At 43.8% G+C, this 237,824-nt stretch overlaps 6 protein-coding genes and 1 pseudogene across 11 annotated transcripts; 4 read left to right on the top strand and 3 right to left on the bottom strand.

Annotated features, from left to right (window-relative positions):
- The first annotated feature begins 7,140 nt into the window (after positions 1-7,140).
- On the top strand, positions 7,141-36,824 carry LOC311142987 (E3 ubiquitin-protein ligase CBL-like). The gene is made up of 15 exons (XM_084178772.1): positions 7,141-7,650; positions 9,075-9,322; positions 14,072-14,218; positions 14,367-14,523; positions 24,282-24,403; positions 24,564-24,701; positions 24,931-25,018; positions 27,534-27,665; positions 28,750-28,986; positions 29,266-29,382; positions 29,556-29,842; positions 30,145-30,306; positions 30,513-30,646; positions 34,099-34,290; positions 34,407-36,824. The coding sequence occupies exons 1-15, from the start codon at positions 7,507-7,509 to the stop codon at positions 34,733-34,735; spliced, it is 2,634 nt and encodes an 877-aa protein (XP_084034898.1). The 5' UTR covers positions 7,141-7,506; the 3' UTR covers positions 34,736-36,824.
- Positions 36,825-39,115: 2,291 nt separating this feature from the next.
- LOC311143074 (cell surface glycoprotein MUC18-like) lies at positions 39,116-133,808 on the bottom strand (the record flags this gene model as incomplete). Its single annotated transcript, XM_084178883.1, has 16 exons — positions 39,116-39,136; positions 39,282-39,399; positions 39,650-39,779; positions 49,469-49,504; positions 51,763-51,904; positions 53,224-53,354; positions 54,102-54,243; positions 54,393-54,508; positions 59,039-59,183; positions 61,242-61,369; positions 61,912-62,091; positions 62,343-62,430; positions 62,543-62,613; positions 63,019-63,253; positions 63,484-63,608; positions 133,745-133,808. The coding sequence occupies 16 exons, from the start codon at positions 133,806-133,808 to the stop codon at positions 39,116-39,118; spliced, it is 1,872 nt and encodes a 623-aa protein (XP_084035009.1).
- A 17,674-nt stretch (positions 133,809-151,482) lies between these two features.
- Positions 151,483-154,959, top strand: LOC311143073 (E3 ubiquitin-protein ligase RNF26-like; annotated as a pseudogene). The gene is made up of 2 exons: positions 151,483-151,717; positions 153,907-154,959. The product of its transcript is annotated as an E3 ubiquitin-protein ligase RNF26-like (transcript).
- A 13,867-nt stretch (positions 154,960-168,826) lies between these two features.
- Positions 168,827-170,266, bottom strand: LOC311142400 (protein MIS12 homolog; the record flags this gene model as incomplete). The annotated part of the gene is made up of 2 exons (XM_084178047.1): positions 168,827-169,449; positions 170,242-170,266. 2 exons carry the CDS (start codon positions 170,264-170,266, stop codon positions 168,827-168,829), a joined length of 648 nt encoding a protein of 215 aa, XP_084034173.1.
- Positions 170,267-170,464: 198 nt separating this feature from the next.
- Positions 170,465-208,098, top strand: LOC311142955 (derlin-2). Of its 3 annotated transcripts, XM_084178725.1 has the most exons (8): positions 170,465-171,100; positions 171,456-171,542; positions 197,005-197,070; positions 197,223-197,296; positions 197,536-197,629; positions 198,062-198,257; positions 198,658-198,748; positions 206,417-208,098. In XM_084178725.1, exons 1-8 carry the CDS (start codon positions 171,023-171,025, stop codon positions 206,520-206,522), a joined length of 792 nt encoding a protein of 263 aa, XP_084034851.1. In that variant the 5' UTR covers positions 170,465-171,022; the 3' UTR covers positions 206,523-208,098. The 3 variants fall into 3 exon arrangements, with proteins under 3 accessions (XP_084034851.1, XP_084034849.1, XP_084034850.1); XM_084178723.1 differs by lacking the exon at positions 170,465-171,100 and having other exon boundaries at positions 171,425-171,542; XM_084178724.1 differs by lacking the exons at positions 170,465-171,100; positions 171,456-171,542 and adding an exon at positions 187,525-187,657.
- A 72-nt stretch (positions 208,099-208,170) lies between these two features.
- On the bottom strand, positions 208,171-212,764 carry LOC311142954 (uncharacterized protein). Of its 2 annotated transcripts, none has more exons than XM_084178722.1 (8): positions 212,631-212,764; positions 211,504-211,627; positions 209,819-209,876; positions 209,465-209,547; positions 209,099-209,266; positions 208,912-208,969; positions 208,570-208,652; positions 208,171-208,371 (listed from the first exon to the last, which is right to left on the bottom strand). In XM_084178722.1, the coding sequence occupies exons 2-8, from the start codon at positions 211,610-211,612 to the stop codon at positions 208,175-208,177; spliced, it is 756 nt and encodes a 251-aa protein (XP_084034848.1). In that variant the 5' UTR covers positions 211,613-211,627; positions 212,631-212,764; the 3' UTR covers positions 208,171-208,174. The 2 variants fall into 2 exon arrangements, with proteins under 2 accessions (XP_084034848.1, XP_084034847.1); XM_084178721.1 differs by having other exon boundaries at positions 208,570-208,682; positions 212,636-212,666.
- Positions 212,765-214,079: 1,315 nt separating this feature from the next.
- LOC311142953 (rab GTPase-binding effector protein 1-like) lies at positions 214,080-234,523 on the top strand. 2 transcript variants are annotated; one of them, XM_084178720.1, is made up of 19 exons: positions 214,080-214,371; positions 218,922-219,050; positions 219,210-219,413; positions 219,812-219,975; positions 220,250-220,369; positions 220,982-221,117; positions 221,291-221,469; positions 221,714-221,821; positions 223,552-223,854; positions 223,954-224,106; positions 224,486-224,590; positions 224,885-225,001; positions 225,258-225,356; positions 227,876-228,016; positions 229,040-229,229; positions 230,454-230,509; positions 231,396-231,494; positions 231,821-231,933; positions 233,934-234,523. In XM_084178720.1, the coding sequence occupies exons 1-19, from the start codon at positions 214,326-214,328 to the stop codon at positions 233,968-233,970; spliced, it is 2,499 nt and encodes an 832-aa protein (XP_084034846.1). In that variant the 5' UTR covers positions 214,080-214,325; the 3' UTR covers positions 233,971-234,523. The 2 variants fall into 2 exon arrangements, with proteins under 2 accessions (XP_084034846.1, XP_084034845.1); XM_084178719.1 differs by having other exon boundaries at positions 231,817-231,933.
- Positions 234,524-237,824: the final 3,301 nt, after the last annotated feature.

The raw sequence follows: 237,824 nt of genomic DNA, 5'->3' as shown, positions 1-237,824 counted from the left end.
CGTTTTTTCTTTACTGTTCACAGCCAATCATTGTGAGCTGTGGGCAGGACCAAACGTCTGGGGATGGATGGAAGTCATGGAACATCAATCCAGAGCCTCTCAGCCAGGTCAGATATCTCTGCTGTTGCCATAGAAACACAACAGATAGATACATCTGTGGATTCATATGGCCATTTTGGTTAACTTGTTTGAATTGATTGAATTGACATATCATCCATTCAAGATGCTAAAGAATCCTATAGTATGGAAGGTCTCTAGCCCCACCCCTAACGTTATGGGAGCTTCACCCATGAATTACTCACTACTTGTTCAACCATGTTGGATTACCCAAATATTTTACATTTCCTCTTTGGGAGTCAATGCCTGTGTAATCTATGGCTGCCCTAAGTACATGCAAGTGCTTTTGTCTGTCTCCTCAGTCTGGAAGGGTGACCTGACTGATAGAGAGAGATTATGATGAGGGGATCTCATCCTCCAACTCTGATGACATCTCTATCTACTCCTTCACTGACTGTGAATCTGAGGTAAGACAGTTGTACACCATGTCTTTGTTGAGTGATATCACTGTAAGGAGAATAGTCTCTGACTAGTTGACTCTGATACACAGTCTGATGATGAGGATCATGAAAGGAGGACACCACCGCTGAAAGTGAAGGATGAGGAGGATGGAAAGGTGACAAGGCTTGAAGTGAGGGATATGGTAGAGGACGACGATCTGTCTCTCCACTCCTTCGATGAGTCAGACTTTCTGGTATGTTCTGCACCATGTATTTGAGTAACTCTGACTGAATGTGGAGAATGGACCATGACCAACTAGCTCTCTGACACACAGCGTGATGATGGCAATGATGCCTCTGCTGAGGACAGTCCTGAGCCTCCAAAGGAACCACAGAGAAAAGTGGCTTCACTGAAGGACCCTCAACTGGTAGGCGGCTCTTCGTGTGTATGTGTATCTGTGTGTGTGTTTGTTTGTGTGTCCATCTCAATGGTTTGACCCTATGTCTGTACAGATTATTGTGGCCAAACCCAACATCCCTCTCCCTGCCTCTGTGAGTGCCCTGAAGAAGGTGTCACGCCAGATGGAGGTGGTCCCTACTGTCCGGCCCTGCAGGCAGCAGCTGGACAAGAAGACACAGTGGACCAACACCAACGAGGAGAGCCTGAGGAGGATTTTTAAAAACCTGGCCTCCATGGAGCTTGACCTGGAGGAAGGCCTGCAGACGGTCAATGACGGTCTGGACATCAACCAAGTGAGGCAGAAGAATGAGGGATGCTTCAGAGCCTGGATTGAGAAGTGGATGGGGAGGAGGAAGGAGAAGAACCCGAAGGATGAAGAGATGGATAGGGAGGACAAAGGGAAGATGGGTGAGGAGTTGAGGGCACTGATCCAAGTGATGCGGAGAAACTGCAGCGAAAGTGATCTTGAGGCAGTAGACCTGGACAGATGGTTGAATGATCTCGAAAGGTTGAAAGTGGCCTTCAAGAAATGCACTGGCAAGATCTGCGAAATGGTAGAGTTCATGGTAGAAATGCAGACCAGAATAGCTGAGAACAGGCCTGAAAAAAAGAACTATGTCCGGAGCTTTGTAAGTTACTCTTACTTATTGAGTGTAGTCATGTATCTAATGTATTTATAGATTAGTTATACAGTATATCTAGAGATTGTGTATAACATAGCACTGTCCTGACAGTTTGTTTGTTGTTTCTGGTATTACAGAGCCCAGGGAAAGTCTCTGGTCCTGTGTCTGGCCAGACTGGCCTTTCTCCTCTTGTGACCTCAGCACCCTGGACCCTGGCTGAAGCCCTACAGGCCCTGCCCTCTGCTGTGGCCCCTCTCTCCCCAGAGGATGTCCCAAGGCCACGGACTCCTCCCAGCCCTGTCCCTGTCATTGTTTCTCCATCTGCTGTGTGTCACACCCTGGCTCTGGGACTCTATATGTTGAGCCAGGGTGTGTGCATTCTATGTGTTCATTTTCTATGTTGGGTGTTCTAGGTTGTCTATGTCTATGTTTGCATGTGTGACTCCCAATCAGAGGCAACGAGTGTCAGCTGTCGGCTGGTTGTCTCTGATTAGGAGCCATATTTAAACTGTGTGTTTTCTCTTGGGTGTTGTGGGTTTTTGTTCCGTGTCGGTATGTTTAACCGTGGACTTCACGAATCGTGTTTTGTTTGTATTTAGAAACTTTAATTAAATAAAGTCATGTTTATTTCACACGCTGCGCCTTGGTCTACTACTCCTTACCCAGACGATCGTGACAGAAAAACCCACCATACAAGGACCAAGCAGCGTGTCCAGGAGCAGGCAGCCTGGTCATGGGAGGAAGCGCCAGGAAAGGAGATGGAGAGGCTGGCGATGGCCCAGGTGGGCAAAGTGTGGTCCTGGGAGGACATGCTCGGGGGCAAGGGACCTTGGGGTAGGATCAAGGCCCTGGCGAGAGAGGAGCAGCGGCGTCAGCAGTGCCATCGTCGGACGGACGAGAGGCACCCCCAAGAATTTTTTAGGGGGGGGCACACGGCATGGGCGACTGGGCAGCAGGAGGCTGCCACGGGGCGAAATAGGAGAAGAGGAGAGAAGGCCACCGGGTTACGGGAGCCATTGGCGAGAGGAGGGAAGGAAGTCGTAGAGGCACGGCGAGAGGGACTGAGGTGTATTGCCAGTCCGGTCCGGCCCGTTCCTGATCCCCGTTTAAAGCCAGTGGTGTGTGTTCCCAGTACGGTCCGGCCTGTCCCTGCTCCACGCACCAAACCTACGGTGTGCGTCGCCAGCCCAGCCCGGCTTGTCCCTGCTCCACGCATCAAACCTACGGTGTGCGTCGCCAGCCCTGCCCGGCCTGTCCCTGCTCCACGCACCAAGCCTACGGTGTGCGTCGACAGTCCTGTCCGGCCTGTCCCTGCTCCACGCACCAAGCCTACGGTGTGCGTCGACAGCCCAGCCCGGCCTGTCCCTGCTCCATGCACCAAACCTACGGTGTGCGTCGCCAGCCCAGCCCGGCCTGTCCCTGCTCCACGCACCAAGCCTACGGTGTGCGTCGACAGCCCTGCCCGGCCTGTTCCTGCTCCACGCACCAAACCTACGGTGTGCGTCGCCAGCCCAGCCCGGCCTGTCCCTGCTCCACGCACCAAGCCTACGGTGTGCGTCGACAGTCCTGTCCGGCCTGTCCCTGCTCCACGCACCAAACCTACGGTGTGCGTCGCCAGCCCAGCCCGGCCTGTCCCTGCTCCACGCATCAAACCTACGGTGTGCGTCGCCAGCCCTGCCCGGCCTGTCCCTGCTCCACGCACCAAACCTACGGTGTGCGTCGCCAGCCCAGCCCGGCCTGTCCCTGCTCCACGCACCAAACCTACGGTGTGCGTCGACAGCCCAGCCCGGCCTGTCCCTGCTCCACGCACCAAGCCTACGGTGTGCGTCGCCAGCCCAGCCCGGCCTGTCCCTGCTCCACGCACTAAGCCTACGGGGTGCGTCGCCAGCCCAGCCCGGCCTGTCCCTGCTCCACGCACCAAACCTACGGTGTGCGTCGCCAGCCCAGCCCGGCCTGTCCCTGCTCCACGCACTAAGCCTACGGGGTGCGTCGCCAGCCCAGCCCGGCCTGTCCCTGCTCCACGCACCAAGCCAGGGGTGCGAGTCGTCAGCCTGGTCCAGCCCGTTCCTGCCACTCGCACCAAGCCAGGGGTGCGAGTCGTCAGCCTGGTTCAGCCCGTTCCTGCTACTCGCACCAAGCCCGGGGTGCGAGTCGTCAGCCTGGTAAGACCGGTCAGCTGCTCCACAACGGAGCGTAAGCAATCCGCTCCGTCAATGTCCAGTCCAGATCCAGCCAGCGGGGTCAGACCGGACCAGGGGCGCTACGGGGGTATTATGGAGGGGTGGTGGTCATGGCCGGAGCCGGAGCCGCCTCCGAGGAGGAATGCCCACCCAGCCCTCCCCTGTTTGGGGTTTTGTTGAGACGCGGTCGCAGTCCGCGCCTTTAGGGGGGGGTACTGTCACACCCTGGCTCTGGGACTCTATATGTTGAGCCAGGGTGTGTGCATTCTATGTGTTCATTTTCTATGTTGGGTGTTCTAGGTTGTCTATGTCTATGTTTGCATGTGTGACTCCCAATCAGAGGCAACGAGTGTCAGCTGTCGGCTGGTTGTCTCTGATTGGGAGCCATATTTAAACTGTGTGTTTTCTCTTGGGTGTTGTGGGTTTTTGTTCCGTGTCGGTATGTTTAACCGTGGACTTCACGAATCGTGTTTTGTTTGTATTTAGAAACTTTAATTAAATAAAGTAATGTTTATTTCACACGCTGCGCCTTGGTCTACTACTCCTTACCCAGACGATCGTGACACTGTGGAGTACTTTCCACACCCTCGCCTGGCCCTCATCATCAACCTGCGCGAGAACAGCAGGAAGCTGCTCCAGGACATGGCACAGAAAATGCCACGAGTGGCCCAACAGGTAGGTTATGGGAAAGGAAGAAGGGTTGTCATTCTCTCCTACTATAGGCGTAAGATACCTGTCAGTGTAAGTTTAGTAAGCTTCTCTTGTACTCTCAGGATGTTGAGGCGAAGAGGATCGGCAAAGGGAAAAAGAAGGCAAAGAAAGGTAGGAGAAAACCAGTGATAGACAGCAGGAGGAAAATGTTGAGGAAAGTGAGAAAAGGATGTGAAAAGGGACAAAAAGAGTCTGAGGAAGAGGTGAGGACAAATAAAAAGGGCCTGCTAGCAAGATATTTATGCGGTGTAGAACATAAGTGGAGTGCAATGAGGGCCAGAAAAATAGGAACATCAGTCTGATAGAGCAACACTAATGTTAATAGCAGAGTTTGTAAATATGATGGATACACTGTATTTACTGTCAATGCTCCCACTGAAGTGTCTTATTGACAGGTTCCTCCAGTGGCTGCTGTCTAAAGTGAGATGTAGTAAGATGTAATGGACACGAGCTAAAGCGCGCACACACACACACACACACACATACAGCTGATATGCACATGTATCTATTTTTATTATTACTCTTTATGTTTTCCCCAATACTGTATTGCTTCAATTTATATGTGGGGGGGTTGATCCTATAGTGGAAGTTCCTCTTCATTGGGTTTGTCACAGCAGTAGCTTATACATCGCAAACCCCTTGTCCCCATGCCGTTTGCTTTCCCTGACATGGTTTTTCACTGGTCTCCAGCTTTTTGATGGAGATGATGTGGCGCTCGTCCCTCTTAGGGCTGGAACGTTAGTGAACATCAGATGTCCCATTTGGGGCAATTGCCCCTTGAGCCCAAGTTGGAGATAGAGAGGGAAAATGACCCTCAGCCTATGTCCACCAGGTTATACTGTGGATTTTAAAATGGTCTTCCGGCAGGTCATATCGTCCTCCGCACTTAAGTGGATCCACTGCATGATCCAGTAGTGCAGGAGTGCACTACTTGAGGGTACTGTCTATTTGAACACACTGCCTCAACTGGTAGGCGAGTACTGGTCATGTGCAAGTTGCCAGTTGTTAGCATCTGCAGGTGGAGTTGTCCAATGTGTTGGTTTTCTGGCAGTTCATCGTGTCCTCTGCACTTAAACGGATCCACCACATACTTGTTAAGGATGATGGTCAGGGATATGATCATAGGCCAGTACCGAGTGTAGTACTCCAGTTGGCTTTTGGCCCTCCCTGATGAGGGCTGCCCAGAAGCCTCAGTGGGACCCTTCCTTGTAAACCTCACTAATGGAGGACGAGTCGTCCTGGGTAGTGCAGGTACTACTGAGCATGTGCAGGAAAATCTCTGCAGCCTCAGCATGTGACTGATGACCTTTGACCCAGACTTCCTTGGCTGCTACGGGAGCACTGAGTGACCGGCCAAGAGAGTAGACTTTTGATGACGCCCACAGCTGAGATGCGATAAGCTCTAGTACAGTAATGGAGGAGTGCACCTTGAGGGTAACCGGCTCTTTGAACGCACTGCCTCGTCTGGTAGGCTTTTTGTGCATATGGAGCATGTGCATGGTGCCCATTTCTAGTTATTCACCAATGTGTTGGTGTGCCGCTCCTTGTTCAATGGAATGTACGTTATTGTGATGGAGGCCTAGTTAAAGTGCTGGATGAGAACATTAAGTTTGGAGGGCAGCTGTACCTCCTCGTCTGTACACTATGAACCTCATTGGTCAGCAAAAGGGGAGAGCTCTTTCTTTAGCCGGGCTGAGACCAGGACATCCTCTCCCTGAGGGTAGATGTGGACTAGAGCCAGCGCACACTGCTGGTTTGACTGTCAGAGCCTGTTGCCAACCTGTTTTGCTCTTGAATGCTTTATCCTGAACACAGTCCTCTAGAGTTCCTACATACATGTTAACACAGATGTCTATGAGCCTATGGGAGTCACTCTTGCCTTTTTTGAGGCAGAATAGAATAATATATTGAATATTGCACTGCAGTACTTGGAATCCTACAAAGTAGGTTAGGTGACCCAACAGCTGCCAACACAGACATAGTGCTGTTGTAGTCCTCCTGTGTTAGTGATTTTGTAATGTGTTAAAGATGTGGAACACACATCTTCTTCCTTTTTTATAAGGCATATAACTACAGTACATCCAAACCAACAATTATGACTGACAACACATCTTTGTTGAATAACTGAACTCACTCAGTATATATAAACATTTATTTCTCATTATAAACTGGGTGGTTCGAGCCCTGAATGCTGATTGGCTGACAGCCGTGGTATATCAGACCGTGTACCACGGGTGTGACAAAACATTAATTTGTACTGCTCTAATTACGTTGGTAACCAGTTTATAATCGCAATAAGGCACCTCTGGGGTTTGTGGTATATGGCCAATATACCACAGCTAAGGGCTGTATCCGGTCACTCCGCATTGTCGTGCATAAGAACAGCCCTTAGCCATGGTATATTGGCCATATACCACACCCCCTCAGACCTTATTGCTTAAATAAAGCATGATGAATGTGCTTATGTTTTTGTCATTTTTCTTTCTACTTTCGATAGCATTGTAATGTTTGTGTTTTGTATTAATTAAAAACGTAAATATCATAAGAGCATTATTTCATGGGTTCCAAAATGACTTTTATTTTGACATTTGAAGATCATTCCAAACCGGAAGTTACCCAATTTACTCTAAAGGCGGAAAAAAAAAGCTGAAACATAGGAAGAAAACAGACCAATAGTAGCTACTTTCCTATTCAGCTGAATGTCTGAAGAAATAAGGCAGTGTACGCCTTTGTATTTGCCTGTCCCCAAAGATAACAGACCGGTCAGAAATTGAACAACCAGGCAGGAGGTTGCGTTATGTAAACGCCTGTCTTTTCTGACGAAATGAGAGGGCGGATGAGGACTCTTTAAATTAGCTAGCTAGCAAGCTGACCATCATTTTCTTCTTCTAGCAAGGTTTGTGTGGTTATTACTCTCTTTATCAGAGAACTATAGAGACAGTAATCACGGCAGTTGTCTGTAAATACGTGCCCAGAATTGTCATTCATTGACCGCCTCCAAGCCCCGGGGCTCTCCCCCGGCCGGCGACAGAAGCATGGCAGGAAATCCGAGGAGGGGCGCTGGTCTCATCGGCTTGATGAAGGACGCATTTCAGCCCCATCACCAGCCTCTCCAGCCTCACCAACCTGCAGTGGTAGACAAGAAAATGGTGGAGAAATGCTGGAAACTTATGGATAAGGTAGGTAACAAGCCATCTAATTTCCTCAGCTCTTATGGTAAGTGCATTTAAATGGCAAGAATACTCAACATATGAAATGCAAGGTTTACTATAATGTCCATAGTGTAGCAATAATAAAACAATAGGTTACATAGAATAAGGAGAGATGGTGTGACAGTCTTTTTCCCATGTGAGGTGAACAATTACCACAAGACTGATCATGCCATGTCAATACTATTTATTCTGCAAAATGAAGCAAATGTATTCATGCATTCGTTATTTTTCTTTATAAAATGGCCTCCAATACATTGTTTCCCCGAAATGGCCAGAATTTGAGCAATGTACAGTATTTTCAATTAAACAGTGTACAAGTTGTCTTTGGCAGGAAGACACTTGCATATTCAATTTCACAAGTCTATTTTCAAACGTGTGATTGAACTATCACGTGGTTATTTCATTATTCCTTTTTTGCTTACTGACTCAGTTTGAATGAACACAAGTGTAGCTGATCCCTGTGTCAAATGGCCTATTCAACCAGAACAACAATACCAAATAGGCGTAAATAGTATTATTTTGTCATGTTTTATACATTTGACACACAACCTCAAATGATAGGCCTACAAAATGGTATGTTCCCTTTCCTACTGCTGGTGTGGTAAAAATATCAACACATACATTTTGTGAATTATATTTTCTTAAAAACAAAGATGATAAGGACTACTTGGTGTACTGTCAAATAGGACAATTGAGACAATATCAAGGGACTGGCCAGGCCTGGTTGTATGAACCAGTTGAATTACAAACATCATCCAGACTGTAAATAATTGGTTTAACCACAAGCAGGAACCACAATGTAAATATTGAATTCTCCACTTGCCTGTAAATATCAAGGTCACTCGTACCCCAAATTTACTCTCACACTGGTGTGTATCATGATGAGTCCTGACTGGTAATTCTGTCTCTCTACATTAAAATATATCCGTCTGTCTTCCCCATTCATGCAGTCGGCCCACACAACAGTGATAGAACATATCATAAATCATAAAGGCAGAACAAAAGAAGTGCATCTGTATCCTGTGTTGTGGTTTTAATTCCATCCCAGTGTAAGCATGATATTACTAGTGACAATTTCAGTTCTTGTAATTTCTAGGGCCAGACTTTCTCTCCTAACCACTTACCTTGAGCAATTATTATGACCAAGACAGTTTTTTTTGTCTTGACAAAGATCAAGTGTTGACATAGCCCATACATAGACAGATGCAGAGCAGAGAATGTAAGCTTAAAAAAATAAAGGGGTGGGGAAAGAGTTTAATATAGGCAATTTCTCACAAATACATGTTGAGAAACATCTGAGAACCCATTGTTATATGACCAGTCATTCTGGTATGCGTGACCGTTTTCTCCAGGTTCCTCTGACCTCGTCTCACTCTCACTTTCCCACACAGGTGGTGCGTCTGTGCCAGAACCCTAAGGTGGCCCTGAAGAACAGCCCCCCATACATCCTGGACCTACTGCCAGACACCTACCAGCACCTCCGCACCATACTGTCCCGCTACGAGGGCAAGATGGAGACGCTTGGGGAGAACGAGTACTTCCGGGTGGTGATGGAGAACCTGACCAATAAGATCAAGCAGACCATGAGCTTGTTCAAGGAGGCCAAGGAGCGCATGTACGAGGAGAACTCTCAGCCCAGGTAAAATGGAGGGGGATATTGAGCCTGCTGGTAGCCAGTCTGTTTCTGCTATAGCCAACATGTTGTTTCTTCAAGGCAATGGTTTATAAACTGAACAAAAATATAAATGCAACATTTAAAGTGTTGGTCCCATGTTTCATGAGCTGAAATAAAAGTTCCCAGAAATGTTACATACGCACAAAAAAATGTTCTCTCAAATTTTGTGTACAAATGATTACATCGCTGTTAGTGAGCATTTCTCCTTTGCCAAGATAATCCATCCAGCTGACAGGTGTGGCATATCAAGAAGCTGATTAAACAGCATGATCATTACACCGGTTCAACTTGTTCTGGGGACAATAAAAGGCCACTCTAAAATGTGCAGTTTTGTCACAGAACACAATGCTACAGATGTCTCAAGTTTTAAGGGAGTGTTCAGTTGGCATGCTGACTGCAGGAATGTCCACCAGAGCTGTTGCCAGAGAATGTAATGTTCATTTATCTACCATAAGCCTCCTCCAACGTCGTTTTAGAGAATTTGGCAGTACGTCCAACTGGCCTCACAACCGCAGACCACGTGTATGGTGTCGGGTGGGCGAGCGGTTTGCTCATGTGAACAGAGTGCCCATATGACGGTGGGGGTATGGGCGGGCAGGCAGGCATAAACTACGCACAACGAACACAGTGGCATTTTATCGATGGCAATTTGAATGCACAGAGCTACCGTGACGAGATCCTGATGCCCATTGTCGTGCCATTCATCCGCCGCCATCACTTCATGTTTCAGCATTATAATGCACGGCCCCATGTCGCAAGGATCTGTACACAATTCCTGGAAGCTGAAAATGTCCCAGTTCTTCCATAACCTTTTTTTAAGGTATCTGTGACCAACAGATGCATATCTGTCATGTGAAATCCATAGATTAGGCCCTAATTAATTGATTTCAATTGACTGATTTTCTTACAGTGCATTCGGAAAGTATTCAGACCCCTTGACTTTTTCCACATTTTGTTACTTTACAGCCTTGTTCTAAAATTGATTAAATATTATTTTTTTCTCATCAATCTACACACTACCCCATAATGACAAAGCGAAAACAGGTTTAGAAATATTTGTCAATTGATAAAAAACAGATACCTTATTTATATAAGTATTCAGACCCTTTGCTATGAGACTCGATATTGAGCTCAGGTGCATCCTGTGTCCATTGATCATCCTTGAGATGTTTCTACAACTTGATTGGAGTCCACCTGTGGTAGATTCAATTGACTTGCAATCGATTTGCAAAAGGCACACACCTGTCTATATACGGTCCCACAGGTGACAGTGCATGTCACAGGAAAAACCAAGCCATGAGGCCGAAGGAATTGTCCATAGAGCTCTGAGACAGGATTGTGTCAAGGCACAGATCTGGGAAGGGTAGCAAAACATTTCTGCAGCATTGAAGGTCCCCAAGAACACAGTGGCGTCCATCATTCTTAAATGGAAGAAGTTTGGAACCACCAAGACTCTTCCTAGAGTTGGACGCCCGGCCAAACTGAGCAATCGAGGGAGAACGGCCTTCGTCAGGGAGGTGACCAAGAACCCGATGATCACTCTGACAGAGCTCCAGAGTTCCTCTGTGGAGATGGGAGAACCTTCCAGAAGGAAAACCATCTATGCAACACTCTACCAATCAGGCCTTTATGGTAGAGTGGCCAGACGGAAGCCACTCCTCAGCCCGCTTGGAGTTTGCTAAAAGGCACCAAAAGGACTCTCAGACCATGAGAAACAAGGTTCTCGGGTCTGATGAAACCAAGATTGAACTCTTTGGCCTGAATGCCAAGCGTCACATCTGGAGGAAACCTGGCACCATGCCTACGGTGGAGCATGGTGGTGGCAGCATCATGCTGTGGGGATGTTTTTCAGCGACAGTGACTGGGAGACTAGTCAGGATCGAGGGAAAGATAAACAGAGCAAAGTACAGAGAGATCCTTGATGAAAACCTGCTCCAGAGTGCTCAGGACCTCAGACTGGGGTGAAGGTTCACCTTCTAACGGGACAACAACCCTAAGCACACAGCCAAGACAACGCAGGAGTGGCTTCGGGACAAGTTTCTGAATGTCCTTGAGTGGTCCAGCCAGAGCCCGGACTTGAACCCGATCGAACAATCTCTGGAGAGACCTGAAAATAGCTGTGCAGCGACGCTCCCCATCCAACCTGACAGATCTCGAGAGGATCTGCAGAGAGGAATGGGAGAAACTCCCTAAATACAGGTGTGCTAAGCTTGTAGCGTCATACCTAAGAAGACTCGAGGCTGTAATCGCTTCCAAAGGTGCTTCAACAAAGTACTGAGTAAAGGGTCTGAATACTTGTCATAAATGTCATATTTGAGTTTTATTTTATTTTATAAATTTGCTAACATTTCTAAAAACCTGTTTTTGCTTTGTCATTATGGGGTATTGTGTGTAGATTGAGGGAGAAAAAAACAATTGGATCCATCTTAGAATAAGGCTGTAATGTAACAAAATGTGGAAAAAGTGAAGGGGTGTGAATACTTTCCGAATGCACTGTTTATGAAATCTTTGAAATTGTTGCATGTTGCGTTTATTTTTGTTCAGTATAGTTGTTGAATGCATAACCAGGTGAGGTCAAAATTAGCTCTAAGGCTAGAACCCAACTTGAAAAGTAGGCCTAGGTGTTCCGATCAAAGGTTTCCTTTCTTGTTATCAAGATGACTGGTATGTCCAATTTCTGGGGGTTTCTCAAGTGATGTCTTGTTTTTTTAGTTAATGTGGTTCGTTAAACATTTCTACCACTTACGGGGGAGTGTAAGAGCATTTATGCTTATCTCAGAAGAGTTAACCTCCTCTTGAGTGAATCTTCAAAACAGGAACACCCCCCCCCATGACTCTGATGGGAGATGCTGTGTTATCAGTGTTTTGAATCTCTATGGTGGTTTGTGACAGGCAGAGTGCTGCATGCTGAGAAGATCAGATTTCCAAGAAACTACTCACACCTCAAACCAATGTTCTATTAATTAAGCACGTGTTATTTGAAAATATTTAAAGCTATTTACACCCCAAAAAAAGACTAGAAAATAGGAATTGGGCATTTTCATTATTTAGTTGCAGGTCATGTTGCGTAAAGCAAAGGAAAGTGGTGACAAGTGATGCAAGAACCGTTAAGCTAAATGATGAACAGATCTTTTTAGGGTTTATTTCCTCTTTTACTCAGAAATACATTACTAAGCTGAAACCCATCCTGTTTACTTTATTTATATGATTGCTAAACAAACTATCTCATTCTAGTTCTGTGGAAGCAATGATGCTATCAGTGATTCTTCTGACTCACAAGTAGCTCAAATGCATGAGCTATTATAAGAAACTGACCTGCTAGTACTCAAATACAACATGCAATAATTTGGTCAGACAAAAGGTTAACATACGCATTGATTAGTGGTTTAGTGTTGTGTGCCTTAGCAATGGGTTTTCAGCAGATGACACTTCTAAGAAGCTCATCACACTTTCTTAAAGCTGAATGATTGATTGTACAGGGCTTTCAAAAAGTATTCAGACCCCTTGACCTTTTCCACATTTTGTTACGTTACAGCCTTATTCTAAAATGGATTAAAAATATAAATAATTCTCAGGAATCTACACACAATACCCCATAATGACAAAGCGAAAACAGGTTTTTAGACATTTTTGCTAAATAAACAAATGAAATACCTTTATTTACGTAAGTATTCAGACACTTTGCTATGAGACTCGAAATTGAGCTCAGGTGCATCCTGTCTCCATTGATTATCCTTGAGATGTTTCTACAACTTGGAGTCCACCTGTGGTAAATTAAATTGATTGGACATGATTTGGAAAGGCACAAACCTGTCTATATAAGGTCCCACAGTTGACAGTGCATGTCAGAGCAAAAACCAAGCCATGAGGTCGAAGGAATTGTCCGTAGAGCTCCGAGACAGGACTGTGTCGAGGCACAGATCTGGGGAAGGGTACCAAAAAATGTCTGCAGCATTGAAGGTCCCCCAAGAACACAGTGGCCTCCATCATTCTTAAATGGAGGAGGTTTGGAACCACCAAGACTTCCAAGATCTGGCTGCCCGGCCAAAGTGAGCAATCGGGGAGGTGACCAAGAACTCAATGGTCACTCTGACAGAGCTCCAGAGTTCCTCTGTGGAGATGGGAGAACCTTCCAGAAGGACAACCATCTCTGCAGCACTCCACCAATCAGGCTTTTATGGTAGAGTGGCCAGATGGAAGCCACTCCTCAGTAAAAGGCACATGACAGCCCGCTTGGAGTTTGGCAAAAGGCACCTAAAGGACTCTCAGACTATGAGAAACAAGATTCTCTGGTCTGATGAAACCAAGATTGAACTGGCTGCCAAACGTGCTTCACCAAAGTACTGAGTAAAGGGTCTGAATACTTATGATTAAAAAAAAAATAATAATTAACTAACATTTCTAAAAACCTGTTTTTGCTTTGTCATTATGTTGTATTGTAGATGAGGGGGGGGAAACTATTTAATCCATTTTAGAATAAGGCTGTAACGTAACAAAGTGGAAAAAGTCAAGAGGTCTGAATACTTTCCGAATGCACTGTATACTAACCCCAACACAAAAGCATCCAATCCTAAAAGATTAGGCTTATACCTAGCCTAAATGTTTGACCCAAAGTGCCAAAGTCAAGAAAATACATTACCATTGGTCAACTTCAGGGATATGAGGTTTGTCTGAGGACCTGATTCGCCAAGATGTCATACCTTTTCTTCATAGGCGGAACTTGACCAAGCTGTCGTTGATATTCAGCCACATGCTGGCTGAGCTAAAAGCCATCTTTCCCAATGGCCTGTTCCAAGGAGACAACTTCCGCATCACCAAAGCTGACGCCGCCGAGTTCTGGAGGAGGTCTTTTGGTGACAAGTGAGTTTGGCTCCTTTTATCATATTACATTTTCTTAGTTGGGAAGCAGTATTTACAAAAGGGGTTCAAATGAAACAAAAACGCTCAACTAAAAACATGCCTGGGGTTATTACTACTTTTGTATCACTAAACCCTCTCCCCTCTGTAGGACCATTGTTCCATGGAGGACGTTCCGCCAGGCTCTTCATGAGTTCCACCCCATCAGCTCAGGCCTGGAGGCCATGGCTCTCAAGTCTACCATCGACCTCACCTGCAACGACTGCATCTCCGTCTTTGAGTTTGACATCTTCACCAGGCTCTTCCAGGTAATGATTTGCATGGATTTGTATTTACGTTTCTCAAACTCAAATAATGATGATGGATGGGTTTTAATAACTATTTTCCAGGTGCCTGAAGCACTTTAGATTGAATGGCGGAAACTCAACTCATCCACTACCAGAATAGTTGTACACCCCTTCCATCACCAATTATGTAGGGAATGTGGTTTCACTGCTCCCAATTCCCATTCCTGACCCATTCACTATCATACTACTTTGGATAAGAGCATCTGCTAAATTTATACAAAGTGACTTACATTAAGTCAATTCAGGACCACTTACTGTAACAGTCATCGTATTCATAAGTAACCACCCTAAAGAACTTGCGTCTCTGCTATTGGTTGTGGAGTTTTCTGTTTAGCACGGCAGCAACTTTAGTACCTTTTTAAGCAGTCACAAAGTTGTTTTCTCTCTGAGGAGCCAAATGTACACAGAGCTCAACTGCTGTGTAGAAAGTTCACTGTAGAAGCTACCAAACTGGTGGAGGTGGCTAAGAAAAGGCCTGTGTGGGCGGTTAATTTCAACCATGGGTACTTTTTTATTCCATCAGAGGCCATAAGGACATGTTGTGAGTACAGAGGTAAAGATGGCTGCTCTATCATTATTTAGGGTGGGGAGGTTAAAGTACAGTCAGTACGTCCTCTATTGGAGGTCTCCCAACTGGGCGGGGCCTTTACAGTAGTTCCTTCGACTTTGTGTGCACAGAGGCCACAAGTGTTGGCACAGTCTGAGTCTGGGCAGACTGAAACCAAAATGACTTCCTCAAATTAGCCTTGACAATTGAACTGGAGCAGAGTTGCCTGTATATGTTTAGTTTATAGTGCAGCAGTGGTTACCTGCCAGTGGCACAGGGGCCTCGTTTATAAACGTTGCGTACGCACAAAATATGCCCCAAAAAATGCATGCGCCAGGTTCACGCAAAAGTTGGCATTTATAAAAACTTTACTTCAGGTGACAATGTGCTTATCCTCACGCAAACTTTAGACCATGTGTACGCACAGTTTCTAGTGGTTGAAGTATTGCAATGCAAGACGGCAAAAGTAGCCTAGGGCAGGAATATATGATGACACTCTTATTCATAACAACAAAAAAAGGTAAATACAGTGAGGGGAAAAAAGTATTTGATCCCCTGCTGATTTTGTACGTTTGCCCACTGACAAAGAAATGATCAGTCTATAATTTTAATGGTAGGTTTATTTGAACAGTGAGAGACAGAATAACAACAAAAAAATGTTATACATTGATTTGCATTTTAATGAGGGAATTAAGTATTTGACCCCCTCTCAATCAGAAAGATTTATGGCTCACAGGTGTCTTTTATACAGGTAACGAGCTGAGATTAGGAGCACACTCGTAAAGGGAGTGCTCCTAATCTCAGTTTGTTACCTGTATAAAAGACACCTGTCCACAGAAGCAATCAATCAATCAGATTCCAAACTCTCCACCATGGCCAAGACCAAAGAGCTCTCCAAGAATGTCAGGGACAAGATTGTAGACCTACACAAGGCTGGAATGGGCTACAAGACCATTGCCAAGCATCTTGGTGAGAAGGTGACAACAGTTGGTGCGATTATTCGCAAATGGAAGAAACACAAAAGAACTGTCAATCTCCCTCGGCCTGGGGCTCCATGCAAGATCTCACCTCGTGGAGTTGCAATGATCATGAGAACGGTGAGGAATCAGCCCAGAACTACACGGGAGGATATTGTCAATGATCTCTAGGCAGCTGGGACCATAGTCACCACGAAAACAATTGGTAACACACTACGCCGTGAAGGACTGAAATCCTGCAGCGACAATGACCCAAAACACACGGCCAAGGCAACAAAGTAGTGGCTCAATAAGAAGCACATTAAGGTCCTGGAGTGGCCTAGCCAGTCTCCAGACCTTAATCCCATAGAAAATCTGTGGAGGGAGCTGAAGGTTCGAGTTGCCAAACTTCAGGCTCGAAACGTTAATGACTTGGAGAAGATCTGCAAAGAGGAGTGGAACAAAATCCCTCCTGAGATGTGTGCAAACCTGGTGGCCAACTACAAGAAACGTCTGACCTCTGTGATTGCCAACAAGGGTTTTGCCACCAAGTACTAAGTCATGTTTTGCAGAGGGGTCAAATACTTATTTCCCTCATTAAAATGCAAATCAATTTATAACATTTTTGACATGCATTTTTCTAGATTTTTTTGTTGTTATTCTGTCTCTCACTGTTCAAATAAACCTACCATTAAAATTATAGACTGATAATTTCTTTGTCAGTGGGCAAACGTACAAAATCAGCAGGGGATCATTTTTAGTCAGCCACCAATTGTGCAAGTTCTCCCACTTAAAAAGATGAGAGATGCCTGTAATTTTCATCATAGGTACACATCAACTATGACAGACAAATTGAGGAAAAAAAATCCAGAAAATCACATCGTAGGATTTTTAATGAATTTATTTGCAAATTATGGTGGAAAATAAGTATTTGGTCACCTACAAACAAGCAAGATTTCTGGCTCTCACAGACCTGTAACTTCTTCTTTAAGAGGCTCCTCTGTCCTCCACTCGTTACCTGTATTAATGGCACCTGTTTGAACTTGTTATCAGTATAAAAGACACCTGTCCACAACCTCAAACAGTCACACTCCAAACTCCACAATGGCCAAGACCAAAGCGCTGTCAAAGGACACCAGAAACAAAATTGTAGACCTGCACCAGGCTGGGAAGACTGAATCTGCAATAGGTAAGCAGCTTGGTTTGAAGAAATCAACTGTGGGAGCAATTATTAGGAAATGGAAGACATACAAGACCACTGATAATCTCCCTCGATCTGGGGCTCAACGCAAGATCTCACCCCGTGGGGTCAAAATGATCACAAGAACGGTGAGCAAAAATCCCAGAACCACACGGGGGGACCTAGTGAATGACCTGCAGAGAGCTGGGACCAAAGTAACAAAGCCTACCATCAGTAACACACTACGCCGCCAGGGACTCAAATCCTGCAGTGCAAGACGTGTCCCCCTGCTTAAGCCAGTACATGTCCAGGCCCGTCTGAAGTGCATTTGGATGAACCAGAAGAGGATTGGGAGAATGTCATATGGTCAGATGAAACCAAAATATAACTTTTTGGTAAAAACTCAACTCGTCATGTTTGGAGGACAAAGAATGCTGAGTTTCATCCAAAGAACACCATACCTACTGTGAAGCATGGGGGTGGAAACATCATGCTTTGGGGCTGTTTTTCTGCAAAGGGACCAGGACGACTGATCCGTGTAAAGGAAAGAATGAATGGGGCCATTTATCGTGAGATCTTGAGTGAAAACCTCCTTCCATCAGCAAGGGCATTGAAGATGAAACGTGGCTGAGTCTTTCAGCATGACAATGATCCCAAACACACCGCCCGGGCAACGAAGGAGTGGCTTCGTAAGAAGCATTTCAAGGTCCTGGAGTGGCCTAGCCAGTCTCCAGATCTCAACCCCATAGAAAATCTTTGGAGGGAGTTGAAAGTCTGTGTTGCCCAGCGACAGCCCCAAAACATCACTGCTCTAGAGGAGATCTGCATGGAGGAATGGGCCAAAATACCAGCAACAGTGTGTGAAAACCTTGTGAAGACTTACAGAAAACGTTTGATTTTTTCTCATTTTGTCTGTCATAGTTGACGTGTACCTATGATGAAAATTACAGGCCTCTCTCATTTTTTTAAGTGGGAGAACTTGCACAATTGGTGGCTGACTAAATACTTTTTTTCCCCACTGTATGTGTGTGTTTGTGTGCGTATATATGCGAAAAAAAATACATATGGGGGATTGGAAGTGATGCAGACAATTACATTGATGGAAGTTACAATCTATCAGCAATATTAAAGCTGATCTACCCCCTAAAAAAAAAGAAACTACTACTAAAGGACCCCAATAAGAAGAAGAGACTTGCTTGGGCCAAGAAACACGAACAATGGACATTAGACCGGTGGAAATCTGTCCTTTTGATCTGGAGTCCAAATGTGAGATTTTTGGTTCCAACCGCTGTGTCTTTGTGAGACGCAGAGTAGGTGAACGGATGATCTCCGCATGTGTGGTTCCCACTGTGAAGCATGGATGAGGAGATGTGATGGTGTGGGGGTGCTTTGCTGGTGACACTGTCAGTGATTTATATAGATCCATGCAAGATCTCACCTCGTGGGGCATCAATGATCATGAGGAAGGTGAGGGATCAGCCCAGAACTACACGGCAGGACCTGGTCAATGACCTGAAGAGAGCTGGGACCACAGTCTCAAAGAAAACCATTAGTAACACACTATGCCGTCATGGATTAAAATCCTGCAGCGCACGCAAGGTCCCCCTGCTCAAGCCAGCGCATGTCCAGGCCCGTCTGAAGTTTGCCAATGACCATCTGGATGATCCAGAGGAGGAATGGGAGAAGGTCATGTGGTCTGATGAGACAAAAATAGAGCTTTTTGGTCTAAACTCCACTCGCCGTGTTTGGAGGAAGAAGAAGGATGAGTACAACCCCAAGAACACCATCCCAACCGTGAAGCATGGATGTGGAAACATCATTCTTTGGGGATGCTTTTCTGCAAAGGGGACAGGACGACTGCACCGTATTGAGGGGAGGATGGATGGGGCCATGTATCGCGAGATCTTGGCCAACAACCTCCTTCCCTCAGTAAGAGCATTGAAGATGGGTCGTGGCTGGGTCTTCCAGCATGACAACGACCTGAAACACACAGCCAGGGCAACTAAGGAGTGGCTCCGTAAGAAGCATCTCAAGGTCCTGGAGTGGCCTAGCCAGTCTCCAGACCTGAACCCAATAGAACATCTTTGGAGGGAGCTGAAAGTCCGTATTGCCCAGCGACAGCCCCGAAACCTGAAGGATCTGGAGAAGGTCTGTATGGAGGAGTGGGCCAAAATCCCTGCTGCAGTGTGTGCAAACCTGGTCAAGACCTACAGGAAACGTATGATCTCTGTAATTGCAAACAAAGGTTTCTGTACCAAATATTAAGTTCTGCTTTTCTGATGTATCAAATACTTATGTCATGCAATAAAATGCAAATAAATTACTTAAAAATCATACAATGTGATTTTCTGGATTTTTGTTTTAGATTCCGTCTCTCACAGTTGAAGTGTACCTATGATAAAAATGCTCTACATGCTTTGTAAGTAGGAAAACCTGCAAAATCGGCAGTGTGTCAAATACTTGTTCTCCCCACTGTATATGGACAAGCAATGACAGAGCGGCATTGACTAAGATACAGTAGAATATTATGGAATAGAATGCATTATATACATATGAGATGAGTAGTGCAAGATATGTAAACATTGTTAAAGTGACTAGTGTTCCATTTCTTAAAGTGGCGAGTGATTTCAATAGCCTCTAATGTGCTAGTGATGGCTATTTAACAGTCTGATGGCCTTGAGATAGAAGCTATTCTTAATTCTCTCAGTCCCAGCTTTGATGCACCTGTACTGACCTCGCCTTCTGGATGATAGCGGGCTGAACAGGCAGTGGCTCGGGTGGTAGTTGTCCTTGGTTATCCTTTTGGCCTTCCTGTGACATCGGGTGCTGTATGTCTCTTGGAGGGCGGGTAGTTTGCCCCCGGTAATGCGTTCGGCAAACCGCACCACCCTCTGGAGAGCCCTGCGGTTGTGGGCGGTGCAGTTGCCGTACCAGGCGGTGATACAGCCCGACAGGATGCTCTCAATTGTGCATCTGTAAAAGTTTGAGGGTTAAGCCAAATTTCTTCAGCCTCTTGATGTTGAAGAGGCTCTGTTGCGCCTTCTTCACCACACTGTCTGCGTGTGAGGACCATTTCAGTTTGTCGGTGATGTGTACGCCAAGGAACTTGAAGCTTTTACCTTCTCCACTGCGGTCCCGTCGATTTGAATAGGGGGGTGCACCCTCTGCTGTTTCCTGAAGTCCACGATCATCTCCTTTGTTTTGTTGATGTTGAGTGAGAGGTTATTTTCCTGACACCACACTCCCAGAGCCCTCACCTCCTCCCTGTAGGCTGTCTCGTCATTGTTGGTAATCAAGCCTACTACTGATGTCGTCTGCAAACTTGATGATTGAGTTGGAGGCGTGCTTGGCCACGCAGTCATGGATGAACAGGGAGTACAGGAGGGGGCTGAGCACGCACCCTTGTGGGGCCCCAGTGTTGAGGATCAGCGAAGTGGAGATGTTGTTTCCTACATTCACCACCTGGGGGTAGCCCGTCAGGAAGTCCATCACCCAGTTGCACAGGTCTGGGTTCAGACCCAGGGCCTCAAGCTTAATGATGAGCTTGGAGGGTACTATGGTGTTGAATGCTGAGCTATAGTCAATGAACAGCATTCTTACATAGGTATTCCTCTTGTCCAGATGGGATAGGGCAGTGTGATGGCGATTGCATCGTCTGTGGATCTATTGGGGCGGTAAGCAAATTGAAGTGGGTCTAGGGTGACAGGTAAGGTAGAAGTGATATGATCCTTGACTAGTCTCTCAATGCACTTCATGATGACAGAGGTGAGTGCCACAGGGCGATAGTCATTTAGTTCAGTTACCTTTGCTTTCTTGGGTACAGTAACAATGGTGGCCATCTTGAAGCATGTGGGAACAGCAGACTGGGAAAGGGAGAGATTGAATATGTCCGTAAACACACCAGCCAGCTGGTCTGCGCATGCTCTGAGGACGCGGCTAGGGATGCCGTCTAGGCTGGCAGCCTTGCGGGGGTTAACATGCTTAAATGTCTTAATCACGTCGGCCATGGAGAAGGAGAGGCCACAGTCCTTGGTAGTGGGCCTCGTCAGTGGCACTGTGTTATCCTCAAAGCGGGTGAAGAAGGTGTTTAGCTTGTCTGGAAGCGAGACGTCGGTGTCGGCGACGTGGCTGGTTTTCCTTTTGTAAACCAGGTGAAGCTGGTTGAGAGAATACAAAGAGTGTGCAAAGCTGTCATCAAGGCAAAGGGTGGCTACTTTGAAGAATCTTTGAAGAATCTATTTTGATTTGTTTAACAACAATAATAGTGAAAACATTTCTTTTTTGGTTACTACATGATTCCATATGTGTTATTTCATAGTTTTGATGTCTTCACTATCATTCTACAATGTAGAAAATAGTAAAAATAAAGAAAAACCCTTGAATGAGTAGGTGTGTCAACTTTTGACTGATACTGTATATCATAACCATTGCAGAATACATTTCTCACCTTTTTCTGGCCATAATGAGTTCATATTCCCGAAGGGACCATACAACAAATTACCATGTGAATCTCTCATTTAATTGGGCCTATTAGATATAATTTCAAGTTTTTGCTCTATTCATCCGAAAGGGAGTGCTGTTTATTACATACAGTAGAATTTATCAGGTGAACAGACAGTTGATATTTTACATTGAAGTGTGTAGGCTACCACTGTAAGTAGGCCTATTGTAGTTTTCAAGTAGACAATGTTTCAGAATTCGTGGGCAGTGCAGCATATTTAGGTTCTGGAAAAAGTGAATGCTAAACGTAATGGAATTCTGTTTACAGGTCCACAACAATTTGCAATTGTTTTTGTCTTTCAGAAACGGTCAGATAGGCTACAGCAAATGTAACTGCAAAAGAAAACATTCTGCCAACACCTCCAAAGACATTTAATCAAGTTCGCCATTGCTATTTCCTTTAGATACTGTCTTGGCCTAATTCCAATACTGCCAAGGTACAGTGGGGAAAAAAAATTTTTAGTCAGCCACCAATTGTGCAAGTTCTCCCACTTAAAAAGATGAGAGAGGCCTGTAATTTTCATCATAGGTACACGTCAACTATGACAGACAAAATGAGATTTTTTTTCTCCAGAAAATCACATTGTAGGATTTTTTATGAATTTATTTGCAAATTATGGTGGAAAATAAGTATTTGGTCAATAACAAAAGTTTCTCAATACTTTGTTATATACCCTTTGTTGGCAATGACACAGGTCAAACGTTTTCTGTAAGTCTTCACAAGGTTTTCACACACTGTTGCTGGTATTTTGGCCCATTCCTCCATGCAGATCTCCTCTAGAGCAGTGATGTTTTAGGGCTGTCGCTGGACAACACAGACTTTCAACTCCCTCCAAAGATTTTCTATGGGGTTGAGATCTGGAGACTGGCTAGGCCACTCCAGGACCTTGAAATGCTTCTTACGAAGCCACTCCTTCATTGCCCGGGCGGTGTGTTTGGGATCATTGTCATGCTGAAAGACCCAGCCACGTTTCATCTTCAATGCCCTTGCTGATGGAAGGAGGTTTTCACTGAAAATCTCACGATACATGGCCCCATTCATTCTTTCCTTTACACGGATCAGTCGTCCTGGTCCCTTTGCAGAAAAACAGCCCCAAAGCATGATGTTTCCACCCCTATGCTTCACAGTAGGTATGGTGTTCTTTCGATGCAACTCAGCATTCTTTGTCCTCCAAACACGACATGTTGAGTTTTTACCAAAAAGTTCTATTTTGGTTTCATCTGATCATATGACATTCTCCCAATCCTCTTCTGGATCATCCAAATGCACTCTAGCAAACTTCAGACGGGCCTGGACATGTACTGGCTTAAGCAGGGGGACACGTCTGGCACTGCAGGATTTGAGTCTCTGGCGGCGTAGTGTGTTACTGATGGTAGGCTTTGTTACTTTGGTCCCAGCTCTCTGCAGGTCATTCACTAGGTCCCCCCGTATGGTTCTGGGATTTTTGCTCACTGTTCTTGTGATCATTTTGACCCCACGGGGTGAGATCTTGCGTGGAGCCCCAGATCGAGGGAGATTATCAGTGGTCTTGTATGTCTTCCATTTCCTAATAATTGCTCCCACAGTTGATTTCTTCAAACCAAGCTGCTTTTCTATTGCAGATTCAGTCTTCCCAGCCTGGTGCAGGTCTACAATTTTGTTTCTGGTGTCCTTTGACAGCGCTTTGATCTTGGCCATAGTGGAGTTTGGAGTGTGACTGTTTGAGGTTGTGGACAGGTGTCTTTTATACTGATAACAAGTTCAAACAGGTGCCATTAATACAGGTAACGAGTGGAGCACAGAGGAGCCTCTTAAAGAAGAAGTTACAGGTCTGTGAGAGCCAGAAATGTTGCTTGTTTGTAGGTGACCAAATACTTATTTTCCACCATAATTTGCAAATAAATTCATTAAAAATCCTACAATGTGATTTTCTGGAAAAAAAATTCTCAATTTGTCTGTCATAGTTGACGTGTACCTATGATGAAAATTACAGGCCACTCTCATCTTTTTAAGTGGGAGAACTTGCACAATTGGTGGCTGACTAAATACTTTTTTCCCCCACTGTATACAGAAAATAAGGACGTTATTGTCACCATAAAAGGTGAATGAAGGATGTTTTTCAGGCGGAGTTGTTATAATGCTTGTTCACGGGTACACAGTTTTACGAAAGGTCTGATTTATAACGGGAAACATGCGTATTTATGGCATGTGCCAAATATATAAATCTCAATGTTTAGTGTAAAATTTACGCAACGGTTATAAATGAGGCCCCAGGAGACCTACTGGGTGTGCATGCTTTTGTTCCAGCCCACCACTAACACATCAGCTTCAACTAATAATCAATTGATCATCAAGACCATTGAGGAGATTAGGACTGGGCTGGAATAAAATCATGCACGCCCTGTAGCTCTCCAGACCACTGTTGTCGTGAATATCAGGTGAAGAACACAAGTGCTTCTTTGTTAGCTAGGATTAAGATTTGTTGTCAATACAAATACAAGCTGTTGTTGCTGTACGGGTTCTGACCGTGGTGTGTGTGTGTGTTGGATTGTGCAGCCGTGGTCATCTCTCCTGAGGAACTGGAACAGTCTGGCTGTCACACATCCGGGGTACATGGCCTTCCTCACCTACGACGAGGTCAAGGCCCGACTGCAGAGGTTCATCCACAAGCCTGGCAGGTGAGACACACATACACCTGACACTGAAGTAAATATTTTGACATGCACACACTTGCATACAAAAAAACATCACAGAGCACACAGAGACCGTCCAAGTACATCAACATGTACACGCTCAACTTCTCTCACACAACACGTTTGTGGTCTGCCTCTGTCCCAGTTATATCTTCAGACTGAGTTGCACTCGGCTGGGCCAGTGGGCCATTGGCTACGTCACTGCAGATGGGAACATCCTGCAGACCATCCCCCACAACAAGCCCCTCTTTCAGGCCCTCATTGATGGATACAGGGAGGGATTGTGAGTATGACATAGCCAAGATGAAAGAATGACCAAATACTACCTTTTCTGGTTCAGTCAAGGCGTTTGCAAAATATGTTGTGTAAAGTTTCCTCTGAAAGAGGTTGAAATCAGTTTAAGACTACAAACAAAAATCATCACAGAATTGCACATTTTAATTAGTTGAAATAACAGGAAATCATACTTCAACTGGCCATTGAAATGTTTTGATTTGTTGCTCTCTCTCCAGCTACTTGTTCCCAGATGGCCGGGCCCAGAACCCAGACCTCACAGGTCTGTGTGAGCCCTCCCCACAGGACCACATCAAAGTCACACAGGTCAGACACACACACTCACATCCACGAAGTTCATAACATTCACTACAGGTCGTAATTCAGACTTCAGATTCACTTGTGACTCAAACTTTTGCCTACTGTAATTTTCCATTGCTTACAATGCCCTAAACGTACATTTGTATACTTATTCAGATTTATGTGAATCTATCTCAAGTCAGAATACTGTCTGTTTAGATCAGGGGTGTCAAACTCATTTTAGCTCAGGGGCCACATGGAGGAAAATCTATTCCCAAGTGGGCCGGACCGGAAAAATCATGGTATATATAACTTAAAAACAACAACTTCAGATTGTTTTCTTTGTTTTAATACGATCAACATAAAGCTGGAGCCTGAGGACAGTGTGTCCAAAATAGTACAAGCACAACATCACTATTAATCATAAAACACGTCAAGTTTATTTGAAAGTTCTAAAGAAAAAGAACACACAAACACACAATGCCTCAGTGATTAACAGAACTGTTTCACAGATCACAGAACTATATCAGGGTGTCATTTCTCAGGCAGAAATGTAGATAAAAATAATGAAATCCTGTTCCCCAAACAAGTGCAAGAACCACAGAGTCAAGAATAGGTTAAATATACAAATAAAATAAAATCAATTAAAAACAATAGCACATCAACATAAAAACATATAAACATAAATCTGAAAGCGTTGCTCAAACTCCCGTAACAGTCCCGTTATTTTATCTTTGAACCGCTTCATGTCTGCCACATGTTGGGTCGCGCACACATTTTTCAGACAGGGGAAGTGAGCTGCATCACCACCGGCAAGTTGCGTCTCCCACAATGACAGCTTCAACTTGAAAGAACGTATGCTGTCATAATACTGCGTGACAACTTTGTTGCGCCCTTGCAGCTGTTTGTTCAAGTTATTCAGGTGCTCTGTAACATCCACCATAAATGCAAGGTCCGGCATCCATTCTGCGGAATGAAATTCTAACACTGGTTTGCCCTTTTCTTCCATGAACTGTTCAATTTCTTCTCGTAAATCAAAGAAACGCCTCAGCACAGCACCTCGGCTTAACCATCTTACCTCAGTGTGGTATGGCAGGCCATAGATGTGGTCTTTCTCTCTGAGAAGGCTGTCAAACTGACGGTGATTCAGGCTTCTGGATCGGATGAAATTAACAGTTTGGATGACCACCTTCATGACGTTATCCATATTTAATGACTTGCAACACAAAGCCTCCTGGTGCAAAATACAGTGAAAAGTCAAAAAATCACGTCCTCCATTTGCAGATTGCACTTTCTCTCTGAACTTTGTCACAACGCCTGCTTTTTTCCCGATCATTGAGGGCGCACCATCTGTAGCCAGGCTGACAGCGCGGGACCAGTCCACTCCGACCCTGTCCAGCGCGCCGACGAGTGCTGTAAAAATATCAGCTGCTGTCGTTGTATCTGTCATCGGCACCAACTCCACGAACTCCTCGGTGACGGTCAATGTGTCATCAACTCCGCGGATGAAAAAATGGCCAGTTGTGCAACATCTGTAATGTCCGTGCTTTCATCAATTGCAACCGAAAACGCAATAAATGACTTTACTTTTTGCTTCAACTGGCTGTCCAAATCCACTGAAAGATCGGAAATCCTGTCTGCAACTGTGTTTCTTGTCAGGCTGATATTTGCAAAAGCCTGCCGCTTTTCAGGGCACACAATCTCCGCTGCCTTCATCATGCATGTTTTTAAAAATTCACCCTCACTAAATGGTTTTGAAGCCACTGCGATTTCATTAGCAATGAGGTAGCTAGCTTTCACTGCAGCGTCACTGATGTCTCGGCTGTGAGTAAACACAGACTGCTGTTTCTTCAGACCCGCCAACAGTTCATTCACCTTCTCTCATCTCCGCTGTCCTTGAGAGTTGTCATATTTGTCGGCATGAAGACTCACATAGTGGCGACGAAGGTTATATTCTTTCAGCACTGCAACATGCTCTGAACACACCAAACATACAGATTTTTCTTGGAACACTCTGCACTCTGCGTCCACTTTTCTCTTTTTTGACAGAGACATATTGGGGCAATGAGGGTGCCAAAGCACATAATGTTAAAAGTAGAAGCCGTAATAAATATCGCGGGCAAAACAAAGTAGCTCATTGGCTGCACGTGCTTGACCTACTTGCTCTGCCCCGGTATAAACAGTTTGCTTGCTTAACACAATTGCTATTGCGCCATCTAGTGGACGCAATTGGAACAGCAGTTTATTTTATTGAAAAATTGCAGCGCATTTTTATACTTTACAAAACAAAAAAACTAAACAATTTTTTATTTTTATTTTTTAAATCATCTCGCGGGCCGGATTAAACCCGTTTGCGGGCCTGATCCGGCCCGCGGGCCGTACGTTTGACACCCCTGGTTTAGATGGATGTTTCCTAAAATCAGAATTGGGCCAGAAAATATTTGTCCTATTGAAGTATGCATACACTGAGATATGACATTTCTGATGTATCTTTTACTTATGTGATACTCATCCTATCTCCTTTCTCTTCTCTGTGCTACAGGAGCAGTATGAGCTCTACTGTGAGATGGGCTCCACATTCCAGTTGTGTAAGATCTGTGCAGAGAACGACAAGGATGTGAAGATAGAGCCCTGCAGCCACCTCATGTGCACCTCCTGTCTCACTGCCTGGCAGGTAGGTCCCAGAATTAGGTCATCCCGCAAGAGTGTCTATTGGTTCACATTCATTTTGTACATTTTATCTGGGCCCGTATCCACAAAGCGTCTCAGAGTAGAACATTGGTCGTAAGTGCTGAGAATAGAGACATTTTACTCCTACTCTTATGGGTCAAAATAAAAGCTATGCATGAAGCCTCTTCAGTCAGAAGTCACTCCTAGTCGACAGATATTTAGGACACCTCATTAGCTGTCCTAACCAGTTAAGAGTTACCAACAGGTGTCTTGATAAAAGAAAAATGCAGTGAGTCAGTGTTTCCTGCGTCACATGCAATTGTTTTGAGTTGTTAAGAATGTTTTGATATTTCATAAATAATCTAGACCTACATGTAACAGTATCTCTTGCACTTTTGACAATTTCACAAGGCATGTTTTACATGATATGCTTAAATACTTAACCACTTAGTTATTTAAAGTTATCCATTTGGAATGCAACATGTTGTAAAAAAAATCTCTAAATTAGGCATGCCTATAAATTGTGCAATTGAAGGCATATATATAGTGCTTGTGTTAACTTTGATAGTGTTTGATGAAAATGATAGACCTTTCAAAACGTTGTGTGCAGTGTTGTATGCAACATTATCGGCAAGTGACTTGATGCCTACTCTGCCAAAGTGATTTAGAGTTGTTAAACGGGAATGACGACGAGTGTGTGTTGATAACGGTAATATTATGAAAATTCCGCTTTTAACCATATCATTTTTATTAAAATAAAGGTTATGGTTGCCAACATATTAGGCAATAATTAAGAGTAGGCAAAGTGATTGTGTCAGGCGAAAATGATATCAAACGTTTTACCATTACAGCATTTGATGTACAGTCACCTTCACTGTCATTGTCTGAAGCATGCTATATAGAGTTCACGCTGGCGATGCCGTATGTCTGAGCAGTGTCTTAACATCATCCTAAAACCTACTCTGAGCTGGGAGGTTTTTTTCTTCTTAAAACAGGTTAACAGGATTCCTAGGACCTTTTCTGAGATGCTTTGTGGATATGGGCCTTGGCCCGATTTAGTTTTAAACTGCGGTATTGCTCTCTCCCAGGAATCGGAGGGGCAGGGCTGTCCATTCTGCCGCTGTGAGATTAAAGGCACAGAGCCCATCGTGGTAGACCCCTTCCACCCCAAGAACAGCAGCAGCGGGGCCTCCTTTGCCAGCTTCCAGGGACCTTACGGGGCGGAAGGAGGGGGCTCCCTGTCAGTCTCCCCCAGCAACGATGAGGACGATGACGAGCGCCTGGAGGACCCCCACCTCATTATGAACAGGCTGGCCTGCACCAAGGCAAGTCCCCCACCTCACCCCCAGCCACCATCTATGACCAGCCAGACTTTGTCATGTTCTCTCTATTTCTCCTACACACACCATCTCACAACATCATTGTGTCCTTATGTGGTAAAAGTGAAAAGACAATCTATAAAAGACTTGGTAGTTTTCAGAATTTGCCAATCAGATACACCACCCAGTAAATCAACAACAACAAAAACAGCTCCTCCATCTACATGTTGTAGAAACAAGCTGACGTCTCAAGTTTGTTTTGATGCCTCCCCTGTGTGTTTTCAGGTGGAGCGCCCGCCCTCCCCTGTGACGCCGCTGCCCCCTGTGCCCCCCCGGCTGGACCTGCTGCAGCAGAGGCCTCCCAGCTCCCCAGGGGTCCTGGGCCAAGGAGCAACAACCAAGGCAAGTGGAGGACCTAATCTGTCAATCACTTAATCTAATTCAAGCTTATTTTGTTATGTATATAATGGTGTGCCCATGCATGTCATGTGACTTTTACATTTTACTAATTTAGCTGACTCTCTAATCCAGAGAGACAAGTATTGCATACAGTCATTAATATCTGCTCTCCCCAGATTGCAGCCCTCCACAGAGACAAACCTTTGCCCCTCCCTCCTGCCCTGAGAGAGTTACCCCCACCTCCCCCACCCGAACGCCCCTCTCCCCTTGGACTGCCAGAGGGCCGGCTCCAAAGGAGACCCCTGCCATGCACCCCTCCAGAGCCCAACTGGGCCTCCAACTACATGGTTCCCCGCCCCGTAGCCAAGGCCCCCCCACAGACCAACGGACCCAGTGACAGTGACTGTATCCACAGAGCAAAGCCGCTAGCAGCGACCAACGCTATCTACTCCCTGGCAGTCGGGTATGGCATATGTATAGATATGGATAAAATGTGTTATAGATGTAATGTAGATGTTCAATAGAGAGAAGTCACTCCTTGCCCTGAAGAGTTCTGGGAAATGCAGATTTTTATTCTAGTCCAGCACTAAATCACTAGATTTAATGTAATGGTGGTCTTCCATTCCTGACGTGATTGGTTGAATCAGAGGCTCTCTGGGACTTAGATTGTCTATAGACCCTGTAGTAACTCATAGAATGACTGATCGGTAATTCAATATGTTGTATGTATTACCTGGCTCAGTCTCTCTTGCTCTCTGTTGTTAGGCCTCCTCAACAGGAGTCTACTGGTGAGAAGTCATCTGGGAGTGATGAGGAGAATGAGTACATGAGCCCCACCTCTCTCCCTGCAGGAGGATCCTCCTGGGCCATGGCGGGTGCTGTTGTGCCCGCACCACCACTGCTCCAAACCACTAACCACGACTCACGGTGAGCGCTCAAGACTGTCATTGAGGTGACTCAGTGGATTATGATTGAATGATTGAACCATCCTAGATGTATGTATTTCCTGAATGGTTTAAATCTATGATCAATCAGTACAGGGTCCTGACTAACGTTTTTCTGATGCCCCTCCCTCTGCCATTCATCTTACTCCATCCCTGCCTCTTTCTCTCCACTCCCCCCTTCTATCCTAGGACTGTGGTGTGTGATGTGGACTGTGAGGACCCTCAGGTGTATGAGTCCATGTGTAACATCCAGGCGCAGGCTAGTGCTACTGTGCTCCTACCTCTGGCCTCCCTGTCCCTGCCCCAGCAGCCCCCGGAATCAGGTACATGGAGATGGATGAAGGATCTCTATTCTCACTTTTCTGATTGCACATGAAGTTACATAATCATCACTTTGTACAATCAGAAAACCACCATGCAACTTGGGCTTGAATCACACTGGCGTCTTTTGTATGTCTACAGTCGTGGTCAAAAGTTTTGAGAATGACACAAGTATTGGTCTTCACAAAGTTTGCTGCTTCAGTGTTTTTAGATATTTTTGTCAGATGTTACTATGGTATACTGAAGTATAATTACAAGCATTCCATAAGTGTCAAAGGCTTTTATTGACAATTACATTAAGTTTATGCAAAGAGTCAATATTTGCAGTGTTGACCCTTCTTTTTCAAGGCCTCTGCAATCCGCCCTGGCATGCTGTCAATTAACTTCTAGGCCACATCCTGACTGATGGCAGCCCATTCTTGCATAATCAATGCTTGGAGTTTGTCAGAATTTGTGGGTTTTTGTTTGTCCACCCGCCTCTTGAGGATTGACCACAAGTTCTCAATGGGATTAAGGTCTGGGGAGTTTCCTGGCCATGGACCCAAAATGTCGATGTTTTGTTCCCAGAGCCACTTAGTTATCACTTTTGCCTTATGGCAAGGTGGTCCATCATGCTGGAAAAGGCATTGTTCGTCACCAAACTGTTCTTGGATGGTTGGGAGAAGTTGCTCTCGGAGCATGTGTTGGTACCATTCTTTAGTCATGGCTGTGTTCTTAGGCAAAATTGTGAGTGAGCCCACTCCCTTGGCTGAGAAGCAACCCCACACATGAATGGTCTCAGGATGCTTTACTGTTGGCATGACACAGGACTGATGGTAGCGCTCACCTTGTCTTCTCCGGACAAGCTTTTTTCCGGATGCCCCAAACAATCGGAAAGGGGATTCATCAGAGAAAAATACTTTACCCCAGTCCTCAGCAGTCCAATCCCTGTACCTTTTGCAGAATATCAGTCTGTCCCTGATGTTTTTTCTGGAGAGAAGTGGCTTCCTCACTGCCCTTCTTGACACCAGGCCATCCTCCAAAAGTCTTTGCCTCACTGTGCGTGCAGATGCACTCACACCTGCCTGCTGCCATTCCTGAGCAAGCTCTGCACTGGTGGTGCCCCGATCCTGCAGCTGAATCAATTTTAGGAGACGGTCCTGGTGCTTGCTGGACTTTCTTGGGCGCCCTGAAGCCTTCTTCACAACAATTGAACCTTTCTCCTTGAAGTTCTTGATGATCCGATAAATGGTTGATTTAGGTGCAATCTTACTAGCAGCAATATCCTTGCCTGTGAAGCCCTTTTTGTGCAAAGCAATGATGACGGCACGTGTTTCCTTGCAGGTAACCATGGTTAAGAGGAAGAACAATGATTTCAAGCACCACCCTCCTTTTAAAGCTTCCAGTCTGTTATTCTAACTCAATCAGCATGACAGAGTGATCTCCAGCCTTGTCCTCGTCAACACTCTCACCTGTGTTAACGAGAGAATCACTGACATGATGTCAGCTGGTCCTTTTGTGGCAGGGCTGAAATGCAGTGGAAATGTTATTTTGGGATTAAGTTCATTTTCATGGCAAAGAGGGACTTTGCAATTAATTGCAATTCATCTGATCACTCATAACATTCTGGAGTATATGCAAATTGCCATCATAAAAACTGAGGCAGCAGACTTTGTGAAAATTAATATTTGTGTCATTCTCAAAACTTTTGACCACGACTGTACACCTGCCCAGAAACATACCATCTCAATGAATGTGGCCACAATTGGATTACAGTTATTAGTTAAGCCAGTTATCATGTATCTCAGCACGTGGAACATGTACAGTGGGGAAAAAAAGTATTTAGTCAACCACCAATTGTGCAAGTTCTCCCACTTAAAAAGATGAGAGAGGCCTGTAATTTTCATCATAGGTACACGTCAACTATGACAGACAAAATGAGAAAACAAAATCCAGAAAATCACATTGTAGGATTTTTAATGAATTTATTTGCAAATTATGGTGGAAAATAAGTATTTGGTCAATAACAAAAGTTTCTCAATACTTTGTTATATACCCTTTGTTGGCAATGACACAGGTCAAACGTTTTCTGTAAGTCTTCACAAGGTTTTCACACACTGTTGCTGGTATTTTGGCCCATTCCTCCATGCAGATCTCCTCTAGAGCAGTGATGTTTTGGGGCTGTCGCTGGGCAACACGGACTTTCAACTCCCTCCAAAGATTTTCTATGGGGTTGAGATCTGGAGACTGGCTAGGCCACTCCAGGACCTTGAAATGCTTCTTACGAAGCCACTCCTTCGTTGCCTGGGCGGTGTGTTTGGGATCATTGTCATGCTGAAAGACCCAGCCACGTTTCATCTTCAATGCCCTTGCTGATGGAAGGAGGTTTTCACTCAAAATCTCACGATACATGGCCCCATTCATTCTTTCCTTTACACGGAGCAGTCGTCCTGGTCCCTTTGCAGAAAAACAGCCCCAAAGCATGATGTTTCCACCCCCATGCTTCACAGTAGGTATGGTGTTCTTTGGATGCAACTCAGCATTCTTTGTCCTCCAAACACGACGAGTTGAGTTTTTACCAAAAAGTTATATTTTGGTTTCATCTGACCATATGACATTCTCCCAATCCTCTTCTGGATCATCCAAATGCACTCTAGCAAACTTCAGACGGGCCTGGACATATACTGGCTTAAGCAGAGGGACACGTCTGGCACTGCAGGATTTGAGTCCCTGGCGGCGTAGTGTGTTACTGATGGTAGGCTTTGTTACTTTGGTCCCAGCTCTCTGCAGGTCATTCACTAGGTCCCCCCGTGTGGTTCTTGTGATCATTTTGACCCCATGGGGTGAGATCTTGCGTGGAGCCCCAGATCGAGGGAGATTATCAGTGGTCTTGTATGTCTTCCATTTCCTAATAATTGCTCCCACAGTTGATTTCTTCAAACCAAGCTGCTTACCTATTGCAGATTCAGTCTTCCCAGCCTGGTGCAGGTCTACAATTTTGTTTCTGGTGTCCTTTGACAGCTCTTTGGTCTTGGCCATAGTGGAGTTTGGAGTGTGACTGTTTGAGGTTGTGGACAGGTGTCTTTTATACTGATAACAAGTTCAAACAGGTGCCATTAATACAGGTAACGAGTGGAGGACAGAGGAGCCTCTTAAAGAAGAAGTTACAGGTCTGTGAGAGCCAGAAATCTTGCTTGTTTGTAGGTGACCAAATACTTATTTTCCACCATAATTTGCAAATAAATTCATAAGAAATCCTACATTGTGATTTTCTGGAAAAAAAATTCTCAATTTGTCTGTCATAGTTGACGTGTACCTATGATGAAAATTACAGGCCTCTCATCTTTTTAAGTGGGAGAACTTGCACAATTGGTGGCTGACTAAATACTTTTTTCCCCCACTGTATATCCTGTATTCAGGGTATTTAAATCACTCTTTCTTTTTTTATCCCTTTAATCCTCTTGTTTCCCTCCAGACTACCTCATCCCTCCCCCTGCGGTTCCCCTGCACCATGTGGTAGAGGAGATTGAGGAAGAGGATGTGTATGAGTATGACTACCCACGACCCCAAGCTCCCCCGGCACCCGCCAGGCGCACCCTCTCTGATGTCACCGGCACCTCGGCCGTCTTCAGCTGCCTCTCAATGGATAGCCCTACCATAGATGCCTGTATGTAACTCAGCATTAGGGTTTTCAGTCCTTTTCCTCTCTTACTTTGTCATGTTAAGAGTTATATTTATCAAACACCATCTCATGAACATGTTCTCTCCTCTTCTCTCTCCCAGCTACGTTTGCATCAGGTCAGGACCCCGAGCGCCCCCCTAAGCCCCTCCCCCGCCGGGTCAACTCAGACCACCGGCCCCGCCCCCTTACCCCAGAGGCCCTGCCCCCTGCTGCCAGTCCATCAGCTGGCTCCCGAGGGGGGCCCGGTCCCGCTCCAGTTCCCGGTGCGGCGCTACCCATCAACGGGGAGATAGAGTGTCTGATGAGCCAGGGTTACTCATTCCAGGACATTCAGAAGGCCCTGATGATCGCCCAGAACAACCTGGAGACGGCCAAGAACATCCTGCGCGAGTTTGTCTCCATCCCCTCCACGGCCCACATCCTCACGTAGCAGCCTCAACACCGCACCCTATATCATTTACCCACTGTGCCATAATGGATAGCATTTCTACTGTGCTGGTTGTGACAGGTCTAGAAGCGCTGTAAATTGTAAGGGTAGGAGGACTCACCTCGGTCCCATGCACAGGCATCTAGTGAGAGAATCTAAAGGGAGAGGGAGAATGCTTGATGTGGCCTCTGTATGGCCAAGCCTTTGACCCTTGTATGGTCGTTTGTGCTTGGCTCTGGTCTTATTGTGTGGCTCTAAGCATTTCCTTGTTTCTGAGTGCAGGGTAGAATAAGCCTAACTTTACACTGTGTGCTTAGGCTGCAGTGTCTCGCAAGGAATAGTTTGGGACTTATTGTGCAGCAGCAGTAACTGTCATTGGGGCATACTTGACTCATGATTCCCACTCCCTCTTCACCCTAATGGTGCCCATGTTAGTTTTGGTTGGGTCATAGTCGTACATACAGTTTGTAGCTAGATACGCCAGGTGGAGACTAAAGCATTTGATTTTGTGGTTTGTGCTAAAGCTAATGAATGTGAATATTTTAGTTGCATTGCAGTATTACAGGGCTCCATGTCATACATTTCACTGTAATTGTAGTAGACGAAGTAACGGTTTTTAAAAAGTAAGCATAACTCCAAATTGCTTTAGTTCCTGGTTTAGTGATTGTCTTATAATATATAACAGTCTGAATGACGTGTACGTAATCTTGGAATGTACAGTAAGCGTATTCAATGTAGTGCTAACATTGACTGGTGAACTAACGTGTAACATTTCTGATGTCATTATTTTGTATAATTGTATTAATGCCACCAGTGGTAGTGGTTTCACGGTTAAGCCTTATTGTTAATTCTGTGAATAGCTTATATATTTTAAAGTGAGTGTCCTTTTTTAATGTCATACTTAAAAATTAAGGGAGTATATGTGCCCTATCTGAATTTTGCTCTCTACTAATCAGTGTGCAATTGGACTGCTGCTTGTAAGGGTTTGTTTTTTCGTATCCATACTATTAATTTTCCAGACAATAACATGTTGATTGGGCAGAGAAGACAAAGTGATCCCAAGTCATGTATACACCATGATATTTAGTGAAATGAAGTACTTAATTGGCACTACCTCAGACTTGCTTTGCTGCCTCCTCTGGGAAAGAACACTTTGTTTATACGTTACAAACAGAACATTGCCCCATCTTAAGGTGGCTCAATATTAGTTTTGAACTTTTATGTAGTTTCTTTGTACCTACGTTGATTAGCATTGTTTTTTCCCCCAAGGATGTGGCTTCGACACATTGAGAAATCTGTAAATATATGAATAATTAAATCTATTTCCTTTGAATTTGAAACCCCGTTGAACAGAGGGAGTTTTTGTCATTGTCTTCTGGACTCAGGTACACATCAGACTGAACAATGTGCAGTGATATGCCAAGGTTGTATGGGGACTCTCACACCAGAAATGTTAGGTGTTAATGTGTTGGATTCAAAGCCAAAAGCATTTAAATACAGGTTTAAATCACATATTATTAGATACTTGTAAGGTAAATGTAAAGAATGGCCATGATATTTCTGCATCGGTTTGTTTCGCTTGAGTTCAATATTGTTTTAACTTCTTTCAAATTGTGATATACATTGACTGCAATTCATTGATCATGAACTTAAGTGCCACTCCTTGTAAAATCCTTTGTGAGAATTGACTTGAAACTGAAATGGTTCAAAGTGGTGCTTTCTAAGGCCTCTGCTTTCCACTGTCTCGCTCATATGTGGACTTACCACAAGAGGGCACTCTGTCATAAGAGATTGCTGTGGTCTCATGCCACACTAGTCATTGCACCACCACACACAGTGCTCAATAGTTGCAGAATTTACTGGTATACTGTTGGTACTTTGTCGTTCGAGCCAATGTGAAATTGTATATTATAATTCATTGTGCGCCTCACCTGTACATACGGAGAGAACTAACAAAAAAAAGAGCTTTTTTTCATTGCCTTATTGCATGTGTAGATGAAGTATTTTATTTATTGATTTTAATATACTCAGCATTCATTATGTTGCCATGTGTTCATGCCTCAGCCATTAAAGATTTTCAAATAAACAATATTTTCTTTAACATTTGATTGGTATATTTTATTGAAAAAGTTAAATAATACTGTAGTACTGAAAATATTGTCTATGTAGCTCGTTACGAACCCAATAACTAGCCTACTAATATTGTTTTGCACTTGCTTTGTCTAGGGGTCCGAGGCCTAGTTACATGGTCTGTAACCTGAAAGAATGTGTGCATTTATGTGAGAAATCAGCGTTTGAGGACCCAGGAGACAGCAACTTACCGCGTTCAGGGCCAGCTCCATCTTGGTCTGCCAGTCAAAGCAGATGATTATTCGTTCAGATGGTGATGAAACACCAAGCATGCTGTCTATGGAAATCTGAAGCTACTGTACTACTCACTCCAGGATACAGCATAACGGTGGTTAGGGGGTAGAAGTCGCCCCTTTTCCCCGTCGATCACATTCTGGGTCTCTGTTATAGACCATAGTGAGGCGTAGTCATTTTGGCTGTTGTGAATTAAATCTATCAGTGGAAATATGTATTTTCAGTCGTGCCATTGAAATGCACTCGTAGTACATTTTCAATTCTCTGCTATGAACTTTAATTTAAATATTTAGTGTAAAGATGACAATGAAAAAGAGATCAAATGTAACCTTTTTATTTGGCATTTTCTTGCAAAAAAATTATAAAAAGGCAAGCATCAAATCACAAGAACTGTACTTAATTTACACATGTTTGCAATATCAGAACATTACAAAACAATGATGAACTGTGCAGGTCCAAACATTCCTGTCCACCGGTAGCTGTTTCAGATAGTCAACAAAAACATTACATATCACTCAAAGAAAGAGGTTGGGATGGGATGAAGCAGGTATAACTGTCCAGTCAAGAAAAGTTTCTGTTTTCTGAGCTAACTGCACAACATGCTGTTTTCACTGTTGGTGGTGACCAACAGTGAACCTTTTGTACATCATGAAGGCCAGTCATCCACACACTGGCTTCAAAAAGCTTTTTCTTCCCGTGTTGGGATCTGTCTTTGGGTGACATGAATGAATGAAACTCAAACACTTAAGTCCAGACCTCTTCCTTCCATAAGCATCAGAACACTACACTATAACACAACTAAACCAGACCGAACAAAAAAGGCACACAGTTGAGGGCAGTTTCTTTTCTTGAGTTATACTACCAAAAGTCCACTATCTGCAGTCCTATGGCCGGACGTAAGCAGGCTGAACAAAATGGATGTCATTTCAACTAAACACTTACAATGACCACTAAAATATTACCTTGAAGGCAATATTTGGATCACAACATACAGTATTTGTACAAATTGAACTCTCCCATTAGTGTACAATATCAAAATCATAATACCTTTAGTAACATATCATCATTCCGTAAATGATGCAAGTTGGGCAGTCTTTGAGCTAGCAACAGCTTCTTCCATGCATATAACTTACAGTAAGCATCCAAAATGTCTCACACACAAAATGACCTTCAGGTCTCCTTGGCCCTCACCCAAATACAAAGAAATACACAGAGCAAACCAGAAAAAAAGGAAACATTTCAGTGTATCTTACATCAAAGTGAGACAAATTTCCACAGGCACTGCAGATTATAACGCAGTAGGCCATTTCAAAAAAGACAATCGAAGGCCACAGCTACAAACGGTTCTTATGCTACGATTATTTACAAACAGTACAAGAGCTTGACAGTAGTTCACAAGAGAATGACTCTGAAATGATGAGTTTTGCTGAGAAAATGTAGACACCTGTTGACATGGCGTTTGTCCACAAACATATTGGTGGTCATTTATGGTCAAATTTCCTCCATAAAATTATGTAGAAACGCCTAATCAAGGACCATGGATGAATAGCTAAAGTAAGTGACACCATAAACAGATACTACCATGAAGTCTGAACTTGAAAGGTCTGTGTCAAAATATCTTAAATAACTAAATATATATATAATATATACAGTCTATAAAGTTTTTAACGCACAGTTAATGAACGTCATCATCATACACTTGAAAACGAAAACGAGAGAGTAAAAAGTCTTTGGGGAGACAGTATAAAATTACAAACAGTAAAATTGAGCAATCAAAACATCCTTCAAACACCTTAAAATCAGTCGTTTGTGTTCCTGTGTGGTTTTGGCCAGATATGGTGAATACTGCTGAACACAAATGTGGGGAAAGTGATTGATTGATTGAGTCCTAATTAGAAAGTGATTGTGAAGGCTGTTTTTTCCAATGCTTCCAGTAGTCTAGGCTTGGCTTGTGGGTGGATTTGGTGGGGTGGCGAAGAGCTTCGGCTGGCCACGTCAGAGCTCAGCCCTCTGCATATGTCACTTCCTCAGGTCCATGTACTTTACTCCAGGGAAAAGCACACAGGGAAAGAGGAGAGGGAGAAAAAACACCAACAAATGTCAATACAGTGGGCAATGCAAGATTCAAGAAAGACAGACAGTAGGCTACTTCTGTTTAGCGTATAGCTTTCATATTCATAGTTACCTGGCCGCTGGGGCCATTCTTGTCACCGTTAACGCCCTTCAGAAGAACAGCCTCTTCGGTCTTGGTGTCAGTCTTCATCTCCACCACAATGCCATCTTTGTTAGGGTTCTCCTTGGTGCTGTGGATAGAGAGCACAAACTCAGTTTACTCTCAATATTCCTCTCCAGTGAGGACAGTATCACATTCTTGGAGGCAGAAATACTAATTTATAGATGAACATATGGAATACATTTAGATAACACTTTTTCAAGCGCTCAGAGTGCTTTACATTGTAATTTACCCTCATCCACTACCAATGTGTAGCACCCACCTTATAGAACCAGACACAAAACCTGGCCCTAGACCAGTTGTTGAAGTAGAATACTCACATCTCCTGCTTGCCAGAGCGGCCACAGGGGATCTTGCCCTTCTTGTGGAGGAAGTAGAGCACACTGCCCAGGATGGCCAGCAGGAGGATACAGATGATGATGACCACGATGATCACACCATTGCCCTCAGCTATACACACAGACAGACAGACAGAGAGAGGGGAGGGTAAGCTCAGGTTAATGCTTATACCTGATCATGGAGAATCATCCGGACATGATATGTGTAAATATATCCTGTTTACCTGTGCAGCCTCTACATGTGTAACCAGTGAACCATAACCCCATGTGAGAATGCCCCTAGCGTACAAAACAAGTGAAAACATCCCTAGACAGACAACATAAGGCCAAAATGACTCAAATTTGTCTACATCAGCAGTTGTCAAAGCAGTTGTGACAAAGTGGTTACAGTAAATAACCCGGCCAAGACCCCAAAGAGCTAGCAGAAGCGAAATCAGAAGCATAGTGGCCAGAAAAGAAAACCTAGAAGGAAAAAACCCAGAGACGAACCCAGCTCAGATGGGAGGCCCATCCTCTTCTAGTAGGACAAAACATAGGAAGATATGGAAGATAGTAGCCACTAGCCAGGACAGCCACTCAGTAACATTTCCCACTTTTGTCCAGGGAGTCCTGGGATCCAGGTTGTAGAACAGTTTTAGAGTATGGTGCTATTGGTCATGATTTATGGGCCAAGTCATAAGAAGCAGATGGGAAACAGATCAAGGGCTCTATTCAATCCACATCGCGGAAGTTCAGCTTTACAGCGTGATTGAAATTTAAAGGCAATGTTCCCGCTTTAGCGGAGACTGCATTCACGGTAAACGCTGCATATGTCAGCTCCATCGGAAATTACCTTTACATTTACACTACCGTTCAAAAGTTTGGGGTCACTTAGAAATGTCCTTGTTTTCAAAAGAAAAGCACATTTTTTGTCCATTAAAATAACATCAAATTGATCAGAAATACAATGTAGAAATGTTTTATGTTGTAAATGGCTATTGTCGCTGGAAATGTCAGATTTTTTATGGAATATCTACATAGGCGTACAGAGGCCCATTATCAGAAACCATCAGTCCTGTGTTCCAATGGCACGTTGTGTTTGCTAATCCAAGTTTATCGTTTTAAAAAGCTAATTGATCATTAGAAAACACTTTTGCAAGTATGTTAGCACAGCTGAAAACTGTTGTGCTGATTAAAGAAGCAATAAAACTGGCCTTCTTGAGACTAGTTGAGTATCTGGAGCATCAGCAATTGTGGGTTCGATTACCAGCTTAAAATGGCCAGAAACAAAGAACTTTCTTCTGAATCTATTCAGTCTATTCTTGTTCTGAGAAATGAAGGCTATTCCATGCGAGAAATTGCCAAGAAACTGAAGATCTCGTACAACGCTGTATACTACTCCCTTCACAGAACAGCGCAAACTGGCTCTAACCAGAATAGAAAGAGGAGTGGGAGGCCCCGGTGCACAACTGAGCAAGAGGACAAATACATTAGAGTGTCTAGTTTGAGAAACAGGCGCCTCACATGTCCTCAACTGGCAGCTTCATTAAATAGTACCCGCAAAACACCAGTCTCAACGTCAACAGTGAAGAGGCGACTCCGGGATGCTGACCTTCTAGGCAGAGTTGCAAAGAAAAAGCCATATCTCAGACTGCCCATCTTAATCTTTTATTTTTATTGGCCAGTCTGAGATCTGGCTTTTTCTTTGCAACTCTGCCTAGAAGGTCAGCATCCCGGAGTCGCCTCTTCACTGTTGACGTTGAGACTGGTGTTTTGCGGGTACTATTTAATGAAGCTGCCAGTTGAGGACCTGTGAGGCGTCTGTTTCTCAAACTAGACACTCTAATGTATTTGTCCTCTTGCTCAACTAGTCTCAAGAAGGCCAGTTTTATTGCTTCTTTAATCAGCACAACAGTTTTAAGCTGTGCTAACATAATTGCAAAAGGGTTTTCTAATGATCAATTAGCCTTTTAAAATGATAAACTTGGATTAGCAAACACAACGTGCCATTGGAACACAGGACTGATGGTTGCTGATAATGGGCCTCTGTACGCCTACAGTGAGGGGGAAAAGTATTTGATCCCCTGCTGATTTTGTATGTTTGCCCACTGACAAAGACATGATCAGTCTATAATTTTAATGGTAGGTTTATTTGAACAGTGAGAGACAGAATTACAACAACAAAATCCAGAAAAACGCATGTCAAAAATGTTATAAATTTATTTGCATTTTAATGAGGGAAAAAAGTATTTGACCCCTCTGCAAAACATGACTTAGTACTTGGTGGCAAAACCCTTGTTGGCAATCACAGAGGTCAGACGTTTCTTGTAGTTGGCCACCAGGTTTGCACACATCTCAGGAGGGATTTTGTCCCACTCCTCTTTGCAGATCTTCTCCAAGTCATTAAGGTTTCGTGCCTGACGTTTGGCAACTCGAACCTTCAGCTCCCTCCACAGATTTTCTATGGGATTAAGGTCTGGAGACTGGCTAGGCCACTCCAGGACCTTAATGTGCTTCTTCTTGAGACACTCCTTTGTTGCCTTGGCTGTGTGTTTTGGGTCATTGTCATGCTGGAATACCCATCCATAACCCATTTTCAATGCCCTGGCTGAGGGAAGGAGGTTCTCACCCAAGATTTGACGGTACATGGTGCCGTCCATCGTCCCTTTGATGTGGTGAAGTTGTCCTGTCCCCTTAGCAGAAAAATACCCCCAAAGCATTATGTTTCCACCTCCTTGTTTGATGGTGGGGATGGTGTTCTTGGGGTCATAGGTAGCATTCCTCCTCCTCCAAACACGGCGAGTTGAGTTGATGCCAAAGAGCTCGATTTTGGTCTCATCTGACCACAACACTTACACCCAGTTCTCCTCTGAATCATTCAGATGTTCATTCGCAAACTTCAGACGGCCCTGTATATGTGCTTTCTTGAGAAGGGGGACCTTGCGGGCGCTGCAGGATTTCAGTCCTTCACGGCGTAGTGTGTTACCAATTGTTTTCTTGGTGACTATGGTCCCAGCTGCCTTGAGATCATTGACAAGATCCTCCTGTGTAGTTCTGTGCTGATTCCTCACCGTTCTCATGATCATTGCAACTCCACGAGGTGAGATCTTGCATGGAGCCCCAGGCCGAGGGAGATTGACAGTTATTTTGTGTTTCTTCCATTTGCGAATAATCGCACCAACTGATGTCACCTTCTCACCAAGCTGCTTGGCGATGGTCTTGTAGCCCATTCCAGCCTTGTGTAGGTCTACAATCTTGTCCCTTACATCCTTGGAGAGCTCTTTGGTCTTGGCCATGGTGGAGAGTTTGGAATCTGATTGATTGATTGCTTCTGTGGACAGGTGTCTTTTATACAGGTAACAAACTGAGATTAGGAGCACTCCCTTTAAGAGTGTGCTCCTAATCTCAGCTCGTTACCTGTATAAAAGACACCTGTGAGCCATAAATCTTTCTGATTGAGAGGGGTCAAATACTTATTTCCCTAATTAAAATGCAAATCAATTTATAACATTTTTGACATGCGTTTTTCTGGATTAATTTTTTGTTATTCTGTCTCTCACTGTTCAAATAAACCTACCATTAAAATTATAGACTGATCATTTCTTTGTCAGTGGGCAAATTCAGCAGGGGATCAAATACTTTTTCCCCTCACTGTATGTAGATATTCTAGCTACAATAGCCATTTACAACATTAACAATGTCTACACTGTATTTCCGATCAATTTGATGTTATTTTTTTTAATGGAGCAAAAAATTGCTTTTCTTTCGAAAACAAGGACATTTCTAAGTGACCACAAACTTTTGAACGGTAGTGTATATTGCGGAATCAAAAATATTAGTTAAAGAATTGAATTAAGCCAGTGGCTCAGATGAAACTGTCCAAGCAGTAGATACATCTCCTTTAAATGTTGATATTTGGTTGCGTTGTCAACCAAACACAATTCAATATTACTTTTGTATTACAGTAAATAGCATAAAGTTAAGGCTATCTTACAAACTAATGTAACGTTCAACCTTAAAATGCGTAACACATCCATGTGTAAGGGATCGGGGGTTGGCTGGGTCTAGACAGAGTCTGACACTTCCCCGATCTACAGAGAGGGGGAGTCATCAGACTCGATCTGGTTCACCTGAGTTCTGAGCACACCTGTCCATAATTAGGGTAGGATATAAGGTGTGCTCAGAGGTTCAGTCGGTGCGAGGTATTGTTCCTTTGTGACTTGCTAAGCGTTTTGTTCCGAGAGAGAGAGAGAGAGAGAGAGTTTGTTGTTTTTGATTACCCGTGTATCCGACCTGTGCCTTGTTGTTTGACTTCCCGAATTGCTTAATCCTCTACTTGTCTACCCCAGTGATTACCGTTCTCTGATCCTGTGCCTGTGACCTCGACTACGACTAAGCCCGCTCCTTTGGTACCTCTGCCTGTCTATGCCTGGCCCGGTTTTGACCACAGCCTGCCCGACCACGATTAAGCTATTCCCTTGTCTGTACTCTAATAAAGCATCGCTATTCTGCGATTGGATCTTACCACTCTGTCCGAGTATTCATTACACCATGGCCACATTTTGAAGTTACTATAACTATACATTTCTTCTTATGTAATCAAATAAAGTGTGCATGTTCAAGAGTGCATACATAGGTCATAACAGGTCTGTAGAGATCATCACAATTACTGTAATAATCTGCGCAGAATCTCGAACTTGCACCATGTACATTTAATGTAATCTCAACTGTATCACATTTGCTGTATAAATAAACAAAATATCTGACATTGTATTCTCATTTGAACTTTGCTGTGCTTTTAAAATGGTTGAAAGCGCAGTGATAGACATTTGGGTGACAACTAAACAAAAAATGAGACATTGTTTTTCCATTGGAATTTGGTTGTGCTTTTAGATGGTTGAACATTGGAAATTCAACTAACTTTTTGATATCTTTTTGAGTGGATGAATATAGGTTGTTGTAATCTCATTGATCAACGTCTCAACCAAATATTACCCAATTATCTACGTTGAAATGTGCCGAGTGAGCAGCTTCAGCTCTCATGCTTTGTGAGTGCGTGCTCCAGACACTGGGCAGAGAGATGGGAAACAGCCCTGGCCTGCCCCTGTGACAGAGCCATCAACACTTCAGTGCAATCCCCCCAGGAGGAAATTAGAGAGTGCTACTCCCTACCAGAACTATTAACTCCTATATTTATCCATGCAGTAAGCACTTGTTAAATGGAACAATATGGATTTATGAGAACTTCTATTGCAACAGCTTAATAAAACAGTGAGACAGCGCATTAACTTCCCCAATAATAACTAAATATATGTGTTTTTGGCACTCTGCCACTTCAAAACATTTCTCGAAATGCTAGACAAACTGTAGTTACACATTTATCTGGAAAAACATTTGGTGTTGGACATCCTTATATTTCTTAACTGTTTGTTGTCTTGTTCTTTTTTTCCTATTAGATTTTTCTCCATCACACAGACTTTTCAATGTACCCACAGGCGATGAGCAGAGCCAATCCTCCCGCCTGTTCCAGCAAACACTTTGCCTGTATGAAAATCATGAATTATTTAGTTGCCTTGTTGGCTAATCCTTCATGGTCTGGGTTGGTGTGTATTCAGAGAGAATGAAACAAAAGTTGAGAAAAAGCAAAGACAAAATCTCAAAGCGCTTCTCAACTAGATAAGAGTGATTCAAAGGTCAAGAAGAAGAGAAACAGTGCTGGAGCGTGGTTCAGTTGTAGTACTGAAACCTCCCAAGCACATATTACCCATAGTGGCATGGGTACGAATCCCACCCCACAGGTGCATGCTGTTTCCTCTCTATACTGTGTAGGAAAGGAAGAAACAGCGTCTGTGCCACCAGTAAGTACAGACAGTAACGTTAGTATAAATCCCCCCGCACAGTCCCCGCAGCCGGACAACTTTCTCATGGCTTCTGGAGGGAAATACTGTTGGAATGCTCAACCGGTGTCGCTCATTCAGCCGACAGAAACCTTCAACCGGTTTTCCCCATTATGTAGCGAGTCGGAGTCTGAGTCTGAGTCTTCTCTAGTCTCTACTCCTCCCGTTACGGGGTCTGAGACTCCGAAGGCTCCCACCATTAGCTCTGACAAATTGAAAACCCTAGTCATTGGCGACTCCATTACCCGCAGTATTAGACTTAAAACGAATCACCCAGCGATCATACACTGTTTACCAGGGGGCAGGGCTACCGACGTTAAGGCTAATCTAAAGATGGTGCTGGCTAAAGCTAAAACTGGCGAGTGTAGAGAGTATAGAGATATTGTTATCCACGTCGGCACCAACGATGTTAGGATGAAACAGTCAGAGGTCACCAAGTGCAACATAGCTTCAGCGTGTAAATCAGCTAGAAAGATGTGTCGGCATCGAGTAATTGTCTCTGGCCCCCTCCCAGTTAGGGGAAGTGACGAGCTCTACAGCAGAGTCTCAGCACTTAATCGCTGGTTGAAAACTGTTTTCTGCCCCTCCCAAAAGATAACATTTGTGGATAATTGGCCCTCTTTCTGGGACTCACCCACAAACAGGATCAAGCCTGACCTGCTGAGGAGTGACGGACTCCATCCTAGCTGGAGGGGTGCTCTCCTCTTATCTACCAACATAGATAGGGCTCTAACTCCTCTAGCCCCACAGTGAAATAGGGTGCAGGCCAGGCAGCAGGCTGTTAGCCAACCTGCCAGCTTAGTGGAGTCTGCCAATAGCACAGTCAGTGTAGTCAGCTCAGCCATACCCATTGAGACTGTGTCTGTGCCTCGACCTAGGTTGGGCAAAACTAAACATGGCGGTGTTCACCCTAGCAATCTTATTAGGATAAAGACCTCCTCCATTCCTGCCATTATTGAAAGAGATTGTGATACCTCACATCTCAAAATAAGGTTACTTAATGTTAGATCCCTCACTTCTAGATCCCTCACACTAAACTGCTGAAGGAGTTGCTTCCTGTGCTTGGCCCTCCTATGTTGAACATAATAAACAGCTCTCTATCCACCGGATGTGTACCAAACTCACTAAAAGTGGCAGTGATAAAGCCTCTCTTGAAAAAGCCAAACCTTGACCCGGAAAATATAAAAAACTATCGGCCTATATCGAATCTTCCATTCCTCTCAAAAATTTTAGAAAAAGCTGTTGCGCAGCAACTCACTGCCTTTCTGAAGACAAACAATGTATACGAAATGCTTCAGTCTGGTTTTAGACCCCATCATAGCACTGAGACTGCACTTGTGAAGGTGGTAAATGACCTTTTAATGGCGTCAGACCGAGGCTCTGCATCTGTCCTCGTGCTACTAGACCTTAGTGCTGCCTTTGACACCATCGATCACCACATTCTTTTGGAGAGACTGGAAACCCAAATTGGTCTACACGGACAAGTTCTGGCCTGGTTTAGATCCTACCTGTCGGAAAGATATCAGTTTGTCTCTGTGAATGGTCTGTCCTCCGACAAATCAACTGTACATTTCGGTGTTCCTCAAGGTTCCGTTTTAGGACCACTATTGTTTTCACTATATATTTTACCTCTTGGGGATGTTATTCGAAAACATAATGTTAACTTTCACTGCTATGCGGATGACACACAGCTGTACATTTCAATGAAGCATGGTGAAGCCCCAAAATTGCCCTCGCTAGAAGCCTGTGTTTCAGACATAAGGAAGTGGATGGCTGAAAACTTTTTACTTTTAAACTCTGACAAAACAGAGATGCTTGTTCTAGGTCCCAAGAAACAAAGAGATCTTCTGTTAAATCTGACAATTCATCTTGATGGTTGTAAAGTCGTCTCAAATAAAACTGTGAAGGACCTAGGCGTTACTCTTGACCCTGATCTCTCTTTTGACGAACATATCAAGACTGTTTCAAGGACAGCTTTTTTCCATCTACGTAACATTGCAAAAATCAGAAATTTTCTGTCCAAAAATGATGCAGAAAAATTAATCCATGCATTTGTTACTTCTAGGTTAGACTACTGCAATGCTCTATTTTCCGGCTACCCGGATAAAGCACTAAATAAACTTCAGTTAGTGCTAAATACGGCTGCTAGAATCCTGACTAGAACCAAGAAATTTGATCATATTACTCCAGTGCTAGCTTCCCTACACTGGCTTCCTGTTAAGGCAAGGGCTGATTTCAAGGTTTTACTGTTAACCTATAAAGCGTTACATGGGCTTGCTCCTACCTATCTTTCCGAGTTGGTCCTGCCGTACATACCAATACGTACGCTACGGTCACAAGACGCAGGCCTCCTAATTGTCCCTAGAATTTCTAAGCAAACAGCGGGAGGCAGGGCTTTCTCCTATAGATCTCCATTTTTATGGAACAGTCTGCCTACCCATGTGAGAGACGCAGACTCAGTCTCAACCTTTAAGTCTTTACTGAAGACTTATCTCTTCAGTAGGTCATATGATTGAGTGTAGTCTGGCCCAGGAGTGTGAAGGTGAACGGAAAGGCTGGAGCAACGAACAGCCCTTGCTGTCTCTGCCAGGCCGGTTCCCCTCTCCGCTGGGGTTCTCTGCCTCTAACCCTGTTGCAGGGGCTGAGTCACTGGCTTGCTGGTGCTCTTTCATGCCGTCCCTGGGAGGGGTGCGTCACTTGAGTGGGTTGAGTTACTGACGTGATCTTCCTGTCTGGGTTGGCGCCCCCCCCCCCCCCCCCTTGGTTTGTGCTGTGGTGGAGACCTCTGTGGGCTATACTCGGCCTTGTCTCAGGATTGTAAGTTGGTGGTTGGGGATATCCCTCTAGTGGTGCGGGGGCTGTGCTTTGGCGGAGTGGGTGGGGTTATATCCTTCCTGTTTGGCCCTGTCCGGGGGTTTCTTCGGATGGGGCCACAGTGTCTCCGGACCGCTCCTGTCTCAGCCTCCAGTATTTATGCTGCAGTAGTTTATGTGTCGGGGGGCTGGGGTTAGTTGGTTATACCTGGAGTACTTCTCCTGTCTTATCCAGTGTCCTGTGTGAATTTAAGTATGCTCTCTCTAATTCTCTCGTTCTCTCTTTCTCTCTGAGAACCTGAGCCCTAGGACCATACGTCAGGACTACCGGGCATGATGACACCTTGCTGTCCCCAGTCCGCCTGGCCTTGCTGCTATTCCAGTTTCAACTGTTCTGCCTGCGGCTACGAAACCCCTACCTGTCCCAGACCTGCTGTTTTCAACTCTTAATGATCGGCTATGAAAAGCCAACTGAGAGACCTGAGCCCTAGGACCATACGTCGGGACTACCGGCCGTGGTGACTCCTTGCTGTCCCCAGTCCGCCTGGCCTTGCTGCTATTCCAGTTTAAACTGTTCTGCCTGCGGTTATGGAACCCCTACCTGTCCCAGACCTGCTGTTTTCAAACTCTTAATGATCGGCTATGAAAAGCCAACTGAGATTTATTCCTGATTATTATTTGACCATGCTTGTCACTTATGAACATTTTTGAACATCTTGGCATGGTTCTGTTATAATCTCCACCCGGCACAGCCAGAAGAGGACTGGCCACCCCTCATAGCCTGGTTCCTCTCTAGGTTTCTTCCTAGGTTTTCGCCTTTCTAGGGAGTTTTTCCTAGCCACCGTGCTTCTACACCTGCATTACTAGCTGTTTGGGGTTTTAGGCTGGGTTTCTGTACAGCACTTCGAGATATTAGCTGATGTAAGAAGGGCTATATAAAATAAAATTGATTGAAAATTGATTGATATACTCTGTACTCCATCTAACTTCTCTGTCTAAATAAAAGTGATCAAATTTGCAAGGAGGACGGTGCTCCTGTTCTTCTTTAAAAAATAATAATAAGAGAAACTGAGATCAGCAAGAAAACAATAATAGCAAGATCTCTGTCTTACCAGGTGAGTAGGGCGCAGTTGAAGTGACCATAGGAACTGTGGACAAGCAAAACAACACTTAAAATATAAGAAGTTCTCATCATCAAATATATTTCCACATAATATGCCCATATACAGTGAGGGAAAAAAGTATTTGATCCCCTGCTGATTTTGTACGTTTGCCCACTGACAAAGAAATGATCAGTCTATAATTTTAATGGTAGGTTTATTTGAACAGTGAGAGACAGAATAACAAACAAAAAAATCCAGAAAAACGCATGTCAAAAATTTTATAAATTAATTTGCATTTTAATGAGGGAAATAAGTATTTGACCCCCTCTCAATCAGAAAGATTTCTGGCTCCCAGGTGTCTTTTATACAGGTAACGAGCTGAGATTAGGAGCACACTCTTAAAGGGAGTGCTCCTAATCTCAGCTCGTTACCTGTATAAAAGACACCTGTTCACAGAAGCAATCAATCAATCAGATTCCAAACTCTCCACCATGGCCAAGACCAAAGAGCTCTCCAAGGATGTCAGGGACAAGATTGTAGACCTACACAAGGCTGGAATGGGCTACAAGACCATCGCGAAGCAGCTTGGTGAGAAGGTGACAACAGTTGGTGCGATTATTCGCAAATGGAACACAAAAGAACTGTCAATCTCCCTCGGCCTGGGGCTCCATGCAAGATCTCACCTCGTGGAGTTGCAATGATCATGAGAACGGTGAGGAATCAGCCCAGAACTACACGGGAGGATCTTGTCAATGATACCAAGGCAGCTGGGACCATAGTCACCAAGAAAACAATAGGTAACACACTACGCCGTGAAGGACTGAAATCCTGCAGCGCCCGCAAGGTCCCCCTGCTCAAGAAAGCACATATACAGGGCCGTCTGAAGTTTGCCAATGAACATCTGAATGATTCAGAGGAGAACTGGGTGAAAGTGTTGTGGTCAGATGAGACGAAAATCGAGCTCTTTGGCATCAACTCAACTCGCCGTGTTAGGAGGAGGAGGAATGCTGCCTATGACCCCAAGAACACCATCCCCACCGTCAAACATGGAGGTGGAAACATTATGCTTTGGGGGTGTTTTTCTGCTAAGGGGACAGGACAACTTCACCGCATCAAAGGGACGATGGACGGGGCCATGTACCGTCAAATCTTGGGCATTGAAATCAGCCAGGGCATTGAAAATGGGTCGTGGATGGGTATTCCAGCATGACAATGACCCAAAACACACGGCCAAGGCAACAAAGGAGTGGCTCAAGAAGAAGCACATTAAAGTCCTGGAGTGGCCTAGCCAGTCTCCAGACCTTAATCCCATAGAAAATCTGTGGAGGGAGCTGAAGGTTCGAGTTGCCAAACGTCAGCCTCGAAACCTTAATGACTTGGAGAAGATCTGCAAAGAGGAGTGGAACAAAATCCCTCCTGAGATGTGTGCAAACCTGGTGGCCAACTACAAGAAACGGCTGACCTCTGTGATTGCCAACAAGGGTTTTGCCACCAAGTACTAAGTCATGTTTTGCAGAGGGGGTCAAATACTTATTTCCCTCATTAAAATGCAAATCAATTTATATCATTTTTGACATGCGTTTTTCTGGATTTTGTTGTTGTTATTCTGTCTCTCACTGTTCAAATAAACCTACCATTAAAATTATAGACTGATCATGTCTTTGTCAGTGGGCAAACGTACAAAATCAGCAGGGGATCAAATACTTTTTTCCCTCACTGTACAGTATTCCATACATTCTAAATACAAAACATTAACAACACCTGCTCTTTCTATGACAGACTGACCAGGTGAAACCAGGTGAAAGCTATTATCACTTATTGATGTCACTTGTTAAATCCACTTCAATCAGTGTAGATGAAGGGGAGGAGACAGGCTAAAGAAGGATTTTTAAGCCTTGAGACAATTGAGACATGGATTGTGTATATGTGCCATTCAGAGAGTGAATGGGAAAGACAAAAGCTTTAAGCGCCTTTGAACGGGGTATGGTACTAGGTGCCAGGCGCACCGGTTTGAGTGTGTCAAGAACTGCAACCCTGCTGGATTTTTCACACTCAACAGTTTCCTGTGTATATCAAGAATCGTCCACCACCCAAAGGACATCCAGACAACTTGACAACTTTGGGAAGCATTGGAGTCAACATGGGCCAGCATCCCTGTGGAACACTTTCGACACCTTGTAGAGTCCATGCACCGACGAATTGAAGCTGTTCTGAGGGCAAAAGAGGGTGTAACTCAATATTAGGAAGGTGTTCCTAATGTGTATATGCCTATATAGTGTACAGTATATGGCAGGGTGGCTTACTGGCGCTGATGCTGAAAGACTTTGCCTCTGTGCCCATCTCGTTGGTGGCGTTGCAGAAGGCTGTGATGTCAGAGGTCACTTTGACGGACACCAGGCTGATAGTGCTGTGCTCCGTGGCGCTGGTCAGCACCTCGCGCCAGCTCTGTCAACACACAAGCACACACACCAATGTCATGTCACCAGTCACACCAATGTGCATTGCAAAAGACATAACCAAGAAAATGAGATTTGAATACATCTAAATTCATGCAATGTAAATATGCCCAGATACACTATATATACAAAAGTATGTGGACACCCCTTCAAATTAGTGGATTCGGCTATTTCAGCCACACCCGTTGCTGACAGGTGTATACAATCGAGCACACTGCCATGCAATCTCCATAGACAAACATTGGCAGTAGAATGGCCTTACTGAAGAGCTCAGTGACCTTCAACGTGGCACCGTCATAGGATGCCACCTTTCCAACAAGTAAATTCGTCAAATTTCTGTCCTGCTAGAGCTGCCCCGGTCAACTGTAAGTGCCGTTATTGTAAAGTGGAAACATCTAGGAACAATGCCTCAGCCCCGAAGTGGTAGGCCACACAAGCTCACAGAACTGGACCGCCGAATGATGAAGTGCGTCTGTCCTCGGTTGCAACACTCACTACCGAGTTCCAAACTGCCTCTGGAAGCAACGTCAGCACAAGAACTGTTCGTCGGGAGCTTCATGAGATCACCATTCGCAATGCCAAGCGTCTGCTGGAGTGGTGTAAAGCTCGCCGCCATTGGACTCTGGAGCAGTGGAAACGCGTTCTCTGGAGTGATGAATCACGCTTCACCATCTGGCAGTCCAACAGACGAATCTGGGTTTGGCGGATGCCAGGAGAACGCTACCTGCCTGACTACATAGTGCCAACTGTAAAGTTTGGTGGATGAGGAATAATGGTCTGGGGCTGTTTTTCATGGTTCGGGCTAGGTCCCTTAGTTCCAGTGAAGGGAAATCTTAACGCTACAGCATACAATGACATTCTAGACAATTCTGTGCTTCCAACTTTATGGCAACAGTTTGGGGAAGGCCCTTTCCTGTTTCAGCATGACAATGCCCCCGTGCACAAAGCGAGGTCCATACAGAAATGGTTTGTCGAGATCGATGTGGAAAAACTTGACTGGCCTGCACAGAGCCCTGTCCTCAACACCATCGTACACCTTTGGGATGAATTGGAACGCGGACTGTGAGCCAGGCCTAATCGCCCAACATCCGTGCCCGACCTCACTAACGCTCTTGTGGCTGAATGGAAGCAAGTCCCAGCAGCAATGTTCCAACATCTAGTGGAAAGCCTTCCCAGAAGAGTGGAGGCTGTTATAGCAGCAAAGGGGGGGACCAACTCCATATTAATGCCCATGATTTTGGAATGAGATGTTCACATACTTTTGCAGTGTATGTAAACTGCCCAGTGCGCTGCCAAGCTCTGTTTTACCTGGCTGCCAGTGACAGTCCAAGAGATGGTGGGCAGGGGGTGTGCATGTGCCTCACAGCTCAGGTTCACCCACTTCCCAGCTCCCTCCTCCATCTCCACCTCCCTGTCAGCATCCTTCATCTGGGGAGCACCTGGGAGACAGGTTACAAACACATACATACATTATACTCTGCTAAAGACCGCTTGTGAGGTATGAAAACATCTGATCTGACAAACTCAGTGTTTCTCAATCTATTCCTGGTGGCAACGCTGCAGCCCGAACTTGGTGTTCAACCTTCCCAAGTTCTCTCATGTCAGTCCGCTCCTCCGCACACTCCACTGGCTTCCTTGCCTACGGAGCTGTGAGGGGAACGGCACCTCCTTACCTTCAGGCTCTGATCAGACCCTACACCCAAACGAGGGCACTACGTTCATCCACCTCTGGCCTGCTAGCTCTCCTACCTCTACGGAAGCACAGTTCCCGCTCAGCCCAGTCAAAGCTATTCGCTGCTCTGGCACCCCAATGGTGGAACAAGCTCCCCCACGACGCCAGGACAGCAGAGTCACTGACCACCTTCCGGAGACACTTGAAACCCTACCTCTTTAAGGAATACCTGGAATAGTATAAAGTAATCCTTCTTCCCCCACCCCCCATAATTTTTTTTTTTTAAAGGTGGTTGTCCCACTGGCTATCGTAAGTTGAATGCACCAATTTGTAAATCGCTCTGGATAAGAGCGTCTGCTAAATGATGTAAATGTAAATGGATGCACATTTTTGTTTTATCCCTGTACTAGCACACCTGATTCAACTATTCGCCAAGGAGTGATAGTGTTGGGCTATAGCAAAAATGTGTACCCCCTGATGGGAATTCCTCTGAAATTATGGTTTGGTGACTCACCCTGGACGATGATGTGGACAGAACCAGAGGTGTGCAGTCCAGGCAGAGAAGGAACAGTCACCTCACACACGTATTCTCCTGCTGTGTCATAGGTGGCATCCTGCAGAAACAGCATGTGGCCTGTGCCAACCTGCTGCCCATTCTACACACAGAAAAAAACCTGACTAAGTCCACATAACTGAATAACAATGCATGATTAGCTACATATGGCAAGCGACATGGTTATGTCAGTCTTATTACTGTATTGCATTTAAAGCATTAAGTTGGTGCTTATTCCAGGGTGTATTGTACCTTGAACCAGACAGTGACGGTTTCCAGAGAAGACAGAGCGTTGCAGGTAGCAGTCAGACTCTCTCCTTTGAACATGATCTCTGAGTCTTTGGGAACCACCAGGGCTGGGTCCAGATCTGGAGAGAGAGACATGATGTGAGGAAGAGACATGGCTAAGTGACATGCTGGTGTGTGGTCCATGCAACCTTATTCCAATCAAATGCTTTCTTGATTTGAGTTACACCACTGCAAATCATAATATTTATCGACTGTGAAAATGTTGACATCAATTAAATGATTGTAGCCCTTTCCTGCAGTCACATTACCTCGTGGACTCATGGGTGGAATGTTATTCATATTTTTCATTATTTCATAATTAATTTAAAAAAAAAATGTAAACGACGAAAATCTATGTCAAACAGTTTTGTTATATTTCAGTATTCTGTGATGTATATAAAGTGTAATAATGGGATGCAAACTCTTCAATTAAATACATTTCATACATATATCTGACATGGTACAGGTGTCTTCTTTTTTGTAAGCCCATAACCATGTGTGTGAGGTGTATACTTTTGTTTCAAAGTAGATTTGTTTAAGACTACCAAGAAACACTCTGTGTGACTGTCACGACTTCCTCTGAAGCTGCCTCCTCTCCTTGTTCGGGCAGGCTTCGGCGTTCGTCATCAGCGGCCTAGCCACTGCCGCTCATCATCTCATCATTCCATTTGTTTTGTCTTGGTTATTACACACACCTGGTTCATATCCCGTCATCAGTACATGTATAAGTATTCCCTCTGCCCCCCTTGTCTTTGTGTGTGATTGTTTATTGTGGAGGTTATTATAGCTTGGTGGAGCTATTGTATTTTGTATTGCCGGGATATTCACCCGTGTGCCTTGTTGTCTCCAGTGCGCCGTATTTACCGCACTGGAGTGTTTTACGCATTGTTGCGTACCGCTGTCTTACCGAATAAACCATTTATTCTGTGATTTACCCTCCTGCGCCCTGCGCCTGACTCCGTCCAAATCACCCGCCACAGAATCACACACCCAAACAGCATGGAGTCAGCAGGAAACGGGAATATGCCTGGAGTCGTGGAGCGGGTCCGGGAGCATTCCAACATGCTAGCCAGCTTGGGCGAAGCGATGGATCAGGTTCTACAGGTTGTCCAACGGCTGGAGAAGAGAGGACCCGACCCTTCGGGACCAGCTGAGCGACCGGATCCAGCCACCCACACCCCAGCACCCAGAGGGATTAACCTATCTTGACCGGGGGAGTACGACGGGACAGCGGCCCGCTGTCAGGGATTCCTCCTGCAGCTGGATCTCTATTTTTCCACCATCAGCCCGGCTCCCTCGGAGCGGGAGAAGGTGTCCGCCCTCGTCTCCTGCCTCTCGGGGAAAGCCCTGGAGTGGGCCAACGCGGACGGGAGTGAAGGAGGAGACGCGTTGGACACCCACTGGGCGTTCCCCGAGAGGCAGGAGACGAGGGCGGACACCTTCTCCCGCTCCGAAGGAGCCTCTTCTGGGCAGTCTTCGGTCATCCCCCCGAAGGAAGAGAGGCCAGCGAGCACCTGGTCCATCTGAGGCAGGGGACGAGGATCGCGGAAGACTTTGCCCTGGAGTTTAGAACTAGTGGCAGGGTCCGGGTGGAACGAGTGGGCCCTCATCGACCACTTCCGGTGCAGCCTGCTGGAGAACGTCCGAAGGGAGCTAGCCTGCCGGGATACCACGTTGACTATCAACCAGCTGGTGGATATGGCCATCCGGTTGGACAACCTGCTGGCTTCCAGAGGACGTCCTGGAAGCGGCATGCCCGTTTCCCCCCCTGCAACCCGGATTACGTGCCGATGGAGCTGGGTGGTGCTGCGATCTGGGAGAACGGAGGACAACAGATCCAGTGTCACTCTCCTGGCAAGAGAGGACGTTCTGCTGCACGCTGTCGTCAGCGTTCTTCTGGGTCAGGAGGCGGCAGGCAGGGCACTCTTGCGTCACCCCAGGTAGCGCAAACCCACACTTGTTCAGAGCCCTCTGCTGCATACTTCACCATACACGTCAACTTCCCTGAGCACACGGTAGTTCCCCAGTGTAAGGCGCTGGTGGATTCAGGCACAGTTGGGAACTTTATAGACAGGTCTTTAGCTAATAGGTTATGTATCACATTGCTTCCCCTACCCATTCCATTGCCCATCAAAGCACTTGACAGTCAACCATTAGGGTCAGGTTTTGTTAGGGAGATTACAGCACCAGTCATGATGATTATGCAGGAGACCCATAGGGAGCAAATCACTTTTTATATTATTGAGTCCCCTGATTTCCCTGTTGTGTTGGGTCTTCCCTGGCTCGCACTACACGACACCACCTTTTCATGGCCGCAGAGGGTTTTCACGGGGTGGTCGCGAGAGTGTCAGGATAGGCCTTCTGCATTGTGGCGCCGGTAGTGTGGGCGGTGGACGCGGACATAGAGCGGGCGTTACGCACAGAGCCATCTCCACCTCAGTGCCCAGCTGGGCTGCGGTACGTGCCGTCTCTTGTCCATGATCGGCTGATCTATTGGGCACACACGTCCCCCTCCTCTGGTCACCCAGGTATCGGCCGTACAGTGCGCTGCCTGACCGGGAAGTACTGGTGGCCTACCTTGGCTAAGGACGTGAGGGTGTATATCTCCTCCTGCTCGGTGTGCGCCCAGAGTAAGGCACCTAGGCCCCTCGCAGCGGGTAAGTTACATCCCTTACCAGTTCTACAACGGCCATGGTCCCACTTGTCAATTGACTTTCTCACTGATCTTCCCCTCTCTCAGGGTACATTTTACATTTTAGTCATTTAGCAGACGCTCTTATCCAGAGCGACTTACAGTTAGTGAGTGCATACATTTTCATACTGGTCCCCCGTGGGAAACGAACACACAACCCTGGCGTTGCAAGCGCCATGCTCTACCAACTGAGCTACACCATCCTGGTCGTTGTGGACCGCTTTTCTAAAGCCTGCCGCCTCCTTGCTCTGCCCCGTCTCCCCACGGCCCTGCAAACGGCGGAAGCCCTGTTTACTCACGTCTTCCGGCACTACGGGGTGCCAGAGGACATAGTGTCTGACCGGGGTCCCCAGTTTACATCCAGGGTCTGGAAGACGTTCATGGAACGTCTGGGGGGTCTCGGTCAGCCTGACTTCTGGGTTTCACCCCGAGTCTAATGGGCAGGTGGAACGGGTAAATCAGGATGTGGATAGGTTCCTGCGGTCCTACTGCCAGGACCGGCCGGGGGAGTGGTCGGTGTTCTTGCCATGGGCCGAATATGCCCAGAACTTTCTCCGCCACTTCCCCACTAACCTAACTCCCTTTCAATGTGTCTTAGGGTATCAGCCGGTTCTGGCACCGTGGCATCAGAGCCAGACTGAAGCTCCTGCGGTGGACGACTGGTTTCGGCGCGCGGAGGAGACGTGGAACGCTGCCCACGTCCACCTCCAGCGCGTCGCCAGAAAGCCAACGCTGACCGCCACCGTGGTGAGGCACCTGTACCGGGTGATCGGGTCTGGCTCTCGACCCGGAATCTGCCCCTCCGCCTGCCCTGCCGGAAGCTGAGTCTGCGGTTTGTGGGGCCGTTCAAAGTCCTGAGGAGAATAAACAAGGTTACGTATAGGTTACTACTCCCTCCTGATTACCGTATTAACCCCTCATTCCATGTGTCTCTCCTCAGGCCGGTGGTGGCTGGTCCGCTCCAGGAGTCTGAGGTGCGGGAGGTCCCTCCGCCCCCTCTGTACATCCGAGGGGGCCCCGGCGTACTCTGTCCGTTCCATCCTGGATTTGAGGCGTCGGGTGGGGGGCCTTCAGTACCTCGTGGATTGGGAGGGGTACGGTCCGGAGGAGCGGTGCTGGGTCCCGGTGAGGGATGTCCTCGATCCCTCCCTGTTGCGGGATTTCCACCGTCGCCATCCGGCTGGCCCTGCTCCGTGTCCTCCTGGCCGTCCCCGAGGCCGGTGTCGGCGCGCTGCTAGAGCTGCACGTCAAGGGGGGGGGTACTGTCCTCTCCTTGTTCGGGCAGGCTTCGGCGTTTGTCGTCACCGGCCTTCTAGCCACTGCCGCTCATCATTCCATTTGTTTTGTCTTGGTTATTACACACACTTGATTCATATCCCGTCATCAGTACATGTATAAGTATTCCCTCTGCCCCCCTTGTCTTTGTGTGTGATTGTTTATTGTGGAGGTTATTATAGCTTGGTGGAGCTATTGTATTTTGTATTGCCGGGATATTCACCCGTGTGCCTTGTTTTCTCCAGTGTGCCGTATTTACCGCACTGGAGTGTTTTACGCATTGCTGCGTACCGCTGTCTTACCGAATAAACAATTTATTCTGTGAGTTATCCTCCTGCTCCTGACTCCGTCCAAATCACCCGCCACAGTGACCCATTTAGCCCACTGCAGTAAAAGGTTAATGAGTAGTTAAGTGATGCAGTGACAGTGAGTGAGTGGAAGACAACAGCAGAGCTGTCTATCTTGGTAATCAAACAGCCATGAGGAAAAAGTATTGATGGTGTGAAACTCAGTCAAGCAGCTGACGGATGTTAATACTCTTAGTATCAGAGCAATTCAACCACTTCCAGTCCAAACCAACAGAGCATAAATCCATGTGTATGCATGCGCATGTTTCAGTGTGTGTGTGTGTTAGCTAACTCACAGTGGACAATGAGCTGCATGTCTCCCATGACCTCCTCGTAAGTGTCCAGATCCAGAGAGCGGCACTGGTAGACCCCGCTGTCCCCACGCGTCACCTCCCTCAGCACCAATGTGTCATCGCTGGCCTCCAACACTGTCTCCTGCTCCTGAGAGGGGACAACATCAGGTTTACACTGTCATATTACTGGATCTACATTTAGGCTAATACACTGCTCCAAAAAATAAAGGGAACACTTAAACAACACATCCTAGATCTGAATGAATGAAATAATCTTATTAAATACTTTTTTCTTTACATAGTTGAATGTGCTGACAACAAAATCACACAAAAATGATCAATGGAAATCAAATGTATCAACCCATGGAGGTCTGGATTTGGAGTCACCCTCAAAATTAAAGTGGAAAACCACACTACAGGCTGATCCAACTTTGATGAAATGTCCTTAAAACAAGTCAAAATGAGGCTCAGTAGTGTGTGTGGCCTCCACGTGCCTGTATGACCTCCCTACAACGCCTGGGCATGCTCCTGATGAGGTGGCGGATGGTCTCCTGAGGGATCTCCTCCCAGACCTGGACTAAAGCATCCGCCAACTCCTGGACAGTCTGTGGTGCAATATGGCGTTGGTGGATGGAGCGAGACATGATGTCCCAGATGTGCTCAATTGGATTCAGGTCTGGGGAACGGGCGGGCCAGTCCATAGCATCAATGCCTTCCTCTTGCAGGAACTGCTGACACACTCCAGCCACATGAGGTCTAGCATTGTCTTGCATTAGGAGGAACCCAGGGCCAACCGCACCAGCATATGGTCTCACAAGGGGTCTGAGGATCTCATCTCGGTACCTAATGGCAGTCAGGCTACCTCTAGCGAGCACATGGAGGGCTGTGCGGCCCCCCAAAGAAATGCCACCCCACACCATGACTGACCCACCGCCAAACCGGTCATGCTGGAGGATGTTGCAGGCAGCACAATGTTCTCCACGGCGTCTCCAGACTGTCACGTCTGTCACATGTGCTCAGTGTGAACCTGCTTTCATCTGTGAAGAGCACAGGGCGCCAGTGGCGGATTTGCCAATCTTGGTGTTCTCTGGCAAATGCCAAACGCCCTGCACGGTGTTGGGCTGTAAGCACAACCCCCACCTGTGGACGTCGGGCCCTCATACCACCCTCATGGAGTCTGTTTCTGACCGTTTGAGCAGACACATGCACATTTGTGGCCTGCTGGAGGTCATTTTGCAGGGCTCTGGCAGTGCTCCTCCTGCTCCTCCTTGCACAAAGGTGGAGGTAGCAGTCCTGCTGCTGGGTTGTTGCCCTCCTATGGCCTCCTCCACATCTCCTGATGTACTGGCCTGTCTCCTGGTAGCGCCTCCATGCTCTGGACACTACGCTGACAGACACAGCAAACCTTCTTGCCACAGCTCGCATTGATGTGCCATCCTGGATGAGCTGCACTACCTGAGTCACTTGTGTGGGTTGTAGACTCCGTCTCATGCTACCACTAGAGGGAAAGCACCGCCAGCATTCAAAAGTGACCAAAACATCAGCCAGGAAGCATAGGAACTGAGGTGGTCTATGGTCACCACCTGCAGAACCATTCCTTTATTGGGGGTGTCTTGCTAATTGCCTATAATTTCCACCTGTTGTCTATTCCATTTGCACAACAGCATGTGAAATGTATTGTCAATCAGTGTTGCTTCCTAAGTGGACAGTTTGATTTCACAGAAGTGTGATTGACTTGGAGTTACATTGTGTTGTTTAAGTGTTCCCTTTATTTTTTTGAGCAGTATACATCTTTGGCAAACTTTGATTTTGGGATGAACTATCCCTTTAAGTCACACCCGAACAACAGCTGAACTAGTCTGGTTACTGTGAGCTACATAAACCCTTTAACATTTTTCTGTGACCCTCTAAATGACCAAACCATGCCTATATCCACATCCCACTCTTGAGACCCAACAGGGGAACCCCCAAATGTGTTGTTGTGGTGAAATGAACATAGGTATTGTGAGTGAGACATGGGAATGACAACTATCCCATCCTGAGGATTTTGATCTCCAGTCAGTCACAGACCTTGAAAGGGTCCAAAGATTTCTCCCAGAGCCACAGGGTCAGACATGATGCGGCCCTGTTCACAAGGCCTACACTTCTACTCCAAGGTCTGAGTCTGCATATCAAAAACATTCACAGAAAAGAGGGCCATTCTTACTTGTTCTCGGTTGAAAGTGAAGGGCGGCGGGGGGTTGCCATCGCCTTGGCAACGGATCTCCACAGTGTCCCCCTCTTTGACCAGGCCCTGTGGGGATTCCTTCCACAGATTGACGATGGTTGTGGGGTCTGCGGGACAAAACCCATAAATCAACAGGGCTATTCAATGCCTGGTAAAGTCACCAGGCTACTCCGCTTTACAAGCCAGTCATTTACTCAGCATTGACAACAGCAGCGTTTGTGTTTTGTCATTGCTGTCATGGTATGCAAAATTGGTTCAAACAAACACTAGATATATTGAGAAAACATTGTGGGCTAAAATTGAAAGAGCGCCAAAGATGGGTGGGTTTGGGTTAGATTAGTTGGCTTACTACTTTGACAGCCCAGAAGCTGTTGACTTGTTTCAGGTAGGCTGATTTCATTTCATAGGCTTTAACTTGGGTGTTGTAGAAAGAAACATCAGTGACCACCCTTCTAGTTTTATGGCAGGGACGGTCCTACATTTTTATGGAGAGCACCATTAGCACACCGAAGTAGCATTAGCTCTAGTTAGTATTACATTCAATTGAACTCAATAATGCAAAAAGTATTAGCATGCTGAGTCAGCATAAGTTGTCTGGTTAGCAATAGCATGTCTGGGGTATATGACATGGAGTTAGTTGGGTCCTTACAGTGCACAGTGATGTTGATGCCCTTGGACTCAGCCGTCCTCACGGCTCCTGGGACGTAGTAGCTGACCTCACAGGAGAACAGGGCGTCTTTGTCCTCCTTCGCAACTTTATACTGCAGCTCACTCTGGACCGTGTAGAAGCCACTGGATTCACGGGTCACCAGAATTACCACGTTGATCTCTGAGAGGGGTGTGAAAACACTGAATTAGGTACCCTCACAGGCTGGTAGATAGATGATATCCGGAAACACTTCTTCATGTAACGACAACATGTAGTATTTCAGTGACTGTTGTGAGTATCACCAAATGGAGTCAAAACAAGATAATTGCTTGACTAGTTTTTCTCAAATAGTCCATTGGTGAGAGTGGCAGTGAAGATGTTAAAAGTGCTTTAAGACTCTGTTCTTTTGTATTGATATTCCTGCTACTCACGGCCATGTGTGAGGGTCAGTGGGCTGCTGTCACGGTACCAGGTGATGTTGGGTCTGGGGAAGCCGTTCTTTGCCTCACATGATGCAATCTGTACACACAGAGAGAATAAGACTGCTTAAAGCGTTTTATAATGTTCAATGGTGCTTTCATGGACTGAGAGCTAAAGTGAGATGTACTCAAGTGGACTGCCTAGTGCCTACCCTTGATGGCAGCTCGTTGGTCACAGAGATTCCAGCATGGACACCTTCAATTACTGGGGCCTCTGGAGGATCTGGAATAAAATATAAGATGGCATTATCAATGCAAACAAGCACTCTATCAATAACCACTGAAACACATGGTAATGGCCAGAGTATGTGCTCCTACTGTATGTGCTGTAGCCAAATCCTCTATCATTGGGATAACAAGAAATGAACACAGAGAGAGGAGTTGTGGCTCCCGTATGGCTCAGTTGGTAGAGCATGGCGCTTGCAGGGTTGTGGGTTCAATTCCCAAAGGGGACACGTAGGAGAAGTACAAAATTGTATGCACTCACTACTGTACGTCTCTCTGGATAAGAGCTTCTGCTAAATTACTCAAATGTCAAATGGTCAGTAGAGAGAGGAGTTGGCTCAAGCACAAACAGATCTGGACCTCCCAGGCTAGGAAGAGATTGATGCAAAGTCCAATGTCTTACCGAACACCCTTAAGTGGGTCTTGCCTTCTCCGTTGCCTGCGGCCATGCCGTTGACCTGGCAGAAGAACTCCCTCTCGTCAGCCAGCTGGACATCCTGTATGGTAAGCAGCACGCCCTCCTTGTCCCCGACGTCGGACACCGTGATGCGGCCCGTGAAGTCTGTACCGTCGTCCACTATCTGCTGCGCATTGTCACCGTAGTAGATCCGCTCCCGGCTACTGCTACCGGGATTCCTCTGTAGGGAAGGAAATAATAATAATAATTTGGGCGGTGCTGATATTTGTCCTGTTATACACTTGTACAAGTGAAAGGGCCACCAGGCATAGGTTGAGTTCATTTCGTTCAATTTAGAAGATAAACTAGTTGAATGTGAAAAACACCTTGCACCGTACATTGAAACAAATTGGTGAGTGGGTGGCTGAGTGAGTCAGGAGGGGGTGCAGATAATGGTCCAGAAGTACTCACCACAAACCACTGGATCATGAACGCTCTGGGCTGCTCACTGAAGACGTACTGGCAGGGGATGCCTGCTGAGTCGCCCAGGTACACCTCCACACTCTCCTCCATAGTCATGTCTACCTTGGCCCAGGCTGCAAAGAACAAACACAACACCACAGTCAGTGTCTTGTCTCACCAAGGACCACAACTACATGCCTGGCAGGCAACAAAACTGGCTTTGAATATTCATGTTTTAGCATTTAGTTTAATGTTTTATCTCAAAAAAAGTGATTTCAAAATACTATCTATTATTCATTGCCGCTATTGTGCCAGTACTATAATGACACACAGGCACAGTGTGGGAGCCAGCATGTTTACTCTATTGCAAACTGATGGATCATCTATGGATCAGTGGGACCAGTGTTTTAACTGCTCTAACGGTGTGAGAACTAGACTCCGTGGCTGGCTAGCAGAGGGGAGAGATGTTACAATGTGTGGAATGTGTGAAGCAGGGCCCACCCTGGTCCCTCCAGGAGCACTGGGCAGTCTCCAGCACTTCAGCGTGTCAGCCGCCAGCACAGAGAAAAGGCTTGTTTTACACACAGATTGAAGAATTACTGCAATGTTCCCTGTTAACCCGCAACAGAGCCAACAAACTAGCCTAAAACTGTCCCCTCAGAATCGTCATGGGAACCACCAGACACAAGACAGCGCTTGTTTGACGTATAACAGTGTTATAAAGACAACTGTAGGATGTGGAATCTAGCACTATTCTTGGCAGATCTGGGAAGTTCTGTCTAGGGTCACACAGCTACCCAAAGAAAAGTTATATAGGTTGCTATTGCAGGGCTTTGTAATTTTAGGTAACAATCAAATACGTAATAGTAATTGAATTGTGTTATAATCATGCTTCACACTCATGTCTGGTTTGAAGGTCACTTTCCCAAAATTCGCTGGTAATGTTGCTCTCAAGCTTCTTCCCACTACATTGGAGCTGAGCCACACAGACACTCTGAAACAGGCTTACAGTACAGGTTGTTTTTGTTCACCACATTGTTCTTCTGTGCTCCAGTAGTAGCCTCCACCCAGATCTCTATCTATAGTAATACCCTGTCTGAGCCAGACAGAAGGAGACGTGCCACAAATGAAGCCTCCCATTCATGGTGGAGAGATATCCTTGGTGCAACAGCAATCCAACACACTGACTTGTCAGATATGACCCCCACTCTGTCCTCTCCCTCTCTACCCCTCACATCCCCCTCTTTCTGGCTCAAAGACATCCATCTAGCCTGATCCTAGTCCACTGGGGCCCCCATGCTCCCCCCTTCTACTAATTATTCTCTCTCTCTCCATCTCAACCCCACTCTCTCTTTCTCCCCCTCTCCATCTCAACCCCCCCATCCCCCTCCCCACAACCCTCTCTCGCCTCCATCTTCACTTCAGCATGGAGAGAAGTATAGAGACTTGAGAGAGGCTTCCTGTTAATTGGTAACGTGGGAGATGAAGGCTGGTGCTGGTGGGGTGCCGTGAAGAGCAGACATTGGCAGGGGTTAGGGGGTGAAGTTGGTACAGAGAGTAGTCTGCTTCTCACCACATAATAGTAGGAATGCCAATGTCAAAGACTAGGGGGGACTAGGGGGGTCCTGGGTGAGCAAGAGGGAATGGAATTGGAATCAGCCTCATTCATTGTTTGTGTGGTGTGTGTGTGGGCAGGGGGTGTGTTGCGGGGCGTATGTGTCTGAGTATGTCTGTCTGTGTCTATGCCCACAAGCCACTGAATTTAGCAGATTAGCACTTTCTGGAAGTATTTTCAAACTTGGTTTGTATATTCAGATCTGTCCTTATAGATCACACACACACACACACACACACACACACACACACACACACACACACAGACCCCTTATTAAACTCACAGTCACATCCCGCTGGTCCTATTGAGCTCTCCCACCACCATTGTCAGCCTGCTTGCCCGCCTGCTTTTCCCTGACTACCCCTCCTTTATCCCGTCCACAACGCAATGCAACCAGTCTGCTCTTTGTGGCTCTGCTTGGTGGGGCTTATTTGCACTGTGTCCATTCTCTGTCTCTCCTCTGGTCTCTCTATCTCTCTGTCCCTTGCTACGAACCGTGAGGCTCAAGGCTGTGTTCAGCCAGCCGTGGCCCTAAGACGCACATGCCATTGTTCTCTCCAGAATGTGTTTTTCCACCTCAAACTCAGAGGTTAGAGTGAGTTTGTCATGTACCACCATGGTTGTTTGCTGTTTATCTCCTGAACTGTGGTGGTTTAGCTCATGATGGAACAGGAGCGGAGAGGAGGGGGCGAAGTTGACGTAAAAGATTGTGTCTCTTGGGGCCTCGTACATTTTTGGCTAATCCGATTAGCATGGGGACAGAATATCTACTCATCTGGAGATTTGACTCCAAAGCCAACACGGGCTGCCTTATCTGTGTAGACTTACAGACACACCAGCAGAATACCTGACCTGTGGACATGGGCCATCACAACTTCCCAGCCAGAGTGTTGTCCCTGGTTAACACAGAGTCTGCTGGCTGATGCACACTCCGCCAGTCTGGAAACTGCCACTGGATATTTGGATGTGTTGACAGGGCCCGTAATGAGGCAATGAGGCCCAAAACTGCTAGGCTGTCACAGAGGCAAGGGGGGGGGGGTGATGTGTGTGTGTGTGTGTGTGTGTGTGCGCGTATCGAGGAGAATTACAGTTTGCCCCGTTCTTAGGGAACATTGCCCATTGAGTCCAACCTGCATTGTTAACAGCCGCGGCCTCGCAGACAATAGCACTGAGGCAATGGGAAGTGCCGCCTGGATTGTTTGAGGGGGGTCTTGCATACAGTCGGTCATTATGCACCTAATAGCGCAGACAATAGCATCAGACGCTAATCACGGTAGTCGCAACATTAGCTTCTGTGCACCTCCCCTCTCTCGCTGACAAAGCAGATCAGCTTGGGTTGCAGGCCCAGCTGAGCTCCACTAAAGCTCCAGCTGTTCCTCGTCATCCTCCTTATCGATCGCAACAGACCCACCCTGCCTCTGCCAACCGCTGACAACAACACACACAATCACCCGTGACAAGAGAAATTAAAGCTATTTAAATGGGAGATATAGCATAATCCCTCCATGTCTACGCAGGCATGAAATAGTGCCATATGTATGTTGTGGCTGATAAACAGTGCCATATAATGTGGAATCTTGCTAATATGGGGAAACTAATGTATGTGGGGGTAGGCCTATAACGTTTATGTGCCTGGGGCCTCATGTTGGTTTTCCTTGGCCCTGACTCCCTGAGCCTGCTTCTGCTTAGAGGCCTTACCTGCACCAACTCCCAATATAGATCAGAGACACACTTTCCAAAGAGGAGCTGTTGTGCTGAGGCTTTCTGATTCCCAGACCGTTACTATGATGTATGTAGTTTTCTATTGATTCCTACTGACGTGTGATCCACTTAATTCCAACACATTGCTCTAACACTCACATCTTTAGAGTCACCAAAGCCTATCCAGGCAATGGTGATTCCTTCTGTGGTTCTTCAAACATCAGGTGTTCTATGTGGTGTGGTTTGAAAATGGCAGCCCTGGTAGTCCTAAACCACCTCAGGGAGTCAAAGGGGTCAGTCTGTGGGGTTGACGTGTAACCCGGGCTGACAGTTAGGCAGTGATGGCCCTCTCAGAACTATGAACAGCACCCCCTGGTTCCTCTGAAACACCTGGGGGAGTCCACACAGCACCCACCTGAGATCAAAGAGAACCTGAGCTCTGCTCTGCTCTCTGTGTGCTGTGTGACGTACACACACACATACACACTGAAAGGACATATCCCTAGACTGGAGAAATAAGACCCGCTTGACCTACTGATCTCCCCTGGCTTTGTGAACTACACTCCGGCACAAATCTCCCCAGGAGGTGCATTCATTCAGATGGCAGCAAAGAGAGGGTTAACGTCAACTCTTTCCCAGAGAAAAGACTGGAAGTGGTGGTCCACATCAAACATGTAAATCCCTCAAAGCGGCCAGGCCGCCGTGTGTGCACATGAACTTGACACACAGGAGCCCCCTGCACAGGCAGCCAAGCACATTCGCAGCCCCCATGCCAGAGCCAAAACGAGCACACACTCCAACACACCACAAACATACACTCTCAGTCACACACACCAAACATCCTCCTCAGTCACACCCCTTACAGAAAATCACGTTTTCACATGAAATCTTCACGTGATATCATGTGAAAACCTGTTTTTGGAACATTTCACGTGATCATGTTTTCACATGTGTAGTTTCATGTTATCACGTTATCACATTAACGTCACATAAGATCACGTGATCACATGAAAATGTGTTTTTAGAACACTTCACGTGTTCATGTAAGGGACACCACAAACATAGACTCTCTTTCACACCTTCAATGTAAACATCAACCTCAACGTGTAAATAAGCCCTTGTCATGAACCTGTGTGTCAGTAAAGGGGTTATGCAATGATGGTTGAACCTTTCGAATACCAAAACACAATGCCGTGCCAATGTGTTTTGCTACTTGTTACACATATTCACATGTGTTCCTGCCTCTAACAAATATCGCGGATCCCACTGTTTTTTAAGCAGCTGTAATTACTCCCGGTGGGTTAATACCGTCTTAAGCCTCGCCATAATTATTTTTGCATCTTGCCTGTGGCGAAGCCCTCCTCCTTGAAGGAGTAAAATAATGTTTTATTTACACTTCTAACTAACATGCTCCACTGTGAACGATGGGTGTTCCTGCATCCAGGCCTCATCAATATCAAACCCCCAGTGTTTCTGTGGTCCGACATGCATGTTGGTTAACTATCAGGGAGTGCTTATAATTAAAAGTCATGGATGTCCATAATATGGATGTTTGAGTAAAAAATTGTAAGGTTGTTTAAGTGTAAATTGGTTGACATCTTTGATAGGCCTACATCATTCATCTCTAAACCTTGAGTCTGAATGGACTTTCTTCTCCAGCTTAGTTTTCTTGGTCCTTTTGGCTTTTCTCAACATTTTGCAAAGCATAGAGTCTCTCCAGGGATCATAAATATAGCCACAGGTCATATGATCAAAAAAGGGGCTGAAAAATGTACGGTAGTCAAGAGTGCCATTCACATGCGTTTCCAGGTAGACAACCCAAAGCTGATTAAGGTGATTCTGATTCTATCTAGAATTAAAATCACAAGGAATGACAGACAAGCTTAACTGACATTAAAGCTGAAAGGTCAGGTGTCCCATTGCAAAGATACAACATATCAGATGTTGGCTTGTGATGTTATTACAACCCTATAAATAGAATCCCTGCTTCACGTCAGCTCAAGACAGCAGCCTCACAGGAACCTGACAAAAGAGCTCCTTGTGTCTGCCCTCAGGCCTGTGGTTACCAACGTAATAGATACTCTCAGAGAGGTCCAGGAGGAGAGAGTAAAGGGTGGAGGAGGTGGGGAATAAATCCCACTGGCCTTCTGTGGCTTTATCTTTACTTTGGAATAACTACTATATGTATGTTCGGCATGAAATACACTGAAAACAAGATAATACACTGAAAAGCAGATATAAAGAGCGCTATGATTTTCAGTACGACCTCGCCAATAATCTGACTCCAGCCCCTCTGGCACTTCTCCAACATTCCCAGCACACACAGGCTGCTGTCTGCCTGTGTGTGCTGCTACATCAACCAACCAACCCCTCTTGTCCTGGCAGAACTCTCAGCCCGCTTCTACCAGTCACACAACAAAGGCCAATCTGCATATACCCATTATTTTATCCCATCGATCAGACGTCAAGTCGCTGTCAGCTGGGCAGAGCCACACCCGAGACGAGGATCAACCAGCAGCATTTCTGCAGTCCTCTGAACCCCCCGCCATGAGGGCTTAATGCCCTGAAAGAGAATAGCAGTGATCACACGTGCACTACAACATTAATAAGGGGGAGGCTAGTACCCTCAACCCCCCCCCCCCCCAGCCTGGGCTAGTCTGAATTCTAATCTTTATTTTAAAGGGATTCTTTAATGGGGCTTGAGATAAGCCTGGTCTTGAGGATTATGGATTTTGTACTAACTCATCACATGCGCTGCTGTTACTGTTTATTGTCTATCCTGTTGCCTAGTCACTTTATCCCTACCTACAGTGAGTGTACAAAACATTAGGAATAACTTCCTAATATTGAGTTACACCCCCCTTTGCCCTCAGAACAGCCTCAATTCGTCGGGGCATGTACTCTACAAGGTGTCGAAAGCGTTCCACAGGGATGCTGGCCCATGTTGACGCCAATGCTTCCCACAGTTGTGTCAAGTTGGCTGGATGTCCTTTGGGTGGTGGACCATTCTTGATACACATGGGAAACTGTTGAGCGTGAAAAATCCAGCAGTGTTGCAGTTCTTGACAGACTCAAATCGGTGCTCCAGGCACCTACTACCATACCCCGTTGAAAGGCACTTAAATATTTTGTCTTGCCCATTCATCCTCTGAATGGCACACATACACAATCCATGTCTCAAGGCTTAAAATTCCTTTCTTTAACCCATCTCCTCCTCCTTCATCTACACTGATTGAAGTGGATTTAACAAGTGACATCATTAAGGGATCGTAGCTTCACCTGGATTCACCTGGTCAGTCTATGTCATGGAAAGAGCAGGTGTCCTTAATGTTTTGTACACTCAGTGTATATGTACATATCTTCCTCAATTACCCCGTACCCCTGCACATCAACTTGGTACTGGTACCCTGTGTATATAGCCAAGTAGGGCTGGGTGATATGGCCAAAATATAATATTACGGTATTTTAAAAAATTAGGATGTATGACGGTATTTTATGTTTTTGAATAATAAAAGCTCTAAATTTGCTTTTTGAGTAGTGCGTGACCCTAGGGTGGCAACACATACATTCTAAGTGATTTCAATGGGTTCTTCTCCATTCTGATTGTTTTATACTGTTCAATTCAACCAAAATCTGCATTTCCTGCACTAGTTTTAGATAATTTCCACATTGCCACAAAGAACTGCACGATATGGGCAAACAATCTAGGCCTTATTTTTAACCAAATATTGCAATTGTGATTTTACTTGCAATTTAGAGCAAAACACTTTGGTGAACTGTTGGAATCATGGAAATAGAATGATTATTCCAATTCTATAGTTAGAATATAATAGTGGGCACTTTGAATACAGTGTTGTTTGACATTACAACAAATGCCAGGGAAGAGTTATTGTGACAGGGTAGGAACCAAAGTGTTGATAAGTGTTTCCTAGGAGACCCTATAATCTTTGGCTACATTGAAAACAGCATCGTTGTCATCAACATTGTTGTATGTGCTGCATTGACCATGCAGACTGAATGCAAGGGTCCGTGGTCAAGGAACAACAAATGCACTCCTTGAGTGACAGGGGGCGGGGCTTCTCTCTGCATTGTTGGGAAGTAAGCATTTCACTGATAGTCTACACCTGTTGTTTACAAAGCATGTGACAAATAAAATGTGATTTGATTTGAGTAGATGGGTTGTTTTCGTGTTTAAATGAAGATTTGCAGTTTTAGAGGTACACAGCCCCAAACCAAACTATGCTTTGGGAGACAGTGCCTGATTAGGCTTCGAATGGCTCGATTTGGACTGGAATAGTAGCTCAAGCTCGACAGGAGAATTCAGTGTTGTAAATGTTCTGAGGTTTGGCACTGTAAAGGTTTGTGTGTGAATCCTACTGCCTGGAGCTGTTTCAGCTGCCTACCAATCCCAAGCCTCTCTCCCCACCAGCAAGTGCCAAAGGTGAAAGTGAAAAAAACGACTGTTGGTTTTCTCCTCATACCCCTCAGTGTATTATACTCTTCGTCCCCCATTCCGCACTGTCATCGCCCTAAAGCACTGTTTACAGCAGCCACAAACAGCCTAGCACTAAACGACAGGACTAGAAGTCCTACAACCACTTCTGTTTTCACAACCAACTACCAACTGCCCATGTTTCCCATTGAAACAGAGTCTCAACTCCAGGAACAAAAAACACAGCCTCCTTTACCTCGACTAAATCCACTACCAGTCAGACAAAGTCAAGCTCAATGACATATCAACTGTTTTCATAACTTCAAGCCACGGACTTTCATATCAGAATGTTGAGTGCTTTTCCTTTCCTATCTACTGTACATCTAGACTTGTGACTGGGACTAAATCCTCTGTGGAGGGAATAATAATAACAGCTCCGGGACTCATGTTTTATTGACTGAGTGCCGTGCCAAGACCTTGAGAGGTCTGCTGGGTGTCCGCTGGGTGACCCGTGTCACGCTGTGCCGGGAGAGAGGACAGAGTAGTCCTGGGTTAGATAGAGCGGTGGGGTTCACACTGACATGGGCAGCTGCAACAAAGGGAACATCTGTCAGATTCACATGCTAAAGACAGGCACAGCTGGGGACAAGGAACTCTCCTATTGACACCTGTCGCCTGGCCATTTGTCAAATGATTTAGTGGGAAGTGGTGGAGGAGGGGTTGGGGGTGGGCAAAGGGGGAACAACGGTGAGAAAGTAGAGAAGAGGCAGTGGACCACACACAATGACACACTGTTCTTTGTCAATTTTTGATTAATCTCTCCCAAGCCTGCCACACCTGTGCCCATAACAAATTTTGCATTTCCTTTCCCCCTCATTCAGAGGGCTCTGTTATGCAGTTTCTCTGCAGAAGTTTGTGTCATGGAAACCGGCTCTGGGTAATGTCTCTGCTGGGATGTCAACAGCAGGTGCTCTGGTGCCTTTAACTGGATATGCATTTTGCTTAGGCCATAACTTGGATATAAGAGCAACTTTCTGTAGTCTTCTGTTTTGTAGCGTTTGCACACATAATGCATAGCTGCTGATCTGTTTGAATATGTCCTTACGCTGTCATAGGATAAGGGCTAGTCATTATATACATTGTTCAATACTACTGAACTCATGAACTAATTCAGTCTATCAGTTTCTGAACTCGTTGAGTTAATACAGTCTAGTTTGAGTTACGCCTGTTCCTATTATTCTTTAGTTTTACACTCGCAAAGATTCTTTCCTTGAGTCCTGCAAAAAGTCAAACTTACAGCTAGTGCAGTGGTTCCCAAACTAGAGGTCCCCATGTGGGGTCGCCTGAAATGATAATGGGGGTCGTGGGAGAATTTCCAAAATCCTGGTAAAAATTAATAAATAATAATAGATGTTTTATCATATCGTCTTTGTCTCTCAAAATCATTGTAATGTGGTTAACCTTAACAATCTAAATCTAAATTATTCAAATCTAAATGTCAAAATTCAACCAGAGAGTGCCCTTAGATCATGCGAAAAGGCCGCACTTGACCGTTGCGCTTGAATCATTCCCAATCTGACTGAACGACTCAAAAACTCCCCACCTTATGCTCTCTCTCTCCAAATGGACGTTAGCAGTGAGGCCCGAGATGCCCATGCATTGACTTTTGTTCGCTACATGTCGGGGGATGCTAATTACGAGGACATATTGTTCAGTCTCACGATTCCCGAGCATAAAACGGCACAGGGGATGTTCAGTGCGCTGCGTGGCTATATTGACGAAAAACAGATTCCATGGGATCGAATGGTGGGCTATTGCACAGATGGGGCTCCATCTATCACAGGACTGCGGGCAGGCCTCTGCACTCTAGTTATGAATGTGTCTCCCTCTGCCATATGGACACATTGTAGGATACACCCACTGAGCTATAATGGATACACCGAGAGCAACTGGCTGCAAAAGAGCTGAGCGCAGAACTCGAGACATGCAGCAGGTAACTTCGATTGCAAACTACATCGCGCATGCCTGTTTGCAAAACTATGTGGAGATATGGGATCAGAGCATGACAATGTTCTATTTCACATCGAGGCTTGGTGGTTATCGAGGGGGAGTGTTGGAAAGATTTTTTGAATTGAGAGAGGAACTGTTGTCATTCGCAATGGATGTAAAAAACAGACTGTTGACTTTCTGTGTAATGAAAATAAAATGTGTCTCCTTGCCTATGTAACATACATATTTGGGAAACTGAATGAACTGAACGCAAGCATGCAGGGGAAATAAATAAAAAATATATACAGAAGAGTGACCGAATCTGCGAAATCCGTTTGACTGTGCCTCAGTTGAGATGCCGGTAAGTGAAATCGAACAACTGATCGAGCTGTCATGTGACCGAATGCTGCAGACAACGCATTCACGGGTCACTATGGAGGAGTTTTGGTTCCTGACTCAAAGCGAATACTGTGCCGTCTCCCTCCGAGCATTAAAACTCATGGTACGCTGATTCAGTGCTCTCATCTGCATAAAAAATAAATATCGATCCAGGTTGGATGTGACAGGAGAGATGAGGTGTGCACTGTCGACCACGCCCCCTTTGAGAAGCTCTGACGCGACATGCATCAAGCACACCCATCTCATTAGTTGTGGTGAGATAAGAAACATTTGGTCAGACTAATTTGCAATTGACTGTCATAGCCCCACATTAAAAGTATATGATGGTGAGTTGAGAATACAATCAGAAATACTGTTAGAATGTTTTACAATTGACTCCTATACGTAGCCCCAATCTTTTTTTTTTTTACATGATTGGGTCGCGAGAATTGTCAGATATCAAAATGGGATCATTGTCCAAACAAGTTTGGGAACCCCTGAGCTAGTGCCTTTTAACTCTTTAGAACCCATAGCGGCCATCGACTGGCTTTCTTTAAATTACTATAGCGGCCACGAACTTGTTTTTCTAACAATAGTGTCAATATCGCAAAATTAACTTGCTAACAACCTGTTGTCGTATTCGTGTGGCTGTTGTCATAAACCAGAAACTGGAAACAGGGTATGCTGTCATTAGACTTTTCGAACGTAATTACTGAAAATGATGGCGCCAAAGCGGACATGACTTTTCACTGTGAAAGAGGCTGTATCTATGTTGGTTGGTGATACAGAGTCGGACATGTCCTTGCACTTTGAAAAGTGATGATGTCGAGGTGAGTGAAATAAGTAAACAGCAGATATATGTTTGGTGTTGTCGATGTTTGATGCTGTCAAACTTGGGGAATAGCTCTCAGTCCTGTCATGTCATGATAAGTTGGTTGGTAAAGGCGAGCACATCAGCGGTGGAGTTCGAATGATTGCTCTCTGTCTCATGGAAATAGTTGCAGTGTTTAGCTGTATATAGTCAACTAACTAGTTGGTTGTTTTGTCTTGTTTCTACCAATGTAATTGATATGAAAACGGCCCAAGCTACTTGCTATAGCTAGCTAACTAGTTAGTCTGTCAGGCAAAAGTTGTGTGTAGTGGTACATTTGGGCTGCGTTCACGAAGCGTCAACCTCAGCTGTCACTTTCACTAGCTAGCCATACAGACAACCAGCTAACTAGCCACCGAAATGAAGGCTAGAGTAATTTGTGTTTATCTTAGGTTATGGTTTGACATGTTTGCTAGGTGCAGATATTCATAGGCTATACATTGCCTCATTTTCCTATTATTTGACAGCTTAGCTGTCATGTTAGGGTAGTAGATGCCCGCGCAGTGGAGCTTATATGATGAGTTGGATATTTGTTTACATAGCCAGCTAATTAGGTGCTTGTTTTGTCCTGTTTCTACCGATGCAATTCATTTGGAAACTGTCCCAGCTTCGTCGTAACTAATCAGCTAACATTTGTGAACTCTGTAGTTAGTCTGTCAGGCAAGAAAGCAAGTTGATTGGAGGAGAGAGTATGTGTGTGTGTGTGTGTGGAATGGGCGGCGTGTAACTGTATCACACAATTGTGACTCGTTACAGGAAACTAGGTGTTTGTCGCGTGTCACTACTTCACAGGAGAGGCATTTATTTTTAACCAAAATGTGTTTTGGGGCAGAAATACCTTCTGGAACATGTGAACTTACATGTGCCTTAATAACAAACTTGTATGCCATCTGTAAATACGAATACAATTGTTAAATTACGTGCCTAGTATGTTTAGCCACGGAAAAAGACAGGAACCTTCCCGCTAGCCACGATTGGCTGAGATAATGGATGGGCTGGACATGCCGAGAGATGATTTCGGATTGGTCTGCCATGTAGCGTGCTTCTGTCTATAACATGAGCTGCTCAGTATGTGTAGGTAATCCTTTCTAACGCAGCATTTTTGAAAGATATCACGAAGAACTGCAAAAGTGTTGCTAATGCTCTCCACCTTCTGGAGGACCAAGTTTTGAAATCAGTGTAATGCCCAGTGGAATCAGAGTATGATAGCTAAGGAGATCTTCAAAATAAGGGCAACCATGACATCCGTGACAGAGAGGGAGAAGCGTTCATCCATGTATACGGGTAAGAGAGTCTAGCAAGCTACATTTTCAGATATTATAAGTTTCTAATTTTGTCAGAGAGTCGTTTTCATTGCGAGTTAAAGCGTGATCTTAGCTAGCTAGCTAATGTTAGCTAGCTGGCTGGCTGGCTGGCTGGCTAGCTAACGTTATGTTTATGCTCTGTGTAGTAATATTATTCGCAGAGCCATTTACACCGCTAGTTATAGCCTAATGTTAGCTAGCTAGCTATCATTGAACCTAGTTGGTTAGCTTTAGCTTCCTGTAGATTAATGCAGGGTAGTAACTATATGAGTTGAGATTATGGTTCATTGTTTAGCTAGCTAGCTACATGTCTAAACAAAAGACTCCACTATGCAAGTAACCATTTCACTGAACCGTTTACACCTTCTGTATCCTGTGCATGTGACAAATAAACTGTGATTTTATTTGATATAGTGTGTGTTTACCAGAGACGGTAATGTGAAGAACAACATGACCTGCACCAAAGTCAAATTAGGATATAACGTTAGGCCAACGAGACAGTGTCCAAGTTCTAAAATTCTCTGGTAGAATGCCCTGCTTTTATTTCATCACACTCACAACTGTAAGCTATTGTCTGTAATTAGCTCGCCATTAACTTGTAAATAATGATCTTGTTGTGAGTTTATTTTCCTGTAATAAGGAATACAAAATTAGCTAAAGTTAAGACGTTGTCAGCTATATGATATTGTCATTATTTGAACTGGCTAGCCAGCTAACATAAAGTTTGCAAGCTAGCTAACAAGCTAGAAACGAACCAAAACATTGTAGAAAGTTGCTTTTAATTGCCTGGTGTGCTAGATTGACATACAGTGCCTTCGGAAAGTATTCAAACCCCTTGACTTTTTCCACATTTTGTTACATTGCAGCCTTATTCTAAAATTGATTAAAAATAAATAAATCCTCAGCAATCTACACACAATACCCCATAATGACAAAGCGAAAACAGGTTTTTAGAAATGTTTGCAAATTTATTAAAAATAAAAAATAGAAATACATTATTTAAATACAGTGTGGGAAAAAAGTATTTAGTCAGCCACTCCAGGACCTTGAAATGCTTCTTACGAAGCCACTCCTTCGTTGCCCGGTGTGTTTGGGATCATTGTCATGCTGAAAGACCCAGCCACGTTTCATCTTCAATGCCCTTGCTGATGGAAGGAGGTTTCACTCAAAATCTCACGATACATGGCCCCATTCATTCTTTCCTTTACACGGATCAGTCGTCCTGGTCCCTTTGCAGAAAAACAGCCCCAAAGCATGATGTTTCCACCCCCATGCTTCACAGTAGGTATGGTGTTCTTTGGATGCAACTCAGCATTCTTTGTCCTCCAAACACGACGATTTGAGTTTTTACCAAAAAGTTATATTTTGGTTTCATCTGACCATATGACATTCTCCCAATCCTCTTCTGGATCATCCAAATGCACTCTAGCAAACTTCAGACGGGCCTGGACATGTACTGGCTTAAGCAGGGGGACACGTCTGGCACTGCAGCATTTGAGTCCCTGGCGGCGTAGTGTGTTACTGATGGTAGGCTTTGATACTTTGGTCCCAGCTCTCTGCAGGTCATTCACTAGGTCCCCCCGTGTGGTTCTGGGATTTTTGCTCACCGTTCTTGTGATCATTTTGACCCCACGGGGTGAGATCTTGCGTGGAGCCCCAGATCGAGGGAGATTATCAGTGGTCTTGTATGTCTTCCATTTCCTAATAATTGCTCCCACAGTTGATTTCTTCAAACCAAGCTGCTTACCTATTGCAGATTCAGTCTTCCCAGCCTGGTGCAGGTCTACAATTTTGTTTCTGGTGTCCTTTGACAGCTCTTTGGTCTTGGCCATATTGGAGTTTGGAGTGTGACTGTTTGAGGTTGTGGACAGGTGTCTTTTATACTGATAACAAGTTCAAACAGGTGCCATTAATACAGGTAACGAGTGGAGGACAGAGGAGCCTCTTAAAGAAGAAGTTACAGGTCTGTGAGAGCCAGAAATCTTGCTTGTTTGTAGGTGACCAAATACTTATTTTCCACCATAATTTGCAAATAAATTAATAAAAAATCCTACAATGTGATTTTCTGGATTTTTTTCCCTCAATTTGTCTGTCATAGTTCACGTGTACCTATGATGAAAATTACAGGCCTCTCTCATCTTTTTAAGTGGGAGAACTTGCACAATTGGTGGCTGACTAAATACTTTTTTTCTCCACTGTAACTATTCAGACCCTTTCTTAAGAGAATAGAAATTGAGCTCAGGTGCATCCTGTTTCCATTGATCATCCTTGAGATGTTTCTACAACTTGATTGGAGTCCACCTGTGGTAAATTCAATTGATTGGACATGATTTGGAAAGGCACACACCTGTCTATATAAGGTCCCACAGTTTACAGTGCATGTCAGAGCAAAAACCAAGCCATGATGTCGAAGGAATTGTCCGTAGAGCTCAGAGACAGGATTGTGTCGAGGCACAGATCTGGGGAAGGGTACACAGTGGCCTCCATCATTCTTAAATGGAAGAAGTTTGGAACCACCAAAACTCTTCCTAGAGCTGGCCGCCGGCCAAACTGAGCATTCGGGGGAGAAGGGCCTTGGTCAGGGAGGTGACCAAGAACCCGATGGTCACTCTGACAGAGCTCTACAGTTCCTCTGTGGAGATGGGAGAACCATCTCTGCAGCACTCCACCAATCAGGCCTTTATGGTAGAGTGGCCAGATGGAAGCCACTCCTCAGTAAAAGGCACATGACAGCCCACTTGGAGTTTGCCAAAAGGCACCTTAAGACTCTCAGACCATGAGAAACAAGATTCTCTGGTCTGATGAAACCAAGATTCAACTCTTTGGCCTGAATGCCAAGTGTCACGTCTGGAGGAAACCTGGCATCATCCCTACAGTGAAGCATGGTGGTGGCAGCATCATGCTGTGGGGGTGTTTTTCAGCGGCAGGGACTGGGAGACCAGTCAGGATCGAGGCAAAGATGAACGGAGCAAAGTACAGAGAGATCCTTGATGAAAACCTGCTCCAGAGCGCTCAGGACCTCAGACTGGAGCGAAGGTGACAGCCTGACAGAGCCTGATAGAGCTTGAGAGGATCTGCAGAGAAGATTGGGAGAAACTCCTCAAATACAGGTGTGCCAAGCTTGTAGCGTCATACCCAAGAAGACTTGGATAAAAGTAATCCTTCTACCCCCCCCCCCCCCCCAATTGTTTTTAAATATATTGTAAAGTGGTTGTCCCACTGGCTATCATAAGGTGAATGCAACAATTTGTAAGTCGCTCTGGATAAGAGCGTCTGCTAAATGACGAAAATGTAAATGTAAGACTCGAGGCAGTATCGCTGCCAAAGGTGCTTCAACAAAGTACTGAGTAAAGGGTCTGAATACTTATGTAAATGTGATATTTTTATTATTTTTACATCTTTGTCATTATGGGGTATTGTGTGTAGAATGATGAGGGGGGAAAACAATTTAATCGATTTTAGAATAAGGCTGTAACCTAACAAAATGTGGAAAAAGTCAAGGGGTCTTAATACTTTCCGAAGGCACTGTATGCAACAATTTTCTTTTTTTAACGGATGGGTTTATTGGTGTTAAAATACACCAGTTATGCTATTTTGTACCACCAGGCTACTGATGTCATGCAGCCTGTCGTTTTTGTGTTTATACTTTTTCATAACAACAACGACAAGTTTGATGTCGGACGACAATGGATTGTTCATGACGTCACTGCGACAACTGTCTACAGACATGTCGATAGACCTAGTATAAACCAGCCTTTACTCTTGAAGTCTTTGGTTGTTTAGTACACTATCGAACTCCCTCTGTTTAGCACATGGCCTCACGTGAATCCTTAAAGAGATGGGTGGGGCTAAGGCTTAAGAGGGTGTTAACGATGCTGAATGGGAGTAGACAAAGAAGAGCTCTCGAGGAGGTGTACCAAAACATTCAAGGGCCATTTTATCAACTTTCAAAGCAGAATTACTTTCCCCCATTGTTCCTCAACTGTAGTGTATGATATACAATTTTCTAGCTCTGAGTCTCTACTTTTATCCAATGTAAAAAACACAATTTCAAATTTTGCTACATAAGACCGAATCGAGCCGGTCGGTCACAATATATTATGGAAATCCCCCTTATTAGGAAGAGCGTATGTGTATGGTTGAGGAAAAAAAAGAGAGGAAGGAAAAGAGAGACAGTGTGAGAGGGAGCGAGAGAGATTATGTTCCTGACCACAATTGTATCCTATTTGTTGCTCCTCTCCCTCTGTTACTCTGTTCCTCTAGGTCAGTGAAAGCGAAGGAAGTGATGTGGAGAGTCAGGGCTCAGCAGCAAAAGGCAGGGAGGAATAGGAGTTAGAGATGATTGGAAGGATAGAGATGTGGAGCGAGGAGTGGAGCAAGAGAAGAGTGGAGGGAGAGAGGAAGAGGAGAGTGGAGGGAGAGAGGAAGAGGAGTTAGAGATGATTGGAAGGATAGAGGTGTGGAGCGAGGAGTGGAGCAAGAGGAGAGTGGAGGGAGAGAGGAAGAGGAGAGTGGAGGGAGAGAGGAAGAGGAGAGTGAAGGAGAGGAGAGTGGAGGGAGAGAGGAAGAGGAGAGTGAAGAGGAGGGAGAGGAGAGCAGAGAGAGAGGAACATGGAGAGGAGGAGGGAGAAGACGAAGCAGAGGGAGAGGAGTAGGAAGAGGGAGGGGAAGAGGGAGAGCAAACCCGAGAGGGGAGCCTATGTTTCCATGGAGTGTGTCTGCCCCAAGTCCCACCATTCACCCTTGTACCATACAGCCTGGGCCTAAAGTGACAGTGGCAGGCAGGTTTATTTTATTTTTTTGAAGTGGTAGGAATTTATATTTGTTCCAGAGTTTGTAATGATTACAACAAGGAAATGGGTGGGGTTGACCATCTTGACCAACTGAGGAGCAGTGGAGGCTGCTGAGGGGAGGACAGTTCATAATAATGGCTGGAATGGTGTCAATGGAGTGGTATCAACTGGTTCACCAACTACTTCTCAGATAGAGTTCAATGTGTCAAATCGGAGGGCCTGTTGTCTGGACCTATGGCAGTCTCTATGGGGGTGCCACAGGGTTCAATTCTTGGGCCGACTCTTTTCTCCGTGTATATCAATGATGTCGCTCTTGCTGCTGGTGACTCTCAGATCCACCTCTACGCAGACGACACCATTTTGTATACATCTGGCCCTTCATTGGACACTGTGTTAACAAACCTCCAAACGAGCTTCAATGCCATGCAACACTCCTTCAGTAGCCTCCAACTGCTCTTAAACACTAGTAAAACTAAAAGCATGCTCTTCAACCGAACGCTGCTTGCACCCGCCCACCCGACTAGAATCACTACTCTCGACGGGTCTGACCTAGAGTATGTGGACAACTACAAATACCTAGGTGTCTGGTTAGACTGTAAACTCTCCTTCCAGACTCACATTAAGAATCTCAATCCAAAGTTAAATCTAGAATCGGTTTCCTATTTCGCAACAAAGCCTCCTTCACTCATGCTGCCAAACATGCCCTCGTAAAACTGACTATCCTACCGATCCTTGACTTCGGCGATGTCATTTACAAAATAGCCTCCAACACTACTCAGCAAATTGGATGTAGTCTATCACAGTGCCACCCGTTTTGTCTCCAAAGCCCCATATACTACCCACCACTGTGACCTGTACGCTCTTGTTGGCTGGTCCTCACTACATATTCGTCGCCAAACCCACTGGCTCCAGGCCATCTATAAATCACTGCTAGGCAAATCCCTGCCTTATCTTAGCTCATTGGTCACCATAGCAACACCCACCTGTAGTATGCGCTCCAGCAGGTATATCTCACTGGTCATCCCCAAAGCCAACACCTCCTTTGGCCGCCATTCCTTCCAGTTCTCTGCTGCCAATGACTGGAACAAATTGCAAAAATCTCTGAAGCTGGAGACACTTATCTCCCTCACTAACTTTAAGCATCAGTTGTCAGAGCACCTTACCGATCACTGCACCTGTACACAGCCCATCTGAAATTAGCCCGCCCAATTACCTCATCCCTATATTGTCATTTATTTTGCTCATTTGTACCCCAGTATTTCTATTTGCACATCATCTCTTGCACATCTATCATTCCAGTGTTAATACTAATTGTAATTATTTTGCACTATAGCCTATTTATTGCCTTACCTCCATAACTTGCTACATTTGCACACACTGTATATATATTTTGTTGTATTTTTGACTTTATGTTTTGTTTTACCCCATATGTAACTCTGTGTTGTTGTTTTTATCGCACTGCTTTGCTTTATCTTGGCCAGGTCGCAGTTGTAAATGAGAACTTGTTCTCAACTGGCTTACCTGGTTAAATAAAGGTTAAATAAAAAAATAAAAAAAATAAATAAATAAAATAAAAACATGGAAACCACGTCTTTGATGTGTTTGATGCCATTTCATTTGCTCCTTTACAGCCATTATTATGAGCCGTCCTCCCCTCAGCAGCCTCCACTCTCTGGGAAGGGACCCTGCAAAGGCCAAGAAGAGGGGAGTGTGGCACCAGGGCGTGTGGACCGAGTTGTAACTCATTTGAAAGCAGGTGAAGTTTGAAGGGCGCAAGAGAGGGTATGTGGTGTGCATCCGGAGTGGACGCAGGGCAAAGAGTGGGAGATGTGTAGAAACCTCCTTTGGGTGCTCTACGTGTTCTGTGCCACTTTGAAGGATAGGGCAGTGCTTCCAGAAGTTCCATTACATGTTGTAGGCTAAATGCAAACACTAAAGTGTGTAATATACATTTGTCCTACATATCTTTTATTGTCTCTGAACAGTTGTTGTGTTTTGTATCTTCTCTCTTTATCTGTGTCACGTCTCCTCCCGTTGCTCCCCTCCGGCGCTCTGATTCGCCGGTCTACTGAGCTACCGGTCTGAGCGCACCACCTCGGCAACACCGGAATGGAAACCCAACGCACCCTAATCACCTCCAGCGCACCAGCACCTCATCATCTCATCACCAGCCCTATTTAGCCCTGGACTGTTCTGTATGATGTTGTGTGTGATTGTTCAGCTTCGTGTCGTTTACTCGATCGTTGTTATTTCTCTTGATCATTGTTTAATTTACCTTGTTAATTCCTGCGTCTGCGTCCTGCCTCTTCGTATACTCGTCACAGAATCACACACCAAACGAAAATGGATGCAGCAGGAGTTTCCCAGTGCCTCGACCAGCACCAGCAGCAGCTTGCCCAGGTGAACGGCACCATGCAGGAAGTGCTCCAAACTCTGCAAAATCTGCCCAGCGCTCCGGTTCCACCTCAGGGAGCGGCGAGTGCCCCCAATCCACCTGTTCCCGTGCTATCACCCACTTCTGCGGGAACCCTCGCCCTACCGGAGCGCTATGACGGTAAAACTATTAAATGTAGCGGCTTCCTGCTACAGGTTTCACTTTATCTGGCGCGTCAGCCTGGGGCATATCCATCTGACCAAGCCAGGATAGCGCTGGTGATTTAGCTCCTTAAAGGAAAGGCGCTGGATTGGGCCACGGCAGTCTGGGAAGGAGAGGAGGCAGTGGCGCTTCCCTACCCCACCTTCCTCGCTTGGTTCAGGGCGGTGTTTGATCATCCCACGGAGGGAAAGGACGGGGGTGAGCGTCTCCTCCATCTACAACAGAGAGAGGGGCCCACGTCCGAGTACGCTCTGAGCTTTCGCGCGGTGGCAGCGTCTTCCGGCTGGAATGAGCGTGCTCTGCGCACAGCCTTCAGGAGAGGCTTACAGGAGTACATCAAGACGGAACTCGCATGTCGGGACGACGAGATGGAACTTGATACCCTCATCACCACGTCCATCCGTCTTGACGACATGTTGAGAGAGAGACGGCGTTCCCAACACCTCCCATGAGCCTCGACGCTCACCCCATCTGAGCTATGGAAGCCGACCTGCTTCCGAGTCCTCACCCATAGAGGTGGGCAGCACCCCCTACACCACCACGGACCACAGATCTCCTGGTGGCTCCCTATCTAGGCGGTATGACTCCCGTCGCCGCTTCGTGAGTGTTACGTCAGCTCCTATCACAAAACCAATGTTTTTAGTTCCCATAACGGTGACTGGTTATTCCTGCTCTTCCATTTCTACTGCAATGATAGATTCCGGATCAGCGGGGAACCTTATAGATAGGGAGCTGGTCTCTGAATGGGGGTTGCCCACCGTTCTACTGCTATCTCAGCTACACGTCACCTCACTGGACAATAAACCCCTTGGATCAGGCACCATTACGCACGTCACTCTTCCCATCACCATTCCCACACTACCGGAGCACCACATCGTCACGTCACCCCTTCACCGGATCATCTTGGGATTGCCCTGGCTCAGACTACACAACCCCACCATCAATTGGAGCCCCAAGAGGATCACAGCCTGGTCCACCTCATGCCGGAAGACCTGCCTGCCGGTGGTTTGTTGTTCCACATCAGTGGAGAGTCCGCCCTCCAGCCCAACATTCCACGTGAGTATGCAGATCTCTCTGATGTCTTCTCTTCATTAAAGGCTACGTGTCTCCCTCCTTACAGGCCCTGGGACTGCGCTATTGACCTGAGGGACAACACCCCCCGAAGAGTCGCATTTACCCCTTTCCATGGCAGAGACTGAGGCCATGGAGAAGTATGTAGCGGAGACCATGAAACAGGGGTTCATCAGACGCTCTACCTCTCCTGCCTCCGCCAGCTTCTTCTTCGTGGCCAAAAAAGACGGAGGACTGAGACCATGCATTGACTACAGGGGGCTGAACGCAGTCATCACCAAGTACCGGTACCTCCTCCCTCTGGTTCCGTCGGCCATCGAGCAGCTACGAGGGGCCCGGTACTTTACCAAGTTGGACCTGAGGAGTGCCTACAACCTGATCCGAATCCGGGAAGGAGACGAGTGGAAGATGGCATTCAGCACTACCTCAGGCCACTATGAATACTGCGTCATGCCCTGCGGCCTCGCCAACGCACCTTCTGTGTTCCAGTCCTTCGTCAATGACGTGTTCCGGGACATGCGGAGTAGACAGGTGGTGGTGTACATCGACGATATCCTGATCGACTCGGCTACGTTCGAGGAGCACGTCAGGGATGTCCGAGCTGTCCTACTCCGCCTCCGGGAACACAGCCTGTTGGTGAAGGGGGAGAAATGCGAATTCCACCAACAGGGCATCTCCTTCCTGGGATACCGGCTCAGTCCTCAGAGGGTGTTCATGGAAGGAGTGAAGACGGACGCCGTCAGGTCATGGCTAATTCCCACCACCATCAAGGGCCTACAGAGCTTCCTGGGCTTCGCTAATTTCTACCAGCGTTTCATCAGATCCTTCAGTTCCATAGCCGCCCCGCTCACCTCTCTCCTTATGGGTGGGCCTCAGAAGCTGGCCTGGAACCCTGAGGCTGATGCTGCCTTCAAGAGGCTGAAGGAGAGGTTCACCACAGCGCCAATCCTAAAACACCCAGACCCTTCTCGTCCTTTCATCCTGGAGGTGGACGCATCGGAGGAGGGCGTGGGTGCAGTCCTCTCCCAGCGGCACGGTAAGCCAGAGAAAATGTATCCCTGTGCCTTTTTCTCTAAAAAGCTTACCCCTGCAGAGAGGAACTATGGAGTTGGAGACAGGGAGCTGTTGGCGGTGGTCCTTGCTCTGGAGGAATGGACACTGGCTGGAGTGCGCAGTCCATCCATTCCGGATTCTTACTGACCACCGGAATTTGGAGCACATACGGGCAGCGAAACGGATGAACTCTCGTCAAGCCAGGTGGGCCCAATTTCTCACTCGCTTCCAATTCATTCTGTCCTTCCGCCCAGGATCCCAGAATGTGAAGGCCGACGCACTCTCCAGGATGCACCATACCGGAGAAAGGAAGGATCTGGGGGGTCCTATCCTGCCCTCGTCTCTCATCGTTGCACCTGTCGTGTGGGATGTGGACGAAGGCATCCGCCTGGCAGCTCCGGAGGACCCAGCACCTGCAAACGCCCCTCCGGGGCGCGTGTATGTACCCACCAGTGTCCGTGACCGCCTGCTGATCTGGGCGCACACTACCCTTATGGCAGGGCACTCTGGTATTATGCGCACCCTGCATTCTCTAGCCCCAAAATACTTGTGGCCCACCTTGGTTTCTGATGTCTTCCGCTATGTCAACTCCTGTTCCGTATGTGCCCAAACAAAGACACCTCGGAACGCCCCGGCAGGCAAACTAGTTCCTCTCCCAGTGCCTCAGCGACCTTGGTCACACCTGTCCATAGACTTTGTCACCGACCTTCCACGTTCTGACTGCTTCACCACAGTCATGGTGGTCGTAGATCGGTTCTCCAAATCATGCCGTTTTTTGCCATTAACTGGTCTTCCTTCTGCTCTCCAGGTCGCTGAGGTCCTGTTCCAACAGGTCTTCCGGCATTATGGACTTCCGGAAGACATCATCTCGGACCGTGGCCCCCAATTCACGGCCAGCCTCACTTCTGGGTATAGGCCTCAGTCGAATGGGCAGGTGGAGCGCATGAACCAGGAGCTGGGGAGGTTTCTTCGTTGCCACTGTCAGGACCAGCAGGGTGAGTGGGCGAGGTTTCTTCCCTGGGCAGAATATGCCCAGAACTCCCTCGTTCACTCCTCCACGGGGCTCACTCCCTTCCAGAGCGTCCTGGGGTACCAGCCGGCCCTGGCCCCGACACCCAGCCAGACCGATGCGCCTGCTGTCGACGAGTGGTTCCACTGGGCCGGACAGGCCTGGGACGCCGCCCATGTCCATCTCCAGAGGGCCATTAGTCGGCAGAAGGACCAAGCCGACCGCCACCGCAGTGAGGCCCCTGTATTCCAGCCTGGGGATCGTGTCTGGCTGTCCACAAAAAACCTCCCTCTCCGCCTGCCCTGCAAGAAACTGAGCCCCCGGTTTGTGGGGCCGTTTAAGGTCCTCCAGCAGATAAACGAGGTATCATACCGGCTGCTCCTTCCCCCTTCACAACCGTGTCTCACCCACTTTTCATGTGTCTTTCCTCAGGCCGGTGGTTCCTGGTCCTCTGGCGGATGCCGTCCCCCGGGGTACGCCTCCTCCGCCCCTGGACATTGACGGGAGTCCGGCGTATGCGGTGAGGGACCTGCTGGACTCCAGGTTCCGTGGGGGACGGCTCCATTACCTGGTGGACTGGGAGGGGTATGGTCCTGAGGAGAGGAGCTGGGTTCCGGCTGGGGACGTTCTGGACCCCAACCTAATTCGGGACTTCCACCGTCGCCGCCTTGACCGGCCCGCTCCTCGTCCTCGGGGTCATCCTTCTGGCCAGCGACGTCTAGTGGCTGGAGCCGCGCGTCCGGGGGAGGGGGGTACTGTCACGTCTCCTCCCGTTGCTCCCCTACTCCCATCTACTGAGCTACCGGTCTGAGCGCAACACCGGAATGGAAACCCAACGCACCCTAATCACCTCCAGCGCACCTGCACCTCATCACATCACCACCACTATTTAGCCCTGGATTGTTCTGTATGATGTTGTGTGTAATTGTTAAGCTTCGTGTCATTTACTCTATCGTTGTTATTTCTCTTGATCAAGTAAACCTTGACCTTGTTAATTCCTGTGTCTGCGTCCTGCCTCTTCGTATACTCAGTACTCGTCACAATCTGTCTCTATCTAATACTTGTTGCATTCACTGAATTGTTGTCAAAGTCGGCTACTATTTCTACATTTGTGACAGAGCTGATCTGTACTAAATCGTATTAAGAGAGCTTACCTACATTTTGAAATAGTCTCTGAAGAGTTGTTTGCATTTTTACATTGTTACAGAAGTAAGAATCGTTAAATAGTCTACTTTGTGTGGGTTTTGAAATACTTTCTGAATATTGTCCTCTGGTCACATTTAGGATATTTAATTTATTTATATGTAAATAATATTTATAAGTATAATATATTATACTTGGGACATTGAGTGAGTAATTTAGTCAAATTTACTACAATTTAAATACTCTAGGGTTTTCTGTTGTGTCGAGTGTTCATTGTTTTTTGATAGTGAATGTCTTTACACAATGGAAGACAAAATGAGTGTTCAAATCAACTCAAATCAAATTTTATTGGCCACATGCGCCGAATACAACAGGTGCAGACATTACAGTGAAATGCTTACTTACAGCCCTTAACCAACAGTGCATTTATTTTTAATAAAAAAGTAAAATAAAACAACAACAAAAAAGTGTTGAGAAAAAAAGAGCAGAAGTAAAATAACAGTAGGGAGGCTATATATACAGGGGGGTACCGGTGCAGCGTCAATGTGCGGGGGCACCGGCTAGTTGAGGTAGTTGAAGTAATATGTACATGTGGGTAGAGTTAAAGTGACTATGCATAAATAATTAACAGAGTAGCAGCAGCGTAAAAAGATGGGGTGGGGGGGCAGTGCAAATAGTCCGGGTAGCCATGATTAGCTGTTCAGGAGTCTTATGGCTTGGGGGTAGAAGCTGTTGAGAAGTCTTTTGGACCTAGACGTGGCACTCCGGTACCGCTTGCCGTGCGGTAGCAGAGAGAACAGTCGATGACTAGGGTGGCTGGAGTCTGACAATTTTGAGGGCCTTCCTCTGACACCGCCTGGTATAGAGGTCCTGGATGGCAGGAAGCTTGGCCCCAGTGATGTACTGGGCCGTACGCACTACCCTCTGTAGTGCCTTGCGGTCGGAGGCCAAGCAGTTGCCATACCAGGCGGTGATGCAACCAGTCAGGATGCTCTCGATGGTGCAGCTGTGTAGAATTCTTTGAGGATCTGAGGACCCATGCCGAATCTTTTCAGTCTCCTGAGGGGGAATAGGCTTTGTAGTGCCCTCTTCACGACTGTCTTGGTGTGTTTGGACCATGATAGTTCGTTGGTGATGTGGACACCAAGGAACTTGAAGCTCTCAACCTGTTCCACTACAGCCCCGTCGATGAGAAGAATGGGGGCGTGCTCAGTCCTCTTTTTTTTCCTGTAGTCCACAATCATCTCCTTTGTCTTGGTCATGTTGAGGGAGAGGTTGTTATCCTGGCACCACACGGCCAGGTCTCTGACCTCCTCCCTATAGGCTGTCTCATCGTTGTCGGTGATCAGGCCTACCACTGTTGTGTCGTCGGCAAACTTGATGGTGTTGGAGTCGTGCCTGGCCATGCAGTCATGGGTGAACAGGGAGTACAGGAGGGGACTGAGCACGCACCCCTGAGGGGCCCCCGTGTTGAGGATCAGTGTGGCAGATGTGTTGTTACCTACCCTTACCACCTGGGGGCGGCCCGTCAGGAAGTCCAGGATCCAGTTGCAGAGGGAGGTGTTTAGTCCCAGGATCCTTAGCTTAGTGATGAGCTTTGAGGGCACTATGGTGTTGAATGCTGAGCTGTAGTCAATGAATAGCATTCTCACGTAGGTGTTCCTCTTGTCCAGGTGGGAAAGGGCAGTGTGGAGTGCAATAGAGATTGCATCATCTGTGGATCTGTTGGGGCGGTATGCAAATTGGAGTGGGTCTAGGGTTTCTGGGATAATGGTGTTGATGTGAGCCATGACCAGCCTTTCAAAGCACTTCATGGCTACAGACGTCAGTGCTACGGGTCGGTAGTCATTTAGGCAGGTTATCTTAGTATAATAATAATAATATAATATGCCATTTAGCAGACGCTTTTATCCAAAGCGACTTACAGTCATGCGTGCATTCATTTTTTTTGTGTATGGGTGGTCCCGGGGATCGAACCCACTACCTTGGCGTTACAAGCGCCGTGCTCTACCAGCTGAGCTGGTGTCCTTGGGCACGGGGACTATGGTGGTCTGCTTGAAACATGTTGGTATTACAGACTCAGTCAGGGACATGTTGAAAATGTCAGTGAAGACACTTGCCAGTTGGTCAGCACATGCTCGGAGTACACGTCCTGGTAATCCGTCTGGCCCTGCGGCCTTGTGAATGTTGACCTGCTTAAAAGTCTTACTCACATCGGCTACGGAGAGCGTGATCACATAGTCATCCGGAACAGCTGGTGCGCTCATGCATGCTTCAGTGTTGCGTGCCTCGAAGCGAGCATATAAGTGGTTTAGCTCGTCTGGTAGGCTTGTGTCACTGGGAAGCTCGCGGCTGTGCTTCCCTTTGTAGTCTGTAATAGTTTTCAAGCCCTGCCACATCCGACGAGCGTCAGAGCCGGTGTAGTACGATTCAATCTTAGTCCGGTATTGACTCTTTGCCTGTTTGATGGTTCGTCGGAGGGCATAGCGGGATTTCTTATAAGCGTCCGGGTTAGAGTCCCGCTCCTTGAAAGCAGCAGCTCTACCCTTTAGCTCAGTGCGGATGTTTCCTGTAATCCATGGCTTCTGGTTGGGGTATGTACGTACGGTCACTGTGGGGACGACATCATCGATGCACTTATTGATGAAGCCAGTGACTGATGTGATGTACTCCTCAATGACATCTGAAGAATCCCAGAACATGTTCCAGTCTGTGCTAGCAAAACAGTCCTGTAGCTTAGCATCTGCGTCATCTGACCAATTTTTTATTAACCGAGTCACTGGTGCTTCCTGCTTTAGTTTTTGCTTATAAGCAGAAATCAGGAGGATATAGTTATGGTCAGATTTGCCAAATGGAGGGCGAGGGAGAGCTTTGTATGCGTCTCTGTGTGTGGAGTAAAGGTGGTCTAGCGTTTTTTTTCCTCTGGTTGCACATTTAACATGCTGGTAGAAATTAGGTAGAACGGATGTAAGTTTCCCTGCATTAAAGTCCCCGGCCACTAGGAGCGCTGCCTCTGGATGAGCGTTTTCCTGTTGACTTATGGCCTTATACAGCTCATTCAGTGCAATCTTAATGCCAGCATTGGTTTGTGGTGGTAAATAGACATCTATGAAAAATATAGATGAAAACTCTCTTGGTAAATAGTGTGGTCTACAGCTTATCATAAGATACTCTACCTCAGGCGAGCAAAACCTTGAGACTTCCTTAGTATTTGACTTTGTGCACCAGCTGTTGTTTACAAATATACACAGACCGCCACCCCTTGTCTTACCGGAGTCAGCCGTTCTATCCTGCCGATGTAGCGTATAGCCCGCTAGCTGTATGTTATCCATGTCGTCGTTCAGTGTTATTCCTATTGACCTGAATGTGGTGTCATATTAAAGAAGGTTAATTTGTAATTGTCATTTGTTCTTTGTTTTTGAGCTATGTCTGTTTGTTTGAAATGTGTGAGAAAATGAGCTTTATCTTAAATTCTCAGTGATCTACATCAGCATTCTAGAATTATATTGGTGTCTAAAGGGTTAAAGTTGCCACTCTTTGGTTTGATGAGTTTGACTTTTCAAGGATTACACTACAAAGCCTTTGGGGAGGAAAATAACAATGTGTTTGGAGGGAAGTGCTTTTATATAACTCAACATATTCTCAAAAAGCCCACAAAGGCTCTGTGTAATTAACAGTGTGTGTGATTATGTTAGTCATTGTGATGGTGAAACTTGTCCTGCTCTAAAGATAGCAGCAAGTTGGAATTCTTGGACGTAATAGCTTTGGGCCACTATCCCAAAATTCTCAAAAGGGGGAAAGGGCTCCTTTTTAGGTGTGCACTGAAGCTGATATATGAATCACTTCAGCACAAGCAATCTCACCAGATAATCAGTACGCACACCAACATACCACTTTGATTCACTGGTGATCTTTTAACAGTGTCTAATTTTAGGGGAGAGGAGGGGGAGGATTTGGTATTTAAGTATCTCTTTATCCTCTCTCTTTAAAACTTCAACTTCAAAGATACACAACTATCACCTTGATCTGTGGGCCAAGATGACCTTAAAATAATAACCAAGCCACTGTTCTTCATCACAGAGCAACAGCTATGTTCTTGGAAACATTTACATTATAGTAATTTCGCAGACACTCTTATCCAGAACTACTTACAGGAAGAATTAGGGTTAAGTGCTTTGCTCAAGCGCACAGCAACAGATTTTTCATCTAGTCTGCTCTGGGATTTGAACCAGGATCTTTCGGTTACTGTCCCAATGCGCTTAACCGCTAGACTACCTGTCGGGTTCCTGGAAGCTATGACGAGTATTATTATTATTATTATTATTATTATTATTATTATTATTATTATTATTATTATTATTATTATTATTATCAATGATAATGTTGCAAAAATAGCTCTGCAGCACAATGGATCCACATTTATGTTTTTTCCATGCTGCTTTTAGGTTTATCAAATCAAAGAGTGAATTTTAGGTTTATCAAATCAAATCAAAGAGTGAATTCTGCATAATGAAATGCTCTTAGATGTTTGAGCCTTTTATCACCAAATTAAGTTATTCAATTAGGAAGCGATCCAAGGCAGTCCCTGTGATATGCTAACTATCTTAGCTTGAAGTCTAGAGCAGACAAGCCCTTTCATCCACAGTTTTAAAAATGGTGCAGTATGAACAAAACTGACCATCATATACAAATGTAGTACAAATAGTCTAGAGTAGACCACTACAATACAAGTGGAATGCTAATTTTTTGAAAATATATATTAAAGTAGAAGTGTTACAATTAATATAAGCTTTTGAAAGCAAGGCAAAGTGGGCACAGTGTCAAGGAAGTGTTTATGTGATGTCGTGCCAATTAATTTAGGTCCCATCAATTCCACTGTCAACCCCAGTCGATGCCCTGCTGAACTGGAGGCGAGCCAGAGAACAAGCTGGAAAACCATTGATATGGGAAAGACGAAGAATAGCCAATATTCTGCCCCACTAGCATGCATTTTTCTCCACAGCTGAGCTTTTGGGTTAGTTCCTTTATATTTCTACTGAATGGCTTAAATGTGGGGTCCTATGGTATGCTTTGTTTGTATGCCATTTGGTTTCCATGAGGAAGTTATTAAAGTCACTGTATAGCAAGCCAATAAATTGATTTATCACACATTACACCCTTATAAAATGTATTTAAGAGTCATGGGTAAAGGCTCGTCATGGATATGGAATTTTGTGATGTGATTCGATAGTAGAGCAGAGAAATTACGTTACAGTATTTTTACCCAAAACCCTCTCCCCAAGCTCAATTGCTATTATGTCACTTATATTGCCTAAATGATACTGCACTTGGGTGAAGAAATAAAGATAGAGGAAAAATGTGAATGATAACTCTACAGTGAACGCTTCAAGGCATCAAATGGACTCAACCTTCGAGGTAAACTGATATTTAATCAAACAGTTCCCTGAAAACTGACAGGGAAAATTTGGTTTACATTAAGTTCCAAGCAGGCAATGACCAAATAAAGCTATTTAATGAAACTTGGGGGAGGTTAGCAGCTAACAAAATGACAGTGAAAATAATTAATAACCATTGAAGACAGACAGTACAATTAACCTTGATTCTCACAATCAATTTAATTAAATCTGTTTGAGGGGGTGATGTAGCTACCTGAAGATTCCAAAAATAACCCTTCCTTCCTGAGTAACAACAGATTCCACACCACTGAGGGGAGCGCTAAGTAAGACATTGACCTGTCTGTTTCCACCCTCACTATAATTGTGTTTTTGTGTGTTTGTATGTGCTTGTCAATATCGCAGTTCCTGGTGTCCTCTGGGAGAGCAGATGCCCGTCAGTAAGAGTGTAGAGAGCCCGCTGTGCCATGACTCCTCCTGCCCTGCAGGGGGAAGTGCTGAGTCAGCTGCTTTCTAACAGACCTGCTGACCATCTTCATTGGATATACAACAGTTGTAAACCAGTTGCCCCTGCTTGGGGTGATAGTGCCTTGGCTAAGAGCCTTACTTCATTTTATAAACAAACATAAATAGCTAGCTACCTCCGCTAACAGGCTAAGTTGTAGGGTGTTCACCCATAAAATTATTAACTAATTCAAGGTTTATATAAATATGTCCATTCAATAGAAATTGCGTCAGAAAAAACAAGTCCAAACCCCATGTCTCTACCACATATGGTTCTAAAGTTGCAGGCGATTTATTCTGAGAATTTAATATGTTTAGAGGGAATGTAACGTCATCACGGGCATGATCAAAAACTGGTCAATGCTCAATAGAACTCTGTGGCACTGCATCGCGGCAGAACGGCGCTATTACTTAGAAAGTCAACTGACAAGCTAACTAGTGGCTGCAGGTTCGTGAGTGAAAACATGGTATTTTTCTAAATGAAATCCGTGGAATATAAAAAAAAAAAGGACTAAATATATATTTATTTACAAAGCTAACAGACTGAATTTCAATATCCACCCAGGATCTGGAGATGAAAATGACGAGGGTATCAAGTGTATTTTTATTGGTCCAACCCATGATATTGGTCCAACCCCAAATATGGAAGAAATACAACCAAAAGTGGCACGGTCTAAACTAGCGACGGTCACAGCAAATTAACATTCTTATTTCACCAACACTGTCAATTACAAGTATATTAAGGTTATAATATTGTAAAGAACAATCTAATGATTCATTCTATGTGATTTATAATGACATAAGACAAAGAAAACTAAGTTCTGACATTAATTTCGTAGCATCCTCTTGAATTGCCCCATTTTTCTCTACATTCTAGAGCAGTGAGTGAACGCCCTATAAGTTGCGCCCTGTGGGCTACATAGGTTACACTAAAGAGTCCTTTCGTGACTGGAATTAGCGGCGGCTGACTGAGCAGCACTTCATGAAACATCAATAATTAAGTGGCTAATAATCATGGGACTTGGGAGGGGTCTGTTTATATCGATATTACTCTGAAATCAATAGAACAGGAGGAAAACGTTTGGGGTGTAGCGCTGTTTAAAGTAAGACTATTCAAAGGCCACATGGAAACTTGGAATAATCTATACATGGTTGGTTAGATGAGAATTTGTAGAAGGCATCTATCTATATTTTGGAATGGCAGATCTTGATTTCGGGAGGCTGCCATCACGTAAAATGGAATAAACCACTTTTTATTTTAGTTAACTTCAACGAATCACAACTCACCATAGGATATAAACAGTGACAACGGTTGGCTGCTATATACAGTGCCTTCAGAAAGTATTCAGACCCCTTAACTTTTTCCACATTTTGTTACGTTACAGCCTTACTCTAAAATTGATTAAATAAACAAACATCTCAGCAATCTACACACAATACCCCATAATGACAAAGCGAAAACAGGTTTTTAAAAATGTTTGCAAATGTATTCAAAATAAAAAACAGAAATACCTTATTTACATAAGTATTCAGACCCTTCGCTATGAGACTTGAAATTGAGCTCAGGTGCATCCTGTTTCCATTGATCATCCTTGAGATGTTTCTACAACTTGATTGGAGTCCACTTGTGGTAAAGGCACACACCTGTTTATATAAGGTCCCACAGTTGACACTGCATAGAATCGAAGGAATTGTCCGTAGGCACAGATCTGGGGAAGGGTACCAAAACAATTCTGCAGCATTGAAGGTCCCCAAGATCACTGTGGCCTCCATCATTCTTCAATGGAAGAAGTTTGGAACCACCAAGACTCTTCCTAGAGCTGGCCGACCGGCCAAACTGAGCAATCAGGGGAGAAGGGCCTAGGTCAGGGAGGAGACCAAGAACCAGCTTCAGAGATTTTTGCAGTTCGTTTCAGTCGTTAGCAGCAGAGAACTGGAAGGAATGGCGGCCAAAAGAGGTGTTGGCTTTGGGGATGACCAGTGAGATATACAGTGGGGAGAACAAGTATTTGATACACTGCCGATTTTGCAGGTTTTCCTACTTACAAAGCATGTAGCGGTCTGTAATTTTTATCATAGGTACACTTCAACTGTGAGAGACGGAATCTAAAACAAAAATCCCGAAAATCACATTGTATGATTTTTAAGTAATTAATTTGCATTTTATTGCATGACATAAGTATTTGATCACCTACCAACCAGTAAGAATTCCAGCTCTCACAGACCTGTTAGTTTTTCTTTAAGAAGCCCTCCTGTTCTCCACTCATTACCTGTATTAACTGCACCTGTTTGAACTCGTTACCTGTATAAAAGACACCTGTCCACACACTCAATCAAACAGACTCCAACCTCTCCACAATGGCCAAGACCAGAGAGCTGTGTAAGGACATCAGGGATAAAATTGTAGACCTGCACAAGGCTGGGATGGGCTACAGGACAATAGGCAAGCAGCTTGGTGAGAAGGCAACAACTGTTGGCGCAATTATTAGAAAATGGAAGAAGTTCAAGATGACGGTCAATCACCCTCGGTCTGGGGCTCCATGCAAGATCTCACCTCGTGGGGCATCAATGATCATGAGGAAGGTGAGGGATCAGCCCAGAACTACACGGCAGGACCTGGTCAATGACCTGAAGAGAGCTGGGACCACAGTCTCAAAGAAAACCATTAGTAACACACTACGCCGTCATGGATTAAAATCCTGCAGCGCATGCAAGGTCCCCCTGCTCAAGCCAGCGCATGTCCAGGCCCGTCTGAAGTTTGCCAATGACCATCTGGATGATCCAGAGGAGGAATGGGAGAAGGTCATGTGGTCTGATGAGACAAAAATAGAGCTATTTGGTCTAAACTCCACTCGCCGTGTTTGGAGGAAGAAGAAGGATGAGTACAACCCCAAGAACACCATCCCAACCATGAAGCATGGAGGTGGAAACATCATTCTTTGGGGATGCTTTTCTGCAAAGGGGACAGGACGACTGCACCGTATTGAGGGGAGGATGGATGGGGCCATGTATCGCGAGATCTTGGCCAACAACCTCCTTCCCTCAGTAAGAGCATTGAAGATGGGTCGTGGCTGGGTCTTCCAGCATGACAACGACCCGAAACACACAGCCAGGGCAACTAAGGAGTGGCTCCGTAAGAAGCATCTCAAGGTCCTGGAGTGGCCTAGCCAGTCTCCAGACCTGAACCCAATAGAAAATCTTTGGAGGGAGCTGAAAGTTCGTATTGCCCAGCGACAGCCCTGAAACCTGAAGGATCTGGAGAAGGTCTGTATGGAGGAGTGGGGCAAAATCCCTGATGCAGTGTGTGCAAACCTGGTCAAGACCTACAGGAAACGTATGATCTCTGTAATTGCAAACAAAGGTTTCTGTACCAAATATTAAGTTCTGCTTTTCTGATGTATCAAATACTTATGTCATGCAATAAAATGCAAATTAATTACTTAAAAATCATACAATGTGATTTTCTGGATTTTTTTTTCTCAAACAGTTTTTTTTCTCAAACCATTTTCATGCTTTGTAAGTAGGAAAACCTACAAAATCGGCAGTGTATCAAATACTTGTTCTCCCCACTGTACCTGCTGGAGCGCATACTACGGGTGGGTGTTGCTATGGTGACCAATGAGCTAAGATAAGGCAGGGATCTGCCTAGCAGTGATTTATAGATGACCTGGAGCTAGTGGATTTGGCGACGAATATGTAGTGAGGGCCAGCCAACGAGAGTGTACAGGTCACAATGGTGGGTAGTATATGGGGCTTTGGTGACAAAACGGATGGCACTGTGATAGACTACATCCAATTTGCTGATTAGAGTGTTGGCATAGGTCAGGGAGGTGACCAAGAACCCGATGGTCACTCTGACAGAGCTCTACAGTTCCTCTGTGGAGATGGGAGAACCTTCCAGAAGGACAACCATCTCTGTAGCACTCCACCAATCAGGCTTTTATGGTAGAGTGGCCAGACGGAAGCCACTCCTCAGTAAAAAGGCACATGACAGTCTGCTTGGAGTTTGCCAAAAGGCACCTAAAGACTCTCAGACCATGAGAAACAAGATTCTCTAGTCTGATGAAACCAAGATTGAACTCTTTGGCCTGAATGCCAAGCGTCACGTCTGGAGGAAACCTGCCACCATCCCTACAGTGAAGCATGGTGATGGCAGCATCATGCTGTGGGGATGTTTTTCAGCGGCAGGGACTGGGAGACTAGTCAGGACCGAGGCAAAGATGAACGGAGCAAAGTACAGCGAGATCCTTGATGAAAACTTGCTCTAGAGCGCTCAGGACCTCAAACTGGGGCGAAGGTTCAACCTTCCAACAGGACAACGCAGGAGTGGCTTCGGGACAAGTCTCTGAATGTCCTTGTGTGGCCAGCCAGAGCCCGGACTTGAACCCGATCGAACATCTCTGGAGAGACCTGAAAATAGCTGTGCAGCAACGCTCCCCATCCAACCTGACAGAGCTTGAGAGGATCTGCAGAGAAGAACGGGAGACACTCCCCAGGTACAGGTGTGCCATGCTTGTAGCGTCATACCCAAGAAGACTTGAGGCTGTAATCGCTGCCAAAGGTGCTTCAACAAAGTACTGAGTAAAGGGTGTGAATACTTATGTAAATGTAATATTTCCATTATTATAATTTATAAATTAGCAAACATTTCAAAAAACCTGATTTTGCTTTGTCATTATGGGGTATTGTGTGTAGTATTGTGTGTAGCTTTATCTTGGCCAGGTCGCAGTTGTAAATGAGAACTTGTTCTCAACTGGTTTACCTGGTTAAATAAAGGTGAAATAAAAAATAAAAAAAATAAAAAAAGATTGATGAGGGAAAAAACTATTTAATAGATTTTAGAATAAGGCTGTAACTTAACAAAATGTAGAAAAAGTAAAGGGGTCTGAATACTTTCCGAAGGCATTGTAAGTGATAGATTGACTTTCAAGTCCGTGTATTGGTGTGTGGTCATAGACTTTTATAGAGAGACCACCCTGAATAATCCGTTTCATTTGAGAAAGGAAATCAGCGTGTATGACAAAATCAACAGTAGGCCTACAAAACCGAAGATATTGATCGGTGTGTCATCGTGTTGACTATAAACTTTTATACTAACATCACCAATCTGAGGTAAAAAGGATATGTAATTCCCCCAAATGCGATGTGGTCAAAACGTCATCTTGTGTAATGTAGTAACACATACTGTCCACACCATGGAAAGTAATATACATTAATTAGAAATTGTAAAATAATTCAATATCTTAATGTAGGATGATAGCAAATGAAGCAAACACAGATGTTTTCTATAATCACATATATTTCGCACTAGTTTAACCATTTAGAGATTTAAAAAATGCTCCTAAGCACAATTTAACCAGGCGCTCTAGACTACAGCATCCATAGCATTGGACTGCAAAGTGAATCATCATGAAGTATCGAGTTAAGGGCAGGCAAATACTGTACTTGATTGACAACATAATAATTTGCCAATGATAAATCATGAATGTCAGTAGCAGATCCAAATATTTCAATCTTTACTGCACGTTTTGTCTGCACGTTTTTACAAAAGGTAATGTTGGATGACACCTTGAGCTAATCTTTCTTCCCACCAATAACTACAACAAATGGACGTATTCTGCCTGACACCTCTGTCTTTGTCTTAATGAATATGTGCATATAAACTAAATTTAAGAGAACCTTTAATGGGAGGAAATTAGTTGCAGACCATGAAGGGCTACAGATCATTAACATGCAGCAGAGGTGCTGTGCAGTTGAGGGGAGTTTCCCACTTTAACAGTAATTTTGTGGGATCCACAACAACAAAACTATTCTGTGATAGGGCTTTGCATCTGGCAGAATTACAACCATGTCTATAGAAGAAGTTTGTTGAATGTAGCTGAATTCAAATAGAACATTGTCAGTGAATTATAGGTGCAGAGACAAACCTTGGCACACTGACCCAACAAAACCCAACCAAATGATTTACCTACACAAGGCACGACAGGACAGTGTGCAGTTGGCCAAAGCTACTGACCGCTTAATCAGAAAAGACACCAGAGATTTGAGAGCCAGGAGACAAGGAATCTTTTCAACTAATGACAGTTTCTCTTGGGCAGGTCTTTAATTTATGCCTCACAAGGAACAGAGAGAGGTCTGTGGGCTGTGTTTTCACTGAGATAGGAGTAAAAGCTGAAAGGGTGAGGGTTACATACATCAACCATAAATATGATAACCAGCCAGAGTGGCTCCAAACCACAGCTTTAGAGTGTGTGATATAACAGACAAACCACAAGATAACAGGGAGTAGGGTTAGACTATGTTCCATATCCTCATCATTAAGAGTCTGCTAGTGCTGCGCGATTAGTGCTTTTTGAGGTCGGGTCGGTTTCATTTCGATTATAAAAAAATAATCACGGTTTTAGATTTAGATTTATTTATTTTTTACATTACAGTGCCTTCAGAAAGTATTCACAACCCTTTACTTTTTCCAAATTTTGTTCTGTTACAGCCTGAATTTCAAATGGATTTGTGTCACTGGCCTAAACACAATACCACATAATGCCAAAGTGGAATTATGTTTTTAGAAAAAATTATAATTAATTAAAAAGGAAAAGCTGAAATGTCTTGAGTCAATAAGTATTCAACCCCTTTGCTATGGCAAGCCTAATGAGTTCAAGAGTAAACATTTGCTTAGCAAGTCACATAATAAGTTGCATGGACAATAATAGTGTTTAACATGATTTTTGAACGACTACCTCATTCATCCCTGTACCCCACACATACAATTATCTGTAAGGTCCCTCAGTCGAGCAGTGAACACAGATTCAACCACAGAGACCAGGGAGGTTTTCCAATGCCTCGCAAAGGGCACCTATTAGTAGATGGGTAAAAAAAAAAGCAGACATTGAATATCCCTTTGAGCATGGTGTAGTTATTAATTACTCTTTGAATGGTGTATCAATACACCCAGTCAGTTGCCAGAGAGGAAGGAAACCACTATGGGATTTCACCATGAGGCAAATGGTGACTTTCAAACAGTTAGAGTTTAATGGCTGTGATAGGAGAACTAAGGCACTAAAGTAAAACTGCAAAAAATGTTGCAAAGAAATTAACTTTATGTCCTGAATACAAAGCGTTATGTTTGGGGCAAATCCAACACAACACATCACTGAGTACCACTATTCATATGGTCAAACATGGTTGTAGTTGCATCATGTTGTAGCTGCATCCCTAAGACTAGGGAGCTTTTTAGGATAAAAAGAAACAGAATAGAGCTAAGCACAGGCAAACTCCTAGAGGAAAACCTGGTTCAGTCTGCTTTTCAACAGATACTGGGAGACAAATTCACCTTTCAGCAGGACAATAACCTAAAACACAAGGCCAAATATACACTGGAGTTGCTTACCAAGACAACGTTGAATGTTCCTGAGTGGCCTAGTTAGAGTTTTGACTTAAATTGGCTTGAAAATCTATGGCACGACTCGGAAATGGCTGTCTACCAATGATCAACAACTTGACAGAGCTTTTTAAAGAATAAATGTGCAAATATTGTACAATACAGGTGTGCAAAGCTCTTAGAGACTTACCCAGAAAGACTAACAGCTGTAATCGCTGCCAAAGGTGAATCTAACATGTATTTTCTCAGGGGTTGAATACTTATGTAAATGAGATACAGTATTTCGGTATTTCATTTTCAATAAATTTGCTAAATTTTCTAAAAAATGTTTTTCACTTTGTAATTATGGGGTATTGTGTGTAGATGAGTGAGAACAAATATCTATTTAATCAATTTTGAATTCAGGCTGTAACAACAAAATGTGGAATAAGTCAACGGGTATGAATACTTTCTAAAGGCACTCTAAATGCACTATGCATTATGTGGTTTGAATGCTGTAACAACACAGAATAAACAATTAATAAAAGTCCCATGATGGTAGTGACTACCTATTACTGCTTACACATTACTTTAATAAAATATTTCAGTTGTTGTGTATATTACATTTGTTTTATTTGATGACTTTATTATTTAATTCCAAGTCATCATCTCATCTCTATAGAGCTGCTGCCTATGCTGTCTGACAAAATCACTATTTTAGTAGTTCTTCAAAGTAAATAAAGCATACTTTTATGACTGATGAATACCAACTATCAATCACTTCAATGATGTATTTTCAGGTAGAGATAATGTATCTCGCGTAGCAACTGCTCTCTAGCCCTATCAATCGCATGTCTTCCATCTCTTCCCTCCCTCTCCGTGTCTGCCCCACACAGACCTGACAAGTAGGTGCGCAATGGATTATGGTCATTGTAGTTAACTGCCACGTGTTCTGCGCTAAACTACGTAGAATATTGGCCTGTTGGAAACTACAACTACCTACTACATCGCACAGTTCGGGCTTGATCTGATTTATCTCTGGAGAAACTGCGCATTGAGCTCACAGAAAAAAACCTATAAACGGAACATGCAACAATTTCAAAATGTTTACTGGGTTACAGTTCATACAGTTGAAGTCGGAAGCTTACGTACACTTAGGTTTTTTTTATATTTTTTATATTTTTTTTTATTATTTTTATTTCACCTTTATTTAACCAGGTAAACCAGTTGAGAACAAGTTCTCATTTACAACTGCGACCTGGCCAAGATAAAGCAAAGCAGTGCGATAAAAACAACAACACAGAGTTACATATGGGGTAAAACAAAACAAAGTCAAAAATACAACAGAAATACATATATATACAGTGTGTGCAAATGTAGCAAGTTATGGAGGTAAGGCAATAAATAGGCTATAGTGCAAAATAATTACAATTAGTATTAACACTGGAATGATAGATGTGCAAGAGATGATGTGCAAATAGAGATACTGGGGTACAAATGAGCAAAATAAATAACAATATAGGGATGAGGTAGTTGGGCGGGCTAATTTCAGATGGGCTGTGTACAGGTGCAGTGATCGGTAAGGTGCTCTGACAACTGATGCTTAAAGTTAGTGAGGGAGATAAGTGTCTCCAGCTTCAGAGATTTTTGCAATTTGTTCCAGTCATTGGCAGCAGAGAACTGGAAGGAATTGCGGCCAAAGGAGGTGTTGGCTTTGGGGATGACCAGTGAGATATACCTGCTGGAGCGCAGACTACGGGTGGGTGTTGCTATGGTGACCAATGAGCTAAGATAAGGTGGGGATTTGCCTAGCAGTGATTTATAGATGGCCTGGAGCCAGTGGGTTTGGCGACGAATATGTAGTGAGGACCAGCCAACAAGAGCGTACAGGTCACAGTGGTGGGTATTATATGGGGCTTTGGAGACAAAACGGATGGCACTGTGATAGACTACATCCAATTTGCTGAGTAGAGTGTTGGAGGCTATTTTGTAAATGACATCGCCGAAGTCAAGGATCGGTAGGATAGTCAGTTTTACGAGGGCATGTTTGGCAGCATGAGTGAAGGAGGCTTTGTTGCGAAATAGGAAACCGATTCTAGATTTAACTTTGGATTGGACATTCTTAATGTGAGTCTGGAAGGAGAGTTTACAGTCTAACCAGACACCTAGATATTTGTAGTTGTCCACATACTCTAGGTCAGACCCGTCGAGAGTAGTGATTCTAGTCGGGTGGGCGGGTGCAAGCAGCGTTCGGTTGAAGAGCATGCATTTAGTTTTACTAGTGTTTAAGAGCAGTTGGAGGCTACTGAAGGAGTGTTGTATGGCATTGAAGCTCGTTTGGAGGTTTGTTAACACAGTGTCCAATGAAGGGCCAGATGTATACAAAATGGTTGGAGTCATTAAAACTTGTTTTTCAACCACTCCACAAATTTCTTGTTAACAAACTATAGTTTTGGCAAGTCGGTTAGGACATCTACTTTGTGCATGACACAAGTAATTTTTCCAACAATTGTTTACAGACAGATTATTTCACTTATAATTCACTGTATCACAATTCCAGTGGGTCAGAAGTTGACATACACTAAGTTGACTGTGCCTTTAAACAGCTCGGAAAATTCCAGAAAATGATGTAATGGCTTTAGAAGCGTCTGATAGGCTAATTGACATAATTTGAGTCAATTGGAGGTGTACCTATGGATGTATTTCAAGGCCTACCTTCAAACTCAGTGCCTCTTTGCTTGACATCATGGGAAAATCAAAAGAAATCAGCCAAGACCTCAGAAAAAGATTTGTAGACCTCCACAAGTCTGGTTCATCCTTGGGAGCAATTTCTAAACGCCTGAAGGTACCACGTTCATCTGTACAAATAATAGTACGCAAGTATAAACACCATGGGACCACGCAGCCGTCATACCGCTCAGGAAGGAGACACGTTCTGTCTCCTAGAGATGAACGTACTTTGGTGCGAAAAGTGCAAATCAATCCCAGAACAACAGCAAAGGACGTTGTGAAGATGCTGGAGGAAACAGGTACAAAAGTATCTACATCCACAGTAAAAAGAGTCCTATATCGACACAACCTGAAACGCCGCTCAGCAAGGAAGAAGCCACTGCTCCAAAACCGTCATAAAAAAGCCAGACTACGGTTTGCAACTGCACATAGGGACAAAGATCGTACTTTTTGGAGAAATGTCCTCTGGTCTAATGAAACAAAAATATAACTGTTTGGCCATAATGACCATCGTTATGTTTGGAGGAAAACCGGGGTTGCTTGCGAGCCCAAGAAACCATTCCAGCCATGAAGCACGGGGTTGGCAGCATCATGCTGTGGGGGTGCTTTGCTGCAGGAGGGACTGGTGCACTTCACAAAATACAGTGGGGAGAACAAGTATTTGATACACTGCCGATTTTGCAGGTTTTCCTACTTACAAAGCATGTAGAGGTCTGTAATTTTTATCATAGGTACACTTCAACTGTGAGAGACGGAATCTAAAACAAAAATCCAGAAAATCACATTGTATGATTTTTAAGTAATTAATTTGCATTTTCTTGCATGACATAAGTATTTGATACATCAGAAAAGCAGAACTTAATATTTGGTACAGAAACCTTTGTTTGCAATTACAGAGATCATACGTTTCCTGTAGGTCTTGACCAGGTTTGCACACACTGCAGCAGGGATTTTGGCCCACTCCTCCATACAGACCTTCTCCAGATCCTTCAGGTTTCGGGGCTGTCGCTGGGCAATACGGACTTTCAGCTCCCTCCAAAGATTTTCTATTGGGTTCAGGTCTGGAGACTGGCTAGGCCACTCCAGGACCTTGAGATGCTTCTTACGGAGCCACTCCTTAGTTGCCCTGGCTGTGTGTTTCGGGTCGTTGTCATGCTGGAAGACCCAGCCACGACCCATCTTCAATGCTCTTACTGAGGGAAGATGTCGCGATACATGGCCCCATCCATCCTGTCCCCTTTGCAGAAAAGCATCCCCAAAGAATGATGTTTCCACCGCCATGCTTCACGGTTGGGATGGTGTTCTTGGGGTTGTACTCATCCTTCTTCTTCCTCCAAACACGGCGAGTGGAGTTTAGACCAAAAAGCTATATTTTTGTCTCATCGGACCACATGACCTTCTCCCATTCATCCTCTGGATCATCCAGATGGTCATTGGCAAACTTCAGATGGGCCTGGACATGCGCTGGCTTGAGCAGGGGGACCTTGCGTGCACTGCAGGATTTTAATCCATGACGGCGTAGTGTGTTACTAATGGTTTTCTTTGAGACTGTGGTCCCAGCTCTCTTCAGGTCATTGACCAGGTCCTGCCGTGTAGTTCTGGGCTGATCCCTCACCTTCCTCATGATCATTGATGCCCCACGAGGTGAGATCTTGCATGGAGCCCCAGACCGAGGGTGATTGACCGTCATCTTGAACTTCTTCCATTTTCTAATAATTGCGCCAACAGTTGTTGCCTTCTCACCAAGCTGCTTGCCTATTGTCCTGTAGCCCATCCCAGCCTTGTGCAGGTCTACAATTTTATCCCTGATGTCCTTACACAGCTCTCTGGTCTTGGCCATTGTGGAGAGGTTGGAGTCTGTTTGATTGAGTGTGTGGACAGGTGTCTTTTATACAGGTAACGAGTTCAAACAGGTGCAGTTAATACAGGTAAATACAGGTAATGAGTGGATAACAGGAGGGCTTCTTAAAGAAAAACTAACAGGTCTGTGAGAGCCGGAATTCTTACTGGTTGGTAGGTGATCAAATACTTATGTCATGCAATAAAATGCAAATTAATTACTTAAAAATCATACAATGTGATTTTCTGGATTTTTGTTTTAGATTCCGTCTCTCACAGTTGAAGTGTACCTATGATAAATTACAGACCTCTACATGCTTTGTAAGTAGGAAAACCTCCTTAGATATGGGCTTGATTTGTATGTGTATTCTGATATGTGTACTTAAGAGGCATGAGTGAAGCCGTTCATAAATTTGACAAGGCGAGCTTGAGTGTGTGATTAAGTGCCACAGTCCCTCATTGTACCCTGACCCGCCGCAGCAAAACAAGACCTCCCTTCAAGTCCTGTTGTCAGGAAGGACGAGCCTGATATGAAATCTGGGAGACAGCTGGGAGGAAACTCAAGATCAGTTACAAGGAGCTCCTCTCTCCCCTAAGTCCAAAACAATAGTAAACTGATGTTTTACCTATGCTGTTCAAGCAGCATGCGATCTATTTTCATTCCAAAAGACACAGAGGTCAAATACATCAAGCAGCTATGACATGAAACCAAATAAACTAATTGAAGTTGTCAGTTCTGATTGGAACTTACGAGCATTGTATTTCCAAGCAGTGAGTGCTTGCATTACTAAAGACAAAATGGATACAATGTGTCTGGTGACCACATATTATTGGTCTCTGCTTTCTAAAATGCCCTATTGAATGTATCATGATTAATTCAGGACATAAGCAGTTTCGATGACAAATTGCAGGAGTACAGATCCCCTGCAGGATAGATTACATTACCTCTTTAACGTGACTGGTCTTCCAAAAGTACCAGAGAGAAGTGCCTTAGATCCATAAGCAACATTGCGCTAAGTATGTTTGAGAATAAGCCATTCGGAAAGTATTCAGACCCCTTGACTTTTTCCACATTTTGTTACATTACAGCCTTATTCTAACATTTATTAAATTGTTTTTTCCCCTCATCGATCTACACACAATACCCCATAATGACAAAGCAAAAACAGGTTTTTAGATGTTTTTGCTAACAAAATAAAAAAATTAACTGAAATATCACATTTACCTAAAGTATTCAGACCCTTTACTCAGTACTGTGTTGAAGCACCGTTGGCAGTGATTACAGCCTCAAGTCTTCTTGGGTATGACACTACAAGCTTGGCACACCTGTATTTGGGGAGTTTCTCCCAATCGTCTCTGCAGATCCTCTCAAGCGCTGTCAGGTTGGATGTGGAGCATCGCTGCACAGTTATTTTTAGGTTTCTCCAGAGATTTTCGATCAAGTTAATGTCTGGGCTCTAGCTGGGCCATTCAAGGACATTCAGAGACTTGTCTCAAAGCCACTCCTGTGTTGTATTGGCTGTGTGCTTAGGTCATTGTCCTGTTGGAAGGTGAACCTCCGCCCCAGTCTGAGGTCCTGAGCGCTCTGGAGCAGGTTTATTAGGTGGGGCACATGTGAATGTATGGGATGAGAGCTGCTAGTGGCAGGAGCTGGGCATGGCGCCAGAAAAAGCATAATGTGTTTCACCAATTGTCTTCTCCTCTTCACTTGTCTGTGCTTAGGCCCTGCACTGAGAGCCAATCTACCAAGGGCTTAAGACGGAGCCAGCTAGCATCTGAGAAGCAGGGTAGCATGGTTAGTGTCATTCTAGCTTTTAGAAAACTCTTCCCTCTGGGGTTCTTGACAACTCAAAGTACCCTTGCTGAATAGAGTTAAGTTTAATAGTGAAGACATCAAAACTATGAAATAACACATATGGAATCATGTTGGTCCCCTGTAGCTCAGCTGGTAGAGCATGGCGCTTGCAACGCCAGGGTTGTGGGTTCGATTCCCACGGGGGGCCAGTATGAAAATATATGCACTCACTAAATGTAAGTTGCTCTGGATAAGAGCGTCTGCTAAATGACTAAAATGTAAAAATGTATGTAGTAACCAAAAAAGTGTTAAACAAATATATTTTATATTTGAGATTCTTCAAATAGCCACCCTTTGCCTTGATGACAGCTTTGCACACTCTTGGCATTCTCTCAACCAGCTTCATGAGATAGTCACCTGGAATGCATTTAAATTAACAGGTGTGCCTTGTTAAAAGTTAATTTGTGGAATTTATTTCCTTCTTAATGCGTTTGAGCCAATCAGTTGTGTTGTGACAAGGTGGGGGGGGGGGGTATACAGAAGATAGCCCTATTTGGTAAAAGACCAAGTCCAAATTATGTCAAGAACAGCTCAAATAAGCAAAGAGAAACAACAGTCCATCATTACTTTAAGACATGAAGGTAAGTCAATAAGTTTCGTCAAGTGCATTCGCAAAAACCATCAAGCGCTATGATGAAACTGGCTCTCATGAGGACCGCCACAGGAATGGAAGACCCAGAGTTACCTCTGCTACAGAGGATAAGTTCATTGGAGTTACCAGCCTCAGAAATTGCAGCCCAAATAAATGCTTCACAGAGTTCAAGTAACAGACACATCTCAACATCAACTGTTCAGAGGAGACTGTGTGAATCAGGCCTTCATGGTCGAATTGCTGCAAAGAAACCACTACTCTGGGTCTTCCCTCAACGTGATCAAGACAAAGGAGATGATTGTGGACTACAGGGAAAAAAAGGACTGAGCACGCCCCCATTCTCATCGACGGTTGAGAGCTTCAAGTTCCTTGGGGTCGACATCACCAACAAACTATCATGGTCAAAACACACCAAAACAGTCGTGAAGAGGGCACGACAAAGCCTATTCCCCCTCAGGAGACTGAAAAGATTTGACATGGGTCCTCAGATCCTCAAAAAGTTATACAGCTGCAACATTGAGAGCATCCTGACTGGTTGCACCACCGCCTGGTATGGCAACTGCTCGGCCTCCGACCGCAAGGCACTACAGAGGGTAGTATGTACAGCCCAGTATATCACTGGGGCCAAGCTTTTTTAAAAAATTTTATTTAACTAGGCAAGTCAGTTAAGAACAAATTCTTATTTACAATGACGGCCTACACCGGCCAAACCCGAACAACGCTGGGCCAATTGTGCACCGCCCTATGGGACTCCCAATCACGGCCGGTTGTGATACAGCCTGGAATCGAATCAGGGGGTCTGTAGTGACGCCTCAAGCACTGAGATGCAGTGCCTTAGACCGCTGCGCCACTCCTGCCATCCAGGACCTCTATACAAGGCGGTGTTGTCAAAGACTCCAGCCACCCTAGTCATAGACTGTTCTCTCTGCTACCGCACAGCAAGCAGTATCGGAGCGCCAAGTCTAGGTCCAAAAAGCTTCTCAACAGCTTCTAGCCCCAAGTCATAAGACTCCTGAACAGCTAATCATGGCTACCCGGACTATTTGCATTGCCCCCCCCACCCCACCCCACACCCCTCTTTTATGCTGCTGCTACTCTGTTTATTATTTATGCATAGTCACTTTAACTCTACCCACATGTACAGTGGGGGAAAAAAGTATTTAGTCAGCCAACAATTGTGCAAGTTCTCCCACATAAAAAGATGAGAGGCCTGTAATTTTCATCATAGGTACACGTCAACTATGACAGACAAATTGAGAAAAAAGAATCCAGAAAATCACATTGTAGGATTTTTTATGAATTAATTAGCAAATTATGGTGGAAAATAAGTATTTGGTCAATAACAAAAGTTTCTCAATACTTTGTTATATACCCCTTGTTGGCAATGACACAGGTCAAACGTTTTCTGTAAGTCTTCACAAGGTTTTCACACACTGTTGCTGGTATTTTGGCCCATTCCTCCATGCAGATCTCCTCTAGAGCAGTGATGTTTTGGGGCTGTCGCTGGGCAACACGGACTTTCAACTCCCTCCAAAGATTTTCTATGGGGTTGAGATCTGGAGACTGGCTAGGCCACTCCAGGACCTTGAAATGCTTCTTACGAAGCCACTCCTTCGTTGCCCGGGAGGTGTGTTTGGGATCATTGTCATGCTAAAAGACCCAGCCACGTTTCATCTTCAATGCCCTTGCTGATGGAAGGAGGTTTTCACTCAAAATCTCACGATACATGGCCCCATTCATTCTTTCCTTTACACGGATCAGTCGTCCTGGTCCCTTTGCAGAAAAACAGCCCCAAACATGAAGTTTCCACCCCCATGCTTCACAGTAGGTATGGTGTTCTTTGGATGCAACTCAGCATTCTTTGTCCTCCAAACACGATGAGTTGAGTTTTTACCAAAAAGTTATATTTTGGTTTCATCTGACCATATGACATTCTCCCAATCCTCTTCTGGATCATCCAAATGCACTCTAGCAAACTTCAGACGGGCCTGGACATGTACTGGCTTAAGCAGGGGGACACGTCTGGCAATGCAGGATTTGAGTCCCTGGGAGTAGTGTGTTACTGATGGTAGGCTTTGTTACTTTGGTCCCAGCTCTCTGCAGGTCATTCACTAGGTCCCCCTGTGTGGTTCTGGGATTTTTGCTCACCGTTCTTGTGATCATTTTGACCCCACGGGGTGAGATCTTGCGTGGAGCCCCAGATCGAGGGAGATTATCAGTGGTCTTGTATGTCTTCCATTTCCTAATAATTGCTCCCACAGTTGATTTCTTCAAACCAAGCTGCTTCCCTATTGCAGATTCAGTCTTCCCAGCCTGGTGCAGGTCTACAATTTTGTTTCTGGTGTCCTTTGACAGCTCTTTGGTCTTGACCATAGTGGAGTTTGGAGTGTGACTGTTTGAGGTTGTGGACAGGTGTCTTTTATACTGATAACAAGTTCAAACAGGTGCCATTAATACAGGTAACGAGTGGAGGACAGAGGAGCCTCTTAAAGAAGAAGTTACAGGTCTGTGAGAGCCAGAAATCTTGCTTGTTTGTAGGTGACCAAATACTTATTTTCCACCATAATTTGCAAATAAATTCATTAAAAATCCTACAATGTGATTTTCTGGATTTTTTTTTCTCAATTTGTCTGTCATAGTTGACGTGTACCTATGATGAAAATGACAGGCCTCTCTCATCTTTTTAAGTGGGAGAACTTGCACAATTGGTGGCTGACTAAATACTTTTTTTCCCCACTGTACATATTACCTCAATTACCTCGACTAACCGGTGCTCCCGCACATTGACTCTGTACCGGTACCCCCTGTATATAGCCTCCCTACTGTTATTTTATTTTACTGCTGCTCTTTAATTATTTGCTATTTTTTACTTAACACTTTTTTAAATTTTCTTAAAAACTGCATTGTTGGTTAAGGGCTTGTAAGTAAGCATTTCACTGTAAGGTCTACACCTGTGGTATTCGGCGCATGTGGCAAATACATTTGATTTGATTTGATAAAGGACACCAATAAGAAGAAGAGATTGCTTGGGCCAAGAAACACGAGCAATGGACATTAGACCGGTGGAAATGTGTCCTTTGGTCTGGAGTCCAAATTTTTGGTTCCAACCGCCGTGTCTTTGTGTCTCCGCATGTGTATTTCCCACCGTAAAGCATGGAGGAGGAGGTGTTATGCTGTGGGGGTACTTTGCTGGTGACACTGTCTGTGATTTATTTAGAATTCAAGGCACACTTAACTAACATGGCTACCACAGCATTCTGCAGTAATACGCCATCCCATCTGGTTTGGGCTTAGTGGGACTCATTTGTTTTTCAATAGGACAATGACCCAACACACCTCCAGGCTGTGTAAGGGCTATTTTACCAAGAAGGAGAGTGATTGAGTGCTGCATCAGATGACCTGGCCTCCACAATCCCCCGACCTCCACCCAATTGAGATGGTTTGGGATGAGTCGGACCGCAGAGTGAAGGAAAAGCAGCCAACAAGTGCTCAGCATATGTGGGAAGCTGGTTGAGAGACTGCCAAGAGTGTGCAAAGCTGTCATCAAGGCATAGGGTGGCTATTTGAAGAATCTCAAATATAAAATATATTTGGATTTGTTTAACACTTTTTTGCTTACTACATGATTCCATATGTGTTATTTCATAGTTTTGATGTCTTCACTATTATTCTACAATGTAGAAAATAGTAAAAATAAAGAAAAACCCTGGAATGAATAGGTGTGTCCAAACTTTGACTGGTACTGTACATCCACGAAGAAGAAACCATATAGTGGTAGTCGAGCGAGCGAGTAAGTCTTGTAGTAGTTTTCCATCATTTGTAGCTAGTGCAGTAATAGCCACATAGTGCAGTCATACTCACAAGGACAGGGTTACGACTCATTTGTGGCCCAAAAACGAGAAGCAAACTTTGAAGTCGGAACGGTTTGTCCGGTTGAAGCGAGCAGATTGGAGTATGGGAACCATGTGCACGTCTACTGTATGTGGTGCCCATTTCACCCCGGAGGCAATCGATGGCTTGGTATAACCAGTGGAAGGCAGGTTTCGGAATGAGACTAACTGAAACCAGGTGCTGTGCCGAAGGTGAATGTGAAGCCTGCAACCTCTATTTCTTACCAACCTACCGGTACATCGCGAGTGTCAGCAGTGATGGAGATAAAGTGGCGCAGTGGTCTAAGTGGCGCTCCTGAGTGGCGCAGTGGTCTAAGGCACTGCATCGCAGTGCTAACTGTGCCACTAGAGATCCTGGTTCGAATCCAGGCTTTGTCGCAGCCGGCCGCGACCGGGAGACTCATGGGCGGCGCACAATTGGCCCAGCATTGTCCAGGGTAGGGGAGGGAATGGCCGGCAGGGATGTAGCTCAGTTGATAGAGCATGGCGTTTGCAACGCCAGGGTTGTGGGTTCGATTCCCACGGGGGGCCAGTATAAAAAAAAAAATGTATTCACTAACTGTAAGTCGCTGTGGATAAGAGCGTCTGCTAAATGACTAAAATGTAAAAATGTAAATGTATAAACCGGGTAAATTCAACGTGGATTTACCTTACTATTTCGCTATTGGATTACCTAGCTGACTCTCCCTCTGAAGGCCTCTCCTTGGCTCTTCTTTGACTTTGGTAGCTAAATCAGCCGTCAATCGGTAATTCTCCGCTCTCTCTACATTATATCTGCTGGCTTTTTTTGTTGTGTTCTGTGGGTTCCTGCATGTGCTAGACAAGTTATTCCAAATATATTTATAACTTACCCCATCTGTGGTTGTTCTCTGGCTTACTACTTAGCTATGTCGACCGGGGTGGTTGGCTAGCTAGGCTAGTTAGCTGGCTAGGCTAGCTAGCAGGCTAAAATAACTAACTTTAGCTGGCTGGCTTACTGGCTAAGATATCAAATAATGTTACCGGTATATTGAGTTAACTGGTTAGATGGCATTATGCATTTCCAAAACTTTGGTTTACTTTAATGTAACTGTAAGCTAGTGTTGATAGCAACTGGCTGACTCACGCAGTGCTAACGTAACGTTAGCAGGCTAGTTGGCTAGCAACCTTGCAAGCTGATTTGTAACAATAAATTCATAAAGTATTTGCTTGTAAATTGGCTGAAAATTAAATTGAAACCAGTAGTCATGAGTGCAAACGATTTGGTTTAATTTAAAGTTGTACATTTGAAGTTATTCATGTTGGAGTTTACATTATAGGGAATAGGCTGGCTTGCCAGGTCCTCCATATTACGTCACACCCCGCAAATGTTTTGTCCGGCATGACTTCGGTATTCTTCTGAATTCTGATCAGTTTTATGTCATAACTAGAAAAATCTAAAAGTGAGGTGGGACTTTTGATTCGTATTCTAATGCAAATCCATATGTTACATGTGGTTACCTTTATGCTACCTACCCTTTAAGGACAATAGGTAAAGCTATGTGCATGTATAAGTAAAATCAAGTTCACATTACAGCACCCTCACAGCACACTTAAAGCTTTAAGCCCAAGTGAGTTGATTTTTTTCCTATCAAACTGGGCTGGCTGCTTCACCGCATGGTATGGCAACTGCTTGGCATCCAACCTCAAGGCACTACTTTATTCCTAGTTATACAGTGCATTCTGAAATTATTCAGACCCCTTGACTTTTTCCACATTTTGTTACGTTACAGCCTTATTCTAAAATATATTAAATTGTTTTTTCCCCTCATCAATCTACACACAATACCCCATAATGACAAAGCAAAAACAGATTTTTAGACATTTTTGCAAGTGTATTAAAAATACAAAACTGAAATATCACATTTAGATAAGTATTCAGACCCTTTACTCAGTACTTTGTTTAAGCACCTTTGGCAGCGATTACAGCCTCGAGTCTTCTTGGGTATGACGCGACAAGCTTGGCACACCTGTATTTGGGGAGTTTCTCCCATTCTTCTCTGCAGATCCTCTCAAGCTCTGTCAGGCTGGATGGGGAGTGTCGCTGTTTTCAGGTCTCTCCAGAGATTTTAGATCGAGTTCATGTCCGGGCTCTGGCTGGGCCACTCAAGGACATTCAGAGACTTGTCTCAAAGCCACTCTTATGTTGTCTTGGCTGTGTGCTTAGGGTCGTTGTCCTGTTGGAAGGTGAACCTCCGCCCCAATCTGAGGTCCTGAGCACTCTGGAGCAGGTTTCCATCAAGGATCTCTCTGTACTTTGCACCGTTCATCTTTTCCTCGATCCTGACTAGTCTCAATACGGCTTCACCGTAGGGATGGTGCCAGGTTTCCTCCAGACGTGACGCTTGGCATTCAGGCCAAATAGTTTAATCTTGGTTTCATCAGACCAGAGAATCCTGTATCTCATGGTCTGAGAGTCTTTAGGTGCCTTTTGGTGCCTTGAAGCTGGAGACTCTTATCTCCCTCACTAACTTTAAGCATCAGTTGTCAGAGCAGCTTACCGATTTACATTTTGCTCTACCAACTGAGCTACACAGGACTACATGGGACCTGTACACAGCCCATCTGTAATTAGCCCACCCAACTACCTCATCCCCATATTGTTAGTTATTTTGCTCATTTGCACCCAAGTATCTCTTTTTGCACATCATATTCTGCACATCTATCACTCCAGTGTTTAATACTAAATTGTAATTATTTTGCACTATGGCCTATTTATTGCCTTACATCCATAACTTACTACATTTGCACACACTGTATATAGATTTTCTATTGTGTTATTGACTGTATGTTTTGTTTATCCCATGTGTAACTCTGTGTTGTTGTTGTTTTTATTGCACTGCTTTGCTTGATCTTGGCCAGGTCGCAGTTGTAAATGAGAACTTGTTCTCAACTGGCCTACCTGGTTAAATAAAGGTTAAATAAAACATTTTAAAAAGGCCCTTCTCCCCCGATTGCTCAGTTTGGCTGGGCGGCCAGCTCTAGGAAGAGTCTTGGTGGTTCCAAACTTCTTCCATTTAAGAATGATGGAGGCCACTGTGTTCTTGGGGACCTTCAATGCTGCAGAATTATTTTGGTACCCTTCCCCATATCTGTGCCTACGGACAATTCCTTCGATTCCATGCACTGTCAACTGTGGAACCTTATATAGACAGGTGGGTGCCTTTCCAAATCATGTCCAATCAATTGAATTTACCACAGGTGGACTCCAATCAAGTTGTAGAAACATCAAGGATGATCAATGGAAACAGGATGCACCTGAGCTCAATTTCGAGTCTCATAGCAAAGGGTCTGAATACTTATGTATATGAGGTATTTCTGTTTTTGCTTTGTCATTATGGGGTATTTTGTGTAGATCGATGAGGACGTTTTTTTCTTGAATCCATTTTAGAATAAGGCTGTAACGTAACAAAACGTGGAAAAAGTCAAGTGGTCTGAATACTTTCCGAATGCACTGTATGTACATGTCTACCTCAATTACCCCGTACCCCTGCACATCAACTCTGTACTGGAACCCCTTGTATATAGCCAAGTTATTGTTACTCATTGTGTATCTATTATTACTTTTATTATTACGTGTTTTACTTTTCTATTATTTATCTATTTTCTTTCTCTCTGCATTGTTGGGAAGGGCCCGTAAATAAGCATTTCAATGTTAGTCCACACCTGTTGTTTACGAAGCACATGACAAATCAACTATTCGATTTTTTAGTTTTAAACCGACAGTAAGACAATCTATCAAAGGTGTTTGGAAAGGTGCATGATACCAAGTTACCCTAGACTGCCTATGCCTGTCACGCAGACTACTATGAATCGCAAGATCTGGACATCATACCAGCCTTCTCTCGTCTGCCCATTCACAGTACAGAGGGATGGAGTAATAATCCCGGGCCAAAATGACCTCAAAGTGCCATGTAGAAAATAAATGTCCTTGAATAGACTGAATAAATTAAAGGATTTTAAATTACAAGTCATATCAACAATTATTCTCTCTTTAACAGGATTGCACGTTGCCCCACACTTCCACCCTGTCTCTCCCTGTATCTAAAAACCACTGGTGTTGTTATTCTGCTATTGATATTTCTATGGTTAATAAATACTGTTTCCTACAGCAACAGAAATACAGAGGCCTTGGCAGGCCTGCCAAACAAAGACGAGGGGGGTCGAGAGTGGCCACAAGAGAGGGGGGGCATGAGAGAGGTGTGTGGGAGGACACATTTTTGACTGAGAAGGATGGGGTGGGTAGGATTGGAGGGGGGGGGGGGGGTATTGTAGTATATGATTTCTGTGTAACCTGAGCAGTGTAGCACCCCCACCTCTGCCCATTCCCCCACAAAAATCTGCCTTGTCTGTGAATTGGGTGCCAGGTGTGTGCAGCTGCTGGTTGTTGAACTGTTTTTGCGGAGGAAGAGAGAATGGGGGGAAGTTTCAGCAAGGACGACATCAGAGAGGTTCTCAGAGTCCCTTTGGAATCGTCGGGATCTCTGCCAAGGCCCGGATCCTGGCCTAAGGGAGTGCCATGTGTCCCACAGACGGACACTCCAAATATGAGGGGACATACTGTACAGACAGACGGGCTGGCTAATATTGCCCAAAGAGAGCTCAGGCACTGGCTTTAATGGTCATTATGGCATAAAAGTTAGGTCTTTGTAAATGGTGCGACCCAGACTAATGCCTATGATTAATACATTTGAAGTCGGAAGTTTACACACACCTTAGCCAAATACATTTAAACTCAGTTTTTCACAATTCTTGACATTTAATCAATTAAAATTCCCTGTCTTAGGTCAGTTAGGATCACCACTTTATTTTAAGAATGTGAAATGTCAGAATAATAGTAGAGAGAATTATTTATTTCAGCTTTTATTTCTTTCATCACATTCCCAGTGGGTCAGAAGTTTACATACACTCAATTAGTTTTTGGTAGCATTGCCTTTAAATTGTTTAACTTAGGTGAAACATTTCGGGTAGCCTTCCACAAGCTTCCCACAATAAGTTGGGTGAATTTTGGCCCATTCCTCCTGACAGAGCTGGTGTAACAGTCAGGTTTGTAGGCCTCCTTGCTCGCACACAATTTTTCAGTTCTGCCCACACATTTTCTATAGGATTGAGGTTAGGGCTTTGTGATGGCCACTCCAATACCTTGACTTTGTTGTCCTTAAGCCATTTTGCCACAACTTTGGAAGTATGCTTGGGGTCATTGTCCATTTGGAAGACCCATTTGCGACCAAGCTTTAACTTCCTGACTGATGTCTTGAGATGTTGCATCAATATATCCACATAATTTTCCTTCCTCATGATGCCATCTGTTTTGTGAAGTGCACCAGTCCCTCCTGCAGCAAAGCACCCCCAGAGCATGATGCTGCCACCACCGTGCTTCACGGTTGGGATGGTGTTCTTCGGCTTGCAAGAGCCCCCCCTTTTCCTCCAAACATAACGATGGTCATTATGGCCAAACAGTTCTATTTTTGTTTCATCAGACCAGAGGACATTTCTCCAAAAAGTACGATCTTTGTCCCCATGTGCAGTTGCAAACTGTAGTCTGGCTTTTTTTATGGCGGTTTTGGAGCAGTGGCTTCTTCCTTGCTGAGCGGCCTTTCAGGTTATGTCGATATAGGACTCGTTTTACTGTGGATATAGATACCTTTGTACCTGTTTCCTCCAGCATCTTCACAAGGTCCTTTGCTGTTGTTCTGGGATTGATCGCACCAAAGTACGTTCATCTCTAGGAGACAGTACGCATCTCCTTCCTGAGCGGTATGACGGCTGCGTGGTCCCATGGTGTTTATACTTGCGTACTATTGTTTGTACAGATGAACGTGCTACCTTCAGGTGTTTGGAAATTGCTCCCAAGGATGAACCAGACTTGTGGAGGTCTACAATTTTTTTCTGAGGTCTTGGCTGATTTCTTTTGATTTTCCCACGATGTCATGCAAAGAGGCACTGCGTTTGAAGGTAGGCCTTGAAATACATCCACAGGTACACCTCCAATTGACTCAAATGATGTCAATTAGCCTATCAGAAGCTTCTAAAGCCATGACATAATTTTCTTAAATTTTCCAAGCTGTTTAAAGGCACAGTCAACTTAGTGTATGTCAACTTCTGACCCACTGGAATTGTGATACAGTGAATTATAAGTGAAATAATCTATCTGTAAACAATTGTTGTTTGGCCATAATGACCACTCAAGTTGAAGGCTGACCGGGGTACTGCAGGCTGCCATTAGCAACTAAATTATCCTTATAACTTCTTCTTTGTGCGATTTTAAAATAATTGGTTCAAGGACATACATCTGGTGTATTAGAAGCAATTATTGGTACCATGACTGTCTTCTAATGTATTAATTTTTTACACAAAGATTGACCACAAAGATCCCATTCACTATAATGGCATCCAAGATGGCGTAGTAGTGCAGTCCTGTTTTTGTCGAGTGTCTATAAATAGCCTGTAAATACCCTGTTTTTTTATTTATTTTTCGTACATATTTCCCCATTCATCCTTCTACAAAATATACTTTCCTGCAACCCGCCTCACTCAATGTGGAACGGTTTCTATTATTGACTTACCTTTTATCTAGAATCTCCAGTTGAAACTAGCTAGCCAGCTAACTAGCTACTTGCTATTTGCCACAGTTAGCGGTATTTCACCCAGAACATTGGATTTTTCTGCCGGAATAATTTAATCACTGGCCATTAATCACCGGATCGCAACTAGCTAGCCGCAACCGAATGGATGTTGCTGTTTGGCTAATCACCACTGCCCCCGATGCAAGCACCAGTTAGCCTCGAGCTAGCCTAGAGCCCATATCCCGGCTACCTCTCGGTCTACCGGACGGGAGTAGCCAGCTAACTAGCTACTTGCTATCAGCTACCATTAGCGGTTTTTCACCATTGTCCGTGGCCTGCACAACCTACCAGCCAGCTCTAGCCTGGACTATTATTCGGCCATTCTGCACTGTCTGCACAGCACGTTATCGACCCAGAACATATCAGTTTTTCTGCCGGAATCACTGAATCACTGGACCTTTAACTCCGGATTCATCGCTACCAGCTAGCTGCAACAAAATGGACGTTGTGGTTTGGCTAATCATCCTGAGCTAGGCCCATCACCCGGCTATCTACCTCTCTGTCAACCGGACAGGAACACCTAGTGTTGACACGGAGCCCCGTCGATCCTACACGACTGGCTACCGACGAAATCGTCTGATGTGGTTACAACAGGCTTCCCGTTACGACGTCGACCACGAAGATTCCATCTGCTAGCCCCGGCCCGCTAGCACACGCTAGCCGTGGCCTCTTGCTCGCTAGTGCTTTAGCAGCCCCTGAACTACCTCCGAACTATCCTATTGCTGTTCACCGGACCTTATGATAACTCAGCTATACAGCTGATGCCTGCTGGACTGTTCCTTTTTACGGTACCGCATCCTGTTTATGTTTAGCCTCAGCCCAAACTGTGTCGTCATTACCAGCTGTTGTCTTAGCTCTCTCAAATTACACACGTGATTGCTTTATGCCTCTCTCCCATGTCAATATGGTTAGCTTATTGTTGTTTCGGTTATTTCTAATTGTACTATTTCACTGTAGATCCCCCAGCCCAGCTAAACCTGCCTTAGATAGCTCCTTTGTCCCACCCCACATACACGCGGAGACCGACTCAATTGGTGCCTCCAGTGATGCTATCTCTTTCATTGTTACCCAACGCTTAGGTTTACCTCCACTTTACTCATATCCTTCCATATCCTTGTCTGTACATAATGCCCTGAATCTTTTCTACAACGCCCGGAAATCTGCCCCCTTTATTCTATGTACCCAACGCACTAGAAGACCAGTTCTTAAAGCCTTTAGCCGTATCCTTATTCTAGTCCTCCTCTGTTCCTCTGGTGATGTAGAGGCTAACCCAGGCCCTGCAGCCCTCAGTATCACTCCTACTCCCCAGGCACTATCATTTGTTGACTTCTGTAATCGCAAAAGCCTTGGTTTCTTGCATGTTAATATCAGAAGTCTACTTCCTAAATTTGAGCTATTCACTGCGTTAGCACACTCCGCCAACCCTGATGTTCTAGCAGTGTCTGAATCCTGGCTTAGGAAGGCCACCAAAAATTCTGAAATGTCCATCCCCAACTATAACATTTTCCGTCTAAATAGAACTGCCAAAGGGGGTGGAGTTGCAATCTACTGTAGAGATAGCCTGCAGAGCTCTATCATACTATCCAGGTCTGTGCCCAAACAGTTTGAGCTTCTACTTCTAAAAATCCACCTTTCCAGAAATAAGTCTCTCACTGTTGCCGCTTGCTACAGACCCCCCCTCAGCCCCCAGCTGTGCCCTGTACACCATATGTGAATTGATTGCCCCCCATTTATCCTCAGAGTTCGTACTGCTTGGTGACCTAAATTGGGATATGCTTAACACCCCGGCCATCCTACAATCCAAACTAGATGCCCTCAATCTCACACAAATTATCAACGAACCTACCAGGTACAACCCTAAATCCGTAAACATGGGTACCTTCATAGATATCATCCTGACTAACTTACCCTCTAAATACACCTCCGCTGTCTTCAACCAGGATCTCAGCGATCAAATCAAATCAAATTTTATTGGTCACATGTGCCGAATACAACAGGTGCAGACATTACAGTGAAATGCTTACTTACAGCCCTTAACCAACAGTGCATTTATTTTAAACAAAAAAAGTAAGAATAAAACAACAACAAAAAAAAGTGTTGAGAAAAAAAAGAGCAGAAGTAAAATAAAGTGACAGTAGGGAGGCTATATATACAGGGGGGTACCGTTGCAGAGTCAATGTGCGGGGGCACCGGCTAGTTGAGGTAGTTGAGGTAATATGTACATGTGGGTAGAGTTAAAGTGACTATGCATAAATACTTAACAGAGTAGCAGCAGCGTAAAAAGGATGGGGTGGGGGGGCAGTGCAAATAGTCCGGGTAGCCATGATTAGCTGTTCAGGAGTCTTATGGCTTGGGGGTAGAAGCTGTTGAGAAGTCTTTTGGACCTAGACTTGGCACTCCGGTACCGCTTGCCGTGCGGTAGCAGAGAGAACAGTCTATGACTAGGGTGGCTGGAGTCTTTGACAATTTTGAGGGCCTTCCTCTGACACCGCCTGGTATAGAGGTCCTGGATGGCAGGAAGCTTTGCCCCAGTGATGTACAGTGATCACTGCCTTATTGCCTGCGTCCGTAACGGGTCCGCGGTCAAACGACCACCCCTCATCACTGTCAAACGCTCCCTAAAACACTTTAGCGAGCAGGCCTTCCTAATTGACCTGGCCCAGGTATCCTGGATGGATATAGATCTCATTCCGTCAGTAGAGGATGCCTGGTTGTTCTTTAAAAGTAATTTCCTCTCAATCTTAAATAAACATGCCCCATTCAAAAAATACAGAACTAAGAACAGATATAGCCCTTGGTTCTCCTCAGACTTGACTGCCCTTGACCAGCACAAAAACATCCTGTGGCGTAATGCATTAGCATCAAATAGCCCCCGCGATATGCAACTTTTCAGGGAAGTTAGGAACCAATATACACAAGCAGTCAGGAAAGCAAAGGCTAACTTTTTCAAACAGAAATTTGCATCCTGTAGCACTAACTCCAAAACGTTTTGGGACACTGTAAAGTCCATGGAGAATAAGAGCACTTCCTCCCAGCTGCCCACTGCACTAGGAAACACTATCACCACCGATAAATCTACAATAATCGAGAATTTCAACAAGCATTTTGCTACGGCTGGCCATGCTTTCCACCTGGCTACCACTACCCCGGCCACCAACTCTGCACCCTCCGCTGCAACTTGCCCATGCCCCCCCCCCCCCCCCCCGCTTCTCCTTCACACAAATTCAGACAGCTGATGTTCTGAAAGAGCTGCAATATCTGGACCCCTACAAATCAGCTGGGCTAGACAATCTGGACCCTTTCTAAAACTAGCCGCCAAAATTGTCGCAACCCCTATTACTAGCCTGTTCAACCTCTCTTTCTCTCTCTTTTCCAGAGATTGGAATGCTGCCGCGGTCATCCCCCTCTTCAAAGGGGGTGAGACTCTAGATCCAAACTGTTACAGACCTATATCCATCCTGCCCTGCCTTTCGAAAGTATTTGAAAGCCAAGTTAACAAACAGATCACCGACCATTTCGAATCCCACCGTACCTTCTCCGCTATGCAATCCGGTTTCCGAGCTGGTCATGGGTGCACTTCAGCCACGCTCAAGGTCCTAAACGATATTATAACCGCGATCGATAATAGACAGTACTGTGCAGCCGTCTTCATCGACCTGGCCAAGGCTTTCGACTCTGTCAACCACCGCATTCTTATTGGCAGACTAAATAGCCTTGGTTTCTCAAATGACTGCCTCGCCTGGTTCACCAACTACTTCTCAGATAGAGTTAAATGTGTCAAATCGGAGAGCCTGTTGTCTGGACCTATGGCAGTCTCTATGGGGGTGCCACAGGGTTCAATTCTTGGGCCGACTCTTTTCTCTGTGTATATCAATGATGTCGCTCTTGCTGCTGGTGACTCTCAGATCCACCTCTACGCAGACGACACCATTTTGTATACATCTGGCCCTTCATTGGACACTGTGTTAACAAACCTCCAAACAAGCTTCAATGGCATACAACACTCCTTCAGTAGCCTCCAACTGCTTTTAAACACTAGTAAAACTAAATGCATGCTCTTCAATCGAACGCTGCTGGCACCCGCCCACCCGACTAGAATCACTACTCTCGACGGGTCTGACCTAGAGTATGTGGACAACTACAAATACCTAGGTGTCTGGTTAGACTGTAAACTCTCCTTCCAAACTCACATTAAGAATCTCCAATCCAAAGTTAAATCTAGAATCGGCTTCCTATTTCGCAACAAAGCCTCCTTCACTCATGCTGCCAAACATGCCCTCGTAAAACTGACTATGCTACCGATCCTTGACTTCTGCGAAGTCATTTACAAAATAGCCTCCAACACTCTACTCAGCAAATTGGATGTAGTCTATCACAGTGCCATCCGTTTTGTCTCCAAAGCCCCATACACTACCCACCACTGTGACCTGTACGCTCTTGTTGGCTGGTCCTCACTACATGTTCGTCGTCAAACCCACTGGCTCCAGGCCATCTATAAATCACTGCTAGGCAAATCCCTGCCTTATCTTAGCTCGTTGGTCACCATAGCAGCACCCACCCGTAGTCTGCGCTCCAGCAGGTATATCTCACTGGTCATCCCCAAAGCCAACACCTCCTTTGGCCGCCATTACTTCCAGTTCTCTGCTGCTAATGACTGGAACGAATTGCAAAAATCTCTGAAGCTGGAGACTCTTATCTCCCTCACTAACTTTAAGCATCAGTTGTCAGAGCACCTTACCGATCACTGCACCTGTACACAGCCCATCTGAAATTAGCCCACCCAACTACCTCATCCCTATATTGTTATTTATTTTGCTCTTTTGCACCACCGTATCTCTATTTGCACATCATCTCTTGCACATCTATCATTCCAGTGTTAATACTAATTGTAATTATTTTGCACTATAGCCTATTTATTGCCTTACCTCCATAACTTGCTACATTTGCACACACTGTATATATATTTTCTGTTGTATTTTTTGACTTTGTTCTTTTACCTCATATGTAACTCTGTGTTGTTGTTTTTAAAAATAAAAATGGGGGATGCTGTTTTCTGCAAACAATGCCTGCAGTACCACGGTCGGCCTTGAACTTCTGCGCTTCAATGAGAGGGAGCAGTCGTTCTCCCCTGGGTCTAACACATTCCATTCTGATGAAAGAGATGCCCTGAATAAAACACTTAATCTCAAGAGGGCGGCAGGTAGCTTAGTGGTTAAGAGCGTTGTGCCAGTAACCGAAAGGTCGCTGGTTCTAATCCCCAAGCCGACTAGGTGAAAAATCTGTCAATGTGCCCTTGAGCAAGGCACTTAACCCTAATTGCTCCTGTAAGTCGCTCTGGATAAGAGCGTCTGCTAAATGACAAAATAAAAAATAAAAAAATAATAACAATTTAAAAAAGATTAAAAAAACAAAACAAAAATAGGAGTTTTTTTTCCTTCTGTTTTCTGGCACGAATGCGATAAGTCAATGCTGAGGAAATGTATTCCAAGAGGGCAGGAATAAATCGACCACATCATAAAGAGCAACTGTTCAATATGAAAACACACACTAAGATTAATAATCCACAGTCTGGAGATACTGTATGCATGGCAAAGCGCTCAGCTCAGGCCGGGGTGGATGCCTACTCATGCCCTGGCTACTGGATGCCTCTTTGATATACTGTCTGTGCCTGGTTTATTTTTTAACAACGTGGCAAAGACGTCCAACCAAAATCTAAAGTCATGGGTATGTAACCATAATCAATGAAAGAGCTCCACTAGAGAAGCTGAATCCCAACAAAAAAAAAGACTATCTTGTCTTCAGATCAGCACACAGCCTCTAGACCCCCTATATACAGGTCTAGATACACTTCAGATTAGGAAGACCCCCTCCTCTAATCAAAGCCTGGGTGGAGCAACCTGGGGCCCATAGAAACCCCTGCTCATTGTTTTGGTCCACCCTTCAGTGAGCAACGTCAAATGGTGCAGGGGGGGATGGACCGCTTTGGCACTTCCCTCAGTCCCCATGCTCCTGTCTCACCTCATCATTGCTCAGGGGGGCTTAGCACAGCAAGGCTCAGGACCTAACTCCATGGCTCCCTAGCCTTGATCAATGAGCCTCCAGAATGAGAGGTGTCATGGTCGTCTGAGCTCCTGAATGCAGCTGTCAGGGCTGTGAACATTTGAGGTCAATCAGAATAAATGATCTGGAAGTTTAAAGGTTCAATTAATGTTTTGGTAAAGTTGGAGTCCCAGCACCAAGCAAAAAGTAATTGGGAATGTAAACTGCATGGCTTGGCCAAAAAAAAAATACTGAGACGCGCTGCAAGTAGATTAGTGCAGGTTGCACCAACAACAAGTATACTTTTTAAGCTCTACTCAATATCGAATATCAATTCAAGAGCATATATGCCACCAATACCATTTTTGATGCAACATTTTGTCAGTATTTCCATCAGTACTTGTATGTACACACCCCACATATTATTATTCTTTATTGTATATTTTGTGTTTGTCTTTAGTTGTAATATATATAGAGTGCATTCAAAAAGTATTCAGACACTTTTTGTTACGTTACAGCCTTATTCTAAAATTGATTAAATCGTTTTTTTCCCCTCATCAATCTAAACACAATACCCCATAATGACAATGAAAAAACATGTTTTTAGAAATGTTTGCAAATGTATTAAAATTAAAATAAAAAGAAATATAACATTTACATAAGTAATCAGATCCTTTACTCAGTACTTTGTTGAAGCACCTTTGGCAGCTATGACAGCCTTGAGTCTTTTGGGGTATGAAGTCCGGGCTCTGGCTGGGCCACTCAAGGACATTCAGAGAATTGTCCCGAAGCCACTCCTGCATTGTCTTGGCTGTGTGCTTAGGATTGTTGTCCTGTTGGAAGGTGAACCTTCGCCCCCGTTTGAGGTCCTGAGTGCTCTGGAGAAGGTTTTCATCAAGGATCTCTCTGTACTTTGCTCCGTTCATCTTTCCCTCAATTCTGACTAGTCTCCCAGTCCCTGCCGCTGAAAAACATTCCCACAGCATTATGCTGCCACCACCATGCTTCACCGTAGAGACTGGGATGTTTTTGTTAGCTGCATGTGCGACATAACTCCACCAGTCCTACTTATGATATAATCTATGAAGATTATACCTTTTTTTTTTTTTTATCAAAAAACAATGTTTTTTTTATCAATTAGTATATTTGAGTTTAACCACAATATTTGTTGCATTATTTGTTGTGTCGTTTTTGGAGGATTAAATAGAATTTCCAACCATCTTTCTATGGCTTGTTTTAGAAATAGTGATATTTGGGAGATGATTTCCTTTTCAAATAACTGAAAGTGAGAGGTTGTAATCTGAATAAAGGGAAAAAGGCCATTATTGAACATTGGGTGAGGCAATCTTACTAATTTGCTAGAGAACCAGTTCGGATTAAAGTATAACTTTTGTATGACTGAAGTTTTTAGTGATAGGTCTAATGCTTTAATATTTAATAATTTCTGTCCTCCGAATTCATATTCATTATATAAATAGGCCCGTTGAATTTTGTCTGGCTTGCCGTTCCAAATAAAATTGAATATTTTTTTTTAGGAAGAGTCTTGGTGGTTACAAACTTCTTCCATTTAAGAATGATGGAGGCCACTGTGTTCATGGGGACCTTCAATAATGCAGAAATATTTTGGTACCCTCCCCCAGATCTGTGCCTCGACACAATCCTGTCTCGGAGCTCTACGGACAATTCCTTCGACCTCATGGCTTGGTTTTTGCGCTCACATGCACTGTCAACTGTGGGACCTTATATAAACAGGTGTGTGCCTTTACCACAGGTGGACTCCAATCAAGTTGTAGAAACATCTCAAGGATGATCAATATAAACAGGATGCACCTGAACTCAATTTCGAGTCTCATAGCAAAGGGTCTGAATACTTATTTACATAAGGTATTTCTGTTTTTTAATAAATTGGCAAAATAATCTAAAAACCTGTTTTCACTTTGTCATTATGGGGCATTGTGTGTAGAGTGATGAGGAAAAACATTTATTTAATCCATTTTAGAATAAGGCTGTAATGTAACAAAATGTGGGAAAAGGGAAGGGGTCTGAATACTTTCCAGTCAAAGGTTTAGACACACCTACTCATTCCAGGGTTTTTCTTTATTTTTACATTGTAGAATAATAGTGAAGACATCAAAACTATGAAATAACACATACGGAATCATGTAGTACCAAAAAATATGTTATATTTGAGATTCTTCAAAGTAGCCACCCTTTGCCTTGATGACAGCTTTGCACACTATTGGCATTCTCTCAACCAGATCCATGAGGTAGTCACCTGGAATGCATTTCAATTAACAGGTGTGCCTTGTTAAAAGTTAATTTGTGGAATTTATTTCCTTCTTAATGCGTTTGAGCCAATCAGTTCTGTTGTGAGAAGGTGGGGGGGTATACAGAAGATAGCCTGATTTGGTAAAAGACCAAGTCCATATTATGGCAAGAACAGCTCAAATAATCAAAGAGAAACGACAGTCCATCATTACTTTAAGACATGAAGGTCAGTCAATACGGAAAATGTGAAGAACTTTGAAAGTTTCTTCAAGTGCAGTCGCAAAAACCATCAAGTGCTTTGATGAAACTGGCTCTCATGAGGACCGCCACAGGAAAGAAAGACCCAGAGTTACCTCTGCAGCAGAGGATAAGTTCATTAGTTACCAGCCTCAGAAATTGCAGCCCAAATAAATGCTTCACAGAGTTCAAGTAACAGACACATCAACATCAACTGTTCAGAGGAGACTGCGTGAATCAGGCCTTCATTAAAAAAAAAAAAAATATTTAACCTTTATTTAACTAGGCAAGTCAGTTAAGAACAAATTCTTATTTACAATGACGGCCTACACCGGCCAAACCCGGACAACGCTGGGCCAATTGTGCACCGCCCTATGGGACTCCCAATCATGGCCGGTTGTGATACAGCCTGGAATCGAACCAGGGGGTCTGTAGTGACGCCTCAAGCACCGAGATGCAGTGCCTTAGACCGCTGCGCCACTCGGGAGCACTCAAGGCAAAGGGTGGCTACTTTGAAGAATCTCAAATATATTTTGATTTGTTTAACACTTCTGTATATACAGAAGTATGTGGACACCCCTGCAAATTAGTGGATTCGCCTATATCAGTCACACCCGTTGCTGACAGGTGTACAAGATCGAGCACACAGCCATGCAATCTCAATAGACAAACATTGGCAGTAGAATGGCCTTACTGAAGAGCTCAGTGACTTTCAACGTGGCACCGTCATAGGATGCCACCTTTCCAACAAGTCAGTTCGTAAAATGTCTGCCCTGCTAGAGCTGCCTCGGTCAACTGTAAGTGCTGTTATTGTGAAGTGGAAACGTCTAGGAGCAACAACTGCTCAGCCGTGAAGTGGTAGGCCACACAATGGGACCTTCGAGTGCTGAAGCGCGTAGCATTTAAATTAGTCTGTCCTCGGTAACAACACTCACTACCGAGTACCAAACTGCCTCTGGAAGCAACGTCAGCACAATAACTGTTCGTCAGGAGCTTGATAAAATGGGTTTCCATGGCCAAGCAGCCGCACACAAGCCTAAGATCACCACGCAGAATGCCAAGTGTCGGCTCAACTCCATCGAACACCTTTGGGATGAATTGGAACGCGGATTGCGAGCCAGGCCTAATCGCCCAACATCAGTGCCCAACCTCACTAATGCTCTTGTAGCTGAATGGAAGCAAGTCCCCGCAGCAATGTTCCAACATCTAGTGGATAGCCTTCCCAGAAAAGTGGAGGCTGTTATAGCAGCAAAGGGTGGACCAACTCCATATTAATGCACATGATTTTGGAATGAGATGTTCGACAAGCAGGTGTCCACATAGTTTTGGTCATGTAGTATATATATATATATATACAGCTCTGGAAAAAATTAAGAGACCACTGCAAATCTTTCTTAAATCAGCATCTCTACATGTATGACAGCCATTCCATTCTAGTGTCTGTTGAATTCCAACACAGGCACACCTCATTCTACTGAATTAGGTACTGATTAGCTGATCACCTGAACCAAATCTTATTTAACGAGGAAAAGTATAAAAACCACTGCAGTGGTCATCACTATCCTCTTGCAATAGGACCAGTTGGATGGCAAAAACAGAGCTAATAGTACCTCAAAAGTCATATTAATTTTTAAAAATAACTATCGTCCATGCCAGAAAAGTTGAAAAATAAAGTTTTGAGTGAGGAAAAGAAGGGTTCAATTCTGGCTTTACTGGCAGAGGAATACAGTGAGCATCAGGTTGCTTCCATCCTTAAAATTTCAAAAATATGGCGGTTCATAAGAACAAGGAGCAAGCAGCAGACATTGGGGACAACAAAGCTACAGACCGGCAGAGGGCGAAAACAACTCTCTACTGACCGGGATGACCGCCAACTCATTCGAATGTCACTCAACAACCGTAGGATGACATCAAGTGACCTACAAAAAGAATGGCAAACGGCAGCTGGGGTGAGGTGCACGGCGAGGACGGTTAGAAACAGACGCCTAGGGGCAGGGCTGAAGTCGTGCAAAGCTAGAAAAAAAGCCCTTCATCAATGAGAAGCAAATAAGAGCCAGGCTGAGGTTTGCAAAAGACCATAAGGATTGGACGGTAGAGGCCTGGAGTAAGGTAATCTTCTCAGATGAGTCCAATTTTCAGCTTTGCTCAACACCTCCGTCTAATGGTTAGACGGAGACCTGGAGAGGCCTACAAGCCACAGTGTCTCGCACCCACTGTGAAATTTGGTGGAGGATTGGTAATGATCTGGGGGTGCTTCAGCAAGGCTGGAACCGGGCAGATGTCTTTGTGAAGGACACATGAATCAAGCCACGTACAAGGTTGTCCTGGAAGAAAACTTGCTTCCTTTTGCTCTGACATTGTTCCCCAACTCTGAGAATTGTTTTTTCCAGCAGGACAATGCGCCATGCCACACAGCCAGGTCAATCAAGGTGTGGATGGAGGACCACCAGATCAATACCCTATCATGGCCAGCCCAATCTCCAGACCTGAACCCCATTGAAAACTTCTGGAATGTGATCAAGAGGAAGATGGATGGTCACAAGCCATCAAACAAAGCCGAGCTGCTTGAATTTTTGCGCCAGGAGTGGCATAAAGTCACCCAACATCAATGTGAAAGACTGGTGGAGAGCATGCCAAGACGTATGAAAGCTGTGATTGAAAAATCAGGGTTATTCCACCAAATATTGATTTCTGAACTCTTCCTAAGTTAAAACATTAGTATTGTGTTGTTTAAAAATGAACATGAACTTATTTTCTTTGCATTATTCGAGGTCTGACAACACTGCATCTTTTTTGTTCTTTGACCAGTTGTCATTTTCTGCAAATAAATGCTCTAAATGACAATATTTTTATTTGGAATTTGGGAGAAATGTTGTAGGTAGTTAATAGAATAAAACAAAAATGTTAATTTCACCCAACCACATACCTATAAATAGTAAAACCAGAGAAACTTGTATTTTTGCAGTGGTCTCTTATTTTTTTCCACAGCTGTATATATACACTCCGTGTATATAAATCTGTAATGTCTATGTTAATGTTTTAAATGTATGAAAATTGTAAAGTATTTTTGTCTGTGGTCTTTTTCGTTATGTGTCGGACCCCAGGAAAACTAGTTGTCGCCTTTGGCGTCGGCTAATGGGGATCCGAATAAAAATGATAAGTATCAGCACTATTTCATGGCCCTGTTTTAAGCCTCTGGGCTCAGACAGCACCCTCTCTCTAATGAAGACAAAGAGTCAGTATGTTTGAGTATGTGCCGTGGCTAGCTGTCATTCAGGCTAATGCACTAACGCAGTATGGACGAGGCCCACAGCTGCACACATCCCAGCTGCCTCTGGACCGTCACACGGCAAATCCACCCCATTTCCACAGCTGCCCACTTTTGTAACGGAGGAGTCGTGAAGAAAAGAGAGGGAAAGTCACGAAAGGTATGAGCCTATCGGTACAGTTTGTTCTCATGGTATTGAGAAGTGTCTAGCTCCTGGAGCTAGAATCCCATTGTTCAGCCTGACTTCTGTTCTTTCAGTCTTGGCCTCAAAAAATTTGATTTCATTTTATAGAATATGTTTTTCCTCTGCGAGAAAGCATGGCTTGAATATAATAATTCATCTGAAGCATTGCTGGGAGCCTGAGAGTTTGCTTTAGGATTAAGCATGTTTATCTATTTAATAGACCATCCAGAATGAATTACCCTCTTGCTGCCCCCTGTTGGATGTCTATGACATTACATCATATGGTGACAAGTGATGATTAACATTCAATTGCATTATGCTCTAATGAGCATACGGTGTTCCCCCATCAGTAAGTGACAGGTTGATATCTCAGCCAGGGGCTCTGGTTAATGGCATTATATCTTATCTAGATGTACATGTCAGAGAACCACTAGCAGCTGTGTATTACTATGCCATGAATGTTTCCATTCGTGATGAATAGTGTGTAATCTGGGGAGCTCTTCAAATAGATTTTTAGGAAGGGCTGAGGGCTCCTTTCCTCAGTAAAATAATGACTGCCAAAACTAAGAAAGGTTATATTCAGTCAAGAAAAACTCACTCTCTCGCTCCATCTCCCCTCTTTCTATAAGAGGGAATCATTGAAGATGTGAAGAGAACATCTTCCTCTACCAAAGATCCTTTAAATATGTCCATTGAATTTCCTTCAGTCATTTTAAAAGCTTCCTTTCAGATGCCTTCTTTAATTTTATATTTTGGGTCATCTGAGTTCAGTCCCAAATACATACTTAAAGAACTGTAATACTTCTGAATATTAAGCTGCAGGAAAAGCAGGGCTCCATTGTTGATTAACCTAGCAGTGTGCAAAGACTGGTCTCTGAGAGGGAACAGCATCCCATTGTGCTTCTATCAGCAGAGGTCAGGGGATGCTCCATCAAGCAGGAAGTGGGCTGCTCACTGAGTGGGCATAGGCCTACTGAGGCTCCTATGATGGAGGGGGTCAGTAAGGCACTTCCATATTCCAATGATGGCTTAATTTGAAGTCCATTATTTCCTTCATCTGAATTCAGATTAAAATATATGCGGGGAATGGGCGAATGCTTCAAGAAATATGGAGAGAAATAATGCAACCCTATAAATAACGGCAGCTTGTGTGTCATTCAAAGAAAGCCAGGCCTGATTTCTCTGCTCAGTGAGCAGCACTACTTTGGTTTTTGGATGATTTGGTTCTCTAAAACTTCATTAGAGAATCTCCAACCTCAGGAGCCTGATTATAAATTATGTTAGTCCTGAAATGCCCTCATGTTTTTGAGTTACAGTAAAAGGCAGGAACAGATTAGGCATGCATGCTCAATATCATGTCAAGTATTTTGTTGAACTCCTCGTATGGAAATGCTGTTATCTACTTTTAAGAATTTAAGATACAAGTCCCTTCAAAATGCCTAAATGAGGAGGGGCATCATACTCACAACAGTCTCTGTTTAGAGGCTCCAGATGGGCCAAGGGTCTCTATCTCTAGTCAATAATCCCAAAACAGACAGCTTTACCCCATCTCCCAGGGAGGCGAGGAGGAGGTGAGGATTAAGTAGAGGTGACCCAATTAAGACAAGGTTAAAAGAGGAAAAAAACAGGGATTGGAGGCTAAATTAAGGATAAGGCCAGGGCAGAGTGAGTGTTGTCCTGTTGTGAAGTGGTGGAGGGAGAGAGAGAGGAGAGGGAGGGCCACACCATACACAGAGATAGTTAAATGAACAGGGAGTGTCTGCTGTAGTATAAGGGGAGGATTAGTGGGTGGAGAGGAAACGTTGTGCCTGGTGACCAGCAGGGTCAGACGATGAAAACGCCACTCACACTGTTAATAGGAGCTGCACTTAGTAAAAGCAACACTCAAGCTCCACCCCTCCTAGCATAGAGTGCACAAACATGCACACACTTGCGCACACACACACAAAAATGTAGGTACACACAAATAGGCCTACTCATGCAAAGTATTTACAACAAAGTGTCAGATGACCATATACTAACTTTACATTCACATACCCACAGTAACCCAAACCTACACATTTTCAGTCACAACTGTGTGAAAAGAATAGAGCCTAAATGTGACTAATACTCACTTGCTTGTTTATGCCTGATATTTTATCTGCAGAACTCTGTCCTGGAGCATCTTATGATTTTCATCAAAGCAGGCACAGTGAACACATAACAGTTTATACTTAAAAGAAGGGCATGGTCCAGGAGATGAAAAACACAGATACGCCATTGACAGCAGTCAGTGGCAAAACAGCTCTTGATTAAACAATGTAAACCTCTTGGTCGTTGGAGAGGGGTGTCTAACAGTTAGCACCATGGCCTTTGGCAGTCCAGCACATATCATATGATAATATTGGTAAGCAAATTATGTTTATAATGCAAAAACACAACAAGGTTTAATACCCAGAATTTTGGATATTTGTTGTGATAATTGGCAACGTGATTTCATAGTCACACTCGCCAAGGTGCCAATTTAGCAACGGTAATTAAAATCGTAGCCTATAACTAACTAAATGACTATTTTAAAATTGAGACGTCATTAAAATTTTCAGTTAACTGTCTATGGCAGGTTTCTACTAGTTTGGGATATATGGACGCTTTTTCATTTCCGAAAAACATACACTGAATGTACAAAACATTAGGAACACCTTCCTAATATCGAGTTTCACCCCCCCTTTGCCCTCAGAACAGCCTCAATTCGTCGGGGCATTGACTCTACAAGGTGTCGAAAGCGTTCCACAGGGATGCTGGCCCATGTTGACTCCAACGCTTCCCACATTTGTGTCAAGTTGGCTGGATGTCCTTTGGGTGGTGGACCATTCTTGATACACACGGGAAATTGATGAGTGTGAAAAACCCAGCAGCGTTGCAGTTCTTGGCACACTCAAACCGGTGCGCCTGGCACCTAGTACCATACCCCGTTCAAAGGCACTTACATCTTTTGTCTTGCCCATTCACCCTCTGAATTCCACACATACACAACCAGTCTCAATTGTCTCAAGGCTTCAAAATCCGTATTTAACCTGTCTCCTCCTCTTCATCTACACTGAATGAAGTGGATTTAACAAGTGACATCAATAAGTGATAATAGCTTTCACCTGGTCAGTCTATGTCATAGAAAGAGTAGGTGTTCCTAATATGTTGCACACTCAGGATATGCTCCAACGGCTTCTCCAAATCTGGAAATACGCTACAAAAGCTTGACTCAAAGTGTGTATTATGGCTTAATTACTATCCAAAGCTTCGCAAAATGTCTAAAATCTACTTGGTTTTAATGTGACTGTACTGTAATAAATGAAATGTTTCATTCAAATTAGCCAAATATCGAAAGCCACCGTTGGGCTGCTACAGCATCCATCAGTCACTCAGTCAGGATGCATGCCGAAGTGCATTCAAACTCTCCCCGTTGTAAACATTGTCAAATCCACGAGAAAAGTTTACCAAAATCAAAAACACAGCAAAATTACTGTATTTGTCTTACTTACCATTCCAACTGAGGGAATAAATAAGAACAAACACCAATATTAACGAGTTCTTTGGGAAAGCCATGCTGTTCCTCTCGTCTTATCCAGTCCTTAGAATGAAACGTAGTTGGTTCGCGCGCACAAGGAGAACGCGAGGCAGTATGGACTGTGGGGAAGGAAAGAGGGGGTGAGGGCGTGGAGTTGCAGAATAAGGTCTGTCGTCTACTCTATTGTACTGTCTGTAAGATAACATTTTGGATTTCCAAATTCCTTCCCCCTTTCCTTTTGTATTTAGTGAGAAACACGAGTATTTGTCTTGGGAGAAAGAAAATGTATCTATTATGTATGGTACATTCACATCATGCCTGGAATAACACCTCTTGGCCAACATGGTATCTCATTTTGGCTATCTTTACAATAGGGTGGCTGTATCATGAACTAGGACTTTGATTTATTGTGCACATTAACCCTAAACCATTTTTATGAGGATATAGCATGAATATCATCAGCTAATGTAATAATCCAATAAGGTAATGCCAGGACATAAAAGGATTGGAACAAGGAATTAACATTCTATCCCATTAACATGACCCTTTGTTCACTCTATAGGTAAAGAAATAGCCTACTGTAAATTGGAAGAATATTGGAAGAGATGCAATGTCCACCAATGGGCCCTTGTAAACACAGTAGTGGCCCCAACTCTCAACCTTAGAAAAGGGGCTTCTCCGGGGCGTCTCAGCTTGCAGGACGTTAACGACCTCTGCTGTTTTCATCACTTGACTGTCACCTCCGCTAACAGCTGGAGCAGAGAGGAGTTCCAGAGTGAGACTGCCACTCCAGCTGTCCTGCAGGGTCGGGTCCCCCTCCATACACTAGCCGGGCCTGGGACACAGTGCAGGGGGTATAGGGTTACAAACGGAGGGAAGATCAACCCATAGGGCAGAAATGAAGAAAAGTGGCAGTTACACAGCTATGTTGAGCTATGTTGAACAATAGCTGTAACAGGGAACATGCAGTTGAAGTCGGAAGTTTACATACACCTTAGCCAAATACATTTAAACTAGTCTGGCTTTTTTATGGCGGTTTTGGAGCAGTGGCTTCTTCCTTGCTGAGCGACCTTTCAGGTTATGTCAATATAGGACTCGTTTTACTGTGGATATAGATACGTTTGTACCGGTTTCCTCCAGCATCTTCACAAGGTCCTTTGCTGTTGTTCTGGGATTGATTTGCACTTTTCGCACCAAAGTACGTTCATCTCTAGGAGACAGAACGCGTCTCCTTCCTGAGCGGTATGACGGCTGCGTGGTCCCATGGTGTTTATACTTGCGTACTATTGTTTGTACAGATGAATGTGGTACCTTCAGACGTTTGGAAATTGCTCCCAAGGATGAACCAGACATGTGAAGGTCTACAATTTTTTTTCTGAGGTCTTGGCTGATTTCTTTTGATTTTCCCATGATGTCAAGCAAAGAGGCACTGAGTTTGAAGGTAGGCCTTGAAATACATCCACAGGTACACCTCCAATTGACTCAAATGATGTCAATTAGCCTATCAGAAGCTTCTAAAGCCATGACATCATTTTCTGGAAATTTCCAAGCTGTTTAAAGGCACAGTCAACTTAGTGTATGTATACTTCTGACCCACTGGAATTGTGATACAGTGAATTATAAGTGAAATAATCTGTCTGTAAACAATTGTTGGAAAAATTACTTGTGTCATGCACAAAGTAGATGTCCTAACAGACTTGCCAAAACTATAGTTTGTTAACAAGACATTTGTGGAGTGGTTGAAAAACGAGTTTTAATGACTCCAACATAAGTGTATGTAAGCTTCCGACTTCAACTGTATGTTCTGTTTTTACATAATTTGATGTTGTGCAAGATATCTGGTTCGGCAATATGTTTTATTTTTGGTGATTTAAGCATTCAATGTCCTCAATGGTGGTATATTTAGACTTCTAAATCTAACAAGGACCACATGAGAAACAATGGTGGACAATTAGTATTTATTTTTTACTCAAGAACTTCTGTTTGCAAAATGGTCTCTACAGGTACCACACTGTCAGTGTAGTTAAGGTCACCTTCAACATCCATCACACACTCAGCATGCATCACCCCATGTGAGTGTGTTTGTTCACCTGTGGGTACAAACACATTCATCACTGTACACAGTAGCAATTTACATTGCTACCACCCCTGCAAGTGCGCTAAATCTGGGCCAGTCGATTTTGAAAGAAGGTCACAAAGGCAGCATGTAGCACAGTCCCTTGAGGCCGAGGTACAGTAAAGTCCAGACTATAGCGCAGAGAAGGCAATTCTGAAGCAAATGAGAAAATGCCATTGATGTGGACCCAGAGCCCAAAATCATTTATTTTCTCTGTGATAGAGAAGGCAGAAAAAGACGATTCCATGCTGACATTTCATTTTCTCCATCTCAAATTGATTGTACCTCTCGCCTCTCTATCTATCCCACTCTCGCTCTTGCTCTCTGTCTCTCTGTCTTACTTATAAGCAAGTAAGCATTTCACTGTTAGTCTACACCTGTTGTTTATGAAGCATGTGACAAATAACATTTGATTTGTATCAGAGTTTCCCATCTGTCTCTCGCACTGTTGTGTCAGCAGAGAGCAAACAGAGAGGGGAGAGATGGGGGTGACAGTGAGGATTTAATGGTCAAACACCATTCGTTCGCACACAAATTACTTTACCAGGAGACAGGTGCCAGTTCAGATGATCTGCACACTCTCGTTAAGTGTCCAAGTTGACGTTTCCAAAATGATTGTGGGCTGGAAAGACAAGCGTGACTTTTGTAGACTCAACTACAAGTGTCTCATGAACAAGTCAAGATCACTGTGAGGAAGCAGGTTGTCACTCCATTAAAATGGGATTCAAAAGTACAGCTGGACCGATACCTCATATCAATGAATTATTTATTCTAAAACAGACAGGTTAACAAGAGGTTGAAACTCAGTCAACAATACATGGAAGATAAACTGAAGTTTAAGCACAGTATTTGTGCTTTCCTGTTTCTTGGACATATTTTTGTAGAATGGTTGACAAAAAGTCATTATCTTGCTAGATGAATGTAATGCATTTTCTGCAAATACCAGAATGATGACCATTATGACTAATCATCACGTTCACAAAACACATGATATCTCTATTCCTCACCCTAGTATCATATGATTAATCCACTCCCGTTGGGCTTACTGGGGTGAGGTCAGGTGCTGATGATGTGGAGGACATGATGGAGAGAGATGAACCAACAGAGGATCAGGAGGAGCCCTGAGGCCGTGCTTCCCCTATATGCATTTAGCAGTGGCGCACTGCCGCTGCTAAATCGTGGCTGCCACTGCAACAATTTGTATATATATATTATTATTTTCTTTTGGGGGGTAATTTTCAGGATGGTAAAACGTTTTCAGTGTAAACTTAAACGACTTAAACCAGATGTAAAGTATGTAGAAAAGATAATGGAGCAATACATTTTTAAATAAGATCATTTTTGAGAACTAACAATGACCAAAATAAAAACTAGATAGTCAGAGAGAATCTGAAATTCCAAAAATGTTATGGCATTGATTTTGTTGTAATGTTTGAGTCCCTCCGATAGCATAAGAACAAGGCATAAGCCATGGCAAAATGTGTATAATTGCAGGAAATAAGCTTTAAAACTGTAAACTGTTTAAAGTGAAAAGTTTTAATATTAACATTAATATTGCACAGAACTCCCTATCATTAAGATCACAGAATACAAAGCTTTTTTCCCCAATCTCACTCGCTTTGATTACTTACAGATTGCAGTCAGTCACCATGGAAATCCCTAACAAAGCTATTTGTTTCACACACCATCCAAAACAACCATGAGAAATAGTGAATGAAGCATTACGGGAGAAGAGCTGTGGGGATCAAAGTCAAGTTAAAGGCTCTTCTCTCCTGCCAAAACCTGCAATCAGTACAGGGATCTTCTCTCCTACAATGTTTGATTTTGGTGGTTGGTGTCTGTCTGGTTAAATAATACCCCCCACTGTATTGGCTTACGATGCAGCATCAGGAATGTGTATTCTTCTCCTGACAAAGACCACCTCCATGGCCACAGGCACCTGCAGATCCCACCTGGATAGTCATCTTATACCAAAACTGGAGGCATTCTGTCGCTAGGGAATGCTGGTGTGATGATATCTATGACTGTGTGAGTGTAAGAACCCTAATGTGCTTGTTCTTTTAAAAAAAACATTGATTGATTTGATGGTTAATTCATTAATTAGTGATGGGCTGTGGCTGCTTTTGGTGTACATTTTGGTGTACAATTTATATTTACATTTTAGTCATTTAGCAGACACTCTTATCCAGAGCGACTTACAGTTAGTGAGTGCATACATTATTTTTGTATTTTTCATACTGGCCCCCCGTGGGAATCGAACCCACAACCTTGGCGTTGCAAACGCCATGCTCTACCAACTGAGCTACATCCCTACATAATAGTAGTGTACATCTTTTACACCCCTTTTTACACCTCCAATCCTTTTCTTTTTACTCTTTGGTCCCCTCATCACCTTGCTGTTAAATTCCGGCACCACTGTAAAACAAATACCAAACTACGGCACTCTACAAGACAACAAAACTGCTTGTAAGACAACACAGCAAGATGTAGACTGTAGATAGTTCCAGATCAGTTCTTACAACGAATTCGCCACAACATCAGTTAGGGCGGAGCACCTAACCCAATATGGCACAGGTTGTTGTTCCATGACATTCAATGTGAGGCGGTTGGTGTAAGCTAGTGATACAGAGCTAACGTGATTAGCCTGAGCATTCTCCTCCTTGTTGCCGGGAGCAGTAGCTTGCACTGGCAGGTCTGGTTACACAGATTGGGAACAGAGTGTGTGTCCACAGGGGTGTCAGACTCGCCAGAGCGAAAAGTGAAGATGACATGTAAGAGCTGAGGACAATATCAAGGTCCTTTTTCCTCATCCTCCCAGTTCAGATAGTGTAAGGTTATTTCTGAAGGTTTTACTGAAGGTTTTGGGTTCCTAATACCTTAATTATAGGTAATAGGGTACAAAAAGTGACCTTGACCTCTCGTTGTTCTGCCTTTGAAGGATTATTATCAAAGTTAGTCATGTATGTCATTAGCTGAAGCTGTATGGTCCTTGTCCCCATGTAAGTGTCTGCGTTGAGACTGAAATTCACCTCAGGGTATCACACATTTCACTCATCTCAGTTGTGGCAAACATTTCACTAATGTGTGAGACTCAGTGGGTAGGTTGAGTTTCATCTCAATGGTAAGAAACATTATGTATGTCTTCTTGAGGATACTAAGTTCTTTCTGGCTAGTTTTCCTGTAGCTAATTCAACCCAAATCTGAATTAATCCAGTGAAAATCATCTTAAATGTCTGAGTGAGTTAAGCAACTAAATATTCATGCCACAGTAGGACATTTCAAGGATCGTAATTATGGGTTAATTAAAGTAAATTACAATCAGTAGTTATTTAATACCCATAATCATTCATTAGGGTTATATTTTATTCACATGACTAGTCATCAAAAATACTGTGTTAATAGACACCATTATTCAAGAACATGAGGCATAGTGCACATTAAAAGATCAACGGGAATCCACATTGTCAGAAGATGCTTTTTAGCTAGTGGACTATTCTCTCCAGACAGAAGCTTTGACAATACTGCTTATCGTTAATGGAGGTGAATTCAGACACAGTTGCAAGATTGTGCCAGGAGCGATGGGCTAAACAGCTCTAATCTAGAAGTTGGCTCATTGCAATTGAGTTTAAGTCAGAGTCCATGACACATTTGTAATGATCATTGCCAGGTCTAGCTGAGGAGGCCTTTTGAATCATTGAGACATTGTCTGCACTTGGTGTGTGTGTGTGTGTGTGTGTGTGTGTGTGTGTGTAGAAAGGGGGTCTCTGAGGGGTTTGGGGGAGAGGTGCCTGGGGACGGGTGCCAGTATCCACATTGCTCAGTTACAATGACTGTGCTGAAGGGGACTCTAACATCTACGCTGACTCCTTATAGCAGCCGTTGCCATGGTGACCCCACAATATGCCATAATTAACTAATGAATCACCATTGAGTACCTCAGCTCAGACACATCACGTTCTGGTTGGTCGGGTGAACAGAGGGGTTGGGACCTAGGCTGAATTCCAGGCACAATACTGGGCTGGGTAAAGGACAAGGGTGGGGCCAAAAGGGACCCAGGTGGCCACTTGGAGCAAAATATAGTGCATTCTTTTAAAATGGGATCAGGGCACCTCTTAATCATCGTTAAAAGGCGAGACACTTTACATTAATTTCTCTGTGATCATATTATACCACTTCCTAGAACTGTCTGTTGTCATTTTTCTGTTCCCATTATAGTGAGGGTAAGAGTCTAATATCTAATAGAAATTCAGCTCAGGACGGATTGATGAAGTCGGAATATGTTTTTTTAAGCTGTGATTCTACATTTACCACAACCACATACGTTCCCTATCAAAAGCGTCCTTGAATGGCCATACTAATATACAGTGGGGAAAAAAAGTATTTAGTCAGCCACCAATTGTGCAAGTTCTCCCACTTAAAAAGATGAGAGAGGCCTGTAATTTTCATCATAGGTACACGTCAACTATGACAGACAAATTGAGAAGAAAAATCCAGAAAATCACATTGTAGGATTTTTAATGAATTTATTTGCAAATTATGGTGGAAAATAAGTATTTGGTCACCTACAAACAAGCAAGATTTCTGGCTCTCACAGACCTGTAACTTCTTCTTTAAGAGGCTCCTCTGTCCTCCACTCGTTACCTGTATTAATGGCACCTGTTTGAACTTGTTATCAGTATAAAAGACACCTGTCCACAACCTCAAACAGTCACACTCCAAACTCCACAATGGCCAAGACCAAAGAGCTGTCAAAGGACACCAAAAACAAAATTGTAGACCTGCACCAGGCTGGGAAGACTGAATCTGCAATAGGTAAGCAGCTTGGTTTGAAGAAATCAACTGTGGGAGCAATTATTAGGAAATGGAAGACATACAAGACCACTGATAATCTCCCTCGATCTGGGGCTCCACGCAAGATCTCACCCCGTGGGGTCAAAATGATCACAAGAACGGTGAGCAAAAATCCCAGAACCACACGGGGGGACCTAGTGAATGACCTGCAGAGAGCTGGGACCAAAGTAACAAAGCCTACCATCAGTAACACACTACGCCGCCAGGGACTCAAATCCTGCAGTGCGAGACGTGTCCCCCTGCTTAAGCCAGTACATGTCCAGGCCCGTCTGAAGTGCATTTGGATGATCCAGAAGAGGATTGGGAGAATGTCATATGGTCAGATGAAACCAAAATATAACTTTTTGGTAAAAACTCAACTCGTCATGTTTGGAGGACAAAGAATGCTGAGTTGCATCCAAAGAACACCATACCTACTGTGAAGCATGGGGTTGGAAACATCATGCTTTGGGGCTGTTTTTCTGCGAAGGGACCAGGACGACTGATCCGTGTAAAGGAAAGAATGAATGGGGCCATGTATCGTGAGATTTTGAGTGAAACCCTCCTTCCATCAGCAAGGGCATTGAAGATGAAACGTGGCTGGGTCTTTCAGCATGACAATGATCCCAAACACACCGCCCGGGCAACGAAGGAGTGGCTTCGTAAGAAGCATTTCAAGGTCCTTGAGTGGCCTAGCCAGTCTCCAGATCTCAACCCCATAGAAAATCTTTGGAGGGAGTTGAAAGTCTGTGTTGCCCAGCGACAGCCCCAAAACATCACTGCTCTAGAGGAGATCTGCATGGAGGAATGGGCCAAAATACCAGCAACAGTGTGTGAAAACCTTGTGAAGACTTACAGAAAACGTTTGACCTGTGTCATTGCCAACAAAGGGTATATAACAAAGTATTGAGAAACTTTTGTTATTGACCAAATACTTATTTTCCACCATAATTTGCAAATAAATTCATTAAAAATCCTACAATGTGATTTTCTGGAATTTTTTTTCTCATTTTGTCTGTCATAGTTGACGTGTACCTATGATAAAAATTACAGGCCTCTCTCATCTTTTTAAGTGGGAGAACTTGCACAATTGGTGGCTGACTAAATACTTTTTTTCCCCACTGTAAACCAGGGGCCACTCCTGGATTTAAAAACACTTTTGATTTAGATATACATTATTTATCTTGATAATGCTGTTAAAGATTAACACTTTGTTCTAAGTTGTGCACGTGTTGTGTTCAATTGTTCTTGCAATATTTTCGGTTCAGAACTAGGGTGTGAATGTAATGGCTGTAGCCTATGCCTCAGGTCAGCCTACAGGCTTCTTTGACAGACCTGTGACAAGGTCCCTATCCTCACACACAGACCCAGACAAGGGCAGCCAATTCAGCAGATTTCACCCCCAAGCATGGCCTATGAGCATCAGCTGTTCTTGTAAAGAGGACTTTCACAGGTCGAGAACCCCAACCTTTGAAATTGTTAGAGTGCCAGAAATTTGAATGCTATTCTTTCATTAGTTCAGTTACATACTGAAGTCTTGTTCTATTTAGGTGATCAGGATATCATATAGCCTAAATAGACTATAGGCAATGTTGTTCTGTGTGTCCTTGGCTGTATTGGAAAAAAACACTTGTCATCTCAACAATAAGTTGATTGTGCTATTTCATTTCCCCATTCTATAATGTCTGTCTCATTGTCATTCATCTCTTGACCAATCTATGAATGTCAACTATCTGTCCTCTTTGATACATTGAAAGGGTTTATATTGTAGCGACCTTAACCCAACACCTAGCGACCTCATCGAAGGATTCAGACCTCTTGGCGTAACAGTTAAGGTGTTGGCTTGACAATCGCTGGACCTCGAATTCGCTACATTGGTGGCAGAAGTGGGATGGCGCCCTTGAGGGACTTGGTATAGAAGCCAAAAAAAGGGTGTAAAGTAGCGAACTTAACCTTGCGACATCATCAAGAGGTTCAGACCTCTTGGCGTAACAGTTAAGGCACAGATAGAACAAGGAGCCAGATATTTCACCAGATGTATATGGTGAGGAGAGGAAGCCCAGTGGGAGAGTATGGAGCCAGATGGAACTGGGCCAACGTTCTGCTAATTTTCTCATTGATGAAACATTTGATCTCAGTACAGTTTTCTGTTCCTAATACAAGAATCTGTTATGAACAGAGTGGACTAAGTTTTGTAGACTTTACCCTTTGCCCAATGTTTTTATTTTTATTGCATTGTTTAGAAGGAGTGCAAGGGCGAATTGAGTTATTGCACACACGCACTTCTGCCCACTATGCTTAATTTGCTCCCAATGGAAACGACAGGCTGTGATATATCTTGGGTTAGTTATAAAAAATATTTGGTTTAAGGTGTTGGCTTGACAGTCGCTGGACCGGGGTTTGAGTCCCGGTCAGGGCTACCCCCTGAATTTGCTACAATATCAAACATCAGGATACCGACAGTGCACTTCCACCAGCAGAGTCTTGCAAAGCCTTCCTGTTCTCAGCACATCGTAAACATCAACAACTCTTTTAGGGTGAGACAGTGAAGGCATCCAATTGTGCTATTAGTGAGGACAAATGTTGAATGCTCCGAAGGCCTGGTGTGGGTGGATAGGGGTGGGTATATGAGGAGTGTTTAGTGATGAGAACAGGGGTGGGGGTCCTAGTTGGCAGGAGAAGGGGGCTTATTCGGTGGATGTCTGATGCCATTTTTCCACAGTGGGCTTGAAGGAGAGCAGCAGCTGTGATAAGATGGGATAAGATATCTGTTAACCTGGAGGCTCATCCATAGAATACATTTTGACTATATAAGCCCACACAGCTACAATGATGTACTGTCATGCTAGGTTTAGGACCTCATATTGAAGCTTATAGAGACCCCAACTGATGTATTTTAACTGTGGATATTGTTAACTATCTGTTAACCTGGAGGCTCATCCATGGAATACCATGATGTCACTTAAAGAGCAAGAGGGCTTGATGTATGGTTGATGTCGTTTGAAGAGGGTAACACCATATCCTGGACTCCAAATGGAGGCCTTTTGTTGACTGGCTTGTTTGAGTCTGTACACTACCACATATTTTTGGAAAGCCAAGTAGACTGATACAAATAGTGGGGAAAACACAGTGTTGGGTGCAAAATAGCTCTCTCTTCCAAGACACCATTACACACACACAGCTGGGATGAAGGAACATGACTGATTATGTTTTTCACCCCTCCACAGAGGAAATTTATTCAGGCTGTGTGATGATTTGATAAGGGCCACGGTTCTAGAGCAGACAGGATGGGGGTGGAGAGGGGCATTAAGCAGTCAAATGGGGGAATTTTTTTTCCACTTCCATACGACCGTCCTCGGGGCAAGTTTGCTGGTGAGATAAATCACAAATTGCTAACATTGGTGCTGATATTGACTCATAATGTGATACAAGACGTCCATTAGCAAAAGCATGAGTAGTCTCTCTCAACATGGACTAGGATAATAGATATGTGTTAATGAATAGCTGCCATACAATCTAATCTGTTTTTAATGGCAATCATCAGTTCTGTATTTGTCTACAATTTTAGCAAGCTATCATTGTTGTCACATCAAGTATTGCTTTTTTTCAACATTGATAACTTCAATGAATTCCTCCTTGGTGATGAAAATAATTCCTTGACCATCTGTCATGCACTATACACCAGCTCTGATGTATGGGAGGCATCAGAATGAAATAAGACCATACAGTGAGCTCCAAAAGTATTGGAACAGTGACACATTGTTTGTTGTTTTGGCTTTGTACTCCAGCACTTTGAAATTATACAATGACTTTGAGGTTAAAGTGCAGACTGTCAGCTTTAATTTGAGGGTATTTTCATCCATATCAGGTGAACCATTTAGAAATTACAGCACTTTTTATACATAGTCCCCCATTTTAGGGGACAAAAAGTATTGGGACAAATTAATGTGGATGCTACTTTGATTACAGATAATCCTGAATGAATTGTGAAGAATGATGAGTGAGAAAGTTACAGAGGCATAAATATCATACCCCCCAAAAAATGCTAACCTCCCCTGTTATTGTAATGGGTGAGAGGTTAGCATGTCTTGGGGGTATGATATTTGTGCATAACTTTCTCACTCATCATTATTCACGATTCATTCAGGACTATGTTGGGTTGGGCCATTTTTTACATTCAGCATCACTCCATCAAGGGAAATATAGTATTGTTTGTAACAAAGATATCTACATATATTTTAGGATGTTGTGTATCCCTGGAATTAATCAGAATTCATGTAACCATTACAGTTTTTAAAGCATAGCTTGTCCAAAAAAAAGGGGTCTCTTAGCAAAACTTACCCCGTGGACATGGTACGTTAAGCTGCCTACAAATTTCTGCACGAATGAAATATTACCACTACCTTTTAAAAACCATGTCTACCTTTATTTCCCAAAAACAATTCAACACAATCACAATCGCTTTTTTGTATTTTAATCATTTTAAGCATCCTTTAACACAGACTTTTACACTTTTAACATAGGCCAGCCCTGTTGTTACCTCATATCCTAGCGATAATGCCTTGCATTACGGCTGGGAAGAAAACACTTAACACCATGGTCATTGGCTCAACTTACCCCAAGGCAAACATTTTGACTATATAAGCCCACACAGCTATAAGGATGCACTTTCATGCTAGGTTTAGGACCTCATATTGATGCTTATAGAGACCCCAACTGATGTATAGAACAATCTTAAAAATCATTTTTTGGGCTCTAACTTGCTTACCACTTCTTCCATGTGGTTTCTTCCCTCACATACTCCATGAAATGATGACCTCTTCCTAAATATTTGGTAGAATATTCCTAGAAACAAGGGTGGCTCAACATAGCCCCTTTGGCTCAACTTACCCCACTCTCCCCTACAGGTAACAACTCTCTAAAAACAATGGGAACCTAACACCAATTTAATTCAACAATCTGCCCAAGATACATTTTCTCATTCTAGTGTCATTAGTGTATTGATAAGTGAGATTATGGCTCGATATTTGGGATATCCTACAGTACAATTGCTAATGGTGTTAACACTTGAATGGTGTTGCCTCAGGTGAGTGGCTGGGTAAGTAAATACATTACATATATAAAATGTCTTGGCCTGTATTGTCTCTTAGAGGGTGACATAAGTGTGCAATATCTCACAGTTTTGCTTAAAGGGAATGTTGGCCAATGTCTAGCCAGGTAACATAAATGCTAAAGGGAAATGTAAATGCCCTCAATATGTCCATTCAAAAACAGGATAATATGGACATGACAGTATGAGGATTTTTATTTATGTGATTAAGAGTATGAGATCACTATGATTGGTGATAAACTAGCTACTGTTAAAATGTAATTATTAGTTAGAATATATTATGTTTTATTTGTTATGTATTATTATTTTATTCTTTGTCGTTATTATTTCTTTCACAGCAATCAAAGTTGAAACGGTCACCATCACAATATCTGAGCTCGATTATTTTATCTAGATAGGCTTCTCAAAATCGACTCTTCCCATCTGGTTGGTCATGTTTACTGTATATGGCTGGCTAAAATGACGTCTTTGAGATGGGAGTGTTACAGGTGAGGAAGCGCCTGTGACGATCATATGGCCAGACAACACCGGACGTTAAGGAAGATGGCAGAAATGGATGCGGAGTTCGAATTAAGCAGTGCGTCAAGTAAATTTGGTGAAGACTAATGTTCTGAATGGACACAGTAATATCGAAAACTTGAACAAAAAGAACATTGTCAAAAATATGCACTTGGAAAAGTGGAGTCTGTCAGAGTGACCAGGAGTGGTTTTATTTTGATTAATTGTATTTCTGAAGAGCAGAGGAAGATTGCAGTGGGCCTCAAAAGAATCCGGACAACAGAAGTTTTGTGTTTTGAACTTCGGAGTAGAGCACCCGTCGAAGGAGTCATCTCAGTGGTGACGATGGATGTTCAGGTTGAATACCTGAAGAGAATTCCTGGTGTGGTTGGTGCCCGGCGTCTGACCCGCTGGGTGAATGGAGAAAAATAATAAAGTCTGTTGGTCCTTTTGTTTTTTGATAAAGAGCAAATACCTACGCATGTGAAGCTTGGTTATGTAAGATATGCCGTAAGAGCTTTCGTCCCCAAACCACTGCAGTGTAAGAATTGTAAAGGATTTGGCCATGTTTCAAGTGTGTGCAGACGAACAGAGTATACTGAAGAAAGGTGTGTAGAAGGACGACGGTGTTGCAATTGTGGTGGGGATCATGATCCTGAGTTCCTGGAGTGCCCTGTAAGGGTGAAGGAAATTGAGGTGGCAAAAGTTAGAGCGGTCAATCCAATCTCCTATGCGGAGGCGATTAAAATAATTGAGAAAACAAGTGATGCTAGTGAAGAGATGGTAGTGGATACACCACAGCCTGTAGTAAATGTTTGCTGCCAGACAAAAGTTACCCTGTGTGTTAAAAAGGTGGATTTTGTTGCGTTCATTGCCACAGTTATAAGCTGTACAGTACAAGTCTCAAAGAAGTCGAAGAAACTAGACATTATTGTGGCTGCAGCAGAAAAGTTTTTGGGACTCAAGGATCCTGTGTAGGGATCAGATCTGTTTTATTTATTTATTTTTAACAGAAAAGTTGTTTTATTTATTTATTTTTTGGTCGTTTTTTGGTAGTTCCGTTTTTTTGGGGAATCCTGTTTCCATCCCGCATAGTAGGTGGCGGGATGCACATTAAATTGTGTGATCGCCAATATACCATAGAACAAGAACAAGAAGAAGAAGAACAAGAAGAAGAAGGGCGTGTTACAGGTTTAGTTTTTTCCATTTATGTAGCACTATATTGGATCACTCCAATTTGATGAAAAGCGGAGGGGAAGTTTTTCTGGTAGACAGTGTAGGACCCAAACTCACAGAGGGTGAATGGCGCAGGAGGGGATGGCTGCCGTTTTACGGGCTCCTAACCAATTGTGTATTTTGTGTGTTTTTTTGCATTGTTTGTAACTTATTTTCTACATAATGTTGATGCTACTGTCTCTTATCACCGAAAATAGCTTCAGGATATCAGAACAGCGATTACTCACCTCGAACTGGAGAAAGATGTTTTATTTAATGAGTCTGACGTGAAGGATATAATGTTGCTCCCAGACAAGGCCCAAATCCCCGTCATTCGCATGAAGAAAATAAGGAAATACAGGGGGCGCAGATCAGGGTGCCTTGTGAGAATTTGTCGGCGAGTGGGTAACCCGCCTCTACCATCCATTCTATTGGACAACGTGCAATCACTGGAGAATAAACTGGATGAGCTCCGTTCGAGACTATCCTACCAACGGGACATTAAAAACTGTAATATCTTATGTTTAACCGAGTCTTGGCTGAACGACAACACAGATAATATACAGTTGGCTGGGTTTTCCGTGCATCGGCAGGACAGAACAGCTAAGTCTGGTAAGACGAGGGGTGGGGGTGTGTGTCTATTTGTCAATTAAAAAGCATGAGACCGAGGCTTGTACCGAGGGTCAGGATAAAGATGAGTCTGTGACAGTAGGAGTGAAGTTTTTGGAAAAAGTAGACCCTTGCCTTTTGGCTGATTCATTTGTGGCTTCAGGGTGGGTGAAAACAGATTTGGGTGCTGTGGAATCGGTGAGGGTAACCAGAAGTAGTCTTGTGATAATTGTTTGTGTTTCTGCTGGTCAGAGGGAGCAGGCTCTCCGCGTTAAATGAATGGGGGCAAGAGATGTGAATTGTTTTGCTCTCAAGAAAAGGGTGCCATTTAAAGGAGTGATTACTTGGGTAGCGGTAAATGTAAAAGTTGACCAACTGAAGGGGAAGATTCCCGGTATTTGTGATGCTCGTCGTTTGGTGCGACGCAGACAGGGTGGTATGAGTGGTGAAACAGAAGAGTCGTTGTCTGTTCCTTTGAGTTTTGATGTTGAGTCTTTGCCCGACAAAGTGATGATAGGATATATAAGTTATCCTGTACGAGCTTTTGTGCCAAATACATTACATTGTTACAGGTGTCAAGCTTATGGGCATGTGGCAGCAGTGTGTAGAAGGGAGTTTCCTAGGTGTGAGAAGTGTGCAGAAGGGCATGAGAGAAAGGAATGTGTAGCATTGGGGAAAGTAGTGGTATGTGTTAATTGTAGGGGTGCTCATTGGGCTGGGGATCAGAAACGTCCTGTGCGAGAGTGGCAGGTTGAGGTTTCCAGAGTTAAAGTAGTGCGGAAGTTGTCATATGCTGAGGCAGTGAAGAAAGTAGAGGAAGATGGGTCAAGGCGGAGGGATCCTGAGAGGAGTGGTGTGAGTAGTAGATCTGTACCATTACAGAGGGATAAACCAACAAGTGATATATGTTTCAGTAAGATTGGATTTTGAGCATTTATAGCAATGGTTATCAACTGTACTGCAGGGATGGAACGTAAGTCGCAGAAAATTGAGGTTGTGGTGGCAGCTGCAGAGAGGTATTTGGGTGTGCGAGGCTTGACGTCAGAAGAGTTACAGGGTGTGTTAAGTGGTGGTGTCCCATCCTTTCAGGCTGTTGGCCTGAAGTAGGACTAAATAGATTTAAATAGTGGAATAGGGTGGTGTTCTTTTTTATTATTATTACTATATAAAAAAAGTGTTTTGTTAGATGGTAGGGTATTTGTTTAGCAAAGTATAAGGGAGTTGTACTCCAGTCTAGTAGGTGGCAGAAATGCAACATTTATTGGATGCCAACCGCCGTTAAACCTCATTGAAGAAGATCACTCCAAAATGATATCCTGCAGCTCGACAGGATACATACCGAGTAAGAATTTCAGATTAGTCCCGTGTACTGGGTAGTGCTGCGACTGACCCCTTTAAATAGCTGCCGCCGCACTACTCCCACCTCTTCCTTTTCTCGTGTCATTCCCGAGAGGATTCGCTTGGTAAAAACTCTATGTTAGAGCGTATAAGCGCAGAAGTATACCTGCTGCTATTCAATAGCTTGGAGCAGCTAGCTAGCTAGCTAGCCTCTCCACCTGGGTGCTCTGCTGTCACCCCACTCGGTTTGGCTTGTGCCATCTTGTTTGTGTTTTGTCCTTGTATTTAATTACTTGTGACAGTGTACCAACCTGGGCGATACTCGGTTTGGTCAAACAGTATTGCGCCGCTGAGGGTTTGTCCTAGTTGTCAGTCCACCGGAACCCTCCCTGGTTAGACTACGGGCTCGGGGACCGCACCTAATCCAGCAAGATCGGGAGTCTGTGTATGTTTTGCTCCGGCGGGCTTGCAGTTCTCCCCAGAGAGTGAGTCATGCCAACTTAGTGACATTGTCGCTATATTTAGCGAGTTCAGACCCCTCTAGCGACACATTTTCAAAAAAGTGACTAGCGACTTTTTCTGATGTTATTGGAGACTCTGACGTGAAAGCACGTATCGTTCTTACTCTTCTCAACGAGCAGCGGGTGCTTTGTTACCCCCGTCCCAAAGCACTCACAGGCGGCCCAGTACTCGCGCAGCAGTCCCTCCCAGCTGCAGTCAGAGCAGGAGCTGTTCACCCCTCCGCGTCCAGACTGCAAATGAATAGTACATGCGGGAAGCCGCTGGCTGATCCCGCCCTGGCTTACATTCAGGGCGGGATGTAAATGTAGGGTGTTTTTTACTCACTTTTTGTCTCTCCCACGACGTTATTCCTCTCTCCTACAGCATCCATCACAATTACATGCACATGGTCAATTATGCAAATTAGGCGATGACGTAATTTAGCGACTTCTAGCGACTTTTAGGACAGCCAATAGCTACTTTACTTACTGAGGAGTTGGCAACACTGGCACCGATTGGTGTCACCTCGTTAGTCAGTATGTGTTACACCTGTGCTGGTTGCCATCTTGTTAGTGGGAAGGTGTTTCACCTGTGCTGGCCCAGGTGCTATTTAAGAGTGGCTGGCCCAGTGCTCCAGTTGTCTTGATAGATGCCGGCAACAACACCTTCAGCTGGCACTCCCTATTTTGAGTTCTAGACAAACAATCCTTTATCTAATTTCATTTTGCGCCACCTTAATGGTTTGCTTCCTGTCTTTAACGTTGGTGTGTGTTTTTCTTTTGTTTACCTCTTCTTGGGCAAATTTCGTGGGCGCCCATGGTGGGTGTCTTTTAGGTTCCAGTTGTTGTTGCTAGTCAACTTTCAGTGGACACCCCCAAGAGTGTCTTTCAGAACCCCTCCTAAAACCCCACCTGTTTCGTTTTGGTTGTTGTCAATAACTCTTTGTTAGTTCCCCCTTCTGTTTGAGCGACTATTTGGTTTTCTAGCTGGGGAACGTAACAAGAGCCTGCAAACATTTTCATTGATTGTGTCAATCCAATTATCCCATTGGTAGCAATTGATTAGCTTGTTATACGCTATGTAAGGTGAGATCCGTTTTCTATTTTAGTTGCTATTATTCAAAGAGCTAGCTAGCTATCATAACTAGCTAGTTGATAGTGGGTGGGGTTGTCATTAAGAGTAGCAGACTAGCTACATAACGTTAACTAACTAGAGATATTTTTCTGCAATGTGTCATTTTTCTCGTTTCCGTTCATCTCGATGTAACACAGTTTGAAGGCTAAGCAACATAGCTAGTTAACTTAACTGCTAGCATGTTATCTAACTTGCTATGTTTTGTATGCTGCTCCTATATGATCCACTGATGTTGAATCTGCTAATTAGCTAGCTATCTTGCACAGGTGTATAACATTATTATGAGCAAGTTTTGAAATGTAAATTTAGTTCAATGGCAAACTTGACACATTTCTTCTTGTTTTCTGTAGGGAACACTAATATGGATGTTGTGAACTTTGCTTCCTGTGCTATTGGAAAACGCCTGGATACTTTTGGCCTTCTACTGGACTTGGTTATCTGGTTTGTGAATTGGCTAAGCCTACTTTTCTCCAACATGGGTTCCTCTCTGCATGACCTGCCAGTGGTGCCGAGAGGCTCCACCTTATTAGAATGCTGGAACTGTGCCCTGTTCTCCTTCCTCACTGTAACCGAGGTGTCACGCCCTGGCTCAGGGTGTGGATTTTCTATGTTTTGTTTTCTATGTTTTTGTTTCTAGATCGTGTTGATCTATGTTGGCCAGGGTGGTTCCCAATCAGAGACGGCTGTAGCTCGTTGTCTCTGATTGGGGACCATACTTAGGCAGCCTGTTGGCACCAGTTTATTTGTGGGGATCTTGTTCCGTAAGGTTTGTTTTGGTGTTGTAACCTCAGGACTTCACGTATCGTTCGTTTTGTTGTTTTGTTCGTGTTGTGTACTGAAATAAAATGTACGCTTATCACGCTGTGCCTTGGTCCGTGTCTTCAGTCGACGATCGTGACAGAAGATCCCACCATAAGAGGACCAAGCAGCGTGCCCAGGAGGAGAAGATGGCGATGTCGCAGGTGGGCAAATGGTGGTCTTGGGAGGAGATATTCGCGGGCAAAGGGCCATGGGCAAAGGTGAATGCCCAGGCAGGAGAGGAGACTGTGGAGGCGCGCTACAGAGAGGAGCAGCGGCAACGCAGAGGGTACCGGCCGAGGAGGAAGCCCGAGAGACAGCCCCAATAATTTTTTTGGGGGGGGCTAAAAGGGTGGTTGGCAGAGCCTAGAGGTAGAGCAGAGCCAACTCCCCGTACTCAGGCTAGGAAGCGTGAGACTGGGCAGGCTCCGTGTTATCCTGTACGTCCTGTGCTAGCACCACGCACGTGTCGTTCTAAGGTGGGCATGCAGCCAGGACGGGGTGTGCCGGCTCAACGCTCGTGGCCTCCAGTACCCCTCCTCGGTCCCGGATATCCTGCGCCAGTGCCACGTGCTGTAGCGCCAGTACGAGTGCACAGCCCTGTACGTCCTGTGCTGATGCCTCACACATATTGTGCGGAAATAGGCATTCAGCCAGGACGGGTTGTGTCAGCTCTCCGCTCCAGACCTCCAGTCCGCCTCCACAGTCCAGTCTGGCCCGTTCCTGCTCCCCGCACCAAACCAGTGGTGCGCGTCGCCAGCCCGTTCCGGCCTGTTCCAATCCCTCGCACCAAGCCTGTGGTGCGCGTCGCCAGCCCGGTCCGGCCTGTTCCTGCTCCCCGCACCAAGGCAGTGGTGCACGTCACCAGCCCAGTCCGGCCTGTTCCTGTCCCTCGCACCAAGCCTGTGGTGCGCGTCGCCAGCCCGGTCTGTTCCTGTCCCTCGCACCAAACCTGTGGTGCGCGTCGCCAGCCCGGTCCGGCCTGTTCCTGTCCCTCGCACCAAGCCTGTGGTGCGCGTCGCCAGCCCGGTCCGGCCTGTTCCTGTACTCGCACCAAACCAGTGGTGCGCGTCGCCAGCCCGGTCCGGCCTGTTCCTGCCCCTCGCACCAAGCCTGTGGTGCGCGTCGCCAGCCCGGTCCGGCCCGTTCCTGCTCCCCGCACCAAGCCAGTGGTGCGCGTCGTCAGCCCGGTCCGGCCCGTTCCTGCTCCCCGCACCAAGCCAGTGGTGCGCGTCGTCAGCCCGGTCCGGCCCGTTCCTGCTCCCCGCACCAAGCCAGTGGTGCGCGTCGTCAGCCCGGTCTGGCCCGTTCCTGCTCCCCGCACCAAGCCAGTGGTGCGTGTGTCCAGTCCGGCACAGCCCGTGCCTGTTCCACCGGTGCCTGGTCCGGCACCGGTCAGCTGCTCCACTCCGGAGCCAGAGCAATCCACTCCACCAGTGTCCAGTCCAGCTCCGGCCAGCGGGACCAGATCAGGGGCGCAACGGGGGGGTGGAGAGAGAGTGGTGGTCACGCCCGGAGCCGGATCCGCCTCCGAGGCGGAATGCCCACCCGGCCCCTACCCTCTTGTGTTTGTGTGGCGCGGTCGCAGTCCGCGCCTTTGGGGGGGGGTACTGTCACGCCCTGGCTCTGGGGACTCTTATATGTTGAGCCAGGGTGTGGATTTTCTATGTTTTGTTTTCTATGTTTTTGTTTCTAGATCGTGTTGATCTATGTTGGCCAGGGTGGTTCCCAATCAGAGACAGCTGTAGCTCGTTGTCTCTGATTGGGGACCATACTTAGGCAGCCTGTTGGCACCAGTTTATTTGTGGGATCTTGTTCCGTAAGGTTTGTTTTGGTGTTGTAACCTCAGGACTTCACGTATCGTTCGTTTTGTTGTTTTGTTCGTGTTGTGTACTGAAATAAAATGTACGCTTATCACGCTGCGCCTTGGTCCGTGTCTTCAGTCGACGATCGTGACACGATGTGGTCACAGGCACAGCCCACTGAGCTTTTAATGTACTGGAGGGATGGCTGCAGACCTTAGGAGGGGTGTTTGAGAGTTTCAAAATGGTAGGCCACCTCTTCTCACGTTGTGTGGAGCACCAAGGAGCTGCTACACCGTGGACTACTGTCTGCAAATACTGTGCTTGAACAGACTTGTGAAGGCTTCAGCATTTTGCTCAGCCTTGTTTTCTACTTTGTCAACATTCTCCTCATTGGTACCCAGAACTGCTTCTCTGCAATAGTAGGCCCCCTGCATAAAGGCTTGGAGCTGGACCTCACTTCTCACCTTTCTATACAGCTGCCTGGTGGGCACCTCTGTACTGTTTTGGACACCCAGCCAGCTAGCCCTGGAGTTTCTGAGCTCCATTGGTCATGTCTTTATCACAGTATTCATGCTCAACATCTATGGCTTGCTCCTAACATCGGTCATCATTGCTTTGACCTTGCTCTATCTCAACCTGGAGCTGCCTCGTGTGGCCCAGCAAGGTCTTCAATCCCAGGAATGCTAAGTCTACAGAGGACCATCTATAGACTGTACCTGCTGGCCATGGAGCAAGCTCAAGCTCTTCAGGATAATGCTGCCGTGCCATGGGGCAGGTGGCACAAGCCAAGGAGCAGAACAGTACAGCCGCTTGTGGCTGAAGGGTGGAGTGGGGTACCCAGTTATGGATCTAAGGGCCCCAGGTAGTCCTACTGACCATACAGGTATCCTTCTACCCCCAGAGCAGACTGGAAGAGAACAAGTGGAGTTATACTCAACACTTCAACAGTAGGTGGGATGACATCAACCTTGACCCAAACCAATACCACCACCCGTCTACAAGGACTATAGTGACGCAGCATCCTGCCTCTGGCCAAGGCAGCTAGGCCCCTCCAGTAGACACTGGCCTCCTCAGCCTGTTGAAGGAGCATGAGGAGTGGAAGAAGTGTGTAATCTGTCAGGACAGGGTCAAGAACGTGCTGCCACCTGTGCCTGTGTCGCCACTGCTCGGCCATCTTGCTGCAGCAGCCCCCCTTGCAGCACAGCAGTCCCCTCTGCCGACCGACCATCACATAGATGTCTTCCTCTGAGAGACCCAGGGGTCTGGTAGTGCACTATGGGGTGCAATTTCAGAGTCAAAGAGAGGGACACTGAGATAAATCTAGAGAAAGAAATGGAGCCAGTCTGAAAACAACCTGAGCTGTGATGATACCAGTATCGCAATATTTTTTTCCATGGCAAAAATGAAACCACGAAGCAGACCAAACTCTTTGGTCCTTAAATTTTTAAAAAACATTTTTAGTCATTTAGCAGACGCTCTTATCCAGAGCGACTTACAGTTAGTGAGTGCATACATATTATTATTTTTTTCTCATACTGGCCCCCCGTGGGAATCGAACCCACAACCCTGGCGTTGTAAAAATACGTTAAAAAAATCCCCTTTTGTGTTTAGTTTCCTTGCCACAATACAAACGAGTATCGCGATACTGGTATCTTCCCGGCCCTATTAGCAGTACGGGGATGGTTCCAGCTCACCTTCCAACGGGATTTAAAATAGCTTCTGCTATGTTGCATATCTTTGCATTGACTATAGAGTTGTTGGCTCTGTGCAGTACATTTCTATCTATAATGTTCAATGCTCTACCCTGAATAAGGCCATGGGGTTTCTGATGCTCACACTTTGCTTCCACCAGTTCCATAAATTCATATTGCAGCTTGCATTTTAGGTGTTTGGTCCTTTAGGTATAGTTTAGATAATGTGGACATATCCTTGATGGTTTTCCACAGTTGCACTAACTATATTGCACTGAACACAAAGCTGCTGTGCTGGCTTGTACAATTAACAAAATATGAGACTGCATACTTCAGGTTCCATCTTCCAGGCACAGTACTGTAGGAGAGCTGTACTTGTACTGTCATATATTTTATATAGATAGCTTATGACGACTAGGCCTATAACAATGTAATTTATAAATGATGAGTAATCCAATTTGTTTGGGAACTAATACATTCAGATAATAATAGACTAACACTGCTCTAGTTATATATTTAGTGGAACTGTTTGTACCCTCCCATCAGGGGCGGTGTGTTCAATAGGGCGATATGGGCGACGCACTGCCAAACGGGAAAAGGAAGGGATTTTTTTTCTAATCAATTATATCACGGCAACAGTAGTTATCAGTGTTGTAATCTAGACGTCTGATCTGCCACAGTGCCACACTGCCACTAAATGTCCAATCAGGCTAAAGTCGTGCTTCAAATGGCTCCCCCCCCTTTTGGGGCGATTTCAGTCAGGTTGAAAATCGCCCAGAAGTCTGTCATAGACTCCCATGTAAAATCTATTTTTTTCAAATTTCAGAGCTTTCAATACAATCTCTATGGGTGTCTGAGGGCTTGCACTTACGCGCTTTCGTCATACGTAACGTAACCATGAACGTAACTAAGAAAAGAGCGGGTAGCCTCATCAATCAATTCACGTACTACTATCAAGATGGCTATAGCGTTCAGTGCAACTCGATTGTGTCTTTGAAAGAAGTTCCTTTTTGTCGGCGAACAAATGAAGATAAATTGGCAACGAAACAATTAGGACCTCCCAGACCAAATTTAATAATTCAACAGGTTTCTACTAAAGGCGGAAAGTCCTACACCCGAGGATTTTCCAAAAATTGGTACGAACGAAAAAAGACATTGCCACTCAACTGGATGAGGGATACAGGCTAGCTGTCCGCCGCCACAACGATGAGGTTAGTGTTGATAATCACAAGTTTACTGGAGAACTGAGACCAAGTAGAGACTTTGGACAGGGTGGATATGGTATAATAAAGGCAGTTTATTCAGAGGTAAAGATATCTGGAATCGCGTGCACGGACCCGTTCGTCAAACTCTTAGGGAGCTATACATTAAGCCCCATTACTTACCATATCAGATAAGAGAAATTGCTGCAGCTACATATATTTTACTTCCTGGCCCTACATAGTTCACTATTTGCATCACTTACCAAAATATTACATGTGGTCATATATGCTTGGAAAGTGGAGATGCCATAGAACGTCAAAAAAGTAAACATTGCTGGAGACACATTGCCGTTTTGGAGAAGACATCGCGTTTGCTAGCGAAGAGATTTGTTGTGGCAAATGAACTTGGGCTGGGAATTGCCAGGAACCTCACGATAAGATATATGCATTGCGAGTCTCATGATTCTATACGTATTGCGATTCGATACTGTGATTTTATTGCGCACCATATGTCTGTTGCAGAGGGATCAGAAAGCCATGAGAACGAGTTTTGATCAGTCATGGAAATAAAAGTGCTGAAAACAAATTGGCTCCCAATGTGAAAAGATTGAGAACAAGCTATGAAGGAACAATAATGGTGTTTTGGTGCAGGTACAGCCAACTAGCGCTAAAATATTGCGATATTGTCAATACAGTATATCGTAAAGTATCACTATGTAACTCGATTTCTTTCACCCCAATCCCTCAAATTAACGGTAAATAACTGAATTGTTTGCCCCACATTTAGCTAAGATGATTAGCTAGCCAGCTAAAATGTTTTATTTAGTTAGCAGTCGCATCTACAATAGTTTACTGTCAATAACATGTCTCCAAAAATGACGTGGTGTCTCCAATTGTGTTTTTTTTAAAAAAAAATTAAAAAAAAAAATTAAAATTTCTTTTATTTATTTTTTAGTCATTTAGCAGACGCTCTTATCCAGAGCGACTTACAGTTAGTGAGTGCATACATTTTTATTTGTTATACTGGAATCGAACCCACAACCCTTGCGTTGCAAATGCCATGCTCTACCAACTGAGCTACATCCCTGCCGGCCATTCCCTCCCCTACCCTGGACGACACTGGGCCAATTGTGCGCCGCCCCATGGGTCTCCCGGTCGCGGCCGGCTACGACAGAGCCTGGATTCGAACCAGGATCTCTAGTGGCACAGCTAGCACTGCGATGCAGTGCCTTAGACCACTGCGCCACTCGGGAGATTGTTGACATTTTACAATTGCGATGCGCATCCATGAGTATCCACTTTCTGTAGCTCAGCTGGTAGAGCACTGCGCTTGTAACGCCAAGGTAGTGGGTTCGATCCCCGGGACCACCCATACACAAAAATGTATGCACGCATGACTGTAAGTCGCTTTGGATAAAAGCGTCTGCTAAATGGCATATTATTATTATTATTATTATTATTATTATTATTATCTGAAGAGAGCCCCGAAACATTGTGTGCAGACATTTTATGCAATAAATGAAGTAGGTTGAATCTAGTAGTTCTGATCTTCTGATTGGTCCTGATGAGTTGGGCGAGGTCCCCTCCAGGCTAGTGTCACTGTTGCATTGGCTCTGAGTCGGGTTCTCTGTCTTCAAATGTTCAGCCTAAGAGAGGGGATTTTTGTGTGTGTGTGTGTGTGTGTTTAACAGTGATGATGTGTGTGTGTGTGTGTGTGTGTGTGTGTGTGTGTGTGTGTGTGTTTAACAGTGATGATGTGTGTGTGTGTGTGTTTGTGTGTGTGTGTGTGTGTGTCCTCAGAGCAAGAACTCGTGAGTTGGAAGAACTGAGAGGCCTATGGCGTGGGTGTTGTCCTTGGCCACCTGCTGACAAGGCTGACAAGATAGGACCCTTTTGTCCATTGTTATTGGATAGGAACAGAACTTATAACCAGCTCCTGACCTAAATAGATCTTAGCACAACATTTTACTCAACATATCATATTCCATATTCACTATAACAAATATATTTACTACGACATTAGCAAGAACCGCCACATCCTCAGCCGGCTAATCCAGTGTGTGAAGTTTTGCGGAGTGTTTGAGTTAGCTTTGCGAGGCAAAGATGAAACTGAGGGCTCCACCAACCCTGGTAAGCCAACACTTTTGAGATCAGTCAATAAATGCTTCTGGTATTGACTTATATGCTGCCCCTGTCTTCATGTTGTTGCTGGACATATCTTTTTTAAAATGTGTGTAGGTCACCTAAATCATCAGAAAAATTGCCCCCCCTGAGAATTTTTTCAGGAGCCGCCACTGCCTCCCATACTGTATGTTTGCTTGAAAAATGTTACACTACCTTTAAAGTTTGCAGGGCTATGATTTTGTCATGACTTCGGCCGAGGCTGCCTCCCCTCCTTGTTCGGGCAGGCTTCGGCGTTCATCGTCACCGGAGTACTAACCACTGCCGCCCCAATCATCATCACAATTGTCTTGTCTCGTTATCACACACACCTGGTTCTAATCCCCTAATTAGTCTGTGTATAAGTGTTCCCTCTGCCCCCTTGTCCTTGTGGGTGATTGTTTATTGTGAAGGTTAGTGACGCTCGTGTATTTTGTTCGACGGGAGTATTTTCCTGTGTGCCTTGTATTTTCCAGTGCACCTGTTTTGTGCCCTGGAGTGTGTTTGACACAGTTCTGCGTAAACCTGTATTTTGAGGATTAAAGCCTGTTATTCTGTGATTTACCCTCCTGCGCCTGACTCCTTCAACACCACCTCATCACAGATTTGATGCACAAGGTCATACATTTTTCTACGTTTTGTACCTACGAATGTTTTGTAAGTTATTCAGATACATGTTTTGTCACTTCATTAACCTTGTCAATGTTTTTGTATCATATCAAATAAACTACCATGCCTTGATGTAGGCTATAGTTTGACATTTGTCATGTGTATATGCCAGTATGTATTTATCCATCAAAACTAACAAGCTGAAATCCATATTTTAGACCGTTGCGCCACTCGGGAGGCCTAAGGCACTGCATCACAGTGCTTGAGGCGTTACTACAGACCTGGGTTCGATCCCAGGTTGTGTCACAGCCGGCCGTGACCGGGAAACCCATGAAGCGGCGCACAATTGGCCCAGCGTCGTTAGGGGAGGGTTTGGCCAGCTGGGATTTCCTTGTCCCATTGCGCTCTAGCAACTCCTTGTGGCGGCCGGGGGCCAGCAAGCTGACTTCGGGCGCCAGCTGGACGGTATTTGCTCTGACAAAATGGTGCGGCTGGCTTCTGGGTTAAGGGAGCAGTGTGTCAAGAAGCAGTGCGGCTTGGCAGGAGCTAGAAACACAAGCATTTCGCTACACCCGCAATAACATCTGCTAAACACATGTATGTGACCAATAACATTTGATTTGATGTCACACACTGGGGAGCAAGCAAAACTGAAATGTTATGATGGTGGATTTAAAGGAAACACTTTCGTTAACACCACTGCAGATGGTGTGTTTACGCCATGTGGTCCTCTGTAGCTCAGCTGGTAGAGCACGGCGCTTGTAACGCCAAGGTAGTGGGTTCGATCCCCGGGACCACCCATACACAAAAATGTATGCACGCATGACTGTAAGTCGCTTTGGATAAAAGCGTCTGCTAAATGGCATATTATTATTATTATTATTATTATTATTAGACTATTAATGTGCGTTTTATTAATTGACATAAATCTCGATGATGAATGTGTCTCACATTGACCACAATATATTTTTGCAAAGGAAAAATATGTTCATAATGCAATTTTAAGTGTTTAGTTGTTTTGGTAATCATATTCCCTCTATGAGCTCTGATTTGTCATTGTGTCATTTTAATGGAACTGAGAGACTGGGGTGGACTACAATGGACGTCATCTTTCACCTGCTCCCCTGTCTATTCTTTGCTGTATGAAGAACAGTAGTTTAATACACAGCACTTCCTCAGTTGAAAGTGCTTGAATCCTGGTTACACTGCATTCAATCTGAGAAAAGTTTGTATTGGCTTTAAACTTTATCAACTAGTATGAAGCAGTAAAACATTAACTCATTGAATGCCAAGCCTGATTTGTAAATTAATTAAGGATTTGCCAGATTAAGTTCTCACTGTCACCCACACTCATTACTAACCCTGTATTTTCATTAAAACACCATTGGGGAATTGAATTCAGGCCTTATGTTTTTCTCTTTCAGCATGAGAGAAGGAACATGGGGGGACAGCAGGGGGGTAAAGGCCACTTCCTTAGTGGGACGTCCTGCTCTTGAGGCTGGGGAGTGTCCCTGTCCTTCTCTGGGCTAGCTGTTGTTCCCCTCCTGGCATTGGGCCAGCAGGGCTGCCATTATTGGGCCAGCAGGGCTGCCATTATTGGGCCTTTGTTGGTTCTGGGGGGATAATTGGCCAGCAGAAGCGATCTCTGAACCCTCTAGGCTGAGTGACAGCCAAGAGAAAGACCCAACTCCCCGTGTCCGCTGTGACAGCTGCCTCACCCAGCCACTCAGGCCTCGCCCATTGTCTGAGGTGTCCTAATAGCTGCCTATGTATAATAAAGAAAAAAACATGCATGTATTTTTGTAATGATGCATGTTTTTGGAGAATTTTGTTGTGAGGTGCACATTTTACATTCTCATTGAAAGTTTGTGGTGCTGTTGAAAATTGAAGTCCCATCAGTTCATGCCGACCTCAAAATTGCTAACAAACATCATTTTCTATCCCCTCAATGTACAGTATATTCAGATTAGACCTCCTCAGAGGCTGTATTCTATCTCCATCTCTAGCTGTCAATTCCCTGTCCATAATGTTGGAAGTTGTGGTAACCATGGAGCTCCACAGACAGAGAGAAGCTTGTGTGTGTGTGGGGGGGGGGGGTTCCTCCTCCACTCCCAGACTGCGGGCCAGGCAGAGCAGGTGGGTGGGTAGGAGGGCTTGTCCTCTCCTCTCCCTGACTCTAGTGGACTGCCAGCCAGGAACACTCAAACTGTCACCAGCTGTCTGCCAGGCTGTACCAGGGCAAGTCGCTCCCCCTCACTGCCCACACTCTCTGGCTGGGTCAGGTCACACCCCAAAGGCCAGGGGATGAGCCTCTGTCTGCTGGGAAGCCCTACTCCAGGCTAGCTGCCATTACATGGTAGGAAACACTCTCTGATCCCACCCAACTGGGATCAGTCATGCCTACTTACTATAGTTAGGGATGGTTTGCTACTCTTTGTCTGTTTACAAGCACGGTACATTATGGAGTAGAAGTGCTAACTCTTTATTGAAACTATGTTGTAATTTAGGCAGTATGTTGCAATTTGTAGTAATGAGAATGTTCATTTATCAAGGTTCAGATCTTGGATAAATATTTTTCTATAATCACGCTTGATACTTTATGTGTAAAGTTGTGGTACAGGTATCAGATTTGACTAAAACAATAAATATGAATGAACCAATAATAAGAGGCATATTTGAGAGGAAAACATGTCTGAAATGTTTCCTTTAATTTTGCCAAAAAATTACATGCTTGAAATAGGGGTTTTACAGTTATTTGAGAACAGTCTAAAAAGTGATGGTGTTGTAAGCTTTCCGGAATCCCTTAGATGCTGTTAGGAAATGACTAGAGTCTGCTTGTATTTATGCCAGTCTTCAAATCAAATCAAACTTTATTTGTCACATGCTTCGTAAGTGAAACGCTTACTTACGGACCCTTCCCAACAATGCAGAGAGAAAAACTGAAAAAGAATAGAAAGGTAATAACCCGAGGAATAAATACATAATGAGTAATGATAACTTGGCTATATACATGGGGGTACCAGTTCCGAGTCGATGGGCAGGGGTATGAGGTAGATATGTACATATACACAGTGAGGGAAAAAAGTATTTGATCCCCTGCTGATTTTGTACGTTTGCCCACTGACAAAGAAATGATCAGTCTATAATTTTAATGGTAGGTTTATTTGAACAGTGAGAGACAGAATAACAACAAAAAAATCCAGAAAAACACATGTCAAAAATGTTATAAATTGATTTGCATTTTAATGAGGGAAATAAGTATTTCACCCCTCTGCAAAACATGACTTAGTACTTTTTTTTTGTTTTTTTGTTTGTCATTTAGCAGACGCTCTTATCCAGAGCGACTTACAGGAGCAATTAGGGTTAAGTGCCTTACTTGGTGGCAAAACCCTTGTTGGCAATCACAGAGGTCAGACATTTCTTGTAGTTGGCCACCAGGTTTGCACACATCTCAGGAGGGATTTTGTCCCACTCCTCTTTATAGATCTTCTCCAAGTCATTAAGGTTTCGAGGCTGACGTTTGGCAACTCGAACCTTCAGCTCCCTCCACATATTTTCTATGGGATTAAGGTCTGGAGACTGGCTAGGCCACTCCAGGACCTTAATGTGCTTCTTCTTGAGCCACTCCTTTGTTGCCTTGGCCGTGTGTTTTGGGTCATTGTCATGCTGCAATACCCATCCACGACCCATTTTCAATGCCCTGGCTGAGGGAAGGAGGTTCTCACCCAAGATTTGACAGTATATGGCCCCGTCCATCGTCCCTTTGATGCGGTGAAGTTGTCCTGTCCCCTTAGCAGAAAAACACCCCCAAAGCATAATGTTTCCACCTCCATGTTTGACGGTGGGGATGGTGTTCTTGGGGTCATAGGCAGCATTCCTCCTCCTCCAAACACGGCGAGTTGAGTTGATGCCAAAGAGCTCCATTTTGGTCTCATCTGACCACAACACTTTCACACAGTTCTCCTCTGAATCATTCAGATGTTCATTGGCAAACTTCAGACGGGCATGTATATGTGCTTTCTTGAGCAGGGGAACCTTGCGGGCGCTGCAGGATTTCAGTCCTTCACGGCGTAGTGTGTTACCAATTGTGTTCTTGGTGACTATGGTCCCAGCTGCCTTGAGATCATTGACAAGATCCTCCAGTGTAGTTCTGGGCTGATTCCTCACCGTTCTCATGATCATTGCAACTCCACGAGGTGAGATCTTGCATGGAGCCCCAGGCCGAGGGAGATTGACAGTTCTTTTGTGTTTCTTCCATTTGCGAATAATCGCACCAACTGTTGTCACCTTCTCACCAAGCTGCTTGGTGATGGTCTTGTAGCCCATTCCAGCCTTGTGTAGGTCTACAATCTTGTCCCTGACATCCTTGGAGAGCTCTTTGGTCTTGGCCATGGTGGAGAGTTTGGAATCTGATTGATTGATTGCTTCTGTGGACAGGTGTCTTTTATACAGGTAACAAACTGAGATTAGGAGCACTCCCTTTAAGAGTGTGCTCCTAATCTCAGCTAGTTACCTGTATAAAAGACACCTGGGAGCCAGAAATCTTTCTGATTGAGAGGGGGTCAAATACTTATTTCCCTCATTAAAATGCAAATCAATTTATAACATTTTTGACATGCGTTTTTCTGGATTTTGCTGTTGTTATTCTGTCTCTCACTGTTCAAATAAACCTACCATTAAAATTATAGACTGATCATTTCTTTGTCAGTGGGCAAACGTACAAAATCAGCAGGGGATCAAATACTTTTTTCCCTCACTGTACTTAGCATGTTAGCTAACCCTTCCCTTAACCCTTTAACCTGACTCCTAAACTTAACCCTAACCCCTAGCCTCGCTAACGTTAGCCCGCTAGCTAACATTAGCCACCTAGTTAGAATTCGTAACATATAATATGAATTGTAATTCGTAACGTATCATACGAAATAGGTGATGGACATCCACAAATTAATACATACCATACGAAATGTAACATATCATACTAAATGGAGTGTCTCAGATTTATGTGCAGAATAATACGAAATGCTCTGAGACCAGGTTGGGAGGGGATGCACAGGTTTGAAGAAATGTGTTTTGCAGCCAACAGAAATTCCCAATACAGTTCTGTAGTTGTAGGGATATATGCGCTTTCTTTCAAACAAATGAAAACTATGGCGGAATTAATCAATTATATATCATAGTATGTGGCTAGACTTTTCTTCATTTCAATTCGGTGATCTTATAACAAATGTTTGTTTCAACTCCACCAAAAATGGCACATCGCTGATTAAAGAAGGCTACACTTGGCTACTTCAGAATGCAGTTTGATTGTCTGGAATAAACTAAAAGAACCTAAGGTGAATAACAAGCATAGTTTCTGCTGCCTGCATTTTCTGGTTGCTATAGGAACACGCATGTAGTGGAAACCACTGAAAACCTGAATGTGTAATCATTGCTTGAGTGTGGGGAACTCTTGCCTGGGTTATTCCCCAAGTGCCATGCTGAATAAAGATTAATTCTCTTTTTACTTCATGTTCTGCCGGCCGCAAGCGTACTGACTTGTTTTTATGTGCCTTTTATGTTCATATATTTTTTATATACATTTGCATATTTGAGTCTTATCTGTGTCTATAATTTCACTGGGCCACTATGGCTGTTTACACAGGCAACCCAATTATACTATTTATTTTCACTAATTGGTCTTTTGACCAGTCAGATCAGCTCTGAAAAGAGCTGATGTGAACAGATCTGATGTGATTGGTCAAAAGACCAATTCATGGGAATAAATATCAGAATTGGGCTGTCTGTGTAAACACAGCCTATGTAAGCTTGAGTGGGACCAAATTGTACGTTTCTCAATGAGGAAAGAAATTGGTAAAAAAGGAGCAATGTTCAATGAAAATCTCAATCTTATTAAGATCTGCATGTAAGGACATATGACCATGAAAGGATCACTGTTTAGCCTGTTTTGTTTAACCAGCAACTTCTACAAAAGTGAAATATGTACGCATAATTGATCAGCTACTTTCTGTTGATTGGGTGCATAATCTGTCCATGTAGGTTTAGCCCAAGGAGAACTCTCCACGAGCCCTATTGATCGTCCACATGTGGCGACCCCTCCTATTGACCATCACTCACACGCTTTCAGATTTTATCTCAACATCACATTTTCTAAAGTACTTGCCAATAGATGGAAGTACAATGGAAACGGACGAGAGAACAGAATTGGTACCACCTAAAAAATGTCATGTTTGCATAATCCACATTACATTCCTCCTGTAATCACAATTCTACATTGTTCAACATGCTCTTGAATGAAGTCAAATTCTTCCCCTTTATTTGATCTCTGAATCACATCTTCAAGTTACATCAACACATCTGTATTTACAATATTATGCAATTTAACTGCAAATAAAGCTTTAATTTCAGTAGCTACTTCAGCATACGACCCAACAGCCTTAGAGAAACCTGACTAGACCCAAATTATTGATCATACTACCTTCCTTGCATATAATGATTTTCAAGACCAATTGTAGCTAAGTGGCACTATAGGTTGGGATGTTAACATTTCTTTTCATTGACCTGTGCACAGGTCAAGGGTAATAAGCGCACAGAGCAAACCTGCACATACTCACATCAGCATTCTCTCTGTATCCCCCATATATTGAGAAAGATCTCTCTCATTCTATCACTAAACTAATGGGGTCGATCTCTCCCACCCCCACCCTTCTTAATCACCCTTATCCCAGATTGAACCTAATTAATGCTTCCCTCTTGCATCACTCCCTGGCTCCCTATCTGACAGAAACACTATTTCTGGCCCATTCAGGGATAGCTGCTACTCTGCAGCCCTGTCAGGAATGTGTCCTGGCTGAGTGAGAAGGTGGAGAGAGAGATAAGAGTTATTTATCAGTGGAGTTGAGCCCCAGAGTGATCCCAGTGGCAGGGTAGGGAGAGAGGCGGATTGGGGAGAGTAGAAGAGGGAATGGGAAAGAAGGTGATTGAGGAGAGAGAGGAAGAAGGAAAGAGGGAAAAGGGGCTTACAGGAGACAGCATGTCCAGTCTTCCTATTCCACCCTCCTGATGAGAGGCTCCATCCCTGCATCCATGGGCTCGTTTGGGCGGCCCCCGCTGCTTTTGCTTTAATGAGAGAGCGAGAGATGAAAGAGACAGAGAGCGGTTGAGGCTGCTAACCCAGTCCCCCCTCCACACTCCAACCCCTCACTGCGCTCCTCATCCCTTTTATTATGCTCAGGCTCACAGTGCTAGCCCTCCAGCAGCACTACATCCAAGACATGTCACTTTTTTAGGGAGCAGAACTACTGTACAGTATACAGTATGTGCCATAACATTCACAATAGTGCTATGTGAATTATGCAAAATGTAATGGAATTAATTTTTTCAGACGGTACCAATGATTTGTGCTCTCTCGTAAAATGTCAATTTCTATTGTACTTCCATCTATTGCATTGAAAAAAAAATTGTGCTTTTACACATCTTGGAATTTGTATACATCATAAACCACAAAAATGGTATGCTTCTACTTGTGAAAAGAAAGGCAGAGTATACCAAGATTTGGAATAGTACCCCCAGGCTCCAGAAATAAAATAGAAATCTGACGTACGTCTCATGTTTAATTATGACCATGAAAAGGTTTGAACCTGGCTTCACAGACATGTTATGCTACTTTGAAATTACCTGACTAGATCCACCACAGCAGGCTAAAAACGTATTCAACTAATTATACATAATAAAATCAATTCAGAATTGGGTTGCGTGCATGCATGTAAATGTGCATCTGGACATACTGTAGGAACAAAAAAATAATTTTGGGAGCAGAAAAACTCTGTTCTTACAAACATGTCCCCAACACAAGAACACATTTTGGATGTGCAGTGCATATTGCCTTGCTTGGGAGAAAATCTGTACATCGATTAACATTTTCTGCTGGTAAAATGTAGGTCAACATTCAATTAAATGTGTTTTTATTAAATATAGGCTATAAATACATTCCCGGTATCCATTAACATGAAGGACCCTTGTGAAGAGGGAGCTTGGGGTTCCAGCCATGTACATCACACAACAGTCTGATCACTGCAGGATCTCCCACTGAGACCACACTGTCAGAGCAGCCTACTGTCAAACAAGCTGCTTATCAGTCAGTCAACATCATACAGCATTAGACATCACAGTCATCACAGACAACCCCAGACTGCATCTGACAGACAGACCATGATTGGCAAGGGAAAGGATTTGAATGATTTAAATTATATCAGATGCAATTGCACAATTACACATGTATTAATTCAAAATGAGGAAAGTGTTAAATGTTTATAATGATAGTGCCTAAAATATATTACAGGACAAAGAATCAAAATAATTCACACAGTACAAACGCACTGCTTCGTCAATTGTTTTTTGAGATGCAATAACAAAACAATGCTTCCCCCTGGTGGTGACTATGGCTCCAAAAAAATGCTTTTCAAAGATCCAGAGTTACAGGGGAAGTTCACCCATTTTAACATGTGGTATTTTCACTCTTTCTGTGCTTGTAGTTGATCCCCCAAACAGTTTTTTGATATTTTGTTTTGTTACAGAGAAAATTGGTTGTCACATTTTGATGGGTCATGACTTGCCATTGACTACAATGCATTATATAAATGTGTTTAAAACGCTCCATAACACTCCAAACCAACTCCTATTACATCAGAATCTCATTCTGGATTATGTCCCTGCACTCAATTGTATTTTCATTTTTTCTCCCACTGTGCCATAAATCTATGTTTGAATGATGCTGTTTACAACAACAAAACTTTGCAAATATAATTTGTAAGTCGCTCTGGATAAGAGCGTCTGCTAAATGACTAAAATGTAAATATGGATTTATGGGACAGAGGAATTTTTGAGTGCAGAGACATTATCCAGAATGAGATTCTGAAATGAGTTAGTTTTGAGTGTTTTGGAACGTTTTATAACATGCTTAGACACATTTTCATAATGCAATGTAGTCTATGGCAAGTGATGACTAACTAAACAAAATATATAATTTTTTTTAACAGTTTGGGGGATCAACTACAAGCACAGAAAGAGTGAAAATAAGGTCACATGTAAAAATGGGTGAACGTCCTCTTTAAGACTGGGAGATTCAAAAAATACTACCAGCTTGAGCCTCTGTTACTATTCACATTTTGTGGATTTACAATGTATAGAAAGCCATGAAAAAGGAAATAAATCAAAACAAAGATTAATAATTGTTTCAAAAGTGCTCACATTCTTGCTGATAACACTTGGGTCTGACGAATTGTATAATTGTTCATACATCCAAAGGCATAGAATTCTATTTGTGTCTTATGTCGGACAGGGGGAGCTATTCCAAGTCTGAATGTTGTTACACCTGTGACCTACCCTTCTCAAAGCACCACTAAGTATTTTACACCATGTGGTTCCATCCCACTGCCGAGTCCTCATCCAGTCCTTTGCTTATTGACCTCTCCAATGACAGCCTGCATTTTCTTGACCGATTGCATCGTCACAGGGAAGCTGTCATGGAAGCTTCCCATTCCCTCCTGCATCCACGCTGCCTGTAGTTCTGCAATCCACCTCAGGATTCCATCCAGCTGCTCTTGGACCTCTCTCTGCTCCTCCAGTTCAGCCAGCAAGGCCTGCCTGGCACACACCTCTGCCTGGTACACCTGTTTCAGCTCCGCCAGGGAAGACTCCAGATTAAGAACCTCCTCTAAACGTTGAAAGTACTTTTTGTGTGGCTGGTCATCAGGTAACAACACATTAGGGGGGACTGAGAGGACATTGTTGACCAAAACAGTTTCCATGCGACAAGACAGATGTTTGAAGCGTTCTTGAAGGAATATCTGCAACTTTTGGGTGCATTCTCTTGCCCTTGAATGTAGTTGCTCTCCATTGGGCTCAGTCCCTCTTAGTTTTCTCACAAACACCGCTTCTACGACAAGCAGTAATTCATTCAGGCAGTCCTGAAAGGCGCTGTATACCCTCACCATGCAGGTCTGTGGGGTGAAACCAAAGAACTGTGCCTCGTACAGCTTGAGGGAGGAGGGAGACATTGCCTCCTCTAGAAAAAAGGCAGAATATTGTGTTTACATTGGGATAGCAGAACTCTGTATTTATATTGATTAATACTGCTTTCTGTCTATTCCTTCAAGGACCACATTTGAAATAAGGCCTAAGTTTTATATAATGTGTTATCCTCTTGACTGTAATGTGCTCTGTATGTTAGTTTAGCCTACCTTTAGCAATTCACCCCAAAATAAAACAATCAAAACATTTACACCTGCTCATTCTCTCCTTACCTCTGGTTGTAAAATGTGTTGTTGCTAAATAGGAATGTGTTGTCAGACTTTATGATCTGGTTGGATAACGTTAACGTCAACAATAATACCTTTTTATAGTCAACCTCTGGTTTATGGCAATAAAATAACTAGCTATCAACTGACATACTGTAATATTGCACAAAATATTCCAAAACATATCACACAAGCCATTTCTAGATGGACACCTTCCTGACCTAGGAAACAATTAGGCTAACTAGCTAGTTAGTATAGTCACAGATGAATTATCAATATATTTGGCTACCTAACGTTACATCGTCTAACGTTACTACGAAGAAGTACGGACGCGTCCAGGAATATATTTCAGTGCGAAACACATAATATTGGCGTTTATGGATAGGCAACAATTTATACGAATATTTCAAACAAACTAGTATACACATAAACTGGAATTTCTCTTCGTAAACAATTAATAATTGTGTTATTACTTTGCTTCTTCTTCAGTGGGGTTTACCTGCGGTTGGCATCCAACGTTATGGTGCATTACCGCCACCTACTATTACTTTGCTACTTACCCTCACATGTTCTGTACTCCGCCATTTCCAAATTTCCCGCGCTCTTTGTCTTATTTTCTTCTTCTTTTTCTCTTTCCTCTTCTTCTTCAATGGGGTTTAACGGCGGTTGACATCCAATAAATGTTGTATTACCGCCACCTACTAGACTGGAGTATTCACCTTATTTTCAACGGAAATATGGGCGGGGTCTATTTAGTTTTTTGTGTGGAGGACTTCTGATGAAGCACTTCCGGCCAATAGTTCGCAGCAAGCTAGTTAGCTAACTAACTCAGTATTGCTTCTCACAACTTTCCCAACATGGATTCACGCAAAACGGGCATTTTATGTTCAGTAAGGGGATGCCACAATAACTGTCAGAAACGGAAGCTGTTCATGGAGCAGGAGTGTTTTGACCACCGAACTTTTTTTAGGAGCGAGTGCAGTTGTGAGGCGCCTTTTGATGTGCACCCACCTCCTAAGGATAGGCTGGACACATGACATTTTTAACACCGTTTTTTTCGGATAAAAAGTAGTTAACTGCATCCGCCGTGTAGCCCAGTTTCATAATATTACCATATGTCCCAGCTGCTTGTCGTAGTTTGGAAGTAATCACGAAAAAACAGGCCTCGTTTTAGGGCATTAGTTCTATTGAACACCGTGGCACCAACTCGCCTTCGGAATGTTTTATTCACAGCCCATTGTTCAACGTCACAATGCCTGCTTCGCTATTGTTGGCAATGAGACCTGCCCATGCTGGTAGTTAAAACGTCAACAACAACAACAAAAAATTACTCATGGAACTATGAGGTCGTCCCATTCTCAAAATATCTCTCAATGTGTATATTTTGATTTTTTTCAAGTCGGACACTATTTTAATCAGGTGAATCTCCTCTTTGTAATTATATAAGTCTGGGCAGCGAGCTCGGTTGTCATCGGTCACTAGACCAGAAATATACGTTTTCATCATTACGCAGACATAAGGCACAATTGACACCATCGAGGTGCAGATGTTTACTTTATACACACGTTTTTTTTCTTCTTCAGTTTCGTCCTAAGAACAGATTGTAGTGGTAATATGAAAAGTACTAAAAAAAATTGTGCCATTTAGGCGAAATGGAATTCTAAGCATAATTCCAGTCAAAATAGGCTCTGCGAACGTTCGATTAAAATCAAAATAGGCTCTGCGAACGTTCGATTAAAACCACCAAACCGACCCTATGTGTGTTCTATCACAGAGCATCCTTTCCCTGAGAAGTGGCTGGGCTATGATGCTCCAGTACAGACCAGAAGTCGACATCTCATCAGGACATCTACACATACAGGTACTGTAGCTGTTAGCTAGCTGCTACTCGCTAGGTATTGTCACAGATAGGGTGTCCTGAATCAGGCAGAAGCTAGCTAGCTTAGCTAACTATGTTAGTAGTAGGTAGCCACTCCTAAGTCCTAACATACTGTAGCTTGCTAATTGTTGCCTACTACTGTTGCTTACTCACTTGGCACCGCAGCATAAATATGCTGATACTTAATGGGAGGTTCCAGCACTGACTGATTTACATTTTACATTTTAGTCATTTAGCAGATGCTCTTATTCAGAGCGACTTACAGTTAGTGAGTGCATACATTATTCATACTGATCACAGCTACGTGTCAAGAAAACCAGTCAACAAGCCCACCTGCCACAAACAAACCCAATGTGGTGGTGCAGAGCCATTGACCCACACCATCCTGAAGAATGACACTAGCACATTGTTGTATACTGGCCTTCCTCTTAGTGTTTTTTTTGACCATGTAGCATTTCTGCAGAAATTCTACATGGCTAACTTCAAAATGCATATCACTGATCAAATACTGATAACCTTGATGAAGCTGAAGCTACTCCAGGGTGATCTTGCTGAGTGCTTTGCTGTGTCCAAGGGAGTAGTGAGCAGAATCCTTTCCAACTGGATTGACACAATGGAGGAGCACATGAGGATCTATATTCCATGGCTGCCGAGCGAGACAATACAGAACACAATGCCTCAGTGCTTCAAAGAGAGGTTCCCCAACACCACTTGCATCATCGACTGCTCTGAAACCACTCTTCAGAAAGCACACAATATCGCTTCTAGAGGGAAGTCATACAGCCACTATTATTCCAGCAATAGTCTCAAGTATTTGGTTGCGTTGCTCCATGTGGACTCGTTATGTTAATTTCTCCTGCATATGGAGGCAGATACAGTGACAAGTTCATCACCAAAACTCTGGCTTCCTGGAATACCTTAGCTCTGGCGATGAAGTTATCGCAGACCGGGGCTTCAGGATCCGAGATCTGCTGTAAGAGAGGAAGGTAAACCTTGCCATACCAGCCTTCACTCAGAAAGGAGACCAGCTGTCTGACGAGGATGTCACAAGCACGAGAAGGATAGCTAATGTGCGTATACATGTTGAGAGCGTTATCAGACGAATCTAGGTGTTCAAAATCCTCTCCCAGACTGTTCCCATCAACCTGACACACAAAATGGACAAAGTCCTTAGAATTTGTGCAGCACTTGTTAACATGCAGGGGGAGATCATCCATGAGGATGCCGAGTGAGCAGTGAAAATGTTCATACATCTGAAATGTAACTTTATACACTATAATTTCATCCACCTGAGATACTGTGTGTATATACACTGTCAGTCAAAAGTTTGGACACACCTACTCATTCAAGGGTTTTTCTTTATTTTTTAATATTTTTTTACATTGTAGATTAATAGTGAAGACATCAAAAGTATGAAATAACACATATGGAATCATGTATTAACCCAAAAAGTGTTAAACAAATCAAAATATATTTTATATTTGAGATTCTTCAAATAGCCACCCTTTGCCTTGATGACCGCTTTGCACACTCTTGGCATTCTCTCAACCAGCTTCATGGGGGGGGGGGGGTATACAGAAGAAAGCCCTATTTGGTAAAAGACCAAGTCCATATTATGTCAAGAACAGCTCAAATCAGCAAATAGAAACAACAGTCCATCATTACTTTAAGACATGAAGGTCAGTCAATATGGAAAATGTCAAAAACGTTGAAAGTTTCTTCAAGTGCAGTCGCAAAAACCATCAAGTGCTTTGATGAAACTGGCTCTCATGAGGACCGCCACAGGAATGGAAGACCCAGAGTTACCTCTGCTGCAGAGGATAAGTTCATTAGAGTTACCAGCCTCAGAAATTGCAGTCCAAATAAATGAGTTCAAGTAACAGACACATCTCAACATCAACTGTTCAGAGGGGACTGTGTGAATCAGGACTTCATTTACATCATTTAGCAGACGCTCTTATCCAGAGCGACTTACAAATTGGTGCATTCAACTTATGATAGCCAGTGGGACAACCACTTTTATTTTTTAAATTAAAAATAAATAAAATCATGGGGGGGAAGGGAGGGGTAGAAGGATTACTTTTATACTATTCCAGATATTCCTTAAAGAGGTAGGGTTTTAAGTGTCTCCGGAAGGTGGTCAGTGACTCCGCTGTCCTGGCGTCGTGGGGGAGCTTGTTCCACTATTGGGGTGCCAGAGCAGCGAATAGCTTTGACTGGGCTGAGCGGGAACTGTGCTTCCGTAGAGGTAGGGGGGCTAGCAGGCCAGAGGTGGATGAACGTAGTGCCCTCGTTTGGGTGTAGGGTCTGATTGGAGCCTGAATGTAAGGAGTTTGGTCGAATTGCTGCAAAGAAACCACTACTAAAGGACACCAATAAGAAGAAGAGACCTGATTGGGCCAAGAAACACGAGCAATGGACATTAGACCGGTGGAAATTTGTCCTTTGGTTTGGAGTCCAAATTTGAGATTTTTGGTTCCAACTGCCGTGTCGTTGTGAGACGCGGTGTGGGTGAACGGACGATCTCCGCATGTGTGGTTCCCACCGTAAAGCATGGAGGAGGAGGTGTTATGGTGTGGGGGTGCTTTGCTGGTGACACTGTCTGTGATTTATTTAGAATTCAAGGCACACTTAACCAGCATGGCTACCACAGCATTCTGCAGCGATACGCCATCCCATCTGGTTTGGGCTTAGTGGGACTATCATGTGTTTTTCAACAGGACAATGACCCAACACACCTCCAGGCTGTGTAAGGGCTATTTTACGAAGAAGGAGAGTGATGGAGTGCTGCATCAGATGACCTGGCCTCCACAATCCCCCGACCTCAACCCAATTGAGATGGTTTGGGATGAGTCGGACGGCAGAGTGAAGGAAAAGCAGCCAACAAGTGCTCAGCATATGTGGGAACTCCAAGATTGTTGGAAAAGCATTCCAGGTGAATCTGGTTGATAGAATGCCAAGTGTGTGCAAAGCTGTAATCAAGGCAAAGGATGGCTATTTGAAGAATCTCAAATATAAAATATATTTTGATTTGTTTAACACTTTTTTGGTTACTACATGATTCCATAAGTGTTATTTCATAATTTTTATGTTTTCACTATTATTCTACAACGTAAAAAATTGTACAAATAAAGAAAAACCCTTGAATGAGTAGGTGTGTCCAAACCTTTGACTGGTACTATGTATATGTGTGTGTGTGTGTGTTTCCTGTTTAATCTGAATCATTAATGTTCCTACATTTGAAATGTACTGTAACTTTTCCTGTTCCTGATAATTACAGGCATCCACTAGGTGCTGCTATCATGCCTTCTTAAATCTATTTAAAATACATTTTCTTCAATACCAAAATGTCTCTAACAGACCAAGAGGGAAGACAACTGTTTATCAAGTGCCACACTCTTTTCTTAATTTGTGCCCTTGAAAACCAAACCCATAATCAAACTGAAAACACATTTGAAACCCTTAGACATGCTTCCTCATCCTTCATTTCAAAATGTTATGTATCAAAGAAAATGTCAACAAAGTGAAATTTCATAATGTTTTTATTAACGCCATAATTTGCCAAGTGCAAGATGAGTTACGGTATGCTTAGATAAGTTCATGAAGTGCCATATGAAAATAAAGAGCTATACAAGGTACAACTAAAATATTCATAAATCATAAGGAGTTATCCTCAGGCATTAGATAAGCATATATGAAGAGAGCTGTACAAGGCAAGACATTAAAAACGCCAAGAAGAATTATGCAAATATAATCAGGTAAATGTGCATATGAAGAGAACTGTGCAAGACAAAAAAACACCAATCAATAGTTATGCTTAGATAAGGTACAGCTGACAGAAAGCTTTACAAGGCACAAAATATAAGAACTATTTTAAAAAACAAAGTATTAGGCCCCGAGCCTAGATACCACATAGATGAACATATTTGGAGCCCAGTTAGTCTGCCTGATGAACTCATCTACTATCCTTGGCAGCATAAGTGGGAAAAAGAATGCCTTCAGTTTAAGGATAACATCAGCACAGAACTTCACATCAAAAGGCACAACAACAACCAGCCCAGATAGCAGTTTGCATCTCTCCAGTCCTGTGCAGAACATGCCCATTTGCACCTGCATGTAGTACCCACATGCTCCATTAGAGTTTGCCAGAGACTCACACTTCTTACTCAGAACATTTGGCCACCTGCTCATTCTCCTTGCCATATGTGGTTGCTGAGTTCCCATGGAACCTGGGGAAGAGATGCTCCTGCACAAAGTGGTCAGGATTTGTTGAGGTGCGCACAGGAACCTTCTTTGCTGAGCTAGCAGTGATCCGAAGTTTAAGTGCGTCATACCACGCATAGGAGGCACTCTGTGCTTTAGTGACCTCCTCCAAGCTGGGACATTTACACTCCTCCAGCTTAACATAAACGTCATAAAATGACAAGCATTTCTGACACTGCATGTTGATGCCGTGTTCACCATGAGGCTACTGTAGCTGTGTGGCTGCTGCTGGAACCTGATGACTGTTTGGTTTAGCTTTGATGCACTTGTGCAGAAGGCTCCCACTGGAACATTGGCCCCTTCCAAACTCTTAAGTGCGTTGTGGGAGTGGTACGCAGGGGTTGGAGGTAGAGATGGAGAAGCGGCCGGGGTGCTGTCAGAGAACTCAACAGATCTCGCTCAACCTTTTTGGAGCTAAATTCCGCTGCGTCCCCAAGTTCCACTGGCATTGCTCATCTGTACAGGACACCCCTGTCAATCCTCCATACACAGCATTCTGCACCTTCAACAAAAAACTACTGTTAGAATAGTCAATTACAGTACATAACACTAGTTTACATGGTGTTCACAGTTGACTAGTTTACACAGTTCCCTTTTAACTAGTAGGTTTAGGTTATGTTGGTAATTTCCTATTTGATTGTAAAATTCACCTTGATTCTGTACCTACCTCATTGCCATTTGAGATTAGACTGAAATACTTATACAATGAGCCATTGAAACCAAGAACTGTGTGTGGATGTTATGTTGTAATAGTTACTGTAAGGTTATCAGTTCTGGTCAGCGGTATGGTATCATCACAATTAGCTAGCTAAGTAACTAGATAACATCAAACGTATCAGTCATAGAAAGGGCAAGTTATGATAAACAAAAAGCCAGCGAGCTACCTTCGATAGTATTGTAGCTGCATGACTGCAAGACTTCGACCTGCCCTGCAACACAAGAATCTCCACCGTGCCGACAGATGATACAAGAATCCAGGCAGAATGATGATGTATGAAAAAATGTATGCACTCACTAACTGTAAGTCGCTCTGGATAAGAGCGTCTGCTAAATGACTAAAATGTAAAATGTAATGATGTGTTTTGCTCTGACTGCTTTGAAGAATACCAGGTTGTCATCCTCAAGACGGTGAATAAGCAACCGCCCAACTTTGCCGCTGTGGAGGTATTGATATGTCTCTGTGCTTTTGTGTAGCTCCTCATCTCTGACCCATCCACACGAGAGACAAAATAATTGAAGATGACTTAGTAGGTGATATGTGGCAATTTTTTCATATCGTCCTCCCACTCTTGAATAATCCGCGGATGTGGCACAGACTTGCCATTCGACTTTGAAAGGTTTTTCTTGGTATGATCCCACGACATTTTGAGCTTGCTAGCTGACGTTTGCAAAACGGCAAGAACGCCACAACGGAAGTCCCCCACAAAACAACGTTCAACATTGTTTTGTTTCCGGGATCTTAAATAAGGTCAATACTTTGGTTGAGAAAAAATTATATATAAAAAATATATATATATACAGTGAGGGAAAAAAGTACTTGATCCCCTGCTGATTTTGTATGTTTGCCCACTGACAAAGACATGATCAGTCTATAATTTTAATGGTAGGTTTATTTGAACAGTGAGAGACAGAATAACAAAACAAAAATCCAGAAAAACACATGTCAAAAATGTTATAAATTGATTTGCATTTTAATGAGGGAAATAAGTATTTGACCCCTCTGCAAAACATGACTTAGTACTTGGTGGCAAAACACTTGTTGGCAATCACAGAGGTCAGACGTTTCTTGTAGTTGGCCACCAGGTTTGCACACATCTCAGGAGGGATTTTGTCCCACTCCTCTTTGCAGATCTTCTCCAAGTCATTAAGGTTTCGAGGCTGACGTTTGGCAACTTGAACCTTCAGCTCCCTCCACAGATTTTCTATGGGATTAAGGTCTGGAGACTGGCTAGGCCACTCCAGGACCTTAATGTGCTTCTTCTTGAGCCACTCCTTTGTTGCCTTGGCTGTGTATTTTGGGTCATTGTCATGCTGGAATACCCATCCATGACCCATTTTCAATGCCCTGGCTAAGGGAAGGAGGTTCTCACCCAAGATTTGACAGTACATGGCCCCGTCCATCGTCCCTTTGATGCGGTGAAGTTGTCCTGTCCCCTTAACAGAAAAACACCCCCAAAGCATAATGTTTCCACCTCCATGTTTGACGGTGGGGATGGTGTTCTTGGGGTCATAGGCAGCATTCCTCCTCCTCCAAACACGGCGAGTTGAGTTGATGCCAAAGAGCTCCATTTTGGTCTCATCTGACCACAACACTTTCACCCAGTTCTCCTCTGAATCATTCAGATGTTCATTGGCAAACTTCAGACGGCCCTGTATATGTGCTTTCTTGAGCAGGGGGACCTTGCGGGCGCTGCAGGATTTCAGTCCTTAATGGCGTAGTGTGTTACCAATTGTTTTCTTGGTGACTATGGTCCCAGCTGCCTTGAGATCATTGACAAGATCCTCCCGTGTAGTTATGGGCTGATTCCTCACCGTTCTCATGATCATTGCAACTCCACGAAGTGAGATCTTGCATGGAGCCCCAGGCTGAGGGAGATTGACAGTTATTTTGTGTTTCTTCCATTTGCGAATAATCGCACCAACTGTTGTCACCTTCTCACCAAGCTGCTTGGCGATGGTCTTGTAGCCCATTCCAGCCTTGTGTAGGTCTACAATCTTGTCCCTGACGTCCTTGGAGAGCTCTTTGGTCTTGGCCATGGTGGAGAGTTTGGAATCTGATTGATTGATTGCTTCTGTGGACAGGTGTCTTTTATACAGGTAACAAACTGAGATTAGGAGCACTCCCTTTAAGAGTGTGCTCCTAATCTCAGCTCGTTACCTGTATAAAAGACACCTGGGAGCCAGAAATCTTTCTGATTGAGAGGGGGTCAAATACTTATTTCCCTCATTAAAATGCAAATCAATTCATAACATTTTTGACATGTGTTTTTCTGGATTTTTTGTTGTTATTCTGTCTCTCACTGTTCAAATAAACCTACCATTAAAATTATAGACTGATCATTTCTTTGTCAGTGGGCAAACGTACAAAATCAGCAGGGGATCAAATACTTTTTTCCCTCACTGTGTGTGTATATATATATATATATATATATACTGCTCCAAAAAATAAAGGGAACACTTAAACAACACAATGTAACTCCAAGTCAATCACACTTCTGTGAAATCAAACTGTCCACTTAGGAAGCAACACTGATTGACAATAAATTTCACATGCTGTTGTGCAAATGGAATAGAAAACAGGTGGAAATTATAGGCAATTAGCAAGACACCCCCAATAAAGGAGTGGTTCTGCAGGTGGTGACCACAGACCACTTCTCAGTTCCTATGCTTCCTGGCTGATGTTTTGGTCACTTTTGAATGCTGGCGGTGCTTTCACTCTAGTGGTAGCATGAGACGGAGTCTACAACCCACACAAGTGGCTCAGGTAGTGCAGCTCATCCAGGATGGCACATCAATGCGAGCTGTGGCAAGAAGGTTTGCTGTGTCTGTCAGCGTAGTGTCCAGAGCATGGAGGCGCTACCAGGAGACAGGCCAGTACATCAGGAGACGTGGAGGAGGCCGTAGGAGGGCAACAACCCAGCAGCAGGACCGCTACCTCCGCCTTTGTGCAAGGAGGAGCAGGCAGAGCACTGCCAGAGCCCTGCAAAATGACCTCCAGCAGGCCACAAATGTGCATGTGTCTGCTCAAACGGTCAGAAACAGACTCCATGAGGGTGGTATGAGGGCCCGACGTCCACAGGTGGGGGTTGTGCTTACAGCCCAACACCGTGCAGGACGTTTGGCATTTGCCAGAGAACACCAAGATTGGCAAATTCGCCACTGGCGCCCTGTGCTCTTCACAGATGAAAGCAGGTTCACACTGAGCACATGTGACAGACGTGACAGAGTCTGGAGACGCCGTGGAGAACGTTCTGCTGCCTGCAACATCCTCCAGCATGACCGGTTTGGCGGTGGGTCAGTCATGGTGTGGGGTGGCATTTCTTTGGGGGGCCGCACAGCCCTCCATGTGCTCGCCAGAGGTAGCCTGACTGCCATTAGGTACCGAGATGGTGCGGTTGGCCCTGGGTTCCTCCTAATGCAAGACAATGCTAGACCTCATGTGGCTGGAGTGTGTCAGCAGTTCCTGCAAGAGGAAGGCATTGATGCTATGGACTGGCCCACTCGTTCCCCAGACCTGAATCCAATTGAGCACATCCGGGACATCATGTCTCGCTCCATCCACCAACGCCACGTTGCACCACAGACTGTCCAGGAGTTGGCGGATGCTTTAGTCCAGGTCTGGGAGGAGATCCCTCAGGAGACCATCCGCCACCTCATCAGGAGCATGCCCAGGCGTTATAGGGAGGTCATACAGGCACGTGGAGGCCACACACACTACTGAGCCTCATTTTGACTTGTTTTAAGGACATTACATCAAAGTTGGATCAGCCTGTAGTGTGGTTTTCCACTTTAATGTTGAGTGTGACTCCAAATCCAGACCTCCATGGGTTGATAAATTTGATTTCCATTGATAATTTTTGTGTGATTTTGTTGTCAGCACATTAAACTATGTAAAGAAAAAAGTATTTAATAAGACTATTTCATTCATTCAGATCTAGGATGTGTTATTTTAGTGTTCCCTTTATTTTTTTGAGCAGTATATATATATATATACCGTACCAGTCAAAAGTTTGGACACACCTACTCATTCAAGGGTTTTTATATTTGATAATCTTCAAATAGCCACCCTTTGCCTTGATGACAGCTTTGCACACACTTGGCATTCTATCAACCAGCTTCACCTGGAATGCTTTTCCAACAGTCTTGAAGGAGTTCCCACATATGCTGAGCACTTGTTGGCTGCTTTTCCTTCACTCTGCCGTCCGACTCATCCCAAACCATCTCAATTGGGTTGAGGTCGGGTGATTGTGGAGGCCAGGTCATCTGAAGCAGCACTCCATCACTCTCCTTCTTGGTAAAATAGCCCTTACACAGCCTGGAGGTGTGTTGGGTCATTGTCTTGTTGAAAAACAAATGATAGTCCCACTAAGCCCAAACCAGATGGTATGGCGTATCGCTGCAGAATGCTGTGGTAGCCATGCTGGTTAAGTATGCCTTGAATTCTAAATAAATCACACAGTGTCACCAGCAAAGCACCCCCACAGCATAACACCTCCTCCTCCATGCTTTATGGTGGGAAATACACATGCAGAGATCATCCGTTCACCCACACCGCGTCTCACAAAGCAACGGCGGTTGGAACCAAAAATCTCTAATTTGGACTCCAGACCAAAGGACACATTTCCACCGGTCTAATATCCATTGCTTGTGTTTCTTGACCCAAGCAAGTTCTTCTTCTTCTTATTGATGTCCTTTAGTAGTGGTTTCTTTGCAGCAAATAGACCATGAAGGCCGGATCCACACAGTCTCCTCTGAACAGTTGATGTTGAGATGTGTCTGTTACTTGAACTATATGAAGCATTTATTTTGTCTGCAATTTCTGAGGCTGGTAACTAATGAACTTATCCTCTACAGCAGAGGTAACTCTGGGTCTTCCATTCCTGTGGCGGTCCTCATGAGAGCCAGTTTCATAGCGCTTGATGGTTTTTGCAACTGCACTTGAAGAAACTTTCAAAGTTCTTGAAATGTTCCATATTGACTGACCTTCATGTCTTAAAGTAATGATGGACTGTCGTTTCTATTTGCTTATTTGAGCTGTTCTTGCCATAATATGGACTTGGTCTTTTACCAAATAGGGCTTTCTTCTGTATACCCCCCCCTACCTTGTCACAACACAACTGATTGGCTCAAACACATTAAGAAGGAAATAAATTTCACAAATTAACTTTTAATAAGGCACACCTGTTAATTGAAATGCATTCCAGGTGACTACCACATGAAGCTGGTTGAGAGAATGCCAAGAGTGTGCAAAGCTTTCATCAAGGCAAAGGGTGGCTTTTTGAAGAATCTCAAATATAAAATATATTTTGATTTGTTTAACACTTTTTTGGTTACTACATGATTCTTATGTGTTATTTCATAGTTTTGATGTCTTCACTACTATTCTACAATGTAGAAAAGAGTTCAAATAAAGAAAAACCCTTGAATGAGTAGGTGTTCTAAAACGTTTGACCGGTAGTGTATATCACTTGTTGGTTTGTCCCTCTGTACTGGTACATATCTACTACTCACACCACTCCTCTCAGGATCACTCCCCTTTGACCCATCTTCATTTACTTTCTTCACTGCCTCAGCATATGACAACTTCTGCACTACTCTAACCCTGGAAACCTCAACCTGCCACTCTCACATTTCTGATCCCCAGCCCAATGGGCACCCCTACAATTAACACATACCACTAATTTCCCCAATGCTACACATTCCTTTGTCTCATGTCTTTCTGCACACTTCTCACACCTAGGAACCTCCCTCCTACACACTGCTGCCACATGCCCATAAGCTTGACACCTGTAACAATGTAATCTATTCAGCACAAAAGCTCATACAGGATAACTTATATATCCTAACATCACTTTGTCGGGCAAAGACTCAACATCAAAAGAACAGACAAGCTCTTTTTGTCGGTGGTCGTCTTCTTCTTCTATGATATATTGGCTTTCGCACAATTGAGTGTGCATGCCGCCACCTACTGAAGTCCCAAAATCTTTTCTGCCTCAGCCACATTGATGTCCAGTTTCTTTGAGTTCTTTGACACTTGAGCTGTACAGTTTATAACTATGGCAATGAATGCCACAAAATCCACCTTTTTAACATACAGGGTATCTTTTGACTGGCAGCAAACATTTACTACAGGCTGTGGTGTATCCACTACCGTCTCTTCAAAAGGGTCACTTGTTTTCTTAACTCTTTTAATCATCATCATAGGAGATTCGATTGACCGCTCTAACTTTTGCCACCTCAATCTCCTTCACCCTTTTAGGGCACTCCAGGAACTCGGGATCATGATCCCCACCACAATTGCAACACCGTCGTCCTTCTACACACCATTCTTCAGTATACTCTGTCCGTCTGCACACACTTGAAACGTCCAAATCCGTACCAATTTTTACACTGCCGTAGTTTGGGACGAAAGCTCTTACAGTGTATCTAACAACCAAGCTTCACATGCATAGGTAGGTGTTCTTTACCAAAAAACAACAGGACTGACAGTCTTTCTTATTTTTCTCCATTCACCCAGTGGGTCAGAGGCCGGGCACCAACCACACCAGGAATTATCTTCAGGTATTCAACCTGAACATCCGTCGCCACCCCTGAGATGACTCCTTTGATGGGCGCTCTGCTCCGAAGTAGGGCTGTTACAGTAACCATATTACCGTCACGAGTCATGAAGGCAGTCAAATTCCACGCGACTGTTTAGTCACGGTAATTAGGCTTCTCCAAGCTCTGATGCTGCTGATGGTTATTAGTAGCCTACCAAACTTGCTAACTGCCTGGTACTCAGCACCCTATTGTCCCTCTAATCACTCTGACATCAATGCAAATGTAATGGAAAATCTAATCAAACACTTCATGAGAGCCCATGAGCTCATGTTGCGCAACATTTCTTTAGGCTATGCAATTGCGCGAGAAAACAGTGATGACCTCCAAAGAGGAGGATCCCATCAGCTTTCTATAGGCTAGGCCTACTATTTTTATTTCTCAACTTTCCTAATATTAAGCACATTGCTTATCTTTACAACAGGAGTATAGACTACCTGGCTGGCATGAAAATGAACCACGGGAAAAGCGTCCTCCATTCGCTATTTAAGTGCATAGATGACATGTATTTTTTCCCACTGTCCCTGTTTCGAAACAGGTGCATGATAATGGTCCATTCTAAATCAAAACAAATTTCACACATATTATTTAGTATATGTAAAGACAAGATTAAATCAAGAATAGTCTGATGGGTGACAATATTAGCCTATCACGTGTGAATTATATATTATCACTTGTGAATGATGCCCAGCATAAGGCAAGAAACAATGCCTTTTTGTGTGTGACATTTTTGAATCAGTGGGACACCTCATGTAGGCTAGCCCATAGGCCTATATGTTTTGATAAGGTTTGTATCACAACTAAAGTGGCCAAATAACTTCCTAAAATTAAGCACATTAATCCGCTTTACAAGGGGTGTAGAGCCTAACTGGCATACAGAATCACTGTGTGAGTTTCAAGTTTGGGGAAGATAATTTTCACCATAAAAATGCACCTTTATAATAAAAGCATTACATACATACTCGCATTTGCGGTCACTTTTGATAATGGTGTTTTCCCGCTAATGGAACATTCGTGCTTATAGCCTACTGCAATGTGCGCATTGCTGCGCTTATAGTGTGAAGAAATAGCCTAATAGTTTATCAACATTTAAAGCTAAACGTTCTGATCTGTTGCGTCAGCCACATTCCATAAAAAAGTTTTTTTGATGCTAGTGGTTGTATTAATTTGGGATCTATCGCATCCCACAACTGTCCCAGACAATGTTTGGAAGATTATTTCTCGCACAGAATAGAATAGGTCAACGTTTGTACTATGGGGGATAGTAGATTGACAGAGGCTAGTGCTTTTGCTGTTCGTTAGGCCTACTCATCTTGTTGGTTGACGAAAAGTAGATATGGACAGTTCTTCCAATATCTTCAATATGAACCTCAGAATTGGATAAGGACGCGCGCAGTTGCGTCCCTGATGTGTCTGTCTTCACTTGTAGCCTGTGAGAAAGACCTGATCAGGTGATGGTGAGCCATGTGAGTAAGAGGTACTTCGGAGCGCGCAGCACTCAGGGAGAAGGGCACAACGCAGCACTCCGGGCCAAGGGCACAACGACCACAGGCCCCAAAAGACATGGATTTTTTTTAGGGTGCGTTACAGCCACACAAAGGGGATGCCGCCGTGAAATTCGAGGCATTATCAAGTGCTTGTCAAATTGTGAATGAGAGACTGATAAAGTGTGTACAGCCGGCGCAAAAAACTAAGCAGAGCTCATGCCTTTTCAAGCGGCTTTTTTCAAATCATCATTAGAGTCGCATCATGCAGCGTTTGTAGAACAACTAAAATTACATGAATAACTCTAAAGAGAGAGAATACTGAAATGCAGAGAATGCAAAGAGAGAAATGGGTGAAAGAGAACAGAGAAATGGAGGAGGGGATTAAGGAGGCAGAAATAAAGCTGTACCAGCTGCAGAATGTCCTGAGCTTCAGAGAGTAATAGCAGGCACAGGTACAGTACTCCCATTTATCCAGTCAAAGTTCAGGGAGGTCACAAGTCACCTAAGTATCATACTATAGAGAAGGAGTAATAGTAATATCTCAGATCATTGTCTAACATACAGTGCATTCGGAAAGTATTCAGACCCCTTCCCATTTTCCACATTTTGTTACGTTACAGCCTTATTCTAAAATTGATTAAATAAAACATTTTCCTAATCAATCTACACACAATACCCCATAATGACAAAGTGAAAACAGGTAAAAAAAGAAATTAAACAGAAATACCTTATTTACATAAGTGTTCAGACCCTTTACTATGATACTCGAAATTGAGCTCAGGTGCATCCTGTTTCCATTGATCATCCTTGAGATGTTTCTACAACTTGATTGGAGTCCACCTGTGGTAAATTCAATTGATTGGACATGATTTGGAAAGGCACACACCTGTCTATATAAAGTCCCACAGTTGACAGTGCATGTCAGCGCAAAAACCAAGCCATGAGGTCGAAGGAATTGTCCGTAGAGCTCTGAGACAGGATTGTGTCGAGGCACAGATCGGGGGAAGGGTACAAAAAAATGTCTGCAGCATTGAAGGTCCCCAAGAACACAGTGGCCTTCATCATTCTTAAATGGAAAAAGTTTGGAACCACCAAGACTCTTCATAGAGCTGGCTGCCCGGCCAAACTGAGCAATCGGGGGAGAAGGGCCTTGGTCAGGGAGGTGACCAAGAACCCGGTGGTCAGTCTGACAGAGCTCCAGAGTGGCCAGACGGAAGCCACTCCTCAGTAAAGGGCACATGACAGGCCACTTGGAGTTGCCAAAAGGCACCTAAAGGACTCTCAGACCGTGACAAACAAGATTCTCTGGTCTGATGAAACCAAGATGGGACTCTTTGGCCTGAATGCCATGAGTCACGTCTGGAGGAAACCTGGTACCATCCCTACGGGGAAGCAAGGTGGTGGCAGCATCATGCTGTGGGGATGTTTTTCAGCGGTAGCGAGACTAGTCAGGATCGAGGGAAAGATGAACGGAGAAAAGTACAGAGAGATCATTGACGAAAATCTGCTCCAGAGTGCTCAGGACCTCAGACTGGGGCGATGGTTCACCTTCCAACAAGACAACGACCCTAAGCACACAGCCAAGACAATGCAGGAATGTCCTTGAGTGGCCCAGCCAGAGCCCAGACTTGAACCCGATCTAACATCTCTGGAGAGACCTGAAAATAGCTGTGCAGCGACGCTCCCCATCCAACCTGACAGAGCTTGAGAGGATCTGCAGAGAAGAATGAGAGAAACTCCCCAAATACATTTACATTTACATTTTAAATACAGGTATACCAAGCTTGTAGCGTCATACCCAAGAAGACTCGAGGCTGTAATCGCTGCAAAAGGTGCTTCAACAAAGTACTGAGTAAAGGGTCTGAATACTAATATAAATGTGATATTTCCGTTTTTTTATTTTTATACATTTGCAAAAATTTATAAAAACCTGTTTTTGCTTTATCATTATGGGGTATTTTGTGTAGGTTGATGAGGGAAAAAAGTATTGAATCCATTTTAGAATAAGACTGTAACATAACAAAATGTGGAAAAAGTCAAGGGGTCTGAATACTTTCCGAATGTACTGTACATGGGCTTTCTCTTTTAGATGATCCATCATTGTAAAGGTATGGAAACTAGAAGTGCCCAGAGAGACACGGCAACGCAGGAGAAAAAGGAGAGGAAAGAGAGAGAGAGATGTTGGAGAAGAACAAAGTAAAAGAGTTGCTCAGAGCTAAAACAGCATAGATTAAGGTAGAAGTGAGGAAAAATAAGGAGAGGGTGAAAGCCCACCTGGTGGATGTGGCGAGGAAATATAACGAAAGGAAACAAAGAGAGAAAGAAAGAGAAAAGGTGTTGAAAATGCCTTATGGCAAAGAAAATCGCATGGTGTACATCCCAGACCTCAAATTGAGAAAGATGTAAGAACCCAACGCAGATGGAAGAGTAAATACTGTTAGCTGTCATTGGTCAAAAGTTAATTGCTATGTTTATTCATTTAGTGGAATATTTCATAAATAAAATAATATGAGCAGAAATAAAACACAAAATATAAAAAATATAAGATGTAGATTAAAGGTGGATGTGGTTACTAGATAATGCAATGTACGTTAACTTTGCAGACATACTGAATATATTTGAAATACTGTAGCTATCTAAATGCTTCACTGAGCTATAACAACAACGAACTTCTTGAGGGATGAAAAATTATTTAAAGAAAAGGCGGTCCCTTGTAGACAGAATCTCACTCCCCCTTCATCCTATTCGCTGTAGAGACATACAAGGACCAATCAAGGATTGCCATTGTTTAATCGACTATGTGATTGACAGGTTTTTGTTTCGCTCAAACAAAATAAACAAACCAATGACATGTAATGCAAACTCACAGAAACTCCCCTTTATCGCACCCTGTGATGACGTGTCAAGAAAGTGCCGGAAGCATTCAGTTGGTCCAAAATGGCTTATCAGACTGTTCAGCAGGAATATTTACAGATTCCTGTTGTGACTCGGGCATACACAACTGCATGTGTCCTGACTACCGCTGCTGTGGTAAGATATTATAATTTAATCTGAAACATGTTCTTGTCGGCAATGTAGATGGGGTCAGGGCTTGGCCGTGGATGTCAGTCTGCTAACGTTAGCTAGTAGCTAACGCTAGCTAGCGCCGTCTCGTTGGCAAAACAGAACCAAACTGAACGGAACGGGGAGGGACCTACCTGGATTTGTCCAATAGAAACTGGTTTTCGTTGCAAAACGAAACGTTTTGCACCTGTTTGGACTAACGATTACACCCCTACAGTGCAATTAGCTACTGTAGACAGCTGTGTTTGTGTCGCCAAATAAACGTTATTGTTAGGACTGTAGTAGGGCTGTCACCGACCTTGGTCGAATTGACCAAATTTGCAAGGGTCAGTAACTAGCTCAGGTCTCCAACCTTTTCTAGCACGAGAGCTACTTTTAAAAAATGAAACCTGTCGCGAGCTACTCATTTATTTTCTATCTTTCATATAGGCATATTGTTCTCTTCTCCTTTCCCCTGCAACTCTTCGGGTCCTTAGTGTACAAGAGAAAGTAGTGCACTATGTTTTCTGTCAATATACCTTGTAAAATAATTGTTAATAAAACAACTATAATGGGGGCCCAACTATTTTTTTCCCGTTCGGTTTTATATTTTCCCAAATGATGTTTTCTCAGTTTTATTTTTCCTGGTTTTTGATTTTTGGGGGTTTTCACTCTCAAAATTAGAATTGTTCATAAAGAAACAATGGATCTTCTGAGTCGATTTCAATGCTTAAATCACATCTGATGACACTTTTTTTTGGAGGGGGGTCTGGAAGAAAACATCTGGCCCATTAATTGCACATCTAGTGTGCCTTCATGTGCCAGTCTAGTGATGGTACTGTACTGCTGCTGCTCATTTCATGGCAAAGTTTGCAAATAATAGATACAAATGATATAATTACTCATCATATACTCCTGCCAGGTAAGCCAACTTTGCAGTTAACATTAAATTGAGAAGGTTTTGGGGAAAGTATTTATGTCAACCCATCAGACTGTTATCCCATCAACTGGCTACTAGTGATGGGCATTCCGAGTCTTTTCTGTGAGGAAACCTTCATTTGGCTCCCAAACAGCTCTTAGTTCAGTAAAGCTTAGAAATTGACCTAAAACCATGAAAAAAATAGCAAATCTCTAATTTAAAGCCTAACAAGTTGCCTACCATTATATCAGATTGTGAAATGTGAGTAAAATTAAATTTTTACCTGACCAAATTACTAGATGGCCTGCAATAAAAAATTACGACTAAATTTAACGCACTGAAAAAGTGACTGTGGACCAGAAATTATTATTATTATTAATGTATTTATTTTAACCTTTATTTAAATAATAAATCAAATAAATTGGTCATTTAGCAGACGCTCTTATCCAGAGCGACTTACAGGAGCAATTAGGGTTAAGTGCTCAAGGGCACATCGACAGATTTTTCACCTAGTCGGCTTGGGGATTAGAACCAGCGACCTTTCGGTTACTGGTACAACGCTCTTAACCACTAAGCTACCTGCCGACCCCGGTAACCAGGTAAGCCAGTTGAGAACAAGTTCTCATTTACAACTGCGACCTGGCCAAGATAAAGCAAAGTAGTGCGATAAAAACAACAACACAGAGTTACATATGGGGTAAAACAAAACATAAAGTCAAAAATACAACAGAAAATATATATACAGTGTGTTCAAATGTAGCAAGTTATGGAGGTAAGGCAATAAATAGGCCATAGTGCAAAATAATTACAATTAGTATTAACACTGGAATGATAGATGTGCAAGAGATGATGTGCAAATAGAGGCTCTCTCCTCACTACAGTGCATTCGTAAAGTATTCAGACCCCTTGACTTTTTCCACATTTTGTTATGTTACATCCTTATTCTAAAATGGGTTAAATCGTTTTTTTCCCCCTCATCAGTCTACACACAATACCCCATAATGACATAGGAAAACACATTTTTTGAAATGTTTGCAAGTGTATTAAAAATAAAATGAAATATTACATTTACATAAGTATTCAGACCCTTTACTCAGTACGTTGTTGAAGCAGCGATTACAGCCTCGAGTCTTCTTGGGTATGACGCTACAAGCTTGGCACACCTGTATTTGGGGAGTTTCTCCCATTCTTCTCTGCAGATCCTCTCAAGCTCTGTCAGGTTGGATGGGGAGTGTCGCTGCACAGCTATTTTCAGGTCTCTCCAGAGATGTTAGATCGGGTTCAAGTCCGGGCTCTGGCTGGGCCACTCAAGGACATTCAGAGACTTGTCCCGAAGCCACTCCTGCGTTGTCTTGACTTTGTGCTTAGGGTCGTTGTCCTCTTGGAAGGTGAACCTTCACCCCAGTCTGAGGTCCTGAGCGCTCTGGAGCAGGTTTTCGTCAAGGATCTCTCTGTACTTTGCTCCGTTCATTTTTCCCTCAATCCTGACTAGTCTCCCAGTCCCTGCCGCTGAAAAACATCCCCACAGCATGATGCTGCCACCACCATGCTTCACCGTAGGGATGGTGCCACGTTTCCTCCAGGCGTGATGCTTGGCATTTAGGCCAAACAGTTCAATCTTGGTTTCATCAGAGAATCTTGTTTCTCATGGTCTGAGAGACCTTTAGGTGCCTTTTGGCAAGCTCCAAGCAGGCTGTCATGTGCCTTTTACTGAGGAGTGGCTTCCGTCTGGCCACTACCATAAAGGCCTGATTGGTGGAGTGCTGCAGAGATGGTTGTCCTTCTGTAAGGTTCTCTGATCTCCACAGAGGAACTCTGGAGCTCTGTCAGAGTGACCGTTGGGTTCTTAGTCACCTCCCTGACCAAGGCCCTTCTCCCCCGATTACTCAGTTTGGCCGGGTGGCCAGCTCTAGGAAGAGTCTTAGTGGTTCCAAACTTCTTCCATTTAAGAATGATGGAGGCCACTGTGTTCTTCGGGACCTTCAATGCTGCAGAAATTTGTTGGTACCCTTCCCCAGACTGTGCCTCGACATAATCCTGTCTCGGAGCTCTATGGACAATTCCTTCAACCTCATGGCTAGGTTTTTGCTCTGACATGCACTGTCAACTGTGGGACCTTATATAGACAGGTGTGTGTCTTTCCAAATCATGTCCAATCAATTGAATTTACCACAGGTGGACTCCAATCAAGTTGTAGATACATCTCAGGGATGATCAATGGAAACAGGATGCACCTGAGCTCAATTTCGAGTCTCATAGCAAAGGGTCTGAATACTTATGTAAATAAGGTTTTTCAGTTTTTATTTTATTTTGAATCCATTTTAGAATAAGGCTGTAACGTAACAGTGTGGAAAGGGGAAGAGGTCTGAATACTTTCCGAATGCACTGCATGTTAGACAATGATCTGAGATATTATTATTATTATTACTCCTTCTCTGTAGTATGATACTTAGGTGACTTGTGACCTCCCTGAACTTGACTGGATAAATGGAGTACTGTACCTGTGCCTGCTATTACTCTCTGAAGGGATCTGAATACTTTCTGAATGCACTGTAGGTCCATTATATTTTCTACATACTTTATATCTGGTTTAAGTAACACTGAAAGTGTTTTTCCATCCCCAAAATACATTAACATAATTTATTTAATAATACAATGTTTTTTTTAAACACTTTTGGCCCGCCCAAGGATTTCAATGGCAAAAAAATCCCTGTTATTGGGCTACCTTTTACCTAGCTACCAGGTTGTACGCCAGATATGTGATAGCTATGTTTCCATACAGTGCGTTACAGGAAAGCCCTATACTAGGGACCTATAAAATCCTTGAATTTTCTTTGCCTGATTCAGTTTTCGCTCTCAAAATCACACTTTCTTTAAATAGAACATCCTATTTTGTTTTTCTAAGTCCACAACAATGCTTAAACCACATCAGGAGGCCACTTTTGAAGTCTGGGAAAATAAAATTAATAGAGTTTTTGGTGTAGTTACCCTTTAACTGAGCTGCACTGCGGTCGAAGCGCTATCATGGTTAGATTAAGACACCACGGAGCCGGCGCAAGATATGGGTTTGAAAACGTCTCGTTGAACAACAAAGGAGCTGATGGGCTGACACTTCCATTCCAAAATGGCTGCAGTGGCTACTGCTAGCTAGCATGAGGATGAAAAGGGCATTTTTGTGGGAAAACTAGCAGTATTTCAATCTTCTCAATGTATCAGTTTGGATAAAGGTAAAATTTGGAGTACAGTGGCATATCCCATCGCTGCATTTGAGATGTTTTCTGACCTATATCTTGCGCCTGCTCCGCGGTGTCATAATCTAACCAAGTTGGCGTTCTGACCCCAGTGCAGCTCCATATAAACAAATGTAACAGCAGAATCGGAATCTGCTGGCTATTGTAATTGCGGAGTTTGCAAAACAAATGGCCACTGGATTGATGCAAATCATCATGGTATCATTCTGCCAGGAAGGCATAGGCTACTTTGTAGTTAACATTTAATTGAAGGTTTTTGGGAAAGCCTTTCCATCTCTACCAGAAGGTTATCATAAGCATCATCGCTAACTGCTACACAAAGTGTAGACATACGCGCGCACCACACACACACACAGACAAGGGCATTCCTGTGCCGAAAATATGAATCACTGATGCATATCAAATCAATTTTTATTTTGTCACATGCGCCGAATACAACGTGTAGACCTTACCGTGAAATGCTTATTTACAAGCCATTTTGTTCTTGTCTTATGATTAACTTGGGCAAGTTAATGCATTTTCTAATAAGTTCAATACGTCTAGTTGATTTCCTACTAAATTCAATAGCAAAAAAATAAAATATTGTTGAATTCCGTTTTAATGTTTGGATTCCGTAATTCTGTCCACCTTCTCCGCAACACAGATTGTATAGGGCACTACTATACAAAACGCCACTATAGATTTTTCAACTACCCTGTTCTTGGCAATTTACTTTCTTCATTCTCGATTCGGTGAAAAAAGTATCTTAGAAATGTCAGCGTGCATGTGGTTCTATAAAAATCTGCGAAAACTTAAAGATATTAAATCCATGTTTTGTACCGGGTGAGAAATGCCTCTTGAATGTGTGGAAATCTTTGTTTTGGTCGCACTGTGTGGCGCGCTGTCATCTACAGTGGGGGAAAAAAGTATTTAGTCAGCCACCAATTGTGCAAGTTCTCCCACTTAAAAAGATGAGAGAGGCCTGTAATTTTCATCATAGGTACACGTCAACTATGACAGACAAATTGAGAAATAAAATTCCAGAAAATCACATTGTAGAATTTTTTATGAATTTATTTGCTAATTATGGTGGAAAATAAGTATTTGGTCACCTACAAACAAGCAAGATTTCTGGCTCTCACAGACCTGTAACTTCTTCTTTAAGAGGCTCCTCTGTCCTCCACTCGTTACCTGTATTAATGGCACCTGTTTGAACTTGTTATCAGTATAAAAGACACCTGTCCACAACCTCAAACAGTCACACTCCAAACTCCACTATGGCCAAGACCAAAGAGCTGTCAAAGGACACCAGAAACAAAATTGTAGACCTGCACCAGGCTGGGAAGGCTGAATCTGCAATAGGTAAGCAGCTTGGTTTGAAGAAATCAACTGTGGGAGCAATTATTAGGAAATGGAAGACATACAAGACCACTGATAATCTCCCTCGATCTGGGGCTCCACGCAAGATCTCACCCCGTGGGGTCAAAATGATCACAAGAACGGTGAGCAAAAATCCCAGAACCACACGGGGGGACCTAGTGAATGACCTGCAGAGAGCTGGGACCAAAGTAACAAAGCCTACCATCAGTAACACACTACGCCGCCAGGGACTCAAATCCTGCAGTGCCAGACGTGTCCCCCTGCTTAAGCCAGTACATGTCCAGGCCCATCTGAAGTTTGCATTTGGATGATCCAGAAGAGGATTGGGAGAATGTCATATGGTCAGATGAAATGAAAATATAACTTTTTGGTAAAAACTCAACTCGTCGTGTTTGGAGGACAAAGAATGCTGAGTTGCATCCAAAGAACACCATACCTACTGTGAAGCATGGGGGTGGAAACATCATGCTTTGGGGCTGTTTTTCTGCAAAGGGACCAGGACGACTGATCCGTCTAAAGCAGGGGTGTCAAACTCATTTTCGCTCAGGGGCCACATGGAGGAAAATCTATTCCCAAGTGGGCCGGACCAGAAAAATCATGGTATATATATATAACTTAAAAACAGCAACTTCAGATTGTTTTCTTTGTTTTAATACGATCAACATACAACATAAAGCTGGAGCCTGAGGACAGTGTGTCCAAAATAGTACAAGCACAACATCACTATTAATCATAAAACACGTCAAGTTTATTTGAAAATTCTAAAGAAAAAGAACACACAAACACACAATGCCTCAGTGATTAACAGAAGTATATCACAGATCACAGAACTATATCAGGGTGTCATTTCTCAGGCAGAAATGTAGATAAAAATAATGAAATCCTGTTCCCCAAACAAGTGCAAGAACCACAGAGTCAAGAATAGGTTAAATATACAAATAAAATAAAATCAATTAAAAACAATAGCACATCAACATAAAATCATATAAACATAAATCTGAAAGCGTTGCTCAAACTCCCGTAACAGTCCCGTTATCTTTGAACCGCTTCATGTCTGCCACATGTTGGGTCGCGCACACATTTTTCAGACAGGGGAAGTGAGCTGCATCACCACCGGCAAGTTGCGTCTCCCACAATGACAGCTTCAACTTGAAAGAACGTATGCTGTCATAATACTGCGTGACAACTTTGTTGCGCCCTTGCAGCTGTTTGTTCAAGTTATTCAGGTGCTCTGTAACATCCACCATAAATGCAAGGTCCTGCATCCATTCTGCGGAATGAAATTCTAACACTGGTTTGCCCTTTTCTTCCGTGAACTGTTCAATTTCTTCTCGTAAATCAAAGAAACGCCTCAACACAGCACCTCGGCTTAACCATCTTACCTCAGTGTGGTATGGCAGGCCATAGATGTGGTCTTTCTCTCTGAGAAGGCTGTCAAACTGACGGTGATTCAGGCTTCTGGATCGGATGAAATTAACAGTTTGGATGACCACCTTCATGACGTTATCCATCTTTAATGACTTGCAACACAAAGCCTCCTGGTGCAAAATATAGTGAAAAGTCAAAAAATCACGTCCTCCATTTGCAGATTGCACTTTCTCTCTGAACTTTGTCACAACGCCTGCTTTTTTCCCGATCATTGAGGGCGCACCATCTGTAGCCAGGCTGACAGCGCAGGACCAGTCCACTCCGACCCTGTCCAGCGTGCCGACGAGTGCGGTAAAAATATCAGCTGCTGTCGTTGTATCTGTCATCGGCACCAACTCCACGAACTCCTCGGTGACGGTCAATGTGTCATCAACTCCGCGGATGAAAATGGCAAGTTGTGCAACATCTGTAATGTCCGTGCTTTCATCAATTGCAACCGAAAACGCAATAAATGACTTTACTTTTTGCTTCAACTGGCTGTCCAAATCCACTGAAAGATCGGAAATCCTGTCTGCAACTGTGTTTCTTGTCAGGCTGATATTTGCAAAAGCCTGCCGCTTTTCAGGGCACACAATCTCCGCTGCCTTCATCATGCATGTTTTTACAAATTCACCCTCACTAAATGGTTTTGAAGCCACTGCGATTTCATTAGCAATGAGGTAGCTAGCTTTCACTGCAGCGTCACTGATGTCTCGGCTGTGAGTAAACACAGACTGCTGTTTCTTCAGACCCGCCAACAGTTCATTCACCTTCTCTCATCTCCGCTGTCCTTGAAAGTTGTCATATTTGTCGGCATGAAGACTCACATAGTGGCGACGAAGGTTATATTCTTTCAGCACTGCAACATGCTCTGAACAGACCAAACATACAGCTTTCCCATTCAATTCCGTGAATAAATAGGATGACAATTTTTCTTGGAACACTCTGCACTCTGCGTCCACTTTTCTCTTTTTTGACAGAGACATATTGGGGCAATGAGGGTGCCAAAGCACATAATGTTAAAAGTAGAAGCCGTAATAAATATCGCGGGCAAAACAAAGTAGCTCATTGGCTGCACGTGCTTGACCTACTTGCTCTGCCCCGGTATAAACAGTTTGCTTGCTTAACACAATTGCTATTGCGCCATCCAGTGGACGCAATTGGAACAGCAGTTTATTTTATTGAAAAATTGCAGCGCATTTTTGTACTTTACAAAATTATTAATATATATATATTATTATTATTATTTATTTTTTTATCATCTCGCGGGCCGGATTAAACCCGTTTGCGGGCTGGATTCGGCCCGCGGGCCGGACGTTTGACACCTCTGGTGTAAAGGAAAGAATGAATGGGGCCATGTATCGTGAGATTTTGAGTGAAAACCTCCTTCCATCAGCAAGGGCATTGAAGATGAAACGTGGCTGGGTCTTTCAGCATGACAATGATCCCAAACACACCGCCAGGGCAACGAAGGAGTGGCTTCGTAAGAAGCATTTCAAGGTCCTGGAGTGGCCTAGCCAGTCTCCAGATCTCAACCCCATAGAAAATCTTTGGAGGGAGTTGAAAGTCCGTGTTGCCCAGCGACAGCCCCAAAACATCACTGCTCTAGAGGAGATCTGCATGGAGGAATGGGCCAAAATACCAGCAACAGTGTGTGAAAACCTTGTAAAGACTTACAGGAAACGTTTGACCTGTGTCATTGCCAACAAAGGGTATATAACAAAGTATTGAGAAACTTTTGTTATTGACCAAATACTTATTTTCCACCATAATTTGCAAATAAATTCATTAAAAATCCTACAATGTGATTTTCTGGAATTTTTTTCCTCATTTTGTCTGTCATAGTTGACGTGTACCTATGATGAAAATTACAGGCCTCTCATCTTTTTAAGTGGGAGAACTTGCACAATTGGTGGCTGACTAAATACTTTTTTCCCCACTGTACTTCTACTGGCAGCTAAAATGGCGAGGGATCTCCTCACTCTGTGGAAAAACTTGGATTTAATATCTTTCTGAGTTTTTGTAGAGCCACCTACAACTGGACAGACATTTCTAAGATACATTTTTCACCGAATCGAGAACTAAGAAAGTATCGCCGACAACAGGTTAGTAGAAAAATCTATGGCAGCTTTTTGTATAGGGCTTTCCTGTAACGCCAAGTACGGAAACATGGTTATCACATATCTGGCATACAAACTGGTAGCTACCTTTGACCTTAGTTAACCTCAGCATACTAACCATAAAGTTGCAGTTTGTTAGCTGCTATTAAAAATAATGTCAAGAATTCCAAGATTGATGGTTCATGGTTGACTTGACGAGCATTTTCAGACAAAAGGTCTATCATCAGATAGAACAGGTGAACTAATGATTTGAATGATGTTTTTTTTGCTCACCCTCAGCAATTAGAACTCATCACACCTTTCCAACTATACTTCAATCCTGATTTAATACTAAGGAATTATCAGGTGAGTACAAGGAATCATCTGCCATTTAGCTACTGTATCAGGTATGAAAAACAATTAGGAGTTTTTAATCTTAGGCCTGCTGTGTAAATGTAGCAGGTTTTTAAACTATGTGAGATGCAAGGTTGACTGATTTTCTCTGTTCTGTCTTGTAGGTATGGAGACTCATTACCAACTTTCTATTTTTCGGTCCAGTTGGCTTCAACTTCCTTTTCAATATGATTTTTTTGTATCCTTTTTCCGCTGCACATGTCTTGCTCTGAGTTTACTTGTGAAATTGATCTTTGCATATTTTTTTCTTCCCCTTTGATTGGAAGCACTATGCTACTCATAAAATACTTGTCTTGAACAAGAAGACTAGCCATGTTTCATTCATTTGTAATCATGATGCAACTGTCTAATCATAATTAATTATAGGCTAAATATTTGCTTTGCACTTGCCAGATTTCCTTAACCGTTGGCTTCCAGGTACCGATACTGTCGTATGCTGGAGGAGGGCTCTTTCAGGGGCCGCACCGCTGACTTTGTCTTCATGTTCCTCTTCGGTGGCCTTCTGATGACTGTATCCTTATTATACTGTTACTGTCATGGTCTTATTTGATACTGCAGGAGTCAAGACATGTTCAATACCACATAGACTTTATCTACCTGTATTTGTCACATTCTTAGCAAGCTTCTGATTGAGCTCTTACTAGGGCCTACTGTTGTACAATGCTGTATGTGTGTGCATGAAATATATAGGCCTATGTTATCCACAGGTGCCCTTATGAGAAGCTCTTGAAACAGTCACACTCCTTGCCCCCTGATTTCCTTTCATCTGTGTTTAGACTAGTTGTCATACTGAGAATTAACCGGTTGGCTGCAGTTAATAGCATAGCCTAAGTAAGAGGAAATCAACTCAAATAATTCTGTTGACTGTGTTTATGGACTGCAAAACACCCACTGTATGCCAATTCAATCCACCAATAACTTTTTTTTCTTAGTAAGCACATAGATATTTGGCACCTTTGTGAGTCTGGTGTTCTTGGGCCAAGCCTTCACCATCATGCTGGTGTACGTGTGGAGCAGGCGCAACCCCAACGTTCGCATGAACTTCTTTGGCCTGCTAAACTTTCAGGCGCCCTTTCTCCCTTGGGTGCTCATGGGATTCTCTCTGCTGCTGGGCAACTCCATCATTGTGGATTTACTAGGTACCAGTCACCCTAACCACCATGAATCATTTCTGTAATGCATCAACGTTATTAATGACTTTAAGATCCAAAAGGGCTTTGCCTTATTGACCATTGAGGAGTGGGGACTAGTAGGGCCGTGACGATACCAGTATTGTGATACTCGTGAGTATCGTGGCAAGGGAAAAAGCACGAAACTGATTTAACTCCATTAGGAAAACAGCCCTAATGTTGTCATCCAGAGTCACATTTATTTATTTTTCAAGCTATAGCACACAATATTTTACATACAGCAGTTTTTTAAACGACCAAAGAGTTTGATCTGCTTCGTGTTTTCACTTTTGCCATGGAAAGAACATTGTGATACTGATGTCATCACATCCCTAGTGAATTAACTGGTCAATGTGCCCCCTTCCCTAAGGTATCGCTGTGGGTCATGTGTACTTCTTTCTGGAGGATGTGTTCCCAAACCAGCCAGGTGGTGGCAGATGGCTCAAGACTCCCTTTTTTCTGTAAGTTTGGCCATTTATAAGGTTGATTATGGTTCTAGTACAGTCCAAGAATGAATGTATTGTCTTATGATAGAAACTGCAGTGTTTAGGCCATGAGTCTGCTGAGAGATGGTAATATTGCTGGAGAGACCGGGTGCACACACAAATAGCAGTAAGCATGATACAGAGTGAACAATAATTATTCTAATATGGATATTGCCAACATTAACAATGTTATAATAACCAATGTTTTGACATGTTCTTCTCAAGGTAAGCTGTCCAAAATGTTGTTTGTTGATTGGTATGATGATTCTAGAAAAGGAAAGGCACATCAATAGCCAAAAGTAGAAATATACCATTCATTTATCAGATCAGCAATAGTGATGGGGGAAAAAATCGATAGGTACATATCGCAATATTATTTTGGACAATATATTATTTATAATTTGACTCAAAGTATCGATTTGTAAAAAATCTTCTTTTTAAATAGTGAGCCAACATGTTTTCTGCCCTTTTATTTCCATGAATGATCAAAACTCATTTCTCATGCTCTCTCTTCTCTCTGCAGTAGACATGGTGAGCAAAATGTTTGGAACATCAAAACGCAATAAAATCGCAGTATCGAATCGCAATACATGTAGAATCGTGAGAATTGCAATACAAATCATATAGGTCCCTGGCAATTCCCAGCCCTAATGAGCAACATACAGTGCATTCGAAAAGAATTCAGACCCCTTGACCTTTTCTACGTTTTGTTACGTTACAGCCTTATTCTAAAATTGATTAAATAGTTTTTCCCCCTCATCAATCTACACACTACCTTCATAATGACAAAGCAAAAACAGGTTTTTAGAAATTGTTGCGAAACATAAAAAATGGAAATATAACATTTACATAATTATTCAGATCCTTTACTCAGTACTTTGTTGAAGCATCTTTGGCAGCGTTTACAGCCTCGAGTCTTCTTGGGTATGACACTACAAGCTTGGCACACCTGTATTTGGGGAGTTTCTTCCATTCTTCTCTGCAGATCCTCTCAAGCTCTGTCAGGCTGGATGGGGAGCGTCGCTGCACAGCTATTTTCAGGTCTCCAGAGATGTTCGATCGGGTTCAAGTCTGGGCTCTGGCTGGGCCACTCAATGACATTCAGAGACTTGTCCCAAAACCACTCCTGCGTTGTCTTGGCTGTGTGCTTAGGGTGGTTGTCCTGTTGGAAGGTGAACCTTCACCCCAGTCTGAGGTCCTGAGTGCTCCGGAGCAGATTTTCATCAAGGATCTCTCTCTGTACTTTGCTCCGTTCATCTTTCCCTCAATCCTGACTAGTCCCCCAGTCCCTGCCGCTGACCGTAGGGATGGTGCCAGGTTTCCTCCAGACGTGACGCTTGGCATTCAGGCAAAGAGTTAAATCTGGGTTTCATCAGACCAGAGAATCTTGTTTATCTTGGTCTGAGAGTCCTTTAGGCAAAGTCCAAGCGGGCTGTCATGTTCCTTTTACTGAGGAGTGGCTTCCGTCTGGCCACTACCATAAAGGCCTGATTGGTGGAGTGCTGCAGAGATGGTTGTCCTTCTGGAAGGTTCTCCCATCTCCACAGAGGAACTCTGGAGCTCTGTCAGAGTGGCCATCGGGTTCTTGGTCACCTCCCTGACCAGGGCCCTTCTCCCCCGATTGCTCAGTTTGGCCAGGCGGCCAGCTCTAGGAAGAGTCTTGGTGGTTCCAAACTCCTTCCATTTAAGAATGATGGAGGCCACTGTGTTCTTGGGGACCTTCAATGCTGCAGACATTTTTTGGTACCCTTCCCCAGATCTGTGCCTTGACACAATCCTGTCTCGGAGCTCTATGGACAATTCCTTCGACCTCATTGCTTAGTTTTTGCTCTGACATGCACTGTCAAATGTGTGACCTTATGTAGACCGGTGTGTGCCTTTCCAAATCATGTCCAATCAATTGAATTTACCACAGGTGGACTCCAATCAAGTTGTAGAAACATCTCAAGGATGATCACTGGAAACAGGATGCACCTGAGCTCAATTTCGAGTCTCATAGCAAAGGGTCTGAATACTTATGTAAAGAAGGTGTTTCTGTTTTATTTTTTATTAATTAGCAAACATTTCTAAAAACCTGTTTTCAAAATACCCCATAATGTCAAAGTGGAAATTGTGTTTTTAGAAATGTTTACAAATTAATTAAAAATGAAAATCTGAAATGTCTTGATTCAATAAGTATTCAACCCTTTTGTTATGGCAAGCATAAATAAGTGAAGGAGTAAAATGTGCTTAACAAGTCACATAATAAGTTGCATGGACTCACTGTGTACAATAATAGTGTTTAACATGATTTGTAAATGACTACCCCATCTCTGTACCACACACATACAAGGTCCCTTAGTCGAGCAATGAATTTCAAGCACAGATTCAACCACAAAGACCAATGAGGTTATTCAATGTTTTGCAAAGAAGGGCACCTATTGGTAGATGGGTAAAACATATATATATATTTGAGCATGGGAAGTTATTAATTACACTTTGGATGGTGTATCAATACACCCAGTCACTACACAGATACAGGCACCCTTCCTAACTCAGGGATTTCACCATGCGGCCAATGGTAACTTTAAAACAATTACAGAGTTTAGTGGCTGTGATAGATGACTGACAACATTGTAGTTACTCCACAATACTAACCTAAATGACAGAGTGAAAAGAAGGAAACCTGTACAGAATAAACACATTCCAAAACATGAATTATGTTTGTAATAAGGCAATAAAGTAAAACTGCAAAAAATGTACTTTATGTCCTGAATACTAAGTGTTTTATGTTAAATCCAACACATCACTGAGTACCACTCTTCATATTTTCAAGCATGGTTGTGGCTGCATCATGTTATGGGTATGTTTTGTCATCGTCAAGGACTAGGTAGTTTTTTTGGGTAAAAAGAAACGGAATAGAGCTAAGTACGGGCCAAATCCAAAAAAAACTTGGTTCAGTCTGCTTTCCAACAGACACTGGGAGACAAATTCACCTTTCAGCAGGACAATAACCTAAAACACAAGGCCAAATATATACTGGAGTTGCTTACCAAGATGACATTGAATGTTCCTGAGTGGCCTAGTTACACTTTTGACTTAAATCGGCTTGAAAATCTATGGAAAGATTTGAAAATGGCTGTCTAGCAATGATCAACAACAAGCTTGAAGAATTTTGAAAAGAATAATGGGCAGATATTGTACAATCGAGGTGCGCAAAGCTCTTAGAGACTCACCCAGAAAGACTCACAACTGTAATCGCTGCCAAAGGTGATTCTAACATGTATTGACTCAGCGGGTTGAATACTGATCTAATCAAGATATATTAGTGTTTTATTTTCCATAAATTCTAACATCACAAATGTTTTTTTCTTCCACTTTGACATTACATACTTTTTTTGTATGGACGAGTATTAGGGCTTGTATTATATATTTTTGGCACAATAATACTTTTTAAAAAGTGCCAATATTTCAAGAATAAAGTCTCTAAATTTAATTGAGAATAAAGTAAATGTTGAGAAAGTCAGTTATATTTCAAGATTATAGTTGGGAATTTGGTTAACTGCATGTCTCCCTGGCTCCATGTTGCTGTGCGTGCCACCATTGAAATGCCTGCAGTTAGATGACCTGGTGAAACTATACTTTAGAATTGGCTTTAGTAACAAGGAAATCCTTTCTCTTTTAGCACATATTAACCATATTATAAGTAGGCCTATTAGGACATGTAAGAGGTTGTGCCACAGATTATTTTCATAAGGAGGAACCACACAGACTTGGATGAGGTATTTCATCCAAGTCCGTGTGGTTACATACATGGTTAGAGACAGGTGAGTTGTGTGGGGTCGGGGGGTCGAATACACTCGTTCAAACAGGTGTCACACAAACACACACAGTATCCTCAAAGCAATACAATTCTAACGGCCATGGTGCGTTGTCAGACTGCGAAGAGACCTGGAGTTGCGTGCAGACATGGTGCCCTTCGAATTTGCTACAATGTTATCCTCAATCCCCTTCGTATGCCATCACCATTTTAGAGAGTAACAACTAGGCCAGCAGCCTATATGTCGAAACGAAAGTTTAACTTACACATTTGTGCGTAATGCCATGCATGGTGTTTTATGTAGGCTACACTTACAATGAAGTAGCCTCGTATGCCCATTATCTTGTGAATGTAGGTCACGGATTGCGTGGAGAAGAATTGCGCGTCCTGTCGGGCTCAAGGGCTGCCCCCATACCCCTGTCATGGACCTTGCCACGGGGCAGGGGTTTGAGTAAAGTCCCATCTGAGACAGTAATTTTACGTTCCGTTATTATAACCATACAGCCAACAGGTCTAGCCTCTAAGGTGAACAAGTGGGGTAGCCAAGTTAGCTTTATAACTGAGACAAATAGCCTATAACGGAGACGATGTTCCTGTTTTGGGATAACCTACAGTGGGGGAAAAAAAGTATTTAGTCAGCCACCAATTGTGCAAGTTCTCCCACTTAAAAAGATGAGAGAGGCCTGTAATTTTCATCATAGGTACACGTCAACTATGACAGACAAAATGAGGAAAAAAATTCCAGAAAATCACATTGTAGGATTTTTAATGAATTCATTTGCAAATTATGGTGGAAAATAAGTATTTGGTCAATAACAAAAGTTTCTCAATACTTTGTTATATACCCTTTGTTGGCAATGACACAGGTCAAACGTTTTCTGTAAGTCTTCACAAGGTTTTCACACGCTGTTGCTGGTATTTTGGCCCATTCCTCCATGCAGATCTCCTCTAGAGCAGTGGACTTTCAACTCCCTCCAAAGATTTTCTATGGGGTTGAGATCTGGAGACTGGCTAGGCCACTCCAGGACCTTGAAATGCTTCTTACGAAGCCACTCCTTCGTTGCCCGGGCAGTGTGTTTGGGATCATTGTCATTCTGAAAGACCCAGCCACGTTTCATCTTCAATGCCCTTGCTGATGGAAGGAGGTTTTCACTCAAAATCTCACGATACATGGCCCCATTCATTCTTTCCTTTACACGGATCAGTCGTCCTGGTCCCTTTGCAGAAAAACAGCCCCAAAGCATGATGTTTCCACCCCCATGGTTCACAGTAGGTATGGTGTTCTTTGGATGCAACTCAGCATTCTTTGTCCTCCAAACACGACGAGTTGAGTTTTTACCAAAAAGTTATATTTTGGTTTCATCTGACCATATGACATTCTCCCAATCCTCTTCTGGATCATCCAAATGCACTCTAGCAAACTTCAGACGGGCCTGGACATGTACTGGCTTAAGCAGGGGGACACGTCTGGTACTGCAGGATTTGAGTCCCTGGCGGCGTAGTGTGTTACTGATGGTAGGCTTTGTTACTTTGGTCCCAGCTCTCTGCAGGTCATTCACTAGGTCCCCCCGTGTGGTTCTGGGATTTTTGCTCACCGTTCTTGTGATCATTTTGACCCCACGGGGTGAGATCTTGCGTGGAGCCCCAGATCGAGGGAGATTATCAGTGGTCTTGTATGTCTTCCATTTCCTAATAATTGCTCCCACAGTTGATTTCTTCAAACCAAGCTGCTTACCTATTGCAGATTCAGTCTTCCCAGCCTGGTGCAGGTCTACAATTTTGTTTCTGGTGTCCTTTGACAGCTCTTTGGACTTGGCCATAGTGGAGTTTGGAGTGTGACTGTTTGAGGTTGTGGACAGGTGTCTTTTATACTGATAACAAGTTCAAACAGGTGCCATTAATACAGGTAACGAGTGGAGGACAGAGGAGCCTCTTAAAGAAGTTGTTACAGGTCTGTGAGAGCCAGAAATCTTGCTTGTTTGTAGGTGACCAAATACTTATTTTCCACCATAATTTGCAAATAAATTCATAAAAAATCCTACAATGTGTTTTTCTGGATTTTCTTTCCTCAATTTGTCTGTCATAGTTGACGTGTACCTATGATGAAAATTACAGGCCTCTCTCATCTTTTTAAGTGGGAGAACTTGCACAATTGGTGGCTGACTAAATACTTTTCCCCCCCACTGTATGCATCTTTCATTCCTCCCATCCTTGAAGACCGATAGATGGATAGTGAAAGGAGATATTACGCTAGGCTACCAACCAAGTCATGTCAGATCAGTGATTATTTCTTTATAGCCTATATAGGCTATCATTTAACTAATAGGCTTATATTTAGATCAATGATTATTTCAAGAAAGGGAGAATGCATCCATGAATATATTCAAACAGCACCTCAGATTAGCTGGTTTGCACATGCAGGAGTGGTCCTTGAGTTGCCTCTCCTCCCACAGACACTTGCGTAAAACCCCTGCTTCATTGTTCAGTCCTCCCACAGCCGTTGGATAGGCCTATAATTTAATTTTACTTGACCACTGTAATGTACGATTAGCCTACAGGTTAGGGTACTCAATCTAGTGGGCCGATATAGGTCTATAATGGGCTACAAAATAGCGGTGTTGTAGCGAATTTGGAGAGCAGCTTGACATGGGACACACACACGCATAGCCCCCGGTCTCCAGGATCCCATGATAATTTGTTTTATTGGGTGTGCTCACGTAGCCTACTCGCCTATAGTCGTTAGAAGGATAGTTGCCATAAGGGGGAAATCCTACTATTCGTAAAGCACCATGGATAAGGTCGTTAATAGTTGCCATTATGCACAGATTTTTTGCAAAGTGTTCGCCTAGGCTATGCAGCAGAATGTTGTAGTTTGGAGGGCAGACTGACCGGGACTCAACCCCAGTTCTCTTCGCATTCAGTGACCGTGCCAAAAAGTGTTTATTTTGTGATCATAACGGAGCATGGTCGTTAGAAGAGTGTATGCCTATAGTCTGAAATGGCCAGGGGGAAAGTTGGTGTGTGCGTGCGAGTTATTCGATAATTAGATTGATAAGCGTGAATGCGCAGTGACGCCTGTTTGAACGAGTGTATTAGATCATTAGATTGACGGCCATTTGTTTTTGTTTATTTTTACCGTCCACACACACACACACACACACACAACCCGCCCGTCTCTACCTATGTAAATTACGTAACTACGGTTCCTCCTTCTGAAAATAATCTGTGGCACAACCTTTTCCAGGTCCTAATACTTATAATAATATGGCCTTTATGTGCTAAAAGAGCAAAGATTTCCATCTTACTAAAGCCAATTCTAAAGTATAGTTTCACCAGGTCATCTAACTCGGCATTTCAATGGTGGTGCGCACAACAACAGGGAGCCAGGGAGACATGACTTAACCAAATCCCCTACATTCATCTTGAAATATAACCAACTTTATTCTCAATGTTGACTTTATTCTAAAATATATTTTGTTTATTCTCGAAATATTGCCACTTTATTCACTAAATGTTATTTATGTTATTCTTGAAATATTGGCACTTTTTTAAAGTACATTCATGCAACAAAAAAAAATAATCCAAGTACCACCAGTGCTGTTTATCTATTTTTTTCTCTTCACTTGGCCCTAATACTCTTCTGTAATTTTGTGTAGATGGTTGACAAAAAAATGACAATTCAATGTAATCCCACTTTGTAACACAACAAAATTTTGAAAAAGTCAAGGGGTGTGAATACTTTCTGAAGGCACTGTATTATTAATAGCATCTTAAGCATATTGTACCTTGTTTTGGTTTGTATATGTAATCCTTCACCTGTCTCTGTTATTTTGTCTCTCCCACAGTAAGATGCTGTTTGACACTCCAGAGGAAGATGCCAACTACAACCCCCTTCCTGAGGAGCGTCCAGGGGGATTCGCCTGGGGAGAGGGACAGCGCCTCGGGGGTTAACCTAGCCCCCCACCACAGGATCACTTTATAAGGACATTCCCTCAGAGAGACAGAGGGATAAACTTGGTCTTTTTTTCTCAACTTATTTCTCTAGTTCTGGATGGAGAATGCCAATCTCCAACCAGAGCTTTTCTGAGATTGGTGTGTGGCTTACATCTCCCTCAAACTGTTGTATAAACCAGACTGTCACTTTAAGACCACATGAGGACGTAACAACAGCAATGGACTTTTAATGGCAAACCTTTGGCTGTGTTGACGTTTGGCTTTATCTCTGGGGGGGAAAAATAGGCTCAACAATATTGTCAATACATGAAACAGAGGATAAAATCTGAATGAATTCAAATCTTGAGTGTTTTTTCCATTTTACTTTTTAAAAACATTTAAAAAAACGTGTGGCAAATGTAGAAATTGCTGGAGATATTTTCTTTGTCCGTTTTTTGTAAGGAGTTCCATATTTGATTTTTTATTAATTTCATTTCAGTCCCAAAAGAGTGCTTGGATGCACTAGGCATCAACATTGTGAGAACTCTTGCATAATTTACATATTGAATAAAAGCACACGTGTTTATTGCAAGTGTAGAAACAATTATTACTGTAACTGCAAACAAATCAAACAGCATACGTTATTCACGCTTTGTAATAATGCCGCCCTCTGGTAGAAGACATTGCAGTGTATGGAAGGGAGCGTAATGTTGACCGACCATTTAGTGTCGCATGCCAGGCTTCTAGGCTCGACACACAGATGACAAAGGAGACTAGCCATTTTGTAACCCCTGCAAAAAATCAATTAAAAAAAAGTTCCCCATGTTCAATATTGAAATTGAAACTAGATACCTACTACAGCATATAAGAGTTTGTTATATAATATAGACTTCTTCACATTTTTGCAGTTCTTGACCTTCATGGCAACGCTTATAGATCACATGAATCACATTTTAATCAATACAGATTTTGGAATGTCTACAGCCTTTTAGTAGATGGGTTATTGATTATGGAAAAAAACAGAGGATCTAATCTTTACTGTTGCAAAAAAAGGTTTGTCACTGGTGGACAGGTCACCATTTCACCCTTTTCTATTCTTAAACTATATCCGATCTGTTGGAAACCCTTTACAGTTTTTATCGGTTCAACTCTCCTTTATGAAGGTTTCATAAAACTTTAGTTCAAAGGAGCAACCTGCAATTGGTACACCCATTTTAGGACTTTATATACTAATTGATTCTTGAAGAATATAACTTAGAAATCCCTCATGAGCTTAGTTCAACTGTCAGAACCCCAAATATAGATTGTGTACATTTTATACTCTTTGGTCAATATTCATATTGAAACTACACAGCTTCTCTTTTTTTCTATACCTTCTAACTACAGCATAAGAGTTTCAATTACAAAGTATACCCTGAAATGCAACTAAATTGTGTTGAATTCATGGTTGTAAGAAAGTACACATTGTTACAAGATATCTTGGTAAATACCAGGCAGCTATACCAGTTGGCAGAGGACTGTGGAGTAAGGTATTACCAAATAAATTAGTAAACATTAAAGCTGTATCAGCTGAAGATGAGGATAGTCATAGTTGTACAGAACATTATTTTTGTCTAGAAGGACATTGTGCCACCACTGTGTCTTTAATATAGGCTATGTTGCCTCTGGCCTTATCCCACATCATCATAGTCCTCCTCACTCTGAAAGTCTGCTACGATGTCATCATAGTCCTCTGAGATGCTGTCACGGTCATGGCACACGTCCTGACACACCACTGTCTCTGTGTGATTGTACGGCGGAGGAGGGGCCTTGTTATCTACTTTCACATTGTAGGGTAGGTCTGCAAGGTTCTCATAGCTTTCGGGCTCTGGAAAGCAAAGACACACACATTATTGACAGTTGAGGCTGACATTGTACAGGTGCCCAAAAAGTGTTTTCTTACTGTGGGCTTAAAGGTTCCTATTGTGAATGTTATAACACAACAGCTTTATCCTTGTGTAATAGTACTCCCATTGTGTGCTCATGATTGCATTTCAAGGCTCATCCCATGAAACCTGATGCTTACTGGGGCAGGATGTGAGAAACTGAGTCATGGGTGGTAAAGGAGGCAAATCATCCTCCAGATCTTTGGGATGATATTTGCTGCTCCTGGATAAGGGAGAAACCATTGGGAGAAACCTGAGAAATGTTATGCTCACCTTGCAAAATACTTTTGACAAGCCCCCTCCCCCCGACTATTGAGAATCCCTAAAACAAAGGGCCCTATATTGATTAAAAAGTTTGAGGGGAATAGAGGACCAAAATTGTGGTTTTAATTGTGGTAATGAATGATGAGTCAACAAAATCAATCTCTATAAATTCCCATTGAAATGTAAGTTACATCAACTGAATAGTGCAAGACACTTACTGGGCATAACACTCAGGCATTGTGTGACTTGGTGTATTTGTATTGTTTTGTTCAGCAGCTGTAAAAAAAAGATGATAGTTGTTGATACAATGTGCACATACTTTGAAAAAGATAGTTCATATCGACAGTGTCTAGTATAGTCTCTGTTGCCTCTGGCCTTATCCCACATCATCATAGTCCTCCTCACTCTGAAAGTCTGCTACGATGTCATCATAGTCCTCTGAGATGCTGTCACAGTCATGGCACACGTCCTGACACACCACTGTCTCTGTGTGATTGTACGGCGGAGGAGGGGCCTTGTTATCTACTTTCACATTGTAGGGTAGGTCTGCAAGGTTCTCATAGCTTTCGGTCTCTGGAAAGCAAAGACACACACATTATTGACAGTTGAGGTTGACATTGTACAGGTGCCCAAAAAGTGTTTTCTTACTGTGGGCTTAAAGGTTCCTATTGTGAATGTTATAACACAACAGCTTTATCCTTGTGTAATAGTACTCCCATTGTGTGCTCATGATTGCATTTCAAGGCTCATCCCATGAAACCTGATGTTTACCGGGGCAGGATGTGAGAAACTGAGTCCTGGGTGGTAAAGGAGGCAAATCATCCTCCAGATCTTTGGGATGATATTTGCTGCTCCTGGATAAGGAAGAAACCATTAGGAGAAACCCTAGAAATTAGGTGTCCACCTTGGAAAATACTTTTGACAAGCCCCCTCTCCCTCCCCCAGACTACTGAGAATGCCTAAAACAAATGGCCCTATATCGATTCAAAAGTTTGCGGGGAATAGAGGACAAAAATTGTGGTATTAATTGGGGTAATGAACAACAAAATCAATCTCTATATAATGTCAATACAAATGTAGGTTACATCTACATAAGCTGAAAACGGAATAGTGCAAGTGACTTACCGGGCATAACACTCAGGCATTGTGTGACTTGGTGTATTTGTATTGGATTGTTCAGCAGCTGTAAAAAATATAAGATAGATGTGCACATACTTTGAAAAATAATGTTCATATCATAAGTAGTGATGAAAATGGACCTGAAATGCTCACAATAGTGCTTCTAGTGATGTACACTGAACAAAAATATAAACGCAACAATTTCAAGATTTTAATGAGTTACAGTTCATATGAGGAAATCAGTCAATTGAAAAAAATTCATTAGGCCCTAATCTATGGATTTCACATGACTGGGAATACAGATATGCATCTGTTGGTCACAGATACCTTAAAGAAAAGGTAGGGGCGTGGATCAGAAAACCAGTCAGTATCTGGTGTGACCACCATTTGCCTCATGCAGCGTGACACATCTCCTTCGCATAGAGTTGATCAGGTTGTTGATTGTGGAATGTTGTCTCACTCCTCTCCAATGGCTGTGCGAAGTTGCTGGATATTGGCGGTAACTGGAGCACGCTGTTGTACACATCGATCCAGAGCATCCCAAGCATGCTCAATGGGTGACATGTCTAGTGAGTATGCAGGCCATGGAAGAACTGGGACATTTTCAGCTTCAAGGAATTGTGTACAGATCCTTGCTACATTGGGCCGTGCATTATCATGCTGAAACATGAGGTGATGGCAGTGGTTGAATGGCACGACAATGGGCCTCAGGATCTCATCACGGTATCTCTGTGCATTCAAATTGCCATAGATAAAATGCAATTGTGTTCATTGTCCGTAGCTTATGCCTGCCCATACCATAACCCCACCGCCACTATGGGGTACTCTGTTCACAACGCTGACATCAGAAAACAGCTCGCCCACATGGCGCCATACACGCTGTCTACCATCTGCCTGGTACAGCTGAAACCGGCATTCATCCGTGAAGAGCACACCTCTCCAGCGTGCCAGTGGGCATTGAAGGTGAGCATTTGCCCACTGAAGTTGGTTATGACACCGAACTGCAGTCAGGTCAAGACCCTGATGAGGATGACAAGCACGCAGATGAGCTTCCCTAAGACGATTTCTGACAGTTTGTGCAGAAATTCTTCAGTTGTGCAAACCCACAGTTTCATCAGATGTCCAGGTGGCTGGTCTCAGACGATCACGCAGGTGAAGAAGCCGGATGTGAAGGTCCCAGGCTGGCGTGGTTACATGTGGTCTGCGGTTGTGAGGCCGGTTGGACGTACTGCCAAATTCTCTAAAATGACATTGGAGGAGGCTTATGGTAGAGAAATGAATATTCAATTATTGGCAACAGCTCTGGTGGACATTCCTGCAGTCAGCATGCCAATTGCACTCTCCCTCAAGACTTGAGACATATGTGGATTGTGTTGTGTGAGAAAACTGCACATTTTAGAGTAGCCTTTTATTGTCCACAGCACAAGGTGCACCTGTGTAATGATCATGCTGTTTAATCAGCTTCTTGATATCCCACACCTGTCAGGTGGATGGATTATCTTGGCAAAGGAGAAATGCTCACTAACAGGGATGTAAACAAATTTGTGCACAACATTTGAGAGAAATAAGCTTTTTGTGTGTATGGAACATTTCTGGGATCTTTTATTTCAGCTCATGAAACATGCGACCAACACTTTACATGTTGGATTTATATTTTTGTTCAGTGTAATAGCATCATTGAAAATACATACCTTTCTTGGAGATACACTTGTTGATAAGGACAAAGATGAGGCCTATTACCAAGGATACAAAAATCATTCCAAGAACCACCCACAGCAAGAATTCTCGTAAAGGTGCCATTTGTGATCTAGTCCACTGCGCACAAGAGCCAAAATATACATGTAAGTAACTGATTATGAACTTGAGATTCCATAGAAATGGAATCAATGTTGTTCTGCATTTCTACTTTTCAGTACAGTTCTGCTTTATTGGAAACATGAGCGGGACTTTGAACATGCAAGTTTTGTTCTGAGTCTCCATGGCATGTCACTTCCCCTTTTCTGAGCTGACCAAGTCATCTGGTTATTTTAGCCTGCACTGTATATGAGCAGACAATTGTACTACATTAAAGGTGTAAGGCAAAAAGTGATTCGATTTTTACATAACTTGTTGTGACATCTCTAATTCTTCAGCTTTTTTGACAGTCAAGCTCAATCCTGAGCACCCTTACATATATGCTAAATTGACATTGACATATAATTGTCATATAATTGACATTATATAATTGACATATAATATTAAATTGACATTTTAGCTATAATTAATTATGTTTTTTAATTTCTCATGAACTGTGTTTGCCACAGACATAGCTGGTAAATGGTACTAATTCACACTTATCTCTGTGACCAGAGTTTGATGTAAAAGATCCTTTCACAGCTGCATACGTTTTTATAGAACAATGTGTTTAAATAACTTTCGGGCAATATAATTTTTTGACGAGAGAGAGTGATTATTTATGCACAATCAAAAGATGTTGTTAAATTTGTATTTATTATACTTTAACAGTAGATCTCAGCATACATGATAAATTAGTCCTTTATTTGTTATCTTGCAGTGTAAACTACCATCACCAACAGTAATTATCATACAAAATAAACCTCAGCTTGACTCTGTAGGTTATTTTCATATAATGTATGAGTTATTTTATCAACACTATAATAAAACAATAACAATATCACCTATTGTATTTATTTTACAATAATGTTCTATGGTCAGCACAGTTTCATAGTACGCTAGAAGAAAATATTTTGGTAACAAAGAAGCATTTTCTTGTTCTTATGTCAATAGAATACACTCAAATTGATAGCATATGCCTTACCTTACAAGGAAAGTCAAACAGCTGAAAACTAGGGTTGTGTGGGTCAATGATATTCTCAGTTCTAAGCTGTGTACAGAAGATAGCGAAACTCTTATGCGTTCATGATGCATTTATGAGATCTGCAGCCTTCAGCCAACTCATTTCCTCTCAATCATATTTAAAGAACTCCCAGTTACTTCCCCCACCCCACTCCGCTCCACTGGTTCAGATACTTTAATAGACCCTGTTGAGCTGTTGAGACCATGCAGTGTGTGTGGATGGGTGAGGCGGTGAGGGAAGGGGAGAGAGAGAGTGAGAGAGAGTGTGTGTATGTGGCTGTCAATATTATCTAATTTGTTAGCTAGTTGCTATGGATAGTTCAGCAAGTAGTTTGACTCAAAGTTATCTTGTCTTGGATGAAAGCACCACATACTGAATGACATCATGACATATAGGATGTGACGTCTAGACAGATGGTGCGTTCAAAACAACTCAGAAATTCTGACATTTCCGACTTGGAACCTCGTTGTATAAATGCCGCGTTCACGTCATGTCGGGAACTCGTAAATGCGACCTTCCTACTGGGAAAAATGCATATGAACGCCCCTCCAACTTGTAATGATGACTAGGAAACTTGGGTATGATCTCTGGACCCTGAACTTTCCCACATGCTGAACTCTGACACCATGCACCACTGAAAATGGCAACAAACAAGGCGGTCAATGTTGGTTAAGGGCTTGTAAGTGAGCATTTCACTGTAAGGTCTGCACCTGTTGTATTCGGCGCATGTGACAAATACAATTTGATTTGAATGGTTATTGTGTTCCTTCCAAGCTCTGAGCATGTGAATGCCCAAATCGTTCCGTTGAAGTAGGCAAGTCCTTCCTCCGATCACTCCGACATGACCTGAATGCGGCAAAAGATGAGCTTCACGTTTCCCACTTGGAAATGATCAGAAGCAGCCAATAGGAAGCTCTACGCCAGGGGTGTCAAATTCCTTTTGCTCCAGGGGCGCATTCGGTCTTCAATGTGTAGTTTATTTGATAAATTAGAAGTTTCGTAAGGATTAGGTTGTTAGGAGTGTACTGATACGAGTAGGACACGTGACATCCCGGCAAATTTGAGAAAAAACACTTTATATCGGAGTTGTGCCTGGTCGTCTCTAGTTACCACAGCCACAAAGTCATAAACCCCGCCTATTTCTACATTGTATCTTCTTCAAATGGGATTTTAAACCTAACCATAACCACACTGCTAACCTTATGCCTAACCCTAACCTTGAATGAAAACAAAAAAGCACATTTTTGTTTTCATTAATTTTTACCATATAGCCAAATGTTGACTTTGTGGCTGTGGTAACCATTGTGCCTGTTGTTCACATACGTATCTGCCCTCTCATTGGCTAGAATGGTCCAACCTTATCTTGCCTCCTACCGACTGCCTTCCATTTTTGAAGAAATGCATTTTCGTTGTTAGAGCAGCCACTAGAGTATCTGGTCAATATAATGGATCATCTGGGATATAGCTAATTGTGACTGTGGTAACCCCCTATGTTTCTGTAGTAGTGTTCACACATGCGTAGTGAGCTGTTTCTCCAATGACGTTGTCTTCCATGTAGCAAGCACTTCAAGCAGCCTGTTTGCTTGGACACTCCTAATAGCTAGATAGCTTTCTCACACACCGCGCCGGTTATTGCAATTCCATCCCCTGGAAACCATGGCCGACCAGGCCTCGGGATCCGCCCGGCAGCCCCATCATGACGGTAAAGATAGTTATTTTTTGGTAGTCTTTATGTGGTGAAGTCTCGAGCTAATCCAGATCGGTAAGCGGCCTGTGAATCCTCGGGCTCAGCTAGCACCATCACCGACGTGTCACTCCCTCTCCCTGGACATTATTTCAATGTTCTCAATGGATATATATATACATAGCGAGCTACACAGGCCCCAAACTAGATTTGCATACTTTGTGTTGGAAAATAAATGCATCCATCCTGGCGCTTGCTAGTTAGTCGAACTGTGTTGGTGCTAACTAGCTAGCTACCTACCTGTCATTGTTGTTTTGCAGCCCTTGACAGTAGTAGGCGAGACCTTCGACGCAGTGGAAACTGGAAAAGGGATAACGTTAGTGGCAGTGACATTTGTACAAGTATCAAACGTTTTCGAAAACAGTATTTATTGAAACATGAATATTCAGTCATTTAGCTAACGTTAGTTGTCCATCCCCTTGTTTGCAAAATGTAAGTTAGTTAGAGTAGACAAAAGCTATACAGCTAACGTTAAGTAGTTAGTAGGGGACTACCCCATTCATAGATACTAACTACTTTAGCGTCTTTTGCCCGGGGGAGTTTGCATAAGAGCCCGACGCTTGCCCTAAACAATAACACGCATCGTTTGCCGTACGTTTTTGGAAATTCAAGGAACGGATCTTTGATATAAGTGATAAATAATTTTCCAAAAAACAGAAGGTTAAATTACTACACACCTTTTCATAGGGTTAGGGTTAATGTTCCCACATGGCCAAATCTCCATGTTAAAGGAAAACTCCACTCAAACGATCGTTTGCTATTTGTTTCATTTGTCCATTGTTGACATAGTCCCAAAACGTTTTGCATGTAAGCAATCAAGTTTTCAAGATATCTAACTTTCAAAATACAGAAATCATCCCTGTATTTCTCTCTGATAAGAAAGATAAGGTGCATATGTTTAAAAAACGATGATTATTGACTTTCCTAAATGTTGAAAGACAGTGTCCGAATTTGTAGTCCACATGGAGCCAAGGGTTTTCGAGAGCTAGGACGGAACATGGACCAATTTGGAGTTCCAGACTCTAGCTAGTTTGCCAGTAGTAGCCACACAGATAAATTGTTAGCCAAAATGTCTTGATAAATTGAGCCTATGACTGAATTAAATTAGCAGGATTCTTGCCAATTTTGTCAAACTACACTACCAGTCATTCAAGGATTTTTCTTTATTTTTACTATTTATTTACATTGTAGAATAATAGTGAAGACATCAAAACTCTGAAATAACACAAATGGAATCATGTAGTAACCAAAAAAGTGTTAAACAAATCCAAATATATTTGAGATACTTCAAAGTAGCCACCCTTTGCCTTGATGACAGCTTTGCACACTCTTGGCATTCTCTCAACCAGCTTCATGAGGTAGTCACCTGGAATGCATTTAAATTAACAGGTGTGCCTTCTTAAAAGTTATTTTCTGGAATTTCTTTCCTTAATGCGTTTGAGCCAATCAGTTGTGTTGTGACAAGGTAGGGGGGTATACAGAAGATAGCTCTATTTGGTAAAAGACCAAGTCCATATTATGGCAAGAACAGCTCAAATAAGCAAAAAGAAACGACAGTCCATCATTACTTTAAGACATGAAGGTCAGTAAATATGGAAAATGTCAAAGACTTTGATAGTTTCTTCAAGTGCAGTCGCAAAAACCATCAAGTGCTATGATGAAACTGGCTCTCATGAGGACCGCCACAGGAATGGAAGACCCAGAGTTACCTCTGCTGCAGAGGATAAGTTCATTAGAGTTACCAGCCTCAGAAATTGCAGCCCAAATAAATGCTTCACAGAGTTCAAGTAACAGACACATCTCAACATCAACTGTTTATAGGGGACTGTGGGAATCAGGCCTTCATGGTCGAATTGCTGTAAAGAAACCACTACTAAAGGACACCAATAATAAGAACAGACCTGCTTGGGCCAAGAAACACGAGCAATGGGCATTAGACCAGTGGAAATTTGTCCTTTGGTCTGGAGTCCAAATTGGAGATTTTTGGTTCCAACTGCTGTGTCTTTGTGAGACGCAGTGTGGATGAACGGATGATCTCTGCATATTAGTTCCAACCATAAAGCATGGAGGAGGAGGTGTTATGGTGTGGGGGTGCTTTGCTGGTGACACTGTCTGTGATTTATTTAGAATTCAAGGCACATTTAACCAGCATGGCTACCACAGCATTCTGCAGTGATATGCCATCTGGTTTGGGCTTAGTGGGACTATCATCTGTTTATCAACAGGACAATGACCCAACACACCTCCAGGCTAAGGGCTATTTTACCAAGAAGGAGAGTGATGGAGTGCTGCATCAGATGACCTGGCCTCCACAATCCCCCGACCTCAACCCAATTGAGATGGTTTGGGATGAGTCGGACGGCAGAGTGAAGTAAAAGCAGCCAACATGTGCTCAGCATATGTGGGAACTCCTTCAAGACTGTTGGAAAAGCATTCCAGGTGAAGCTAGTTGAGAGAATGCCAAGAGTGTGCAAAGCTGTCATCAAGGCAAAGGGTGGCTATTTGAAGAATCTGAAATATAAAATATATTTTGATTTGTTTAGCCCTTTTTTGGTTTTTATTCTACAATGTAAAAAAAAAAAAAAAAAAAAAAAACTTTTGATTGGTACTGTATCTACACCAAATCTGGCAATGGAGATAATGAATTGTCAATGGATGTTCTGTTACTGATGTCATCCCTCTCTGAAAAATGTCATGCTCTGAAATATATACGAGCTGACATTTTCACACCTCTGTTAATTTTAATGGCCTCTAACTCTGACTTGTATGCCATTCCTAGGAGTTGTCCTAAGTAGAGGTGCTCAATATCTGTCCTCAGTTCAGCCTAATGTTTTTGGTTTAGTTTGTTTTTATAACAACTTTGAGATTCTACTTGTAATGAAAACACTATATAAAATACAATGCTTATTATTATTATTGAGGCTACATTCACCAGGTGCTAAATGAGTGAAATAAAAAATTTAATTGACTTCAGACAGGCTTTACAAAAGGCAACACTGATCTGACGATATTACTGCATAGTATGGCAAATGCACCGCCCTCGACCGCAAAGCGCAACAGAGGGTGGTGCGGACGGCCCAGTACATCACTGGGGCCGAGCTCCCTGCCATCCAGGACCTCTATATCAGGCGGTGTCAAGAAGGCCTGAACAATTGCAGAAGACTTCAGCCACCCATGTCATAGACTGTTCACTCTGCTACCGTCCGGCAAATGGTACCGGCGCATCGGCTTTCAGACCAACAGGCTCCGAGACGGCTTCTACCTCCAAGCCATAAGACTGCTAAATAGTTAATTAAATGGTTACCCGGACTATCTGCATTGACCTTATCTTGCACTGATTCTATGCACACTCACAAGACTATATTCTGTATATAAACATTTACATACACTACTGTACATATACATACTACACAAACACACCGATGCCGCATACACACATGCAAACACACATGCAAACATACATACATTCACACTCATCCTATGCTGCTGATCTATTCTTTATTTTACTCTTACTGTTATCTATTCTGATGCCTAGTCACTTTACCCTGCCTTTATGTACATATCTACCTCAAATAACTCATACCCCTGCACTGTGTTATGGTACTGGTACTCCCTGCATATAGCTTAATTATTGTGTATTTTATTCCTCTTGTGTTTCTATTTGTATTTTCCTTATTTTCTTATTTATAACTCTGCATCGTTGGGAAGGGCTCGTACGCAAGCATTTCAATGTAAAGTCTACACCCGTTGTATTCGGCGCATGTGACAAATAACATTGGATTTGAATGGGAAAAGCTGTACAGTATGTAGCATAAAGCTAGTGGAGAGATATGCCCCAAGTAGGCCAAAAACCCCAAATCATCAAAGATTGGAACCGGTAACTAGTGTACTTTTTGAGCTAGAGATTGACTCTAAAAAGTAAGTTATATTACTGAGCTATTGTATAACCATTTTGTTGGACACGAGGAATGATCTTTTGGGAAGTAAGTTTCCAGGCAACTCATGCTGTTTTATATGTAATAACGTAAACACTTTTACCAACTTGGAAACCCCCCGGAGTTTGTTGATGATCAGGCCTATGTCAAAGGTCTTTGTTTTGTTCTCGTGGACATGTCTTTCTGGTCAAACTTCTTGCTAACACAGTCACTATGCTAATACAGTCATTAAATACTAATGGGTTCTGCCCCTAGAATGCTGCTTGGTATTTTGTACTGCACAGGTGTTGTCCTTTTGATTGGCTACAATTAGTGAGATTGATTTGTCCACAAGTTAGACCTCCATTTATTGTATCATAACCAACACCAACAGGGATTATTGTTGAAGTGAAGACCAAGTGACCCTCCCATTCAGTCCAGCCTGGGCAATACCAAAACTTAACTTAAATTATGGATTGCCCTTTTAAATAAATGAAATCACGGCTTTCAGGCTGGCTGTATTGCAGTGTGTAGAAAAATACCTTTTTTTTTCTGGAAGTTTCTTTAGTGTTCTTGTTTTGTCCTCTCTCTTAGCGGTGCTCCAGCAGCGAGTGGCATCCTTGGAGCAGGAGAGAGCTGAGTTCGTCAAGCTCAAACAGCAACTGGAGTCTGAGTTCAACCAGAAACGGGCCAAGTTCAAAGAGCTCTACCTGTCCAAAGAAGGTGACTGTTCAATCTGCTGTCGGCATTATGCCATATTGCTAATAGTAAGCTCATGTAGTTAGCTTCATGAATATGAACTCTGGTCTCCTGGAACATATCCGATCTTATCATGGGTTACCTCCTTTATTTTCCTCACTGTTCCTCTCTCTTTCCTCCCAGAGGAACTGAAGTTTCAGGCAGCGTCTCTGGAGGGGGCCCAGTCGGAGCTGAGTCGTGTCCAGGCCCAGCTGGAACAGGCCCAGGCAGACATGGAGAACATCAAGGCGGTGGCCACTGTGTCAGAGAGCACCAAGCAGGAGGCCATTGACCAGGTCAAGGGACAGTGGCAGGAGGAGGTGGCCTCACTACAGGCCATCATGAAAGGTACTGTAGCCAGGCTAACTCTACATTGCCTCCTCTGGCCGTCATTTTGCCATTCAGTATCTAGTTGATGACGCTGTTGGAAGGCTTTCAGTATCTGTAAATAACCCATGTAACATTTACTCTAGACTTTAATGAAATGCAGTCATTTTGATCCCATGTCATTGCCCTGCTTCTGTTACAGCCTTGATGTAGTATCTTAGCTTGACCTGCAGAAATTAAAATAGAATAGGATAAAAATTCTGTCAGCAGTTTATTTGATCAAATAAAGTGGGGGTCAAATAAAGTGTATTATGTTAAATAAAGCCTGATTTGAAAATCCACTGCTACTCTTTACACTGAGGATCAGTTATAACACAACACAGTACCAGTCGATGCGGTCACCTCCCCTCCCCCCTCAGACACAGTGCGTGAGTACGAGGTGCAGTTCCACCAGCGCCTGGAGCAGGAGCGTGCCCAATGGAACCAGTACAGGGAGGTGGTGGAGAGGGAGATGGGCGAGCTGAGACACCGCCTCTCTGAGGGCGGCCAGGAGGAGGAGAACCTGGAGAACGACATGAAGAAGGTTGGCTGGTTTCACACCAGGGGGGTCATCAAAGTACATTAATCCTTTCATCAGGGTTGGGGGCAATTCCATTGCAATTCAGTCAATTTAATTTAATTTAATAATTTTTCTCTTAGAGAAGCCTCGAAGAGAATTGGAATTTTATATTACTTCTGGAATTGAAATGGAATTGACCGCTTTTGTTTTAGATTTTACTTATTTGTAGCCATTGTGTCTGTTTTGATTCACTGTCAATAAAGTTGGACTTACTTGATTTTAATGTGTTTTCCCCCAGGCCCAGGAAGATGCAGAGAAGCTGCGGTCGGTGGTGATGCCCATGGAGCAGGAGATAGCAGCTCTGAAAGTCAAACTGACTGTGGCAGAGGACAGGGTGAAGGAGCTGGAGGCCTCGAAGGTTAGTTAAAAGGGTCTGGAAAGGAAAACTGAAGACTTTTACAACACAGACAAGATCTTCATGCTTATTTTATTAAGAAAACAATCTTATCCATCCAAGATGTCAATTGAGGTATGGATTATATCTAGACCAGGGGTAGGCAAGATTCAGCCGCGGGTCGATTTCTGTCGGAGTGGATGGTCAGGGGGCCCGAACATAATTATAATAATTTGTACACTGCAAATTGACCACAACTAAGCCTAAAAAGAGATTGTATTTGAAAATAATAATTTCATACTTTGAATTACATTGAGACACAATCACATACGTCTCTTGGGAACAGATTTCCTAAATTAAACTAATGTTTTAGCTGAATTCCTGGTGATTTTTCAGTTTAAAACCCCCCCAAAACTAAAACAAAAACAATCACTTGCGGGTCGGTTTTGCCGACCCCTAATCTAGACCGTATGCAAAGGAACATGAATTTAGGTTGATTATTTATGACATTTATAGGCAAATAATCTAGGCAAAACTGTCTGAAGTGATACAGTGGAAGAAATACTTTCTAAAAATGGCTTTCAGTTGAAATATGTCATTTGAGTTACTGATAAATGACTTGTTTTCATTCTGTAGGGAAAGGAGCTCAATCATGTCCTGGAAGCAGAGAAATCCTCCCGCACAGACCTGGAGATGTACGTGGCGGTGCTCAACACTCAGAAGTCTGTCCTTCAGGAGGACGCAGAGAAACTACGCAAAGAGCTCCACGAAGGTGACACACTCGTAAAGCTTTATTTGAAAGCATGCTGTCAAACTTAAGGATAAGAGATGTAAGAAACTTCAATACAGAAGTACAGCACAGTATTGTCCCTCTTTTTCGCTATCTATCTCTCGCTATATATATATCTGTCTGTCTGTCTGTCATGTTTTTTCTCCCATGGTCAGTGTGTCACCTCTTGGAGCTGGAGCGGCAGCAGCACAACCAGCTGAAGCACACGTGGCAGCGGGCCAACGACCAGTTCCTGGAGTCCCAGAGGCTGCTGATGAGGGACATGCAGAGGATCGAGAACGTGCTCTCTTCTGAGCAGCTCCGCCAGGTGGAGGAGATCAAGAAGCGGGACCAGGTACTCACACCTAAAGTCAAAAGGGGTGTGGGGGGGGGGTTAGTGGCCAGGGGTGTGTTTGGCTGTGCAAGGTTGTATCAGACAATATATGAGGAATAGAGTAAATAGTGACTGTGTAATGACAGACAATTTGACAGGATATTGTGTGTGCATGTGCGCTTAAGGGAATGCCAGTCAGTTAAAAAGGTAGAAATACCCTGTCAAAGTGTAGACCATTTATTGACATTGTGTTTGTTTCCCCCAGGAGGAGGATGAGAAGGAAAGGATCAGCCAGGCCAAGGAGCAGAACGAGGAAGACAGGACAGAAACCGAACCTTTAGAAGACTCATTCCTTGGGCTCAGTATTGAAGAGGTATGGCTATGATGTCACCAACACCTTACAGAGAGCACATACCCCAGACACACATGATCCTCTTGAGAGGACAACCGCCCTATAAAACATTATCTCTTGAGTTCATATTGAATATGAAATGGCCATAAATATGAACATTGTAACTCCACATCTTCACAATTGACTTGTTCCTCGTTGAAGGTAAAAGGTTAACTTCTCCACCTAATCCGCTGTGACAAGCATGGTCAAATGTGGTCTGAAATGCCATCTCCTTAAATGGCTTGGAGAAATTCTTTAATAACACTAACATAAGTATTCCAGAAATTGGTCTAAAGCATGTGATTTTGTTCGAAGCACTATTCTCTGCTGACAATGCACCTCTCATTTCCAATCTTGACACTGCAGTTTTGACATCGCACTCACAACCAAAGCACATCCACACCCCTTTTCTCTCTTTCTCTCACTCTGTGTCATTCTCAGCATCTCTGAGGCTGTGTTTACACAGCCACCCTAAGAACCCAAATCTGATTTTCTTTCTATATCCCAAAAAAATGTCTGACTGTCACACTGTTTTACATGTGACCCATATCAGATTTGGGCATTCACACTGATGTAGCCTCTGAAGTAGCACACCGATGCAATGCTTATTTTCTGTCACTGTTCCTTTACATTTTGGGGTGGTTGTGACGGTAACGTCAGGACATGTGCAAAAAAATATCTAATCTGAACGACCAGACAGGTCGCATATGGAGGATCGGGTTTGTATCAGGATTCAGATCCACATATGGAGGTGGTATAAATGAGAAGTCAAAAGATCAGATTCCATGTGTTCTTTTTTGCTGTTTACACGTTAGGGAAAAGATCAGATGGGAATCTGTTATGTACACTACCATTCAAAAGTTTGGGGTCACTTAGAAATGTCCTTGTTTTCGAAAGAAAAGCAAGAGGACAAATACATTAGTGTCTAGTTTGAGAAACAGGCGCCTCACAGGTCCTCAACTGGCAGCTTCATTAAATAGTACCCGCAAAACACCAGTCTCAACGTCAACAGTGAAGAGGCGACTCTGGGATGCTGATCTTCTAGGCAGAGTTGCAAAGAAAAACCATATCTCAGACTGCCCATCTTAATCTTTTCTTTTTATTGGCCAGTCTGAGATATGGCTTTTTCTTTGCAACTCTACCTAGAAGATCAGCATCCCAGGGTCGCCTCTTCACTGTTGACGTTGAGACTGGTGTTTTGCGGGTACTATTTAATGAAGCTGCCCGTTGAGGACCTGTGAGGCGCCTGTTTCTCAAACTAGACACTCTAATGTATTTGTCCTCTTGCTCAGTTGTGCACCGGGGCCTCCCACTCCTCTTTCTATTCTGGTTAGAGCCAGTTTGCGCTGTTCTGTGAAAGGAATAGTACACAGCGTTGTACGAGATCTTCCGTTTCTTGGCAATTTCTTGGCCTCTGTACGCCTATGTAGATATTCCATTAAAAATAATCAGTTTCCAGCTACAATAGCCATTTACAACATTAATAATGTCTACACTGTATTTCTGATCAATTTGTTGTTATTTTAGTGGACAAAAAAAATGCTTTTCTTTCGAAAACAAGGACATTTGTAAGTGACCCCAAACTTTTGAACTGTAGTGTAAATAATTGGCAAAAGATCTGAATGGGCTGCCTGTGTGAACACAGCCTGAGGTGCTACTCGTCTACTTCTCATCATTACAACCACTCTCTCCCTCCCTCTTCTCTCCTCCAGCCCCACAGCGCCCACGGCTCAATGCACTCCTTAGACTCTGACCTGGTGGCAGGGGGCCCTATGGACCCCTACAAAGACGGCCTGCGGAGGGTCCAGTCCACAGACAGCCTGGGTTCCTCTCCTGGTCTCCAGGGCCTGGGGGTCCACAACCATAAGGCCAAGTCGGCCAGCCACCTGGATGAGTCCGACTTCGGACCCCTGGTGGGGGCGGACTGCGGGGCCCCTGAGGGCCTGGCGGGCTTTGGGGACACACTATCGGTCAGCTCCATCCAGCTGACAGCCGGCCACTTCCTGCTCACCAAGGTCTTAAATCTACCTTTATAATACTTTCATGTATTGTGTCTGTAAAACAATTGAGTTTTTTTAAAAGCAGTTTAAAAAAATTTATTTGATATGATCCAGGACCAGGAGAAGGCCATCAAGGCCATGACGCCAGAGCAGGAGGAGACGGCCTCACTGATGTCCAGCATCTCCCACGCCCCTGACACCGCCTTCCTGACCCCGTCAGGCTACCGGCTGGTCAGCGACCAGGAGTGGAACCTGCTACAGCAAGAGGTCAGACAGTTTCATACAGTGTTTTGGTTCATTTAAATTGTATGATGGTTTGGTTGGGCTTTGTTTTGCAGTACGATATTGTACGCTATACCTTGTTTGCATGGTAATAGTTGTTGGCTTGTAATCCCATAACCACTTTGGTTCAAAAGCACCAATAAGTATAATTTAGTACCAAGTACTGTATTTGTTACTATTAGGAAAATACAATGTAGCCTAGGTGTTGAAATGTTCCTGTAGAATAAAGTAAACAATCTTTACACTGCTATGAATTGTGTACAGTTTGGTTTGCACACATGGACAGCTCGGGGTTTCTATATAAATATTTTGTATTTAACATGTGGTATTCCTCCTAAATTCATTCTTGGCTGTCTGTCACTAGGTGAAGAATGCGGGGAGGAAGTTGGGACGGCGGTGTGACATGTGCTCCAACTATGAAAAACAGCTGCAGGTCATCCAGGGCCAGGAAGCAGAGACACGTGATCAAGTAACACCCTCTCTCTCACTCACTGTGGCACTCTATTACAGTTTAACTTTCTGTGATATATACACCTATGTCAAGGATACTTAAAGGGAAAGTTCATCCCAAAATTAAAGCATTTTGTTATAGATCAAAGTTATCTTTAGTGATATTTAGTCTTTCCATGTTCCATGTCATCTGTTGTGTAGCTCCCACTAAGCTATATGCATTAGAGTAAATCTGACGACAAGAATCCTAATTGAATGGGGGGAAAGAAAGAGTGCAAGTTAGCTGGTCCCAAGTCTCGCTGGTCTCTCTCAGGTAAAGAAGCTCCAGGTGATGCTGCGGCAGGCCAATGACCAGCTGGAGAGAACCATGAGTGAAAAACAAGAGTTGGAGGACTCTGTGAAACAGGGCAACGAGGAAACCACTGCAAAGGTCTGTCCTCCTTACACACACACCACACACACACTCTATCTCTCTTCAGAGTCTAAAAAGTGTAAAGTATAGTAAAGCGTAAAGTAATCTTTATGCTTAGCTCTTTTATTGTTTGAGGAGTTATTTCTAATCTTCAAAGAATATACAATGCTCACTGTTGGAATGTGGATAAATCGGCATACGTCATTCTTTTTCTTTAGATTGTATGTTTGTTCAGTTATTCTCTGGAGCATGCGGATTTCTTGCTTTGTCTCAGGTCGCTGCTCTCATGCAGAGAGTCCAGGAGTCAGAGTCACTGCTTAAAACACTACAAGAGGCCTTCAGTCAGGCCAAGAGGAACACACAGGAACAGATGGTGAGCAACAGTTATCCACTACAGCCTCTCAATACAGCCTCTGTTTGGGCCTCCAGTGTCTCAATACTGTCTGTCTGTGCCAGAAGGCCTGTATAAATAAAGTTAGCAGCAAAATAATTTGAACATTCCATCGCTCCATGTGCCTTTTGATTTAGTGATGCAACCATCTTCTTGCTGTAATTAAGGAGGAAGTTTATCTTGCCAAAGAGAGAGCTAGTGGAAATGTGATGGAATGCTCTGCCAGATAGTAGACGTTTGCCCTCTAATCACATTTCAAATCAAATCAAATTTTATTGGTCACATGCGCCGAATACAACAGGTGCAGACATTACAGTGAAATGCTTACTTACAGCCCTTAACCAACAGTGCATTTATTTTAAGCAAAAAAAGTAAGAATAAAACAACAACAACAAAAAGTGTTGAGAAAAAAAGAGCAGAAGTAAAATAAAGTGACAGTAGGGAGGCTATATATACAGGGGGGTACCGTTGCAGAGTCAATGTGCGGGGGCACCGGCTAGTTGAGGTAGTTGAGGTAATATGTACATGTGGGTAGAGTTAAAGTGACTATGCATAAATACTTAACAGAGTAGCAGCAGCGTAAAAAGGATGGGGTGGGGGGGCAGTGCAAATAGTCTGGGTAGCCATGATTAGCTGTTCAGGAGTCTTATGGCTTGGGGGTAGAAGCTGTTGAGAAGTCTTTTGGACCTAGACTTGGCACTCCGGTACCGCTTGCCGTGCGGTAGCAGAGAGAACAGTCTATGACTAGGGTGGCTGGAGTCTTTGACAATTTTGAGGGCCTTCCTCTGACACCGCCTGGTATAGAGGTCCTGGATGGCAGGAAGCTTTGCCCCAGTGATGTACTGGGCCGTACGCACTACCCTCTGTAGTGCCTTGCGGTCAGAGGCCAAGCAGTTGCCATACCAGGCGGTGATGCAACCAGTCAGGATGCTCTCGATGGTGCAGCTGTAGAATTTTTTGAGGATCTGAGGACCCATGCCAAATCTTTTTAGTCTCCTGAGGGGGAATAGGCTTTGTCGTGCCCTCTTCACGACTGTCTTGGTGTGTTTGGACCATGATAGTTCGTTGGTGATGTGGACACCAAGGAACTTGAAGCTCTCAACCTGTTCCACTACAGCCCCGTCGATGAGAATGGGGGCGTGCTCAGTCCTCTTTTTTTTCCTGTAGTCCACAATCATCTCCTTTGTCTTGGTCACGTTGAGGGAGAGGTTGTTGCCCTGGCACCACACGGCCAGATCTCTGACCTCCTCCCTATAGGCTGTCTCATCGTTGTCGGTGATCAGGCCTACCACTGTTGTGTCGTCGGCAAACTTAATGATGGTGTTGGAGTCGTGCCTGGCAATGCAGTCATGGGTGAACAGAGAGTACAGGAGGGGACTGAGCACGCACCCCTGAGGGGCCCCCGTGTTGAGGATCAGTGTGGCAGATGTGTTGTTACCTACCCTTACCACCTGGGGGCGGCCCGTCAGGAAGTCCAGGATCCAGTTGCAGAGGGAGGTGTTTAGTCCCAGGATCCTTAGCTTAGTGATGAGCTTAGAGGGCACTATGGTGTTGAATGCTGAGCTGTAGTCAATGAATAGCATTCTCACGTAGGTGTTCCTCTTGTCCAGGTGGGAAAGGGCAGTGTGGAGTGCGATAGAGATTGCATCATCTGTGGATCTGTTGGGGCGGTATGCAAATTGGAGTGGGTCTAGGGTTTCTGGGATTATGCTGTTGATGTGAGCCATGACCAGTCTTTCAAAGCACTTCATGGCTACAGACGTCAGTGCTACGGGTCGGTAGTCATTTAGGCAGGTTATCTTAGAGTTCTTGGGCACGGGGACTATGGTGGTCTGCTTGAAACATGTTGGTTTTACAGACTCAGTCAGGGACATGTTGAAAATGTCAGTGAAGACACTTGCCAGTTGGTCAGCACATGCTCGGAGTACACGTCCTGGTAATCCGTCTGGCCCTGCGGCCTTGTGAATGTTGACCTGCTTAAAAGTCTTACTCACATCGGCTACGGAGAGCGTGATCACATAGTCATCCGGAACAGCTGGTGCTCTCATGCATGCTTCAGTGTTGCTTGCCTCGAAGCGAGCATAGAAGTGGTTTAGCTCGTCTGGTAGGCTTGTGTCACTGGGCAGCTCGCGGCTGTGCTTCCCTTTGTAGTCTGTAATAGTTTTCAAGCCCTGCCACATCCGACGAGCGTCAGAGCCAGTGTAGTATGATTCAATCTTAGACCTGTATTGACTCTTTGCCTGTTTGATGGTTCGTCGGAGGTCATAGCGGGATTTCTTATAAGCGTCCGGGTTAGAGTCCCGTTCCTTGAAAGCGGCAGCTCTACCCTTTAGCTCAGTGCGGATGTTTCCTGTAATCCATGGCTTCTGGTTGGGGTATGTCATTTGTAGGCATTTGTAGTCTCTGTGGCCGGCAGTTCCATTTTACAGTATATTGAATCATCAGGAGGAAACAGGATGATGACACATGATTTGACGGAGTGCTGTTTTTGCCATAATCAGGCTGTGCTGATGCAGTCCAGGGAGCAGGTGGCGGAGGAACTGAGCAGACTGCAGAGGGACAACGACAGCCTAACAGGCAAACACCGACTCCACTTATCTCTCCAGCAGCAGGAGGACTTCAAACTACCCACCACGGTGCAAGTACGAGACAATTATTCACAGCCACCATTTTGAGAATTGCTCTGTCGCATCTCAATAGTCTAAAGGAGAGCCCTCTATTTTTTGTCACACTAATTCATAGATTTACAGAAGAATGTCTCTTGACATCTGAATAATAAACAAGAGTTCATTGCAAGGACCATCCAGGCTCTCTTCATTTTTTCCCCCGTGCTTACATAGCATGTTTACATAGCATTGACAAAGATGAAAACAACAGTAATATTCCAAATATTCCACATTTAAATCCAAGGGGGATAAGGTGGTATGTATTTTAGGCCTAGATTTAGCTTCAAGTAATGTTCTAAGACTTTGGTTGTGTTCCAGATACATAGATTCTGTACAAATTATAGGAGTGTTATGTCATGTTAATGTGGTAAAAAAACAAAACAACACCTGGAATTTTAAAGATCTAGTAATGTTAGCAGACCTGCACAGAATCTGTCGTTCAGAACTAAAACAATCACCATGACTGACCAGTTACTATTTCACTGACTTTGGTTAATGAACTGGCAGGGAGAACATACTAGGGCCCTTCAGGGTGTTAAGGATTCTATAGTGTACTTGTTGACCGCTTTAACATGAACAAGTCTTTAGAGTGAATCCAAACCTTGATGAAAATGCGGTAGCTAAACCATCGTAACCACCTTAATGGTTATTGGTGTCTTTTCCTTCCATATAAACTCAGATATCGCAGTATTCAATGACTTAAAAAGGTTTTTTAAATGAGGGATTGAAATAGGAATACGTTGGAGTAAATGAAGAAAACAAAGACATCTTGGAAGAACTGATAGTAACAAGTATGAAAGGGATGGAACAACTGGGTCTGAAATGTATGAGTATGTCATCGCCATACACTTCTCCACGTGCACGGTCCCCAGAAGCAGACGGACATCTCTGGTTCACACCATCGAGCTATTTACTTGTCCATCAGGTACTTCTTTCACCATTCATACCCATTGTGACTCACTTAAATTGGTACGTGCAACTATTTCTGCTCCCCTCTAGGAACTACAACCCCTGGTGCTACAGTTGCGGGAGGACATAGTTGCGGTGCGCACGGCTGCAGACCACCTGGAAGAGAAGCTGAAGGCGGAGATCCTGTTCCTGAAGGAGCAACTCCAGGCAGAGCAGTGCCTCAAAGAGAACCTGGAGGACACACTACAGCTGGAGATAGATGGCTGCAAGGAGGAGATAGGTGAGGCTCACCTTCCCATTCCTTAGGCTTGACACATAAGGATAGATCAGAGAAAAGTAACTTTGTTGTGCTATAATCCTCATGCTCATTAATCAAGATATCTATTGATTAATGTGGCAGATTTACAGAAAGTTTCAATTTCATCTGTATGTCCTGGGCAGGTGTAGCTGTTTATCTATGGCTCTGAGTTGAGCTATCTGGACATCTGATGTGAGCAATAAAGAAAATCTTGAGTTGCATTTTATAAGAGCCAGAGATGCTAAATATGATGGTTAGACGTCAGCTCAAACTTGTATGATTTACAGTAGTTGTTTCAGCACTACACATTTAGAGAGTTAAGGGATACAACATGTGCTGAGCAAGTGTTCAGCTTCGCGGTCACATACTGAACCTGTCAGCGCAACTGAACTCTGCTTCTCCACCATGAAATTGCCTGTATTTTCCTTTGAACTTCATCAAAGACACTAGTTCTCTGAAGATTTTTCCCCTCCTTTCCTTTGTTCCCTCTAAAACCTTAATTTTTCTCCTCTCCTTTTTTCTCGGTTGGTGACTGTTGTTCAGACATCTTGGAAGGTACGAAACACACTGTCTGACGAACCTTCTTAGGTTGTTTGTGTGTGTGTGTTAATACTGTACATGTTGGATTAATGACCGTATGGCACTGAAACTCACTCACTGCAGTAATGTTTTTTTTTAATGTGGCATGCCAAATTGGTATGGTCATGAGAGGATTATGGACATGACATGGCACCTGTTATATGCTGTAATAGCCATTCACTTCACTCTTCTAAGTTAGCATGGTTATGACAATAACCATTTAATACCATTAATATGGCATAACATCACAGCTTTCTTTTTTGTTTATTTTATTTTCAGTATATTTTAATCAAATATACTGCTATAGTGTGGAAAAATTGTTGAATTCTGGCCCAAGTTATGAACACTTCCTTGATTGCTCTGTGTGTCAGTCTAATAGCATGGAGGAGCACTGTGTTTGCTTGCTTAGTAACACACACATCTCTCACACACACACCACTCTCCTTGGCAGAGGAGATTCGCCCCCTTTAAGACTAGCCACACAGCTCTAATGCGTTATTCATGAATTGACAACACATTTTTCAGGACCTGCATTAGAATGCTAGAACGCATGTCTGGGGTTGATGTTCTGATTACCATCATAATGACACTTTAATAAGTATTTTATCTGGTTTTTCTTTTCCCCAGCGTCATTCTCCAGTCTGAAAACCGAGCTGGAGCGAGTGAAAGCCGAGAAAGAACAGGTACATGAACTGTAGGGAGACTGCTGTGTCACTCCTCTGAATGTGAAGTCAGATTGTCTTGAGTGGCTGCCTTCAATAACATAATCCCAGCTAAGGCCTAAAACCACTGGCTTGTTAGAGTAGTAGTTGCTGTTTGAAACGTGTGGAACAATATGTATGAATGTAGGTGTGAATGAGTTTATTTACCATCACCAATGTGTTATGTGAATACCTCATTAATTTACAACGGCTAACATCAGTTGTCACCAACCATGGTTCCGGAGAGCTACAGGGTGTGCAGGCATTTGCTCAAGCCTTGCACGTACACACCTGAATTAACCAAGGTCTTGAGGTTTAGTTGATTATTTGAATTGGGTGTTTGAGTACTGAGCTGGAACAAAAGCCTGTGCACCAAACTCTCTACCAGGACCAGGGTTGGAGACCATTGGCTTAACATAATTGTTTTGCTCTGCAGTGTAGTCTGTCTGTAGCCTAGCTGACGCACAGATCACGTGACACAGCGAGAAGAGCTGTGCCCCACTGGTCTGGACAGGAGGCCGTTCTAATTCCATATTCCGCTCTTTTCGAGAGCGGACACATTGATTGGTTCTCTCAAATGTTTTTTGTCCTTGGGGGGTTGAGACCTCTCATTTTGGATTTGAAAATCCAACAAGTTGTAATGGAAGGAGGTGACACTCCGTGTGTGGCTGTCCATGTGGGTGTTTGAGTGAGAAAGACACAGAGGAGAACCTACCAGTAAGGCACAGCCCCCTTCATTATCAACACATCGTCCCGACTACATCAAACAGCCTCCCCAGACTCTGAAGTCAGGAGGACTTTGAGTTTGGTAGTAGACTGTTTGTGCCAGTAGTTGATAATAACTGTGATTGATGTGCTCATTTCCCAGTTGGAGAGCAGCCTGGCAGAAAAGAGCAAGACATTAGAGAGTGTCCATGGTCTGAAGAGCAGACTGGATGAGCAGCTCAGAGAGCTCACCACAACCAAGGTCAGAGGTCATTCACTTCTCAGACAGTCTGTATCACAGGAGGTTGGTGGCACCTTAATTGCGGAGGATGGGCTCGTGGTAATGGCTGGAACAGAATGGGTGGAATGGTATCAAATACATCAAACACATGGTTTCTGTGTGTTTGATGCCATTCCATTGGCTCTGTTCCAGCCATTATTATGAGCTGTCCTCCCCTCAGCAGCCTCCACTGGCATGTATGTTACAACCGGCCGCTGCTGCTGTTCCTTTCTCAACTATCTGTGATAAGTCTCAACATCGAGTGGGAGTAGTGATACTCAGTGTGCTGTGTGTGTGGTGGCAGACAGCCCTGGAGGCTCAGGCGTTGGATGAGAAGGACAAAGCCCAGCGGTTACAGACGGAGCTGGATGTTAGTGAGCAGGTGCAGAGGGACTTTGTCAAGCTCTCCCAGAGCCTCCAGGTATGGACAGTACCGCTGTTGGGTTACCATGGCCCCTAGGCTCTCTGAGATCACAAACTGTGTTTACTCAAACTTGTATTCTAGGTTACAGTTGAAGTCGGAAGTTTACATACACCTTAGCCAAATACATTTAAACTCAGTTTTTCACAATTCCTGACATTTAATCCTAGTAAAAATTCCCTGTCTTATGTCAGTTAGGATCACCACTTTTATTTTAAGAATGTGAAATGTCAGAATAATAGTAGAGAGAAGGATTTATTTCAGCTTTTATTTATTTCATCACATTCCCAGTGGGTCAGAAGTTTACATACACTGAATTAGTATTTGGTAGCATTGCCTTTAAAATGTTTAACTTGGGTCAAACGTTTCGGGTAGCCTTCCACAAGGTTCCCACAATAAGTTGGGTGAATTTTGGCCCATTCCTCCTGACAGAGCTGGTGTAACTGTGTCAGGTTTGTAGGCTTCCTTGTTCACACATGCTTTTTCAGTTCTGCCCACAAATGTTCTATAGGATTGAGGTCAAGGCTTTGTGATGGCCACTCCAATACCTTGACTTTGTTGTCCTTAAGCCATTTTGCCACAACTTTGGAAGTATGCATGGGGTCATTGTCCATTTGGAAGACGACCCATTTGCGACCAAGCTTTAACTTCCTGACTGATGTCTTGAGATGTTGCTTCAATATATCCACATAATTTTCTTTCCTCATGATCCCATCTATTTTGTGAAGTGCACCAGTCCCTCCTGCAGCAAAGCACCCCCACAGAATTATGCTGCCACCCCCGTGCTTCACGGTTGGGATGGTGTTCTTGGGCTTGCAAGCAACCCCCTTTTTCCTCCAAACATAACGATGGTCATTATGGCCAAACAGTTCTATTTTTGTTTCATCAGACCAGAGGACATTTCTCCAAAAAGTACTATCTTTGTCCCCATGTGCATTTGCGAACCGTAGTCTAGCTTTTTTATGGCGGTTTTGGAGCAGTGGCTTCTTCCTTGCTGAGCGGCCTTTCAGGTTATGTCAATATAGGACTCGTTTTACTGTGGATATAGATACTTTTGTACCTGTTTCCTCCAGCATCTTCACAAGGTCCTTTGCTGTTGTGCTGGGATTGATTTGCACTTTTCACACCAAAGTACGTTCATGTCTAGGAGACAGAACGCATCTCCTTTCTGAGCGGTATGACGGCTGCGTGGTCCCATGGTGTTTATATTTGCGTACTATTATTTGTACAGATGAACGTGGTACCTTCAGGCGTTCGGAAATTGCTCCCAAGGATGAACCAGATTTGTGGAGGTCTACAATTTTTTTTCTGAGGTCTTGGCTGATTTCTTTTGATTTTCCCATGATGTCAAGCAAAGAAGCACTGAGTTTTAAGGTAGGCCTTGAAATGCATCCATAGGTACACCTCCAATTGAATCAAATGATGTCAATTGTGATACAGTGAATTATAAGTGAAATAACCTGTCTGTAAACAATTGTTGGAAAAATTACTTGTCATGCACAAAGTAGATGTCCTAACCGACTTGCCAAAACTATAGTTTGTTAACAAGACATTTGTGGAGTGGTTGAAAAACGAGTTTTAATGACTCCAACCTAAGTGTATGTAAACTTCCGACTTCAACTGTACGTAGAACCATGCCTCTTTGTCTATTTGTAGGCAATGCATGCCTTCCTAGAATTGGAGGAACACTTACTTGCTTGTAAAAATGCATAATAGTATTCAATCAACATTTGTGATGTAGATCTTAGCCATACCTTTCTCTTTGACAAATGGATCTTTACCTTGTCTGACCCATAGAAGTAGAGTGAATTCATTATATTTCTATGGTCTGACCTTACACTTGATAAGCACCTCATCAGTGCTTTTAACACTATTTTATAGTGATTTATTTTACTGTATCTCATCTGATGTCAGACGTCATCTACATGGCTGTATGTGTATTTCTACATCTAGTAAATTGAATATCAATTAATCACTCATTCAATCACTCTTCCTCTCAGGTCCAGTTGGAGCGGATCAGACAGGCTGACTCTCTAGACCGTATCCGAGCCATCCTCAACGACACCAACTTGACTGACATCAGCCAGCTCCCAGAGACATGATACCCTTGGCTGAAACTCCATTCTTCCTCCTGACCCTCTATCTCACTGGCCTAATGACATTCTCCCACCTTGCCAGGCCACTCCCCCAGTTCTAACCCCCAATGGAAGGGCTCCGGAGGGATAAGAGGGGTGTGGGTGTTTTTAAATGAAGACTAAATCCAAAATGGAGGACAAAAATCTATCATTAAAGGAGAAAAGTTATTTTCTGTACAGGAGGATTTGAAGCACATGAGGCAGGAGTGAAGGTGAACACTACGACTAAGAGGTTGTAAATAACTAAATGACTGTTTCCTGCAAGGTGTGGCGATTCCTGTGTGTCTATCTGTCCTGTGTTTCTACTGTAGACATTGGACTGGCCGTATTAGCCCAACCAAAGGAGGAGTTTGTAGTCTTCTTCTAAGGCACTTTCATCTACAACTTCTTTTCAGGTAATGGGAACAAATGGATCCATACAATTTCTGCAAGTGGTTGATAAAATGTTCTCGCTCCCACTTTGTTTCTTACTTACTATTGCCCCCTTATGTTTACTGTTAATCTCCCTTTCTCGCTCCATGCTTTTGGTTGTAGTTCTTCATTTTCAACCTGCTGGGCTTATGGCAAATACTTAATGAAGGAGATTCACTGAAAATATTTGTACATAACAATATAAACTCTCTCTCTCTCATTATATATATATATATATATATATATATATATATATATATCAAAAGTTTTAGAACACATACTCATTCAAGGGTTTTTCTTTGTTTTACTATTTCCTACATTGTAGAATAATAGTGAAGACATCAAAACTATGAAATAACACATATGGAATCATGTAGTAACCAAAAAAGTGTTAAACAAATCAAAATATATTTTATATTTAAGATTCTTCAAATAGCCACCTTTTGCCTTGATGACAGCTTTGCACACTTTTGGCATTCTCTCAACCAGCTTCACCTAGAATGCTTTTCCAACAGTCTTGAAGGAGTTCCCACAAATGCTGAGCACTTGTTGGCTGCTTTTCCTTCACTCTGCCGTCTGACTCATCCCAAACCATCTAAATTCGGTTGAGGTCGGGGGATTGTGGAAGCCAGGTCATCTGATGCAGCACTCCATCACTCTCCTTCTTGGTAAAATAGCCCTTACACAGCCTGGAGGTGTGTTGGGTCATTGTCCTGTTGAAAAACAAATGATAGTCCCACTAAGCCCAAACCAGATGGGATAGCGTATCGCTGCAGAATGCTGTGGTAGCCATGCTGGTTAAGTGTGCCTTGAATTCTAAATAAATCACAGACAATGTCACCAGCAAAGCACCCCCACACCACAACACCTCCTCCTCCATGCTTTATGGTGGGAAATACATATGTGGAGATCATCTGTTCACCCACACCGCGTCTCACAAAGACACAGCGGTTGGAACCAAAAATCTCAAATTTGGACTCCACACCAAAGGACACATTTCCACCGGTCTAATGTCCATTGCTCGGGTTTCTTGGCCCAAGCAGATATCTTCTTCTTATTGGTGTCCTTTAGTAGTGGTTTCTTTGCAGCAATTCGACCATGAAGGCCTGATTCACACAGTCCCCTCTTAACAGTTGATGTTGAGATGTGTGTGACTTGAGCTCTGTGATGCATTTATTTGGGCTGCAATTTCTGAGGCTGTTAACTCTAATGAACTCATCCTCCTGCAACAGAGGTAACTCTGGGTCTTCCATTCCTGTGGCGGTCCTCATGAGAGCCAGTTTCATCATAGCGCTTGATGGTTTTCGTGACTGCACTTGAAGAAACTTTCAAAGTTCTTGAAATGTTCCGTATTGACTGACCTTCATGTCTTAAAGTAATGATGGACTGTCGTATCTCATTGCTTATTTGAGCTGTTCTTGCCATAATATGCTATCTTTTGTATAAGGCTATCTACTTTGTCACAATACAACTGATTGGCTCAAACGCATTAAGAAGGAAAGAAATTCCACAAATTAACTTTTAAGAAGGCACACCTGTTAATTGAAATTCATTCCAGGTGACTACCTCATGAAGCTGGTTGAGAGAATGCCAAAGAGTGTGCAAACCTGTCATCAAGGCAAAGGGTGGCTATTTGAAGAATCAAAAATCTAAAATACACTGCTCAATAAAAAAAAGGGAACACTAAAATAACACATCCTAGATCTGAATGAATGAAATAATCTTATGATATACTTTTTTCTTTACATAGTTGAATATGCTGACAACAAAATCACACAAATGATCAATGGAAATCAAATTAATCAACCCATGGAGGTCTGGATTTGGAGTCACCCTCAAAATTAAAGTGGAAAACCACACTACAGGCTGATCCAACTTTGATGTAATGTCCTTAAAACAAGTCAAAATGAGGCTCAGTAGTGTGTGTGTGTGTGGCCTCCACGTGCCTGTATGACCTCCCTACAACGCCTGGGCATGCTCCTGATGAGGTGGTGGATGGTCTCCTGAGGGATCTCCTCCCAGACCTGGACTAAAGCATCCGCCAACTCCTGGACAGTCTGTGGTGCAACGTGGCGTTGGTGGATGGAGCGAGACATGATGTCCCAGATGTGCTCAATTGGATTCAGGTCTGGGGAACGGGCGGGCCAGTCCATAGCATCAATGCCTTCCTCTTGCAGGAACTGCTGACACACTCCAGCCACATGAGGTCTAGGATTGTCTTGCATTAGGAGGAACCCAGGGCCAACCGCACCAGCATATGGTCTCACAAGGGGTCTGAGGATCTCATCCCGGTACCTAATGGCAGTCAGGCTACCTCTGGCGAGCACATGGAGGGCTGTGCGGCCCCCCAAAGAAATGCCACCCCACACCATGACTGACCCACCGCCAAACCGGTCATGCTAGAGGATGTTGCAGGCAGCAGAACGTTCTCCACGGCGTCTCCAGACTCTGTTACGTCTGTCACATGTGCTCAGTGTGAACCTGCTTTCATCTGTGAAGAGCACAGGGCGCCAGTGGCGAATTTGCCAATCTTGGTGTTCTCTGGCAAATGCCAAACGTCCTGCACGGTGTTGGGCTGTAAGCACAACCCCCACCTGTGGACGTCGGGCCCTCATACCACCCTCATGGAGTCTGTTTCTGACCGTTTGAGCAGACACATGCACATTTGTGGCCTGCTGGAGGTCATTTTGCAGGGCTCTGGCAGTGCTCCTCCTGCTCCTCCTTGCACAAAGGCGGAGGTAGCAGTCCTGCTGCTGGGTTGTTGCCCTCCTACGGTCTCCTCCACGTCTCCTGATGTACTGGCCTGTCTCCTGGTAGCGCCGCCATGCTCTGGACACTACGCTGACAGACACAGCAAACCTTCTTGCCACAGCTCGCATTGATGTGCCATCCTGGATGAGCTGCACTACCTGAGCCACTTGTGTGGGTTGTAGACTCCGTCTCATGCTACCACTAGAGTGAAAGCACCGCCAGCATTCAAAAGTGACCAAAACATCAGCCAGGAAGCATAGGAACTGAGAAGTGGTCTGTGGTCACCACCTGCAAAAGCAGTCCTTTATTGGGGGTGTCTTGCTAATTGCCTATAATTTCCACCTGTTGTCTATTCCATTTGCACAACAGCATGTGAAATGTATTGTCAATCAGTGTTGCTTCCCAAGTGGACAGTTTGATTTCACAGAAGTGTGATTGACTTGGAGTTACATTGTGTTGTTTAAGTGTTCCCTTAATTTTTTTGAGCAGTGTATATATTTTGATTTGTTTAACACTTCTTTGGTTACTACATGATTCCATATGTGTTATTTCATAGTTTTGATGTCTGCACTATTATTCTACAATGTAAAAATT

Source organism: Coregonus lavaretus, assembly GCF_964263955.1.
Source record: "Coregonus lavaretus genome assembly, chromosome: 15".
NCBI lineage: Eukaryota > Metazoa > Chordata > Actinopteri > Salmoniformes > Salmonidae > Coregonus > Coregonus lavaretus.
The sequence above is the reverse complement of the archived record's forward strand: the minus strand, read 5'-3'. Positions and strand labels throughout refer to the sequence as shown.

Coding starts and splice junctions, on each gene's coding strand:
- LOC311142987 (XM_084178772.1), top strand. CDS start 7,507: ATGGCAGGAAATCCGAGGAGGGGCGCTGGTCTCATCGGCTTGATGAAG. Junction 29,383..29,555: donor GCCAAGGAGCAACAACCAAG/GCAAGTGGAGGA, acceptor TGCTCTCCCCAG/ATTGCAGCCCTCCACAGAGA. Junction 29,843..30,144: donor ATCTACTCCCTGGCAGTCGG/GTATGGCATATG, acceptor CTCTGTTGTTAG/GCCTCCTCAACAGGAGTCTA.
- LOC311142955 (XM_084178725.1), top strand. CDS start 171,023: ATGAGGTCGTCCCATTCTCAAAATATCTCTCAATGTGTATATTTTGAT. Junction 197,297..197,535: donor CTTTTCAATATGATTTTTTT/GTATCCTTTTTC, acceptor GTTGGCTTCCAG/GTACCGATACTGTCGTATGC. Junction 198,258..198,657: donor CATCATTGTGGATTTACTAG/GTACCAGTCACC, acceptor CCCTTCCCTAAG/GTATCGCTGTGGGTCATGTG.
- LOC311142954 (XM_084178721.1), bottom strand. CDS start 211,612: ATGGCACCTTTACGAGAATTCTTGCTGTGGGTGGTTCTTGGAATGATT. Junction 209,877..211,503: donor CAAGTGTATCTCCAAGAAAG/GTATGTATTTTC, acceptor TATTTTTTACAG/CTGCTGAACAATCCAATACA. Junction 209,548..209,818: donor ATGCCTGAGTGTTATGCCCG/GTAAGTCACTTG, acceptor TTCCTTATCCAG/GAGCAGCAAATATCATCCCA.
- LOC311142953 (XM_084178719.1), top strand. CDS start 214,326: ATGGCCGACCAGGCCTCGGGATCCGCCCGGCAGCCCCATCATGACG. Junction 219,051..219,209: donor GCTCTACCTGTCCAAAGAAG/GTGACTGTTCAA, acceptor CTTTCCTCCCAG/AGGAACTGAAGTTTCAGGCA. Junction 220,370..220,981: donor AGGAGCTGGAGGCCTCGAAG/GTTAGTTAAAAG, acceptor TTCATTCTGTAG/GGAAAGGAGCTCAATCATGT.